We start from the raw sequence: 288,358 nt of genomic DNA, 5'->3' as shown, positions 1-288,358 counted from the left end.
AGTTCCAGAGGTAATTAAACACACAAACACCCCCCCCCCTGAGAAAATGGTTATTTCATTCAAGAAGGTAGAGTCACCAAATGTTTCAATAACAACTCAAGAAAGCTGGCATCCCAGAGCTTTGCTTTGGTGCTTATATAAAAATATATAAATGTTTTAGTTGATATTTCAGACTAACAGGTTGTGACCTAATTCTAATGGTTGTTCCATAGGCACATACAAGAAGCCATGACATTATGATAGATCAGGTCAAGTCTGCCACACAGATGTTTAAGAGCTGAGTTCCCAATGTCATACTCAAATATTAAAGCATCTTCTTAAAATGTCTTCCTCATAACATCTGACTAAAATAAGAGTGAAAAAGCATGTGTCCCCACACACTTAGAATATGTCTTGAATACTTATTTGAGGCTCAGCATCTGGTCATGACTTTGAGTTGGCCTTGATCTTTATTTAGCCACACTATATTCTGCAGGGTGCTTGGCCTTGATAGAGGACCATCCAAAGGTCACAGACTTGGCTGTTGGCAGTTGCCCTCTTTTTACCAGCCAAAATCTATTACTGTACAAATGGAAATCCCCAGCTTATGTGCACCTTAGTTTTGACAAATTTAATGAGGGCTCATTAAGGTTTATTTTTGAAGAAAAAAATGCAAAAGTTTGGAAATAATAAAACACCAGAAAATTTAAGCGATGATAGGATAAAAATATGAAATCATTTTTCAAACTGTTGGATTAGCACTGCAATATATGCCATTGTATGCGGGTGTACCGTAATTTTTTGTATGTGAACAAGTCTCCAAAAAACACTTGGGGAGTATTCAACTAATTTTTTCTCAGAGTAGACCCATTGAAATTAAGGTATTTAACGCCATCATTTTAAGTCATTTCAGTGGGTGTACTCTTGAGTAAAACTAAGCTGAATATTATCCTTGAAGCTTATTTTTAACTATAAAATTACGATTTAAAAAATGTGTGTTGGAAGCTGCTGTCATGACCCCATTTTTGGCAGCAGCTTGTATTCAGACCTAGATTAGGAGAGACCTGTGAGATCAGAAGTACCAGTGGTAAAGGCCATGGGACAGATAGCCACAGCCACAAGCCCCAACACTGGGCCTGAGCAACAGGTTCTCAGTCAATATACCCCCAAACAAGCATATCCAGAGACCACTACCCCTGTTGCTAAGGTCCACAAGGAACTAACCATCTCCCCATACTCCTCACTGCTGAATCACTAGTGCAGACAACAAACCAGAAGAGAACTAATGAAGAGGAGATAGAGTACTGTACTGGGCTCTAGACCAGGAGGCTAATACTTTTAAGATCATCACATTAGAGAAAAAGCCTGATTTAGACTCCAGAGTTTCATAGAACCATAGAATTTTAGCGTTGGAAGGGACCCTGAGGGTCATCTAGTCCAACCCCCTGCAATGCAGAAATCTCAGCTTGATCATACATGACAAATGACCATCAAAGTGACCATGACAAATGAAGTCCATCACTTCTCTCGGGAGCCTGTTCTGTTGTTGTATCAGTCTGTTGGAAAGTTCTTCCTGATATTTTTGTGGGCGAAAGCTTCATTGAAGCTCTACGAGGTTCTTGAGCTCTGACTAATACCACCAATTAGATTTCATTGCCATCAGGTGACTTGATGTGCCCCCTTTCAGGGCAGAATATCTACAGCATTTACTCTATTTGCTGAATTCATTTATTAAAGCATTCTTAATTGAGTAAAGGCATGTTCCTGATGAAATGGCAATGGATTTCTAAAAAAACAGTTGTTTACAAAATATTAGCTGGCATTCATCATCTAAGATCAAGCATTCCTCCTGGCTTACTCAGGTGGGAATGCCTCTTGGTGCAATACATGTGGGCATCATCTAAGAATATAACAGTCCCCAAATACCGACTCGTTTTCTTATGTCTATAACGTTGACCTTCCAGGGCACATGTCTGAGATCAGGAAGAGTGAAAGACAAGTCAAATGTAAAAGGTGAGAACTAAAAATAATGGAATTGCACAAGACAAACCATTAGCTCAACATAAACGGGATATATAAACAAAATCAGTAGTTCCATACTTTCTGCCTTCAGGTTCCTCTGGTGAGGAGCCCTTGCATTGCAGAGAATTCTGGGCACACATTCAGCTTGTGCAGGATACTGGCTGGGCATCTTGGAACAATATGCAGCAGCTGCACATTTCAGAAGGGCATAGTAGTGATGGGCAACCTGTTTTTCGGGGAAGCCTGTCTGCCATTTCAGGTCATTTCATTGAGGGAATCTGAGAAGGGGCCTTGCTTCAAAACAACTGACCCAAACCTTTGCTGGAGCAATAAACTCAAATATGTAAGAGTTGCTTAGATACGAAACATAAATACCATGTGATTCATGTTGTGACTAGGGAACGCAGAGAAATTGTCTCTGAATATGAAGCATAGGGGACAGATTAAATAAAAATTGGCAGGTATAATAAAACAATTGATCTTATGTAGGAAGTTTCAAGATGCCGTTTAACTTTCAATGGACGGGACTGGAAAGCAACATCCTTCTGGAAAAGAATCAGAGAATATGCAGAGTTTGCGGTTCTGCTTGGATATTAATCAGATTTCATTTTCTGGCTCCATATGTAAATGTATGACTACTTGAGAGGCAGGCAGCCAAAAAGATGTTGCTGCTTTTTTCACCTTACCAACCTCTGCGCATTTCACAAAGACTATTTCCCCCAATATAGCTATACCAATCAATTCATTTCTGAAGTTTGCAAAATGTCCAAAGATGTCACCTGCTTTTTAGCATTGTCTATAGCCAATACTGTCTGGATATCACCAGGCATAAATACTAAACGATATTAACATTTACCTTCACCAAGTTGTAGTGGTAGACAAATGTTTGGGTGGCAAAGAGATGTCCTTCTAAAGTAGATAAATTAAGCACATCTCTATGTATAAAGAACATGAGCCATTTCTGCCTCAGACAGGCACATTTGGCTATAAGAAAATAGTGATGACACTGCACAAAATGGAATCTCAGCCAACTGTGAAACCATGAAACACGGACCATATGCCTTAAGGGTACAACATATGGTTTGATGAAGAAAATGTTACACACTATAATTGGTATGATTTGTTCAGCTGTTCTCCAGCTATGTCAGTTGGGACAAGGAAATGCACTCAAAATTCTCCTCAGAATCGTCCTCTGTTAATCAGTGGCTATAAGAAAATACTGGAGTTTATAGACAAATGTTTGGGTGGCTGGCCAAAAAGATGTCAAAAGATATTTTTCTGTTCTTGTGGCTCCCTGTGAGCAGGACTATTTTTATAGCAATTTTTATTATTTATACAATTTCTTGCCTACCCTTCACTATAAGGTCCCAGGACAGGTTACAATATAATATAAAAATCAATAAAACAAGTAAAACTGTTCCAATCATAACAAAACAGTGTAGCGAGTAAAGTAAATAAGTAAAACAATTCTCACATGCCAGATCTAGTGAAGAGCATTTCAGGAGAATAATTTATTTTACTTTATTTATTCATGAAACGGGGTAGGATCTTGTGAAATACCAGGGACTGTTACAGCAAGAGACAAGTTGGATTGAGTTGTACCCTCTTGATTTCCTGAAGCAAGCCTGCTAAGGAAAGAATTAAAAAATTAACCTGGACATAGACAGGTGAGCAGTAGGTGACAGTGAAGGACATAGGGTGGCAGGGACAGAAATAAGGCTCCCTAGGAACAGAGAGATGGAGGAAATATGGTCCAAGATATTGTGAGGTGCTGCAAAGCCTGCTGGGAAAGAAAGCTGGATTTGTCATTATTTCAGCACCCACTAAACTACTGCTTTTCTTAGGCAATATTTCTATGTACATTCCCACCACTGGTGGACATCTCAGCACTTAACTGATATTGCTCAGTATTTAAAATTATATATATTATTTTTATTATTACTGAACCCATAATCTTTAACCAGTTAGCCCCCTGTAGTCTTAAAACACATCAACTTGTATAAAGAACTTCTCAAATATGTTCTCTTGGTGGCGGTGTTTCCCTCTCTTTGGTGCCCTGCTTATCTTGTGATGTGAAAGGAACTGCTTCAAGTTACAGCAAATGCACTCAAAAAGGATATATTCGGGTTGGGGTTCTCGTTTTGATACTAGAAAAAAGGGGAAGTCAAACGTCAGGATGGGTCTTTCATCAACAGCAAAAAAGAGTGCAGTATTCTTAGGCAATATGTTCCTTTGAAAATGTTGCAATTTTTGTATTGAAAATGGGGGAGAGCCATAGCTCACCGCAGAGAGCATGCTTTGCACATACGGGACCCAAGGTTCAGTTCGTGGCCTCTTCAGATAAGGCTGGGGAAAGCTCCTGCTGAATTAGATACAGTGATACCTCAGGTTAAGAACTTAATTCGTTCTGGAGGGCTGTTCTTAACCTGCAACTGTTCTTAACCTGAGGTACCACTTTAGCTAATGGGGCCTCCCGCTGCTGCTGCTGCCGCCGCCACACAATTTCTGTTGTCATCCTGAAGCATTTTGTCACCCCCCTCAGTGGTGACACCCAGGGCGGCCCACACCTGCCACACTCCCTTCCTCCGCCCCTGCACAGGGTCCAAAATATACACGATATTTGTCACGTTTTTGAAAGTGTGCTGAACTTGGGCATTGTGCTATCTGTCTCACTTGGGACCTCACACCAGTTTGTTTGTTTGTTTGTTTGTTTGTTTGTTTGTTTACTGAAAATTCCTCCCTCCTGGCCTCTGTTTGCGCCTGTGTTTACTGCAAACAGAAACTTGGGGGCAAAGCAGCACGAAAAGCTGTGAGGCCCCATGGCTGTTTCTTCTCCAAAAGCACCCAGGTTAATCATGCTTGTTTTAACATGCAATGTTATCCCCATGTCATTTGGGCCTCAGTGAACGCCACAGCAAGGTGTAGCGTCTCAATTCCTTCCAGCTATGCTGATTAAAAGTACAAGTATAGCTATTCAAAAACAATGGAGTCTCCTTAGTGCCCCCCACCCCGCACCTTTAAAGCATGGATTAAACCTTACATTAAATCTTTTGGACCCTTTTTGTAACTATTCTGTGTCTCCTGAGCATATGAAGTTGCCATCATTAGAGCAATGTTGTTTCCATTCTGAATATTCGTCCTGTTTTGTTTTCAGGGAGGTTCTCATTTGTTTGTGGGGAGGTCAGATGATGTTGCATCATGCAAGTGCTATTCCACATTCCCAAGTGTACTTCTCTGCAAAAAGTGTGATCTTTGGGGGAAGTGGGTTTGTTGCACAAGACTTCCAAGAGGTCAAAAGATGTGAACCAATCCTTCCGGATCAAATAAGGTGCAGTAATTAGAATGTCAGGCTAGAACTGAGATAACCTTATTTCAACTCAGACATGAATCTCTTTCTCTGCCCACTGTCCCCATGGCCCTTGGCTTTAAATAACTGCATTATAAGCATAAACAGAACATACACGTCTTTCCTTATTTCTGCGTTTAAATTCTAAGAAAAGCTCCGCATCTTGAATTTTTTGTGCCTACAGGCAATATGAGCTCTATCCTGTGACTAAAATATATATCTAGGGATGAGAATGTTGGATAGGGCTTGTCTTGTCAGCAGACACACCCAGTTCAAGATTAGTAAAGGATCGTAAGATATAAATCCACCAATCCATTTGTCTCATAATGTACCATAAGAAGGCAAGAAATAAGCTGTTAATATAGCCCCTCCCCCCATATTCCAGAGTAGTTGTTATGACTGAGAGCAGCATATTCTGAAGGCTGTGTCAAACTGTTAGCCTCTGCTCAAACTGTGTTCATGCCTTACAAGTGAATATTGAGGCTAGAGTTAAAATGTTAAACTCCAAAATGTGTACTTAATGCTCAACAAACCAGGTGCTGAATATCTTCAAAACAAAGATCCTGATTTTGACTTCATTATAATAGACTAGCCGTATAAGTAACTCCACCAGTGAACAATGCATTTTCATTTCTGCCGTTTTAGGAAAAAACATATTTGACTGTGTGAAGTAATTCCCCACGTTAGGATATACCATATTTTTTTGCTCTATAAGACTCAGGCTGCTCTATAAGAATGCAGGCTGCACAGCTATCACAGAAGCCAGAACAGCAAGAGGGATTGCTGCTTTCACTGTGCAGCGATCCCTCTTGCTGTTCTGGCTTCTGAGATTCAGAATTTTTTTCTTCTTGTTTTCCTCCTCCAAAAACTAGGTGTGTCTTGTGGTCTGGTGCGTCCTATGGAGTGAAAAATACAGTACTCTTTTCCATACATTATGTGCACACAGAACACGTGTGCTTTGAGAGTGGCACTGAATTTGCCTAAAGTCATTTCAAATGTCGAAATGAATGGGCATCAGTTGGCAACAGAACCTGCTGCCACAATGTCACCCTCCTGCCTCGGCACATTTGTTCTCAGTGCGCATAATGTATGAAAGGGGCTGGTGTTTTCCTCCATCTCCTTTGAACACTGTCATCCAAGTGTCAGAACATGTCAAAGTTTATTTTTATAGGCTGACTAATCGCCTCAGACACTGTTTCATCTTTGGTGAGGTCATACACTACCCGAACACTACTCGGGCTAAGGGACTGTAATGAGGTGAAAGTAGTGCAGTTAAAAAATAGAAGAGGACAGGTGTTTTATTAGGCAGAAGATTCTGGCCTTTATTTACATATGCAAGGCAATGAATACTTCAGGCTAAATAAATAAACGAATAAAATTACAAACTTGTCAAACTCCCAGTGTCAATAAGTTGTAACGTTTCTAATTCAGGAGATGATAATGTTGGAATGTGTGATGACTAAAACATGATACGTTGTATGTCATCCCTGGAGATGAGCTTACGTTTCATAATATGATCCATGATTGAAAGAATTTTGCTCTGGTACCAAACAGTTGATGACTAGAACACATTGGCAGGAAACAGTACATAGCACAACTGCCCCTGTTCCTAAAGGAAGAACAAGAGGGATTATCAGCATTCTGTCCTCTCCACAATACTGACAAGGTACCCAACTGTATAGCCTGTATGTTACAGCTTTTTAAAATCCTGATTTATTTCAGGATGGCACATATGATTAAGAACTGCAGGAACTGGAAAACGTTTCCAATGTCTTCTAATCCAAATGCTGGTTGGCAACACCCAGGGATAAACAGAGGGGCCTGTGGGGAGCTCAAGATCGATCCATAATACATTAAAGATCAAATGTGGAAGAGACCCCAGCTATAATGAAAATACACATTTCCGGAATACAGTGGTACCTCGGGTTAAGAACTTAATTCGTTCTGGAGGTCCGTTCTTAACCTTAAACTGTTCTTAACCTGAGGTACCACTTCAGCTAATGGGGCCTCCCGCTGCTGCCATGCCGCCAAACGATTTCTGTTCTCATCCTGAACCAAAGTTCCTAACTATTTCTGGGTTAGTGGGGTCTCGAACCTGAAGCGTCTGTAACCCAAGGTTGTTGTTGTTGTTGTTTAGTCGTTTAGTCGTGTCCGACTCTTCGTGACCCCATGGACCAGAGCACGCCAGGCACTCCTGTATTCCACTGCCTCCTGCAGTTTGGTCAGACTCATGTTTGTAGCTTCAAGAACACTGTCCAACCATCTCGTCCTCTGTCGTCCCCTTCTCCTTGTGCCCTCAATCTTTCCCAACATCAGGGTCTTTTCCAGGGAGTCTTCTCTTCTCATGAGGTGGCCAAAGTATTGGAGCCTCAGCTTCACAATCTGTCCTTCCAGTGAGCACTCAGAGCTGATTTCCTTAAGAATGGATAGGTTTGATCTTCTTGCAGTCCATGGGACTCTCAAGAGTCTCCTCCAGCACCATAATTCAAAGCATCAATTCTTCAGCAAGGTACCCAAGGTACCACAGTATTATAGACTGGTAAAAGAATTAGAATAGGGGTGAGGAAACTTTAGAGCCCTAAACAGTTTGGCCCAAGCTATTTATTGGACTGCCATCCTTCCTGCACTTTTAACGTCTGCTTCAGGGACTCTCCTACTGTGCCCACTTCACAGATTGGTCAGGTGAATGGTCAAAGGGCACAGGTCTTTCTGTATGGTGGCCCCATGGCTACAGAATTTCCTTCCATTGGACTTATATCAGGTTTCTAAGTTGCAGGCTTTTCAGAAGGCCCTGAATATATTTTTCTGATGGTCTTCCAGGCATGGTTTTAGTAGCTGGGTGATGGTCTGGTTGAATTAAAAGAATTATGTGGAGTGCTGTTGTAGAGGTCCAAAAACTGTATGCAATAGGGATGAACAGATTTGGCAGTTTTAGTTCTTTCCGTTTCTGTTTTTCCCATCTGAAATTCAGTTGTCCACATTTCTGCAGCCATTTGCTTTAAAAACAAAAACAAGTCCTCAGAGGAGAAAGTTTGGAACAGACCTCAGTGTGGTGCATCCTCATGCCCTGGATCAGTTTGAACAGTACATCGCAAAAAATGCAAGATGAATATGACATCAATATCTTACGTTTTTCACCCCTCCCCTATCCATAGCAACACCATTGATAACTTAGTCACTCTTCCCCAATGTTGACTGTCACCCATGTCATAAATACAACAGTATTTCCGGATGACTGTTCATTGTGTAAAGTCCTTGAACTTAGATTTAAATCTGTTTCAAGTCCTCTAGATATGTGTTGTCTCTGTGCCCAGGTGGGTGACTTGCCACCCTCAGCAGTTAATAATCTCTGAAAATAGATTAAAGTTGGCAGAGGATGGCGGACTAAAAGCTCTTAAGGTAGTCTTTGGGGATTTGTGAAAAACCATATTTAGTTACTTTAGCTATATAGTTACGAGATGTAAATATTACGAACATGGAACACAGTTGTATTTTATTTGTTTCCTCTGTTTACACAGCAGTGTTCTGCTAGACAAGTGCTTGAAAAATTGATAAATGCAGTGACACAGAAAAGCAATTTCTTGTATACATTTCTTCATGATGCTGATGTTTTGAAGTAGCTCTCTGAATACTTGGATTCATGGTGGGCTAGTAACTCAGCCCATTCTGGCTCAACCCATTCTCAGAAAAATCTTGCTGTTGACTTGTTGTGATCTCATATGCCAAAGTTCAAACTGAGATGGAAGGTCTATCTGTAACAAGTTCAGTTTACCATCCACCTTTATGCAACTGGCTGAGCAGTAATTTGGCATTTACTGCTAATTTCCTGGGAAAGGACTCCTTGAAAGAGGTTATGTGAAGTAGTGCTTACTATGTCTGTTCTGCTGGGCATAAAAAATTGCACAAGAGTACTCTGTTCTGAAGGATTAGCCTCCAAATGCCACTGTTAATGTGTCTTAATATAGGATTCTCACTTCTCAGTCTTTGGGGCAAAACATAAAGTAATTTAATAGCTCTTTGTGGCTGCAGTGCTGTACACGTTTACCTGGGGACACCTCGTTGCACATGTCTCTGAGTAGACATGTTTAGGATCGTGCTATAATTAACTGTACAAACAGAAGACGAGCAAAGTATATGTAGATGGATGTTGATGTATCTTTTTTTGAAGTGGGTGTGAGAGGAAATAAGATATCTTAAGACATCTATATATTGATGACTTTCATATGCATTATTATGAACCTTGCACATTCCATACTTTATCATGCATCAATGTATTTCTGAAAATAAATAATAATAATAATAGAAAGTAGCCAAGTACTGTTATGGCAATTGATATTATCACATGTAAACTGAACAGATATTTTCACCGTAAACTTTTGTACAGCCTGAAAATATTTGCTCAGCAGCCTTTGATACCTGGTGGTTGTTCCAAATGAGAGTTTGTGTCACCCTCTCTGTCACCTGGTAACAAGCAGCCTTGGGAAGCTGCAAGCCTGGCTGTTCCTTTGTGGAGGGGGGATGTTATTTTAAGATTCATAGTGTCTGTCTTATTGCCTACCTGATATTCCCTGCTTAACCTGTATATATCTAAGAAAAATATATTGCAAAACCTGTTCCGTTCCCTCACCCCAGTAACTGATATTGTAAGGCAGCTCAGAAATGCTCTACCACAGCAGTCAGAAAAAAAGCAGCACTTTACAGCTACTATTAATATGGGAGTTAAAAATATATATTTATACATATAAGCATGATTCCATAAATAACTTTCAAAAGGTAATGCAACGTAACTTCAGTATAACAATGATAGTAAAATAATTTAAATGTAAAATAATTTGATCCCAACCATTTTTTAAAAAATACATGATATACTACAGATAGAGTGTCAGGGCTGTAAATAAAGCATGTTATATAGACTGAGGAAGGATGTATACATATTGTCATTGGGGGGGAACGTTTGGTGAGACTGTGCAATTTACTAGCTATTAGCTTGCTTGTATTTTCAGCAGTTCTAGCTTTCACATAAAACATCAATTGTAAACTCTATGATTTATGAAAACATATTGCTTCCCTTCCGTTTTGGGCAGTGTAATTCCGGAATGGCTATAGACATGCCTTAAGAAAAATATTAATAGACCCTTAGTATACAGTGCATCTAAGAATAGCCCATTGTCTCTTCATAGCTGCAGGTCTATCATCTCATTTATTGGATGGTATCATTTTACTGAGCCCGGTCTAAGGCAGCAAACATCTAACCTAGTTGTTCGCTTTCATAGCAGCAGCAACAGCAGCGGGAGCTATCATCTGATAGTTCGCTTGCAGCCGGTTCAAGTTGGCAATGTCACCCAAGCTGATTTGAGACGCAGACATTTTTGCTGACTGGAGTCAGGCTATCTTTTCCAGTTTGCTGGAATAGACACAGACACTGATTGGGTCATGCTGAAAACATTCCAGTCCTATGAAGCAAGTCTGTTTGTATATTTTAGGTTTGGCAGGACTAATGAATTAAAAATCTTGGACTCTTGACAGTTCACCGCTTTAATAATGCCTCTGATGGAAGGATTTTTTGCCCCATGAAGCATGACAACACTGTAATCCTTCGTTGTTGGAAAGGAAGGGAAGGGAAGAAACGGTGAAATTGTGAAGGGAAACGGAAAAGGGTGGTCCTCAGGGACTGAAAAGCCTATGGGAAGTGCAGGTAGCAGCATGTTGCCCTGACAGCTGTTTCAACTTCTCAGACCTTGTCAGTTGCTGCTATGTAGCAGGTGCAGCCTTTTCTTCTATTGAATCTTTACTCCATAAAGGCAGCGACAAGCCAAGGCAGTGGCTGGCCCTGGATTATACAAGTGCAGACACTACTAAGTGAGGTAAGGCAACAGGTGTGAAAACTGAACTAACTGATTGAGTTGTAACCACACTTAACTTGAGTTCTGTTGCAGATTTTTTTTAAAAAAAATAAGTAAGGATCACTCAGTTTCACAGGCAATTGAACTGAAGAACTGTTTCCTTGGGATTTATTTTTTTTCAAATTGAAAGCTTTTAGGTTTCATCAGGAGAGAGGGAAAAGGGATATATTTGAGGCAATTCTTTTTAATTTAGCTCACTGATGCTGTTCACACAGAGAATGTTGTGAATGAACTTTCCGTCCTTTCTTTGCATAGATTCATTTTGTTTCATTCTCTGAGAGGAAGACCTTTTGGGATTCTTTCGTAAAGTACAGAGAAAACTATATGTATGTATTGTGTACAGGAAAAGTAGTTGCCTTTCTGAAAAGTGGAAAACCAAATGTTTTAAAAGAAACTTACATTACCAGGATAAGAGAATGGCTTTTTAAAACAAATGGCTTTGCTACAAAAACATTTTAGCTTTGTACTCAAAATCCTTGTGCTTTTTAACATATAAATTGTTTCATAGGTTGATCACTTTTTAACATGCCTTTCATGCATTGTTCCAAGCTCTCCAAAGGATGAACACAGGAGACTCGTGGAGGGAAAAGTGATGATGATGTTGGTTTTCCAAATATATAACCTTTCTTTCATTCATGCTTCCTGTCTGTTTTGTAGTAGGTTAGTTTGGCCATAATACTGTGAGCAATAAATTATAATTATGTATCTATACCATCTCAAATGCTTTTGTGATTGTAAAGAAGAGAAAATAAAGCAGTACTGTATTTAAACTCAATAAGAATATTTAATCATACATGTATAGATATGATTTTAAATAATTGATAGTAAGCTAAGTGATGCATCAATAATATTTATTATGCAGTTTTAATAGCCTAGTAGTTAAGCTAAAGAATATGGATCTAAGTTTGGTTTATTTGCATTGACTAAGGTATAACTTGAGTTCCCAAACCTTTATATGTAAGTCTAAAGATTTTGGCAAGCTCTCTTCAGAACTAACACTGTTACAACCTGTGTTTGTGTAGCTATTAGCGGATTTAGATATTGCTGTGATCATCTTACAGCATCTGAGAGATATGGGACATATCATAGAACTTCTCACAGCAAACATTGTTCAAAACAAACAATGTACTTACTGCTTGTGCTTTAGTAGACCAGGTACACTAACTATGGTAATTTAGGGTATTGCATTTTAATAGTCTAAATGGGTCACTTTGAGGTTGAACACAATTTGTTCAATGTGTTAGTCTTCCGGAGCCTGCAAATTGCATTAGTGTGTCATCCTGAAATGAATGACAACGCTCCTTGGCTTAAGCACATGTTTAAATGCTTTTCACAACTAGGATAGTGTTACAGTTGCTAGATAAATGCTGAAAGAACAAGGTACACTGGAAAATAGATGCGGGCTGGCCAAATTTATGCCTACTACCACAACATCCTATGCTGTTAGAGAATGGTGTTAAGGATGTTTTTTTTTGTGTGAACTAGTTCTTGCTATCAAAGATTTTTTTAAGTGCTTCAAAATATAAAATATAAAATACAATGGCATTTAATTTTTCCAGGTGAAATGTTAAAGGTGAATCTACCCAGTCTGCACTTTCAGAAACAATGTGTGAACCAAAATTTGGAGATTCTTCTCCGAATTTTGCAATGCAATTCTGCAGCTTGTGCACAAAAATGCATATATTAGGGTAAAGTAATGAAAAGAACATACAAAATTGCATTATATCAGGGAAAATTGTGTTGCAGAATTATGTGTATTAGTCGAAATTGTATAGAAAAATAGACTTTTTCATTTGGGTGTTTTGTCACAAATTGATAGGAAAATGTGGAGCTGAACTTAAGATTGGAAAAAAAAGAAACTAAAATTGACAGATTCACCCATCTCTACCAGTGATGTTTGAACAAACCAGTCCCCTGCTATTACATTAAAAGTATAGCATTAGAAGGAGGCAGAGCAATGAGTTGTTTTTTCCACCAGCTAAATGCCATAATAACTACAGGACAGGCCAATGGCGGAATATAAATGTACCTTGCTTACATTGCTGAGTATGTAATTTACAACTGACTCAGTAGATTTAATTCTTTGTTAGCCACTTAATATTATAGCAGCAGTGTAGTAGTTATAGATTTGTGGGGAAATCTGGTATCTGTATACAAATCGCAGGGTTTCTGAACAGATCACTCTCTGACCCAGTAGTCACATTTTCTGGAATGGTGCTCCAAATGGTGATAATCGGCTGCAGTGAGCAAGTAAGTGGCTGGCTTCAAACTTAGTAAACTTATTTTATCTTGGACTCATTTAATGTAGAATTAAAACAAGTTAGTTGCACTCATGAAATCTGTTAGGTTACAGACATATCTGTTTGTCTAAAAATTTACACTGTAAGCATCAGAACACCTGGTACTTTAGCTGGCTTTTTAGAGTTGGGGGGAGGATCTCTGAACTGTGGGCCACTCTTGGTCTCCTGGGGGGATATAAGTTAGCCTGTGAGGCCATCTTTCAGAAACCACATCCACCAGCTGGTGTCACTTGGGTTGGAAGGGCAGGGTAAATCCTGCATGCAGTAGGGAACAGGAGCACACAACTGAGCAGTGCTCAGTTTGGCAGGATTCCATACAGCCTCCTTCGATCAGGAAGGGGTTTGCATTAAAACCTCAGCTAAAACAAATGTGCCCCCCTCCCTTTGTTTAGCAGGAGTTTCTATTCAAACCTCTTCCTGATTCAGGAAGGATTGCATCACAGGCCCTGCTAAAATGGAGGTGGGAAACCTTAGTTTTAGCAGCACCTTGAAGCTGTCATCATGGTGTCATCAGGTGGTTGCTGTCCAATCTGGATAAGGATGTGGCCCATGGAGCTCGAAAGGTTCCCCTGCCATGTTTTAGAGGATGCAGGACAACTCATTTACAGTGGTGCTTCAGGTTACATACGCTTCAGGTTACAGTCTCCGTTAACCCAGAAATAGTGCTTTAGGTTAAGAACTTTGCTTCAGGATAAGAACAGAAATCGTGCTCTGGCGGCGCGGCAGCAGCCGGAGGCCCCATTAGCTAAAGTGGTGCTTCAGGTTAAAAACAGTTTCAGGTAAAGAACGGACCTCCGGAATGAATTAAGTACTTAACCAGAGGTATCACTTTATATTCGTCTAGATATACCAGTGATCTGACCTATTGCAAGATAGCATTGTATATTAATACTGCCAATTTGGTTTTTTGTTTTTTTTTAATACTGCCAATTTGTAAGCAAAACCCATTTGTAAAGCAATTGGCTGTTTTGTGCCAAATAATTGTTTCCCTGACTTTTTCACTGACATTTTGTTTAATGGGTGTTCTCCACTACCTTCGTTGATCAATCTTTGGTTGTTGGTGGTAGTGTTTTTAAAATGCCTTAAACTGCACAAAAACCTGTAGAAATATCTCAGATGATAATGCTTAGAAAGCACTGGCCACAGATCAATTATGCATTTCCACATACCTAAACCCATTTTGTAGACATATATAATTGCACTAAATCCTGCATTGTCCTAGGAAAAGCCAAGAATGGCAGCCAAATACAGTGAGTTTCTCTGAAAAATTGTCTTGGCTAGCAATTGTTCAATGGAAGACTTGGATTTGCCTGGAAATATATATGGTACCTGTGCTCTGCCTCTCTCTGCACATTGTGGACCTTATGTGTGAAAGAATCATGACAGGGAATTTACTTGCAGGTAATTATGCTTTGCAATATTCCTGAACGTGAGAGAGGATTACATCAGAGAAGTTATGAAGATATTTGAAGAACATTAAAGTCACATTGCATTGGCTTCTCAAGACCCATAAAATATGCAATATTTATATTTTGCAGCTGGAACACATAAGTAAACGCATAGGCTCAAGTGCCCACATGATCACCACCGCAAGGGTACCTGCTGATAAACCGATACGAATTGCCTTCAGTCTAAATGACTCCGCAGGTAAAATTCAAATTTATTAAAGGTTCTTTGTCCTGGTTGTCCATTATTGCCACAAATTGGCACTTCAGTGTCACAGTTTGATTTTTCTTTGGTGTTTGAAATGATTTGGTCTCCATATTATTATTATTATTATTATTATTATTATTATTATTATATACCGCCCTAAACCCGGAGGTCTCATACATCCATCAAGTTGATATAATCTCATTAGCAAACCTGTTTCGTTGAAATTGTTTATCAGGGCTCTTACTTGCAACAACAACAGAAAGACACAAGCCTAGCACAGCAGCAGACCGACATTACAGAATTCTAGGTGGATCTTTAGAAGGACAACAGAGAGAGAGAGAGAGTATGAAAAAAACGAGATTGGGTAAAAAAATACCTTCCTGACCAAATTGAGGGAAGCTCTCAGGAAACAGCTGGTCTGGATTGTATGTTCCCTCAGAAACAAAAGAAGTAAAAAGTTGGTTGACATTGTTCTTTATATTACTGCTGACTATTTGTTTAGTTTTGCAGCCTAAAGTGCAGGGTGGGGTGAGAGAGAGTTCTGCCATGTACGTGTTATACTCCCTCTGCATAATTTATGTGGAAAAGTTGTGTATGACTTAGTTTTCTGAAGGTTTTATAATAATTGCTGCATTAACTATTGGTGTCAAAGGTTGTTTTTTTTAATGACTAAGATTAATTTCAGGTCCTGAAAGGACTCCTGTACCTTTGAGTCCCTGTGAATGAAACTACAATTAATAATAATAATAAAAATAAAAATAATTTCTACCCCGCCCATCTGGTTGGGTTTCCCCAGCCACTCTGCGGATAAAACATCAAACGTTAAAAACTTCCCTAAACAGGACTGCCTTCAGGTGTCTTCTAAAAGTCAGATATGCCATTTGGTGTTTTGTTCTTAGTTGTAAAACGTTTGCTTTTTGTTTAGACTATAAGCTTCAAGGCTCCGTCGAGCGATCACCTCGGGCAGCAGATTCTACTGGGTGGGAAGCAGTGGGAAGGTGTTGGACAACAGAGCTGTGCATGCTGCTGACCTGTACAGCCCTTAACCCAGCCTTTGGGTGTTGTGCCATCACCAGTGTTGAAGCATGATTCAACTGCCTGCTGGCTCAGACCCCACCCCTGCTGGAGGGGTGGAGCGGTCACTTTTCCTTTGACTCAGGCAGCAAAATTTTATTGGGCCTGCTCTACTTGCAGGGGCGTTGAAAAGGTCAGATCAGGAAACAGGAATTTATGAGGAGGGAGAAGCAACTCGGTTAGAGAACAAGAATCTTTAAAACTTTTGTGAAGCAAAGATGCTGAGTGGAGGTGTTGGAATATATATATATGTGAGGCTGGCAAACAATGTTTAATGTTTTATCATTATTATATACTGTATTTTTCGCCCTATAGGACGCACTTTCCCCCCTCCAAAAATGAAGGGGAAATCTGGGTGCGTCCTATGGGGTGAATGCAGGCTTTTGCTGAAGCTTGGAGAGCGAGAGGGGTCGGTGCGCACCGACCCCTCTCGCTCTCCAGCCTTCAAGAAGACACCTGCAGCCTAGGCAGCCCTGTGGGAGGTCCCGCAGGGCTGTCTAGGCTGTGGATAGCAGCTTGCTTCCCGGAGCGTCGGGCGTCCTGAAAGCAGAGTGCCCGGCGCTTTGGGAACACATCCGCAGCCTAGGCAGCCCTGCGGGAGGTCCCGCAGGGATGTCTAGGCTGCGGATAGCAGCCTGCCACCCAGCGCGAGTAGCGCCCTGAAGCAGAGCGCCCCCCGCGCCGGGCAGACATCCGCAGCATGTTGGAGCCCTGCAGGAGTTCCCCGCAAGGCTCCCCACGCTGCAGATAGCAGCCTGCCACCCGGTGGGTGGGGTGCCCTGATGCAGAGCGCCCCTCGCGCCGGGCAGACATCGGCCAGCCCCACAAGCTCGGGGGACAGCAGGGAGGCGCAGCGCTGCCATCCCGCTGTTCCTCGACCTGGTTCGGTTTCCCCGACCTGCTTTTGGGGGGGAAATAAAGGGAAAAAATTTTTCCTTTATTTCCCCCCAAAAAAACTAGGTGCGTCCTATGGGACGGAGCGTCCTATGGGACGAAAAATACGGTATATGCTGGAAGCCGTCCAGAGTGGCTGGGGAACCCAGTCCGATGGCAGGGTACAACTATTATTATTATTATTATTATTATTATTATTATTATTATTAGAGGAGAGAGCCAGAAATCAAGAGAAGCTAGGATGGAGAGTGATGCAAAGGATCCACCGTGCAAGGACTAAGAAGCTGAGCTGAAAGTGAGGAGGCTGGGTGATGCACTGCAGTGGACTAGAATGAGCAGAAGAAATGGCTTTTTGGTCATTGGTAAAGCAGGGAAATAGGCTAAACAAGTTTAGGTGGCTCCCCCCCCCCAGTTGTTCTTATGGTTAACGGCTAAATCTGTTTTAAAATTTATTTTGCTCTACCCCAAACCATTATTACAACAACAGAGTTGACAACTTGACTAAACTCTACAGCAAAGGTGGGGACCAGTGGTGGTCCTGAGGTTGTTGAATTACACTTCTCATGTCCTTGACCATTGGCCATGCTGGCTGGGGCTGATGAGAGTTAGAACCCAACCAGTGGTTCCCCACCTCTGTAGACTATAGCTCATTGGTGATGGAGCACATCTTTGAATTCAGAAGGTACCAGGTTCGATTCCTGGCATCTTGAATGAAAGAAATATTGGGTGACAAGTAACGTGAAATACCTTGTGCTTAAGACCTGAGAGAACTGCAGTCAGAGTATGTAACTCTAGGCTACATCAGCCCGCTCAGACCACGAGATCAATCAGGAGAGCTTTGCTTGTAGTCCTGCCAGTGAGTATTGCTCTCGGTATTTGAATGGTGGGCAGGGCCTTCTCAGTAATTGCACCCTGATTTTGGAACTCTCTCCCTTTAGAGGCATGGATGGCACCATCATTGCTGACCCTCTGTCATCTAGTCAAGTCCTCTCTGTTCGCAGAGGCTTTTAGACGAGTTGTGTAGCTAAGGTTGCCATATTTCAAAAAGTGAAAATCTGGACGCAAAAGTTGTCAAAACAAAATTAAGGGGTTTTTTTTGCCAAGGTTGTTGAGCTGGGCACTGTTTCTGGACCGAATCCCAGCTACCCTTTTCTTCATTGTTTATACTGGTTGCTTTTATTTTAAAATGTATCTGGTTTTCATATTTCTTTTTATTGTTAAAAACCACTTTGAGACTTTGGATGAAAAGCGGTCTAAAAATCATATAAATAATTTAAATTTAAAGAACTGGGTAAAGTCTGACCTGTCCAATATAATGCAGCTTTCTATGATTAAAATGTTCTTCATAAATTGTATGGAATTGGATATATACCACTGATGGCGATCCCAGGTTCAATCCATGGCATTTCCAATTCATGTACAATTAAATTAAGGTAAAGGTAAAGCAGGGAGTGGGTGGTGCTATGGTCTAAACCACTGAGCCTCTTGGGCTTGCTGATCGGAAGGTCGACAGTTCGAATCCCCATGACTGAGTGAGCTTCCGTTGCTCTGTCGCAGCTCCTGCCAACCTAGCAGTTCGAAAGCACACCAGTGCAAGTAGATAAATAGGTACTGCTGCGGCAGGAAGGTAAATGGTGTTTCCTTCCACTCTGGTTTCCTTCACGTTGTCCTGTTGTGCCAGAAATTGTTAAGTCATGCTGGCCACATGACCCAGAAAGCTGTCTGTGAACAAACACTGGCTCCCATCGGCCTGAAGTGAGATGAGCGCCGCACCCCATAGTCGCCTTTGACTGGACTTAACTATCTAGAGGCCATTTACCTTTACCTTTTTTACCACTATTAAATTGTTTAAAATATTGTGTAAAGAAATACTCAAGTTAGAAATGAAAATAGTTGTATGGGCTTCTTGAGTTGCCAAAAGAAGTATCAGTATCCAGTATCCTTGTCAGAATGCTTTATAACTACCCATTTGTTCTACCAATGTGACTGGAGTCATGTGTTGCCTTTCCTTTTGGCCTTTCATTGTGATGCAACTTTCTTCTTTTAGAATATTTGGTTTGATTTTTTAAAAATGCACAAAGGGTTCTGTTGCGAAAAGTGAAACACTTGCAACTGACAATAAAGATGTTGCATAAAATTCAGAAAGTAACAGCCCTTATCATAAGCTTGCTTATTGAGGACTCCAGTGTTAATTATGAGAAGGTAATTAACATGCCCAATATTTAAATAGCCACCCTAGGGGAGACAGAAGGATTAGGACCACAGTGCACAACATGTAAGGGATTTAACCCTTTCTCCTCATTACGGTCCTGATGAAAATCCCATCAGCACCAATGAGTATTAGGGCTGGAGGAGATTTTGATTGGGACCATGAGATAACCTCCCCTCCATGTGATATTTAATTTTTTTAAACTGTCAATATTCATTGTTTAGGCACAAGTAGCATCACAACTAGTTGAGGCTTCTGAAAATAGACCTAACAGCTGTAGAGAAGTAGAGCAGACGTACTTTCATCTCTTTGGAATCAAACCTTTTCTTTGTGGGGGGAAATAGTTCCGGTTTGCAGCAAAAGCTACTTGTGGGTAGTGCTGATTGGCTATTGGTCATTACATCACAGGGAGCACTCCTCCCCAGCCCCTTGGGAATCCTCTGAGCAGCTTGTATGAAAAGAACTGTTTTGAAAATGTTTTCTTTAAAACAATTGTGCAAAGGATTAAAACACATATGTAGTACTTTAAAAAAAGCAAAGGAAGCTTGCACCTAGGGATGGATAAATTTGTAAATTCTGGATTCTCTCAGTTTCCCATTTTTCCAGTCTTGAGTCAGTTTCTCTGCAGTTCCGCATCAGCTTGTGATTTATTTATTTTTTAAAGTTCTCATGAAAATTCATCAACATTTTAGTGTGAATTTCTCCAGATATGCACATTTTTGCAAGCAAATTTGCCTAATGCCATGCATTTTTGAATGTTATTTTAACTAATATGACTAAGTGGCAACAAGGCTTAGACACCAGGTCCACTAAGCTGGGTAGACCTGGCCTCTGAAAAACAATATCAAATCTAATCCTTCAGTGCTTTCCAGTAGGAATCTACTGTTCATCAACAGGTAGACCTGGTGTCCAGATGACATCCTACAATCTATGGTGAAAGCTGTTAATTTTACCTCTCCAGCTATTAATTGCACTGGGTAGATTCACTATTGCCCAATTACAGCTACATTAAAATCCTGGATTTCTGAATTAACAATAATAATAATACCTTTAACATAGGAAAGATTATTTCCAGCCATACTTGCCTTTATTTCTTGAAAGAACTTAGGTGGCCAAAGAAACAATAGACGTATCACAGTGTGATATTAGTGAGCCATTTGATATCATATCACATAACATGCATATAAATAAGCCAGAGATATTTAGATTAAACCAGATGCAGGAAGAATAAAGCCTTGAGCCCACACCAAACCCACCAAAGCTTTCTCCTTAGCCCAAGCAGTCTTATGCTGCCTTGTGGCAACCAGCCAGGGATCTAGTCATTCCATTCTCATTCCAGGAGAAAAGGAGAATGTCACCACTACCCAGCTGTCCACTCTTGACATTCTGCTATAGTAATATTTGATGGTCCTTCCTCTTTTGTCCTCTGGTATGATCCCAGAATACAAACTACATGTTCTGACTATCTCAGTATGAACTGTATTGATGCTGCATTTTTAGCCCTCTGTCCCTATAAAATACATGCAAGTGGCAGTCAGGAAAAGATCAGGCCTCTGTTTGCATGTACAGTGGTACCTCGGGTTACATATGCTTCAGGTTACATGCGCTTCAGGTTACAGACTCCGCTAACCCAGAAATAGTGCTTCAGGTTAAGAACTTTGCTTCAGGATAAGAACAGAAATTGTGCTCCGGCGGCGCGGCAGCAGCAGGAGGCCCCATTAGCTAAAGTGATGCTTCAGGTTAAGAACAGTTTCAGGTTAAGAACGGACCTCTGGAACGAATTAAGTACTTAACCCGAGGTACCACTGTACTGTAAGAATAATAGAATCATATAATTGTATTATTGGAACGGACGGTCATCCATTCTTGAGCTGGGAAAATGCATAGAAGAACTTGACTTCAACAGGCAGCAGCACAAGCCATGTTCAAGCCCACTGAAGTAACAAGCTGAAGCAGAGAGTTGTGCTATGTGAAACCATAAAGTTCTGGAAGGTTTTATCTGCATACTGTTGACCATACATACATACATAATTTTATTTGAATGCCGCCTTTCCACAGTTCAAACCATGCTCAAGGTGGCTTACAACATAAAAAATACGTAACTACAACATAACAAAAGTCATAAACAATAAATAAACATTTAAAAATAGACAATTAAATCAAACAATTTTCACATAAATCACAACAAGATCTATAAAAAAGATACAAAAAACCAGCAGCAACAACCCTACCCCCCAAAAAAAACCCCCAAACACCCCAGCCCAAGACTATAGCTAGTGTTTATCTATTACCTTTATGGGTCTTGATTCCTTATTTTTAGGGGAAATGGATGCAGTCATTAGGCTTAGATTTAATGGAACCACCGTGTCAATTTTTTATTTTTTATTTAGATTACCTGTAAAACTGTGAGAAAGTACTAAGTTGAATTTCATGATTCCCTAAGACCAGTGGCATTTAGTGCTGTCATTCAATGGGCTGCTATCCAAGAAGGCAACCTCAGGCTTCTTCACAACTGTACGTTACATATTTGATGTGGTCAAATATGTGGTCATGTGATGGATGAAGCCCTAAAGGTGATTCCATGTACAGTAAAATCATTTGCAAAGAGCTGCAACCCTTCGCAGACCCCCCCCCCCCAAGGAAAGCATATCCGTTTTTTCCAAATTCTCTGTTTCTATTGTAGAGCCTATGCTCTGCAGGGGTTGGGAACTTTTTTCAAAAGAAGAACTGCATTCCCATCTGGGCAGTCTTCCCAAGGGCCACACGCCAGTGATGACCAAGGTCAGAGGCAAATGTCAAGTTTCACCTTGTACATCAGGTTGGTTTATGCCCACACCCACACACCCATCTCTATCATCCACCCATGCAACTAGAGTTCAAAGACACATTCCAGCCAGACAAAAACACTCAAGGGGGTTGTGAAGTAGGGCTGCTGAGAGCTATGGCCTGAGGAGAGTGGGTGTGACAGAGAGCTAGATAGAGGCGCCCAGGGGCCATATTTGGTATTCAGCCCCCCCTTCTTTAAGTAATTGACCATATATATGTTTGTATAGATGGGAAAGAAATATAAGCATGCACGTTTTTTCTATGCTTTACATCAGCTGATGATGTAGTCTGCCTCTTAATATTTGTTAAGATTTCAAAATAATAAATTAAATTTGTTTTCTTTTCAGATGATACACCTCCTGAGAATGCTTTTCCTTTGGCTTTTCCAGATTTAGAAAAGCAGCTCCAGGTGACTCTTTTATTTAATACAAAAATCCGTAGTGTGAACTATGATTATTTATAACTATAAAAAATGAACTTCTCCTGTTGTAGTGAGTGATTGTCAATGTATGTACTCAAACTATAAAAATGAAAGGCATGGAAATATAGGCTGTTAGACTTTTAAAATATGCCGTTGTGAGTTCCAAAACTTCCCTCTTCTCTTCACATAGAAAAAGACCACATGTTACGAACTCTCCAAAGCTCAGGTTCATGTGCTTTTCCATGGAGCATTTAGAAAAGTTGCACAGGCAGCAATATTCTTAAATTATACTATTGGTATAGGAACTTAAGAGATGCATGTTAGAGCCATGTTGAGCTTCTCTGGTAGACTGAGGTACAACAGTAGGCTTGATTACCTTTCACCCAAAGTGAGGAGAAGTGACCTAACCAAGCCTGGCAGGACAACTTACTCTGTGGTATTAACCCCTTCATGCATTAATTAGACTTAAGCATGTTGGTCACATGAGGCTGATTATCCCACATTTATAAAGTGAAATATCTCTTCCTGAGACAATGGGAGGCCTTCAGGTAGCAAAGAACAAAGAAATTTCATCCCACCTTGAGCAGTATTAGGAGGTGATTTAATTATGAAGCAACCTTTCCAGACACCTTAAAAGATACCTTTCATCCGACTCAAACTCTTTGTTTTCTTTCTCATTCCCCTCTGGATCTTTCTCCCAGCCGCTATATATCTCCATCTTTTCACCCCAAGAGACGGCAGATGGCAGCTGTAAAGTAGTTCTATGCTGAAATCTGTGCCCTGATTTCTACACACACACACACACACACACACACACACACACACACACACACCAGTGAAAGAGGCTTCCAGTGTTCTGCCTCACTATCAGGGCACTTGAGAATTTCTCTAGAATGTCTGTTAGCTTACCTTTTCATTGTGAGGGGGCCAAGGGTGCTGGGTGAGTTATTCTTTCCAGTAAATATTTCTCTAGTAATCTGCATTCTCCCAAGCTGCCTGCACTTCCTGATCTAAAATGGCACATGGGAGTAGGAAGGCTAGCTTTCCTGGAGCTTAAGTGAAGCACAGGCACCCAGGAAGTCTGCAAAATGCAGTCCTCTGATGAGATGATGTGCAGAATGAAAGAAAGGATACTTCACCCACCTCAGAAGTGAGGTGCTTCGCATCACCTATGAGAATTTCATTGAAATCAACTCTCCCATTTTATAATTTTTGGACACCGTTTCTTTTATCATTGACCGACAGAGAATAGTTTTAAAAACTCAGGAGAAATTCTTGGCTCCACACTAGTTTAAAGGTGAAAGGAGCAGAAGGCGAGGGACAGAATCTTTCACCCACCCAGAATGTCAGTCCAAGAAGGGTGAACTGCCTTTTTTATTTTTTAAAGAAAAAGTAGATGGAGCTGCAATTCAGCTCATGAATTCTACAGTGCAGTCCTATGCATATTTACACAGAAGAAAGTTCTGTTGCAGCTGTAGCTAAACAGTGTCTTTTATTCCTTCCACATTTCAGTACTGAATCCAACCCTTCTGCAGTAGGAGAAATGTTGCATAAAGTTAATAATGATGAGCAGGAAAAGGGAGAAGCCCTGAGGTCCGGAAAGGCAGGGGGTCTCCCTTTAGGAACTGAATCTGTGGTCCATTAGTTAATATTTATTGGGGGAAGTGAATGGCACTGTTACCAACACAGTGCCTGTGGTTATATCTGCAATGTATGCATGCTAATACCAGTCAGCTATGTATACGTATATTGTATGCTGCACTATGCAAGCAAGAATAAGATTTAACAGTTTTAAAATTATCCTTACCAGCCAGGTATAATCTTTTAAATTTGCAGAAGGCTTGGAGAGACAATAAAGTTTCCTGTCATCAACCTTTTTTATATTGTTGAACTAGGAGCAGCCTAATAAATTTACATAAAAAACATGTCCCAGTAAGGACAAGAACTTTGCTGAATATAGACGGCTTGAAGTACATGTTCAAGTGCGTCACTAGAATAAGAACACAGATCCAGACTGAGATCATGCATCTAGAAAAAGAAAGAATGCACTTTCCACATTTGGTTATTTGCAGCAAAGGATCTCTGCTCTTTTCTCTTTCCTTAAATAAAATCTAGACCAGAAGCTTTCTAGCAAACATTAGTTCAAAATGTGGAAATTCTGCTACCCCACCTCCCATCAGTTTGGTCCCACTTGCTCCCCTTAAAGCTGCCTGGTCAAAATGTTACAGTGACACTAGGCATTTTAACCAGCTGTCTGTAGACTTTGCAGCGTGATGTTCTCTTTGCTGGCTCCCTTGCCTTGCACCTTCTAGTGGGTACATGAATCCTTTGGTCCCTAGGCCCCTTTCACATAACATTTCCCCACCTCCCCATGGGTCATTTCGCATGTTACCAAGTTTCCCGCCCAATGTACACTTAAGCAGTCACTGCCTGTGTTATGTACTGAAGTTCTCACCTTGGGCCAGCAGGGGGATACTGTAGATAGTTATGCAAATGAAGGATCAAAAAGTGACGTTCAGTGATTGGATAGTTTTGTATGCAAATGAAGGATCGAAAAGTGACGTTCAGTGATTGGATAGTTTTAGAAAATGGCAACAGTTGCATTGTTCTGGAGCTCTATATAAGCAGGCTGACTGAGCTCCTCAGCCTAGTTCTGTTCTGGCATCTGAATAAAGAAGAGCTGTTTAAAGAATCGCTGTGTCGTCTGACATGTTCGCCCACAACTTAACAGCCTGTATGATAGCAAACATGTATTTGCCACAAGGAAACTTTGCATTTCTCAGTATTCACTTGAAATGCAGGGGCCATCACAGGTGTTCAAATATGATGTAAAAATCTTGAAATGCACATTTGTGAATGGAATAAATATACAAGAACGCATCTCTTTCAGATATGCATGCTTCTTCAGTCCACTTTATATATGACATTTAGAAATACAGGGGGAAAGGGTGTGTGTCAGGCTTCCTCAAACTCGGCCCTCCAGTCCCATGATCCTCCCTAAAAGTCCCATGATCCCTAGCTAGCAGGACCAGTGGTGAGGAATGATGGGAATTGTAGTCTCAAAACCTCTGGGGGGCCGAGGTTGAGGAAGCCTGATGTATGCCGTAAATGCAGAGCAAGTATTTGGTTCTGAATACATCAATCAGGCAAATGTGTATTCTTTCCTGTATTCCTCTTTCTTTGTTTTCTGTGCCATGGGATAGTTTTTCCTGCAAAGGAAAATAAAAAACAGCGACAGAGAAGGTTTTAGATAATTAATAGAAGTCTGATTTATAAGTGCTGGGAAACTCAGTTCTTACATGTCTATTCCAGTACAGCCTGTATAATCTAACAGTCATTTGCTGCCTTGTGATATTGTGAATGGTTCAATGCAAGTTCATATGTGTTTGGAAGTATTTAAGATTTTCTGAACATGGTTTTGACACAGATGAACCTGATCAAAACAGGACAGCTACATGCTTTCCACCTCACATTTAGATCTGACTATGGTAGGGGACAGACTAAATTGGACGGGCATCTCTAAAGATACAAGATGGAGGCCACTTGAGCTATTAAAATTTCAGTAAGCAATCCATGCAAGTGGCTGACTAAAAATGACATTGGTGGAATGAGAGGCATGGAAAGAAGGAAATGACAGATTTGTTAGACAGATGGGCTGCCTTTCTCTTTATAGGAGGCCAGGGTTGGATGGAGAAAGATACAGGCTGCCTAAATCCAGAATAAAAAGTTTTCTAGTTTTGGAAAGGGGATTTACTGAGAGGATAACAATAGAAACATTCATGAAAGCCTGAACATATTATAAGGCAAGTTGAGTACTGGGCACAAACCAGAAGTATGCATTTGGTTACTTTTTAAATAGCCAAGAAAACTATAGATGGCCATTAATCGAAACCATGCACTAATTAAGCATAACATCAAGCCTATGTTTATTTTCACTATCTTTGTTTCACATGAGAACCACTGTTATCACTTCCATTTGTTCTTTTCTCTTACCCCCAGATTTAGCTTTATATTTGGGGACACAGTCATTTCCCCCCCGCTCCCTCAGCCAAAGCACATTTAGCCTCCTAAGCCCTCACTGTAGAACTATAGTCTCACATTTTCAGAATCTCTGTTATGTTTATCCTGCCCTTTGTTGCTATTTTTTAAAACCTGCCCTTACCCTTTACAAATGTCCTGGTCTTTACAGATGTCTTGTTTCCTGTCCAAAAACTAAACAGTGGGTGCTTTTATGAGCATTTCAAATCTCAAACATCTTTCTCTTTGGTTTCCTGCATCCAACAAACTGTACTAGTGTTTCTTTTAGGCCCTTACCTAGTAATGGATCATTCTTTTGGAGGAGTGGGTCATGTTTGGAGAAAACCCAGGTGGTATTCAATTGAATTTTACTTCAGAGTAAATCTATTGAAATTAATGGACCTTACTTAATCATGTTCATTAACTTCACTAGGTCTACTCTGAGCAAAATTTAGTTCTGATCTGAAAGTCTCTGGTGTTTGCTGAACTAGACCATCCTTTGCCCATCTGATGCCCTCCAGCTGATTTTGATTGCAAGCTCCAATCCAACCTAGCTTGATCAGTCTGATGGGAGTTGTGATCCAAAGGGCACTAGGCTGGCGAAGGCTGAATGGGATTGTGGAATTCAAGCTCCACACAGGTGTTGGTAACAAAACTGGTTTCCTAATGGTGTTCTATGTAGGCACTTGGCAGTAATGGCCCTACCATTAAGCAGAGTGCAACTGCCTCCTCTGCTGGTCATTCCTGGCAGGTGGGGAGCAGTGGCAGCCTATGGTAGGACAGATCAGTGTGTCCCAGGTAATCTGCCCTGCATCCCTAAGCTAACCTGCTGCCCTCAGGTGTAGTGAAAGATGCTGTCGTGGCATCAGGGTTGAAGTAAGACAGAACTGCCACTCTCATCAGCTTCTATATTTTGCCTTGTGATGTGTCTGAATACCAGGTACTGGAAACCACAGGAGGAAGGAGTGTTCTTGTGCTTGGGTCCTACTTGTGGGCATCTGGTTGGCCCCTGTGAGAAAATAATGTTGGACTAGATGGGTCTTTGGCCTGATACAGCAGGCTCTTCTTACATTCTTAAGTTTTTATATCTTTCATGTGAGACAGCATAATGTTTTGGGCCAGCCCTTCAGGGTTCTTAGAGGACTCTTGCAGTAGAGCTACTGCTAGACCAATGGAAGGGGGTCAGGAATCTAGAAGCTGGGTTAATTTGTGGTGCCTAAATACAACCCACATTATTTACTCCATTGATGAGAGACATGCACCCTGAGCCTGTTCAGGGGCACTTTGATTTATTCCTACACCTTATGCTCTAGGTCAGGAGTTGCTTATATGGCACCTCTAGGTGCACATGCATTCACAAAAGCTTTCCTTAGTGTCCACAGGGGCCTCCTCTCGCCCCAGCTGAAATTAGACCTGAAAGAAGCATTTTATTGTAGCTAATATACTAGGTTGTGGTGTGCGCTTGGTTGGTGGGGGCATGGCACTTTCTCCAGTTTCCCCCAAAAGGTTGGCAACTGCTGTTCTAGGTTAATTCCAGATATTGAAAACAAATGTGGGGGCTGTGTACCCTGGTGAACAGGATACAGCCCCCACAAATTATGCCCCGTACCTTGGAAGATGTGGCCTCATTCCTAAGGATAGGAATTTTGACTTGCCATAGTTTCCCATTCTCATAGATAATATATACACAAATCCTAGAGTATCTCTGCTCATAACAATAGCCTTTCCCTAAATGTTTATGTGCTAAGAGCTTTTGTTGTGTCCCCTCATGCAGTCCCTATAAAAATTACTGAAGGAACAGTGACTGACTGCTTGATGTCCACTTTAACCTTTTGTATCTCCCATGGCTTTATGTGTAGCCAGTCTTTAGAAGGAAAATATTGGTGACAGAAAAGCACAGTGGTGAGAAGGTCAGGTTTGGAAGTAGGTAAAACCATGTTCAGATTGAAGGAGAGAAGATGTTTAAGATCTTACCGCACACACTGGACAAGGGGTATGGAAATAGCAATAATATTTACACTAAACTCAGAATTACAAGCAGGCATCTGCTTCTTTGTTGTAGCGTTATCACTTATTTAGGTGAAATCATTTGCCATTCTTCTTTAATGAACTCTTATTGAAGTGACATATTGAAGGTTAGCGAAAATACTATGCCATTTTAAAAGGCTGAATGCAAGTATGAATGTGCTGTGCCACTCCCAACAAAGTGACTCCAAGTATTTTTCGCCACAAATAGAGGAGCCTAAAAAGAGGGAGCAGGGTTAGAAATAGATTCTCTTTTAGATCAGAGGAATGCTGTGTGCTTCTCAACTGGGCAACAAACTGAGTCAAGATGAATGAAAAAAGTATTTTCTTTTTCTACTTAAGCAGCTTGTTGCTGTATAGTGAGAAGTTTACTTACCCTTTTCAAAGTGTGTTACACACAGCCCATGGTAACAGACAAATTGTGGCCACTGATTTTTGTCTGAATTAAGGTGCTGCTCATTCAAAGGCACAGAAAGATGTCTCCAGAATAACTACTGAATGATGATCTAGATCATATCAGAATACTTTTATTTATTAGACTTACAATGTCTCATGGAGTTCAGTGGGGGGTTACTCTCAGATAAGGGAGGATAGGGTTCCAGCCGTAGGCTGCAATTGTATGTATACTTGGGAATAAATCCCACTCTAGACAGTGGAACTTGCTGTAGGTCTAGCCATGTGCAGGACAATAACATATTATTGAAGGTCTTAACCTCCAAAAAGGATGATCTGAGGTACTTGTGGTCCTCCAGATTTAGTTGGGCTTCTAACTTCCATCAACCTCAACCAGCATGACCAATGGGAGTTGTAGTCCAACAGTACCTGAAGGCCACAGGTTTTCCCCTACCCCCCACCATATAAAAACTAAGATTAGTTTCAGGGGTATATAATCGCCTTTTTGTGATGGAAAGAACACAACACTGCAAACTCTTCCCTGCATCTTTACATTGCAGGAGAAGATCAGTAGTAGAATAAAAGCTCTCCTTTGGCCAGATTGTCCACCAATGCTGATCTTTAGGAACTGTTGCCAAACCCAGGGCAAGAAGCCTAGAATAAAATTTAAAATATTAACGGATGCAAAGGAAAGAGGCGGATTTGCCCTGCCAGACCTTAAACTTTACTATGAATCAGCAGCTTTTTGCTGGTTGAAAGAATGGCTACTTCTGGAAAACGCAGACATTTTGGATTTAGAAGGTTTTAATAATGTATTTGGATGGCATGCATATTTGTGGTATGATAAGGTCAAAGCACACAAAGCATTTAAAAACCATATTGTCAGGAAAGCATTGTTTAATGTTTGGATAAGATATAAGGACCTACTGGAAAATAAAACCCCAAGGTGGTTGTCACTGATGGAAGCGAAAGCTCAGAAAAAGCTCAATATGGAGGTCAAATGGCCGAAATATTGGGAAATTTTGGAACAAGATGGAGATAGACTGAAACTGCAGAGTTTTGAGAAATTAAAAAACAAAGTGTGAGACTGGCTTCATTATTATCAGATATTGGCTTCCAGGTGGAAAAATCAAAATTAGAAACAGAACTGTTAGAACCCAAAACTAAGATTTTGTCAAATATGTATAACTTGCTGTTGAAATGGAATACTCAGGATGAAACGGTGAAATCTGCTATGATTAAATGGGCACAAGATGTTGTACATAACATTATGATGGCTGACTGGGAACAGTTATGGACCACAGGTATGAGGTTTACGGCATGTAATGCCTTAAGAGAGAATATTATGAAAATGATATACAGGTGGTACATGACACCAGTCAAGCTTGCAAAAATCTATCACTTGCCCGACAATAAATGTTGGAAATGTAAGAAACTGAAGGTACATTTTTTCACCTTTGGTGGACGTGCCCAAGGATTAAGGCTTTCTGAGAGATGATATATAATGAAATGAAAAAGGTATTTAAATATACCTTCCTGAAGAAACCAGAGGCCTTTCTCCTGGGCATAGTCGGCCAATTGGTGTTAAAGAAGGATAGAACTTTCTTTATGTATGCTACAACAGCAGCAAGAATACTTATTGCAAAGTACTGGAAGACACAAGATTTACCCACCCTGGAAGAATGGCAGATGAAGGTGATGGACTATATGGAATTGGCGGAAATGACTGGCAGAATCCGAGACCAGGGAGAAGAGTCGGTGGAAGAAGATTGGAAAAAGTTTAAAGACTATTTACAGAAATATTGTAAAATTAATGAATGTTAGAACGATGTTGGATAGAAATTAAGTGGTTTTTAGCTGTAATTTTATAAGGGAATATGAAAAATGGATTACTAATAGGTAAAAATTTAATGTTACAATATTTTAAGATTAAAGACTAGGATAAATAAAGAGGGGAGGATTTGCTGAACTAACAAATTGAATTGGAATACAAAAAAGGGAGGCGTGAGGAGGTCCGGGAAACAAGCTAATGAAAAATAAGTAATGGAAAGATTGATTTTTTTAAAACTGTTTTTCATTTTGTGTTTTTCTTTTTTCTTTTATTTTGTAATATCTTAAAAATTTTAATAAGTATCTTATTAAAAAAAAGGAACTGTTGCCAAACCTACAAAGCCCCCCGCCCCCGCCCGCGGAATCACTGCAAAGTATTTTATAAATAAATCAATGAACCCTCCTTAGACAGTGTTGACATGCATAGGACATATTTAGGGGAGGAGGGGTGATGTCTCCTTAAGAGAAGAATGTGTGGAATTCCTGTCTGGAAATTTCCAGAAGATTAGCAGTAAGTATGCTACCTTCTAGCTTAACCCACTTCTTGTGGTCTGAATTTCAACGGGCAATAACTGAGAGACGTATGAAGTGAACTGAGGAGGTGGTGGGTGCATCACGTAGTTCATTTTCCATTGTGCCTCAGCCTACATTGATGCAGTGAAAATGAAAAATAATGGGAACATAAAAGCATACCTCATCAGAAGCTAGAGCAGGGGTAGGCAACCCAAGGCTCGTGGGCTGGGTGCGGCCCAATTGCCTTCTCAGGAATCAGCATGTTTTTACATGAGTAGAATGTGTCCTTTTATTTAAAATGCATCTCTGGGTTATTTGTGGGGCATAGGAATTCATTCATTTTCCCCCCAAAAAATATGGTCCGGCCCACCACATGGTCTGAGGGACAATGGACCGGCCCACAGCTGAAAAAGGTTGCTGACCCCTGAGCTAGAGGATGTGCTCCCTGAACCATGAATTGTGATACATAAACACACACACACACAATCTTTATTACGGTCCATAGACCAACAAAACATTACAAATCAATGATACATAAACAGTTCCTCAGCAGCTGTAGGTGTCTTGCTGTCCTCATAGGGACAGAGATTGGGTGGGGCAAGGCTGCAGCAAAATCAGGGCAGTTCTGGCAACCTGGAGAGCCCCTCCCAGCAACCCAGAACTTGCCTGACCTTACCTCAGCCACCATATTCACTCCTGTCCTGACAAGTTCTGTGCCACCAGGAGAACATCTCTTCTGCCCTCTTCCTGAGCCATCACTGGGGTTCTGTAGTATTGAAGAGCATGAATATTAAACTATTTGTTGCATCATTAGTTATGAGTGCCATGCCCAACCCAGGTGGTAGGAAGTTCTCATCTTTCCCACTCCCCATCCCAGTTATTGTTGCCTGGAGTACTACATCAGAATTTCAGTCTTTCCTCACTTGTCCATCATCTGCATCTGTTAGACTCAGTTGCCTTGACCCTGAGATGGTGTAATTGTGCATCTGTAATAGTGTTCTCAGGTAGTGTCTTGGGCAGAATCTTTTCCACACTGTTAAATCTAGCATTAAAAGTCTTCGTGGCCTTGCTCCATCCTATCTCTTTGCTTAATCTTTGTCTTCTTTTTTGGTATTCATATCTAGTAATCCAGCACTAGATCTGTACATCTCCTTATATCCTTGTCGTCTCCAACTTCTGCTCCCTAGTTTCCTTTCCTCTTAAATGAACCGGCTTCTTCTGCTCCTTAGACCTTTGAGTCTTCTCCCACAACTTTATGTGATTCCCACCTCTCTCAGCTTTTGTGAGATAGGCAACCTGGTGCCCTTCAAATGCTGCTGGATTCCAGCTCCTATGAGCACTAGCCAGAAGGCTCAGTGGTCAGGTTTGATAAAGTCTAACCATGTCTATTGCTGTGAATGTCATATATGACCCTGTGAAGGCTTTGAATTAGCGTCTTGTCCCTGCCCCCAGCTTGAAACCAAAACTTTCTGTATGTGTGACTCAGCTGTCTAATTTCTACATTTTGTTACCCGTACCCTTCTTATCCCTCTGTTTCTCCTTGTAAAAAAATTTAGACTGTAAGCTGCTTGGGTCCACAGCCTGTATTTGTGCATTATGTCACTCTATAAAAATACTTTGAACATAGTTACCACTGGAGAAACAGGTGTGGTTACTCTGTAGAATGAAAATGTAAATTGTGAATACCAGTTGCTGGAAGCCACAGGAAGGCAAGAGTGTTCTTGTGCTTGAATCCTGCTTGCTGGATTCCCACAGGCATCTGACTGGCCACTGTGAGAGCAGGATGCTGGACAAGATGGGTCACTGGCCTGATCCAACAGGCTCTTGCTATGGCCTTGTGGGAAATGCTTTACATTTGATATGATTAACAAAATGCAAGGCTGTACATGAATTGGATTGTGATGTTATCTGTGTTGTAAGTCATGGGCTATGTAAGGTCATAGCCAAACCACCAGGGCTCTAGTTGTGAGAGGTATTATCCCAGGTTTGGATTTTATATCTTTAGGAATAATTGGTCATTCTTACATTGCCTTCTGTGTTCCGTAATTTAGCTTATGTGACTTTGTTGCATTGTTTAATTAAATAATTATTATAAAGCCAAAGCGGTTATTCATAAATATGTATAACATGAATGTTCCATAGAATCAATTAGATCCTTAATGCCATTTGCCAATTAATACAGTACTACTATTCTTATAACAGATGCGGAGGGTGTCTTTTTTTTTAAGCTAATACTTTCATGACACAATGCTCCACTCATTATAAGAACACAAATGATTATATTAAAATAACATCTCAGTTTAAATTTCATTTCTGATTATTCATCTGAATGCTAAAGACCTTAAACTATTTCCCCCTTTATGTTTATTAAGCCTCTACCTCCTTGCCATGACTCAAAGGAATCTATGCAGGTGTTCAAACAGCACTGCCAAATAGCAGAAGAATACTATGAAGTCAAAAAGGAAATTGCACTGCTTGAAGAAAGAAAGTAAGTGTGTTTTTCCTTTTCTAAATAACTGTCGTATACTCAGAAAGGTAACATCTGCATGAAGAATTTCTGCGTTAATCAAAGAGACTAGTAAAAATTAAATGAGTGACATCTAACTAAGTTATGCTGAGAGTAAACTAGTTTATTTAAATGGGTCTTCCCTGAATATGACTAACACAGGATATCATTCGGGGGGGGGGCACAGAGAGAGAAATTTCTTGTGTTCCTCCCAAGTGTGTTATTTCTTTTTCTGCATTGTCTGTCTACATTGCAAGCTTAAAGGTTAAATTCACAGAGGCATCCATAGGCAAGAGAAAAGCAATCATAGATTCATGTCCTGTGACCTGGAGAGGTTGGGGGTGCGTATCATTCATGGAGTTTGTCCTTACCTGTTTTGAGTATGGAGTCTTGGCATGTCACCAATACCATCTGGTCAGAAGATTATTTGGATCTAAAAATTGCCATCTAACACATTGACTCTCAAGACAATGTAATGTTCTGTGGCTGGTTTTGGCCTATGTATCTGATGGCCTTGGGTATCAGGCTATCTTGTCATATCACTTCCCACTATGGTTCCCACTCTTCTTTTGATATTTTGTCTGAAATCTTGGAGAATTGTTGTCAATCTGCATAGACAATATTGAACTAGATGGGTCAATAGTTTGGCTCCATCTAATTCAGCTTCCTATGTTCCTATTTGGGAAGAGAAGATATGATTAATTGGAAAATCAAAACCAAAGGTTTGTCTAAACATTACCCATATACATGTATTCAGTTTATTCATGGAGGATTAAGCTTTCAATGTGAGTTATATAATATTTACATTTTAGATTTGACCACTTTTTAGGGTTCATATGTCACAGCCAGTGTTTTTCCTCTTCCTGTTTCTTATTCTGTAACTCACCCTGATACAGAAGTCTTCTGCTAGCTAAGAGTTCACAGAACAGCATTTTAATGTGTTTCCCTTCTTTTCATAGTTCTTAGGATCCAAGCCAAAGGGACTCAAAGGACATTTAAAAATCTCTCTCTTTTTCCAGAAGGGAGCTGATCTCTAGGCTAGATCAAGCTGAGAAAGAAAACATGGATGCTGCTCAGCTGACTAAGGAGTATGCAGACCTGACAGAAGAGAACCGGACACTGAAGCTGGCCCAGACGCAATGTGTCGAACAGCTGGAGAAGCTTAGAATACAGTATCAAAAGAGGCAAGGATCGTCATAACTTTGAATGAACCTGTCTGAGCCAAAAAAATCTGGGCTCCTGTTCTGTGCTAGGCAAGTGTTCCTTCCCCCTCCAAGGTTTCCTCTGATATTTTGGAACACTTCACTTGCAGAATATGCAAATGTCTAAAATGGATTTAATGCTTGCCAGCCACTAGCTTAATATGTATATTTTTATTTGTTATATAATAGATATTTTATTTCAAGGAACATAATTGAATGCTTATCTATCCCCATTCTATGTTCAAATGGATCAGTCTGAATATATTTCTTCCAATTTTAGGAAGATACAAGCACACTAGAAACTGATTTGAATAGTCTCTGTGTTGGAAAGTGGACCATACTAAGGCATATTAGTAGGAACACTGTTAAATATGGGGAACACGGGAGCACACGCCTGTTCTTTCATGAACCTAAACAGCTTATGGGAGAAAAACCTGTTCGTTTATCTGACAATATGTGCCAAAGGGCAATCATACACTGAATAACTTTTAAAAACTAGTAACCTAGCACCTCAATCACTTTCTTTAAATAACTATTGCTGTAATCCTATACAAAGTTACCTGGGACTAAGTCCTATTATGCTCATTGGGACTTTCTTCTGAGTAGACTTGCATAGGAACGCACTGCTAATTGGAAGCAGTGATTTGTACAACTTTGATGTGGCAAGGAAATGGAAAAGTGCACATTTCCTTGTACAGTACTGTACCAATCTTAACGTTCTCCTTGAAAGTGAGCCCCATTGATCTTAATCTTACCTTAATGAGCTTGTAGTCCTCCCAAGAGGAGGTCCTATAGATATTTCAGTGACAGGACTTGCTTCTCAATATAAGTGTGCTCAGAATCAGAATGTTTATGTAATCCAAATTAATAATAATAATTTTATTATTTATACCCTGCCCATCTGGCTGGGTTTCCCCAGCCACTCTGCGTGGCTTACAGCATATATAAAAACATAGTAAAACATCAAACATTAAAAACTTCCCAATTAGGGCTGCCTTCAGATGTCTTCTAAAAGTTGTGTGGTTCTTTATCTCCTTGACATCTGAAAGAAGGGCGTTCCCCAGGGAAATAATAACTTTTTCTCTGCATGACACCTTGGATTTGTCTATGTAGACTTTCCAGGTGTGGTTCCATGCAGTGAGCCAGCTGTTTGAATGTTGGTGCCATGCGCACATACAGATCAGCACAGGTCAGTTTTCACACACCATCTTCTTGGCTGCCTGCCAAGTCTGAGTCTGAGTGATAACAGTGTGAGAAACCAGTTTGGGTGACATTTCGAAGCTGATTTAGTGCATCGCAAAGTCTGACTAAGAACTGGGGCAGGAAGCCTTGTGGGAATCAGCCTATATTGCCAAATAGATACATCTTCAAGCCAAAGTACATGACTTCAGATGAGATCTGTGATTGGATGTCCTGACTTTCCTTCTCATTTTTTTCATCTTAAAAAGACTCCTACGCCTGCCCATCCCACCATTTCAATCAGGATCACGGTGCAGAGGGAGGCAAAAGCGTAACCAGATCTCAAGGGGCTCTTGAGAAAAGTACAATCTAAAATGTGTGTCTGTGTGTATGAGAGAGAGAGAGAAAGTGACTTTTGCATTGCCCTATGTAAATGACAGCCCTATGCATTGTCAGACAAAAATATTACTGAATTCCAGGCAATTCTGAGCATACTTTTAAATCAGATCCATTAATATTGGTGAACCTTAGTTCTAAGTATATGCGGTTAGGATCAGGATATTAAAATTATTTGTCATCTTTTTGGCATACAAGAAATAAAAAAGAACATGAAGATATTAGAGTGGTGAATGGTTAAGATTATATAGTTGTCAGTAGGAGCCCCAATCCAAAAAGCATCACTTGGAAGTAAGTTCAGTAATGGGATTTCCTTTTGGGTAATGTGTTTAGGTTTGTGGTGTAAAAGTAGTGTAGTATCCGTATCAATTTTCTAGGAGAAATAGCTAAGCATAAAAGATTAATATCAAGTATTTCCTTCCTCTATTGGTAACTCTGTTTTCATGAATCAGCTAAAAATTCTTTGTTATACTTCCATTTCTATTCATACAGTATTTTTTTCATTAAAATACAATTTTAAAAGTTACTTTGTTCCTGAATTTCCTTTCTCCTTTGTTCCTGAATTTCCTTTCTTCTGTTAGTAAGTCGTAGGTCTGACTGAGATGTGTGAATTGCTTATATATTATAAGGTTTTCCCTAAGTACAGTACCTTAAACTGGTAGCAATGGTTCTGGTTCATGTACATTCTACAATGGCTCCAACTCAACTACTGTAAAGTGCATTGTAAATTCTCATTAAATTAATGGTAGATTTGTGGTGACTTAAACCCTATTGATTTAAACTGGGTTTAAATGCATTTCACTTTACTTGGGTTAGGGTCTACTGTGTGACAAACTATATTTTCCCCCATCTTGGTGAAATTTGTGTGTGGAATTAGCATCCTACGAGTTACAAAGGTTTGTACCTCATTTAAAGAGTTTTACAGCTGGCCATTTTTTACTCTCCTCTTCATTTTCGGAACCTTTCCCCATTTCCTTCTTTTTAAAGTTCTTAATGTGTATCCTGGCATGGTGAATTCATTCATAAAATTTCTAAACCTAGCTATTTCATCATTCTAGAACACAGCTATTTCCACCCCTGTCTCAAGCCAACTTTAGGAAGGGTTTGATTGGCTACGCAGGTAAAATTTTACAATTTCAGAATTATTTAGAGAAAACAAAAATGAGGGAAAGGTTACAACATTTCAGGATTTTTAAGGCTGTCAATGGCTACTAGCCATGGTGGCTAGGTTCTACTTTCAGTATCAGAGATTATATGCCTCTGAATATTAGTTATCAGGCAACACGAGTGAGGAGAGTGGTGTTGTACTGTCCTTTTTGAAGGCTTCCTATAGGCATCTGCTTGGCTGCTGTGAGAATTCTGGACTAGATGGGCCTTTATCCCGCAGGGCTTAGTTGGTAAAATAAAAGCAAATGTGATGTCTATATTTAATATTATGGAATGGAAATATATGTTGGGCTGTAACTACATAAACAGTTTTCTATAGGTTGGTCATATTTTGGTTGCCTCTCAATATAGATCTCAATTACAGCACCTGTGCTACGTCATTCATCTGCACAAAGAATCAGAAGCTTCTGCAAATGCAACATATTGCCCTCTTCACTTCAGTGAAAACCACTTCTGTGTCGAAACAAAATAAAAAAATTCATTCCTGTAGCACCTTAGAGACCAACTAAGTTTGTTATTGGTATGAACTTTTGTGTGCATGCACACTTCTTCAGATACACGAAAGCTCATACCAATAACAAACTTAGTTGGCCTCTAAGGTGCTACTGGAAGGAATTTTTTTATTTTGTTTCGACTACGGCAGACCAACACGGCTACCTACCTGCAACATATCTGTGTGTTCATGTGAATGGGCATGCAGGTCTCTTGCCTCCATGGAAATGAATGAGACGCTCTCATCCCTTGCAAGATGTCAGATGTCACAACATCATGGATTATCTATGTAGGAATTCATAAACTACAAAATGTGTGTGTGTGTGTGTGTGTGTGTGTAAATAATATATTATATATATTTAAGATTGTGGAATAAAAAAGAAAATGTTTTCTCATATAGGAAAATAATGGTCACCCCGTCTGAAGAGCTGGCAATATGTTGTGGGGTAGGGGTTAAGCCTATGATTCAGTCAGTTTTTCATCTAAAATTGTCAAGCCTAGGAGGACAATGTGAATGTGGTTCCTAACTTACATCCAGAGCATTTGGTTGGCAACATAAGAATACATTTTTTAAAAATATGTTCTTCCACATGTAACAAATGTTCAATATGTTTTTCTTAAATATTCCAGGCAGAAAGGATATGAGTCATGCAATGTTGAAACTGCCAGATAAGAGAGTGACTGTAGCATTTTGCAAAGCTGGAATTGAAATAACAATATTTTGAGGTACTGACAACTTCTTGGGGAATTATCCTCTTTGAAAAGGTTATAAATATATACAAAAAAGCAGTTTGATGCTACAACAGTTCAAGTTGGGCAACCAGGGACAAAACAGGTAAACTGCAGACTCCACAAAATGGAGCCACCTCTAATCTCTCCAACATTTTGTTTGCATTCTGCTGCTTGTACAGGTACAGAATTTCCACAGTGGCTGCTTTAGGGGCTGGCTGTGTCAGGAATTCAGTCCATGTTCTATTCATTGTACATTTCTTAGAGAAGCTACACCAGAAAGAACTTTACTCTCTAGAAGTTCTGAGCTGAAGAAAAGGGCATAAAACCCCATTATATGGTTTGAGCTGGTTGGTGGACTCTTTTGCCACATTGTTGTCAAGAAGGATTCAACAAATTTGAGTTGTTGTAAAAGTTATTGCTTCTCAACCCCCCCCCCCCACAAAAAACCCCCAAGCAAATAAAACTGGAGAGATATTCTGGGAATAGCGTTTGGTCCTCAGTGTAAACATACGTCACAGTTCCCAGAAATAGTCACTTCTTCTTACACAATCACATGTGAGGGTGAAACTTAAACTGCTTTGGGAGCAATCCCGTGAAAGCTGAGTGTTTTTAATTCTCATTGATTTTAATGGAACTTGAAAATGTTTCATTTAACCTTTAGTAGATAGGTAGCCGTGTTGGTCTGCCATAGTCAAAATAAAAAATTCCTTCCAGTAGCACCTTAAAGACCAACTAAGTTAGTTCTTGGTATGAGCTTTCGTGTGCATGCACACTTCTTCAGATACACTGAAATAGAAGTTGCCAGATCCTTCTATATAGTGAGAAGGTGGGGAGGGGTGTTACTCAGAAGGATGGTGGGAATGGGAGATAGGCAGATAGCTGGGAGAGCCTGTTGACGACTCTTAACGACTGTAATAGGTCTTACAGGAAAAGGCAAGGGGTGGGAAGGTGAGAAATGGTATAGTTATGTATAGTGAGATAAGAATCCAATGTCTTTGTTAAGCCCAGGTCTTTTCATGGTTTTAAGTTTGGTAATGAGTTGTAATTCAGCAGCTTCTCTTTCCAGTCTATTTCTGAAATTCCTTTGTAGTAAAACAGCTACTTTGAGATCTTGTATAGAATGCCCTGGGAGATTGAAGTGTTCTCCTACTGGTTTCTCTGTTCTGTGATTCTTGATGTCAGATTTATGTCCGTTTATTCTTTGGCGTAAGGTTTGGCCTGTTTGTCCAATATAGAGAGCTGAAGGACACTGTTGGCATTTGATGGCATACACAATGTTAGACGATGAGCAATTAAATAGTCCCGAGATGGTATGTGTGATGTTGTTGGGGCCAGTAATGGTGTTGTCCGGGTGTATGTGGCAGCAAAGTTGGCATCTGGGTTTATTGCAGGCTCTGGTGCCAGTGTCTGTGTTAAGTCTGGTTGTAGTATTATTGTGGGTTAGGAGTTGTTTAAGATTGGGTGGCTGTCTGTAGGCAATGAAAGGTCTTCCTCCCAGAGCTTGAGAAAGAGAACTGTCATTGTCCAGGAGAGGTTGTAGATCTCTGATGATGCGTTGTACTGTTTTAACTTGGGAGCTGTATGTGATGACTAGAGGTGTTCTGTTATTTTCTTTTTTGGGTCTGTCTTGCAGCAAGTTCTCTCTGGGTATCAGTCTGGCTCTGTTGATCTGTTGTCTAACTTCATCTGCTGGGTATTTTAGTTCTGAGAAGGTTTGCTGTAGATCCCTTAGGTGAGAGTCTCTGTCTGTAGAATTGGAACAGATGCGGCTGTAACGTAGTGCCTGGCTATATACAATGGACTGTTTGGTATGTTTGGGATGGTAGCTAGAGGCATGTAGATATGTTTGTCGGTCAGTTGGTTTGCGGTATAAGGTGGTGTCTATGCGCCCATCCTGTATTTTTATAGTAGTGTCCAAAAAATGTATTTCTTGCATAGATTGATTCATTGTAAGGTTGATTGTGGGGTGAAAATCATTAAATTTCTGGTGAAAGGTGTCCAGGGTCTGTTGACCATGTGTCCAGATGATAAAAATATCATACATTGCGATACAATATCATACATAGCGATACATTGATGATATTTTTATCATCTGGACACATGGTCAACAGACCCTGGACACCTTTCACCAGAAATTTAATGATTTTCACCCCACAATCAACCTTACAATGAATCAATCTATGCAAGAAATACATTTTTTGGACACTACTATAAAAATACAGGATGGGCGCATAGACACCACCTTATACCGCAAACCAACTGACCGACAAACATATCTACATGCCTCTAGCTACCATCCCAAACATACCAAACAGTCCATTGTATATAGCCAGGCACTACGTTACAGCCGCATCTGTTCCAATTCTACAGACAGAGACTCTCACCTAAGGGATCTACAGCAAACCTTCTCAGAACTAAAATACCCAGCAGATGAAGTTAGACAACAGATCAACAGAGCCAGACTGATACCCAGAGAGAACTTGCTGCAAGACAGACCCAAAAAAGAAAATAACAGAACACCTCTAGTCATCACATACAGCTCCCAAGTTAAAACAGTACAACGCATCATCAGAGATCTACAACCTCTCCTGGACAATGACAGTTCTCTTTCTCAAGCTCTGGGAGGAAGACCTTTCATTGCCTACAGACAGCCACCCAATCTTAAACAACTCCTAACCCACAATAATACTACAACCAGACTTAACACAGACACTGGCACCAGAGCCTGCAATAAACCCAGATGCCAACTTTGCTGCCACATACACCCGGACAACACCATTACTGGCCCCAACAACATCACACATACCATCTCGGGACTATTTAATTGCTCATCGTCTAACATTGTGTATGCCATCAAATGCCAACAGTGTCCTTCAGCTCTCTATATTGGACAAACAGGCCAAACCTTACGCCAAAGAATAAACGGACATAAATCTGACATCAAGAATCACAGAACAGAGAAACCAGTAGGAGAACACTTCAATCTCCCAGGGCATTCTATACAAGATCTCAAAGTAGCTGTTTTACTACAAAGGAATTTCAGAAATAGACTGGAAAGAGAAGCTGCTGAATTACAACTCATTACCAAACTTAAAACCATGAAAAGACCTGGGCTTAACAAAGACATTGGATTCTTATCTCACTATACATAACTATACCATTTCTCACCTTCCCACCCCTTGCCTTTTCCTGTAAGACCTATTACAGTCGTTAAGAGTCGTCAACAGGCTCTCCCAGCTATCTGCCTATCTCCCATTCCCACCATCCTTCTGAGTAACACCCCTCCCCACCTTCTCACTATATAGAAGGATCTGGCAACTTCTATTTCAGTGTATCTGAAGAAGTGTGCATGCACACGAAAGCTCATACCAAGAACTAACTTAGTTGGTCTTTAAGGTGCTACTGGAAGGAATTTTTTATTTTCATTTAACCTTTATTATTAGTTGGACCTTTATTGTGTTTGTAGTTTACACACCACAGGGTTTTGTTAGATAAAGTTGCATTCTGCCTGAAGGTACAGGCTCACAGCTTAGGGATGCTCCTTAATTCATTTTTGCCAGTAGAGGTTCAAGATGCACATGGTGCCTTTTACTCAGGAAAAAATATACTACAGAAGGGAGTTTATGAATTGCTTTGTATCACTGAGGCACTGATCAAAACCAAGCTCTCTTGGGGTTGCGAAAGACTGCTCCTCAGTTGGAGCAGTGGTATTAAGAAACACATGGCTAGGAAAGATAAGCAGTTTTAAGTTGAGTAGCTTAAAAATACACTAGTTATGCAGTGAGCTCAGACCAACCATGAGATGTGCAGCTGAAAAAACAAAATGACTATTTTGGTTTGATGTTAAGCATTTGAAACTTTTTGTCTATTGATGCCCATTCCTATTTTAAGCGTTTCTATTATTTTAAGTTTAGCTCTTATTTAATATCATGGACACAAGGGGGATGTAAAACCTCAGCGCCTAGGACTTGCTGATCGCATGGTCGGCGGTTCGAATCCCCGCGGCGGGGTGCGCTCCCGTTGCTCGGTCCCAGCGCCTGCCAACCGAGCAGTTCGAAAGCACCCCCGGGTGCAAGTAGATAAATAGGGACCGCTTACTAGCGGGAAGGTAAACGGCGTTTCCATGTGCAGCTCTGGCTCGCCAGAGTAGCTTCGTCACGCTGGCCACGTGACCCGGAAGTGTCTGCCGGCAGCGCTGGCTCCCGGCCTATAGAGTGAGATGAGCGCCACAACCCCAGAGTCTGGCAAGACTGGCCCGTACGGGCAGGGGTACCTTTACCTTTTTAAAAGTCATAGAATGATAGTGAAATACAGCCACACCCTTTCTTGTATAAGAAGTTACCCTTCCCCAGTAAATACCACTTTTTCAAAGGCAAATGAAAAAGAAGGAATCATCACCACCATCTATAGAACAATACTAAATGCACTAAGACTTTGTTCTTGTTTGAGGTTTACTTGCAATGGCTTCCAACCTTCACTATTTAGCCCCCCCTTTTTTTTTGTATCAGCAAATGAGAATGCTATGGACTTATGCAGTCGATTTCTATGCATGCAAAGGAAGCTGAGGTAAAGGCAGTATCCAGGGTAAAATGCAGCAGCTCAAAAATTCCCCGAGGCAAAATATTATCATATTGCACCGCCGCTGAAAGAATTGCATTGGCTACCAATTAGGACCCAGCTAAGTTCAAGATGTTGGTACCAGTGTACAAAGCCCTATACACGTTGGCACTAGAATATCTAAAAATATTGTCTCATCCTCTACATGCCCAACTGTGTGCTGTGTTCTACAGTAAAGGGGATCTGTTCTGCATGTTGGATGAAGGAATTGAGGGGATGCTCATCAAATTTGCAGATGACACCAAACTATGAGGGGCAGCCAAGGATGCAGAAAACAGAACTGGGATTCAATATGACCATAACAAATTGGAGAACTGGGCCAAAACTAACAAAATTAATTTCAGTAGGGATAAATATAACGTTCTACACTTAGGCAGGAAGAACCAGCTGCATAAATATAGGATTGGGGACCTGGCTTTCCAGTAGTACATGTGAAAAGGATTTAGAGGTTTTAGTAGATCACAGGCTTAACATGACTCAACAGTGTGATGCAGCAGCAAAAAAAGCTAATCCAATGCAGACTTTGGTAATCTTTCATAACATGGCGCCCTGTGCAAGGCTAATATTTGGTACCCCCAGATAGATCTCTTCAATTATGAATCTTCTCAATTCTGTGCCCCCTCAGCTCAGCGCCCCATGCAGGGGAACCACCCACACTGCCCTAAATCCACCACTGTTTCTAGGTTGCATCAACAGAAGTATGGTGTCACGATCGTGGGAAATTATAGTCCCACTCTATTCTGCCTTAAGTACCACACCTTAAGTACTATGTCCAGTTCTTGGCACCACAATTTAAGAAGGATATTGACAAGCTGGAACATATGCAGAGGAGGGCAACCAAGATGATTAAGCATCTGGAAACCAGCTTTATGAGGAATGGTTGAAGGAGCTGGGTATGTTTAGCTTGGTAAAGAGGAGACTAAGAGCAAATATGACAGCCATTTTTAAATATCTAAAGGACTGTCACATGTATGATGAAGCAAGCTTGTTTCCTCCTCCAGGGGCTAGGACCAGAAGCAATAGATTCAAGTTACAATAAAGAAGATTCTGGCTAAATATCAGGAAGAACTTTCTGACTGTAAGAGCTGTTCAACAGTGGAACGGACTCCTTTGGGAGATGGTGGATTCTCCTTCCTTGGAGATTTTTAAGCAGAGGTTTTATGATATAGTTGAGATTCTGGCATCACAGGGGATTGGACTAGATGACTTTCAGGGTTACTTCCAACTCTACAGTTTTACAATTCTATGATTTCTTGACCAACTTACATAAATGACAAATATCAATTACTATCTGTTGAGACATCAAATCAGTGTCTGCCCTTAAATACACCACCATTGTGAAATCTGGCAGAGAGTAGTGGATTGTAAACTCTAGTGGATTGTAAAATTCTTCAAACCTAATCTCTCAAAAACAAAAAGTACCCAGAAAAACGTTGTCATGTCTCCAGTCAGCAGTTTCTTTTTTTGTGCTGCCTCATTTCCTTTACAGTTGAAATGAAGACAAATAAGCAGAACTATAGACATTTCTGAAAACTATGTTTAAATAGGTATTCATTTAATTCAGGGGTGGGGAATCTGTTTGGCTCCACAGGCCAGATCCTTAACATGTGGACCAAATCTGACAGGTGGGCAACGCTGTCCACCTGTCAGGCATCTTTTGGCTGACAGGGAGGAGGAATCATGCAAAAATAACAGAGCAAAACTGGGGACTTAAAAGGGAAGGTGGGGGACTTGCAAAAGCCTTTGTGAGCATCCACATACCTAATTATACACTTTGTTACAAATTATACATTTTGTATAAGTTCAGCACCAATACACCATATGCCAATCGGATAGCTCTGTTTCAGAGGGGATGCACTCAGCTGGTCACCCTCGAAAATTCATAGGTATAGTAGTCCACGCAGAAGCAACAGTGAGCTATGAAGCTTCCATAGAAATTGGACTTACCTTCCTTGGAGGTTTTTAACCAAAGGTTGGATGGCCATATGTCACGTATGACCTAGTGATTGCAGCATTGCAGGGGGCTGAACTAGATTGTCCTCAGGTTCCCTGCCAAATCTGCAATTCTTTGAATTTCTCAACACAGGGAAGAAGTCAGTCTTTATTCTTTATTAATTTATTATATGATCACAAAGCAGTTGTATATTTAAGATATGCCAGCTGAGGGGCTATAGGATATGGCAAATGCTATGCTGGTAGAATGCAAGACCTGCTACTCTGAGGTAAGGATGTTAGAGAATTCTGAAGACAACAGAAATGGGAGTGGATAATGCACCATATTGAATATTTGCACCATATTCAGAACAGAAATCAATGCAGTGAATGCAATTGGTATTTGCTCTTGTTGTTGCTTTCAGTATGCAAATGATACGTAATTTATTGCGTTACCTCTTCATTTGCATTCTGTTTACATTGAAATGTAGGGGGTAGAACAACATAATGGCAAGCATGTAATTAACTGCATGATTTACATAAGATACATATTTTCACCATAGCAGCCAGCAAGACAGTGGCTGGATCTAGACACATCAAGTAAGTGTTTCAGTTTAAAGTGTTGTAAATTTAAACGCGGGTGGTGCTGTGGTCTAAATCACAGAGCCTAGGGCTTGCTGATCAGAAGGTTGGCGGTTCGAATCCCTGCAACAGGGTGAGCTCCCGTTGCTCGGTCCCTGCTCCTGCCAACCTAGCAGTTCGAAAGCACATCAAAGTGCAAGTAGATAAATAGGTACCGCTCCGGCGGGAAGGTAAACGGCGTTTCCGTGCGCTGCTCTGGTTCGCCAGAAGCAGCTTAGTCATGCTGGCCACATGACCCGGAAGCTGTATGCCGGCTCCCTCGGCCAGTAAAGCGAGATGAGCGCCACAACCCCAGAGTTGTGCATGACTGGACCTTACGGTCAGGGGTCCCTTTACCTTTACTAAATTTAAACGAAGAAAATGGGTAGAGAAAACGGGACTCCACATCACCATCTGGTGGCACAATGTTATATCACATATACAACACATATAAATTGCTTTTTCTTTACCAGTCTAGCTGAGTCCATTGTTGTTTTTGACAGAAGGTGAATGGCAGTGAAATGGAAACAATGCTGCATATGACAGATACAGGGAGGAATGGAAAAACGATGCCTTCTTGAACACCTACTCCCATCACTGATATAATAGTGGAATATCTCAGATATGTGTAAATGGAAGGTGTTGGTGCCGCTGTTCTGCTGGGGAAGATATGCCAATGGAATGGCTGAAACAGATTTGAGTTGTGAGTAGGAAAGGGATGTTCACAGGGGAAGATCAGACTTAGGCCATAGCCTCTTCTCCTCTATGACCACGCTCCCTTGGATAGTGGAACTTCACACTCCAGGTCCACACCCAGTGCAATGAACTTCCCTCCCACTTACTTCACTGGTGGTGGTAGGCAAGGAGAGAAAAAAATTAACCACCATAATGGCAACGACTGCCATTATGTTGCCACTTTCAGACGACATCAAAGCACTGTTCCTATTCATGAGATGCTGGCTGCATTGAAGGGACTATGGTTTGAATTGTGCTTAGGGTCTGTTTGCATCCATTAGTTATTCTGCACAGGGCCTGCACATGTACTGCTTTCATGCATGTTGGCTCTCTTCATGCAATCAAGGTCCCTGCAAAACTCAGGATTTCAAACAATGTGGAGAACAACTATGCGTACTGTGCATGTGTAAACTCTGCACAAGATATGTGTGAAGTTTGGGGTGGAGCCTATTGCCCCAATTCCATGTGGCTTCAGACTTGTGGGAATAGAATGGAATCTAGCTTGGACAGATAGCAGTGCCCTCTTCCAATCTGTTTAGTTCAGCTCTCTGCTATTGTGGTGGTTTCAGTCATATTTTAATGCTGTAAAAAGGCAATATTCAACAGTATTCCCTCAGCTTGTAGCACCCTTCTACCTTCCCCTGTTCTGGCTTCCTGAACCCCCTGGTATTGCAATTTAGGAATAGTCTGGTTTGTCGGCAAACGTTTCAATAATATTAATAAAGTGTCCTCTATTGTTATGTTCTCAGGATGAAAATTATGAATTTCTAGAGTAAAGCGTAACAGCACAGTCATTGTGAAACTAACATTTTGTTTTTTGCAGCAATATCTTCCTTCTGAACCTTTAAGGTGAACCCATTTTGCTGTGTCATTCTAAAGAAGCAAGTCCTTACTCATGCTGTTTGTCTTACCAGTGTGAAACCACAAAGTATCATAATAACCCAAGTTAAAAGTGTAGCAAAAATGTGTTAATATGTTCTAATGTGGCTTAGAAAAAAATTACTCTTTGTCTCGTTCTCAACCTGTGTTTTAATGAATTCAGTAAGTGTGCAAGGCTTGACAGCGTTTCCTTCCACCTATCAAATTGGTGGTCCCAATAAGATAGTTGGCAAACTGACCCTGGGAGCAAACCTCAGAATTGCATGGAGTCACATGGGCACCTTAAACACTCAGATCACGTTCAAGGAATGTCCCTGTGCCCACCACAGGTGAATTTGGATCTTAGAAAATACAAAAGACGTTGCTTTCTTTTAATTAAGGTGGGGTCATGCGTACTGAATGGAAGCCATCATTGACAAGGCTGAATTCGAGGTGTTGCCTGGATTAAATGTGGCAATGGGTATGGAAGATTATTAGGCCTGCACATACATAACTCGTTGGTCATATGTTCATTACTGCAGGGGGATTCCCGTTCACATCAGCCGCTCTGGAGAAGAGGTCTGGCAAGAACCAGTGGGGCTTTCCTACTCGACTTGGGCTGCCTCTGATGTCTTACACTCATGCTGAGCTTTTTATTCAGAGTGAACTCAGAGTTCCAGTTAAACTGGCCTTCTTTTTAATTATTAATCTTTGGATAATAATTCCAGCATCTCCTCTGCTTAATGGGCAGGATTTTGTGGCACTGCAGCATGTGAGCTCCCTCCACTGGCAGTTTATTTTAAATTAAATATGGAATGTGGAGTTACTGCTTTTTCTTTCTTTGAAGAACCCGAGGTTCTTGCCATTGTATCCTCACAAAGTCCCTGTGAGGTACCCGTATTTTTCGCTCTATAACACGCACCCGACTATAACACGCACGTAGTTTTTAGAGGAGGAAAATCCGTAGGCATGCCACCCGTAGGCATTCCCTCCATAACACGCACAGACATTTCCCCTTACTTTTTAGGAGGAAAAAAGTGAGTGTTATGGTGCAAAAAATACGGTATATTAAACTGAAAGTGTGTGGTAAACTCTGAACCAGCAGCTGTTTTGTGTGTGAAATGTCTGGAATAGTACTAATTATAGTAGAATCAACAGTCACCATCATCAATGGACAAATACACAGTTGAATCATGATTATTATTTCTCCTAATTAGACTGATCATATTTGCTTTCCACCTAGTTTTATTACAGTGCATTTCTGCCATGCAGTATAAACTGAATAATTCACATAATATGAATTTGAAGGAAGACAGAAGAGATGGCTTGGACCTTGTTCTGTTTTAAGCTAAGTTTAATGAATGCAAGATCTTGAGAAGACCAGATGCAAGCAAGGGCGGGATGTTATGCCTGTAAAAATGGTGTAGAAGAGAGAGAATGTCAGTAGGTTCAGCTTTTATTATGTCTCCAACACTTTGACATACCGGTAATAAGCAACATTGAAAAAAAATACCTTTGCATCTGGCACCACTATTTTGGAACAAGTAACACAGCACTTCTTTGCTATGACATAAGTTTCTAATTGGAACACTGCAACATACGCAAAAAAGTGAAATAAAATAATTCCCTGTGAACTACGTTATAGGCAATGAACGATATGTGACCTGTACAGTAGCTATTTTTATTAGGTACAGATAAAGGTTATTTCTGTTGGTGTGGGCCAATCTAAACATGTATTTTATATTCTTTATCCTTTGGCCTTTACTTCAGTTGATCATAGTAACTGCCATCTAGCAAATGTTAGGCTCCTAATGAATTAGATTATTTGTAGAGTACATACTGATATATGTTCATATAAATAGCTATAAATTGCCACAGAAAAAGTAGCTGTTGCACAGCTCCTTCCTTCTCAAAGGCTTTGAAGGAAGCTGCCAGAAGAGGTCCATCAATCAATCCACTTCAAAACTATTAAGGAGAATATGCAAGATTTGCATAATTTGTCACACATTTCACTAATGAAATGACTGGATGGCATTGTTCTGTTGCTCTGTGGGAGAGCAAATAGCAGTATAATTAAAGTGTTTTCCTCTTCTTTTTATCATTATAACGTCTTACATTTGAAGACCAAAGGCAGAATAGAAAAATCTGGGTAAATCAGTAGCCTTCAATCATTCGGACCTGAACTTGAAGCAAAATATGCATCACTGACCCATTACTTATACTTATTATTTTATTGCATATTGCATAGTACTCTTGCACGCACAAAGACTGAGCTGCTGCAGCTACCCATCTACTGAGTAATTCAAAGTACTCTTGTCACCTTAACAATAATAGCTTTCCCCAAAGAATTATGGGAAACATAGTTTAAGGGTGCTGGGAACTGTAGGGCAGCAAATTGTTATCCGTTTACTTTAATACTGTATTTATTAGGTTCCAGGGACGGGGGAAGAATCATTCGCGGCATTTTTCCGCCTCGTGTGCCGAACTAACTCGACCAGCCTTGGGTACTACTATGGAAGGCAACATTTGCCGCTCCGCCTCAGGCGGCGAAACGCCTCGAGGCGACCCTTCTCCCCACACGAGCGCAGCAGAGAGGGACCGACTTCCGCTCCCTCGCATTCGGCGGCGCTGAGGGGGCCTCGCTCGGAACGTCAACGGACGCATTCACGGGAGGGAGCGCATGCGCAGCTGAGGGAGTAGGCGGGGACACCGAGGCGGGGCTGGGAGGAGGGAGCCGAGGGAGGAGGGCGAGCGTCAGCTGGCGCCAGCGCCCAATCGGCGAAGAGCTCGTGGAGGCGGCTGTGATGTTGTCACCTGACTGTGGTCGGGCAGCACAGCGCCTGGAGAAGCCGCGGCGGAGCTGGCCCCGAGGCAGGGGGTCGAAGTGGCTCAGGCTTGCTTGAGAGAGCTGCGGGTGAGTAAGATGGCCGGCGGCGCTGGGGCGGAGGTGGAGGGAGAAACCCTCGCGCGGGCGGAGCGGGGCTCGTGGGCGGCGCGGCGGGTTGCGGGGACAGCGCGGCAGGGAGGGCGAGAGCGCAGGCGCACAACTCGCGAGAGGCTCCCCAGAGTCTGCATGTTTTCCTCCGCGTCCGGGTGCGGGGGGGGGGGGAGCAGGGCGAGGACGAGGCTCGGCTGCCCTTTCGAGCCCAGGCTGAGAAGTGACTCGAGGGGCGGGTGGCGGAGTCGTGGAGGCGGCGGTGTCCGGGCCACAGGCATAGACGCGCCTTCGCCGGGCTCTGGGTGCCTCGCGGTGGCTCCGCCAGTGTCCGCCCCCCCCCGTACTCCGTGTAATCTCTTCGGGGCAGAGACCCATCCCTCCTGCTCCTTCGACCTTGTGATTATAGAGTCCGGTTGCCGGACCTGGGAGGAGGGGGGCAGTCCGTGTGCCTTTTCTCCTGTGAGCCGGACTGACAATAATACCCGCTGGCCACAGAGAGAGTCACAAGGAGCTGGGTTGGTTTGCTGTGGACGAACCATCGCAGGCTACTGCAGTCTAAAACTAAACACTCTGACTAAGAATAAGGTTCGTCTGGGCATAGTTGGACTTGGTTTTATGTCTTCCGTTTGAATAACGTCAGAATAACTCGCATTGCCTGGGCCTACGGAACGCAACCTTTTAAGCCTACCTGACAGCTTCGTTTGAACGCCTGCTTTCTCCTGCTACATTCCATCTCAAGACTTTGTGCCCGATGCACTCGCATGGCTTTCCTGCCAGCCACGCTTGGTTTACTATCAGACCTGAAATGCTTTGTCTGTGTTTTGTGGCATTGTGATTGGCCTAATAGCGATTTTAGAATTCTGTGGGTGGTGAACAGTAGTTTTAAAAGCCACAACTTTTAAAAAGTGCAAGCAGCAAACAAATAATTACAAATAGAAAATAAAAGCAACCCAAACCACTGGCAGCATTGAGTGAATGTGCTTAAAATGCAGCTTGAAAGATGCAACCCTTAACACACTTAAGGTATGTTCACTTTATCGCTTGCTCTGAATCCAGTGTGCAGTGTTCTCCCACTGCCAATTTTGGAAGCAGTATCTACATTGATCCATTATTTTCTTGAGAAACACTGCTGTTTTCCTGGTGAAAAACACTGATGAGTTTTTCTTCAAACCAGCTAAAATCCAACTGGGTTGGAATAGAATAATAGAATCAAAGAATTGGAGAGTTGGAAGGAATAAGTGGTAATACGAACATTTAAGACAACAATCACACATGCATGAAGAGTGCACATGTTTTTTGGGGGGTGGGTTGCAAGGGCATGGAAGCCAAAAAGGTCATGCATGCCATGTGAAGACATCCTTACCCCCTTTCTGTGGTGTGAGCACATGTGGCTAGAAACACAGCAGGGAGAAATTATTTCACTGTGTTTAAGCTGCTAATGTGAACATACCCTTAATGATAAATCATTGTAGAAACTGTGTCCAAGTAAACATGTACAGGATCAGCTGATCCCATATCTTCTGTGGACAGGATCATGAGGTTAGTTTGAAACATTGAGTGTTCCTCTTAGAGACGTTGATAAAATGTGATGTCAAGAAGTTGAGTTAGTACAGTGGTACATAACCGGTTATGTACTTAATTCGTTCCGGAGGTCCGTTCTTAACCTGAAACTGTTCTTAATCTGAAGCACCACTTTAGCTAATGGGGCCTCCTGCTGCCACGCTGCCGGAGCCCGATTTCTGTTCTTATCCTGAAGCAAAGTTCTTAACCTGAAGCACTATTTCTGGGTTAGCGGAGTCTGTAACCTGAAGCGTATGTAACCTGAGGTACCACTGTATTGTGAAGTGGAATGCTTCAAATTATAAAGAAAGTAGCCAGGCATGTCTACTTGTAATGGGGGAGAAACCCATTGGATTTAGCAGCTGCATCTGACAGGTGAATATAGTAGATTAAAAGGCCAGTACAGTACTTGAATGAGATCTTAATATGTCCCCTTGGTTGCACTTCGGCGAGGTCTGTTACAGATATATTACACCTGAATTAAACAAAAAGCTTAATTGTGTTTTCCAAAAGATCTCTAGGCTCATGAAAAACTGCCAAGGTAAGGTAAACAATAAGCTGTGCCTTCTTTCCTCCTCCTGTTGTCTTTATTTTTCTTGGCAGCATGGCATAAGTGTCTGCTGTACCACAATAGATAAACAAGCCCAACTACATTTCATATCATTCCTCCCTCCCCTCCCCCGTTTGAATTTGTGCCTCTGAATGCATGTTGGCTACGCTTGTTCTGTTACAAGATTTAGAAACAAATATAAAGTGTTCATTTTAAATCCCATAAAACAACAGAAAATATAACAGATAAGGAAATCTCTTTGAGGCCTGCCTAAACCTGTATTTAGTAAACTTTTGAAGGCAAAAATTAACTTGTTTTTGTTTATCACCTTCAGCTCCAAATTCTGCACAGAGTGGTCTTGGCTACTGTTTTATCATGGACAGATTGTTTTATTTCAATTTTCTAAAATGTATTTGTGATTTCATTATTATCATCTATCACTTTGAACTTCATGGAAAATTGTCCAATAATATAGTAAATGAACCAAGTAGTTTAAAGCCTAGATCTCCCAACTTGGCCCATATAAGGTATTTTCTTCCAATAAATAATAATGCTTAATCATAAACACCTGCATTGTAAGTCCATTGATTTCATTTGACCATAAGCATCTTGCCACCAATGAGACCTTTTTCATTCTGACAAGGGTTCCTGCCCTTCTGAAAACTCAATAAGGACAGAGGTTCTCCCTGATGTTACCCTATGTTTTGGAAGGACTCTGAAATCACTGAGATGTTGCTGAGATGTTGGAGCATCTCTGAGGCTTATCCAAACAGGGACAAACCTACTCCTTCTATCTTGGAGCTAGAAAGAGCTTGGGGACATAACTCCCACAGTCACACTTCAATCGGGAGGTGACTGGAGTACCTTTCAAGCTTAGTAGGAAATATATAAAATCCCATGCTTTCCATTTGGATGAAGGACAGAGTTGGAGGTGGATATAAATTTGTGTATCCTTGAATATGTGTGTGCTTAGTCTGCAATAGTGTACATTGTTGGAATAGGTTGACATGTGAATAAGCACCACTGAACATTATGGAGCTTACTTTTTGTTTAAAATATACTCAGGATTGGGCTATTAGGAGAGCAGTTCTCAAAGGATGAGTTGGGTTGTACTTGAGAGCGTGGAGCACCTGAAAGTGGAGAGTTCAAAGTTCCAGGTATGGATTGGATTCTGAAGTACTTGGAGCTTTCTTCCTCACCAGCCAATATCTGGTTGGGTTCTATGCACTCAGTAAAGGACTTCCACCAATCAGCATTAGATTTGTACAAGGAATGCACTTCCTACTCCATGATTCCAATTTGATTTGGGAAGGAAGAGCTGGTCTTTGGATTAAGCCAGATGGTCTATACTATTCCCCCCCCCCCAATTACAGTGTTGGTGTTGGACCAGTATAAGCAACTCTGCACAGTAATCTTCACGCATTCAATCAGATTGCAGTGTGGTGAGCACATGGGAAGTTCAGAAAGTCTAGAAAGACCTTGCAGCTCTAAGTTGTTCATGCTTACTCAAAAGCAAACTGAGTTGCTTCCTACTATTTTACAGTAGTCTATTGACTGATAACTCAAAAGTGTGATGAGGTTTAGGGATGATACAATTTGTGGTGACACAGAATTATCTGTAGACTACGTGTCAATGGCATACTGATTGTTTTTAAAGTTGACTTTAACTCTGTACAGTATAAGAGTATAATGTTTACAGTATAAGAGTATAATGTTTACAGTATAAGAGTATAATGTTTCAGTCGAAAGGAAGCACATTTGTAAATGAAGCCTAACACCTTCAAAACTAATATTTGGATACCCAGTCCTGGAATCTTACACATATTTTCTTGGAAATAATCCACATTGAGTTCAATAGTCCCTAATCACAAGTAAGTACAATGGTACCTCGGGTTACAGATGCTTCAGGTTATGCGATTTTGAGTTACGCACCGTGCCGAACCCGGAAGTACCGGAATGGGTTACGGCGCTCACGCGTGCAAAGTGCTAAATCACGCTTTGCGCATGTGCCGAAGCGTGACCTGTGCGTGCGCAGACGCGGCACTGCGGGTTGCGAACGTGCCTCCCGCACGGATCACATTCGCAACCCGAGGTTCCACTGTATGCATTGGATTTCAGTTTTAATGAATGGCAGATTTCTGTTGTTCATTTTAGTGTGGCAATACTAATTAGCTTCTTCTTAAACTTATTGGAAATAAATTCCTAAAACTGTCAAGTAATTTGTTTGGGACTGGGATACCAAGTTACAACCCTGTATTCAGGGGATGATCCTAATATTGGCCAGGCAGCAGTGGGGCTTAACGGAATAATAGACTATTGTTACATCTGCAGCCCCCCCTTTCACGTCATGGACCTCCACAGCTGTGGCGTCTCCTCACCAGTGGAGCCCTCCTGGGCAGAGGGGCACCTGTGCCTCATCTAGATCCTCCATCATGGTGCATCAGGGGTTTTGATTGCTCTGCCCAGTGGACACAAATTTATAGGATTGCAGCTGCAAGCTAAGCAGTTTCAAGCACCTTGAATTAAGAGGGGTTAGGATAAGGTTTCAAACACTTCAAATTAAGAGGTTTTCGGATAATACTAATTTGCATGCTAATTTGAAAAGCCCTGGAGTCATTTGTTGCAGTTAAGATTTGTAAGAACGGTCACATTTTCACTAATTACTATTAGAGCTGCTTTGCGTAAAAATACCTTTTCATTTTTTACATCCTGAATGAGGTTATATAGTAAGGCTTCAACTAAATATAAGTTGAACTCTCTAAAATCAGTTTATATGTGCACTCCCTCATATTGTATGAAGCTTTGACTTTAAAAAATTGTAACACAGAGCATGATTTCTACACCTATTATTGAAACAGACATTGAAAAGCTATGATGTTCTTCCCGGACCTAGTCCAACCATTTCCCCCAGTTTATATGCATTAATCATTTCAACATCCCAAAATCTAGAATATGTTTTTAATCATATAGTAGTTCTCCCCACCCCATAACAGTCGTTAAAATGCTTGCAATGGATTGCCATAATAACCAAATGCTTATAAATTGAGTAATAGGGGGGGAAATTCTGGTCACTTTAAAGTAAGGTTGCTCAAGTGAGGCAGTAACTTTTTCAGTAAAATGCTGTTTCATGCCATGTCAGCATAACATAATGAATCAGCAGCTCTTAACTATTGCAGGCACTCATTCAAAGCGTATCTCTTCCTCCATAAACGGGGAGGTGGTTGGGGTGGGGTTAGATAGCCAACTGTCATTTAATAGCTACTGCTACTTGTCTATGTAAATGTCCTAAATGGACAGCTTTTATCCCCCCATATTTTACACCAGTTTGGAAATGCGTTGTCAACAAAAGAAAATATTTTTAGGTTGGATTGTCAGATGCATCTATATTAAATCTGTACACTTTTCTTCTTTGAATACAGTATTATCCTGTTGCCTTTATTCTGTTAGTTAACATTGCAATAATCTTGTTTTATATTGGACAGCAATATTGCATGGTGGAAACCTTTGTGTTACAACTTAAGGCACTATTCTTCTCCCTAGACACTAATTAATGAAAGTTGTGCAGTGTCTTTGTGGGGGAAAACACCAATGTATAGTTAAATTAGATCTTACCCAGTTCTGAAATGGAAGTCTTTGCTTGAGTCAATGCAGATTTTCTGTTCAAGGCTTGGGCTCAGTATAGACCTGTGGTTTAGTGGTAGCTTGATTCTCAAAGTTACAACATTATAAACTAATTCTTTCCTTCTTCTGAAATGTAAATATTTTCCATACATCATGGTTGAATGCATGATATTGCAGTCCAAGATACTTTCCAAAAAATTAGGAAGACTTTTACTAATTTTATTTTAGTTTTAAAAAACTTTCCCCAAAGGTACAGGGAAGCAACAGCATATTTATAAAGGTTTAATTTTACAAAGTAACATGTCCATTTTTTTCACATTTATACTACCTTTCGATCCTAATTCAGTCCTAAGCACTACCTTGGGGATGTCTTACTAAGGAACTTTTCATAGTCTTCTGGTTTGTTTTACGTATGTTTACAATCTCCTGTGACTTAGAATAGAGCAGGCTCAAAACACAGATACAATGTAGCACACCTTATAATTTGGGTTTTTAGCAAAGGCAGTCATGAGATGTTTTCCGAACATGAATGTGGGCAATTGTGGGATATCCTGGCAACCAGAATATGCCTTTCTTAAGGGTAAACACTATTCCCCATGTCCTGCATGGAGGACTAGATTTGTATGTGTGTAGTATATGTGAAAGAACAGCAACGCTTCTGTTCTGGAACAGCATGCCCAGGGGCCATATTCATTGAAAGCACTCACTTGTGCTGGGTGGAAAACTAGAAGCTGTAATGATCTGCTCCCACTTTCTGAATTTGTGTACCCACTTAACTTTTATTGCCGATTCAGTGTCTCCTTGTGGCTCCTAAGATGTGTGACACAGTGGTACCTCGGGTTACATACGCTTCAGGTTACATACGCTTCAGGTTACATACGCTTGAGGTTACATACACTTCAGGTTACAGACTCTGCTAACCCAGAAATAGTGCTTCAGGTTAAGAACTTTGCTTCAGGATGAGAACAGAAATCATGCTCCGGCGGCGCGGCGGCAGCAGGAGGCCCCATTAGCTAAAGTGGTGCTTCAGGTTAAGAACAGTTTCAGGTTAAGAACGGACCTCCAGAATGAATTAAGTACTTAACCCAAGGTACCACTGTACCTTTTAATGTACCCTTTTCCTTGAAGTTTGGTGCATGTGTGACTACTAAAGATGTGGTGTTAGTTTTTTTAATTTGACATGTGGAATTTCATTAGGATATGAAGGCGGAAGTGTTCCCAAAGCTGACACTGACTGTTCTTCTAAGTCTGCAATGATCCCTCCAGCCACATTCTGTATCCTACACCATTTCTAATATTGGAGCCCATAAATTTAAAAGAGCATTCATTCTGTTTGCTTCCTCAACAGACCTGTTTGTTAAAGTTCAAGTTACATTTGTACAGACTCGCTCAGGCAATGCGGTTGCACAATTTACCCTGCTTAAGCAGAATGTATTTAGCTAGAGAGATACACAAGGAAGAAATGACTCAGCTTGACAAAAAATTCAGGTATGACTCCTTCAATGTGAAGTTCTGCCCCCACCCCTTATGCAGTCTTGTAAACTGAGCACATTTTGATGGAGACAGGTGATAAGAAATAGCTTGCTGTTTTTCATAATTAGGCTTAAAAGAGCTGATATTAATATTGCCATCCAATGGAGGGCAGCGGAGGGAATGGCTTGGCCTTACAGTGATTCAAGAGCTACGGTTGGTCAATCCATTTATTAGGTAGTTGGTAAACAGCTTGGATTTTACAAACTTTATCCAGTGTCCATAAACGGTAAGCCATCACAGATGCTAAGGCACTGGTGTACTATGCCGTTGAAAACCCAAGTCTGTCAAGAGATTAGCTGCTATATTTTGCACCAGATGAAGTTTATGAATCCTATGTAGAACATTTTACAGTAACATAGTCCTGCAGTTAGAAAGATATGCAGCTAGTTTACCAGGTTTTGAGTGAGTTTCAGCCATCTGTCTCCAGTTATCAGGCAGAGTTGGTGAAAGAATCTTCTGTCAAAAAAAACATGGGCTGAAAAGTGTTATGTTGTGATACTTTTTAAATTAACATTTTCATTAAACAGAAAATTGAAGGGAGCTAGTAATTAGAAGCATTTTTGCATTAAATTTATGCAGCTTCTGTTATATACCAAATGAAAGTTCTGCTTAGGGTGTGGGTAGATGAACTTTGATCTACATCTTCAGTGGTTTGAAACTTCCTTTTTTCAGTCTACGTAGCAAATTTCCTATGTACATTGTTAGCTTTGTACACAGTTACAACTACCTTAGATTGCTGTGGTTTTGTGTTTGGCTTTTATGTGTGTGGTGATTTAAAAAACCCAACAACACTCAACTTGATCTTAACATTTAAAATAAAACTACTACTACTACTACTACTACCATATATGTGTCAACTATTGGTCACAACAAAAATAAATAAAAGCACTGAAACAACAGAATAGAACAGATATACAGCATACATGTACTTGAATAGTGATACATCTTTGCCTCAGACCACAAATCAACACACTGGGTAATCTAAACTATCCTAACTTTTTAGAGGATGAAAATGATTGTAAGCAGGGAGCCAGGCAGGCCTCCTGGCAAAGACCTTTCAGTTGGATTTTAAAAATCGTAACAATATTTATTTACTGTTTTATCATATATCACACTCGTTTACAACAAAATGAAAATATAAAACCAAACAATAAAATCGTGAAAAGTGAATATAAATTCAAAACAAACTAAATTTATGCTTGTGGGAGGCAGTGGAAGACAGGAGTGCCTGGCGTGCTCTGGTTCATGGGGTCACGAAGAGTCGGACACGACTAAACGACAACAAATTTTATGTTGTTCACCTGATTAGATCACATATACAGGTTATAAAATGTATCTATTAAGAATTGACAGTTTTGTTTAGTGGTGACATATCTTCTGCAATGTTTTTTCTTGGTTTAGATTCCTTTAACTTTATGGTGTTTTGTATTATTGAGCATTCTGTAAAAAAACTTTTCCTTTATCTCAGGTGTGAAGAATAGAAGCATGTTCCCTCTGAGATCTTCATCCACAGACGTGATACAGAATGTCTTTAAGTGAAAGGAACAGTGTGGTTTTTGCATATGAATCTTCAGTACACAGTGCCAATGTTCTGCTTAGTCTTGACGAACAGAGAAAGCAAGACCTTTTTTGTGATGTTACCATCTTAGTGGAAGATCAGCGATTTCGGGCCCATCGCTCTGTGCTTGCAGCCTGCAGCAATTACTTCCGTTCAAGAATTGCGGGTCAGCTGGAACCTGATCTTATTATTTTACCTGAAGAGGTAAGTGCTGCTGCTGCTGCTAGCTAACTCACTTCCTATGTATGCTATTCTACCTACTCACATGTTAAAAATGTTGTTCCTGCTCAAGGTGGTGTAGATATTACAATTAGTGAAAGCATACAAGTGATGTTTAGAATTACTATGTCAAGCAGCCATAGAATGATTTTCTGGGAGGGCAGAAAACCTTCTGTATTAGTATTAATGATTTGACTTAGTAGCTGCCTATTACAGAAAGTCTCTTAAGCAACTTACAATAAGGTTAAACGCCAAAAAGCAATGACATGAAGAACATCATTATTATTGCAGTTAATTAATTAATTTTGTATACTGGCCTCCATCTGTACATCTCAGGGAGGTTCATATTGTAAAAATACAAGGTAAAAACACAAGATACACTATAAGGTACATTTCAGTAAAACAGTACACTAACTTGCAAGCAGACAGACTACTAACCAACATGTCACATTCTGTCAAATGCCTGGGAGAACAGATATGTTTTAATCTGGTGCTTGTTTATTATTCCAAGATTATAAAGTCTATGAATACTTTGTTCCCTGTATGAGATAAAATAGAGGATGATCCAATCTCCTGCCACATCTTTCCCTCACTAATTTCTTCCTCCACATGCAGAGAAGTTTGGAGGACTCAAAGAGCTTCATGCGCATATTTTCATGCTCACGATTATCCCCTTCAGTTTATATCAAGTGTAAATCTGCAGATCATTGCATCAGCCACTCCTTATTTCAGGGGTGTTTGTCAATAGTGTGAGAAAACAGATGTATCAGTTTCTTTTCCTACTAAAGATACAAATACAGGCTCACTCATGTTGAAAGGTTCTGAGTTTATAAGGAAGAGCTTAACAGAAACCTTCATGATTCCCAGACAACCATGTAAACAGTTCTCTAGAATAACCACAATTACATTAATTCTGAAACTGACAAAAAGAACTTCTCTTGCTATGCAGTCCTTCTACATGCACTTCCTCTATTTTCTTCCACTTGAATTTCCATTTCTGTAGCTCCTCAATGTAAATTTTTCTCTTTCTGTAAAAGGGGAAAAAAAGTATATAGAATTCCTACAACAAATGTAATAGATGGTAAGCCACCGTTTGCTTGTGTCTTGAACAGTCTTAAGTGTGTTGCATCCTGGTGTAGTGTCCTGTTCTACAGCTAATTTCTTTTTTGGAATACTCTAAGAACCTAAAAACTAATACAGTGGTACCTCTGGTTACAAACACTTCGGGTTACAGACTCCAGTAACCTGGAAGTAGTACCTCGGGTTAAGAACTTTGCCCCAGGATGAGAACAGAAATCATGCGGCAGCAACAGGAGGCCCCATTAGCTAAAGTGGTATCTCACGTTAAGAACGAGCCTTCAGAACTAATTAAGTTCGTAACCAGAGGTACCACTGTACGAGTTTTTGATTATATGTGTTCTTGTACAGCTTAGCCACTATTCTCTCCAAGAAGTATAATCCAGGCAAAGTAGTGGGTGTGCTTCAGTCAAGCCACCAGTGTCACAATGCTTGTGGTACCCTATAAATCATTGCTGTGGCATCTCCAACTCCTAGAAATTGTCTGTCCATGCTCTTCTGTAATAAAAACATCCTTCATACAGCAGAGATAGCTTAGTAATAGCACCAGGAGAAAACATCATAGGGATCAATATCTGTACTTTTACAAATCCATTATATTCCAAATGAATTTACTTTAAAATTTTAACAGAATGCATTGAATTAATTTAGGGCTTGGTCTAAAGGTACATATTGCTGAAGTGAAATCTACTTCAAGATCCATATCCTTTTTGCAGGAAAGATGTGTGAAACAAAAATAGATTATCCATCTGCTTTTCAACAATTATTATTAAATTTTGCATGTTTTAATATCAGTTTTGCATTTTGGTAGAACAATTCCAGGGTTTCCTTTCATGGAGGAAATATGATGTGTTGGCATTGACTCAAAAGTGGAATACACACACACACACACACACACACACCCCTCCATAGTCCCACTTTTGTTGCTCAGTTAGTTTCCAAAGAATGTGAGTACTAAATACCTACTCCTAACGGGCACTGAAACATAGTGGTACATGGCCATCACATACCTCCTCCATTCTTACCCCCTCAGATCTTAGAGCAGCAATGGCTGCATGTAGAATGAGTTCCTTATTTCAGCCCCTTTGAGCATGTTTCTTTCCTTTATACTGCAACTTTACCACCATGTTTGCATTCCACGTAATGCATTGATATTTTCACAAAACCCAATGAAACATCTGTGTAATATATGTGTGTTCCAGGTTACCAGTTTTGCATGCTTAGACTTCTAGTCTTCAGCTTCCAATCCTTCAACTATTTTCATTAGTCTGGTAACATCAATCTCTAGTACGTCTCCTCATTACTTCATTCTTCACTCTCTTCTTACCTGCTTTATTCTTTTCCTTTGCACGTGCATGCATATACTGCCTATGTGTTTGGCTGCAGTTACAAGATGCATTGCTCTTTCAGAAGCATTTTAGTATAACATTGCATAGGATAAGTTGGAATGCCCTATGTATAAAAATGGATTTTCAGGACAGATTGTGCCGAGGTGCTTTAAGAGTGAAAATACTTCTATAAAAAGCTGTAAAAAGTGAAAAATAAAATGCAATCTGATTACTATTCCTTTGTAGCCGCAAATAACTTTAGGTGTTGAGCCACCATGTAACAAATGTACCTATATAGAATTTATAGCAGTTCTACAAAGCGTTATTTGTAATAAAATTCTGTATAGTCAAAGTGTCCTGCCAAATATGCATTTGTTCTTTTATTGAAAGTTTTGATTGATTCTCTTCTTATATTTTCTAGTGTACATTGCAGCATTTGTTTGTCTAGCAATGAGACTGTTTGAGAGTAAGCAAGCCAAAAATAAGTCTGGTTATTTAGAAGCAGTTTTAATCATAACTTGTTAATGGTTCACATTGCTAAACAGGAAGGGTTAATTTTCATACAAGTGTCATTTTTGTCTTTTGCAGGTTAGAAATTTAACATGCATCTTTTTGCTCCTCTTCCCTGCAACAGGTAACACTAAATGGATTCGAACCTTTGCTTCAGTTTGCATACACTTCCAAACTTATTTTAGATAAAGACAATGTGGCTGAAGTCTGCAAGTGTGCAGAGTTTTTGGGAGTTCATGACATTGAGGAATCTTGCTTTCAGTTTCTTAAATTCAAATTCCTGGACCATAAATCCGGCCGGCGGGAATATCTCCCCCAAAAATGTTGTAAACAGCGCTGTCAGAAAGAGCTTCATAAAATAGATGCTGATGATGGGGCTCTAGAAATAGATGGTGTGGATGACATTTTACAAAATAAACGCATTCAAAATCCTCAGTTGAATGCCTGCAAAAATGAACAAAATTTGGAAATGTCTACTCTGCAAGATAATGCCAGTCAGACCTGTGAGTCTGTATCAGAAAGGGGTCATGTCTTTGGTTTAGAGTCCCTATATCCCAAATACAGGAAGTTCCAAAAAGCTTTAGGAAATGATAAAGTCGCTATTTCGGAGTCCAACTCCAGTATTAAAGAGATTGCATCCGTTCATCAGACTGAATCAAATACTACTGGTGCTATAAAGAAATCTCTTGACTGTGCAGCTGTGCAGCCAGTCGCAAAATGTGAAGATGCTCAGGTAGAGATGGAAGAAGATGGGAAAGAAGAGTTAATAAAAGAGACAACTCCTCTGTTCCAAAGTATTGAATGCTCTGTGGAGAAGATGGATTCTGCTTTTGCCCCCCACAGTTTTTCTGTTGCCACTCATGGACTTTATTCTGCCTCTTTCTTAAATGCATACGATCAATGTTGTAATTTGACTTTGAGTGGTATTCAGAGCAATACAGAGGTAGCCGAAAAAAATGGCATTGTTTCCGGAGCTGGAAGTTGCAAATCAGTGAATGAAAACGTTGAGGGCCCATCTTTGAAATCTCATTTGTGCGACAGAGAAAATGTGAACAGCAGTTCGCCTAGCAATCGCAGCAGTGTGGAGAGAGAGATAGCAGAACAGCTAGCAAAAGGATTTTGGAGTGATGTTTACAGCACAGATCCAGCGTGTCAAGTCAGCTTGTCTCCTGCATCATCGAAAGACTTTACAGAGCAGGTCTGTTCTGAAAAGAAAACTGAGTGCCCATGGTTAGGTATTAGGATCAGTGACAGTCCTGAGCATGGCCCTCAAAGAACTTTTACAACTTTGAGCTCCGTCACTTGCCCCTTCATCAGTAATCTTGGAACTGAAAACAGCACTGATAATAATAGTGGAGACTGTGTTCCAGAGCAGCAATCAGATCAGTGCCCTTACACCTGTGTGATAAACCTGGAAGAAGAATCCGAAACTGATACAGAAGGAGACAGTGAATCCTGTTCGGCCAGAGAACAGGAATGTGAGGTGAGAATGTACAAAGTATCCCCTTTTCTGTCTTAAAAGTTGCATTTTATAATTCAGAGAGCTCTTTCATTTTATTACTGGAAAGTTTAAAAGAAAGCTTAAGAGTTTCCTCCTCACTTTAAAACGAACAAAGCTTTTATATAATGACAGCTTTTGTTTGCAATAGTAAATGAATTTGTTTAGGAAGTAAATTCTGTTGAAATGGGTTGCGTAATTGTGCTCATTTTGCACTTGCAACATCTGCCTTAAGAAGTATATTAAGTTTTGAAAGATGAACTGGCTGTTGGGATTGAAGAAGCACTTGTATTTTTAGACTTAGTTTTCCACCATGCGTACCTGCAGCTAAAGGTACTTCCCCATAACCGGTTCCAAGATAATCACCAGAATGGAATTGTCACTGCCTAGGGCTTGCCGATCAGAAGGTTGGCAGTTTGAATTCCCACAACGGGGTGAGCTCCCGTTGCTCGGTCCCTGCTCCTGCCAACCTAGCAGTTCGAAAGCATGAAGTGTAAGTAGGTAAGGGAAGGTAAACGGCGTTTCTGTGTGCTGCTCTGGTTCACCAGAAGCGGCTTAGTCATGATGGCTACATGGTCCAGAAGCTGTACGCCGGCCCCCTCGGCCAGTAAAGTGAGATGAGCGCTGCAACCCCAGAGTCATCCACGACTGGACCTAATGGTCAGGGGTCCCTTTACCTTTAAGCACTGTAACACAGTACAATTGATACTGGATTCTGGTATGAAAATGTCAGTTTTGCATAATTTCTGTCCTCCACTGAAATATAATTGTTGAACAATTAGATATTTTATTGCAGCTAATGTAAATTTCTTTCCACAAGCCACACAAAATAGCATTTGTGATTGTGTTCCCAACCAGATTGCATGGTGGTCTCTCAAAAGACTCCCCTTTCAAAATTTGGGATCATGCACAGGCCACACTTACTCTGGATATAAATACAGGTCATTTTGTATTGTGCGGCAGCTGCCTTACTAACATCTGTCTACATAGGTAGATGTGTACCATTGAACTTTTTTGCTTCCGGGCTGCCCAGTACTCTTGCATGTGTACGCACACTTTCTCTAAAAGTGTCTAGGCACAGCTCCTCTTCTGCACAGGCATGCTCTTAATATAATGTGATCAATCTCTTATCATCACCCTCCCAACCACAGACTGGAACAACCTAGGTTCTACTTAGAACAGCATTGTGGTTCTCCCACATACTTGCTCTTAACTGATTATTGAATTTCCCTGTATTCAGTTTAGTGAACTGAACGGTGACAAGCAAACCACCCCTACAGCTTGCCCCACTGATTCCGGAGATTGGCTATACATTCTAATTGTTTACATATCATGCACAGTATGGCTTTCTAAAGTGGAGCTAGGTTTTGGCCACATCAATATTTTCGAGGTGTTTGGTCTTCATCTTTGAAGAACCCTGCTGCTCTTAAGTTCCTCTCATACTTAACATACCGTATTCAGAATGGCTAATATTCAGACCTGCTGAAAAGGTTTAAATTAACTTCATGTTTAAATGCTCATGTTGCTCACTTTTTGCTAAGGATTGCTACTTCAAATGCCAAACATTTATACAGAAATTCCTCATTATTGCAGATTTAGTTAGATAAAATACCATTCCTTTCCAGGTGCTGCTCTAAATATTAGCACTATAAGCATACAAAGTGGTTGTGTTTCTTTCTGAATGCGACTCTTAAGGTGATTAGATATATATTTTATCTTTTAAGCTATTAATGTACCAATCAATTAGAAAGCAAGTATTGAGATTGTTTTTGCTGTTTTTGGGCCTTGTAACCATTCACGTAAATGATTGCACTAGGACATGGGTCTCCACATTTTGAAACACAGTAGGGTGTGCAAGTTTCTAAAGCTATATTTACTTTCCAGGTAAAGCTGCCATTTAATCCACAGAAGATAATTTCTCTTTCTAGAAATGACTTTCAGTCATTTCTAAAAATGCACAAATTGACGCCAGAAGAGCTGGACTGTATCCATGATATTAGAAGGCGAAGTAAAAATAGAATTGCCGCACAGCGCTGTCGTAAGCGAAAGCTTGACTGCATACAGAACCTTGAGTGTGAAATAGAGAAACTGGTATGTGTGAAAAGCATTTTTAAACCTACATTTTCAAAAGAATCCTGGATCATTTTTGCCACACCAGTCGATTCCTTTCATCATGGTTGTAAGTTTTCAGAGATAGCTGTATTGTTGAGCAGCCTGAGATCTTTCTGACTCCCATTCTCTTTATACCCTCACCTGAACTGCAACTATAGCAAAGTGTCTGATGGGCAGTAAGTAGCTGGAGGGAGAAGCTGTGTACACGGAGGTGGCAGTGCAGAACTATGCATTCCAGAGATGAGCTGGCAACCTGCAAGGAGAAGCTGAGCACAAGAAGGCTGCTGCATTGACTCCCTTCTGTCAGGCTAGCCACCTAATTCATTTACAGCCAGAGCAGTAGCTGTACCACAGCCACCTTCACCATCTGTTTTTGCATTTTCATTGCTACACTTCTTTCTGCTAAGCAGTGCCAGGGAGCTGCTTTAATGGTGAACATAACGGTAGCAGTGTATGGAGGATTGTGTGTTTTCGCTCTTTATAGGCTCTGGAGCAGCCTTTCTCAACCTGTGGGTCCCCAGATGTTGAACTACAACTCCCATCACCCCAGCTAGCAAGGCCAGAGCTCAGGGATGATGGGAGTTGTAGTCCAACAACATCTGGGGACCTACAGGTTGAGAACCGCTGCTCTGGAGGTTGTGTTTCTTTTAGGGAGATTGAGGTCATGTTGCCTCACCAATAGCAACTGTATCAGTGATGGGGGAAATTCTGTGATGGTCAAAGTGTGTCTTTTAAAAGGGTTAGAAGGTCCCATCCTGTTGCCTCCCCAGTAAATTTGATGAGTCTTTTCTTACTTCTTGAAAAACTTTACATTTTTTCTGGTATCTCTACAGGGTATTGTAGGGGATAATAATAACCTTACTGGTGGCAAGTATCTTGATGGAGATGGAGATGGAGAGAATTTTGAAAAATGTCCTGAAAATCTCCTTAGTGCTGCTGTCTTTCTGTTTCTGAATGTGTGTTGGATCTGAGGTGTATATTTGACCCTGGTGTTGGTATGTGGTGTCATGCCTACAAAACAAATAGCTTTACAAGTCAGTGGTGATTCGTAACTCTGCCTAAAACAACAGTCCCCGAGTCATTTGTAGTAAAGATGCCATTTACTGTAGCAAGGGCTCTTTCATCCAGAGTACACACTTTATCAGAAACAAAAAGACACTTCTAATCCACACTGGCTAACTAGTGTTGCATTTCTTCCCATTTTTATTCATACATCTTAGAAGTGAAAATCATAACGACATGCTACCCTATTACTTTATAAATATCATTCACACAACGGCTAAGGAAGCTGGGCATGTTTAGCCTGGAGAAGAGGAGGTTAAGGGGTGATATGATAGCCATGTTCAAATATATAAAAGGATGTCACATAGAGGAGGGAGAAAGGTTGTTTTCTGCTGCTCCAGAGAAGCGGACATGGAGCAATGGATCCAAACTACAAGAAAGAAGATTCCACCTAAACATTAGGAAGAACTTCCTGACATTAAGAGCTGTTCGACAGTGGAATTTGCTGCCAAGGAGTGTGGTGGAGTCTCCTTCTTTGGAGGTCTTCAAGCAGAGGCTTGACAACCATATGTCAGGAGTGCTCTGATGGGTTTCCTGCTTGGCAGGGGGTTGGACTCGATGGCCCTTGTGGTCTCTTCCAACTCTATGATTCTATGATTCTAACTGATTGTTAGAACACAATTATGCTATTAAAGAGAGAAGCTGCTGGAAACATTAGTAGGTAATTGAGTACCCAAGTTTTGAAACTTGACTGTCGATTGACTATTTTTTACCCCTACTTCTTGTTGTGTATGCTTCTTCAGCCCTAAGTATATGTAGCTATCTGTGTAGAGCCTATTGCTATGGGAAATCTGGATTATTGCCACCCACCTAATAGCTCTGTGTTGGAGCATCATAAACATGGCTGCTAATAAAATGCCTAACATTTTGTTCCTTCTGGTACAAACACATTCACATAGGGCTGTAAGCTTGTAGACTATGTTATTGTAAGTCTTTAAAATAAAATGCAGTAGCTAGAATTAGATTTCCCTGCTCAGTTTACCTAGTTGTGTTTGTGAAGGTGTGCTTCCTCCAGTTGCTTATGTGAAGTGGTCCACAGATTATTTGGTCTGATACTCATCATGTCAGAAAATTCCATCATTTACATGAGTGAAGGAGCAAGAGTCTAGGAAACATTAAGAGACATGGGTATCTTCAGACAGAACAGCACTCTTCAGCATGCTGCATTTTGTCCAAGGAATACCAGTTATCTACACTGCTACCTTTAAATAGATTGAAAGTTCAGTGTATCACCCTTTCACAAATATAGCCAATTAGATTGCTGAATTAGACCACTTGAATTAAAGCTGCACATAAGTAACATTCTAGCTTTACTTTTGAGCTGTGATCATATTCCCACCTCCTTTGGAACCACATTGAACTCAGTACTTATATGTATGGGAGTAGCTATTAGTATTGTTTTAATACTGTTCGTGAACTTCTGTTACATTTCATTTTAATTTTTGCAAATGACTACACATCAAGCCATCTAGTGTCATCCATTATTGTTTTTTTCTAAACTAATCCACACACCTGGAAGTAAAATTTAACTTTGATTTAAAAAATAAAATAAAGCTGCACAGTGCATTTCAGAATAAAGCATACTGCATTTCAGAGCAAAGTACCAAACTTATAACTCTTTTGTTTTTCTGTAGCAAAATGAAAAAGAGAACTTGCTGAAGGAGAAAGATCAAATTTTGTCAACACTGGTTGAGACAAAGCAGAATCTGACAGGACTTTGCCAACAAGTATGCAAGGAAGCAGCACTGAGTCATGAGCAAATACAGATTCTTGCAAAATATTCTGCCTCTGATTGTCCACTTTCGTTTTTGGTCCCAGAGAAGGAACAACCAGCACCAGCTGATGTTATGTCTGCAACGCCATTGTGTGTAGAATTATCTGCAGGCCTTTCTGTTGCATCAACAAATGATTAGAGTTCCACTTACCAAATGTAAAAGGAGCATGTGATACAGATATGATCAAGCACAAAAAGTTGTCCAGTTCCTGTAATAATATCTGAGAAAACATTGTGTCCAAAGAGGTGTGCAGAACAGTATTGGTCTTGCCAGTTTTCATCAATGAATGATAAATGCACTACAGAAAAACCGTATTTTTGTCACACTCGTACTAACAGGGTTAAAAGATTGGTTGCTTAGGAGGAATAGTGTGCATCTGCTTATGCTTAACTATCCACCATTCTCTGTGAACCCTAAAAGTAATTATGGGCTTCTCTCTTCTGATATGTGAAGGAGCTGTTGTGCAATTTAGGCTGCCAGTGCCATATGAATCAAAATAGCTGGAACAATTTGCCTTCTTAAAAATTCCCTCAAGTATCCAGCCTAGATGTGTTTCAAATGAATAAATGCACCTGGTGACACATCTTTGGGAATAGTGGGTCATTTCATTAGAGGCTTTCCCCATTCTTGGCGTGTTGTTCTTTCATGTTCTCCAAGGGTGGCACCCAGTGCTGCGACAGTGGGGTTCTGTTGACATAGTGGGACTCTTGTTTCCTTTCCTCCCCCAAACACCCACCAAATCTGCTTGGGGGACCGGAGTGGACAGGAGAGGAAATTCCATTCTATCCCTTGGGCAAAAGTCCTTAGGCATTGTTGGATACTGCCCCCAGTACGTGAGGTTCTGCTTGACATAAAATTTGTGCTTCTTGCTTGAGATTTGATAAGTGGTTATAAGGAGAATTAAAATGATCAAGTATTCTAGAAGGATTTCAGCTTTTACTATTAATAGTGGGACCAGTTCGGATGTATTTAAAAACTATTCTCTTAAATGGATAGTTAATTTATATTCAGTTTTCATTGTCTTGTTCTTCACTTATAAAAATAGAATCACTTCGATTCTTCAATAGTTCTAACTATTAAAAATAAGCAAATAGAGAATTTTATAGTAGGCTTCTCTGCATTGTATTAATTACAGAAAATCCATATAAAATCTGTAATTGCTCTTAATAACAGAAGCTTTATCTACAGAACCTCAAATATTTTTGCTGGTTTACAAATGCAAAAGCCAATGGAATTCTTCATTTCCTACCTCAAAACAGGCATCTGTTTTTATACCTATGTTTGGAATATGATCATCTTTCTATAACTGCTTTGCAAGATTTTAGCATAGTAGACCTGCTATTTCTTAACATTCTAAGATATTGGTTAAGTTAGTGTTGACTTTAGCCTCTAGGAAAGTAAAATTGCATTTTATAAAATATAATGCGAACATACATGGGGAACATTTGGCCAAATACATAATCTGAACAGTACTTTTAATAACCAGCATGTATTACAAAAACTACACTACCTCACAGAATGATTTCAAGATCATTCAAAGCTGCAGTGGTATTCATAAATACTTGTCACGAATTAGCATTATGATTTACACAGCTTACAGACTTTTGACTTCATTGTGGAAGTTCCTCTCTAAGTTCATTTGTTTTCTTTTGTGTATGTTCAATTCCATTGTGATAATTTTAGGGAAGGATTCTAGCATTTTGGGTGTTGTGTGCATTTAATAAGGCACTTACTCTTGAAAAGTGCACATAACTTCTGTCCTAGGAGTCATATGCTTCAACTTCCTTCTTGATCCACCCTGTTCCTTTCTGACAAATCAGTTAGCAGTGCCAAATTTGTTTAGGCTTATAATGTAAAACTTATACTTTAAAGAAGTAGCTCTGTTTTGAAAGGATGTAATATTGACATAATTGCTTTTGAGATACAGCTAAGTGTCAATACTGTAAACTAAATTGTATCTGTAGGGAACTGGATTTTCTATGGGCTGGCTAGTGTTGAAGTTGACAGGGACAGTCTGGCTTAAGTCTCTGTCTTTCAAAAGCCAACTAACAAAGAGTCTGGAAGACTGGCTTATTGTCCAGTAAAGCAGTGCATCAGAGCCTGCACTGCATTCTTGCTGTTGGTTAATAAATTTACTGAGTGGTATTCAACTAGTTTTACTCTCTGTCAATTTTTTGAAATTAATGGAGCTAACATAGTCATGTTTGCTAATTTCTTTGGGTCTGTGTTAAGTAAAACTTAATTGAATACCACTCATGGTCTGTGAATTGAAGCTCCAGGTTCAGTTCACATTTTTATAGGAATTGTTAAATATGCTCAGTTTCTAATACCTAATTGAAAAAAGGAGGTGGTTTAATACCTAATCAGCTACCTCTAGGAAAGTTTGTACAGTGATGCCTCAGGTTGTGTGCAAACACTGAACGGCTAAAACATCAACTTGCAAATATTGGAATGAACTTCAATGGCAATTTTAATATACAAGACTCTCAGGTAAAATGTGTATTTTTTTTAGTTTCAGCCAAGAACATTCAGTTTTGAACTTGTAATATATTTGCATCAAGGCATGTCAAAAGTAGTTTAAAATATTTTGGGCAAATTGTTAGGTGTTCTAACAACAAAACAGCATCAAGATTGTAAAAAACGACTCTTCATTAATTACAATTGATTTTATATCTTTCATAGTTCAGTGTTTTCTAATGCAATAAAAACCACTACCCTTTCTAAGGAGGTCTTCATTTTTGTAAAATTTTGGCATTGTAGAATTGATGCATACTGATCGATTCATTTAGTACTACTAAAGCTGAACTCTGGAAATAACATTATTTATACAGTTTATATAATATATTAAAGCAGCAAATATTACTGAATTGGAATAAAACTCCTAAAAACTCACTTTCCTGAGTCTCATTCTTAACTTGGAGAAACAAACATAATTTGTTACTGTGGTTAAGCTTTGGGTCATAAAACTATCTGTTTCTTAGGAAGTTTCTGAAATCCTTGCTTATAAGGGCTTACTCATACAGTGATGTAGTTCAGACATAGAAAAAACATGGTTTCATGCCATGTGAATTAAGCCACCTTGTGTGGCTGTAAAGAGATTATAAGGTTTTGCTTCCACTTTTGAACAAAACACAGTTCCTTTTTATGTTCCTCTGCTTTGTTTAAACCAAGAATGTGGAGCTTCTTTCAGTCTCAGAGCTGCTTTTCCTCATGGGTAAATGGGCAATCTTCCAGGGGTGGGTATGTCCTGAATTTTTTTTTGAGGAAGGGGGTAAAATGTAAAGGGAGGTGGTTTGGTCAATTGTAAGGTGAAGGGAATTAGCAATGGGGTGACGGGTGACATGAGCAGGAGCACATCCCTGTGTTCTTATATTACAGTGGCACCTCTGGTTAAGAACTTAATTTGTTCTGGAGGTCCGTTCTTAATCTGAAACTGTTCTTAACCTGAGGTACCACTTTAGCTAATGGGGTCTCCTGCTGCTACACGATTTCTGTTCTCATCCTGAAGCAAAGTTCTTAATCCAAGGTACTATTTCTGGGCTAGCGGAGTCTGTAACCTGAAACGTCTGTAACCCGAGGTACCACTGTACTTTGTAATACAGGCAACTCCCAATTTACATGAGGGTTATGTTCTAAGGCACCACTCATTTAAGTGAAAACACATATATTTGAAACACCATTGAAAAAGCCTGCAAACATCCCATTCCGCTCCTGTACTGCCCCATTCTGCCCCTTTGTGTGATGTCACTTTCAGATTCAATGTGATGTGTGTATGTGCAGTTGTGCACATATAGAACGCTTGTAGATGAAGAGTTGCCTGTAGTTGCAAACTGGTTGAAAGGTGGGATATAAATTTGCCAAACTAAATCATGCCTGGGCACACCTGAAATCCATATGCTGATGTAATATGGTGCATGTAATTCAAACCTTACCCTTCCAAGTGTAGGGTGATTGTGTTTTAATTTATTTTGATTAGTCTCCACCTTTCACAGAACCATAGAGTTAGAAAGAACTTCGGAATTCATATAATCCAGTCCACAGCTCAGTGCACAATCTGCATTGCAGGATGCAATGACAGATGGTAATCTGGCCTCTTCTTAAATACCTGCAGCAAATGAGAGCCCATCAACTCCCCTCCATTACTGAATGGCTCTTAGCATTGGGAAACTTCTTATGTTCAGCTGCCATCTGTTAAACCATTGGTTCTAGATATGTCCTCTGGAGCAACAGAGAACAAGACTGCTCCATGTTTTGTGTGATAGCCCTTCAGATATTTGAAGACCACTATGAGGATTCCCTCCTCACTTTAATCTCTTCAAGCTAGTCAAGTTAGTTGGACATCTATAAAAGTTAGAAAGCAAAATGTGGAGGCAACATTCTAAGACTGACTCGGCAGATCCAGAACTACTGCTGTTGCTAAGCAAGCAGAGGGAAGGAATGTGAGGCATATCCTGCATCTTCCATAATAAAATGGTTTGCTTTCTCTCAACAGGTGCAGCTTGCAGGCAAAAGTACAAGTACAGGAACAAAGCAGATGATGCCTTGTGGCTTTAATAGCTGTGTGGGAGGCATAAATTAAATAGGGTAAGCCTATTCTAGTATGGAAATATCAATTATGAGAGAGGGTTCTGTTTTCCATTACTTGTACATTCTGCTGTACAGTGGTACCTCGGGTTAAGTACTTAATTCATTCCGGAGGTCCGTTCTTAACCTGAAACTGTTCTTAACCTGAAGCACCACTTTAGCTAATGGGGCCTCCCGCTGCCACCGCACCGCCGGAGCACGATTTCTGTTTTCATCCTGAAGCAAAGTTCTTAACCTGAAGCACTATTTCTGGGTTATCGGAGTCTGTAACCTGAAGCGTGTGTAACCTGAAGCATATGTAACCTGTGGTACCATTGTACATGTGTGTGGCCCCTGTTTTACCTTTAGACCCTATACTTCAACACAGCTTGTAATGTAGGGTTGCCATATTTCAAAAAGTAAAGACCAGGTAGTTTTGAGGAAACCACCAAAATTGTTAAGCGTCTTTTAGGAAAACCCAAAAGTTATTGAGTTGATGTCCCCCGGACATCAATTCCGCCTTTGAAATCCCGGTAATGTCAAGGGAAATTCGGATGTATGGCAGCCCTATTATAATGTTCTGAAATCTGATTTATTTATTTATCACCAAAGATAAGCTTTATAAGCTAAAAAAGTTCAGCTCTATGAACTTGAACTAGTTTGTAAGAGTATGAACATTAGCTTGAACTAGCTTCTTTTGGTACAGGGTTAACATGAGCTAGAGCTTGCTCCTTTTTAAAATGAATTTTCCAAGCATTGGTGAAGAGTTATTATACAATCTTACTTCCCATGAAGCTACCAGGAAGCAAGCTAAGAATTGTCATTCTGTGGTGACAATATAGACTTCATGCAGTCAGTATCAATTTGCTAAGATTTTACAGTGAAATGTCTCATATCACTCAATTTTCTTGCTTGACCTTGACGTCAGCAAGTCAGTTTCTTGATTTTATTGTTACTCTTTTGCCTCAAGTACAACATAGCATCTCTCTCTCTATCTATCTATCTATCTATCTATCTATCTATCTATCTATCATCTATCTATCTATCTTTCTCCCCAATTTGCAAGAAGGCAGAGTCAGTGCAAGAAGGAGAGCCACAAGGCATCTCCTTTTTCAAAACCTGGTAAATGCATTGATTAAAAACAAAACAAAAAAAACTTATTTGTGACCAAAGTTAAGAGTATCACGTTAGCTCAAACTCTACAAATTTGGGAAATTGAGTTATGGCTCAACAGACGTGTCCCCGATCTGTAACAATGTTGTGCAATGTCACAAATTGTGGTTGCTTACAACTTGCCCTCCATGCACCCACCCTTTTGCTTAGTCATTCAGGACCTAGAAACTGGTTCGGTAGCAGATGGGTTTTGTATGCAGTTTTGCATAACATTTGTTTATTATTTTCACTGGAAAACCGCATCACAAAATTTGGAGAAGTGCAAATACATAGCTGTATTTTGGTTCAAGAAGTTAATAAAGTAGGCCGATGTACAAAATGAATGGAATTAATTTCTCCCTCATACCTACCTCTAGGATAGCTGTGAGCAACCCCTGACCTTGCAGATGTTGCAAGACCCCAGCAGCTCACCTGTTATCAAGGGCCACTAGGATTGTAGTTGAGCAACATCTGGAAGGCTGTAGGTTCCCTCTGAACAGCTTGGGACCATCATGAGGACACCTCAAGGTTAGCTTTTACCCACATGAGCTTTTTTAAACATTAAGATATGTCTGCAGAAGCCCTTATTCTCAGTATATTTCAACAGTTCACTCATCGAGGGAAAATGAAGACTATTAAAAAAAAAAAGTTGCAGACCAGTTAAGGATATTTGTTTATTCAGTCACAACTATTTCAGACCCACCTTTCAGTATACAAGTCCAGGGTTGCTTACAAGTAACCTAAAATTTCCCATTGAAATATCCAGGCAGCTGCCATCTTTGTATTTCTACAGCTAATTTAACTCTCCTGATTTAACTCTCCACATTCCAAGCTGTTGGTGAGCCCAGTTGAAGGGGATTTTCCTCAGGTAGGTACAGCTGGGTCTGAAATCAATAACTTTTCAGCACCTGATTAAATCCTTTTTATTGCTGTTCTTAATCTGGTTTCATATTGAAATAGTGCTCTGTTGAATTTGAATAGTAGTAGTAGTAGAAGAAGAAGATTATGATGGTTGGCAGTTTCTGTGGAAGCTCTTGGCCTGAACTTGCTTAAACTAAATGAATTTTTCAAGGCAGCTTACAGAGGCACAATAAAACAAAGTACAAATTGGTAGTTTTAACAAATGTGAAAAGTGTTTAAAAGCATCAACAGTGACAATCTAACAGATGAGTAAGAAGCAGTAATCTGAAAAGCCTGGTGAAAGGAAAATGGTTCCTGCTTGTCTAAACAAAGGCAACTGTGCCTCTGTTTGAAGACTGTTCCGTATGTTGGCTGCCTCCACAACTAATTTGAGTAATGTTTATGGTTAATTTGATGGCTGAGGGACCCAGGCAAAGGCCTTGGGAGTAGAATAAAGTTTTTGCACAGGGCAGGGGTGATCCTTGAGATATTCTGACACTGGGCCATAACACCAACCTGAGCCCAGAAGTAGGCTGCTGTAGTGTAAGGCTTGATGGTTGTTCAGTGGGGTTTCCCTGTCTCCTCTCTTCTTCTGCAGCATTTTACCCCCACCCCCCAAGCTGCTCCTGAGGTGACGTCACATAACTCTGGAACTATGCTGGCTGGGGCTACAGCAGGGCAGAGCTTTGATTTAATGCCACATTTGTGTCTCCATGACTATGACAAGTTCCCTATAAAGATTGTCTAAATTTAGCTTTACTTCAAAAAAAGGGGGGGGGAAGGGTTTTGTAGTCAGCCGTTATTAGTGATAATAATTCGTGCACCAATGGAAGCGAAGGCACAGAAAAAACTCAATATGGAGGCCAAATGGCCGAAATACTGGGAAATTTTGGAGCAAGATGGAGACAGAATAAAATTGCAGAGCTTTGAAAAATTGAAAAACAAAGTGCAAGATTGGCTCCATTATTACCAAATAATGGAGGCTTACAATTTGGACAAAAAAGTTGGTTTCCAGGTGGAAAAATCAAAATTGGGAACAGAATTGTTGGATCCAAAAATTAAGAATTTGTCAAGAATGTATAACTTGCTGTTGAAATGGAATACTCAGGATGAAACGGTGAAATCAGCTATGATTAAATGGGCACAAGATGTTGGACATAACATAATGATGGCTGACTGGGAACAGTTATGGACCACAGGTATGAAATTCACGGCATGTAATGCCTTAAGAGAAAAATTAATGAAAATGATTTATAGGTGGTACATGACACCAGTCAAGCTTGCAAAAATTTACCATTTGCCTGACAATAAATGTTGGAAATGTAATGAGACTGAAGGTACATTTTTTCACCTTTGGTGGACATGCCCAAGGACTAAGACATTCTGGGAGATGATTTATAACGAAATGAAAAAGATATTTAAATATACTTTTCTGAAGAAACCAGAGGCCTTTCTCCTGGTCATGGTCGGCCAATTGGTGCCAAAGAAGGATAGAACTTTTTTTATGTATGCAACAACAGCAGCAAGAATACTCATCGCGAAGTATTGGAAGACACAAGATTTACCCACTCAGGAAGAATGGCAGATGAAGTTGATGGACTATATGGAACTGGCGGAAATGACTGGCAGAATCCGAGACCAGGGAGAAGAATTGGTGGAAGAAGACTGGAAAAAGTTTAAAGACTATTTACAGAAATACTGTAAAATTAATGAATGTTAGAACGATGTTGGATAGAAATTAAGTGGTTTTTAGCTGTAATTTTATAAGGGAATACATTAAGGGAATATGAAAAATGGATTACTAATAGGTAAAAATTTAATGTTACAATATTTTAAGATTAAAGACTAGGATAAATAAAGAGGGGAAGGATTTGCTGAACTAACAAATTGAATTGGAATACAAAAAAGGGAGGCGTGAGGAGGTCCGTGAAACAAGCTAATGACTTGGAATGAAGTTATATGGCTTTAGTAGAAATGTTATAAGGAATTAAGTATAGATAGATTAATAGAGTATTAAAGGGAAAAATAAGGTTAGAATGTGTTAAGATAATTATAGGATAGAAAACAGAGGAAGATGGAAAGGAATTGCTGAAACAATTAATAGAAGTGGAATACAAAAAGGGAGGTGTGAGGAGGTCGTGGAAATAAGTGAATGAAAGATAAGATATTGAAATTGGATTGTGTTTTAAATGGTTTTTGTTTTGTTTTGTTAGTTGTTTGTGTTAGTGTTTTGTAGTGTTTTTTGTATTGGTTTTTTTGGTTTTTTGTAGTGTTGTGTTTAAACTGTTGAAAAATTAATAAATATTATTTTTTTAAAAAACAAAAAAACACACAAAGCACTTCCTTTGTGCAACTAGTTTCCACTAATTCTCCCCGCAACATACACAGCCAGGCCCTGTGCCCCTGGGAAACTGCTGCTGAGGGCTGAGCTACCATCTGCCGCTGCCTGAGGGAGATGTAGCACAGATGGCTGAAGCTGGTGGAGAGGAATCAGTTATAACTGGATACCCTGCCTTGTATGAGCAGAAAGTGGTGGGGGTCTTTGGCCCTGCAGATGTTGTTGAACTTCAGATCCCGCTATCCCTGACCACCAGCCAAGCTTGCTGGGGCTGATGGGAGTTGTAGTTCAGCAACTCCTTTTAAATATAAGTCAGTAAGACCTACAAATCAAAGCAATTTTCAAAGGGCCAAAGGTTCCCCACACCTGCACTACTGCAAAGCCATCATGGTACACAACTGTTAGGTTCCAGGCCAAAGGTTGGTTCAGATGCGTGACTTTCTGCCATTTTCGTCTCATTCATGTTATGCTTAATCTGGGCAGTATAATGTGTGAGTAGGTGCTTAAGTTATTCAGCCCATTTTGGCATATATTTTCTCTATCAGCAAAGCCTAAAATGTTAGAGGGAAAGTCATTTTTACATAAACTTGTTGGGTGGGTGCGCATGCATGATGTGCATGCCTTGACTTGGTATAATTGAGGTTTATTCCAAGGGTGGTTGCTGTCACTTGCCAACTTTGAACAGAAGATGGCAGCAGTCTCTTGCACACTGCCTGCAGCACTAGCCCGGTGCTTAGTCCATGCTGTTAACTAAATCAAAAGGATAGAGGTACTGTATTAAATCACAAACAGAGAATTAATTCATGAACTTGGCAATTAAGCAGGCTTCATGTAGAAGCAAAGTCATAATCACATTTAATAATGCAGTATCCAAAATTAGAAGTCCCAGGTATGACTTTCTGAGCCTTCCGAATTAGATTTAATGACTTTTAAGCATAGCATGCTGCCTTTAGGAAAGCAGGACACAAAAACGGAGACAATCAGATGATGAACAATAGGGCTCTGTTTTAGTCTGCAGTATTTCTAAATGATTCAAAATGGCTTCACAGAATCGTAGTCCAACCCTCTGCAGTGCAGGAATCTTTTGCCCAACCCCATGACCAAGGGATTAAGAGTCTCATGCTCTTGGAAGATAGAGCAGTATGTGCCATGGAATCCGTCTTGTGCCACCTTACCTGCCCTGCCCTCAGGTGTTGGTGGTGGACATGGTCTCATTGCCAGTGCTGATAACAGTTGGCAGCCATGGACAGGGTGGGCAGCACTCTTCAACTCAGGCCCTGTCAGTAGACTCAGTACAGTAGATTCCTCGCCACAGGCATCCAATAGCTATCTTAGGTAATCATTTTATATGAATCGGGGAGTTACACATAAGTGCACTCTGAACACGATAGTCCTCAGTCCAACCACAGAATGTCCAGTCTATGAAAAAGAGTACCAGAGGGGAGATTATGCTCTCAAGTTTTTCTTCCCAATTAAGGAAGCATGACTGCTTAGTGGGGTAAAAAACAGTATCAGCTGACAGCAATCTCTTCCAGAAGAAAAATAAACCTTGCCCCATTGTTGCCTGCTTGCTAATGTTAGCTCATTAAATGTATCATTTCAAACCACCCATTTCATCTGCTGTTAAGGCAAGTTTAAGGATTTAAAAATGATATCAAAGAATGAAGTTCAAAGGAAAATCACAGTTGTGTGGTATTAAATCTCGCAGGGCATAATTCTATTATGAAACTGACTGGTTCCTTAACCCCGAAAAGGTTCCAACTGCATACCCCTTTATTAATCATAACCACTGTTAATGTATGTATAGCCTCGAATAGCTCTGCATGTGTGATTTGCTGAATGAAATGCCAAAATAAAGTGTCTGGAGACTGATTCATTCTTAAACTCTAGACTCAGAAAGGTGATGTACAAAAAATGAAAAATACTCAGAATTATAAACTCACTCCTTCTTTCACTAAATGCTTATCAATCGTTTTATTCCCTTTCTGCAAGAAATGTACCGCATTTACATCCCTCTCACACTATCTCTCACATACTTATACTCAATGTCAATAAAATCCATACTGTTCTGACAGTATGCTCTTACCAAACAGTGATATCTCTCCATCATAGTATATCTATTCATAGTATATCATCATGGTATATCTATATCTACATAGTATATCTATTTTTCATACATAGTCTATCTATTTTTCATACATTCCATCAACAGGAGCCATTTACTTATAAATTTTGTCTTCCATCCCACAATCGAAACAAAGCTCTGGGTTTCTCATTTCCACCACTTTCCAAATTTTAACTAGCCATTCTTTAATTGTCGGTTGTAGCTCTTCCATTTTTGGGATTCTAACAAATGGGCAGCAACATTTAACTATTAAGACTGCCTGGGTTTTTACACACTTCTTGACATAGAATCCCAAAGTGTCTACTCCACCTTTCTGTTACATTACATGGGTTATTTTCACATGCTGAAATTTATTTCTTCATGACATCCCCTTGTTTAGAATTTTGATAGCCCAACAGATGTAATGTGTGTGAGCTTTATTAATTTGAGAAAACAAAATTAAGCTTATACTCCTCCATCTGGCATTGAGCAAATAATTACTGTTCAATGTTAATCTGTGTTTTCTTTTGCAGATTTAGCGTGAGTGATGTTAATTTTGATTGCATTAGGAGTAAGCCAATAAAGGGGAGTGAGAAGCTTTGGAGTTCATTACAAAGGTTTCATTCATTTCAAATGCAACTCAAGGCAATATGTAAAGAATTCTTCTAGCGCAGCTCTTGTGTAGGTGTGTTGTCATAATATGGGGTACGGGTTCAAGGTTTGGAGATTACTATAGGCATATAGCAAGTACTTTTGGGAATCTTCCCATAGAGATTCTATTTGAGTAAAGACTTTGATCTTAGAAGAATTATATGAAAATCCTATACCACATTGTGCTACTTTAAATATTGAATTAAGGAGAAAGCTTCTTTCTTTCTTTCTTTCTTTCTTTCTTTCTTTCTTTCTTTCTTTCTTTCTTTCTTTCAGACCACCCTTTGGAGAACACATAAATATTTGCTCTTTGATATGACTTAATCTTTCTCTCAGTTAGATTTATTGGGAGTGTGTGATCCCACAGCTACAACTGCTTTAGCAACTGTGAGAGCACCCCCAGGGAAAATTGGAACTGCTGGTGATGAGCTTTAAAGTCCCAAATGGCTGGGGACCAGAATCACTTCCCACACTAGGAATTCCTTGGTGTTGCTCAGATATTACTGTTCTACTCTTGGCTGTAAATAGTTTTTAAAAATGGCTGTTCCACACTGTTTAGGGAAGTTTTAAATGTTTGATGTTTTATTGTATTTTTAATATTTTGTTGGAAGCTGCCCAGAGTGGCTGGGGTATAAATGAATTATTATTATTATTATTATTATTATTATTATTATTATTATTATTATTACTACTACTACTACTACTGCTGCTGCTGCACTTGATAATGTACAACATTTCTGTTAATAGCCAGGGTGGCCATTTAAACATCACCAAAAAGGAGACACAGCGGCATAAAACATAGATGTGATGATTTATATGTATGTATGTTTACTTTTTTCATAAAATTTATGCACTGCTTGATTGTAAGAAACCTCAAATTGGTTTACAAAAAGATAAAGCAAGAAAATCAAAAGTTAAAACACTAATACAGGTTAAAATTAGTATAGATACAGATTTTGAAATACAGTGGTACCGTGGTTTAAGAACAGCTTAGTTTATGAACAACTTGGATTAAGAACGCTGCAAATCCGCAAGTAGGCGTTTTTGTTTATGAACTTTGCCTTGGAATAAGAATGTGTTTCGCTTTCTGTTGAGTGTGTTTCATTTGTAAATTGAGTCCCCTGCTGCTTCGGGAAAGCATGCCTTGGTTTAAGAAAGCTTTGGTTTAAGAACGGACTTCTGGAAAGGATTAAGTTCGCAAACCAAGGTACCACTGTAAGTACTATAACTTAATAGAAATGCCATAGGGAGGAAGACTGTACCCAGGTGACTTGAGTACCTGCTCATTCTGTGGTTCAGGTGCTGTTGGTGAGCAACTATAAGACACCTCCTAGTTTTAATTATCTTTAAACCACCCCGGTTGCTTCATATAGAGGACTCCTTAAACAGAGGGCTCCCTTCTGTAAAGTAAGACACATGGCCACTGCATTAACATCTGACAAGGCCCATCCACACAGTGAAGTATGAGGAAGGCCATTTGATGAGACCCCTCTAAGATGGAGTGGGGGTGAGTGGGGGCAAGACAAACTTTCTTTTAGTGCTAGAACACAAGTACTGTCGTCCATCAGCACTTTTTACACATCTTAGTGCTCTGGGTTACAGAATGCACAGGGCTTCTTATTTCTGAACTCCAAAGCTTAGTGCAAGAGAAGGGGCTTTTCCCCTTCCACTCTCTTATGGAATAAAGCTTTGAAAGGCATAAAGCTTTGAAAGCAGCAAGGGTTTCATGCTTAGATCTGAGCAAAAATTGCCACTTAAAACTATACTGGGGTGCAACGTTGCTAAATTTTCTTTGGGTGGCAGAGAATTACTTCAACAAGTAGGTGGAGCTAAGTGTAAACATCAGTTGAGTTTTTTCTCAGCAGCAGCAGCAACAACAACAACTGTAATGTCAGCCTAGCAGATGTTTTGCATCTACCTCAAATGCCTCAAACCTGGCATTGTTCTGGAGTATTGTTATGGGTGTGTATGTGGAGAGGTGGGGTTATGGCCACCAGAAAAACAACAGGGATTCAGAGGTATACTGCTGTAGTACATAGCCATAAGGCTACTAGGTATTGATAGTCTTATACTCCATAAATTTATCCCTCACCCTTTTAAAGGCATCCAAGAGGCCATTGCTACAACTTGTAGGAATTACCGTATTTTTTGCACCATAACACTCACTTTTTTCCTCCTAGAAAGTAAGGGGAAATGTCTCTGCGTGTTATGGAGCGAATGCCTGCGGGTGGCGGGGGGGATCTGCTGCAGTCGTGAGCAGAGGATCCATGGTTCCCCTTCCTTCCCTCCTCCGTGGTTACAAAGCATGGATCCACATGGATCCTCAGGATTTTTGCATTGGGCTACTCCAAACTCACTGTCAGATCACATGTCTGTGGCCACAGCATGAACCACAAAAATCATATATCTACTATTTCGTTTAGAATATTTTTTTCTTGTTTTCCTCCTCTAAAAACTACGTGCGGGTTATGGTCTGGTGCGTGTTATAGAGTGAAAAATACGGTAATTCTGCATTTGCCTCTCTGCCCAACACCCACCTTTATTGGAAGATCTTGCTTTCTAATATTATGAGAAAGGAAGGGAAAACATTATTTTTTCACTTTCCCCATACTGTGCATAACTGTACACACTTCTGTCATGTTTTCCTCCTTACTAACCTTTCTTCAATATTAAAAATTCAACTTTGAGTCTTATAAATCAGCACAGCCTCTTGCTGCTTTCAAAACCTCACAATTCAACCATCAACATGACTAATAGAAGGGAGGGACACTCTCCCCACTTTCAGTGGGCCTGTGAAGGCTTTGCAGAGCTCTCTGACTCAACACAAGGCCCATGCATGCCCAGTCCCACCTTAGTTGAAACTAAGGAATGTAGCGAGAAAACAAAAAGCATTAAGTGTTCACAGTACTTGTGTTTCATCACAATAAGGAAGTCTGTGGAAGGGAGAGTCAGCAGTAAATAGAATCGCTGAGGTTGCAGTGTTTCAGGGTTTTCCCTCCAGTCCGAATGCATTAGATCTAAAAAGGAACAAAACAAAAGAACAATGGTTTGCTGACAACACCCTCTATATGATCAGGAGGGAGTGAGTGGACCAAAAAAAGCAATTGGCTACTATAAAAGTAGCTCAGGTTATCGGAACCATCTCCTGTATCAGGGATGGAGAACCTGTGGCCTTCCAAATGTTGTTGGATTCCCAACTCCCGACAGCTCCAGCCAGCATGACCAATGGTCCCTGCCCTATATGTGTTCCAGATCTTCAGAAGAGGGCCTTCTGTATTGCTCGCCACATCTGTAAACTTTCTTTTGGTGTCCCCCACCACCACCCTGTTGCCTCCTACGGACAAGAGGTAAACAATCCCCATAGTTCTCTTCTGTGCCTGGCTCAAACATTCCCATTCCCCTCTCCAAAGACCATCTGATTTACAAGAAATATATCATTTCCAATCTAAATGTTGGCTGCCTTTCAGCTGATAGCAAATGTTTATTACTAGGCATAAAACTCTGTAAATAGCCATTTATAACTGAAACACTGATGAAACTAAGCAATAAAACTAGACAGCACATCAATTCCAATGTAGTTGCCTGCTCCTTGTGCTGGACCAAACACACACACACACACCCCAATTTATAACACAGTCCTACATATGTCTGCTCAGAAGTAAGTGCCATTGAGTTCAGTGTACTTATTCTTAGGTAAGCATGGGATTGCATGCACTATTATGTTACTTATTTCCTCTATGCTGGATTATAAGAAACAGTTGTAAATTTCTCAGATGTTTATATGAAGAAGTGGTAATCCTCAAGGTCACCTAGTCTTCCCAAATAATCCCATTAACATAAATGGGAATAGAATTTGACAATTAACTCTTCTGCTCATTGTACTGATATGCACATATTTATTTGCTTTTTAAATGACAAGACTAGGAAATTGTTGCTTCCAAAGCAGGAGGGAAAGCACCCATCTGTGAGTCTTCTTTTCCTTTCAAGGATATTGACAATTTCCAGTGTAAATAAATAAGTTCTCTCTGACTAAACAAAACAGTAAGTACAAATGCATCTGCGAAAAATATACTTATTTCAGCATATGCTCCCTATTACCAATTATGTGAAATCATGCTTGTGAATTAAAGGCAGGAACTGAAACAGATGAGTAGTAAAACTCACACTGAGAGAGAGAGAAGTTCTCACAGTGTGATTTACAGAACAGGTTGTGGCTAGTATAGTGGACTCATAAAAACAAATATAATTCAGTTGGAATTTAATGAGACACTGTTTTGGCCAAGGACAATCCCTTTCTATCTGAAGCCTACCTTTTGTCTGACTCAAGGCTTTTTTCTTTCTGCCCAGAAAATGCCAAAAGAATCTTACTTTGTAATGCATGATGGAGATCCAATGAGCTGCCAGGGCCCCAGCAGAATTTTTCATATATATAATTTTGTCCTGGGTTCAAAAGGCTATCTTAGAATCTGTTTCAGTTGAACAACCTGCTTTCCAGCAGTTCACCTGGGCTGATCTGTGTCCATATGGATAGCTGTAGAAAGCAAGCAGTTCCCCAGATTCCATCCGCTCAATCCATCTGTTCTCTTTCTCTTATCCAAAGAGAGGCTCCAGAGCAGGGATCGGGAAACTTTTCTAGATGTCGCTCCCTGTCCCATCTGAGGGCCTTCTGGTGATCCCCTTACTGCGTGAAGTGAAACTACAAAAAAACAGACAGAAGGCATTATGGGTAGTTGCACCTGCCCTGTGGAGTACCCTCCCAATAGATGTCAAATAATTATACAACTATATAATTTTTCCTAGACATCTGGAAGCAGCCCTGTTTTGGGAAGCTTTTAATGCTTGATGTTGTTGTTTTTCCTGTATTTTTGTTGGGAGCCGCCCAGAGTGGTTGAGGCAACCCAATCAGATGTGTGTGCTAAACTGGGTAGGCTAGGAGGTGGAGTTGAGGAAGGGTGGGGCCCGGGAAGAACCCTGAGGACCAGAGAAAGAGATATCTGAAGGGCCACGCTGCACCCCTGGGTCTGAGATTTCCCCACTCTTACACTAAAGGTAAACAAGCTAAGTACTTAAAATTGTCATTCAGGGCACCTGTTTTGCTGAGTTTTCTCACAATATTGCCAGGCAGGCAGGACTTCCAGAAAATAAACTGACTTTTGCCACAAAAGGGGACCTCACACACCCAGGGGAACATATCACCTTCTTCTTCCCTCTGGGGAGCCAGAGCCTTAAGTATCTCAACAATATCTCTCTCATATATAAAATTGTAAAGATCTCGTCACACTGCACTTCACTTGGCCACAGAAAGGTGGCGGTAAAAACTACAGCATGGATATCCCAGGAGAGGAGGGATCTAGAGGATGGAAATGCAAGCCCAGGCAATGTGAGGAAGACAGAACTGGAGGAAGGAGATGTGGACTGTTGAGCATGGGGACAGCCTGGGCAAGATGTTGTCAAAATGGAAAATTCTCAGCCAAATCAAGCAACACTTTCCACTTCTCTTACTGAAGAATTACATGTATTTGATCAATTTTTCACATTTTGTAGTATATGCTTTTTCTGTTAGAATGAAGCAAAATTGCCAGATATATTGTTTCCCCTTGTAAAAGCTATTTAATGAGCTGAAAGCATGACAAACATTAAGTGGTAATCTTGCCCTGCCAAGTCTTGTGAATATAATTAATGCATGTGCAATAAGCCATGGGTTTATGTAAATAATGAATGTCCTTTGTTTTTAATGTGTTCTATTTTAAATAGCATTACATTAACATCACACTCAATTTTATCTATAAGCCTGGGAAGCAGAACAAATCAGGTAGGCTGGGTATTTGCTTACAATTATAGAATGAATTTTACTAAAGAGCAGGGTATAAATCCCTGTAAAAACAAACAAACAAAGTAAATAGGTTGTTCCTCACCCCATCTCCACAGTTCACCTGTTTCTACTTTGCTTTGATCCAACAAAAGGATAGATGAGCACAATCAGAAGTGAGTCAAGCAGCCACTTACTGTAGAAAATAAATACAATTACAAAAGTAGGTACAAGTGGCTCTAGAGACTAGCTTCCTGCAGGTGCCTTTAGAGTAGAGGTACTGCTATAGCAGGCCTACATAATTTACCTCACTGCAGCCCACAAGGTACACATTGTGGATTTCCAAGTTCTTGACAACACCATCCTCCATTTTAAAATTTCTGATGAAGATCAAGCATATCAAGTAAACTGCAGTACATGGCTGGGGACAACCTTTAGCTTGATGTTTGTTGTTGCCCAAGGTTGAATCATATGGTGATGAGGATGCCACGTAGAATGCCTAGTTTCCGAAATCTTTGGGAAGGTCCAAAGGCAAGGGAATGGTTCAGTATGTCCAAACGAAAGGAAAAGCCAAGCCTCAGGGCCTTTGTTTTCTCATATCATGACCCAGATCATCACAAGTGTTGTCCTACACATTCCACAAAATAGGCATCTCTTTCAAAGTGTCCCACATCACAGACTGTAATCCAGGGGTGTCAAACTCAAATTCATTGGGGGCCGCATCAGCAGTTTGGTCACCCTCAAAGGGCCGGTTGTATCTGTAGGACTATGTGTCCACTCTTTATTATCATAAATTATTGTCACTGCATTCAATTATTACTGTTTTTTGTAATAATGTAAGTAATAACTAGCTCTGAAAGCAGAAACATAGTCAGAATAATGGCAAGTAGATATTCAAATGTACAATTATTGTACAATTTATTGAAAAATGATTTTTGGTAACAGACAGTAATTTTTTTAAAAAAACATACAAATATTGCCAAACACTGTTTATTACACATATGGCTTGTCTCCATTAATCACAAACATGTATTCACTTTCCCATCTCTCCTGAAATTGCCTTCCCTCTGCATCAACTTTTCTTTTCTTGGACATTTTTGGGTTATTTGATTGTAGTTTATGGTCCCTATACCACTGTAAAGTAACACGGAAGTGGTCAGTATATCCAAAGTTTACCGCTCAGACTTTTAAGCAGAATAATAAGCAGGACCCCCCCTAATAAGCAGACCCCCTCCCCCCCACACATACATCATATGTACTTACAGTACAGGAGAGAAGGGTTCAGGCAGCCGTTGGATCTGTCACATCACAGGATGGCATGCGCTCAATATAAAAACAAGTGGAGGTTTCCTGTGTAGAACGGCCAGCACCGCTAGAGGGCAGACGTTCTCTGGCTTGTAGGCTGCCGTGCATGCGCTGAAGAGGCGGCTTTCTTGTGTAAAAAAAAAAAATTGAGAATAAAAGGTGAAGGCTGGCGGCCGGCAGCGGCGGCTACACGGGCCACATGACGAGGTCTGGCGGGCCGGATTCGGCCCGCGGGCCTTGTGTTTGACACCTGTGCTGTAATCCAAAACAGCTCCTCTGTCTTCCACCCACAGAGTAATGCCAACACTCCTCCAATGTGGAGCTCTCTGTTTTGCCTGCCAAAAAGAGAGGAGGTGGGATTCCCAGTTATGGTAGTCTATGGAAGGCCACAAAGCAGGGTGAGGAAGGACTGAAACAGGGACTGAAACAGCCCCAAATTCACCAGATCCCAAGCCAGCCCCACTGCCATCACTTGGCAGCCATAGCTAAGCACGAATGTGTGAGCATGCAGCTACTCGCAGTAGAAATAGTGGCTGCTTTGATTCTCCCCAAGCCATCCTGCTATGCTACCTGTAGCTAAAAGGTGGTCTGGCTTAGCCATCCATCTGAACCTGAACTTGTGGTTTATCTTGCTCCAGATAACGTATAGTCTAGTTTGGCTCTCATTAGGTCTTAATAAATTTACATCAGCATATGTGAATGTTAAGCAAATAAATTGTGGTTTAGAGCTAACAAACACAGAAGCCCAAATGTTCCTTTGGTGCAAAGATCCCAGCAATAATATGGCTTCAAAATCTACTTCTGTTTACATAAAATCTGCCCCATAATAACATGCGGAGACTACTTTTTTTAGGAAGATATATAGCAATCATGAACAGAAGGGATTAAGAAACATACTGTCATTTATTACAGCTACTGTATCCATTACTGCATGGAACATCAAGTAAGTATATTATAGGAATGCTTAATTATTCCAAACATGGATTTAGATGAAAGGAATCCATCAACATAACTTTTAAATAGCCATACCCATGTTTATAATTTCTGTTTGTTGCAGCCTTCCCTGAATTAATATTACCCATCTGATATTTTTAAAGGAATCTGATTTAATGGAATCTAGCAGCTGGCTACATTAAAAGTGTTACGTTTATATAGCTTTAAGGCAGTAGACTTTTTGTGCTTGACATAATAGAACATTGCCTTGTGGCTGTGAGTGTAACAGGCCCTTTTCAAAACTTAGCAGTTCTTCTGTATCACTCAGCTTGCTTGGTCATGAGTAGATTTTGCTAGTATTCCTGAAAGATATTTGTCGAGTGATGGGCTTCTCATTTCTGAGTTATCTCTCTCAAGTGAAGGAATACTGTCTGCTGAAAATCTATGGATTATGTGAATTACCTTGGGCAAATGCTTTGCAAAACGTTGTGACAGAATTCAGAAAACTATTTCATTCAGTTAATATTATTTTTTAAATCCCCCAAAATATATTTAGATTCTATTTATGGCAAGAAAAAGAAATTAATTATTCTGTTGTATATTGTAGCTTTTGATGAAAGTTGGCAAGAGATTAGTGCAGTCTCTGGAGATGGCTTATTATTTTCAATTATTTAAGAACACATAGGAAGACAGCCTTACAATCAAATATACTAGAAATAAATGTAAAGTTGGAGGGGTAGAAGACCCCCCAGTACAATCCTAATCAGTCTAGTCAGAAGTAAGCACTACTGAATTTAATGGAACTGGCTCTTTAAGGTAAGTGTGCAGAAGTACAGACTTAACTGGATGGGAAAAATAAATACAAATGTGTATGACTGACTACTCTGTATTGGATGATTCATAGATGAATAGTATACAGATTCCATAAATAGTGTCTCAGAAGGCTCTCCATGTATTAAAACCTCTGGAAAATCAGGACCCTATGAGATGCAGGGAGCTTCCACTTTCAGAGGAGGAAGTTCATCCTCCAATCCATGGAGACCGACATGGTTTCTCTCTCTCTCTCTCTCTCTCTCTCTCTCTCTCTCTCTCTCACATAATGACTGAAGAGAGCTAGAATGTCTGCCTGTCTTCACCCTAAGCCGAAGTTTAGAATGAGAGGCCCATATATTAATAAACTATTAGCGTTATTGGTCATACTGAGGCATCAGGCATAAGCCTGCATTTTATTAATGTTTGATCAGGACTTGTGTATTAAAGAGAGAGCTTAAAGATTTTCAAAAGTTTCATGCCAGGCAAGAAAACTAGCTGTTTAACACTGGCAATGTTTTCCTCCTAGACAAGGGGCCCCCTTGATTGATAGCAGAAAACAATTCTCAAAGTCGTAAAAGCTAGAATTACAGGCTAAGAACGAGGACACTGACCCTACATGTTACAGAAGATAAAAAAGGCAGAGATAAGCATAATTAGGAATGAGTAAATAGTAAAATAATGCCAATGTGCCTCCCAGTAAAATGAGCCAGATCTTCTTTCCAAGGTTAAAGGCCAAATGGAGAAGCATCTAGCTGGCAGAAATTTTGGGAAGTCTTTTAAAGCTGTTTCTTTCTTAAACTGAGAGAGTTTAAGGGCAATAAATGTTGGGAAGAGATAATGGGAAAAGCAGCTGGCTGAAGCAGCTGGCTGAAGGGGGGGATGTAAACTAAAGAGGTTTCTTCTGAAACTGTTTTAAACTGAGTTCCTTTTTTACAAAGGCCTTATTCCTTTTAAGAGGCTACTTGTGTTGTGTATTAAATATATTGGCTTAAATGTAATTATGCAAAGGATTTAACAAATGCTAGATTCTTATTTCATAAAGTTGTAAGAGTTGTATTTATCCTGAAATTTAAGTCAGCCACCAGCTTAGCCCTCCTGCCAGACAGGAAGACGCCATCCAAGCAGTCTTGATATATAGCTGTCAGACATTTGTTTAGAAACCTTCAAATGAAGGAGATCTTTCAATGTTGATGTGAAACTCAAGATCCTTGACATATGTTTAAGATAAAAATTTAAGATTAACCATTTGTTTTAGAAGGCAATAGGGCAAGGAGGGCAAGAGGTGAGCTGGTAATTAAGATTCCTTGTTGAGACACATGTAAGATATATTACTACTTTTTGTCATTTATAGATGTAACAATATATAGCTCTTTGTGTTCCATATAAGGACAGGAGGATATGGGTGTATCTTTTTGTGATTGGTTATAGCAATCAGCCAATAGGAAATTCAACCAGGCTGATTGGACAGAGGCAGCCACAGGAGGAGCAAAGGGGGCTGGATTAAGGGAATATAAGTGCTGGCCATAATGGCAGGAGGCAGGCCAGAGCTTGGTAACCATATACCACTGTGCCTCTCATTTATTTGTCTGACAAATAAATAATTATTTTAATTTCTCTATTGCTGCGTTGAATATTTCATTCCAGCTAAGTGTTAACCACAAGCAGGGTGCTACAATACCTTTTTCTTAAGACCATAACTTTTGTCTTGCATTTCAGCCTGGCTGAGAGGTAGACCAGAAGACGGGCACTGGAGATGGGGCACCATAAAGCCGTAGTCCACTAACCTTCAGTGGAAAGCATTATGTATTCAGCGTTTTTCCAAGCTCCAGGCTCTCATGCCACAGAAAGCCACTTTTCAGACTTGGTGGTTTGAGCATCTTATCTTCGATCCTGTGGGTTTGTGTACTGTATTGCTTTTTAGAGTTCAGCTGTACTAATAAAAACATATCCATACTCCAAAGGTACATTGTTTCTGTTGTCATGCCTTCTCTCCCAGAATCTTGAAAATTGCAGTTTTGTGAGGCGCTGAGAATGGGAAGTTGATAGTCCTCTCCTTAAAGAACCACAGTTCCTAGGGCTCCTTAAGGTAAGGAAATTCGTATTACTATTAGATCGTTTTAAGTCTAGGAGTGGGGAACTGTTGGCCCTCCAATTGTTGTTGGACTCCAACTTCCACTGGCCCCTGTCAGTATGACCAATGATCAAGGATGATGGGAATTGTAGTCCATCACCACCTGGAAGGCCACAGGTTCCACATCTGTAGTCTAGATGTGGTTTTGCCATCACTTGTTTCTGGTGGTGTTTTTGTTTTAACTGTTTTAAGTCGTCTGTGCTGTTTGCTTGATTTTGAGAGACACAAAGGAGTTTGAAATAAGACATATTCAAGAATTTGATACTGGTCTCGTTCTAAAAGTGGAATGGCTTTCTTTTAATATTATAAAAATACACATGAACTCTCTCTCACTCTTGTAGTGGATTTCATCCTTTGGGGTGACAGAGGGAGGGAAGGCACAGGAACATATATATTGGATGAAAGAGAATCTGACCATTTAACATACACGCTTTCCTATAATCCCTTCCTGCTCCGGTCATTTATATTTGCTCTTGCTGGAAAGGAAGAAAGGGGAGCAAAGCAGCTGTGTACTAGAGGCAGGTCATGGGTCTCTAATCTTCTATTTGCTACATATAAGATTAAAGATCTGCTTTGAGTTTTGATTAAGAATTCAAAGTTAAGAGATTAAATACCCGCAAGCCAAATTAAAGAGGTTTAAATCCAATCTCAGAATTCATCAACCTACCAAAATTTTAAGCTGTCATTACAACATAGGATTGTGCAAAGCTCTCCTGAATCTTGATTTGATGTCCTTTAGTCCTCGCTATTTCTTTCTCTTTACACTGTGAGAAAGCTATTGCTGTGCTTTAGAGTTCATTTCACCTAGAATCTACTAGTTAAATATCCACTGTGTCTTTTGTGATCCGCCACCTAAATAGCCACAACCACAGCATACCATTCTACATTGTGTCTTGTCCCTAACTATATTAGAATTTTGCTCTTTTAGGGAATAAGAGAAAGCCTTCCTAATAATTCACCTTGTTCTGCAATATGTCCCTTCTATATCCTCACTTGCCTTGATTATTGAAAAAGATATGTCGAGTTATAAGAAAAGGGGGAATGCAGTAAATAAAATGGCTGATTAATTTTGTGATTAAAGACTGTAACTAATGCACATTCCTGATGATAATCAGGAAATATTTCAGATAAACTTGACAAAGATAAATTATTTCTAAAATGGGTAAAGATTAATCTCTGAATCCTTCTACCCCAAATCTCCCCAAAGAAATTATGCAATGATCTATATTCAGGAACTTTCAGAATTCTATTTTTGGTTGGGTTTCAGTCACAAAGCAGCAAAATCAGGCTGTGCTATTAAAGTTGATTTGGAAGTCTTGCACAACATACCCACTTCCCCCGCAAATCAGACTTCTTGCCATAAGGAGAATGCAAACAAATCGGAAAGAATGCTCAATGGAGCCATCTAACTTTCCCACAAACTTTGTGCAAATAAATCAGGATTAATGCTCAATATCTAGGCTGTCTGTAAATTACCTAAATCAGGGCAACCCAACTTTTCATACCGAGTGCACCGGAAGAATATATTTTGACATGTTAGCGGCAGGCTGCACATTGCCTTGTTGCACGGGTGAGGGGAGGCGAGGCCAATATTTTATGCCCCGCCCCCTCCAGCCCTCTCGCTGCCTTCCCACAGCCAGATGAGCTGAGAGGCTCTGGCAGGGTCTTAGAGTTCCCTGATCTCCTTCCCAAAGCCCAGCAAAGCCCAGCGTCTCGTTTACCTGGCTTTGGAATGGCAACATGAGGGCTGGGGAGGGGATGTTAAATGTTGTCAAGGGCTGCCCCAAAAGCCCTTGAGGACCACGTGTTGGAGAGTCCTGACCTAAGCTACAGTGGTACCTTGGGTTAAGAACTTAATTCGTTCTGGAGGTCCATTCTTAACCTGAAACTGTTCTTAACCTGAGGTACCACTTTAGCTAATGGGGCCTCCTGCTGCCACTGCACCACAGCCATGCGATTTCTGTTCTCATCCTGAACCAAAGTTCTTCTTAACCCGAGGTACTATTTCTGGGTTAGTGGAGTCTGTAACCTGAAGCGTCTGTAACCCGAGGTACCATTGCTTGCATTTTTTCTTATTGTAATGTTTTGGGTCTTTTCCATTTGGGTACTGTTCTGTTTTTAAAGTAGATGTTAAGTTCTTGCAATTAAAATAAGAATATTTTACTGGCTATGACTGTAACCACTTGTATGTATTGCACTGGAGATTACCTCTACTCAAAATGATTCTCAGAATACTGTGTTGTGTGTGAAATGACCCATGGAGAAAAACTCCATATAAACCTGGGTTTGCAGGGAAATTAGTAGAATAAGAAGAATGCTACTTGGCTAATTTTCATAACACTGTATGAATGCACACAATAAAATGCAAATACTCTACTGTTTTGTTGAAAACATCAGATTAATATTAAGGATATGTCAGGTGAGCTCTAAAACAAGGCAATTAAGTTATTTGTCAGAGTTGCCCCCCAGTTAATTTACATAGTTAAATGCAACACTAGTCTTTATGGCACAATGTTTCTCTTTGTTTCATATTAGCATAAATAAAAGTGAATTATGTTATTTCCTTGTGAAGCTGTACTGTATAAACAGTAGTTTATATTGCATCCTGGATGGGAAAGCACTGTAAAAGCCTGACTAACCACACTTAGGCCTCAGTAACCCCTCTAATAGCAAAGTTAAATGCTAGCCTGTGGATATAAAGGGTGTCTTTCCAGGCAACCAAGAAAGAACAAAAGAAAGTCTCTGCGGATGGTAAAGTATCCTTGCAGAAAAATAGTGTGTGGGACTCAAAACAAGCTCCCTGACAAATCCCCCAAATGTTCCTTGGCCACAAGCTGTTCCTATGTGCATGCGTTAGCTGCGAGGGAATATCCCCAGTAGCTGAAGGCTGCATACATATGCTAGCCCTTGGCCTGAGAGGGTTGGGGAGACTGTCCATATGGCAGAAATGAGTGGAAAGCTTGCTTTCCTTCTTCGTCAACACAAAGAGCTGCCAGCTGACAGGACTCTGGGTCCTCCTGTCTGCCACTGTAAAATTATATGCTTCATGCTTGCCCCCCTTTGCTGCCAAAAGGATTGCAAGGAGAGCAGAAACAGGCAGGGCATATTTTTTTATAAGCATATAACATGTGAGGGAAATCCCATGCAGACCACATGAATTCCCCTCCTTGGTGCCCTTTTCATTCTTCCTGGCCCGGGTTTGCATTTGGGGAAAACACTGAACATGCTAGATGCTGTTTTGTGTTTTCCTCCAGACAATGTGATCTAGCACCTGACATCCTTCTTTTAAGCCTATGTAACCAACATGAGTTGTTTAGCTTATTTTGTAGTTGTTGATATGTTAACAGTGTTTTATAGATTGCAATTGTTTTGCTGATGATTTGTTAATTATTCTGTATGATTTATGCAGGGTTTGTGATGTCCTATCATGTTATTGTTATTTATTGTTTGTAAGTCACTTGGGGGTTCATTTGAAAGAAACGTGGCACTGAAACAGAAGAAATCAATCAAATAGTAAAGAAGTGGCTTAATTAGGCCTGTTACTTTAAGGAGCTCCAAGGCTTTTAAGAGCAGGTGTGTAAATTGGGGTGGGGAGAGAGAGAAAGCAACCAAAGGCTTTGGAAGCCATTTTGATTAAGAGCTGCTGAAGAGCTGAAGAAGTGGATTTCAGGGCAGGCCTGGCCTACCTTGTTTTAAAGGGTGAGCCCTATTTGCCTAGTTATTATCTTGGGGGGGGGGGTCTTTCAAATCCACATGGCGGGAACAGCAAAATAGATTTGTGACTGTTTTCAAATTTATTCTAGAATATGCTAGAACCCTGAGTCAGGAACTCCCATTTCCCACCAGGGCAGCTCTTTCCCCAGCAATCCTGCTTTTTTGGGTTAGGAAGGTTGGGGAAGCAAAAGGATATTCAAAGTCCTGAGTTGGAAGAAGACTTTGGCTTGGGAAAGTCTGCTGCTATTTGTTAGAGCTTTATCTAGTTAAGAGCTGAAACTGAAGGAAGTTTGAGCCATTCATCCCAGGAAGACTTACTACTTTTTGTATAATCCAAGTGTAGGTGATAGGAGGCTGTGGGGTTTTTTTGTGGTGTGTGTGTGTTGGTGTGTGTGTGAAATATAGGACAGTACTTGCTTATTATCCTGGACTAAACAACAACAACAAATTTCTTATACCCTGCCCATCTGACCAGCCACTGTGGGTAAGCATGGCTTCCCTGTTGGCAAGTAGTGCCTTATGTTTTAGTATCTGTCTCATGGTTTGTGTCTGATCAGGGGACTCTCCTGCAGATGGATCTGAGGGAAAGTTTTTTGGGGTTTTGTTTTTTTTAATCCATTCAAACTCCAGTTCCCCAACCACGACTGACTGGTAGGGGAAGTTCATTTCAGGGTCCTGGTGGAACCTAGTGCAAGGCAATGTCTGCTGTCTGAGATCTTCTATCTGCACAGTCACAGAATTTATGAAGGCAGGATCGATGCTGTGTGCCCGGGTCTTTAAAGAGAAAGGTGGCATATTTGCAGATGAACCAGACAAACTGTGGCAAGAAATTTCTGAAGTGCTGCTTCACTTTGGAGTGATGTAGGACGTTCAGTGTTTGTGTCTTTGCCTGCTGTTGCCCATAACTTTTGGCATGGGGCAAAATCTTCTGGCAGCAACTCTCTCAGCACACTCGCAAACGGAAATAATTGCATGACCGTGCGTCATATTATGCTGGATGACACATGAACAAGTATGACAACACAGATAGTTAATACGTGGTGAAACATACCTCGGAATGAGAATGGTGCAGTGTGTTATGGGTTGTGGGTTATTGGGTTGCTCTTGTTCTTGTGTTTATTATGAATTTTGTGTTTTTATATTGTCATTTTATATTGTATACTGTCCTGAAACCTGTGGGTATAGGGCGGTATACAAATTTAATAAATAATAATAATAATTCTTGGCCTGCTGTTGTCCAGAGACAGGAGACAATACCAGCCTGTTCCAGAGATTTATGCTGAGCAGGATTTTGTTAAAACAGCAGCAACACCAAAGTAACTTTCTGAGTTGTGTACATTGTTAGCTAATTCTTAAATACAGTGGTACCTCAGGTTACATACGCTTCAGGTTACAGACTCCGCTAACCCAGAAATATTACCTCAGGTTAAGAACTTTGCTTCAGGATGAGAACAGAAATCGTGCAGTGGAGGCGGCGCGGAAGCAGCAGGAGGCCCCATTAGCTAAAGAGGTGCTTCAGGTTAAGAACAGTTTCAGGTTAAGAACAGACCTCCAGAACGAATTAAGTTCTTAACTCAAGGTACCACTGTACCAAGTTTCTTTAGATTACTATTAAAATAAATGTGCATAATTAAGCTTTTAATGAAACATCTACTTATTTAAAATGTAGCTTTAAATGTCCTTCTGCATGATTTTAAAGTGTACTTTTGAGTTCATGCACCCCCTCCCTCCATGAAAATTCATTTTTAAAAATTATGGGTCCAATACTACATGTACTGGGATGCCAAAACCTTCCAATTAATTTTGGTGTCAAAGTGAGTGATCTTCTTTCATCACTGAATAGATTGTAAGGGAAAGAAGAACTGGAATGGTGGTAGTGGGAAGAAAATGGACAAAAAAAAGTGTGCCCTTTTCCATTCCCCTCAGCAATTTACTCTTCCTTTTCCTGCAATTATTTGCATGACCTTCCTTCTTAATAATGTGGATGACAATGCAGCTTGAATATAGGAAGGAAATGCTTACCATTTAAATACTCTCACTCTCTCAAAGCTGAATTTCTTGTAAAAATCATTGCATCAATAACTTGGTTCATCATTTTGGAAATAGTATCATCAGTGCACTTATCACTTAAGGCATAAGTGTTGAAGCAATTGCTTCAATCAATGCCAATCACCGTGTCTTTGTTCGGCTGATGGAGCTAGTATTACGCTTCATGTACATATTTCATTACGCTGTGTCTCATTGACCACCTACTGAGAATGCTAGACATTTCCCTTTGGGATTTCATGTTTCTATCCTTAGAAAAGCAGAGTGTTCCAGTAAAAGCTGAGATGCAGACTAGATGAGATATGTCTGAGAGTTTATTCTATTCTATTTTCTGTTTTACATAACTGTGCAGGCAGGAAATGGTGCATGTAGTCAGGTTTGGGGTTGTTTTTTTTAAAGCAAAATTCTTTTAAGCAATGTTCCAATCATTGCCCTGTCACCACTTCTATGCATATTCAGGCATGGGTATGTTATTCTGGGTTATCTGTACTCAAATTCAATAAGATAGCAAAGCATCCCTGAATGTTCTTTGTTACTAGAATAGTGATGAACCACCCTAGGTATGGGGATTATTATTGCTACATGTTGCTGTTACCATATAAGTGTTCACACCCAGAAGAGTTTGACTTATTATCTCGTGTGGGGGGCCTCTGTGGCTAAGATAAACTCCACTTGAGGAATGATGAAGTAGTTGCCTTCTACATAAGACCTACTTACTATGACTTTATATGATCAGGTATTGCCTCAGCCTCTTTTCTCCCCCACACCTAACTCCCCACAGCACCAAAAAAGGGCAATCCCCAGTGTAGTCCACACTGATGGTTTGGTTACTCTACTGATGGTATATTTTTCCTTTATTGATTTGGTATATATTTTATGTGTAAGATCATGACAACTTTAGAATAGCCTAGATGTTTTATGATCATGCCTTTTAAAGGCTCTCCCCCATGTTTTATGTTGGTACTTGAATGTAATATGCTTCTTTGACTCACATTTTTTCATAGGTTTCTTGCTTTTCCTTTGTATGAGAGTCATTATTGACATTTATTGCCATTTGTTTATGGAGCATTCTGTTATAAACAAATTTTTCAGGATACCACTGCTCTGTAACAATTAGTACTTTCTGGTCCGAAAAAAAAAAGCTGCCACAATATCCTCTAGGAGGCATCCCAAAGAATGTAGCATTCGGGCTCTTCAAGGAGAGTTGTACTGTATAGTCAAAGATATATAAACAATGCCGTGTGTGAATGGTATTTGGAGAAAGATGTCCAAAGTAAAGCACACTGTTGCAGAAGAACACTGAGAGAAAAATAGTTACCGTATTTTTCTGCGTATAAGACTAGTTTTTTTTTTACTAAAAATATATGTTAAAAAGGGGGGGGGTAGTCTTATACACGGGGGCAATCTTCCCCCCATTTTCTAATTCTGAGCCTCCAAAATAGGAGGGCATGTTATACACGGAAAAATACAGTATATTATAAAGACCTCTGGGGAGTCATTCTGCTACCGGCAGTTAAGTAAATCATCTTTTTCTTTTTGAAGCTTTATTATCTGTGGCTTCATTTATTTATGGCTAAGTTGCACAAAGAAAAGGGATCAGATTGAGCAAGCTGGATCCCAGTGATACTTCTTTTTCTTATGTAAATTAAATGGTTTTAAATCGAAAATTAATGAACAAAAGCATTCTTAGAAATTTCTAGTTAACTTGTTGAACAAATGTATGATGATAAGTGTGAGAACTAGCTATAATTTGTTTTAGTTCCAATGGATTTCTGGCATCCAACAATAAAGGTGAATTGGGCCTATTGAGGTATTTTGTACAATTATGTCTCGCAGAATTCATGCTTGATTTGTCTTAGTCAGTTGTGATTATGAACATTTTATTTTATACTTGACTAATTCAGAAAACCAGTTGTCCTTAAACTTAGCTAAGGTCTAGACAGTGCCACCAGCATTTATTTATGAGCCCTCAAATACTAAAGTGATCAATACTATAGAAATGCCTTTATTTAGGTGGCTAATTCCCAGAGTATAGAGTTACATACTGGCTGCTGCATATTCATCCCAGAATGACTTGATTTTGTCTAATAGAAATATGATCTGAAGAGAAACCAGAGTTTTCTTTTTCTTTTGCCAGATTGCATCCATGCCTGTTTTTGTTTTGTTTTTTACTAGGCTAGCATAATTATCAGTAAAGTCTCTTAACGGGGAACAATTCACTTGCTTTGTTAAGAATAGCATCAAATTTATATTTCTGGTTTTGTAAGACATATTAGGTTCGATAGAGGCTTGCGTCTAATGCTGGAGGAAAGGGTGGGAGTAATGCAATTTTTGCATATTTCTTTTACTATTTCCTTCCAAAAAAACCTGCTCCAGTGGACTGGGGGGCTCTCCACAACTGCATGAGGTGATGCTCTGGATTACAGGGTAAAAGCAGAAAGAGTGAAAAATGGCTTCCTCTATCAGAGGCCCCCCCCCCATTGAATTTTGCTTTCCTCTGCGAAGGGAAAGAGCCCTTCCATTACAAGTGTAAATTCAACCTTTTTATTTTAAAAAAAATGTTCTTTGTGTGAAACAAGTACCAGTCCTTCCTCTGGACACAGAACATTAATCCCAAACTGAAACTGTATGTAACAGGAAAAAAGGATTATGGATATATCTTCTGGTACTTTACTAAGAGCTTCATTTTCCTGGAAATCTAGACCACATCAGTATTTTGTCATCTTACCCCACCCACCACCTTGCATTTTAGCCAACTCAAGCAACATGTAATAGTAAATCATAGCAGTCTAGTGTGTTCCCATGTTTTACTCTTGTGTTTTACTCTTGTGTCTCCAAGCTGTTTGTGGCAATTCTGGACTATCCTGGTTTATGCTCTTCTCACATTTTCCCCAAAGTAGTAAAGAACTGAGAGAATGAATGCAATTCTGAAACTGCAGTACTGTATCTGTATCTGTAGTTTACACAGATACATTTACTTCAGTTTGGAACTAAACTTTATCTGCTGAGTGATATATTTTCTCTGGGCTCAAATGATGATGATGATGACCTAAAATATCTGTTGCTCAGTTTTTCAGTTGTGAGTTAAATTAGCACAGCCAACCATTAGGAAGTAAAGATACACAGCATCTTCTTTGGTTAATTGGGAAGGTTTGAAGAAAAACACACACTAATGTGCCAATTATGAGATTCTGCAGTGCTAAGTCCCGGTTGCAGAAACTCTTTCCAGAATAAAACCACCACACATTAGAACAGGATTTATATGTTGTGAGCTAACTTGGCAGGACCTTAAATAAAAGCAACAACAGCTAAGGAGCACACATACTAAAAATCTAACCTGCATTTCCCCTTCACTGTGTACCTTAGTGATTTACAGAAACTTAAGTGTTTTGTATTGTTTTTGCCTATAGGTCCCAGGAGTGGAGTACTGTACTTACTCAGGCTTTTGTGCCCAGATAGATTCTGCTAATAGACCAGCACTCGGCGGAAACAGGTAGGTTCATAATCCGCTTTCTTTTTATTAGGAACGACATATAGAAACATAAGAATCTTGCCGCTAGACAGAGCATTACATACATCAGGGATGGAGAATTCTTTTCAGCCAAAGGAATACATTCCTTTCTGAGCAGCCAAGGGAGGGAGGGCACATACCAGTGTGGGAAGGGTAAGAGGGAAAGCTAGCTGGAGAAATGAATATAAATGTTACTTCTGTATGTAGGCTGCTTTCCACCGAAAATCACACACCCCTTTCTATTCTCCATCCTGTCAAGCAAGAGGAACTATCATAGTTCAAGAACACATTCCAGCCAGACGGTAACGTGCAAGGAGGGTATGAAGCAAGGCAGGTTAGGGGATTGTCTTTTTGGCAGAGGGCCTCTGGACGGAGGAGTTAGTGTTGCCTGAGGAGAGTCCCAAGGGTCAGGCAGAGAGGCCTGGAGAGCCACATTTAGTCCCTCAACCTGAGCTTCCCCACCCCTCTCATACAGTCTTACCACTCATTCAGGTACTTCTTTCTCACATACAGTGGTACCCCGCAAGACGAACGCCTCGCGAGACGAAAAACTCGCAAAACGAAAGGTTTTTTCGTTTTCGAGTTGCCTCGCAAGACGAATTTCCCTATGGGCTTGCTTCGCAAAACGAAGCTTGCCCCGGGGACAGCGGATCTTCTCTTTGAAGCAAGGGGCCGCGGGGAGATAGCGATCTCCCTGCAGCCCCTTGCTGCAAAAGACCGGGGGAAGCGGGGAAGCGAAGCGCTTCGCTTCCCGCTTCCCCCGCACCTCTTCTAAAGCAAGGGGCTGGGGGGAGATAGCGATCTCCCCGCAGCCCCTTGCAGCAAAAGATGTCGGGGGAAGCGGGAAGCGAAGCGCTTCGCTTCCCGCTTCCCCCGCACCTCTTCTAAAGCAAGGGGCTGGGGGGAGATAGCGATCTCCCCCCAGCCCCTTGCAGCGAAAGATGTCGGGGGAAGCGGGAAGCGAAGCGCTTCGCTTCCCGCTTCCCCCGCACCTCTTCTAAAGCAAGGGGCTGGGGGGAGATAGCGATCTCCCCCCAGCCCCTTGCAGCGAAAGATGTCGGGGGAAGCGGGAAGCGAAGCGCTTCGCTTCCCGCTTCCCCCGCACCTCTTCTAAAGCAAGGGGCTGGGGGGAGATAGCGATCTCCCCCCAGCCCCTTGCAGCGAAAGATGTCGGGGGAAGCGGGAAGCGAAGCGCTTCGCTTCCCGCTTCCCCCGACATCTTTTGCTGCAAGCGGCTGAAGGGAGATCGCTTCTCCCGGTGCTCCGAAGCCGGGCGGGGGGCATGGGACACCTCCCGCCGCAGCGGGGACACCTTTTGAAGGCAGGCGGGGGGGGGCAAAGACTTTGGCCCCCCGCCCGCCTTCAGAAGAGGTCCAGGACCTCTTCTGAAGGCTGGCGGGGGGCAAAAGTCTTTGTCCCCCCTGCCTGCCTTCCCAGGGGCTTTTAAATCGCCCCGGACAGCGGAGAAGTCCTCCGCTGTCCGGGGCGATTTTAAAATGCCGCCCGCCAGCATTTTAAGATCGCCCCGCACAGCGGAGAAGTCCTCCGCTGTTCCGGGGTTTTTTAAAATGCTGGGGGTGGGAAGAAAAGCCCTTGTCCCCCCCCCCCCAGCCTTCAGACGAGGTCCGGGGACAGACTGTCCCCGGACCTGGTCTGAAGTCGGTTTCCCTAGGAACGCATTAATTGATTTTCAATGCATTCCTATGGGAAACCGTGCATCGCAAGACGAAAAAACCGCAAGACGAAGAGAATTGCGGAACGAATTAATTTCGTCTTGCGAGGCACCACTGTACATGTGTTCCTTTAAACCACACCAGACAAGTATCAGAGAAGAAAGTAAGCTTTTACATAAAATGGATAAGATGCATGAAGCAACAATTCCCTGTTTATCATTTTTTTAACTTCGCCTTTGTCAAATTTCAGAGGCTCTCTAAGTTTATTTTATGGATTTATAAAGATCTGCTTTATCTGTGCCATGAAATATTGATAGGGCAAGATAGCTTTGCAATACCATTGTAGTTCATTCTGGGAAAGTCAGAACCTCAGCCAGCTGGACATATTTATGTTCTGTGGGAGCCTCTGTACACAAAATTGGAGAGTTGGTGAAATACATCAAAGTGAGCCAAGCAGCTTTTGTCTTCTCCCCTGGTAACTGGCTAGCAAGCAGGAAGCAGAGGCAAAGAATATATGGATAGTTTTCACAGTGGAAAGAAGTAATCAACAGGGCCCCTTAAGGATCAATATCCCGCAAGGATCTGTACTGGGAAAAGTCCTATGTAATTTATTCATGAATAATCTCAAGTCAGGAGTGAGGCAACCATATATTCAAGTGTTAGCAAATTATTCAGGAAGGTGAAAATTGATGCAGATGCTGACTGCTCAGTTGGTTAGAGCATGGTGCTGACAACACTAAGGTTACAGGTTCATTCCCCATAGGGGATAGCTGCATATTCCTGCATTGCAGGCGGTTGGAATAGATAATAATTTATTTATACCCCGCCCATCTGGCTGAGTTTCCCCAGCTACTCTGGGTGGCTCCCAATCGAGTGTTAAAAACAATACAGCATTAAATATTAAAAACTTCCCTAAGCAGGGCTGTCTTCAGATGTCTTTTAAAAATAGGATAGCTGCTTATTTCCTTGACATCTGATGGGAGGGCGTTCCACAGGGCGGGCGCCACTACCGAGAAGGCCCTCTGCCTGGTTCCCTGTAACCTCACTTCTCGCCATGAGGGAATCGACAGAAGGCCCTTGGTGCTGAATCTCAGTGTCCAGGCTGAACGATGGGGGTGGAGATGCTCCTTCAGGTATACAGGACCAAGGATGATCCTTGGGATTGCTTCCAGCTTGATGTTTTATGTTCTAATTTGTTGGAAGCTGGCCAGAGTGGCTGGGGCAATGCAGCCAGATGGGCAGCATATAAATAATAAATTCTTTGATTCTAAGATCTCTTCAGACTGGGTGCGTGAGAAACAGCATGACATTCAGTGTAGGTAAATGCAAAGTTTGAGACAATAAAGTCCAATTTTTGTATATGTACTGTTAGGATGTATGCTGGCTGTGACTATGCAGCAGACCTTGGGGTCATAATGAAATGTTCTATGGAAATGCCAGCTTTTGTGTTTATTCATTGCTATGGATTATTAGGAAAGGATCTGAAAATAAAACAGCTAGTATCATAATATAGTCTTTATAAAATATATATTTTGCAGCCGCATTTGGAATACTGCTCACAGTTCAATTACTCCATCTCAGAAAAGGATACTGAAGGTCTAGAAAAGGTTCAGAAAGGGTAATGAAAATGACAAGAGGTTGGAGCATCTTTTCTACAAGGAAAACCTCTAGCATTAGAGGCTTTAAAAAACAACATGCTCATAGTTTAAAAAAAGTTATGGCGCAGATGAAATCAATATAATGGAGATATTTCCTCCACCCTTTCTTAATAGCACTTGTGGTTGATAGTAGATTCAAGATAGACCAAGAAAGTACTGTTTGACACAACATTTACATAGAACTTGCAGAATTCACTTTCACAAGATGTGGTGGAAGCCACTAGTTAAGGTAAATATCTGAATGGTAGTCCCTGGTGGAGAAACAATAGGGCAGGCACGTCCAAAGCCCGTTTTGGGGGCCCACCGGTCAGCTTAATCTGGCCCCCGTGGCAAAATCCTAAAAAAACCTCAACAACTTCAATCCTAAAAAAAGCACAACCACTTTGGGGTAAAATCCTAAAAAAGCTCAACTTCAATCCTTCACTTCATCAAATCTGGCCCACCTTTGAAAAAAGTTTGGACACCGCTGCCATAGGGAGAGGCCTGCTGCCTTTGGCCCATGCTTGTGGGCTTCCTAGAAGTATCTGGCTTGTCTCTGTTAGAAGCAGGATGGATGTTGAACCAGCTGGACTATTTGTCTTACTTAGAAGATCTAGCTGCTAATTCTCCACCAAAAGGGCCAAAAGTGCATGGCACTATTACCTAATCAGACAGTCATGTATCCATGTGCCTGAGCCTCGTACTACATGGTTGACTCACCGAGAGTAATCAACAAGTAGATCTCCAGATGACAAGTATCTTGGGTAATAAGATTTGACGAGGATGTTGAGGTGAAGTGAATGTTTGCATAGCTTGCAGCAGTGCTTCCTGTTTAAATACAATACAGAATTCTGTGAACAGGCTCAACTAACCCTCTGTCATTTGTAGTGCATAATGTGCTAATATGGGGAGTGTTGATACAGTTTTCTTTAAGAGAAATATATGAAAATGGACTAGTGTCATGAATTAAAAATTTCTCCCACAATCAGATTCAGGAGGTTGCAAAACATTTCCTAATGAACAATTCACTTGTGCATTTATTCCTTCCTGCCCCCTCTGTTATCACCTTCACCCCGGGGTAGTTTATGTGATTTGTTACTTTTAGTTCTGAGCTGGAACCTGGAGAGCTAAAGAATATGAGAGTGTTGTTTTGAATAAAAGTATTGTTACGTCTGAACATTAAATAATTGTGACACCCAGGAATCCTCAGGAGGGAAAATGAATTTTCAGGAGGGTGGAATCCTGCTTTAAGCAGGAGGGAGCACAGTTTTCTTGCCTTTATTTCTTTGTATTTAGTCAGATTGCCCACATGACTGTGACTTTTCAAGATGTGAAAATCATTTGTTCCTTGATGTGCACATTGTTCCATGCAATACACAAGCAGGGGGTGGATGCTAAAAATAAAAATCCAATTCCTCTGTCCAGAACACTTACATTCTGTCATATAAATAACACACACACATTATTCAGATGGGCATGATTTTGCTGAAATCAGTTGCACAATTGAGTACTTATAAACTTCAGTTCCGCTCATGGCTACCCAGTAGTGGTGGCAGTATGACACTTCTACTAAAAATGAGGATTGAGGAACATGCATGGTTTATAAACTTACTCTCTATTGCCCATGTACACAATGCTACTTCACAATAATGGTTTTGTGTGTGCCCAGTGCCTGAAGCAGAATTGTGTCTATCACAGTGGCACTGAGAAAAGAAAATCTCTTTTGTCGTCTGCTGCAGAACTCAATAGATCTGCCCTAGAAAGCTTTCTGAGATCATCTGAGAGCTAAAGCTGAAGCCTAGAGATGGGCAGAGCTCTCTGATAAATTTTGCTAGTCTTACTGTTTCGTATGTTTTGCCAGAGCAGAAAGGTTCAAATTTGCCTGGCAATGTACCTTTAGAGGTGCAGAGTTCCCCTATGTTCATCAGATTTTTTATTTTCATCACTTGAAATTCTTCTGATTTCACCTGAGCAGCAACCGTGCAACCCTTGTTTTGGATGAAATTCAGGGGAAACTTGAGAGATTGTATGGATGTATGTATTTGATTTTTTTCATGTAAGCTGTTTGGACATCAGCATAACCCTTTCCCATCATGGAAGTGCAGAACTTCCTGTCAGCATTTGGTCCTATTAACATATTGGCTAAACTCACTCATTTATCATACAGAGATCTGGTAACCTCTAGGCTAGATTACTATAGTCTATTATATATAGGGCTGTTTCCGAAGACGTTTCGGAAACGTCAGCTGGTGCAGAATTGGGCAGCTGGGCTGCTCACTGGGGCAAGACAGTTTGAGCATATTACACCGATTCTGACCTAACTTGCAATGTCTGCCAATTAGTATCTGGGCCCAATTAAAAGTGCGGGTGTTGACTTATCAAGACTTAAACGGCTCAGGACTGCAATACCTCAAGGACCGCCTCTCTCCATCATCACCTGAGGCCCTTATTTGTGTTCCTCATCCATGAGAATGGGCCTTTTCTGCGGTGACTCCCCATTTGTGGAATGCTCTCAGAGAAGCTCGCCTGGCGCCTTTATTACATATCTTTAGGCACCAGGTGAAAATGTTTCTCTATAACCAGGCCTTTGGCTGAATAATGTTCTATATATAATAATTTTAGGAGAAACAAGATATAAATCAGCATGTTGCATTATTAAGTGATTATGTATTATTATGTATTATTATTTATTTAATTTCTATACTGCCCTATACCTGAAGGTTTCAGGGCGGTTTGACCTTCATTGTATGGCAGCTACCTGAGTTCAATGTAATCATGCTGAAGAAGAAAATGTCAGGTGACTTCTGATGAGGAAGTGAAAGAATAATTCAATACTGAAAAATCCCTGTTTTTATTCATTTAGAAAGCACATACAGCAATGAATGGGGAAGTAGTAGAGAGAGATGCAAAATAGGTGATCGTACAAATCATTTCAAAAGTAAAAGCGAGACGTTTCCTGGGTGATTTGTAGTACATCAGTCTTATGTGAGTTCTGAATCTGCTGTACCGCCTCGAGATTAAAAAAGGGGAAATCACACTGAATTTCTGAGATGTAAGCTGTCTCTTTTTAAAAATCCCTCCATACAATTGTCTGGTAGGCATAAAAAGTTTTTTGTTTTGCCTTTTACTCAAGATCTCTTCCATGGGGAAAGTTGAACTCATTCAAGCCATGGTTTCTTTTCTCAGTGTCCGCCTCTGATGACAAGTAAGGATACTTGTGAATGACGACCGCCCTTTAGTTCTTGTCCTTTTCTTTAATTTCTTCTGGTGTTTGAGTGAAATTCCAAGTTCCTCCATTATGGCATTGAAAGAAAGACACTAGTAGAAGGTAGGAGATAAAAAAATAATTAATTACATTTAGCACAGATTGTCACCCTATTTTGCACAATTAATTTTCAACTAGATTCTGAACATACTAACTGGGAAGTTTGAATATCTCAGTTCATTGAGTTAGATTTCTTCCACTATTACTGTGAATTTGCAGAATTGAATTAGGGGTGTGATGTGTAAAGGATTCTTTATGACCCCAGAAATTGTAAATATTGGTTGTTTCTTTATTGAAATGTGTATGTCCCAATGCTGGGAATCTGGCTAATTGGCATTACACAGAAATAAGGGTTGCAAAAGAATAGAATCACATATTTAATAATATCCAGCCTCAGATGGAATTCATGTTGCCCCTTAAAAATCTAAATGAGGATAACCAAGATTTGTTGATTTAGCAGACTTATAACTTGCATCCTACTGCAAAGCCTTACCAGTTGAAAAAAATAAACTATTAATTAGCATACATTTTTATCTAAATAGCACTGAGCCAAAATATTACAAAATCAGTACTTTGGAGCAAAATGGTGCTTGTGCTGTGGTGGGTTTCTGAAAACCCTGAACCATGCGTTTAATTTGTTATTCTGCAGCTGTTTGCAAACTTTGACCCCCACAAGAGAAGTGAGCCCCATCAAAGGACTGGAAGAAAGGGAAGCATCCCCACATTGATTAGGCAACCAGATGAATTTTGCTACTTTCCTTTGCTGTGCTGCAGTGACTCACCATGTTCAGTTGAGTGCAAGAAGAGAGGGAAGCAACCCAACATTGCCTAGGCAATGCAAGGAAATACCTGTCTCACTCTTGCCACCAGCACAATGAGTGAACTCTCCCACCCTTGAAGTCTCCTCTGAATAACTGACAAAGGGAGGCAGCAGTGAAGCTAGGATTGGTACCTCAGCTAAGTACAATTTTGGGGACTAAACTTGCACATCCTGATCAAAATCCAAGTTTTGGGATTTTAGCTAGTTCATTACCATGGACTTCAACAGAACAAAATCAGCTTACACCCAAGTACTTAGTCTTATTTTGGTTGCTCATTAGACTGCCCACCACTTGCTCTACCTCATTGTCATTTTGCCCCTTACTGATTTTGTACCAGAAAATGTAGCCAAAATTCTGTCTATTGTGTTGAACTTTTTCATGCTTTTTTCAGCATGTCCAAAATGCAATATCAAAAGGCTTTTCCAAAGCTTTATTCTCCTGTTTCAGTTTGTAGGAAGCAAGACCAATGCTTGTTTTCTTTTTTTCAAAGAGTGACTAGAACTTCTTAGATAAGTTTCATGCGTGAACAGTTTAAACAGGAACATTTTAAGCAGCAACATATCACTGTAGTGGTGAGAAGTAACAAAGAAATAGGTTAACAGTAATAAACATTTGTGGGCACCCAGATTATATAGCCAAGTGCCAATACCAGAAGTTGAGTTCTCAAACCCATGTACAATTTTTTTGTTTTTCGTCTCAAGAATTGCAATCAATTGTTCTTTTGTAACAAAGAGACTAAATTGCAAGAAAGAAACTGGAAAGGACTCGAGCTATAATTTACTGAGCCTGTTGAGGTATGTAGGAAGACTTGTAGGCAGCCAACAGGGATTTCATTCTTTCCCTTCCCATATACTACACTGAAATGGGAGTTTGTAGCTCCTTTGTTTAAAAACAAAGAAGATGATTGTGAAGATTGCTATGGTGGAAGTGGTGTTTTTCTTTTAATTCTAGTCTATGTTATGCATGGACAGACGGACAACAGAAATTATTGCTTGTGGTGAAAAACCACAGCTCATTGAAACTTATCTGAAATCCTCAAAAGCTGCTGCTAGCCAGTGTAAGGTATCTCAAAATGTTTAATTAGTGTTTGCTATTCAGGAAAGGAAGGATTTAAAAATAAATCCAAAAGCTTAGAGCAGGAGTGGCCACTCTTAGGGCCTGCTGATGTTGCTAGACTACAACTCCCATAATCTTTGACACTTGGACATGCTGACTGGGCCAACTGAAGAGCCACAAAATATCCATTGTAGAAATTATTCTGGTCATGTGGGAACGGGGGGGGGGGGGGAATGGAGTACATCTGAAATGCTCTATGCCAGAATTGTAAGGAAAATGGAGAAGGAAAGGTAGCAAGAGTTTCAGTAATATGCTCAAATAATTTAAAATTTATCTTAATTGGATAAATCAGAGTTTCTGTTTTGTTTTAAAAGCAGCCAATGAGCAGTGTCCGTGTCTATAAATAGTAAAAAAGACACATCTGCTATAATCTAGAGATCATGAGTTGTATGTGGGAAAAGGCTGTTGTGCATGTGTCAGCAAATGGCTGTGTGGCTCTGGTACCATTTATATTGAAAATCCATGTAGTATATAGAAATGTGCAAGGGCAAAGTCAGGCTAATGGGCTGCCTGGTCTGGTGCCAGATTGATTACACGGGAGCTGGATGCAAACCCCATGTGCAAGTTGCATGCCTGTCAGAAATACATCCAACATGTCCATTGACTTGTTTTCTTTCCTTTGCCAAGATTCCTTTTTATAACATGGAATTTATAAACAAGATACAAAGGTAAAGTGAATACAAGAGAAAACAGTGAGTCATTGATACGCAGCTTGTAGCCACGGTTTAGTTAGCTTACAGAACATGGAAGTCAAGGGGAGTATAGAAATATAGAAATGTTGATCAATTGGCGATGGCATAAATTGGAAGCAGAATTCATAAAAGTATTGCATTAAATTAAATTAAATATTACTCTGCTGCCTTGGGCCAAACTGAAGGTTACATAAGAGGAGAAAAGTGCAATGTTGTGTAAATGAAGGGGGCGAGCATTTAGGACCATAATTTGAAGTAGACAACTGATGACACTGTGTTGTTCCTAGAATCTTATTTTAAACTAAAAGTTTTGTTGATGTCTAAGGTTACAATTTTGATCACAATAACTGTCCACTCAAATCAATTTAGCTCTGAAGTAGAAGCAATGATAACTGGGGTGTAAGTGTGTGAGCAGTTTTGAAGTTGAACAAGTTGCCTTTAGTGGGTTGTGAAATCTTTGTCCTTAGTGGGTTCCCGATAAGTCCTGGACCTACTGCAAACATTGTCAACTGTGAAAAGTGAAGAATTTTAAGGGGGTGGAGAGAGACAAATTAATGAGTGATATTTACTCGAGTAGATGCATTGAAAGGAGTGGCTCAAACACAATCATGTCAATTCATTTCAGTGGGTCTACTCTGAGTAAAACTTTGTTGACTACAACTCTACAATATTTACACTGGCCATAGTACAGATGATAGATGAGATTTCAGTTTTAAAAAATGGGCTCTGTAAACACAGTTCCAGATGCTGGATCAGGGAAGGGAAACAGCTGGTGCCAGCAGTTTCCCATTCTAAATGCATGGAAGCATGCTTTCACACATGTAATGGCCCCAACTGGATTGAGTGTATTTATGAGTTTGAAAGAGCATTGCATTTTGCCCAAAACATTCTCATAATTGTATTTGGAAAATACAACACGCTGAAGCACAAGTAAGGCTAACTAATTGAAGTGATATGAAAATGGACAGTGTTATCAGATTATGGTGCTATACTAGAGTAATTTGGAAATCGGATTCATTACTGGCTTGTGAAGTCTAGATATTTTATGACATATAAATACCGCAATTTATTTGGTAAGTTCTATCAATTGGATTTTTTTGGGACGTGGGTTAAACCACAGAGCCGAGGACTTGCCGGTCAGAAGGTTGGCGGTTCGAATCCCCGCGACGGGGTGAGCTCCCGTTGCTCGGTCCCTGCTCCTGCCAACCTAGCAGTTCGAAAGCACGTCAAAGTGCAGGTAGGTAAATAGGTACCGCTCCAGCGGGAAGGTAAACGGCGTTTCTGTGCGCTGCTCTGGTTCACCAGAAGCGGCTTAGTCATGCTGGCCACATGACCTGGAAGCTGTCTGTGGACAAACGCCGGCTCCCTCGGCCAATAAAGCGACCCCAGAGTCGGTCACGACTGGACCTAATGGTCAGGGGTCCCTTTACCTTTACCTTTTATCAATTGGATTTTAGTTAGAAATATAAGATTTTTTCAAAATCTTGACTTCACAGACACAAAGCTGTCAGCAAAGAATGGAACTGTCTGTATCCGTGCGGTAGTTCTCAGAAGTCAACAGGCACCTGAAAGCTTATGATTGGATAAGAAAGAACAGCACTGGCTTTTAGTGCAGGGTAAAACTCACTATCTAAAACCCTTGGTTTCAGGTGCTGGTACTCTAATTAGTTCTGCCAGGATAGAATGCAAACAAATTTGTCTTACCTGAAAATGCTGAATCATGCAAAAATGGTAAAAATTTATTGACCCCAATCCAAAAACAGATGTAAGCAGCAAGGCACATTGCTGGTGGAGTGATCCAAGACAACAGACCTTGCAATGTAAATAGGAATTAGCATCCTCATAAAAGAGAATGGATAGGGATGTATGTTTTCTTATACATTGTTAGTCAAATGAGAATGTGGGCCTGCTCCAAACCATGCATTGTTGATAGGGATTACATCTGATGTGTAGGAGCCTTTTCCAATGTATCTTGTACAGTGGTGCCTCAAGTTACAAACACCTCAGGTTACAAACACTTTGGGTTACAGACTCCGCTAACCCGGGTTAAGAACTTTACCTCAGGATGAGAACAGAAATTGTGTGGTGTGGCGGCAGCGGGAGGCTCCATTAGATAAAGTGGTACCTCAGGTTAAGAATGGTTTCGGGCTAAGAACGGACCTCCGGAACGAATTAAGTTTGTAACCAGAGGTACCACTGTATTTTACCAAACAACAGTTATTAATTATAACATTCTGTTACACTGTGATGTGGCATTTAGAATGCATTTTTAACTATACCAATTCTCAGGATGACTGAAGAATCATCCAACAGTTTGAACATAAAGCCTTGGTAGAAAAAGCTTAAAAGTATTTTAGACACTCAAGTGGTAGGTAGGATTTTTTTTAATCTTTGAACAGCAGCTCCTGATAACATACCACAACCTGCTTTTGAAAGTCCTCTCACTTTCAAAAGCCATTTGCTATTTGACACGTGGGGCTACTATAAGAAACTCTAGCCCAGAACTGACTTTAACACAGTGGGTAGTATTCAACTGAATAGTTATGCTGGCAGAAGGATTAGCAAGAGTCAAGGGGGTTCCCCCCCTTCCCTACATTCTGCCCTCAAATCTGCTTCAGAGGTTTTTTGGGGAAACCCAGAAGAGATTTAGAGGTTGGCTGTGGGGAGGAGAGGGAGAGAAAGTTCTATTGTGGAAGAAGAAATCCTTGTGCTGACTTAGCTTAGTGCTGTGTTGAATACAACCCACCATGTTCTTCTTTGGATTCCAGCCAAAATATGGTTTCCTGCTAATGTACATTGTTGAAGAGGTATGCCTTAGGTGCACACACCTTTGCTTTACTGTAACTATACAGTATGAATTGAGGGTTGTGTTCGAATCCCTCGTTCCTCCCGAATTAATTTGCCACAGTCTAACTCCGTAGATAAGGTCGTCCCAGAAGTGGAGTTGGATGGATGCGTTTGCTTGCACTGCAGTCCATAAAAGAAACAAAAGGCCTTTTCGCATGCAGAAAGGAAAAGATGGAAAAAAGAAAAATAAAGATAATAATGGTTAAGCAAACCAACAAGAAAGTTTAAAATAAGAATGATACCAAAACTATAGGAAATGGGAAATGAAAACTGTCAAAAAGACGAAAAATTAATGGCCCCTCCAGACAACCTGTTTATTGAGCATTCATCAAGATTTTCTTGCACAAAGCTTATGTGGAGGATTGATTATATATTGTCTTTACTGAGCATTTATCCTGATTTGCTTGTAGGGTGTTTGTATGTCTTCCTGTTTGTTCCTTCCATACTTTTCACTGTATTTCCCTATATCTTTCCAAACAGCAAAAAGTCATTTAAAAATGGATTTGTTGTGCTAGGGTGAAAGAGCCCTTTAATCCACGCTTCATTAAACAAACCTAAACTTCCAGTGTGTGCTTGAATTCCTGCCGCAAAATAGTGGCAGTCTGGAGGTGCCATAAGTTAACCTTTGAAGATCATGTATATTTGTACTTTACATTATTAAATGTTCATATTTTCAAGAACCAAGCAATCTGTATGAATGGTTTATCCTTCACAGTTCTCTTAATTCTTTCACTGACTAATGATAGAAGAGCAGAATAATACCCATATTACCATTCACCAGGGATGCATATGAGATTTCTTCTGAGATTTGGGGTTTCTGAGTTACCTGAACTTTTTAAAAGAGCGGCAGTGATGTGTTACCGATCCACCCTTTTTCTGGGTTTGATTCTCTGACTTCTCAAACTTCTGCATATGCAGAGAGTTTGTTGCCGTATCCAGCTTGTACTTCCACCCCCCAAAATTTCTGCTGACACCATGCAAAAAGGAATCTTGATAAGATTAACCCTGTGTACATTGATTAAATCAGAGCGCAAAAAGGAATCCTGATGACCATTAACATTTGCACATAATCTCATAATGAAAACAAAGAAGAAAGTTATGCTAACATTAATTTTCTTAATTTTTCAAGGTAAATTTTAAGGCAGACATTACAGTAGACAGGGCAGAACCTACCAACCTGCATAACGGTAATGATAAACAAAATAGGGGCAACTGCTCATCCACCCCTGCTCTTTACAAGTTTCTGCCGTACAGTGAGATGATTTTACATAAATATGATATGTATTATGTCAGAATTCTCCTCTTGTGATGCACAGAATGCTGATCTGTACATAGTAGGAATTTATCAGTTTCACTGAAATGAATGCGTTGTTTCTTACTGGCTTCAAGACTGTAGAAAACATATGCCACCCAGCAAACACTGCTCTTGTGCAGTCCCCAGTCATTTTAACAGGATTTGCATAGAAGCAACTGACCTTTACTGTATTATATAGTTGCTCTAATAACAAAGCAACCATCTATCAGGCAACTCGCCATGCATTATTTGCTAATTTTAAGGTAAAAATGTTCCAAAGCTAGGATTATAAATAGAGATTTCAAAATAGCAGGCTGATCCTATCCTTAGTGGTTCAGACACGCAGAGCCTCAAGCCACAGTGGCTGCAGCAGCCTCCTGCATTATTCGAGCAGAGCTGGAAAGCTCTCTGTTGCTGCATAGCAAAGGAAACACCCATGCTATAATCTCAGGATCGGCCACGGCTTTTCCAGAAGTAATGAATTGAAGCCACTCTGTCAGCTTTTATGATGGGCATGTCAGCAACACCTCTGAACCTCATAGAGACGTTGTAACCTCTCTGTTTCAGTAGCAGGTGCCAAGGCACTGTTCTCTTGTACTGGTGTTGGGAATTTAGCTCTCGATCATCTGCTTTGGTGTCATTATAGGATGTCCCAAATCAACTGGTACATAGCTGGAAATACAGCAAGGCTACATCCAGAGCTAGATATTTCTGCCTTATTTCCTTCCAAGCCAGCCTATGCTTGATTTCCTACAATAAAACAACAACTGTGCGCAATATTAACTGTGCCAAAAAGTTCTGCACAGTTTTGCCAAGTATCAAAAATTGGATGGAGCCCTTGGTACTTCCCTCTCCTCATTAACAAATGTACACAAGGCAGTGCCAGAAAGTCTGGCAGACTGTTAGTGGAGGAGTCTGACTCACAGAGCCTATTCTAAAGCTGAGATTCCCATGGGAGCTCTTGCACTGAAATGCCAAAGCCTGCAAAAACCTAACCTGGGTCTTGACCTGCTTCTTAGGTAGGTAGCTTAAGCACTGCATTCTACCTTGTAACGAAGCAGTTATGCAGAAAGAGGCCGAGATAGACTCTCGGCAAGTACTGTATTGCCAGGTCACAACATAACCTTGACAGCTGCTGCTGGCAAATGACCCTGTATACAAAGATAGACTTTTGGAATCTATGGAGAGGGAGCAGTTTTGGGGTTCAGTCTCCCAATCTCAAACCACACACGAACACATTTTTGTACCACACAGACCCACTCAAACTCGACCTACCTGTTCGATGTCACTGTTTTTCCTCGATTTGTAAATAAATTCTCCAATAGCTACAAACACAGAAAGAACAAGTCCTGCTGCAAGCACTATGAAGATGCCCCCAATGTTCTCCACACCAAGGGCACTGGCTTCTTTGCTGTCCTCCTCAGGGCAACCATTGCCTCGCCACCACTTCTCCTTCATCATGTGCAGCTTTCCTTCCTCTTGTAGCTGGAGAATGGCAATAGTGATTTTGTCTCTGTAAGGAGAGCCTGGGCCAGGGTGGGAGGGAAGCAAAACAAGAAGGTTTGAATATGACATTCAGGCAAGAGCACGGGCAAAAGTAGAGTTACCAGTCTGATCCAGCTCTTTGTATAGCAGTAGTAGCAGTACTAAGTTGACATGATCAAGAGCACTAAAATATACAATGTGTATTCAAGGCATCCAGAACTGGACTTTGTAACAATGTTACTTATGCTGGTTATTCATATTGCTTGTTATACCACACGGAATGGGCAATAGTTCTTTTTAGTCTTTTTGAATCTTGGTGATTTCTTTGTTCAGCCATTGATCCCATGGCTTAGTAGGACTTTGACCTGAGATCCAATTTTCTGTTCTTTGGATAACACTGCTCTTTATCCAAACGGAAAGTAATATTACAGCCAGACACCTGAACCTTTAATTTATCCAGCACTGATCACGCCTCAATCACAGATAAAGTTCTCAGTGTTAAGAGTTCAATCCTGAAACATGTATATTAGTAATTTAGAAAGTACCTTGGAGTTTTGGTTTTCTAACCGTTCCATCTATGTAAAAGAATATTTTCCTAATATTTGGACAAAATAAACTTTTCTATCCCTTCCTATAACCAACACCACCTGTTAGTGGCAAGGCTGACAAAGTTGTCAGATGTCTGTAAATCCTGGAGAAACTTGACTTTCCCATCAGTCATCTTGTGCATTTGTTTTTTGTTGTTGGCAGTTCAACAACACCGCAGAGCAATAATGCAAGAAAACATTTGAGTTTGTTGACTTTGCGAGCATTGTAGCTTGTGAAATATTTTAACTTTTTTGTTTGTTTCAATTGTGTGGATGGCATTGAGATTATTGATTTCACCATAAACACATACATATCTTCCCAAATCTTTCTTTAAATTCATATTAATCATATAAGAAACCTCTTATAACTACATCCCCCAGCTGTATTTCTGATGCATACGTTCTCCCTAAGGAGCTACCATCTGTTCTAATTTATTCCTTCATTGTTTTGGGCTTGAAGCATAGAATCTTTATCACTGCCCTGAAATCTTTACAGTGCATCAATCATTATCTTGGAACCTTTGCATTTTCTCCTGGGGACAGTGGTTGACGACTGCTGTCATGAAAGAAATTAAAATACAGTCTGAAACATTAGTCAAAATGCAACAATACTTTACAAATTAAGAGAACTTGGATAAACCTAGTCCTAAAGGCTAATCTAGAATCCTAATATTAAAAATCAGCAGCATTAAACTGGAATGATGAACTGACACAATTGTTCAAATTTACTGAAATTATTGAAAGTATTTATTAGTCATATTAAGGTTGTAGCTCTACATGTGTGGAGAACATTGCCCAGGGGGCTCCCCTAGACATCCAGTATAATTACTCCCTTTCATGCGAAACATGCCATTGTTGTGCTAGGTGTGGTCCAATGTACCCAGATGACTGGGGCCTTGCTGGGCTTTCCCTAAGTGGCCTTGTGCCTGGCTTTACTCTTGCTTTTTCTGAGAGCAGCCTGCATATTGTGAATCTGGAGAAGAATAAGCTGCTAGATGTTGCAAGGAGAGGCCTGCACTTGACATGAAATCTACTTTTTCCTCTTTAGGACCAAGGAAACTGAGGAACAATTATCTGGCGAGTGCCAGGCATGTTTTCAAAGTACAGAAGGGGAAAGGAAAGGGCAACTGTCCCCCTCAAAGTACCCACCTCCATCTTTAACTTCTTCCGATGAAAAAGGCCCCAGCCTGGCTGCCCTAGTAGCTCACCTTGGTGCCTTAAAGAAGGCAAGCACAACCGAGGAAGCAAAAATAGCTGGTAGGGAAATAGGGCAGGAAATGCTGGAAACTACCAGGTCAGTGCAATTGATCTTGCTGCTGTTGACGCCTGGGGTTTAGGTGAACCTCTACAGGAGGAAAGTTCCAGCAATTTAGAGTGCCTCTTTGTTTTTTCTCATTATTAAAATGAGAAGAGGATATAAAAGAATATAAAATAATAGCTTGTGGGGCTTATTTGGATATATTTGTGAAAAACATTGGAACTCTTTCGACCTACCAGAGCTCTTGCAAAGCAGTGAATCTGTCAGATAAAAAGGATTTTAATTTACCTATCTCAGTCTAGCAATCACCACTGATATTCATACACTTCTTACCAATGGGAGTTCCTACACCATAACCTTTGGAATCAATGAGCCCTCCAATCTGGGTGAGATTACAGTTCCTCTGAGTGACGTATTCTATGCTGGTTGATTCCATCAGCAGAGCGTAGTCGGTGGTGAGCACACGCTGGATTCCCTCGTCATTGTTCTTTACCAGCGCTGTCTGCTGCCTGCTGCTCATGAATGCCCACATTTTCTCATAAGTTGATATTTTGGATTTCTAAGAATAGAAGTCACAAGCGTCAGAAATAGGTCCTATTCACACACTATTTTTTAAAAAACCCCTCACATTGCTGGTTGGCATCAGCTCTAGTTGTTGAGTGTAGGAGAATCCTTTGAGAATTGGGAATCTTTTCCATTCAGATATATTCTGCTGAATGTAGTCTTATGGGTCAGCACTTTTACAAATTTCCAACAGCTAATATAATGAGCACATGGCTTCTTTTAACACCATTTGTCACAAAATACCATAGAGGCCTGTGGTCTGTTTGTGACCCAGTGAGACCTACAATGGAAAACTGATGGACAGTACAGAACAATTACTGCCAGGTGTTCTATAGGAAAAGAGCTGTGCTCTTGCTCAGCTGTGATAGAATGTACTGTATTGTTCTTAAAAATAGTCCAGTCTGATAAAGAAAGACAGTTTGTTAGCTTCAAACAAAAATATAAAGGCAAACTAATAAAAAAGAATACAGGAACTTAAATGAGTGCTCAGGATAACCAAGGCCCCTGGTCTCCATTATAAAATTGCAGGTGAACTGTTTAATTACTGAATATTCAAAATACAGGTTCAATTTTTAAATTTATAGAGCCCAAAACACAACTGTGTTTTCTTTTATCCATAAAGAACATTATAGTCCCAGCCTTGTTCTTCCATCACTGACTGGGATATGTTCTTTTGCTAGTGATATCTGCTATTCAAATCATCTCTGTTTGCTGGAAAACACCTGAGGTTTTTTTAAAAAAATACTTAAGAAGTTGAGATTTGCATACAGAATATGAATATCACTTTGGATGGTACCAGGATCTTACATGGTGATGCTTATATTTCTAGTCTTGCATAGAAACCAGTACATTTCCATCATGTTAAAAGGATCCTCTCCCATAAATCTTTAAGGAAACAGCTTGTGAATAAAGTCCCTATTGCCTTCACCAAACAAGAGTTGAATCCCATTACAGAGTCTTTATATTCATGGATGGGTGTAGCCAATACTTTGCGAGACAGGATGTCTCTGTAAATATAATCTTCTGGGATGGCCCCAAGGCAGTGAGATGTTACCTTATCTTTAAGCAGAAACTTAACCTTAGACTTTTCAGTATTTGAACTTTTACTATGTCTCTTCTAGTATGCTATTTTAAACAAAACATTGTTTTTGACTTAAATGTCAAGGTTATTTTGTACGCATTGAATACCATCGCAAACACTTGTATAACCCATATTTTACTGTAGGGCAACATAAATTTCCACATAACTGTAATCTGGAAAGACACACACATTCTGGCAACGCAAATCTGTAATTAATTAGCAACACTGGTTTCAGTGTGCCAGATTACAGTATTTATCCTTACAGCAGTATTGTGAAATAAGTAATTTATTAATTAATTCAATTGATTAATCACCTAATTAAAATATTTCTCTAGGTGACATATAAAATAATATACAAAATTAAGACAGTGCTACAGTTCAGTAAAACCAATAAAATCTACCTCACAACAATTCGGTAACAAAAAGGAATTATGATTCTGTGTTTAGAAGCAAACAAGGGCAGAGAGAGAGAGAGAGAGAATGACTTAAAGCATCACTAGCACTGAAGCACAACTTAGAAGTGATTCATGTGGCCATCAGGCATATGGCAATTTCTGGAAATTAACTTTAAATCAATTGCATGTTTTGTTATGACCAGTGGTTTTTAGCAAATAAATTTGACTGACTGACATTGCAAGTGTTTGCCTTTCTCCCTTAGTGGCCTGGTTGTTTGTGTTGGCATTTCGCTGCCACACAAATGTACAGGCTTTTTGCATGCATCACAGTCCACATTGTATCTGGCTGGGTGAATCTGTTCTCACCTGTGAGACATGACCAGGTCTTAAGTGACAAGGCTGCACTCTTCCGACTCCTGTTCATCTACTCCTAGCATCTGTTGGGTGTCCTCTGCAGCTTCCATGAGGCTCTCCTCTCCTGAGCATAGGAGAGCTGGGATTCCTGCCTCTCCATCCAGACGTGTTGGATCTGAGGAAGGGTGAGGATTTCTTTCCTACAGCCTTGGCTCCAGCACTTCAGCCTCCCCCTCTTCCTCCCTCTCCTCATTGCCTGCCAGCCCAAGCCTGACACCATCTCAGGGCACTTCCAATATTTGTCATGCCCTGAAAGCTTTGCTACAACTCTTTCCTGGTATGGGCTTCTGAGGGGCAATGCCCTTCTTGTATAGTGGCATTTCAGCTTCTCTGTGTTGCATGATTTATAAGTGTGCACAGTATTAAAAAAAAAATTCGGCTGTAGCTTCCAGAGCCATCTTAGCAAAAACATGTTTATAAATGATATAGGAGAAATGTACATATTTCTCATAAGGAAAAAAATGGGGAAATGGTTTAAAAATACAGCTATTCTTTAATTCTATTTATTTTGACGCTTTTATGGAGAACACCAACAGAATAACAATAGAAAGTACTAAATACTAATGCAGTTAGTTTATTAATCTCATTTCCAAGCAGCAAGGAAGGCTTTATTTATGAATAAGGGTATCAAGGAAGTTTGACATTAACTGTACTTTTGCAGCTGTGTTAGTACACTTAGATATTGCTAGTTTTTAGAAGAGTCAAGAATATAAAGGTTGTGAACCCCAACCCCACAGTTTCACCATGAACTTGTAAATGTGTGGTCAGTAACTGAAAGCAGCCATTTATAAAGTCATGATGGCAACCATAGAAATCTGTTCGCAGAAAACAGCAGAGATAGCAGGAGCACATTCCTTTCCAAATTCCCATAGCTTTGTCAATCTGTCACAGCGTCTTTACAGTGATAGCTTCTTAAAGGTTAGCTTTGACTCTGTGCACCATGCTTAGATCCCACAGTGGGGATGTGGATAACTATAATTACCTGCATCTGCTCAGGTGTTTCCTCCCTGAGATTACCAACTGCTGTTTATAAAGCTCTGCCATATTCATAGCTTGTTGGCATAATCAGGCTCAGAGTATGAAACTAATAAACTGAGAGCTGCCCCTGTGAACTAAATTAAATTTAATGTGATTATTCCAGAATAAAATGTGTTAGAATTGAAGACGTGATTTATTTTATGAGTTAAAGGTGCAAACCAATGGTCCCTGGGCATGTGTCCCAGGTACCATAAAATTCTGGCAGATCTCCTCTTGGAAGCCCCCTCCCAAGAAATGTGGGAAGGGCTGCTACTATTACCTCATTACCATTGATACTCCAGGTGTAAAATATATTTGGTTTATATCTATATAACATAGTTTTGAAATTATATAATTATGTAATTTTGTTTATATTTCCTTAGCTGTGGTACATCTTTCCAACTATTTCAGATAGATAACTGCCAGAGTTGGTCCAAATTATCCCAACATAAGTGCCAATATGATATTGTGTGTAATTCTGCCAATAACACAAAGTAAAGGCAACTGGTGATATATCACTTGGGATTCTGTAGACTGACTGGCCACATTTCCCCCAATTTGTCTTTTACTGCTGTAAGTTTTGGCTGTTTCCCAAATGCTGAGCTGGAGTTCTGAAGGGCTTACTGGTGGCTCCAATCTATTTTGGGCTGCTTGTGCCATGGAGGGTTCCTTTGCAGACTGAGCAGTATGGCTTTGAGCAAAGATCTTTGAGTTCGGCAATGGAACAGTGCAGGTCACACACAGTTTCCCGCAGCTATTCCGACCTGAATATCTCAGGTTCATTTGATTTCTCCATTCACATTTACCATCTAGTTCAAGAAAAATTGTCACCTGATAATGCAAACACCACCTTACCTTAAAGAAGGTCATAGTTGAGCCATCTCTAACAGCTCCGTATTCTATCTTAGTTTGCTTTGCCAGATCATCTGCAGAATCAATGGGGGATTCCATTCTCTCAACAGTCAAGAAGGCGGCCAAATTAGCAGTGTAGGATGAGATTATGATCAAGGTGAAAAACCACCATATTCCTCCAACTATTCTGGTGGAAAGAGCTTTTGGCATGAGCTCAGATCCTATATAACACCATCAAAACATTTGTATTACAATAGGGTGAAATAAATGTCAAACTAGTTCTACGGACTTACGTTTAGGAACATGCTAAAAGTATGAACAACAGACTACAATGATTTGATGTAATAATCGCAGACATACAGAGTTAACACTAAACAAGGAAACATACTTTGAAAAAGAAGTATGAATGCTAAATGATAAACACATGGATGTCCTTGGGTCTGAATTCCAAATTCAACCCCCAAAATTCTTTGTCATTAATAATATATCTAAATTGCTGTTCCCAGTAACATAATTGGGCTGTGATGCTGAACACACTTACTCAGATGTAAGTTTCATTGACCTTACTGTAATAAATGTGGTTAGGAACAGGGAACTTATATTAATGTGAATTGTTTTCCTTCCACCTCAGTAATGGCTTGGTACCACGAAATCACATGGAGGAATAGGTTTACTTTAGTAACAGCTACAGAGCTTTAATGGGTAAGAGGAAAAAGGGGGGAAACACATAAATTGTCTTTTAAATATACAGTTAGGGACAGTTAAAAGTGAGAACCCTAAGCCATAATGGACAACTGCGATGAAGCAACACAAGATGCAGCAAGCTTAGGACAGTAAATGGATAATTTTCATGTTATTTCATTGTTGAAAGTAAAATTCTTTCCCCACATTAAAGATTTAGTTCTATCTATATGTTTATTGCATTAATTTGAACCCATTTTACCATCCCTGCCCCAGTAAAAATGGTTCCAACTTAATATTTGGTGCTCATTGGATGACTTTATGAAGTGATCCTATTAAATATATATAACCATTTTTAGAGAGCCTGCTGACATCTAGACCCTTCAGAATTAACAAATTCTCACAGGACCACTTCAACATCACTGCCAGGTAAACTGTTATGTCAGAATCAGCCCTATTTGCCCTGCATAGCCTTTCAATGCATGGAAGACAGAAATATTATTAAAAATTTTCCTCAAGCACCATGAAGTCAGTCTATTCTTCATGGCTGAGCTGACAGACAAGCATATTAGCAAATCAAATACTGATTCAAGATGTTTGCATGGCCCTCTCCTGCACATTCCCTTTCCCTTTCGCGTACTTGCTTGCTTCCCCTTCCTATTCCTGCTTTATCCAGGGAAAATTAACAAAGTGCCCTTCAGCCTCTGGGCAAAACGTAGACATGAAGTTAATTACCTTTCAAGAAAAGCTCACACTCGCACACATTGCTAAACTTTCCCACCTCATGGGTGCAAGGTGGGCTCAGGCTTCCTTGTAGCAGCTATTATACAGGGCTGGAACAAGGGATTGTGCCACCTGAAGCAGGCAGAAATATTGCTGCCACGCCACCTCTTCTCACCCTCCCATCCTCCTCTTTGCAGCAGCAGCAATGGTGCTCTTCTTCCTGCGCTTTACATGTCTTCTTCCCCCTGTGTTCTTCTCCGAAAAATGCATTAGCAGCATTATCACTAGAGGGAGGTTTATCTGCCTCCCTCTTTCCTCCTGCCCCCTGGCTCAGTGCCTCACTATGTGGGAGGGTCAAAAGTGGCTGTTTAAACTTAGAAACTTTTCAAAAGATGCTTTTAAGTTACTTAATGTTTTTCCAATGCTTTTCCCCACTGTGGAGTGGTTGGCTGAGACCCTTATCTTGTTAGGGGGCAGACAGGCATCTAGCGGTGTTGGCAGCAGCGGCAGCAGGACCACTGGCCAATAATGAGATGAGTTGGGGGCACTTGGGATTGGGACAGTTCACTGCTTCCCTATGACCGCAGCCCAAAACAGTTGTCTCATTTCTCCTCATGTTTGGGTTGACCCTGTATTTGCATAATAGAAACTGAGCACACCAAGTTCATCAACACAGTTAACATCGCATCTAGTGTGGCTCCCCATTTTGGGAACCAGCCAGTAGAGAGCTTTGCTAATTTTCACCAGGTATAGGAGGGGGATGTAGCAACAAGGGAGAGAACAAGGAACCGGGCAGGGTCTGTATGCTCATCTGTTTAGTTTCAGCTGGGAAATCACATTTGTGTATCTTCTCTTCAACTGCAAGTCTCTGCTCCTACTGAATTTACAGTTGAGTCAAAGTACATGCTTAAATGCTTATTGGACTAAAGCATACATCAGCATGTGGTCAAATTTTGAGCTGGATACTAAACACTTGATACAATTTGTTCAGCAAACATTTTTTGGCACTGAAGTGCTGTGCCTTCTAAGACCATTATGTGAGATGAATACAAAAGATCGATGGCCTTGGCAAATTTATTAGTTTATAAACTGTATGGCTGAAAAAGGACCATCATTTTCCAAATGATAGCTGAAAAATAAAAATTCTCTTTATATCAATATGTCTGTGCTAAGAATGAGTCAAGGCTCCAAGCATGTTGATGTAGGCATTTTGAGCGTAATTGATGGGAATTTGCTCCAGTTACTTAGAGTTAAGTGGGTGCCTCTGATTCTATTCTTTCATTTTGTGTTGTATTCTATGTACATACATGGAACGATAACTTCCATTTTATGGGGAATACTTGCCAAACACACGTTTCTTTGTAAATGAGATTGGTAATCTGACATATTGCTTGGGTTTTGGATTGGGACATCCAGAGCTGGCACATGCAGAGCTGCTTAAAAATTAACAGCCTGATCCAGCAAAGATCTGCACATAGAGGCCATCTTCCATGTGTGCACCCAGTGCAGATATGCAACTAAAGTGCAATACTCAACCCAGTACCACTGAACTAAATGGATTTGTTTGTTTTGTTTTGGATATGAATGATCATCTCAGCCCAGGGTCACTAGTTGTCTACAGTAAGAGCTGGATAGTGTCTGTTTAATGGGACTGTACTCCTCGTTACTCAGAAGCAAGTCCTTCCTGAATTTAACATGACTTACCTTCCAGTGAGTAGATGTAGGATTGCAGCCAAAGCTTCCTATTAATCTCAGAAATGCTATTTTTAAAACCAGTATCTTTATCTCCACTATAATTCTTTTCCTGGCACTCCAACAATACAATTTATTTTTACACACACCAACTCTTCCAGGGGTGATGCCCTTAGATTTGATCTGCAGCTGATCTAAACCAGCGCAAGAGGCAGCTGCAAAGAGTGCTGATTCAGTTCTTCATGAAAACATTATTTACTAAAAGCTCAGCAAAGGAATATAAATTATGTAGACACTGATGTAATGCCACATTTTAATGAATATAGATGGTAATAATGGCTACCTACATTTCAGAAACCATTGCAACTTGGAAGAATAATCTAGAAAATTGGCTTCCTAGATAGGTGTTCCACAATAAAACACTGGGAAGTTTTGAAAGGTTTCAACCTCTAGCTAATTCTAATGTCTCTTTCTCTCCTCTGATTTGCTATCATAAGGAAACTCAGTTGCTTGAGTGAAAACAGAAAGTCTGCATTTTATCTCTTTTAGATTTGGTTAGGTTGAAAATTGCTGAGCTTGTAAAGTGTCAGTGGACACCATCAGCAACTGCCTTAAGCAAGTAAGAAGCTGAAGGCAAGCAGTTGGCTCACAGGACCATGATGACTTATAAATTTTGATTGCTGATTCAGCACAGCTAAAGAATGAACACCTTTAGACCTACTTGGGTAGCATACCGATCTTTTTACAAGATATTCAAGAGAAATCATTGCTGTCTTTTGCCTCAGTCCAGATCCTCATGCAAGCTCTGATGCACACATGTAGCTCTTCTATGTGCAATTTCCCCTAGTAATCTTTTTGAGGGGAGCAGACCTGTAAGTGTAGAGCTTTATTGTTGCCCCATTCATCCCAGTGAAGTGCATGAGCTAAAACACCTGTGAATTAGGAGTTCTATATGTGCATCAGAGTTGTGGCACATACAGAAAATTGCTGGATCAGAAGGTTTTCTTCAGGGGACCTAAGATTCAGAATATGCTTAACAACCTGATCACATTCATGGGTTGGTTTTTTTCTTGCGTAAGCCCTATGGAGTTCTTTTTTTATTCTTTTATTATTATTGCTATTGCTATTATTATTGCAATTTTGTTACCAAGCACAGGCTTGTGTTATGACACTAAAATACTATATGTGTCTAAAAGAAGAGTGTCATTGAGTTTAGGGAGATAAATGGACATGGGACTGCAGCCTTAGCCTTATTTCATTCATAAGATATTGCTCTTCAAAGCAGCACGATGTACTCATTTCAGAGGATTTTCACTGTCATTAAATAGGCTAGTAAGGTGGGAGCCATGACCTGTGCAGCTTTCTATACATCATCAATTAATTTGTCAAGTATTTTGATAACCTTTCAAAGAAAATATGCTGTATTTGTATAGAGAACTTAAATAAGAGGTGTGAGAAAATAATGCTATTATTAAGAACCAGAGTCAGACAATACTTGCTGAAGACTCTCTAGTGCCTTTTTATGGCAGACATGACAGCCAATCCTGATCCAGACTTTGCTCACGCTCTGTAGAAAAGAGAAAGTCTGATCATCACATTTTAAAATGTAATAAACCAGTGGCTTCCAATCAAGCACAACAAGCAGCTTCTGTTAACAAGAAAGAGCATAACAATAGATGCAGAGGTTAGCAACCATTCATCTCTTGTTCAGACTCTACATGTTAATGATGGTGCACTTACAGTCCACACGTACCACAAGTTTGTACATGGAAACATTTGCTTCAACTTACAATTTTGGTTTTTTGCTTTTAAAGCTTCTTCAAAGACAAGCAGAGTCTGGTTGGGGCTGACTGTCATGTACCCAAGGTAGTGGTAACTAGTAGGCACGGCATCCCACAGTTTGCTGTGGATGATGGTAAACTCCAAAAATGGAAGGCCATTCAGAACACAACGTATTTGGGCACTTGCACACACAAAGCATTCACAACTATAGACCTGTCCAATACTGTAAAACCTTAGTCTGTGTTTTACTGACAAACTGGGACAAGAAGCTGATTTTGCAATTCATCTTGGATAGAATCCATTCTATTCTGTGCTTGACATCTGTCCACCTTCCCACTTAGCCCAATAAATGCCTAATATACTACAGGGAACAAAATCAATGGCCAAATTCCCACTGGTGTTAGAAAATCAGGCTTATGAAATTGTGATGTTTGATTTCTACTCAACCCCAATTTGTTATTCCTCACATTAATTGTTCTTTGAGTGGGTCTAGGGGTGTTTTCACTTGCATGCCTTTATTAAAATATTTCACTATTCTCATGATTTTCTCAGTGTCTGGTTTTTTGAGGGGGTTCACAATGATTAAACATATATTCTGAACACGCACCTCACATAGAGGCAAAAGCTTATTAATGGGAGCCTCAGAATGAACACATCATATACACACATGGTTAGTATATGCACCGCTGATTCTTCACGTCTATAGCACCTCATTTCCTTTCATTGTAAAATGAGCATCTCTGTGCAGTTTCCAGAATCAACAGCTGTTAGGACGTTGTGGGTGTCAAAGGCTGGATGCATTTACAAGAGGCAAAACCATAAAGACCTGCAGAAAAGTGATTAATTAAGTTTGGGGATTTTTAAGCAATAGAAGTTTGACAAATGCTCATGAAATAATGATTCCCACAAAATGTATTGTGGCCCTTAAAAAAATCAAACCACCTTGCCTTATCAGTGTTTTATAATGGCATGAAGTCTAATTGAAAATTATTTTCTTCTGTAGTTTGATTCATATAGATTACTACTTTCAGTGAAAACAACACCAAAGCCATCTTGCTCCTTAGATTTTGCCTATCAAAGTACAACCGTGTGATATAAAAAACAAACTTTGCATTTTATTGCATGCTTTCCTTCAGTAGATTTACTTTGGATTTTAAAAGTTTTAATTTCTTCCCCGGACCCCCTTTTTAATTGTTAATATATACAATGTTGTGGCATGTCTCTTGTCTAGATCAGGTTTTACAGTATATGCTAGAGCTACAAATGGTGGAGTTTACCAGCACAGAAGCTCTTGAGCAGACTGTGGGATGTGTGCAGTAATGAGGTGTAACCGGTGTACCTTGCTGCATGAGAGCTCCAACTCCAAACCAGAAACTATTAAGTAAAGTAAAATTGTTTTCCACCACATCTGAGTCAGGGTTGCACGGGTGGGGGTTATACCACTCATAGGGTGTAAACCTGTGGTAGTTAACAGAAACAGTTTGTAAACATCAGATTAAAAAAAAAATACAGACAGCACCAGCAAACCTGCTGAACAATGCACAAAATGCAAAGATTAATGAGGAAAACAAAAGAGAAGGAAATTAAGGCCATATTCATAAATGTACAGCCACAGCATAGAAGTTCGAAGGCAGCTTGGCAATGCAGCAGGCAGGTTTCAGAGCACCAGAGTCAGTCACATGCCTTAACTATAATTGTACTTTGATTCTAATAAGCCCAGCACACTCTGCAAAGAGAAGGGAAACTGCTTCCAAATACTTGCTTTCCAGGTGACCCTTGAACTATAGTTTTGAAGACTCTTTGTGATGCAGAGAAGACTGTTGCTTCAGGTGTGTTCTTGCCAAATGCACTCCAGTTTGCTCTCAGCTTTCTCCAGGCAGGCAGTGCAACCGCATGCATGCCTACCCAGAAGTAAGCCTCAAGTTCAGTGGGACTTGATCCCAAGTAAGTGTTACAGGACTTCAGCCTGAACAGCTTGATTTCTGGAAAAGGAATTGATCCACATAAATGTTCGGATCATTTCCATCCAGTTCACTATTCAGATGTGTATATTTGTGGCACCACAAATTAGGGTCAATTCACGCTTCATACTGCAGTTGTGAATACCAGGATTCTGCTGACCACATGCATACATTGTGAAAGGGGTGAAATATTTCCGTACATTTGAGTACATGGCGTGGATTCATAGTTGGACATGGCCTACTACACACACCCCTTTCGTGTTTACAGGTACTCTTCTCATCTTCTCATTATGCAGGAGCTTCACACATATATCCCAGTGGTGCCAGATGCAAGGCTCTCCCTAACTCTTGTACAGTGGTACCTCTGGTTACGTACTTAATTCGTTCCGGAGGGCCGTTTTTAACCTGAAACTGTTCTTAACCTGAAGCACCACTTTAGCTAATGGGGCCTCCTGCTGCTGCTGCGCCACTGCTGCGCGATTTCTGTTCTCATCCTGAAGCAAAGTTCTTAACCCGAGGTATTATTTCTGGGTTAGCGGAGTCTGTAACCTGAAGCGTATGTAACCCGAGGTACCACTGTATCTATGTTTTGCATTCCTACGCAAAAAATATATATATAAGAAATCTGTTTCTACTTGCTGATCTATGACATGTGTTTCTAGAAATGAAATGGCTAATAATAAAAATGGTTGATATTGTGAAGGAGTTCTTGTGCTCAAGTATTATATGGGTCAATGGAAGAAATTATAAATTACCCTTTTGCAAACGGATACCCTCAGTTCCTGCAGAAAATGGACACTATTCTTTTGTGATCTATACTTCACAAAATTATTTTAAGACTGTCCTAGCCACAGAATCCTGCCTGTTGCTGATTATCACAGCTGTAGGGCATATTTTTATTGTGATGTTTATGAATATGGCTTTAATTGACAATGTCATGCCAGTACATTTTAATTGCTGTTTTAACAATATAATTAAGCTTTGAATTTATGCACTCTTGCAACTAGAGTGCTGTGCTAGGCTTGAAGCAATGAACACTGATAATAATGAAGGCACTAATTGAAACAGTTTTTAGTTTAGGATGCTGTTAGTTAAATAACATCATCATTATTGGTACAATAGATAATTGAAAAAAACTGTAACACAAGATGCAGAATATAGCTTCAAGAAAAAAAATACATGCATTATATAAAGTCCCATTAAAAAACCCAAGTTCTCATATTTAAAGCACAAGAATAGCAGCATTGAGTCTAATTGAGCATCAGAGCTCTATCTGCCCTCAAGGCAGGAGTTACACCTGCTCATATGACAGTTTTAAATGAGCTGACCTACCTGCTGTCCCTTGCTATCCATTGCCTACTTATTGTTGGCTCCCCCACTGCATGCTTATTATACTCAAAATGACAGCAATGGACAATACTAGCACAGTATGGAGGTCTCTCGAGAGCAAACGATTATGGCAGACAACATGCACTGGGGGAAGGAGCTGGGGAAATAGTTAAGTCCAACTGAATTTGAAAACCCGGTCTAAATTGGTCTATAATCTGTGTCACCTCCTGCCCACACTATTGCTTAACCCTCTAGATAACCTTAGTATGATTTGCTCCCTTGTAGAAAAGCAGTTTATGTGCTCCATCTGGAATCTATGGAACAAAATATGGATGGATGGACGGACCTAAAACTTGTCCGTCAAATAGAAGTAAATCTGTATGCTGAATTACAGCCGTGAAGGACTTCCACTGAGTACAGGAAGCTGGTTTCTTTTTTAAAAATTCTTTTTTTAAAAAAACTGCAGGGTTGTATTCAACTAACTCCTACTCAAAGCAGATCCATTGAAATTGATGAACTTAAGTTAGTTATGTCAATTAACTTCTGTGGGTCTTCTCTGAGTAGGACTATCATGAAATATAACCCATAATGCTGAGTAGGAGCAACTTCCTTCAGACCTTGAAGATAAAGATGCACTCCAATTATTATTAATATTATTATTATTCTGTCTTTCTTCCAAGTTGGGATTCAAGGCAAATTATGTTATGTGGCATACTCTATTGCATTTCCTGTCAACTGCAGGGCTGTCCTACAGGAAGCAGAAGGCAGACCTACTGACATTGGGTAAACCTCATTGGCTTGGTTGCAGGTCAAGTTCACTTCAATTAGGAACTGACATTGATTCAGTTAGATTTACTGAATGCATGTTCCATCAACCATAGGAAAACATTCAACAAAATTGTTTCAGACTGATATATCCAGCAAAAAGTACAGTATATTTTTTTGCGTCCTCGGTCACTATCACTGCTTCTAGCTTTTATTTCCTTTTAAAAAGTCATCAATCTGAGGTAGTATTAGCTGTTTTTAAGATGTGAGGAAATCACTGTTATATAGTTATGATAAATGTAAAAATAAATAAAAGACATAAATGCCCTTTAAATATTGAGAGCAACTGGCATTTGAAACCTAATCCAATTCACCTTCCTCTGTTCACCTCAGTGCAAGCCTGAGGCTCTTAACATATTGTGCAGGAGGCTGCTGTGAAAGAAATACATCAAATTGGATTAAATTCTAATTTGGCGGAAGTCAGTGGCTGCGGCTAGGCATAATAGTATGCATACATAACATCCTTTAGCAGCATTAACAATATGTTAAACCACCCACAAGGCTGCAGGACATCACATAACCTCCCCTGCTTTCTTTAGACTTCAGGACCCTCTTGCAGAATCAAATCTACCACTAGATGCCCCATTCTATAAATAGTGCAGGCATGATGTCTAAAATTTTCCAATTCTGGCACAACCAATAGGCTCCCTAGGAAGAGAACCAATTATCACTCCACATATGTGCATTTATGTCCTATTAATACTGCATTCAGTATTAAAAAGCAAAGCATTTGTGCTAGGGTTGCATAAGCAATATAGCGATGTTTGCAGAAATGCAAGTAAAGTGTGACTGTGTTGCTCAGATACTGGCTTCTTAAAATGGACAGCAAGTTAGAATTACTGAACTACACTCCAAATATATTATGTTAAAATGATTTCTTTAACATAATGAAAACTTCAAGAAATACAGTCACCCAAAGTGGCACATTTCTTGGACTGAGAAAGGCCCACAGAAAAATCCCAATATAATTTGCTTCTAAAAGCTTTGTATTATTAGAAACAAATGACTTTTCCATTTATATTACACTGCTGTAATAGCTTAGGCATTTCATGTGGAAAGTAGTTCACATCTGGAACACAAAAGATGAAGAAAATCTATGACAACGGATATCACCAATGAATGGCAAAAAGAATCATAGCTTTGGAAGATAAAAAACAATTTGGAAGTATAAGTAGAATGTTCTAGCATTTTTTTAAAAAAATGTAATTTGAGTTCTGTTATCTTAGCTCCTTAGCCATCTTTTCTCCCAAAGTGAGCATGTGCTGATAATCATAGTATAATATATCCCCAAGTTATTTTTGTCAAAAATCATAGCTCACAGTTCTGAAAACACTTCTATGGATTCCATTTCTCTATACAGGGCAGCAGCAGAGAACATAGTGGGGCTGTGCTGCTCATTTTACCTCCTTCCAACTGAGTTGCTGCTGCATACTGACCCAAAGAGGTGGAGGCAGCAGTAAGGTTGGCCTAGAGACAGGCCAGAGCACTGGATTGGCACCGCTGGTGTGTTTGCACCATGCTGACCTCGCCTGCCTGCCTCCCTTCTCTTCCTCTCCCCCTGGTGTTCTGCAGCGACTCAGCCAGAGAGAGTTCAGGTGAGTGGTTCAACCCCACTGCCCATTGTTCACTACTGGAGAGGTTGGTGAGGCCATACGCAAAGGGGTAATTGAGATGTTTTTCAAAAAGCAGTTCGTATATGAGTATAGCTAGCTACGTATTTGAAAGACAGCCTTCCATACAGACCCTCTTGGGTGTTAAGATCAGTGATGAGAGATCTGTTGGAAGCTCCATCACCCTTAGAAGGTCAGGGTGATGGCAGTCTGCAAAAGGGAAAACTCTGTGCAGCCCCTAATGTTTGGAATTACCTCCCCATCAAGCTGCTCTGGCACTTTCATCATATAGCTTTAGTTATTTGCTGAATACATATCTCGTAACCCTAGCCTTTGACACCTGAAAAAGATGTTTTTAGGTTCTTTTGATTGTAAATTGTTTTAGCTGATTGTAATATTGTGTTTTGGCATTGCTGTAACCCACCTGGAGATCTTGTGGTGATGCACTGAGAAGAAATCTAATAATAGCAAGTACAACTTCTCAAGGGTGTCTTTGTGCATGTGTGCATGTCTGTGAGCATGTTATAAAAATGAGGTATATTGAAAATAGAAGAAAATATAATTTTAAATGAAGAAAATTAATTATTCTCAGAAATAAGTTTGCAGAAGGCTTCCGGTCCCACCTGCCTTAATGGAGGCAGCCCCAATGACAGCGGGGGATCATCAACGAGTGAAAAAGATGGCAGAGGGTAAATCATCCTTGCAAATTCCCCGCAGGGACGGGGGAGGGGGGGAATGGGCTTCACTTGCAATTCGTTTTGGTACCTGGCTTTGGGTCTGGCATGGAATGTGGGAGGTAGAGAGGCGCTGAGTGCAAAAGCACTTTGCCTGGCAAAACCCCTCGTATGCCACCATTAAGGGCAGAATAAAGATAATAGTTTGAGTTCCTCACTTGAAGCTTTATAAATTTATATATTATAAAATCCTGAATGGAAATCATTAATTATAGCTGTTGTCTTAGGGAATTAATTGTTATTGTTATAATTTGGCTATTATTGGGGGTATATTGGAAAACTGATTTTAAAAATTACAAAAAAAGAAATAAGCTTGCAGAGATCCCTGTGTGGGGTTTTTTGATTCTAGTTAGCAATTCATAGCCCCCTGACCTGTTGTCTGGACACTTCGCTTGTCCGTTGAAAATTCTAAAATGTTAAAAGCATTTAACATTTATCTTTAAAGCTTCTCCAAATAACTGGAGAAGCATCTAAACATTTTGTCCTGATATGAAAGGGAAGGAAGCACTAGAGATTCCACCTTTCTTTTCTGTTAGAACTTCTGCGTCCTAAAGAGCTCATGCCTGGCAGAAGCTTTTCTTATCATTTCATCTCCATGCTAGGAAAATACTGCTAAGTATCTGCTTCTCAGATAACTGTTGAGGAACCAAACACTTTGCTAGAAGAGAAAGCTGGTAATAATAACAAAAAATGCTCATATCTAGCTATTACAACTAAGTGGATATGTCAACGTTTGGAGATTGGCATACATTCAGAGCATCTTGTGTTGACATTGCTGAATCAAGCCCAAGAGAGAGGAAGTTGCAGGTTACTTATTTTCACCCATCTTTTTCTTAGAGACTAGAGCTAGTTTCAGTCTTGGCTCATTACACAGAAGACAAAAGAAATCTGTCAACGATGGTCAGATTGTTATTAGTCATGTATGAGCTCATGGTCCATGCAGAGTCAAATCTATTATTCATGGTACAGTGAGCAGAGTTTGCCAGAGTTTATGACTGTAAACAGTGGCTGCACTTGCAACAGCCTTGTTTAGGATTTGCATGGAAAACCAGACCATTAATTTCACACTCTGCCACACGTACAACTAAGTTGAATATGGTTCTTGGATATTTTGCTCTAACTGTTCATTTTAAAGTATGAAACAACCCTAAAAAGTACAGTTTGATAGCATATCTACTTTGAAAATCACTTTGGTTGAACCAAATTGATTTATTCACAGTACTATGATGTAACCTAGGAGTTTCCAAACTTTTTACTTTGTAAAGAACTTCTCTGCATCAGTATGCCAGCTACAGAATCCCCACATACTGTGGAAGAGTCTGGGAAATGTTCTAGAGATCACAAACAGTTCAGGTGGCACCTGAAATTGCTGCAAATGTATTGCAAGTGGTCTTCGAAGCAAACCAACACTCTGCTTGTGACAGTGTGCCTCAGCAAGACAATGTTTAGTTATGTGCAGGCTCATGGAGGGGGAGCGGGCAGCAGCCAGGTACACTTGCCCTGGGCCTTGGAGGACTAAGCTAGTCAGGGAGTCCTGTTTGGTCTGCTGAAGTTACGCTGTCATGCCAAGAACATACTGGGCCTCATACAAACTCTGCATGGACCCGATGATGTCCATTCATTATTGATCTTGGGCTGTGCTCTCTCTTCTGGTGGTCAGGGGACACCCCCTCCCAAGAAAGGCCTGGGATGTGTGTGGGGGGAGAGAAGGGAATTGTTCAAAATCAGGGGAGGTAGATTGTACAAGCTTCATCACATTATCCAGGCCGAAGATGCCTTGACCTTCAGTAAAGGCTTTGTAGAAGACACAGAGGGTTGAATCAGGAAGTGGGAGGGAAGACCACTGAAAATATCTAATAAAAAATCCAAAGCATCTCATGTTTCCCTCAGTTATAGTTTGGAAAGCGCTGGTTAAATGCCTTGCCAAGAGAGACTATAGTACAAAGTAACTCCAGCTGTATATCTAGTTGCCAGTCCCTCCCCAAGTGCATGTGACATGTTGCGTATCCTGGCCATAGTCGAGTCAAGAGACAGTGTGAAGCCCTTCTATTCTCAACTGCACCATCATAAGTAACCTCATGCATAGTGCTGACATCCGTGAGACCGAGATGGGGGTCTTGTTGTCTGGGTAGCCCACCACCTCCATACACACTGCGTAGAGGGATGCCAACAAGTGCTAATATAGTAGTGTGTTGACAACGTTACCACATTGCAGAAATATTTGCACCAAAGGGAAATTTTGCAGTTTAGTATGGAGTAGAAAGGTACATCCCCCTGTTGTCGTCCCCATCCCGTTTCCCACATATTCTTGTTTTGTTCTTGTTAACTCTGGCTTTTAGCCAGTGATGCCATGTAAAGGAGCTTTAAGTGTTCATTTAAAAACATAGTATTGTTTTTTTCTTAATATGGTAATAGTAACCCTTAGGTTACAGGGTGGCGCTGTGGGTTAAACCACAGAGCCTAGGGCTTGCTGATCAGAAGGCCAGCGGTTTGAATCCCTGTGACGGGGTGAACTCCTGTTGCTCGGTCCCTGCTCCTGCCAACCTAGCAGTTTGAAAGCATGCAGTGCTAATAGATAAATAGGTATCACTCCGGCGGGAAGGTAAATCGCATTTCCATGCGCTGCTCTGGTTTTCCAGAAACGGCTTAGTCATGCTGGCCACATGACCCGGAAGCTGTATGCCGGCTCCCTCGGCCAGTAAAGGGAGATGAGCGCTGCATCCCCAGAGTCGTCCGCAACTAGACCTAACAGTCAGGGGTCCCTTTACCTTTAACCCTTTCTTAATATGCCAATTGACTGTGGAAACCCCATCTGCTCTACAATTTTTTCTGTTTCCTGTTTCTACAATAATAAAGCACTGGAGTTCACAATATTATGTATAGAATAGTGCACAGAATATCATGTGATTATTATTTTGGAGACAAGAATAATGTATGTGGTCAGTGTACAATGTATAGAAAAAGAGTTATTAATGTGGCTTAGTGTTAGACATGACCTTTCAACTTACCTTGCAATGACAAAGAGCACACAACTGACTCCAAGGCAAGCTAGGAGGACATACATCCAAATATCAGGAGAAAGAGGGTTTAGAAAGGAGAAAACACCAGGGTTTGTGCCATTGGGCTTCCGATACAAAATACTGATTCCCAGCGTCATGAAGGGCTTGGAAAAGTCAATGACTTTCTCTCTTACGTAGGTAATGGTGAGAGGAGCAACTGCCAGGTCAGCTTTCTGAGGACAAAAATTGGAAAATAATATTGTCATTTAAAAAATAATAATGTACCCACATTTTTTATTTCTCCACTTTCCTCAAGCGTGCTGACACAAATAAGATTCATTTGCTCATAACTGTAAGCACTGATAAAATTTAAATGAAAAATAACTTTCTCATTGAAGCTCAATGGGGAGGAAATATAGCATCATTCAAACTATGTTAATTTCATAGTAATAATTCAGAGTGTGTGGTGCAGTGGTGCCTTGAAGAAGCATTAAAGCAGTTACAGCCTTTTTCCATTGGACTTCCAGACTGACACTTTCACAGCAAAGCTTTCATGTGGGAAATACAAATGTACCACTGCAGATAATCTTGGCATCATGTGGTTGTGGCTACAATAGGCCCACCCATGCTTCCAAGAGAAATGATGCACATATTAGACGTCTCCATGTCTATATCATAATAACTAGACTATGCATTGTGCTCACCACATGAGAAATGGGCTGACTCTGCTTGTTAAGAACTCTGAAGACTCCCTGCTGCTAAAGAAAGCTGCTGGGGATTATACCCCAAAGTGGCAAGATAAACAGATACAGTGGACCAATCTGTGTATGGAGAAAAATTAGTCATAAGTTTCCACTTCCTTATGATCTATCCAGCTTTCTTTGGCTGTTGACACGAAGCCTTCAAAGTTCTTATAAGATGCAGCTAAACTGCTTACCACATGGGGAAGAAAATTTGGCTCTTGTAGGAAAAAAATGTTTTTATGCAGAAACTGATAACCATACTCTTTCCTGAGTATATGTATATACAGTATACACTTTCCCATTCTAATTCTTCTTGCATCTCAAATGGTTATTCTGTCTATTATTATTATTTTTAAAAAGGCTGAGTGTCCTGCTAGTTTAAATATATGTATCCAGCTATTGCTGGTTGACAAGCATGAAGAAGGTGATTCCATCTTACGTGATCAATGAGTTCTTTGACCATCCCATTCCATTCTCCTTTGTCATTCTGGGCTCCATATTTCCCATCAGACACTAGTTTCACTTCATAGATGAAGCCTAAAATATTTGATAACTCCTTCAACAAATCCAAGCAGTACCCTTCAAATCTGTCGTTACCATAAAGGGGTTTGTCAGATTTCTTGTACATGACATACGGATCTTCCTGCATGAAAAGACACAAGGCATGTCTCAGAAATTATTCTTCTTAAGTACATCTGTGATTGATAAAATACAGGAAATGTTTAATTACTTGATAAAATTGTACATGGGCTACTTAAGAATAATAAATACTATATAAAGCAGTGTTTCCCAAACGTTTTTGGGCAACGGCACACCTGCTTACCGGAAAAAAATCTCGCGGCACACCACCATTAAAGCCCCGCCCCGTGACGTCAGCGCGCAGCGTCACGCGGGGGGGGGGGGACGCACAAAAGTGAACGTTTTTTCCCTTCCCCTTGCCGGGGTGGGAGGAGGCAGCAGAGCGAGGGCAGCTGAGGCGGCGGCGGCGATAGCGGGCGGAGGAGGAGCCGTCGCCGGGAGTTGCTGCTGCTGCTGTTGCTGCTGCTGCCCGGACATGCCGGCCTCCTCCTCCTCCGCTGTCTCGCGCTCCTCCCTTTTGCGCGAGCTGCCCCGCCGCTCGGCACCACCACCGCGGAGCCGCCCCCGGCTCGATGCGGATCCTCGCCGCCGCCGCCGCCGCCGCCTCTCGCCGCCCGACTCGCCCGCCTCCCTACCACGGCACACCAGCCGGTGTCTCATGGCACAGTAGTGTGCCGCGGCACACCGGTTGGGAAACACTGATATAAAGAATAGCACAGTAGCATAAAACTATGGCAGAGCCAAAAGTCTGGTATAAATTTTTAGTGAAGAAACTGACATGCTTCCCAAAGATCCCTGGTTTGTTTGTTTGTTTGTTAATAGCATTTATTAGCTGCTCCTCACCTTCTGTAGCAGATTTATGGGGTGTGCAGGGAGAGGGTAGGATGGGAAAGTTCCCCTGCTAAAGCTTCTTGAGGCTGAAAACACCCATCCCTTTCATGAATGAACACAAATGTGTAGTGATTAAGTAAGTGGTTAGTAAGGCAACGTGAATTAACCAAAGATAATACACAAAGTGTAGCAACAATGCATGCAAAAACTTACCAAAATAGTGGTGACTATGAGCGTTCGGTTCGCCAGCGAATCAGTGATATTGGTAGATCTGTCTTTATTGCTGTCAGTCATATTAAGGCCACTGTTTGAGTTCCAAAGCCCAATCTACATAGAACAAATTACATAAATGGCTGCCAACCTTCATTAATTGTGTTAAGGAAAGGATAATTCATATAAAAAAATGCAGTTGACAGTTCTGCCCAGGAATATTATTTTTTTTAGGCAATACTGTACTTTACAGCAATTGAGCAACAAACAAGTTATATAGGATATTAAAGGAGCAGACCAGCTGCATTTTAAAGTAACGGATCTATAATAAATGATGGATTGTGAGTACTGTTAGTCGAGGGAAACACATTGCTCATTAAAAAGCATGCTGAGATGGCCTAGTCACAAGACTGTTACATTAGTTATGTATAAAAATATTAAAAATATTAAAAATATATAGTTTTGTTTAAGCAAACCAGCCTGCATTGTGGAACACCTAGATTTCTCTTCTAAATGTCTAGTTCATGGTGGTTGTTTTTGTAAAGGTGAAGTGGAAACGTAAGAAAACCTTTCCTTTCTAATCCATCAGTTTATAGAATATGCTGAAATAGGCTGCTATATTCACTGGCCCTTCTCTTCTGTTGAAACCTGCTGAAGGTACAGATTTATTTTAGTTACTTTGTGACTATTGTATATGACAGAACCAATAAAATGACCCACTGATCAGTGATAGCTCAGAAAATTAAAACAAAAGAGGTAGGGAAATCTGGCCTTGGCCTTTTTTCCAAACCCAAGAGCATTTTGTAACAAGACGACTTTTAGGTGCTTTAGGCCTAGGTATTCAGGAGGCAGATTTCTTATTTCAGTGGAATTTGAAATCCCATCTAGTGGCATGCATGTAAACTGCAAAGCAAACAATAACATACTTGTAAAATCAACTGTGCATGAATTCAATTTTTCAGCCCCTTAGGCTTTAATGGAATTGCAGGGGAAGAAAAATAGCTATCAATGACCAGTGTGAAACAACCAAGAATAGGGCCAAAGCAGATGTGTTGATTGCACAAATCCACATGTTTGTGGATTTGTGGGGGGGGGGGGGAATGGGACTGCAGGACAGAGAGAATAAGTTTAATCCTTCACCACCACTATCTGCATCATTGGTGCTAAGACTTCCCTGTCAATGCAAATAGCTCACATAGTCTCAAAGGTGCTTTGATCCCCTGTACCTGTCATCTGCATTACAAAAAATGGGCATATTAATTGTATTCCTGCAACTGGCATTTACTTGAATGGAGAGGGTGTTTCTGGGTGTGAAGCACCCTTGTTATTTTTGCTAATAGATGCTGCATGTTTTTAAAGTAATCTTGTTATACTGTACGTATAATATTGACATGTGGTTTTGTTACTATTTTTGTTTTGCTGTGTTTTTGTGGAATTGATTTTGTAGAGTTCGTTTGAAATGCATCCCTATTTCTTTATTGTAAGCCGCTTTGAGCATGAGATGTGTGGAAAAGCGGCATACAAATAAAATAAATGAAAGAATAAATGAATGAAAGAAAGAAAGTGAAATACACCAGCTAGGTAGCATTTATATTAGTACATAGTTAATACATATCTGGATTTCTTGATGCTTCATCCAGTGAAAATTGGACAGATTGCTTTCTAAGACCACTTGATAATTGTATACCAAGACTGCCAGATAAGATGCTGTCTGTCTGAATCTGTGTCTTGCTGATCTTATATATACCATTGGTCACCATTAGAACTTCTACAATGACCATTATTTTAGTGGTGTCACCAGTAAAACCACATTTGGGGCACCTGTGACTTGTATCAGGGTCTAAAAGTTTAGATCTTCAGATCCAGCCCAATGAATGATTCACACCCACACAACTCAAATAGCAGCAGAAACACACAAGCTCTACTAGTGATCTATCAGATTCTGTCAATTTCCTGCCAGATTTCAGTCCTGATCCATCAGATCTGTTCCATTTTGCCAATGATCTGTCAGTGTTCTATTATGCTTTTCTCATGACCCAGTAGATTTAATTCAGCCTGGATGGGCACTATTTTTGAAATCAGAAATTGGCAAGACGCCATTATCTGTCAGTTGTCAATATTGACTTTGGCAAGATAATTTTAAATTAGGGGCTCTCTGAATTTAAGATCCATCAGCATCTTTGGGTTGATTCTTCAGTGATATTTAGTGGAATGTGTGAACTGCCTCTCTGAAAAGTATTGTACTTGAGGCAATAAGTACAATACTTATTTATTATTTGAACTGTTATAGATATTTCAGGTATGCAAGGCATTATAGGAAAGTGCTGTACTATAGATGAAATAATAAAAAAATCAGGTCTTCAGTAGGTGAAAACCTGCAGGCTATCCTTAGCTTGCTTAGGAAATTACTTTGTTTTTACTGCCTCATTCCTGCTTTAATTTTCATGATTAAAGCTATATTCTTTGAAGTATTGTGCTCAAAAATAATGGCCATTTTTGGGTTGTTTGTTTGTTTCAGTATTCTGGGGCTGATTGTCAGGATCAACATGAAACAAACTATCTAATCCTGTTCTTTGCTTCTGTTTGTTTGGAATAGCATTGCTATATTTTTATTTTCTCACTATAAGCTTTCTTTCTTTCACTTTCAGAGGGAATCAATTCAGTGGTATTGATTCTAAAATAAATGAAATACTTGTATAATAATGTAGGTTTGCCAGGAGTGAGGGGAAGATACACTATTCATAGAATCAGATTTTTTTCTTTGCAGTCTTTGCAATAAAGTCATAACTGTAAGGAACTACTGTGTATTAAGTCAGACCAATGAGCCATGTTGTCCGATGCTGTCTATCACTCTTCAGCAATTCTCAAATCTGCAGCAATTCTCAAATCTCAGTCAAAGCTTTTTCCCAGCCCTACAACCTGATAGGTTGTGGCTGAAGATAGCAGAGGTTGAACTACAGGTTATACATGTAAAATGCGTGTGCTACCACAAACCAATGTCCTGTAGCTTTCCTGCTGTACTTACACTGAGTGTGGAATTGTTGACAATGGGAAATTGTAACACATTCATACCAAAAAATAATTAAAAATGGAACAATACAGTCACAAAACTTACAGAATACAATATATACACTGTACATTAGCATCAAAGGAATGAGAGTGTAGGCCAACCTTACAGTTATGGGAAAGGTCAGGAGAGCATTGAAGGAACGAGACCAAAGTACCACAGCACTAGGGTGAATTCAGGAGATTTATTGCAGTTTAGTGACAAGTTCAAAGCATAAAATATGGCAAATAGTGTCCAGTGCATTTTTTTAATTCATTAGAATTTGGATTAAATTAATTCAGCATAATTTGAACTACCAACAATGAAAAGAGGGGGTGAAAGCCCACCTAGATTTGTTACAATATGTCAGATCATGACACATTAGTTGATGAGAAAAATTGGTTTTTAAAAAATCTTTGACTAGTTTACTGCTTATTAAAATATGTTTAATAATTAGGCATTTTATTAGGTTATAATGAGATTGATGAAAAGCTGTAACTAATAATACTGTGCCTGGAGTTTAGATAGATAGATAGATAGATAGATAGATAGATAGATAGACAGATAGATAGATAGATAGATATTATTGTTGCAAGATATATAACCATTATCCTAGGTTTAAACAAGTGGGCTGCAATGAGAGCTTCCTGCTTTGTGATAGGAAAATACTTAGGTTGTTCTCATGCATACACTATTTCTCTTTTAATTGGAGAAGCTTCTTAAAGGGCAAGGCTAAGTGCATGCAAACAGTGCCGCTTAATTGTGGCATTTACATGGAAGTAAGCTTTCTCAAAATAAATGGAAAGTACTTCTATATCTTATGTTTTGGACTAGGGCGTAACATCTAGATAGTGTTTAAATCTTGGTCCTAGTTTTGTACACTTTGCCATCAGATACAATGGAAAGGTAATCAGCATTTCAGACTCCCATAATCTGATCTCACTATTCAGTAGAAAAAGACTATATTATTATAAAGGAATTCTTAAAACAGGCTTCCTCAACCTCGACCCTCCAGGTGTTTTATTTTTCCAGTATCACTGCAAAATATTAAGGTTGCAATCCAGCTGCCTTGTTCCTCGTGTATAAATCCCATAAGGTCTTGAAATGAGCATTGCTAATAGCAGGATTGCACCCTAAAGTGAAAGCTGTTACATATAATACTGACTCCTCAGTGGATTGTGGCCAAAACTCACTGTGACTTCAGCACTCTACAACTGGATAGATAAAACGTAGTGGTTAATAAAAAATCTATACTACATAGCATAGTTTATTTTAGACCGACTTTTATTGTCTCTAAACTGCAATTGGAGACCATTTGTCAAAACCCTAAGGAAGAGTTTTTTTCAGACTCAACCTGTAGGTTTCTTACATCATCTGTCTATATACAAACCTTCTTCCATACTTTATATAAATTATTAGTAGCTTCACCAGCAGCCTTAATTTAGAAAAGAACAGAAAGGGACACAAAACAGTTCTTCAGTCAAAATAAAAAGCAAATCTGTATGTTTTACATAGTCTTAGCATTTTCATTTCAGTCTTATCATAGCATGTACAGAACCACTTACTGTAGGATTGAGACATTACAGTATTGTGCTTAGTAATTAGTAGTACTGACCTTTCATTTAACTAAATTAGAAAATTTACTCATGTTAGAATGAATTCAGTGCCTCATCTCCTCTCTCTACAGCCCCCCTGATTAAATAAATAAACAAATCTAATGCATATTTTGCTTGTGGATAACAGTGTGGATTTCCCACACTGAGTCCCAGCATCTCCCCCCGCCCCGTCCAAAAACAGACCAGTTCCATATTATATAAAGAGGCTTGTTAATCCATAATTTAGTCAGTAGCAGATCAATTTGAATGGGGGTCACACAACACATAGATTTAATAGCTTTGCAGCTGCTTTTGTAAAGCGGAATCAAGTTTTCTGGATTGGAGTAGTTTTACGTTGCTCTTCTAGTGAAAAAAACCCAGCGGCTTCTCAAGGCATGTTATTAAGAAAGGCAGGCTATTTATGTTTCATCTTGTGTAACAAATAGAGGGTTTAGATAGCTCTATTGTTTTTAGGCTTCTCAAGGCTGTCTTGATAAAATATGACTGTGCCTGACCTTTTCGCTTGGGTGTGATGTCTAAATCAAAAGCTGACTGAAAGCAGTATGAACAGAATATATATGACATGATCTTTGCTTATGTAGATATAGCCCCTGCAGGTGAAAGAATCCCCATAGGGCTTAACAGAGCCCTGTTTTCCCTCCCCTCAATGCGGGCAGAAAGGCATGCCAACATGTCAGGGCGCTCTGGGAAATGGGATTTTTGTGTGTTCTCGCCTATCACCATTGCAGCTGTTTTTTTCTGTTCAATTATTAAAACACCAGAGATAACATGCTTGTGTGTACCTCTGTGCACATACTGGAGTGGGGGGCAGGACTCTGTAAAGCTCTTCATGCAGGTAATTGAGCCCCCAAGGTGAAATATCATATCCATAGTTCTCAAAGAATGCAGTGTTCGCAAGGCAGGTGGACAGACATGGGCAATTAAGAATGGGGTAGAAAATGTTAACAAGTGCTACTCTGTTAATAAACATGAAGTGGTTTTGCTGCGGCAATGCCTTTGGCCAACATACACTTGTCTGTGAGTAATTCCCTCTGTGTAAGAAAGGCACATGTGTACAGCTGTTTGTGGCTATGGTGAGAAAAGGACAGTCATCTGACTGTAGCTGTTATCAGACGTAAGTTGCTTGCATCAGATGCTGTCTTCCGCATGCAGAGGAAAAGAGCTCTTCCTACTCTCAGTAGAGCATGAGACTCTTAATATGGTTTAGCTGATATTCCTGCATTGCAGGTGGTTGGACTAGATGACCCTTGGGGCCCCTTCCAACTTTCCAGTTCTGTGATTCTGTACTCAGAGGTCCATACATTTTCTCTGGCCTTGACAGGTGCGGTCTTGCCTCTCATCTTGTACAGCACCTCCGGAACTCAGCACAAGGCCAAGGACAATTCCCTGCTCCCATCCCCAGCTCTGAGCATTGTGGATCCTTGCCCTATCTTCACAAGATTTCCCCACATTGTGGAATCCCACAGCTGCCTTTGCATACAGAAAGTGTATCAATAGAAGTGTCAACTGTGCAGCAGGACACTTGTGCATGTGGATCTGCAGTGTGTGGAGGAGATGACTAGGTTGGGGCAATAATCATTGCTTCACTTAAACTGAAAAAGACAAAACATAGCTAAAACAGGGCAGAGGGTTACTTTAAAAAGAAGTACTACCATTCTTTATCCAATATGTATACTATAATGCTCGATCCATTTATTTTCGAGAAATTGCATTAGAACAGTAGGACTGGTAAGGAGTAAACTATATATAAGCTGGTTTTCAGCATCTGTGAATGTATGAAGATACAAGAGTGTGTGTATATTTTCCCAAAGTGTACCATCCAATTCACTTATTTCAGTAGGAATACGAATCAGTTTTTTCTTTGTTAAGATTAGAGTTTAGGGTTGGTGCTATGAATGTTACTTTGTATAGCTGAAAAAATATTTTGGATATAAAATGATGACATTAGACATAATTCAAAGACGATCAGATGTGGAGAGTAGAAACAGGGACCCTTATCTATCAGTGTGCATGTGCATTAGTGGAAGTAGAATTCATACAGCCCTGTAAAATAAGTTGCTATGTTGCCAATCAGCTGTTTGGTAGGGAGAATAGAACGGGGGATAAACTGTTTATCACCACGTTTACAGCATACTCTATAGGGCTTTATGTACTGCACTCTACTACTAAATTGGGTTGGAGAACTGCCTGTGCAACACACAGTTCCTTGTGCTAATTGCACAGGTAGGTGGCTTCTAATTAGGTTAGAGTATTATATCTAGGTTGCTACTTGGAAATTATTACGAGCTACAAGAGGTAAATAAAAATTGAACTACCAGCATTTGAACTACCCACTTTTATTTGCTTCTATTAAGTGTGTATGCTTCAGGATAATGCTGTCAATTGGCACACCACAAGGATGTCTGGTTGAACAAACTTCATCGAAATGATTGAGAAATGCATACAAGAAGAAAAATGCTCATACTTTATATTAATTTCAGTGAGATTTGTACAGCAAGGTGCCCAATATTTATTGTTCCTTCTGCCTTTGAATATATAAAAATCTTGCTGTCTGCACCGTCTGGCTCACAGCATGCACACAGTGGTACCAAACTGGTTACCTTTTCTGTTCCTTCCTCCTTGAGGCTAATAATATCCAAATCAAAATCCTTTCTTAAGCCATCTGTTTTGTTGAAAGTAATTCGCCCTGTCAAACCATCCCAACGAGCCTAGAGAAAGAAAGGGAGAGAGATAATGTGTAGCCTCAACTTTTCAAGCCCATCAAAAATAATTGTGCATAATCTCTCTTTCTTAGTAGAATTTCTTTCAAAAACACTCCAAACAAAACAATCTTCTTTTATTGATTTTCTGATTTTATTCAACTCAATGCATTATCAATAGTTATATAATAAGGACAGAAAACATGTGCATGGAACTTGGGGAACATCTCCAAGGTACATTATCCATCAACAACATTCAAACCAAAAATAATTCATGGGGTTGCAAAGAGTTTTGAGCTGTCATATGTCCTAGTCTCAGGCCAATCTTTGCACTGTTGGAATTACAAAAATTAACAGAGATGCCATTCTGATAGACATTAACCCAATTTATTACACAAAGAAGCCCTATCAGGCAGCAAGAAATCCATAAGGGCATATACAAACCACTTTTCTGCTTTCAGGGAATAAGCAAGAATGACTGTAAATTTAGTGGAAACACTGTGCTAAAGAATCTGTTTTTCACCGCGACCCCTGGCTCTATTCCAGAGGACACACTGTATGTCTTATAGAGCTGGCCCAGATCCAACACATTTTAACCAAAATACAACGGAGTCAAGTGTGAGCAACTGGGGTAGTTTACTGAAAACAGCAGTGTGTCCATGTAAGGAACTAACGAGAGCAAGGAAATGAGATCAGAACTTTTGCAAAAAAGTTTTGTTGAGGATTGAATGGTTAACTAATGGAGGCGGATACCTGGGCTGTGTTCTGGCATTAATATAGCCCTTGATGGGAGCACATAATGGAGAATTTGCCTATGAAGGGGCGGACAGAGGGAAGAGAATTGTGAAAATCAAATGCATTGTTGTGAGAAGTTGTAGAAAGGTGGAGGAGGGAAAGACAGGAATGGAGTTTTGTGGGTGATTTACTTTGTCTATTTAAAAAAAATCTGCCTCAACTTTCCACCTAAATTTGCTTTTAAGGTGGCTTACAAAGTCCAGAAGAAAACCATGCACACACACAAAACAATTACAAAATCAATTGACAAATTAGGTAGCACTTAAAGCAATTAAAACAATCCAATACTGATTAACCAAAAGAGTCAAAGAAAGAGAAACATTAAGACCTAAGATATAAACCAGCCAAACTAACAGAAACAAAAAGAGCAGTAAAAATCACTTTTAACTGTCAAACCTCAGGTAAACAAGATGGATTTCTCCTAGTGCCTGAAAGAAGATGCTAGGTGAATATAACTCAGGAGAGAGTTCTATTATATGGTGCAACCACAAAAAACATGGTTGTGTGTTCTCTTGTTACATAGTACACTGACAAATGTGGTAGCATGAAACATACTTAACAGTTTCTTTCTTTTACTGGGAGTAATGAAATGATTAATTTGGTAGTTGGGCATAAAGGCTACAACCAACATTTTTGGTTCTTGTTGTTCCCACACAAACATATACCTCTTTTAGCCTCATCTGCTATGAATAACTGCATCACTGTTGAGAGTTAAATAATATATGTGACAGCCTGAGTCAAAGGTAAGCCTTAAGATGCTGTTAAGAAAAAGCTGGCAGAGGTGGACTTGTATGCAGGCTCCAGACCTACCACTGGGCAGACTAAGGAGACTGCTTCAGGCACCTGATTTGGGACTTTATAAAAGGACAAGAAATGGCTAGCTACTTACATTATTATAGTTGTATTTTTATTGCCAAGAAGGGGGAAGAAAGGTGTTTGTGAAGTTTCTGCCTCAATGTCAAAATAAATTAATTGACCAGGCACTCGCTATAGCCAGGTGTCTCTCTCTCTCTCTCTCTCTCTCTCTCTCTCTCTCTCTCTCTCTCTCTGTGTGTGTGTGTGTGTGTGAGAGAGAGAGAGAGAGAGAGAGCGCTTTGCTGTTCCATCTGAGGCAACAAACTGCTGCAGTTTCTTTCATACAGTTTTCTTTTAAAAAACTCTGAAAGGTTTCTAATTCAAGAAATATTTTATACATGATTTAATTATTTATTTGATTTCTTGCCCACCCTTTACCATAAAGTCCCAGGGTGGGTTGCAGCAATAAAATATGCAATTATATAACCATTACAACCACAAAACCACAAAAGTGTAAAAACAATTTGAAACAGTTCAATATATTAAATAAATAAGCAACAACACTTCCATGTTTAAAAACAATGTAAGCATTTTAAAACAATTCCATATTTAAAAACAGTTCTAGTACAGGTGCAGTCTTCTCTTCCAACATTTCCTGTGTATACAAACTGGCCTTTGGCTAGTTCCTAGTGACTTCCATTGTAAGACTAGAAGAAAATAGATTTTCAAGTGTAGACGATCTTTATTATCCTCATTTAGCTTGCTCCTTCATGAAATAGCTTTAAAATGCCAGGAAGTCTCACAATATATTATAATAGAGCAAACTCATCAGTGTCTGCTTTACAATTCTAATTACAGGTTCTCTCGGCTATATATTTATTCCTATTCTGCATTAAACACATTGTAGATAGCTATCTACTATGAACCCGGATGGTGTACACAAAACTTACAGAAGTATGATTAAGTTTCCATCTTTTTTTATCTGCAGAACTGAATCTACTGAAATGAATATTATCATGTGCACAGCAATATCATAATCACATGGTACCTAAATCTTTTACGTAGCATTTGCAGGGGTTTTTTTTTAGTGTTACAGATAGTAGGGTGGGATCTTTAAGAGGTCTGTGGTGATTTAAGGTTCACAGAATAGGCTCTTCAAGAGTGTAAATGGTAGTTATCGTAGGATCTCTCACTGAAAAGTCATTCTCCTGATGGTTCTGCCAGAGAATTATCAATTTTCAGTTGACAGGCCCTTTGTCACCTCTGTTTCAGAAAATATTCTCACATTTCCTATTGACTTGCTGGTGGGCCTACCCTTCTCATTAACTGACACCCTCCATAAGCAATAAGTTGTCCACTTTTGTAGTTACAGATGCTGTAATCCAATGTATAAAATTGCTCAAAAGTAATTGGGTTAAGCATTAGATCCCAACTTATTTGACCAGAAGTCCCAGCAACATCTTACTTTGAACTAATTTCAAAGTGTGAATGTGTCATCAATGAACATTTGATGGCCAGTGTTTAACTGCCTTTAGAGTAAAAGCTAGATTAGGAAAAATCCCCTAACAGGGCTCCTTCGCAGGGCTTTTTCTCCAGAAAAAGGTTGGGGCGGGCAAGCAGCTTCCTTTTCCTAGGAGAAATCACTGACTCCCCTTCTCCTGCTGCATACCGTACTTGTTGGTGTCCTGCCATTCACTAGAGCAGTGTTTCCCAACCTTTTTTGGGCAAAGGCACACTTGTTTCATGAAAAAAATCTCAAGGCACACCACCATTAGAAAATGTTTAAAAAATTAACTCTGTGCCTATATTGACTACCCTATTTTTCGCCCTATAGGACGCACCGGCCCATAGGACGTACCTAGATTTTGGGGGGGAAATAAAGGGAAAAAAATTATTCCCCCCCCCCAGACGCGGGGCTGGGGCGGGAGAAGCCTGAGCTTCCCCCGACCCCAGCCCCCAGAATGGAAGCCAGAGTGGCTCCCGGAGCTTGCGGGACTGGGGGTGGGGGAAGCCCGAGCTTCCCCCGCCCCCAGCCCCCAGAAAGGGTCCGAGAGCGATGGCAAAGGTGAGCGCACCTTCGCCATCACTCCCAGAGCTTGCGGGGCTGGAGGTGGGGGAAGCCAGAGCTTCCCCCACCCCCAGCCCCCAGAAAGGGTCCGAGAGCGATGGCGAAGGTGAGCGCACCTTTGCCATTGCTCCCGGAGCTTGCAGGAGCTGGGGGCGGGGGAAGCCGGAGCTTCCCCCGCCCCCAGCCCCCAGAAAGGGTCCGAGAGCGATGGCGAAGGTGAGCGCACCTTTGCCATTGCTCCCGGAGCTTGCAGGAGCTGGGGTGGTGGAAGCCAGAGCTTCCCCAGCCCCCAGAAAGGGTCCGAGAGCGATGGCGAAGGTGAGCGCACCTTTGCCATTGCTCCCGGAGCTTGCAGGAGCTGGGGGCGGGGGAAGCCGGAGCTTCCCCCGCCCCCAGCCCCCAGAAAGGGTCCGAGAGCGATGGCGAAGGTGAGCGCACCTTTGCCATTGCTCCCGGAGCTTGCAGGAGCTGGGGGCGGGGGAAGCCGGAGCTTCCCCCGCCCCCAGCCGCCAGAGCAGGTCAGAGAGCGATGGCGAAGGTGTGCGCACCTTCGCCATCGCTCTGGGACCTTGCGCGGGCTGGGGGCGGGGGAAGCCGGAGCTTCTCCCGTCCCCAGCCCGCAGAGCAGGTCGGAGAGCGATGGCGAAGGTGTGCGCACCTTTGCCATCGCTCTGGGGCCTTGCGCGGGCTGGGGGCGGGGGAAGCCGGAGCTTCTCCCGTCCCCAGCCCGCAGAGCAGGTCGGAGAGCGATGGCGAAGGTGTGCGCACCTTCGCCATCGCTCTGGGACCTTGCGCGGGCTGGGGGCGGGGGAAGCCGGAGCTTCTCCCGTCCCCAGCCCGCAGAGCAGGTCGGAGAGCGATGGCGAAGGTGTGCGCACCTTCGCCATCGCTCTGGGACCTTGCGCGGGCTGGGGGCGGGGGAAGCCGGAGCTTCCCCCCTCCCCAGCCCCCCGAACAGGTCAGAGAGCGATGGCGATGGTGTGCGCACGTTCGCCATCGCTCTCGGGGCTTGGGAGGCTGCGGGCGGGGGAAGCTGGAGCTTCCCCCGACCCCAGCCCCCCGAATGGGTTGGAGAGCGATGGCAAAGGTGCGCGCAGCTTTGGCATCGCTCTGGGAGCTTGCACGGCTGGGGGGATAGCTTCCTTAAGCCTGGAGAGCAAGAGGGGTCGGTGCGCACCGACCCCTCTCGCTCTCCAGGCTTCAGCGAAAGCCTGCATTCGCGGCGATGGGATGTGGGAGGGAGCTCGCTCGCCGCCCCGCGTGTGCTCGCCGCCGGCGCCCCGCCTCTCGCCGCCCGACTCGCCCGCCTCCCTCCCACGGCACACTAGGCAACGTCTCACGGCACACTAGTGTGCCACGGAACACCGGTTGGGAAACACTGTTCTAACCTAGAGCAGTGTTTCCCGACCTTTTTTGGGCAAAGGCACACTTGTTTGATGAAAAAAATCTCGAGGCACACCACCATTACAGCCCCGTGACGTCAGCGCGCAGCGTCACGCCGGGAGGGACGCACGAAAGTGTAAGTTTCAATTTTTTCCCTCCCCCTTGCCGGGGAACCTCCAAGCTTTGGGGGTGGGGGGGGAGGAGGCAGCAAAGCGAGGCAGGAAGAAGAGCGCGGCTTGGCTGAGTGAGCTTTGGCAGGGGCAGGGAATGAGAGCCGCGAGGCGGGCGCTGCGGACGGAGGCGCTGCCCGCCGAGCTCGCAGGCAGCCAGGCAGGCAGACAGCGAGAGCCCCACGCTGGGCGGCCTCTCCTTGCCGCCGCCGCCCCGCCTCTCGCCGCCCAACTCGCCCGCCTCCCTCCAGGCAACATCTCGCGGCACACCAGGCAACATCTCGCGGCACACTAGTGTGCCGCGGAACAGTGGTTGGGAAACACTGCACTAGAGTATGTGACTCGTTCAGTTAGTGATGGTGCTTGGAGAGACATCCTTGATATCTATCCAAGAATACTGGAACTTCCACTTGTTCCTGACACTTTCTTCAGGGAACATTTCCTATATTCCTATTTTAACCAAATTTTAAGACCAGTTGGCAGAGTTCTGGGGATTTAACATCTGTTGTCTTTGCAGTTTAATTTGATTTTAGCTGATTGATTTGTTATTACTAATCCTGAATGTTCTATATAGAGCAACATACGCATTCCAATGAAATAAAAGGAGCTCAAAATAAAAACACATATTGAATTTTATTTTCAAAATACTTTAAAATAGCATGAGCAGCATGCTGCCTTCAGATATCCTCCTTGATGTTAACCAAGGCCCCTTGCCCCTCCCATTTTTTAAAAAAGAAAAACTGAATATTTTTGGAGAGTTGGTTGATTGGTTGGGGCTGTTTTGTGGAAAAGATGCCTTCTTTTCTATGTGTTTTGGGCTTGGGGAAGAGGTGCAGACATTTTTCCTGTTGTTGTTTATTTCAAGTGGGAGGTTCTAAGTTCCACCACTTTTTCTATTTTGTGGTTTCCGTGACAGCTTCTTAGATTTCCAGATGTGCCCCTAGGCTCCAAAAGTTTAGGGACCTCTGCTTTAATTAATAATCCTAGCTGCTGTTGCAGAATAAGTTCCACATCCTGAACTAAATGACCTTGGGTCTAGTAATTATGTAACTGTACTAGACCAACTGTGGCCCTTCTGTTCAAAAAAAGCAGCCTGTGAGTTTTCAAGTAGTTCTTGGTTAAGTGAAAGTTTTGACAATCTGTGGTAAAATATGTAAGGCACTTAGCAACTGAGAAGATGCCAGCAACGAATCTAGACAAGACTGAAGCACTTGCAAAGTATTGTAAAGTTCTTAGGTACTAGTTACCTTCCCCAGGGTTCTCTAATTATTATAGAACGGGTTGTGAAAATATGTTTCTCAATGGTGTAACTTCTTAGTTAGTTGTTGACCAGCAATCCAGTGAGACTGCCTGGCCCAGAATATTAATATTGTGCCAGAGAGCTGGGATGCGTGTTATGCTTGCCATGGTGATGTAACCGAAATGGCAACTTCATGATGATTTCCCCTTCTTCATGCCATGTACAAGCACTTACCATATGATTTGGCTCCATCATATGGGGAGCATCCCTTCCATGGTCTATTTCAATAGGGACAGATAGATGGTGTAGGACAGGCACTTCCAACTCCCAAGAGACTGATCTACTCCCAGTATAAAAAAAACTGGCAGTGATCTACCCATTGTCATTGCTGAGAGTTGTCAAGTCTTTTGGGGGGAGGATAGCTTGTAGATTGCGATCAACTGCTTGAACATGCCTGGTTTAGGACAATAGCTGCCGCTTGTCAGAAACAGGCATTATTTAATAGCTGCCAATGACAGTTGCATCAGCAGAAGGCAGTCACTGTAGAACAGTGAATTTTTAGTCCCTGGAAAAGCGTGATTTAATCCACCTTCAGACCCTGTGCGTGGAAAATGTTGCTGAGATGATTGTCAACATGCTTGGTAGTTGTTTGGAAAAGGCACCATAAACTTGGATTTAGCTCTTTTCATTATTGCCACCCTAGTTGATAAGCTAGCTATCACAGATTATTGAACCAAGGTTATGCATGCACGAAGTGGCACCGCATATGCATGCAAGTGAAGCATTAATTTATAATATAACTAACAAATTGTGCAGGAGATGCTAACTTTCAGTGGTCAAAATTGTCTCAATAAGCATAATTCATCTATAGGTGCAGTATTTGAAAGATAAATTGTCACTGCAATAATATCTGAAATCTATATTTTTAAATGAGGTTATTAACCTTAATAAAAACAGATTGAATATGAATGTGTATCGATCTTAAATTCAAGCAAATGCAATTTTCCCTGAAAAACTCTATCATTGTACCATTGATTGAGATCATTGTTTCACTTTCTCTAAATTTATTAGTCATGCATCATTGAGAATCAATATTACACCATGGTTTCTAGCCAACAGTAGCCATCAGATCAGTCAGAAGTTTTTAGCTGTGACTGTACCCAATTAGAGTAGTTGGCCATTCTAGGGAAACTTTCCCACACTGAGCTACTCTAGATGAAGCTCAGTCTGACCCAAAAGTCTTTTACAGTTGGTGTGAAGCAGACATTTCTTTGTGTTATACTAGCTGAAAAGAATAAACAAGCTTGAAAGTACTACAAAGCGCACACCATCTCTGGGCCATTACAAACTACCCAATGTGAGCTCTCTCTGTGTTTTGTGTATATGCTTAGCTCAAAGCATTAAGATATTGATCTTATTTTCTGTGTAATTTATAGAATGGGGTTAAGGTGACTAATTACACTTTCTTCTGCCCTTACTGCAAGGAGCTTGGTGTGGTATACAAGATCTCACACATTTCATCATTGCAACAACCAACAGTTAGAGTTAGACTGAGTGAGGGACAGGTCCAAGGCCAGCCACTAAGCTGCATGTGGAAATTTTGAACTGGAGCTCTCTAATCTTAATCCAGTACTGTAACCACTTTACCAGAACTACGGTGTATATACACCTCTTTGCTCTTTGCATTTAGTTTTATGTCCTTTAAACCCTAAGCTCATCCTATATGCTAGAATGTGAGGCTGGCTTCTAAGGCAAACCACACTTACCCATATCATACTTAACTGGTTTGAATTAAATTTTAAACATTACTTTTTAAGATTATTTTTTTTAAAAGTGATATGTTAAAGAGCCTTTCAATTTTTTTCTTTATTCAAAATAATAAGTTCCAAACCAGTACGAAATATAAATAGGTATCTATGTTTCCAAACACTCTCTGGCTTCCTGGTTCCAGTTCTTTCTACTTCTCCCTCCTCCATTGCTTTTTTTCTTCCACTTGCCTTTTGTTTTATCCTACCTCTATACCTTCTTTCACCTCCACTATCAATAGTATATGTCTCCTGAAGGATTTCCAGTTTATGCCCTGTAGAATCCATCTCTTAATGGAACTACCCTTTCATTTTCCATTTCTATTAGTTAAACTTATTATTATCAGGTATTAGTCAATGAGCTGTAATTGGGGAGGAAGTGAGAGATGAATACCTCTGAAAAGCTACGCATTGAACCACCCCAATGCAATCTTTGCCAGATGGGCTGGGTCGCATATTGGTGAAAAGCAGTTGGAAAACAGCTATACATTTATCTGAAGAGAACATAAAGACTATGCGTGAGCAAACAACAGGATGATCTAGTGTTAAGGTGGGGGCGGGGAGTTCATTCAATTGAATTCATAGGAGTCATGGAAAATCTGGACAGATTTAATTGACATTTCCCCACCTCTTCATATTTTGATTTTTTATTATACTGTTGCAGTTACAATATCAGCTATTACTACAAAAACAAACTTATATCCAGCGTTTATCCATAGTTACTTTTCCAGTAAACAATAATAAATAAAGCAATACAAATAATAAGATCTTCTATGAATACCTTCCATCAACTTATCCATTTCACTTAGTTCCAGACATTTTTAACAGCCATTCCTGGACAGATGGCAGCTGAGAGTTTTTCCACTATATAATCCCTACTGTGTTAGCAGCAGTCAATAAATTTGGCATGTGAAGCTCAATTAAAGTCTGAATTTAAGAATGTTTAGTGTGTAGAGTATAAAATGTCTTCATTCCCCAATCTCTCAACATTCCTCAAGGACTGCAATTCTGTGAACCACTGATCTGATCTGTGAGCCACAAAGTCACCTTTCTTCCTTGGAAGTATGACCCTGGAAAGTTATCTACGGTAATTCCCTGAGCCAGATGCATAGCCCAATTCACAACTCATGTGTATGTGTAGTTGTATTTAAGATTTTTAAGTCTCAATGGATATGTATAGTGCAACTAATAGTCATTTCATTTCCTCAAGACATTCTGGAAACTGAAGTTCTGCGTGTGCTTCTTGAGAAATCTCAGCGCTATAATCAAACTTCAGTTCCCAGGATTCTTTTGGGAAGGCACAACAATTAAGCCAGTATAAAAATTATAGGTGTGGATGTGCCTTTCAGGCCTTGACTGTAGTTTCTTTTCCAATATGCAGTTTCCTTTTTTCATTTAGTTTAGCACACTGCACAATAATAAACAGCTAGCTTTGGATTTCTCCCTTCTTTGGCTTTCTATTATTCTTCGTCTGCTTACTGTATAATTACTATAATGACTGCATAAGTCATTGCACATTTTACCAACTAGAATATGCACTTTAAGGCATAATTTAACATATTTTTCATGCTAATATTTCTTATCAAATTATAAAGCTCTCATAGGTTTATTGAGTTCTACTAACAATCCTCATGCAAACCTGCCTGTTATTTTTCTGTAATCACCATGCTGTGAAAATTGTTCAATCATCAAATGTTAACTTTAACAAATTAAGTTTTTATCTTGAGTTAAATCCATATCTATTGTACTGTATAATTGCAATGTTAAAGCCATATTTATTGCACGTCATAATTGTAGGGTTTTTGGAGTTAGAGAAATGCAAAAATGTCATATATATTGGGGGAAAGTAACAAATATATTCAGAGAAAGCTCAAGGGGACTGTGGAGCCTCTGGCTCCTTTTGTTCATCTACTGTTTATTTATGATTATTTCTCCTTTAGCTAGTTTTCACAAAGGGTTTATGGTTGGACAAATAGCTACAGTCTATGTTTGCTGCTAATGGGAATCTTTAGTATATCCTCAATACTTTACTTATGAGGGGCGTGTATATTTTGCATTTATCTCATTTCCTTGCTCATGGAGCCTGGTGGTGGTGCTCTTCTGCTTTGGGTTTTTTAAATAGCTTTTCTCCCTATAAATCAGGCCTGGTTAACCTTTGGTCCTTCAGGTGTAGCTGGAATACAACTCCCATAATCTATAACTATTGGTCATGCTGGCTGGGGCTCATAGGTTATCTTCATTAAAAGAATCACAGGTTAGCCATCCCTGGAGACAGAGAGTTAAATAGCAAAGCAGCTGTCTGAGGAATTAAATTTAATTCCTCCGAACTGATTTTAGTTGTCCTGAAGAAAAAGATAAATTTTATTTTGCAAGAAAATGATCTGTTTCCCTCTTTGTCTGGCAGGGAATATAGATTTGTTTGCAAACTGTTTCATGAGGGGGCGAAGGATTAGAGTATCATTTAGATATCAAATGACATTAGGTCACAGGAACAGGAACTTCTGGAAAGGATTTAGTCTCCCCGTCTGATTGTAACTGAATGCTGATCCTAGGCAATGTACTGTATATAATATCCACCCACACAAAACCTGGCTTGTGAACTCTAGTTAGGTTACCTTAAACCAGCAGGAATATCCAAAGGGTTCCAGCAAGCTTCTATTTCTCCAACAAAAGCTTAATGTTCCCCACACTCATACATAATATCCAGGGTTTGTGTAAAGTAATATTAATGGTATTTCTGTTACAATATTAACCATTTTGTACATTCTTGGATATTACAGGACATTTGTTGTTTAAAGTGCATGGTAAGATGTTGCATCTAAAGCACAGCCATTTTTCAAAATCAAGGGACAGGCAGACAATTCAATAAAGTCTACTTTAAAATGTCTAGTACTGCAGGGCTATAAGCTCTAGGTATGACTGGTGCTGCCTCAATTGTTACTCCCTGTCCCATACCTCTTACTTAGCAAAAGCAAGGAGGAAAAAAGTAAACCAGCAATCTACTTTTCTAATATATATAAATTAGTTGCTAAATGGCAAATATAGTGATTCTAGATTCCTTGGCGGCAATTATTTTATTTTTTATTTTGTGGTTATTGCAGAGATCCTTCCTTTTGTGAAACTCAGCAGTCAGATAAAACTAAAACTCCTTTGATAGGAGAATTTCAAAGGAGGGGATCTAATACTGTTTGTGGGCACACAGCTCCTACTGATATAGCTGTCTAATTAAGCCTGAACAGAAAAGCTTGGGGTTGGGGCAATTTAAAAGTTTCTTCAGAGTAGCGGATGCTGTGATTTCCTGATCAAAATTTCTCCTCCCAAATACTGATTGCTGCGCAAGGAGCAGCTAAGTATGTTTGCAGGTCTGACAGGGAAAGAGGCACAGAGGAAAAGGACTTAACACCTCTTTTCTATTAGTAAAGGTAAAGGGACCCCTGGCCATTAGGTCCAGTCGTGGCCGACTGGGGTTGCGGCGCTCATCTCGCTTTATTGGCCGAGGGAGCCGACGTACAGCTTCCAGGTCATGTGGCCAGCATGACTGAGCCGCTTCTGGCGAATGAGAGCAGCGCACAGAAACGCCGTTTACCTTCCCGCCGGAGCGGTACCTATTTATCTACTTGCACTTTGACGTGATTTCAAACTGCTAGGTTGGCAGGAGCAGGGACCGAGCAACGGGAGCTCACCCTGTCGTGGGGATTCAAACCGCCGACCTTCTGATCGGCAAGCCCTAGGCCCTGTAGTTTAACCTACAGTGCACCCGGTCCCCTTCTTTTCTATTAGCTCTTAAGAAATTCTCAGTCCCCTACAAATGTATTCCTGTTTTGTCTTTTAAGAAATGCCTTGAAATTGAATCACAGATCTCTCACATAATGTGTAGCTGCCCCTTATGCTACCTTTCCAAAGGTTTCAGAATAGCTCAGTGTTCACACATATGCACTATGCAGTATAATTTTATTCTTCTTACTTTTAGATATTTGGACTTTATGTCTAATTTTCTCAGATTGCAAGTTTCCCTACTGATCTAGTTGCTCTTTAAAGGGATTTGTTGCTTGGATTGTTATTGTTTTAAGAACTTCATTAGTTGCTCTGAGAGGCGGTTGCCAGAAGTAGTGAGACATAAATCCTCTTAATAAATAAATACATATGTACACACTGCAGCAAAAATAGGAAGGCATAGATAAGCTCTGGCATTATCTATTACACCCTACAGTTTGAAAGCAATTACTGCTGTGGAAATAGCGCAGCATAGTGGTGTGCTGCAGTTTTCAATCCATCATGGTGATTGTCATTTTTCTCTTTTGCTAAGTACAAAAAAAGCACACTTCAAAAGATAAGAAGCTTGAGCCTTTTGAGTTAATGTTTTATAGACCATAAAATAAATTATCTGTGAAACTACCAGTAATTAGGTCAGATCTCATGTGCCATGCAGAATCAAGCTGTACACAATAAATGTGAATTGTACAATAAAGTCACATATCAGACCATGAACTACATTTACTTGGAAGCTGTGTTGCTTTGGGGCATAACATAATTAAGGCATTCTATGAAAACTGCTTAAGCAATGACACAGTCTGGTTGGAAATGTTTCACAAATGTTTTGATAAACTTTCCCACAACCTCATTATTATTGATATGCTAGATACTGTGGGAAATTAATGTGGAAGACTAGTGAGGAATTGGGTTTGGAGTGTAAATCTGGGTTAAGATGATTGAATAGATGTTGTGAAACATATACCGTATTTGTATATGGAGTAGGATTAGCTGAGTTTCTAAAAACAGAAAAATGTGTAGAAATTCAGGCATTAGCTCTGTTTGGACATCACAATCAGCTAATGTTTCTTGTGACAACAACAAGCATAAGAGAGATTCGACTCATACAAGAGAACAGGAGAATGAAAGCTTTCACTTGGAATTACAGTTAACCATAATTTAGTGTTGTGAGCACATGCTAACATGAAATTACTCTGAAGCTTCATAAGCCATTGTTTGAAGTTGGCTTGTTTCAACAAAGCACAGTACTCATCAGATCTGAATATACAGTTGTGTAAGTCTATTATTGTATAGAAATTGTATGCTTGAAATAATCAAAATATCACACAAATTAACTTCTAGGAATTGATGTTTAAAAAGAGACAAATTTGATACTCGCATTTCAATATTTATGTTCTTTGGTGCTAGCATCAAACATTTTAACTGAAAATGATTACGGTATATTTTGGTTTCCCCAAGCTCTGTGTGCTGATACAGGCTTACAAAAATGAAAATCACCCCCGAACTCCCAGTGGAAAGTTCACTAGAAACCTCAAATGCAGAGGGCAGGGGTGATCTTTGCTTTTAATGGCCCTTCAAAAGTTACGTCAGGTTTGCTTTGTACCAAATTGTAGGCTGAAGTTTTAAATACTGTACCAGGAATTTCCTTCAGTAAAGAGGATATGTGAATATTCTGTTGTTAGCTAAGCACTAGAAATGACACCAAGCATTGTGTAGTAGAGAGAGACACCAAGCATTGTGTGGTAGAGAGAGTTTCTAGTGTATTAAACAGCAATAGAGAAAAAGGCTATTCTGAATTCCAGCAAATGGTCCATGCTTACCTCTTTTATCAGGTTCATAAATCTGGGTCCAAAACGCCACGGCTTATGTCTGTGACACTGCAGGGAGCTGACAGTCATTTGGGAGGCACGCTGGGAAGCCACTGCAACCATGTAAACAGCATCATACACCAGAGCTGCTTCTGTCTGTATGTGGGAAAATAGAAAACACTTTTAAGACAACATGTTTCCCCTTCATTCATCCAAAATATGAGCCCTATGTCTAAGGCTTGTAGTACTCTCATCAATTATCTGTGATTATGTAAGAGTAATGTCTAATTTTAGACATTAGTTTTCGGAACCAGCAAAACTTCTTTGGATCAGGCCCTTAGTGAGCAATTACACATTTAAACGACAGAGGTTTGTTGAGTCTATAAGACCAATGGATAGAGTTAAAGACTCATCTGTTTAATGAGACATATTATTATTTATTATAAAACTTCACACACTGCAAATCTTTTGGGAAATTAATAGATTAATTCTATGCTTCATTGACCTACTTACACTACTTATAAATACTAGATAGTTTAGCAATCAAATGTGATCTGAATTTACTAACAGTTCTTAATATAGTACAGATCTGTGATCATTGTTGGTGTACAAATTAGGATTGGCATAAAATCAATAGCTTTGTTTGAGAATAAATTTAAAGTCTTAACTTGTTGTGAGCAGTGCTTCCCATATAATCTTTCAGATCTAGGACCTGGCTTTAACCACAAACTACAAATGGGAGCCAGTTTTAAATTGTTTACCTATAATAACCACCATAAAAACTTAAGATGACCCCTCCTGGATCAGACCGAAGGCTCATCTACTCCTGTTCTCATAGTAGCCAACCATATGTTTTTGGGAAGCTTGCAAGCCAGACCTGAGTACAACAGCACTCTCCCCACTTTCGGCTCCTAGAAACAGTTATTCAGAGGCACACTGCCTCTGCAAGTGAATGTAAAACCTAAGTTGTTATGGCTTTATCCTCCATGAATTGGTTCAATCCTCTTTTAAAGCCATCCAGGTTGGTGGTCATCACTACATCCAGTGGGAGCGAATACAATACAGGTGACTAGCAACTTACACACATTTAACGTGTGCACATTTAGCTGCACACGCCTGACAATTTAAAAAATGAAAAATAAAGTTGGGCAGTCATCTGGGGAAAAAATACTTTAGCAATCCCACCTGCCATTAAACCCTATGTGTTTTAAACTATATACGATTTTGGCTTTACATGGAATCCCTGAAACATAATCCCAGTGTAAGTTGAGAGTTGCCTGTATGTTAACTATGCACTCTTTGTGGAAATACTTCATTTTGCCTGTTTGAGTATTCTAGTATTGTACTTCACTGGACAACAATGGGCTCTAATATTATAAGAGAGGATTTACTTTCTTCACTTTATAATATTATACACTTCTGTCATGCGCCTTCTTACTCACTTCCCCCCTAAAGTAAGAAACCCCAAATGTTGTGTAACCTTTCCTCATAGTGGAGCTGCTCCATCTCCTTGATCATTTTGATTGCCCTTTTCTGAACCTTTTCCAGCTCTAGAATATCCTTTCGGAAGTGAAGCAACCAGAACTGTACACAGCATTCCGACTGTGCTTGTGCAATGCATTTGTGTAACAGCTTTATGATATTGGCAGTTTTATTTTCATTCCCTTTCCTAATGATTGCTAGCATTGAATTTGCCTTTTTCACAGCTGTTGCACGCTGAGCTGACATGCGAGCAGAGTCATCCTGCACAGAAGATGTAGCTTGTCACTGTACATTAGGAAAAGAGCTACACCTGCTGAAATTTCCAACAGCCAAAGGCACAAACGTATTATTTATTGGGTTGGATGATCTTCAGGGTCCCTTCCAACTCTACATTTCTATGATTTATTAACAATCCTTATTTTGCTACTCAGTAACAATTCTCTAGGTGGCATAGAATGCTAGATTTGCTAAGGCTCCAGTTCTATACACACACGTGCCTTTGAGTAAGCCTCATTGTATTTAGTGGGGCTTATTCTGAGTAGACTTGCATAGGATTGTACTGTAAAAGACAACTATAAACCTGAAATAAATCACCACCACCACCACAGCATAAAACCTCCAGCAGAAGAGATGAAAAGCAGTATAGCAAATCTTTTAAGCAACACCAGGTTTTTAACAGGTTTTCAACAGACATTAAAATAAAAAAATAGTCTTCATCAAGCAGCTGAAAGACCACAGAGCAGACCCCATTTTCTGCCAACATTGTGGACAGAAAATGGACCTTGTGGATATAGTAGACAGTGTTCTTTCACTTACAGTCATCATGCCATCTAGGAGACCCGTCTCTGGCTTGGGTGGTGCCTGTAGTCGTTCCATTGACCACTTCTCAATAACTGATGACACTTGTGGATTGTCAATGTTGAGTAAGCGAAATCCAGTCATATTGACTCCACTGTATCTGTAGGGTTCCAGGTCTAGTGCAAACAAATCCTAAATCATCAAGGTTTCATTTTGGGGGAAAATAAAGGAATAGATTGTATTAATGATAAAAGGAACCATCCTATATATTGAGTCAAGCCAGTAGCCTAGTAGTGCCAACCTAGAGTAGCAATGGGTTTCAAAGCCATGGCTCTTGAACCAAGGAATTGTTTTTTTCCTAGCCTTGTACTGTTTTTCCTTGATCCCAAGCTCACCAAAAATGGCATTCATTATAAAATCTGAATAGCTTTGATCTGAGTAGGATTTATTTTCCCCACCTTGACTTTAAGCTCACCAGACTCCAAGCTCACCAGAAATGACATTCATTATAAAATCTGAATAACTTTGAGCACAGTAGGATTTATAACATATCTCATGTTTGATTTGTTGGAACATAAAACATTAGATGCTCACAACATTATTTTATAAGCAAGTTTCAGTGCAGTACCTGGTATTGATTTATATTATCCCAGTAATAATGTTACAGCTATTACAAATGAAAAGAAAAGAAAGAAAAGCTTGAAAAATTGGCTGGTCAATGTTAAGAAAACTTTCCAGCCCTGAGAATGAAAAAAGCTTACAGCAGTGTGATGGACAACACAGTTTTAGTACTTATGAGCACCATATTTCTGCTGCCTTGCCAGCTTTCGTAACATGCAGTCACTGTGTCTGATACTGTATATGTTTCAAGCTGGTGAAGAAGTAGTTCTGTGTGCATTAGAAGTTTGCAAAGCAGGGATATAATGGAGGCCTTAAGTGATATTATTTTTGTGACACATTTCATAAGCAATGTCATGGACCCCCCCAAAAGTGTGAGGATTTGTTTCAAGGAAAAGTATTGTTGATGCCGATATCAACAGTCTTGCGAAGAAACATTGTCAATCTCTGGCAGGATTTCAGTCCCACTATTAAAACTTCACAATGTTTACAATACCGCAATTGCTTCTTTAAATTATAGGATACAAAGCAAAAGCTTGATAGTCTTTCCTATGGAAGGAAAGATTCCATGAGCTAAAACGTGTTTAATTGGCTTTAAGCAGCAACAAAGTGTCTCACAAGGGATCACAAATTAGTTTCCTTTCTATATACCTCCTATGTCTTGTAGAACACAGCTAGAAATGTGTCACCTTAAGTATTTTTTATTTAGGAATATTTTTGCCTAGCCTTCATCACATAGCAGTACTAGGATGGGGTAGCATGACTCTAGCACATTAACATTTCCACTAACATAGAGAAGCACTGTAATGAGTTAAATAAGATGCCCTAATTTTGAATAGTCCAGATTTGGTTCTCTCCATTCCCCCTCCCCCCCCCCCCATTTCCTTAGATATGGTTTTGAAGTATGGATTCACAGGCATACAATTCTATTTTCCACTATGCAGCACAGAGAAATGAGACTGGGGTGGAAATAGGTTTGGTGAGTGTGACAGATATACTAGGCCACCTCTATTGCAAGATGGCTTTGCTATCAACAGTAATACAGTTAAGAAGCACTTTTCATCTATAATGGTTGACACACAGATCATAGGGGATGAAGGTCTTTAGCTACTACTGCTGTAATGGATACAAATTTATCAAAATGTCTTACCAGGGTTGTAAAAAAGTAGTGATAGTATTCAGTCATCATTCCCATGGAGAGGATCTGTTGAGAAAGCAGATTGGGAAGGAGATAAGCCAGAGAGAGAAGCACAACACAAATAATAAGCAATCTACACGAGAAATTATGAGCATATTTGTATGGCAGGTGACTGCAGGGCTTATATTGCTTTTGCAGATCTACAGAATAGCACGGTGCTGTATGTGGTGCTGAGGGATAATAGCCTCATATCTAGATTGCGCCTTATCTTACTTTCCTTACCTGTATGCTAGTTTAAAAAATGGAAATGGGAAAGTGAGGTTTCATTTTTCAGGGAATGGGTTTGGGACAAGATTTCAAACTCTGGAGTGGAGAATTGTCAGATAAAACATATTTGATACATTTGTGCGGGTACGTTTTTGGTTTGTACATAATCAGCAGCATAGAAATCAGCACTAGTGAATGAAGGAATAGTGGTATGCTTTGTTTTTAACACATGTTGCTGCTTTCCCACTGTAAGGTTGTACTCCCTGTCCATAGCCCCCAATTCTCCTTCTGGGGGGAGAGCTATGGGGAAAGCAGACACACATACTCTGGAACACTGGATGAACCAGTACCTCCCCCCCCTTCAACAACAGCAAAACACTTTCATGTATTGTCATTTTTATTGAGCATATTTATTCAATCATGGAACTCAAGGCAGCATGCACGGGGCTTCCCAAAGGGCCCTCCCTATAGACCAGGCTTCCTTGACCTCAGATCTCCAGATGTTTTTGGCCTACATCTCCCATGATCCCTAGCTAGCAGGACCAGTGGTCAGGGATGATGGGAATTGCAGCCTCAAAACAGCTGGAGGGCCGAGGTTGAGCCTGCTCTAGACACTGATCAGCCCCAGGCCCCCAGGCATGCTTAGCTATAAGATGGAGGCGTCATATGCCTTCAGACCATGCACTAGCCAGTCAAAGTCTTACCAAATTGTGATTATGAATATCATAATATTCTGATTTAGAATGAGAATATCAACAACAACAAACAACAACAACAACAACACAATGGTAACTGCTCCATTACACCTGAGGAATCCAAGACTTGGAAGCAGCTTATAATGTCCTTGTCTCTACTTGGGGAGTAGGAAGGGTATGGTAGAAACAAGCTTCATCAAGGTGATAATGCTTGATTTGTGAAACAGAGTCAGTTCCAAGCTACAGAGTAGCAGATAACAGCTGCTGTTGTATTCAAGTGCTCCCCGTATAGTATGAACTCATATTGCTATCCTGGGGTGGCCTCCTTCTGCGCACAAGCTTTTAGTGTAAATGTACAGCAATAAATTTGACAGAGTAGCCAAAGAAATTGTTCTTTAAATGGTGAATGCCTATGGAGAATTGATTGCTCGAAGGAGCCACAAAAAAAGCTAAAAGAATGATTAGGCATAGCTTTCAAGGCTTAATATGTTTCAGATCTATGTAACTTAAAGGAAACTCTCTGTGGGAGGTACAACTTTCCCTGAGAATGAAAATAACACCTTTAGCTGTCACACACTCACAGCCACATCCTGACTCAACAACACAGCTAGCAAGCTAGAACCTCAAGAAAGTGGTTGGTTTTGCTGTACACACCGCCACCTCTTCTCTCAGGTCAAAGATGATTATTAACCTCTGCATCCTTCCATTCTCTCTGGCAGGCTTCCTTCAACCCCCCCTTTTTATGCCTTTCCTCCAAATCCAGAAAAGTTGTCAGCAGAATACAGAATAAAAGTCTTGAGGCTGATAAATTAACTGGAAAATGCAGGTGTCTGACTCCCACTAACTTTGAAACTCAGATCAAAAGACACAAGCTTAGCATGCTTAGATGGTTCAGTTTTCATCACTAGTAAATTCTTTCCGTAGAATTTTTTGGTTCAAAGAATTTAAGAATATCACAGACTGAGCAGAGTTATAAGATCTGTTGACTGAACAGCTTGGTGATATCTGTTGGTATAGATACCACCAGCCAATTTTCTCCAGATCATAGAGGTTACAAACTCCATCAAAGAAGTATTAGATATGAATTCAATGTTGTCCGGGGCTTTACTTAATAACATGAAATCATATCTCCATTACAGATAGGATTCAAGCAAAATATCATCTCTCCCTCAGCTAAACACACACACACACACCCAAAACGACCATCCATAATATTCTGCTGTATGACGTATAAAGCTTCAGATTTCCAGGCTATAATCATACTGAAAATGGAATTTTCTCTCTGCAGTTTACCCTTGGGGGAAATTCAAGCAGCTATACTTATAATTACTTACTGCTTTTCGAATATGACAAGGGTAGTTATTCTTTGGTCACAATATGTCACATCAGACAGAAGTGGCCATATTAGCCCTTGACTAGAAAAACTGAATAGAAAATTAAACTTTCTCAGGTGAAGAAAGAAATAATATCCCGAGGAGAGAAAGCAGTGGTGGGAGGAGGTGGTTTGAGATTTTGCTTTTGTTGTGCACTTACCATGAAGGAAAATTTAAACTGGCTTGTATATGCAATAAAATCAATCAATCAATCAATCAATCAATCTGACAACATGTTGTGTTTCCATAATACTAGAGGAGGTAGGAATACTGTTATTAACCTTTTTAATCTTCCACCTCTGGGCAACCCAGCTACCCTCCAGACTTCTCATTGCCTCACTGGGACATCAGCTTCTTACCTAATCACCTATGATCAAAAAGCTTCTCGGGTTTCCCCCAGCTCTGACAGCTTCCCAGAAAGATACAGCAGTGGTATCCCTCATGAACACTAAACCCTAAACAAAGAATAAACTCCATAGAGTTGATTCCCCAGATAAGCACAGGTTCTAATCTTCACTTGATTCATCTAATCCCACTCTGCTTTGTTGATTGCATGATCTTCATCACCCAAAAACGCCTCCAGTACTCTCTATCCTGGGAGAAACTGCCTGATACTGGGAAGCAGAGGTGGTGGTGGTGGGGGTTAAGGTGGAAATGGGATTTGCTGAGCTCAGGTGATGCTAAACAGGGATCAGCAAACTTTTTCAGCTGTGGGCCGGTCCACCGTCCCTCAGACCATGCGGTGGGCCGGACTATATTTTGAAGAAAAAATAATGAACGAATTCCTATGCCCCACAAATAACACAGAGATGCATTTTAAATAAAAGGACACATTCTACTCGTGTAAAAACACGCTGATTCCTGGACCGTCCGCAGGCTGGATTAAGAAGGCGATTGGGCCTTATCCGGCCCTCGGGCCTTAGGTTGCCTACCCCTGTGCTAATAGTTCTCGTGACTCTACCCTTTATGAAGGCTATGCCAAACATGAGATCCCCCTCAACTTTTGAGGCAGAAGAAAGGTGGTCTCAAAGATACATCAGATGTCTCACTGTGAATTGATGAAAGGAAGATATTACCTCTGTGGGCCTTCTCAGTAGTGGCGCCAACCCTGTGGAACACCCTCAGATGTCAAGGAAATAAACAACTATCTGACTTTTAGAAGACATCTGAAGGCAGCCCTGCTTAGGGAAGTTTTTAATGTTTGAAGTTTTATTCTGTTTTTAATGTTCTTTTGAAAGCCGCCCAGAGTGGCTGGGGTAGAAATAATAAATTATTATAAATTATTATATGTGACAGGGAGAAGAATTTTCATGTCGTGATAAAAAGACATCCTTGAAGAAAGAATAGTGGACCAGGGTTTGTTGAAAGAATATACTTATGTGAAACTGGAATGCTGCAATCCTACACAAATTTCATAGAGGTAAGCCCTGTTGAGCACAGTGGGAATAATTTCTTAGAATTTTTTTTACAGTTTTTATGTACAAGAAACATCTAATTATCTGCATTCCACAATTGTGTAAAACTCCAATATTCGGATGTCTATCCAGATATGGGGTTTCTATCTCAATTTTTTTTGCAAAAGTCTGCCTCTGATATACCCCAGCTCTTTAAAGAGCTCATAACTGTGTATACAGCCTATGCATGAACAAGTGGTGTGCATGCACACAGGCAGCAGACAAAGAGATGTGTTTGGGCATGAAATGCCAATCCAAGGCCTCACACGTATGTGTTGTTTAGTTGTGTCTGACTCTTTGTGACCCCAAGGACCAGAGAACACCAGGCACTCCTGTCTTCTACTGCCTCCCGCAGTTTAGTCAAGCTCATGTTAATAGCTTCGAGAACACTATCCAACCATCTCGTCCTCTGTCGTCCCCTTCTCCTTGTGCCCTCCATCTTTCCCAACATCAGGGTCTTTTCCAGTGAGTCTTCTCTTCTCATGAGGCGGTTTATTGGAGCCTCAGCTTTAGGATCTGTTGTTCCAGTGAGCACTCAGGGCTGATTTCCTTAAGAATGGATAGGTTTGATCTTCTTGCAGTCCATGGGACTCTCAAGAGTCTCCTTCAGCACCATAATTCAAAAGCATCAATCCACACATATGTAGGCTTTGCTAATCTTAATTTGAGCAGGAATTGTGCGCATTCTACTCATAGAAGGCCCAATCATTCATTCTTCCTCGAATAATCACATTATCACAGGATCCTGGTGGGCAGGGGTGCCAACTTGAATAAAATATTGGGGGGGGGGGTGATTGGCAATGCCCATGAACAGTGCACCAACAAGTGCACTGTGCTGGGCTTATAAATTTTAGGAGGGAAGTTCCTGCTCCTAACCTCTGGTGGCTGCAACATAATTACATTCACATACACATAGTCAGGTATACACATTTGCACTTCAGCCTACCATGCATGCTATTCTTGCAGGATGTATCTCAGCACAATAGCAGATCAGGCGCTAAAGAGCTTTACAGCCTGATTTTCTTGGTTGGGATCCTAACCCAGAACTACTATATGGGAGAGCTAAGGAAACTCTCAGTTTAGAGAGCTTACCCTCAGCTGCTGGTTCTGACTTCTACACACGTACAGGACATCATTAAAAGCTGCAAGAGCCTCTCCAGGCACAGGGTAGGTAACCTTTGAAATCTTCCACATGTTCATAGCCTTTAAATCGGCTTTTGAGAGATGTTCACACAGGTTTTGCTTGTCCAAAAGGGGCTCAAAGAGAATCCCACTGTTGAAAAATAGCTGCTCAACACAGTGATAATGAGTCAAAATCTAATCCACCTGAATGCGGTTTTATTGCTTCCCAGAAGCTGAAAAGCAGATGGCATGATAACTTTGATAGAAACAAATGGGCATTTTCTCCCTTCTTACCTGTTTAAGGATTTCTGCTGCTGTTTCATGTGAGCAATCAAATATCACATAGAACTCTTTGCCCTTCTTCATCTCCTTGAGTAAAGGCCGGGCATCTTTATTCCCAGAGGGCAACTGCCGGATTTTGATTTTAATGTTGTATCTAGAAGGGGCTTTGATGAGTTCTTGCAGGCGAATTAGACCTGGAAAATGACACCCAATCATTCAAATAGCTGCTCTGTGCAATGAATCTTCACTGTCATTTAGACTCAACATTTAATTTCACCATTCCGCAATATATTTCAAATTTACTCCATATAAAAGCTTAATGTGTTAGCATATCATTTATCAGATCTTTCACTGGTGAAGCTTAAGGAGTTTCTTGTTGCTTTATGGGCACCTTCACCCAGGAAAAAAGCACACCCTGAAAATCTATTTAGAAACTTATTGGCACATAATTGTTTACTTATTAAAATTATACCACACCCTCCTCCCAAAAGAGCACAGGGCCTCTTTCTCTGAGCCTCAGATCACAATATCCTTTAATATTAATCAAGTCACACTCTGAAAACCTAGCATTTAATTTACATTAAAGATCAGTAAGCAATGAAATAATAAAGAAAGTGCAATGAAAGGCCTGCCCTTCTGTTTTGTGGATCACATGTTTAGTGAAAGTGGATTGCTGTGACTCTTGGCACTATGCAAACATTTTGTGGTCAACCTCTATGTGGTTAGAGAACCAGCCAGGAATCCAAAGACAGGTCCAGTTTAGCAAGGTGTTGAGATGAATGCTGGTCTGATATTTCAGCCAACATTTAATTTGCACCCTCTCATCAATGGTCAAATGGAAACTGGGGAGGGTTGTGTTCTCTGTCTGTTTTCTGTTTCCTTGAGTCAGCATTGTGAAATGGTGGAGTGGAATATCTGTTTGATTTTAACTTCTTGTCTTTCCCAGCTTTAAACTTCTCTGTCACATTGTTGGAGGGCTATAAAATGATTCTCTTTGCTCCATGTAGTTTATCAGCCCAGCTGTGTTTGCTGGAGTTACTGGACACTCCAGAGAAGGCTGACAAACTTCAAAAAGCCATTTCAAGCATTGTTCAGATGGGAGACATGTGACCATGGTGGCCAACTTCAAGACTCAGACAAAAATGGAACCAGGAGGAGTTGGGGAGAGGCAATCCCCCCCCCCAAAGTTAGCCATGTGCCCAAAACTAGAGTAGCTGGTGTAGGAATGCAGTGGCTGTTGCTAGCTGGGCCTAAGGGAGAAACAAGAGGGCATAGAAACAGAAGTGGTTGCAAAAATATCCATTCTAGAAAACCCATTGAAACGAATGGATACTCAGTAGTGTGGAATAATCAGTCATATATAACCAACATGCTCTAATTAATGCATGAAGGGGTTAAGACCATAGAGTAAGCTGTCCTGCCAGGCTTAGTTAGGTCACTCTTCTCAGCTTGGGAATAAGGGTTATCTAGCCTTTGCCCTTCCCATTCCACCATGTGACCCTTACCAGTAAGGCGTTCTAAGATGGTTGATCCAGCTTAGCTGTGTGGCTTAAGCAAGTCTCCTTTATGTTTCTATACAAATAATTTAGAAACAGCCACCTTTTATAACCTACTTTTTATTGCTTGTGTTTTCTAACTGCTTTATGGGAAATCACATGAATATGACCTTTGAAGAGTTTGTAAATAAACCTTTTTCTAATTTAGCAAATGTGTTGTCTCTTTCTATGCTAAGGGAAGAGGGTAATTTAGGAAGCAACTTAGAAGAGGATATTTTAAAGGTCTAACAACGTACACTTTACTTTGCTGCATATCTTGTGATTTTAAATCTCTGTTGGGGTTCTCTCACTAAGAGTACTTGCCCCAAACCTGGAAATTCTCCCTTTATTTGCATATCTTTATCTTTAACCAAATCAACAAGTAGCAATGTGTAGAACTGAATAGCAAAGGGATGCCTAGAGTATCACTATCCAGAGCCCTGAAGGTCAGCAGACAGAACACACCTGCCAGTTTCCTAAGCCTTCATCTCTCTTGAAAATAGAGCTATCTTTCAACCTGTCCTGAGTTGAATAATTTGGCCATGGTTGACAAAAACAATCACTGTCCTGTAATGCAGAAATCAGCGGGGTGGGGGTGCAGGATGCTGGATTCCATTGATTTGAGTCAAGTGTATTGCACAATCCTATAATTATTCAAAAGTAAGCCCAACTTGATTCAGACATACTTCCTAGAAAGGGTGCTTACAAATATATTCCAAATCTGTTTATAGCCAAATATGGGTGGAGGATCAGGCTGCAAATATTTAAAATACACTAGGTTGCTGTCTGTTGAGGTCGATAGGTAAATCCTCTGCTTAAAAAAAAGACATTCAAGAGTTTCTTTAGTATATTGCAGCCTCTGTCCAGTTATGTACAAAAATTGTTTACTCATTCATACACATAAACACACCCTTATGATGTTCTCCAATGAAGCCAAAGGATAATGGGGCTGTTTAGAAAAAGATATTGAATTAAAGCAGGAATCGCCTAAAAGCCCTTTTGACAAATGGTAATTTTGAAAATGAATCATCAGCCTGCCAGCACATTTGATTTACTTCCTGTGCAAACCTACTTAGCATCTCTGGCATTAGAAGTGCACTAATAGAATGCAAGCTGAAGTATAAAGCAGCATAAAGTATCACCCTATTTCCTCTGATGTGAAGTGGTGATTGCTATGCTGCGAGCTATTGGCTTTAGCTCAAGGCCTCGCATTGCATGAGGAAAATTGACTTTTTTCCTTGGTAGACTGATTCTCTCCTTTCAGTTTTTAAGCATCCACAAACCAATACAGAATATGAACCATTATGATTATTCAAGTGGAAATTGTAGTAGCACGATACAAAGCATAGTTTGGCTGCTAAAAGGGAGGCCTCAAACTGCAACATTCAGATTCACAGGCTTCCTGAAAGGACTTTTTATACAGTTGATGAGCTAGCAGAGGGAAGCTGGCTGTAAATCCACAGCTCAGCAGTATTAAGCAGCAAAGAACCCGGTTCAGCCACTGTGACACAAGTTACATTAACAGAGAAAAATGGGGCTTCAGGCACAATAATTTCAGGTGTAATTTCCGTTTACTGATAAGAACTCTTTGGCTCAAAATGATCCCTTTGTCATATACTGTCCTGTGGCAGCAAAAGTCCGCATAATAGCTACCGGTGAGTTTTAAGGAAATGGAATTGATTAAGGAAAATGTCTGATCCACAATTGATGTTCAGAAAACACGTGGCCATCTATATATATACTTGCACTCGTGTGCAGTGGCAAGAAAATATTCCACAAAGGAAAAGTAGAGAAAATCGAGAAAATATATACATTTGGTCTCTTTTTTGATATAAAGTTGATAAATAATAATAAACAACAGTGTGTTTTAAAAAGTGTTGTGATGCCTACCTGTACTGTCTTCGTATACTACAGTTATTATCTTCCAATTGTAATATAGCACCAAATCCAATACTGCTCTGCTGATGGCTGCATAGTCTGGGTAGAGGTTGATGTAAAAGGAATCTTTGTTATCCACCGTAGGATGTTTCCATCGGGTCTGTATATGTGGAACTTCAAGCGCATTGCAGATAGATTGTACTGCACTGACTGATGAGCTGTGAGATGGTCCAAAGAGGGCAGCTACCCCAAGAGCAAGCTGATCACATGCTGTATGAGAGAGGGATAATGAAAAGCCCAGTTATGCTGTAGGACCATTTTACGCTTTTGCTCCTTTGTCTAACTGAATAGGTGGAATTGCTGAATTTGGGGGGAAATGAGTTCAAAATTGAGGGGAGGGAGCAAGGGCCAGCTCATTAAAACTTTATACCATCATTGTTTTCAACTACAGAGATGGGATACAGCCTATTACAAAACCCCAAGAAATTCAAATAAAAATAATGCAAGGGTTTCACTTCATTACTTTTAAACAGGGCTGACTTCAAATCCCTCAGTCACGATTGTGAGACATTCAGGAGCCCTGAGCTGTTCTAGTAATGTATTCACCCAATGAAAGTCTTATGAATTATGATGCATGGCACAGTGACCATAGATACATTTCATTGCAATAGGCACAACAAGGATTTCCAAGCTACCTGACAAATTGCTATCCAAGGGTGTTATAGTTTGTTAATTTCAAGGCAAACACTCATAGAGGATAAAGGGTACTATTATTCATGGTGACACTTTATGTTGTGAGATGTACTCATTTTATGTGGACCTTCGAGGAAAGCAAAGATGGAACTAGAGATTTGCACATTACACTAATATTTGTCATGCATTGAATCATTTTTTTAAAGCCAACATTCTGTTGGTTTGCAAGCCCCCTCCATAGAGGCTGCCCCTCTCACTGTCCTCGGAGCTTGCTTACCGGTAACCTCCTCTGGCTGACATCCAGACAGACCAGGGAGATTTTGATAGGTGACATTTTCCCAAGCGTGGGTAAAATGCACAACCCCTCTCTCCTGCTTCCGCAGGGGAAAGAAAATAAGTCAGAAATCTATTTACATGATGTTTATTTCTGACATTACAGCACTAGAGAAAAACACGTCCTTTCAGTTCAGTTCTTCTAGCAAGTCTGACAAACTTCCTGAACATGCGCAAATGGAAGGTTTCAGATTACACTCTTCACAGAGACTTATCCAGCCTGTGAACGTCCTGGGAAATTCTTCTTTCCCACAGACAGGCGCATCATTTGATGTCAACAATCTGTGTGTCTGCAGCGGTGATGTTTCCATATACTGACACATTCTAGTAAAGTGAAATCAAAATAACATTTTACATGTTGATCTCGTCCGAGTCCCTGATAAAATGCAAATTATTTTATACGAAAGACTGGAGTCATTTTAATATCCTTGAAACAGCATGTATGATTCATGCTTAAATTTGCTGCTTTCATGATAAATTATAATTTATTGAGGAACAAATCAGAGAAATTCCTTACTGATATTTAAAATTCCTTTAAATATCTATATGCTGATTTCAACAACTTCAATCCTTAAAAAAGTCACAACTTTGGTTGGCCCTTTGGTTGGCCCTCACGGCCTTTCACTTCATCAGATCTGACCCTCTTTGTAAAAAGTTTGGACACCACTGGATTGCATTAAGACACTTAAAGGTATTGCTGATGAATACCACTGAGCATCTAAGGAAGCGGTATGCAGAGTCAGAGCCAAAGTGGACCCATCACCCCTTTTCTCTCAAATCCTCTATTCCTCTGCTTCTGCTGCTGCAGAAGGGACAGACCATTCTTTCAAGAGGCCTGAATGGATCACTTACAAATTGCTTTTGAAATTAGGCTGAGAGCCACATGAAATTAGACTGAGGGCTACATGTGGGTGGAAAGGTGCAGTTTGCCCACTGTTTTATTTTAAAGGTAGTCAGAAGAAGCACTTAAGAGCCATCTGACCAATGAAAATGAAAGCATCCCAAAAGTGTCCTTTTCTGAAAGCTATGAGCCTGTTCTGGCTTTGAAACTGGGACCAAAGCAGATGTTCTGAACGGTTCTACAGTCAAACACTGAAGAACTTTGCACGGCCAACCTTGCCATTAGAAATTGGAAGAGGCAGTTGGGATGTCATGCTTTATTGTTGTATGCTTAGCCAAAGGAGAGGTACTTTGGGGGTTTTCTTCATCAGGTACCAAAATAACTTGGTCAGCCTTCGGGACTACACATCTTGACTCTGCCTGGGGTAGCTCCATTTGCGGTTTTGTCTGAGACAGAAAAATGTCCTATGTAGCATCTAGTAAAAGACTGTGTGCATGTGTGTGTCACCATGCACTCAACTGCAACTCTAATCACAACTATCACATCTGTATAAAGCTACCTGAAGTGACTTGAATGGCAGCAAATGATGACTGCATTTCAACCTGGATACGTCCTTCATCTACTTGCATCAAGTCAACCCATATTCTCAGCTTGCCGTTGTAGTAATATGGATTTTATCACCTCAGACAACTGGTCAACAATGAGAATCTAACTAAGAGGTGAAAGCAAACAGGGTTGATTATCATCTACTATGGAGAAGTTGTCAGAGAAATTGATGGTATGACCTTAGTCCCATTATGTTATGTTTTAAATTTTTAATATAGTTGTTGTTATTATTTGTTTAGTGGCCTCAGTTTACATATGCTACTTTCCACAATATAATTTGCAAAAGTGAGGTCCCCACAAGAAGAGTACATTAAATTTAGAGAAGGTAAAGGCAGGTGGAAGAGGAGAGAGAAGGTAACAAGGGATGTGGGATACGACTGTCTGATCATGAAGTATTCATACTTTATTCCACAGGGATTAGAATTTTTTAAGCAATTTATTAAATTGTTCCTCAGGATGCCAGACAAGCAAGCATTTAATCCATTTATCTTTCTCTAAAGAAACAAGGCATGTCTGACACCATCTAATCTACATGCAGACCAGAAGTCTTGCCTCATCAAAAAGCCCACTTGGGACTGTTGATTTTTCTTAGGCACAACTAGTCATTCACCTCTTAGAGGCCTTCTTGACATATATCATATAAATGGTAATTTATCTCATGGTCCTTTGAAATAAAGACCTGTACATTTTCTGATGGAACCACATGTGGCATCAGAGTCATGAATTACTAAGAAAGGATTCAGAATGCGCTCTGCAAATGTATTCACTACATAACGGACTTCAGTTTCTGAGAATCAAATAGGTTTACTAGCAAATAAGTTTATGAAATCGTCTACCATGCTGCTGCTACTCACATAAACTTATTACAACCTTGAAATCCAACAGTGATTTCCGGCAATATGTTCATAAACCTGATTAAGGTAGCTTTTAGGCAGGAAATTTTATTCAGCTAAGGGATCTTTTACTTCTATTTTCTTTAACCATGTTTTAAATAACTTTTTATTTTAATTGTTCCTTAGAAGTTTCAGTGGGGCAGACAACTATTTATTCTGTTACAATTGATGTATTGCTTTTTTACCATGCATGTTACCTTGGAAGAATTTTTATTCAGAAGAGTAGGATAAGTTTTCAATAAATAAATAAATGCTCAAAAATGCAGATACAAATGTTCCATTTTAACATTCTGTGGGGCTTTCCTCTATCAATTTTTAATTTAAAAGGTTATTGTTTAGAAAAGCTTTCTGCTTTCAAGGTTATACCATTACAGGCTGACTTGATTGAAGTAGACTTTTGTGATTCAAGTAGACTGTGGTCTAGGGGCATTTTGTCAATACTCCTATATGGTCAGGGCTTAATTAAAAATATTTTACAAAAATTCACACTCAGAGACACAGGCAAAACAAATGCAAGGATAGTAACAAGTCTGCTCTCTCAAAATATTGATAGTATGTCTGTGGTGCACATCAATACACACAACCCTTTACAAATGCTTGAAGATTAAATACTGAAATACTACATGTCCCATACTGTAGAAAGGCTGCTCATTTATAAGCAGGGAAGAGAGAAAATGTTTGATTTTCTGTCGCATACTATTACTATCACAGAGCTAAATATTAGAAAGAAGATCAGCTCAGCATGGCTCTCTAGATATTTCAATATCGCAAGCAATTACAGCCATTTCAAATCTTATACAAAACAAAGAATTGGATTGTTTCAGATAATTATGAAGTAAAGGCCTAGATTGTGGTTGAAGAAATATGCTGGCCTGGGTGTGTTGTCACAGATTATACTGAAAAAAACCCAACCCATTTGACATTTATTAGCTAAATTTAGCTGCAATAAACTGACTACAAGGAAAGACAGAAATTTTTAGAGGCAATGTGGGCACAACATTTGAGAGTCACTTAGAAAGTTACCTCGTCTTGAAGCTTCAAAACTATCAAAAAGGTTAATTCTCTGGATGTCATAGGTTAATGTGGTATTAGGCATCAGTGTTCTGTTTCTGTTAATGTTGGTGACTGCAAATTTGAAAGCTAACTCTTCCACGTTGACAGGTTCATTTTCCACAGTTTCAAATATCCCGCCTGTGAAAATAAAGAGACAAAAAAAATAAGCTTTAGTCATGTTTTAGCTTGTCTTAGCATGTCATTACATACAACACCAATCTAAATGAAAATAAGGAATGTCCATTTCAGAACAAGGAATAGAGAAAAAAAATCGGTGGAGAGAGCAATTTTATTTCTTGTAGCACCTTGGTATATTGGTATTCAGCTGATGGCTTGACCATCAGTTGGTCAACACAAGAGGATAATGAGAAGGTAAACCGGTTTGAGGTATTTAAAAAAACCAATCAAATGGTATATAAATTGTTTGAAATAAATGAAGAAGTAAATTTTGATTTCAATCAACCACAGGGTAGTTATGGTTTGTTGAAATAAGCCAACTTCATAAACCATGGTTGGAACAACAAACCAGAGTTTAGATGAACCAGTTTTTCAGGTTCAGATTACATGTGTCCAGAGAAGGGCAACAAAGATAGTGAGTGGCCTTCCGCCTATGGTAAGTGTGATGTCTGAACCAGGCCTCTATCTTTCAGCCTTTATTGAGATAACAGCATGACGGAGTAAATCACAACATAAATATTGTAAGTGTATAGTATACAATAACATAACACATATTTTTAAAATTTGAGGTCCAGTTTAAGTGGCACCTGCATTTCTTCAATAAATATCTCTCATGCCCCAGCTGTATGTGAACATGTACTGTAGATAATGCCCCTAAGATTATATCAATCTCATGGCCAAATTCTGTGGAAATGTAGGGCTTGAGAAATGCATAATAAACAGCATATTTTGAAGCAAGTTCTTTAAGCAGCCACATCTAACTGCAGCTCTTGATTTGCATGTATAATTTACTCATTTACTGCTATCCACTAGAGAATACTTTGAATTTTACAGTCACTTATTTCCCCATGTGAAATTCACAATTCACATATTGCTTAATATTTCCCAGTCAACAAAATATAATCTGCTAATGTGCTGCAAGGGCTCTTTTCCTTTTTATATGTCGCCGGTATAGAGTAGCATAGTCATTATCTGACAATCAGGAAATGGAAATACACAGTAGAATTACAACCTGCTTTACATTTTAACTCAGCAGTACCAATGTTAATAGTTCTTAGAAGAAAATAAGATTGAAATGTCATACACTTTTTAAGCAAGTAACATTAGGTTTACCATTTAAATAACATGTAATTTTATAGATGATCACATCTTAAACAATTTTATTATGTATCCCTTTATATTACAGCTGCCTCACAATTCTTTATCCCATAATTCTTTTAGATAATGAATAATGGCATTACCAACCAGTCTACTGGTCCCTTGGTTCACTCTACTTAGCATTCCCCAATAGTACTTCGTTTGGATTATAGTACCAACTACTGAGCTACATGCTGAAATTAATGTCAGTCAGCTCTGTCCGTCATATTTTTCTCTTATCAGGACTCCTGTAATCTCTGGAAGATTTATATCTATAAGTTCCCTCCAGCCATCAAGAAACATCTGACAGTTCCTTTGTCAGTTTGAACATGAACCAAATAACTTTCATTGCTACTATTTGTCACCGTCCCCTCACTCACTGAGTTGGCATCCACCTTTTGGGGTTGCAGAATCCTGCTTTTCCTATAAATGCAAACTTATTGCAGTTCAGCCAGTTATTTTCCTGCACAAGCTTGATAATAAAGAATGGTGTTACAAAAAGGGTCACCGCCTTGCTTGTGATATAGGACTGCCTAAGAGACAATCCATGTAATTTATGAACAAGACAGTAGATATCCTCTTAAATACCCTGGACACACAGAAAGGAAAGAGCCAGGCCTGCATCTTTTCCTTTCTAGTAATCAGTTAGCCTTGAGACACAGCAGCCTAGCATGGTTGAGATTGCAATCAAATAAGGCTCCTTAATCAACTCCAGGTTTCTAATTCAGTATAGTTTATTAGTCCTGCAATCCTAAATTCTTTAGGAGGGCGCACCAACAGTCAAAGGGTGCATTGGATCTCCCAATGGTCAGGGAGAGAGAGCTCCAACTTTGGAAAGGGAGATCAAGTGTCATTTTCCCTCCCATCTCTGACTTGTACAACTACCTCTGTGGCTGTTACCCTACTAGTATTGAACTCGGACGTGGTAGGACCAAAAGGGGGGTGTGCTGGGAAAAGATATGAAGACCCGGTGACTTTCCAATCATCTGATACTCCTCCAAACCCAGAAACTTGAAGATCGCCTCTCTCCATATGAATCTACCCAAATCCTGCAATCATCATGCAGACCCTTCTTCGTGTGTCTCCTCCACAAAAGGTCTGGAGGGTGGCTACATGAGAACGGGTCTAAAAAACACATCCACATGACGCCCTTCAGTAGTTCCACAGGTGGGTAACATGGGGTGTACATTGTATCCCCCTCCCCATTACCACATTATCCATGGATCAACATTGTCTGGACACAAAAAGAACGTGTACATACAGGGTACATCAGATCCACTTTAATTTGCTGGATGTACACAGCCTCGTTATTCAGTGAAACTAAAGGAAGCCTCCAGACTAACGATTGGAAAGTTCCTCAGCTGTAAGATCAGTCATTACTAACGCTTAGCTTGTGCCATCTTTGTTCATGCCAATATTTAGTCCCTTTAACACCATAAAGTTAAATCACTTCCCTGATTCTGCTGCTTTTGCTTTGGCATTGATTTTCCACCCACCCCCCACCGCATGATCTAAATGTGCAAACTATTTATTAGATTATTAGTTCTCCAGTGGTTCGTCTTTGAAAATAAAACACTGAATACACTTTATGAGCTTTCCTGTAGAAGGAATCATGACATATATGCAAGTAACAAATTATTCATCTGTTTCAATATTTACTCAATGCCTCACAAGCTTGTGAATCATAATCTCTAGACTGACGGTGAAATGGAAGATTAAAGTGGCAGCCTTGATGGAGAACCCATAAAATGTCAGATGCTGTATATAGGTAAACATAATTAGTGTATCTTAGAAATTAACTGCCTGGAAAGAGCTACAAGGAAGAAACTCAATATAAAAAAGATAATGAAACAAATCATTAAAAATGCTAGGAAAGTCTGCGCATGGAAGTCAGTGTTGATCTTTGGACAAATGTGCAGTTTATAGTAAGTATACATATGAAGATCTGAGTGGAAGGTCTTTAAAGGTAAAGCCTATAATTTCCCAGTTCATTTGTTTGATGTAAAATTACAGGTCCATTCTATTACAGGCTTTGCAGCCTAATAAAGGCCTGGAACATTCAGATTAACAGCCACATCCTACGTATGTTTACTTAAGAGTCTCATTGAACTGAATGATGCATACTTTGTTGTAAACGTGCCAAGAACTCCGTCCTGAAGCAATCAAATGATTATTTCAAAATGGATTGGCTAGAGCATTCCTGTGGGATTAAAGACACTAGCATATCCTTTACTCTTCCCAAAACTCTCATAAATTCATGGGAAGAATGTGATATTTAATCCTTTAAGCTGGGAAAGGGAACCTTTACATGCTGCTGGACTAAAAGTACCATCAACCAATGGCCACGATGGCTGGTATTGATGGAGTCCAACAACATCTGAAGGGCCACAGATTCCTTGCCTCTGTTTTAAATGGCACAATAGAAGTGTAGAAAGCTGCTTCATATCAGTGCAGACTAGTTGTCCATCTTGCGCAGGGTGTCAGGCCAAGAAACATTTGCATAACTGTTACCTGATCTTTTTACCTGGAGATGCCAAGGGTTGACTCTGGGATCTTCTGCATGCAAAGAATGCATTCTAATACTGAGTTAAACTCATTCCCACACATACTATGGCAAATGAGCACTTTGGATTGACGTGTGCTATGGATATATTCCCAAATCTTCCTCTAATTCTGCCCTGATTCTACATGGGCATGATTATGAATCCATTTTGAATGCTGTATGCTGTATGCAGTTCTGGTTACCCAGCTCAAAAAGGATAGTGTAGAACTCAAAAGTACAGAAAAGAGCAGCCAGAATGATGAAGGTTTGGGGGCATTTTCCCTTACAAGGAAGGCTCAAATGGTTGAGACATTTAGTTTAGAGGGAAGTATGACAAGAGGGCTAATCTACACTTCCATTTGTCCCATGATTTCTTCCGTTTGTCCCATGATTTCTAGGCATGGGTCCAAAACATTTTTCTTTAGTCCCACCATTTTCTCTGACAAAACTTGCTGTTTATTGCTGAATCAGAACAAATGTCAATCTGCCGAAAACCCAGTTGACATTTGCTTTGTTTCAGCAATAAACAGCAGGTTTTCTCGGAGAAAGAGGCAAGATAAAAGACAAACCTCTTGGAGCCATGCCTAGGATTCATGGGACAAATGGGAGGATGAATGAGCATATATACAGAATAAGGAATAATAATACATTTGAATTTTTGGCATAAGATAAGCTCCATTGTCCTCTTTCTCTGAATCCTTCCTTACTACTGTTGACATCTGATTGCACATGTATAAAAGTATTAAAGAATGAACTAACATCTGATGGTTGTTTCAGGTGACTGGACTAAGATGTAGTTACTAAAATCATTATTTCAAAATGTAGTCATGTCATACATCTTGTGTATGCTCTGCTCTGACCTTGATCTGTCTACAGTAAGTGTCTAGTAAATAAGTCACACTAGAGAACATAAATGCATATACCAAGTGGCAACAGTTTTTGAGACAAAGACAATAACTGATCTGATATTTTACCAAATGTGTTATACTTTGCATGTAAGTATTCTCAGTTCTATACCTAACATAAAAGTTAGCAAGGCTGCAAAAAACTTTTGCCTGGTACTTTTGAAGGCTGTTGCAAGTCAGTGTAGACAATAGTGGGCTGTATTAGAGGTGGGTAATGTGCGACCCTTTAGTTATTGCTAGACTGCCATCTTCACCATTCCTGACCATTGTACAAGCTAGCTGGGGCTGATGGTTTAAAGCAGGGACTGGGAACCTATGGCTTTCTGGGTGTTGCTAGACTACAGCTCCCATCATTCCTGACCATTGGTTATGCTGGCTGGGGCTGATGGGACTTGTAGTCCAGGAAAATCTGGAGGCACACAGATTTCCCACCCCAGGTTTAATGGCATCTTTTTGCTTCCATTGGAAACTATGTACCACACCACTGTTTTCATTTCAACATAGATTCAAACCAGGACAAGAGTTATTTCATTATTTTCATAAATAACTAAAGAATAATTGTGAAATATCCCTTATTTAACAGTGTATCTTTAAATACAGTGCACTTTTAGAAACAAGAAATAAGTATGAACAAAAAGTAGCTATAAACAAAGTAAATAAAATGCAGTGGCTAGAATGAAGACCAGGAGGGAATTCACTTTTAAATGCCTTATGGGACAAAGCATGGGTAGACTCTTCTCTGAGCTAATATTACTGACTTTTTCTCTGGAATTATTATACAATTATGTATAGTAAAGTTCTGTTTGTGCAGTTATGAATTAAGGACATGTAAAGAACTCACACATAGATATTAAAATCACCATATTCTCACACTCTTAGATGAGAATGAGGCTGGAAGGTTATTAGATATTTCCGGCAACCATTTGCACTTCAGTCAGATTAATTGCATAGGTACAGAAATACCTTTGGACATTACAGCCGGAGACATTGTCACAGCATATTAACATTAACCCCATGATCAAATTAATATTTCAACCTTATGTGTTCCTGCCGTAACTCCTGGGGAAGCAGAATCACAGAGCTGAGAAAGTCTTGAAGGTGAGCTAAGACAGGATGTTCTAGATGCAAACCTTTCTAACAAATTAGGCTACATCAATTAAAAATATGGATTTGGGTGTTCAAATCAGTGGCAGTAGAGAAGGCATCAAGGAATCATGCTGTCAGAGCTGCTTGAAGATCCTAGCTCACAGAGGATCACGCTAGCCAGCGATCATTAAGTAAAAGTCTTTATTGAATTACAGTTTCCATTCTCATGCTGCTGCGCGCAACTCTACGTCTAGTAGCTAGATCGGCGAAGCTCCGTCTGAGTCTCCGCCCCGTGTGCACCAACTTAATATCCTAGCCTTGCTCCACCTTTTCCGCCTGACTGTCCTCCTCTGGGTCCCTCTACCCCCCGGGGCTTCTTCCTTCCGGGATTCTTCTGACGCTGACCCGGACCCTCCTGCCTCCTTGCGCCGGGCTTTAGGACCTGGTTCCCTTTCGGGGCTGCTTACTGCGCCGCCTTCCTCTGCATTTGAACTTGGCGCGCGCGCCCAACCTTCCACTTTCCTCTTAACCGTTTCTTCGCTCCCCGATGGAGGTGTGGCCACTCCTGACTCATGCCCTCCCTCCTGTGGTGAGCTGCCAGCGCTTCCCCCCTGGCTCCCTTCCTCTTCCCTGCTTCCTGGCGGTGACGCTGGTCCCGATTTCCAGCTGCTCCCCCCTGAGTCCCCTCTGGCTCTATCTTCCTGGGGTGCCCCCCTAGACTCCCCCCTTGCCCTGGCCACTGGTGCTCCTTTCTGTGAATCCTCTGATTCACTGGAAAGACTAGGAGATCTCGGGTCGTCGTCATCACTCATCTTTTCTTCTGCCTCCTCCCCTTCGCTCTCTGTTTCCTCCCTTGCCCGTGCCTCTGCTCCTAAACCCCTGACACATGCTTCCTATATCACAGATGTAACTTCCTGTTCCCTCCCCACTCCCACTCCCTCTCTCTCTTCCTTTGACCAGCATTGGATGCAGACATGCCTTCACTTGCTCCAGTTTTAGGCACAATATTATGCCTACATACAGTGGTACCTCGGGTTACATACGCTTCAGGTTACAGACTCCGCTAACCCAGAAATAGTACCTCGGGTTAAGAACTTTGCTTCAGGATGAGAACAGAAATTGCGCGGCAGCGGCACAGCAGCAGCAGCAGCAGCAGCGGGAAGCCCCATTAGCTAAAGTAGTGCTTCAGGTTAAGAACAGTTTCAGATTAAGAACAGACCTCCAGAATGAATTAAGTTCTTAACCCAAGGTACCACTGTAGTTTTTACTGCTGCCACTGCTGTGAACCAAGACGTAAATCTTACTTCTAAACTTACTTTACAAATTTTTGTCCGATTCTTTTTTAAGCAGGGTAAGAAGGGGGCAGCCAGTTTACTTCATAGTTGAGATTGCTCAAAACAAGTTTTTACAGCCTAATTCCTATGCTTTTGATGTTGTTTCAAACTGTTCAACCCACATATGTGGGTGCCTGGAGGGATAAACTGCAATTAATATATCCTCTCCTACCCAATGAATATATCCCCTCCTACCCATTAAAACTCATCTCACACTTTTAGTGTGGATACCCACGTTGCTACCTCATATGGAGATGCTCTGGGTGGATGACTGTATTCCTGGAGGGATGCTTCACAGGCTAGCTAACTATACGGTTGTCTGTGGGGAGGAGGGCAGTCATCCTGTGTCCCTTGACAACAACTGAGGGGGTTTATATGGTTAGTCAATCAATTAGTCCTTCTGATTTGCCATAAATATAAAGTTATCTTTTGTGAGCTGCTCTGAGTGCAACTTTCTTAATAACAAATATGAAATAATATGCATAAATATGCATGTAGATAGACAGGATAGATAAAACAATTTTTGTGTTTATTATATGGAGGTTCCTGGTTCCCAACAGAGTCTTTTTCAATTAGGCGTTCAAGCCTGAAAGGATTTCCCTATGGCTCTATTGACATAATTCACGCTCCCGAGTTTCTCAGTAATGAATCCCTTTTTAAAAGAACAACTGACCTGATTTACTTAGTTTTGGACAGTGGGCACGTGTCTGTAACATGTTAAAAGATTGCCTGGGAAGCAAAAACATTTTTGTGTGCCTATGAACACCAGTTATGTGCTGGCGAAGTATCAGAATAACTAGTGAAGCAGGGATATGAAATTTAGTGGTTAACTGACATGCATTTATTCATTGTACTGTCTGACCAGCATCTAGTGATGAGGCAGGAGCTAAGCAAGAGAACATTGAAGGAAGCTGAGCCAAGAAGCGCAGTAGAATCAGTTATCCCAGCAAGAGTCCAAGAGCAACTGAGAGTCTTATATTCTCTTGCCAGCCTCTCCTTTTCCTCTGACTTCTCCCTCCTGGCAAAAAAAGCCTCTCCTATGACAACCCTGAGTTTGTCACCACTGCTGCCTTGAAGTCCAGGAGGCAAATGGGGAAAATTATACACATACAGACACAACCTGAGGAAGGAAGCTTTGAAATGATGGAACTGTTACCTTTTCTGGACAAAATAAATCCTCTGTGGAGCCCTTTTCTGGGCTTCCTTCAGAAAACAAAATATATTTTTTTGACCATCCTTATCAGAGGAATTATGTGAGTGAGAAACAGAGGAGCAAGAGAAGAAGGGACTGTTTTGACACTTAAGGGCACCCAAAGCCTAGTAATGTGTGAAATTCCCTTCACAACTATGTCACATCAAAATTTTGATTTCCCGCAATACCCTCATCAAGGATCCTACAAATTTGTTTTGACATTATAAACATGCCCATATCATGCCTCAGATGATTAGACACTGAATCCAAATAGAGCAACCTTGACAGTAACTTCCTTCAATAGTGTTGGTCTATCTGCCAGAAAGCGGCTTGGTCATGCTGGCCACATGACCCGGAAGCTGTACGCCGGTTCCCTCGGCCAATAAAGCGAGATGAACACCGCAACCCCAGAGTCGTCCGCAACTGGACCTAACGGTCAGGGGTCCCTTCACCTTTACCTTTATGTTTTTGATAATTATCCACAGTCAAGAGAAGGAGCACACAGATGGATGCAAACCCTGAGCAGTGTGAAATAACAAAAATGTTATTTTTAATCAAATGAAATTATAGACATCAATATGTCAGATTATCACTTTTGCCTCACATCTTTGTTAAGCACATGTAGCAAGCTATAATGCAGAAAGTGTTCCACAAAATAATAAATAAAATATACTGGTAATCATAATAATATAGCTCACCACCTTGGGATGGGAAGTAAAGAGATTCTTAAGAAAAAAAATCTTTACCTTTCATGCATTCAGTTCATAGTTTTCAACTAAGACATGTAATGGTTTGATCTTGCCCCCCCCCACCCAGTCCTCTTTCTTGTTATATGGGCTATGTGTACAAAGAATAAACATTATGTCTTCCTCATCAAAAGTTACACTGCTCGAGTGCCCATTAGTTATCTATAAGGCGCTTACAAGCATAAGGTTTTTACTGTAGCTGCAGAAATCTGGGCTTATCCTGGAAAAGCATGGATTAGCTGAGATCACAGCCTTTTCATATAGCACAGCTTTAAAAGAACAATTTGATTTTTGGAATAAAAATAAAAGAGAAAGAAAGAGAAATAAGAATACAGTGTCTTTTGAGTTATATCTGATTTGTTCCCTTCCTGCTACCTTTTTCTTCTGAACTAATTCTGTTAACTGCAATGGCATTTCATTGATCAATGAAATAATAAGCTTCCTTTCTTCTCAACTCCAGGGAGTGATCTACCTAGATCTTTGGAACAGCTTTGAGATTAGGAGGGAAATATGTGTGCTCTTTTCTACTTCATGCAGGGGGGAGAGGGAGAAAAAAATGCAATACAGTTGGATCTAGGATTGAACATTAAGAACCATGATGACTGCATTGCTTAATATCTTCCAATTAATATACACATTCATTTGTTTAAATGTAATATTTTTCTACCCTGACTTTCATGACATACTTTCACAAGGTGGCTTACAATGAAAACTTTTACATATTTAATATTTTTATTGTATTGAACAAACGTAATAAAAGCAACATCAGATTAAAAACATTACATGCCACATCAATCTCCACAGCAGTGCAAGATTCCAGGCACCTACCCAAGGTTAATGTTTCCTTTGGAAACAATATATAGGATGGTGGCAATAAGAGCATTCAAAAGACTTAGCATAATAAAAGTATTTAGAGAAAGACCACAAGAGAGGAGCCCAGACAGTGCTCCTTTGAAGAGGGCAGGATTCCAAAAGTGTGCGAATACCACTGAAAATGTACACACCACCTTCTAGATACCCCCCTTCCTCTCTCTCTCTCTCTCTCTCTCTCTCTCTCTCTCTGTGTGTGTGTGTGTGAGAGAGAGAGAGAGAGAGAGAGAGAGAGAGAGAGCGCTATGAAAGTGGGAATACCACTAACTGAGAAGATTAGTTTATTCTGAGATCTAATGAAATGTTATCACATCAGATAAATAACCTATTTACTAACTGGTCATCCATAATGTATATCAGGCAACAAGAGAGGAGGTTGGGAGAGGTAGGTATTAGTTATTTGCTTCTTCAGCACAGCCATCTAGTAGCACATCATTATTTAGCACCAATACAAAATGAGTACATGTTTTCCTTCTCCCCTGACGATAGTTAAGAGGCATCTAATTGCTAAGTGGATGAGATATGCAGAGCCATTCCAGTGAGGGCCTGGGGAGCAGGGGGCAGCAGATTATCTGTTCTATCCAAAGCTTTTCCCCTTACAGTATTTGCACCATGCCAGGTCCAAACTCGTAGCTGAGGGGCCAGAGGATTGGTCTCCTTGGAAGATACACTGAGTTTTATATCAAAAGTTGCCAGCATCCTTTCTCCTGGCTTGTTGACAGGAGGATCATCAGCAGTAGCTTATTGCCCACTTACCAGTGGCATGATCATAGACTTGTAGAGTTGGAAGGGAATCCCAAAGTCATCTAGGAGGCTAGAAGTGAGGCAGTGCTGCCCCACCCACCACTAGGGGTTGGGATTGTAAAGCATTCCTACCTAATTTTTTATGGTAAATGCCATAGCTGCAGGAAGCAGTTTGAAAATGTTTCAAACATAACCTTTTGTTCTGTCTATGGAAAGCAAATATGCTCATTTCATGAACAAATCAGGTATCTTTGACCATGATCAGTTGGTACACAATTACCATGGTTGTCATTGTAAGATGTAAGGCATAGATTAAATATCGCTTGGTTAGGACCAAGCAAAGATTAAAAGCTATAAAGAGCATTGAGAGCATCTGATAAAAGGACACTATGGTGAATTGTGTTGGAATATGTTCAGGCGGTTGTTGCCATCCAAGCAGAACTGTTCTCTGATGCTTTTGCATAAGGGACCATTTACACTTGACCGAGTCTGTCGCTATGTGACAAGCAAACACAGCCATTCATGGGAAGACGAAGAAGAAATGACAGTATGTGTGATGCTGCTATAGACAAAAATATTTCCATACTGAGCTTTTAAGCTGAAACAGTTTCTTGTGATTTTCAGGCCAGCAACAAGGTCAGGTTGCAGATAATGTTAGCACCAAACACTTTCCATTTTTGTATAACAAAACTTCAGCATTTGACAGAGGGAAGCAGCTACCTTTGCCTGACGTTGTGCGATGTTCTCTTGGCTAGGATCCAAAGACCTCTTAAGGCTCTCCTGAGGCTTTTGGCTTAAATCAGTAGACCCTTCCTGCCAGATCAGTGCTTTTACAACTCTCTTCAGTCTTCTGTCATGTGGCTGTTCAAGTCTAAATCACTAATGGCTGCATGAAACAAGAACTATCTAAGCATTTTACACTGAAGAGGCTTGTTCTACACTTTATCACTCTCTTTGGGAAAAACTGCAGTTGTATGGGTGGTAGTAGCATTCCTTCTATTTTTACCCATGATGCACTCCGATAGGAAACTTTCCATCAGCACATACATGTGGAACTGCACTCATTTTTAATTTCTTTACAAGACTGTGTTCTAAATGATGTCTCTTGGCTGCCGTATAGACATTAAAAGTAAGGGGTCTGGGTTTTGAAACTTTCTTGGCAATTATCAATCTGGAACATTACTGCTTCTCAGTCCACCAAGGGCTGTTTGAATTGAGAAATGCTCTATTCATGCTATCATTAGTGAATACTAAAATTCCAAGATACTGCATTGTCTGCACCCACTCCTAACTCCAGAGAGCAAGCTTTGCTAGTTAAAATGGCAGCATTGCTTCATGGCAGTTGTTTTTTAATCTTTTTTATGGGGGAAATGTTTTTTCCAAAAGCCTACACTTCCTTGCCAGCTACTGAAAAATACTTCCTGTGTGAAATAAGATAGGTATTATTATTTTAAATAAGACCATAGCCCTATTCAGGCATTTCAATTACTTCCTGAATGATCTAATGCAGTTCTCTGCTTTTTAAAAATATATATAACAAAGTCTTATTTGTTTTATGTGCATTTTAATAGAACGCCAGAAGTCGTGCCTTTTACCAGTTCGGGCTTCAATCTTCCCATGTCTACTCAGAACATACATTCAACAGGGTTTATTCTGAAGCTAAGTGGGGGTAGGGGTTTGCAGCCTTAGATTGGTACACCAGCTGGTATACCCTAACTAAAGTGTTACACTTGTTGCTAGTGGATTTCCAGACTCATTTTAAATGCTGGTTTAGACCTTTAAAGCCCTAAATGGTTTGCAGCCAGGTCACTTGCCTGTCCATGTTTTAAGACTGGCCCACTTTTAAGATCAGTTAAACTAGTAGATACTAAGGACAGGGTCTTCTCAGCAGCAATCCCTAACCTTTAAGATGTGCAGATATAAAAAACCCCACCTGTTTCTCTCACCTCGTGCAAGAGGTGGCTGGGTTGGATATGCTGTTTTGTTATTTTATTGATGCGACTTTGGGAATGGTTTTATCTTGGTTGAATTATATTTACTATATGCAATGTTATACTATCGGACTGTATTTTTATGATCATATTGCTTTTCACCATCACGTGTTCTGGGAAAAGAAGTATTTAAATATTTAAAACTAACTAACTAACAAACAAATGGAAATGTCTTTTTAATTACAATTTTTCATGCAGATTTTTTTTTAATAAATAAAAAAAGATTAATGTGGAAATGGGATGGAACAGACTTCCGAGTGAACACACATGAAAGTGACGTGAACCAGAAACGGACTGATTAGCCCATCTGTACTTCTAAGAGCTGTGCAGCTGATGAGAACAGAGAACCCCCACAAGAAAGTGGCATTTTAAAGTGGCTGCAATGTATTTCATTCTTCTCTTTGCTCCCCACCATCTGCATTTTACTTTTACTTTATATTTTGTCAGAACTTTAAATAGCCTTCGGTGGACAACTCGTGTTGTTGTATGTTAGATTAAATATCTTTTAATGGTCAAGATGTAGAGCTAATGGTCAGCAAATCTGGGGAAAGAAAGAAGGTTGCAATTAAAATAATCAGGAAATGAAAATAATGTGAATGCCACCAGAAGCATGAGTGTTAGGACCCAGTGACTACTGTGAGATATTTTAGTGTGATAGAGAAACAAATTGATTCATTTGCGAAATTTATGCTAAACCTCCTTTCTCGGCTATTACTTTGTTAAATCCTGCTTCCAACTGGATAGCATATTTTACAGGTAACTTAACTTAATGGTTGTTGTTTTTTAAAGTCAAATCCTCTTTGTAACCTTCATTTCTTCCTAAAGATAAATAAGCAAAACTTACTCTAAGCTAATAACTACCATTAAGCCCAAAGAAGTACAGGGAAGGAGGAACCTGCACTTCCCAGAAACTAATTAACAAGTTAAGTCAAGCAAGCAAGCCATAACGTTAGCTTCACTTAGTGTTATGCATTTTCATAAAGGACATGACCCCTGCTGGGATCTACTCACCCCAGCTGGTAGGGAAATTGATTTTTTCCTCCTTTATGCTAATTAACAGCAAGACTGGAGATGAGCGGTTGCCCCATCCAAGATTTTAGCAAGAGAAATCTGGATGACTCAAGCAGTTTGATATGCTGTAGCTACAGGGGAAGATAATCAAACTTCCAAACCACCAGCCATTCTGGCATGTGTGAAAAATTTCTTTCTCACCTGGCCCATTTTAAGGAATGTGCTGCTATTGTCGCCCTAATCTCCAAATGTAATGCAGTGGGAATGGCTGTACTGCCAGAGAAAGGGATGGTGGGAAGCCATTTTGATCTCTTAAAATGCTATATAAATGGGTATATAGACTGAAATTGCAGAATAGTGCTATGGGGAAGAAGTACCTAGGCACCTTTTAATTTATTTTAAAGGACTACTGACCACTTGGGTATGATTAAAGTAGAGAAGCACTCAGTTTTAAAAGAACTGTGAACAACCACACTGTTATTTCACAGACATGAAGACGGGTGAACTGCGTCAGTCCTCATCAGTGATATAAGAGGCAATATTCAACAGGTGACTTGTCATTCCAAGTTGGAGAACAAATAACATTTTAGCAACAAAGACTCTACCGGGGGGTATGATTCCTTCCCCACCCCAGTTTTTATGTGCATGTTCAAGAAGGAAAAATGAAAACACAACTTGGAGGAAAGACATTCATAACCCACATGACACCAAAGAACTGCAAGTGTCAGGTCATTGCTCCAAAAAGAAACCATCTATGCAGTCTTTGCTAAACCTACTGAAAATATTAAAGCCGTTATGGCAAAGGTATAATTTGCTAGAGTCTTCTTGTGCCTTTCAACCATCCCAGCACAGGGACCATCTCTGCCCTATCTTTAATTAGGTATATAAACCAATGTACCTGTTAAAAGCAAAGCCCTGTTGTTTCAGCTGGTAGACTTCTAATTGGTCCCCAATAGTATTAAACTGAATTACATCTAAACCCTGTATAGCTGGTTTGTGGACTAAGCAGTGTGCAACCTAATGAACCTAGATTCAGCATGTGCATGCCTTACTTTCCATCAAATGTGTAATATCTGCGCCAGAAATCTGTATTAATAGAAAAAAGAATATGAACTTTACAACCAGAAACTATTGTCTGTAGCTATGTAGATGCAATGCACTAGTAGAAGCTTAATTTAAATATAAAACTACTCACTCTACCTCAAGGAAATAAATGTAGTAGCTTATGAAGATTATAAGGCATCAAGTATGGTTCACAAGCCATTCTAGGGCTATGATTTCACTCCATCCACAAGCTCTTAACAACTTGAGCAACTTCAATGAAAACTTTTATGATAGTCCTATGGAGCACACATGTTTTGCAATGAGTGGCTTCTGCCTTTGGCTTGCTAAGTCACTGTGAATTTGTATGCTCTGTATTTTATTGGGCAGCTGTCAAACATATTCAAGAAGTACTGTTTATATAGGAGTCACTTGTGCAATTTGAGACACATGGAATGCAAGTCTATGCATGTTTGCTCATCACTTTGTTCAGTGGGGCTTATGCTGTAGTAGGACTGCAGTCTTAGAGCCCCATTACACCTTCAAATTGCATTTATTGGATTCGTTGATGTGGGGGGGGGTCAGGATTGTGCCTGTTCAGTAGAGATGTAAATGGAAGTGTATACATGCATGGTAGGACCTGTACAAATGATCATGGACCATCTTGTGCAGGGTCCCAATCAAGTGAAAGAACCTACTTATGTACAGTTGTACATGTGAAGACTGCAATTTGCAATTACTGCTTAGCATAATGAAAATCTAGGGTGTGAAGCTAGCTGATTCGCATACCCCATTAGTGAATGTAGTTTGAAGATATGGCTAGGGCTAAGGAATGGGTAGCCAATGTGGTGCCCTCCAGATTTTGTGGGAATACATCTCCCATCATCTGGTGCTGGTGAGAGTCTAACAACATCTGGAGGACACCATATTGGCTACCCCTGAGCTAATTAAATTAATTTATGTTATAGTTGACAGAACTGAATAGCTCAGAGTGGTCTTGTAGTAGCATTGTCATGAAATCCAAACTTAGGTTCCGTATGCAGTACACTTCTTTCTGGCAGCATTAAGAACCAAACCCTGCCCCTGTTATGTGGTATGGAATAACACTTGCCCACAGCTCCTCCATGAAGCTTACACCAACTATTGTACCTTCCAACAAGCATAAAGGCTTAGGAGAAGCATCTGGTATACAGCACCTATGGTCTTCTCCACAACTTCCAAAGTTGATGGGAAACTTGGATGCTCTCTATGTACTACTTTCTCCTACTTTCTACTGCATGCCTTTCCTTAAAGGTAAAAGGTAAAGGTACCCCTGCCCGTACGGGCCAGTCTTGCCTGACTCTAGGGTTGTGCGCTCATCTCACTCTAGAGGCCGGGAGCCAGCGCTGTCCGCAGACACTTCCGGGTCACGTGGCCAGCATGACAAGCTGCATCTGGCGAGCCAGCGCAGCACACAGAACGCCGTTTACCTTTCCGCTGGTAAGCGGTCCCTATTTATCTACTTGCACCCGGAGGTGCTTTCGAACTGCTAGGTTGGCAGGCGCTGACACCAAACGATGGGAGCGCACCCCGCTGCAGGGATTCGAACCGCCGACCATGCGATCGGCAAGTCCTAGGCGCTGAGGTTTTACCCACAGCGCCACCCGCGTCCCATATGCCTTTCCTTACAGTACCCTTGAAAACAATTTGCATCATGTATTACCAGCTCCTACTGGCTTCCCCCATCCCCCATTAATATGGTGCAGGATCCCCTAACTACTGAGGTTGACACAATCCCCAACCTTTCATGAAACTACCGAAGTCACTATTTTCACCTTGTTGGTTTCCTAAAGCCAACCACAGCTCTTGTAACATGACAAAAAAATTGAGACCCGAACCTAAGCAAGAATCCAAGAAAAGGAAGTTCTCTTGCTGTGGGACACCAAGTACTTCACCATGTACCTTTACTGTCTGAGCGTGGATGGAATCATCAAATAAGTATGTAGACAAGATAAACTGTAGGGTACATAGAGCACAGAGCACCTGTAGCCCAAAGCCACCAGCTTTAATTGTGAGTGGCATGGAACAGGAATCCATCCCATGCAGACCCTGCAGCACTGATGTCTTCTGCTCTCTTCTGGAACAGATAATAAGCTTAACAGCTGTTCTGACAGTAGTGGTTTGCATTTCTGACGAGCCTGTCAAATTTGAAAAACCCCAGTGAGCTCAAAAGACAAAGTACAGACTCCTGCCCAAAAAGAATAATGCAAAAACAAATACTAGCTACCTTGCCAGAAACAGTTGGGCTAAAGAAAAGTTGCACTAGTCCTGTTGGGATGGATCCCTCAAGATGGAAAATGAGGGGTATTAGTAATGTTATTAATACGGAGCATTCTGCGTGATTCTGAACATAGAGACTTGGGCAATTAGAAGCTATGATTTACTGTACTTTTCGTTCATAAATCAAGCACACATAGAAGATGATTATAGTGCTCTACGTGACATGCCTTTAATGATTTAGATTGGATCCTGCTGAGAAGGATTTAATTTAAGGCACTTGTAGCCCTGGGATCAAATTATTTGTAACAGTTGATTGAAGCTTATGCTTCCCCCTACAGCTTAACATTTAGCCAGAGATTATCCTTGTAGTAGATTCCATTTGACTCATGCAGAGCTTCAGCCATTATTTTCTCAAATAGTTCAATCTCAAGCGGTATTATCTATCTCTTATCAGCATTATTGTAAGGTACCTATTACTTTTAAATCACCTGTCAGAGTAAATAAAACTTAATGGATAATACAGTACACTTATTGTCCCTTTCCCAATCATTTAGCATAAGATTTCCAAGTTTTAGAAAATCACTTTCTTTGATAAAAAGAATGGAAAATGAATGCTACACATTTCTTTGGAAGTGCACTTCAACTAAACTAAGTGGGACTTCTGAGTAAACATGCATAGGATTGCACTTTTAGCTCTTAAGAGCTTGTTAGGAAATGCTGAAGCAACTGAAACGGTTTTTCAAACATTTCAAAGATAGTTCAAAAATCATGATGACAATCCATATTTTTGGATAGATACAAGAGCGGATGCCATACCTTAGAATCAATCCGTATCATGACACCAACTGTACCATGCCTTCCTCTTCTGCACACGTTGAACAAAAAAACACACCTAAGAGATGTGGCTTGATTTTTGCTTCCACACTCTTGTTGTGCAAGGAAAACAGCAGCTTGACACATCAAATAAGAAGTTTTCTTATGCTGAATCAGACCATTTAAGCTACACTCACAGTGGCTAGCTAGGGTTTCAGACAGGGGTATTCCCAGCTTTACCTGGAGATCCCAGGGATTGAACCTGTAACATTCTGCATGCAAAGCAGGTGCTCTGCAACTGAGGGAAAGCCTCTTTGTAGATAAAGCTGGCTCATTCATTCAAACAAACCAGGCAATTGTCTAGAAAGGTGTCTGTCAATTAGGTCAGAAGCTTTAGTTTGCCTCTGAATACCACTTATTGAGAACCACACGTCCAGGTATCTGCTTGGCCCCTGTGAGAACAGGATACTGGACTAAATGGTCCTTTGGCCTGATCCAGCAGGCCTCTTCTAATGTTCAATTGCACTGCTTCTTATTTGGCTGTCACCACATGCAAACTGAGGTGATTCTTCCAGGAATTCTCTATGACATTATAGAGATTTTAGTCAGCTCATGTGGAGATAGCCTCTCCCACTAGACTTAGATTTCAGTACCCCTGAGCTAGCCTTCTGTACAAAAGGCTGGAAACAATATGATGAATATTGGGTTGGATCCAGACTACATTAGTTGAACTTGTGTCCCACTGAAATTGAACAGGATGAGTTGATCAAAATTTGACTTCAATAGGAAAAAGTTCAAGAACAAGTTGTCTGGATTCCATTGAATGCATAGCCTTCTACTATTTACCCATAGCACCAGGGGACCAATTGCTGAAATACAAAAGCAGCTACCCGAGGAAACCCGGCAGCGCAATGAGGGGAAGAGCTGCCACGGCCGCATTTGAGCAGCTAAACCCCGCCCCGAGCTTCCCACCGATTGGAAGACTGACCGGGGAGCATGGCACATCAGCAGTGACGTTGAGCAGGGGCCGGAACGCCCCCTGTAACGTTCCAATCCCAATTCCTCCCCTCCGGGAGGAGGAGAGGCTCTGTAGAAAATAATGATCCAATCTCCATTATATTCACATACATCGTACTTTGAAAAATGAAAATCAGATTAAACATTAGTGCTTTTGCTTCATGTATGAATTCAGCAGAGTGGCACTCCTAATTACATATAACATTTAAACAAAGTTAATAGCTTTCTCTTTTGCTGAAAATTGGGGGGGGGGGTTACACCACAATGGATTGTGCAAAATCTGTATAGAAACAAATCTGCTTAATTAAGAGCTTTCTGGTATGCTGCCTGTCAAGGAAACTAACATTTTGCATAGCAACTTGGAGTCATGTGCTACAACCCACAGATTATGTTTTTCTCAACACTGATGGACATGACGCAGCAGCCCTATGGCTGAGCTCATAGCAATAGGAAGTCCTTAACATGGAACAGATTATTATAGATTACCGCAGCTGGCTGCTGTAATTTATAACCGTATCCAAAATAGGCAGCGGCAAAGTACAATGTTCTCCTAAAAAACGTTAAAATAGTTCAAAAAGCTGGTGGAAAAACCCATCACAGAATGCTACTAAAAGGTGGGGAAAGGACTGCATGCGAAATCTGAGCATAGGAGTCCCCAGGAAGGCGTGAGAAGGAACTGATCACTGAGGACATGGTAGAGCCCACATCCCCCCTTCCTCTTCTCTAGCTGGCCTTCTGTACACACACACACACAAACACACACACACTTTTCTGCTGGATCAGTCCAGAGTCTTTGGTCTGATCCAACAAAGCTCTTCATACTGATACCTTCCATATACTCAGTTTCACTAACCTTGGGATGGATCATGTTCCTAATTATACAAAGCCAGAATTTCCCATATCTTGGCACTTTTGCTCAAAGCTGTGATCTACAAGCCACTTATTGTGGAATAGTCCCATAGCAACGGAGGTGCTCCATAAAAGGAGTATTTCAAATGCAGCTTCCCTTTACAAAACAAGACAACTAGCTACTTCAGATACTTCAGTACAAAGCTTTCACACATGTATATAACACAACTCATAGTCATGTTCATAAACCTTAGCATTTTAAATATTTTTCAAATCACTAGGCCATATTTAATTGGAGTCCTGATTACTCCTGAAGAATCCTGATCATATTACCAGCTGGTTAGCATGTTGGTATAAGTAGCCCATATAAGCAATTTCAACAGTTGTGAATATAGAACTCGGAAATGGTACTTATTCCAGACGAGTTAACATCAAGTACGTGGGGAACATCTTGTCTGTGTAGCATAAATTCCAGGGATGACAGTGACTAAACACCATGTGAAAAGTTACAGATATCGTCTTCTCTCCCCTCTGCAGAAACCTGTTTGCTTGAATGGGAAGATTCTTTACAACTGCTCCTTTCCACTTATTGCTGCCAGTACTCAGAGTAGTAGTGCTGACTGCAGTGTCAACCCAAGCAGTTGCTTATAGCAGCAATGATTTTATAGATGCCTATGAAGAAGTGTGTGGTCTGCGAGATGTGCCTTAAAGTCCTATGTGAAAATAGAGAGCACACCTCTCATATAGTGGCTGAGTTAATATGCATCAGGAACCTGTTTCATGTACGAGATTCCACCGGTCTTTGGTTTATTCACAGCTCTTTCATGTGCCAGAGCACATGAAACCACCGTTCCCTGTGATGCTGAACTATCGGAGCCATGGCATGTTTATATTATGATTTGTGAATACAAGCCAGGATCAAACCATGGTTTCTGATCCTGGCTTGCTTTGAAACCACAGTTTAATACACTGCAGTTCTAAGTTTGTAGGCAAACGGAATTGTATTTAAAAGAAAGAAAGCAAAATAAGCAAACCCTTCCATGAAAGGAAAGGAAAGGAAAGGAAAGGAAAGGAAAGGAAAGGAAAGGAAAGGAAAGGAAAGGAAAGGAAAGGAAAGGAAAAGGGTGTGTCCCATCCCAAGGGCCAAGCAGGCTCTTTCACATTTTCCTATTATTTCTTTACTGGACCCATGTACAGTGATACCTCGGGTTACATACGCTTCAGGTTACATACGCTTCAGGTTACACACTCTGCTAACCCAGAAATAGTGCTTCAGGTTAAGAACTTTGCTACAGGATGAGAACAGAAATCGTGCGGCAGCAGCAGGAGGCCCCATTAGCTAAAGTGGTGCTTCAGGTTAAGAACAGTTTCAGGTTAAGTACGGACCTCCGGAACTAATTAAGTACTTAACCCGAGGTACCACTGTATTGCAGATGCTGGAGATGGCAACATGTCTCAGACCAGTCCTGCACAGTGCTTGGTGAACTTGCATGCAGTTATAACTATTTTATTCACATTTGTATCATAATGTTTGCCATGGCACCCTGGAGATGTTTTCATAACTCAAACCTTAATTATACAGATTTCTTTTTTAAAAAATTAAACATCTGAAAATAACTCTCTCAGATGCACACAAATGAAATCCAAGTTCTTTTGCAGCATCTATGGTTCACTGCAGATTCTTCTATATACATTAAAACCTTTGCCAATATCCTTTCTTGCACTCAAGGGACTGCAGTTGCACTTACATAACTTCATAATTAAACTGTTTACTTAAAATGGGTTGGAAAGTAGTTTGCCTTTCATTGTACCTGCTGAACTTGCTTGCCTTTGGAAAACTACCCAATCACTTATTTTAAATGGCTGCCAGAATTAAGTTTAGCTTCCAGCCTCCAATTTTGTGCTCTCAGATAATCCAGGATGCAATTTATGAGAAAAGAATTCAAGCATATTTTATACTACATATGCATTCACTATCTAATTACACGTCATAAGGAATGCTACCTGCTCTAAAATACACCAGGAGCAAATTAGGCCCAAAATGTGCCTGCAGAAATCTGCAGAAGGATTAAATGCTCTCTCAAGAACTGAAAGCTCAAAAGCGCAGTGGCAATTATAAGATTATTCTACAGACCAGGAAACTGGCACTCTTGCAAGAAAATGCTTTAAATCGCATTTTAAAGGGGTTTCTGGGTCTTTATTAGAACCTGCTCTATAGACTCTAACTGCTTAATCCTATGTCAAGAAAGCTTGAGCTAAACTGCAAACAAAGAAACGGTAGAAGCATTTTCCTCACACATGTCAGCACTAGAGCAACACAAGCATCCCCTTCTTAGCCACAGGGCCACCTGCCACCAACTGGCTTATGGGAAGGATTCCATGAAAAAGCTCCAGCTCCGGCTGCTGTAGGATTGTCTCCTCAGCACAGGATTTTCTACCACCAACTGACATGTGGGAAGGAACTGGAGGGAAAAGCAAGCAGATAAAGTAGTGTTCCTGCTCAAGCTGATCTTGTTTGGTGTTGTTTATTCTTGTTTGGTGTTGTTTATTCATTGTATTCATTGCATTTTATTAATATTGTGAGTGACTTTGAAGACTTCAGTCAAAAAGTGACATACAAATATAATAAGATTTGTTGTTTTTGCTATTATGTATTTCATGTTTTTATTTCATAAACCACCTGTAATCTTCAAAAGAGGACAAGATATAAATTTAATAAAAGAAAGAAAGAACTGGGTACAGTGGTGCCCCGCAAGACGAATGCCTCGCAAGACGAAAATCTCGCTAGATGAAAGGGTTTTTCGGTTTTGCGTTGCTTCGCTAGACAAATTTCCCTATGGGCTTGCTTCGCAAGACGAAAACGTCTTGCGCTTTAAAAAAAAAAGCCGCTTGAAGAGGCGCAGTTGCGGCGGACCGTGCTCCGCAAGACAAAAAACATCGCAAGACGAAAAGACTCACGGAACAAATTCTTTTCGTCTTGCGAGGCACCACTGTAGCTCAGTTGGTGAGAGTGCGGTGCTGATAAGGCCAAGGTTGCAGGTGAAATCCGTGTGGGAGAGCTGCATATTCCTGCATCGCAGGGGGTTTGACGAGAGGATACTCCGGGTCCCTTCCAACTCTACAATTCTATTATTCCATAAAACATAGAATCTTGGTTCCCCTGCCAACTCATCCCTTTCCCCTTGTGTGTCATATCACTTAGATTCTAAATCCCATGGCAGGGATTATCTTAATACAGATCTTACAATCCATTCTGGGAGCCTTTAAAACTTAAAAATATGGGTAAAAATGCTTTAAATAAAAACAAATTAATTATTATTAAACATTTCCTAAGTATGTCATATCGCAGAGTACTGTACCTGCAGTCATTGAATTCATCCGGTAAGCGCTAATATTTTATTTTAATATCTAGCATGCCTTGACCCAAAGTCTTAAACTGTATAGCAAGATATAAAATGCAATCAGATTGTAACAGCTGAAAAACAAAGCTGTGGTGTGGATGGGAGGGTGCTGGCCACGCTGTTGCTGTGGCCTGCTGTTTCCTTCTGCTTTTCCAGTCCTTTTCACCTCTGAGTAACTTCTATAAATATAGGCTGTATCTGTCCGTTAGTTAATTAAATAAGTAGTCCTCGGAAAAATGCTTCACTTTGCACGAACAGGTATTTCTGAGAATGATAAGCCACAGTAGGAGTGGGGAAGGGGGGAAAACATCAAAGAGATTTATGCATAAAAAAGGTATAAACAGCCTGTCAAAGAGAAGCCTAGCAGATGCTTAGTGTGCACTTAACCAGGTGGTTGAATTGTAACTCTGGTTTTCTATAATTGAAGCTGTTGGGTTCTTATTTGAAGTCCAGTAGTTTTGTGATTGCTTTCTTTTTTTAAGTGAAGGCATTCTTTTGGGTGTTATTTTTCATAGTTGAGTTTAATGGGACTTATTGGCTCAGAAGCAAGCTGAGGAGGAGGGATATCAGAGAAGATGCTTCCATACTAAACCCTAAAGGCAACTGCGTTGTCTGAAAACTCCATTGCACTTCAGAGTCTATATGATCTGAAAGTGTTAATTAGAACATGAGAGAACCAGCGGGTTCATTTTCACTGCAATTTGGGGTAGGGGTCATTTGTTTAATTCTTCAAAAACACCAACTAATTTTAGTGAGTGAGACACACAAACCTTTTGCAGCAAAAAATATGCATAAAGTATTATATTAGACCCAGATCTGCAGACATCATCCCTTAAAAGTCACTGGGACATCTCCAAAAACAAGAGGTTTCGGCAAAACGAGAGGCTTGAGAATTTCATTTTAACTGCTTTTGAGATCTCAGTTCTAATCAGTGAGACGGTTTTGAATAATGCTCTATTTGTTACTAAAATGAAATCATTCTGAAAACAGTGGCCAAATACAGTGCTAGAATTAGACTGGTTTTGTAACTGCTACAAAAAAATGAAACAACAACAACCACAAAAATCAAACAATGTTTTCTTCCTCTACTTAGAAGCTCATTCTTTTAAATGACACAGAGAGATAAGATGTCTGAAAGTGCAGATATGTCACACTATGGATCTTTATTCCCAACACAATTCTAAATTAAAACTCTGTTTCAAGTGCATTTTTAACAATTGTTTGTGTTGAAATGAAGTTGCCATTGATGATCTGCACAAAATGCACAAATAAACTGGAGAACTGTCACTTGTAGCCTATATAACAAAATTGTGGAAGGGTTACACATAAAATGACCTGTTACTGAAATGCTACCATGCCCCATATAGTAATTATGGCTAAATCTTATATTGGAGGTGCAGCCATGGTACAACAGCAGCCTGCCAGAGTCAATAACTCTTCAAAAAATCAATTACATTTTTATAAGCTAGATTTTTGAATACCCTTCATTTTTAAAAGGTCTGACAGTTTATGTGACTCCAGTTGAGGTAAGCATTTTCAAAGTATAGCCTAGATAGATTTTTACAAGATGACTAACGCTTGATTATTTAGATATCACTCAGAGTCTTCAAAATCCTCTTCTTGAATGTTTTTAAAGACTGGATGATATCCAAATTATCAAACATAAGTCATACTCAGAGCAGACCCACTGAAAATCAATGGAATTAAGTAACTTAAGACAATTGATTTCAATGGATCTACTCTGAGTATGACTTAATTGGATATTATGCGGTATCTGTGTCACTATTAAAATATTAATGCAAGGAAATAGCATATTCAATTTAAAAAACCCAAAGCAAAATAGCAGCTATTTTCTCATCTATTTTGGCACCAAATTTGTAGAATGCCTTATACAAAAATTATAGGCAGTTACTGTATATCGGTTCATTAGTGGGGCAGGGGGGAGTACAAATGCCACAGTAGTATATCCAGATATCACAGCTGGAAGGAACTCAGTCATGACAGGAAACACCAGAAAAACCAATACTTTACTACCATGATGTCATGAGAGAGAAATCTGAACATGGAAACAGGTTTCCTCACACAGATTGCCTTCAGGGTTTGATCTTGTGGCTAGTCTGGAAAAAGCTTAATAAAAAGCCCAGGTTTGAACAAGACACCAAACCAAAGGCACACCGAGGCTTTTCTTTACATTCATTTCCACTGTTTATCAGTTGTGTGCTCTGTATCCACCTGTGTACAAATATATTAAAAAGGGCTGGGGGTGTGTGAGCAAGACCAGTTGCTTTTCTCTTTCAAGGATTCCTTGGATATCTGTATTTCTATCTAAGGACTAAATACTGGCCACGGCCATCATGGTGCTCCCCTTCTTCAGTCTGTTCAATAACTTACTTTGACGAAATACGCCACATGTTTTGGTACATTTGTGTGTCCCACATGGTCATACTACGTCACATTTTCTTTGTAGCTTTAAGACTGTATATACACGGTTCTATCTAACTGAATCAGGACTAGGGAACCTTTTGATATTTTGTCGCATTATTATTATTATTATTATTATTATTATTATTATTATTATTCTGTTGGGAGCTGCCCAGAGTGGCTGGGGAAACCCAGCCAGAGGGGTGTAAATAATACGTAAATTGTTGTTGTTGTTGTTGTTGTTGTTGTTGTTGTTGTTCAAACCAGGGGCAACATTCACTTCTTCCAGTGGCCAGTGCAGAGCAATGAATGTGAAGTTTACCTTTATGCAGAAGGATGGCTTCTACACATTTGCACACCCCTCTCTAATCTCCATCCAGGGAAGCAAGAAGTATTATAAGAAATCAAGGACACACACCAAAACACTCAAGGAGGGGGTGAAGCGGGCCCAGTAGGTAGAATCTCAAGGACCATATAGAAGAGGTTGGGGAACTACATTTGATCCTAGGTCTGAAGTTTCCCACCCCTGCACTAAGACGTACAGTAGACACACTGAAAACAGTGGGCTTCAGATAATCAAGTCCATTGGTTTGAATGTGCTTACATTGCATAGTACTTGCCGTAGCTGGAGCCAATCCACAGAACCTAAGAAGAGCTTGCTGGATCAGGCCACTGGCCCATCTAGTCCACATTGGTCACCCAGATGCCTGTGGGTAACCCTCAAGCACTGGAGCCCTCTCCCCTCCTGTGGTTTCCAGCAACTGATATTCAGAAGCTTTGCTGCCTCAGACTGTGGAGGCAGAGCTTAGCCATCATGGCTAGTCGTTTTTGTTGTTCTCATGCTAGCATGTTTTGCTCACAAGAATAAAGACGACTTAGGTTTCAAAAGGTTAAACTATAGCAAGGATACATAATATCTGCTGCAAAAAAAGGTTACAATATCACTCAAATATTCAGGTGAAAAATGGTTGAGAATACGTGCATTAAAAGAATATGCCATAACTCTTCATGCAAGCATGGCTTGCAGGTGCACGGAAGATTGCAGAAGAGGATTCAAAAGTGGAAACAGGATTTTAAAAGTCCATATGCAATTTTTGTTTTAACTGTTATCAACATTCCATCGGATAAATGATAGGGTGTGAGGCTGGAATTATTTTTCTCATCTGTAGCCTTTATTCCGACCCTGACAGCTGCAATCTTCTCATCCTGCAATGGAGGAAGAAGGGGCCCACACCCACAACCTTGCCACCGGAGATTATTTAAAGCTCCCGGCTGTTAAAGTGAAACAAAAGATAACAGCTCGAGTGACAGCATTCATTCTTATCCCAGACCTGTGTGCAGACACATGAAAAGAAGCTTGCACGCAGAATACTACTTGCATTTAGAATATCATGCCCAGAGAAATCCAATAGCGGGTTTTAAAAGAAAAGTTAAGTTACTCCACTGCCAACACTTGGCTTAAACACCACTTTTTCCAAAAAGGCACATACTGAGAAGGTCAAGGACACTGTGACTGCAGCTCCTGGGAGAGTGGCCTCTTATAGGCCAGCTCAGGGGTGGGAAACACTAGGGATGGGCAAATCTGACAATTTCAGCTTCTCTCAGTTTCCTCCTAATATATACATCTTTGCAAAGAAATCTTCATTGCATTTTGCTTGGACATTTTATCCAAATACGTGCGTTCTTGAAACGTTACTTGGCTGGAGAACTGCACTGCAAATTTGGAGGTGAGTAAATAGTCAAAGGATGGCTGCAGTTCAGTTTGTATATTGTTTCAGAAAACATGAATCAGGTAGGTTCACCTTTAAATGCAAACTGCAATGGATACCTCTCTCATTCGTACCTCAGGCCCAAGTATGGCTGGAATGTGTTTTGGCCTCTCATAATGCCTATATGGGCATGTGTGTAGAAATTAGCCTGCTGTGCAAAGACAAACTTTTTCTATTTATTGCTCAGCCCATTTTTGCCTCTGGCATGTGGCCTCAGGAAGGTTGCCCAGAAGGCAATGTGGCCCTCAGGCTAAAAAGGTTCCCCACTCCTGGGTTAGCCAACCTCACAGGTTTATGAAGCTAAAACACAGCACCTTGGGCGCAACCACATGAGTATCTCTCCTGCTCTATGAGCTATTCTGGGCACTTGCTGCCATTTCTCCCTCCTTCCCTATGCACTCACCTACACCAGGCCATCTTGTAAATGGGATATTGTGCAGAAGCAGGTAACACTCTCATAAATTACAATGGACTTCTCATAAACAACCAGCCATATTTTTCCTAAGCGGTTGAGTTGCAGCTAGGAGCCCTCTTGTGCACACCAATGAGAATGTTCACATTATGCATGCAGACAAATCAGAGGCCCTTTGAAAATGTCATGTTTTCAATAAATCGCTCCTGCTTCTGGCAGATTGTTCCCTGAGCACTGAGTCACTTCTCAGCCTCTCCTTCAAAAAGTTAGTCATCCATCAAATAATTAATCATGTGCCCCAATCTGAGAAATAAGGGGAATCAAAGTACAAGCTGCTAGGAATTAAAACCTTACCAGAGGTGACGTCTCTCCGGCTTATGCACCTGTGTGCAAGCTTTCTGCATGCTTCCCTTACTGAACCCACCATTCTTGAGATGGAGAATAAAAGGCCTCAATAAATGACTTCCCTCATTATGAAATGTCTTTGGCTCCATTTCAACATTTTAGTGCTCGCAAAAGCTGCTTGTTGCCTGATACACGCCTCCATTCCTTAATTATGAATGAACTGCCAGATCTTGTTTTGTTTTTAAAATTAAATCTTCTTTAATGCCTGGAAGCTAAAGATGGATGAAATGCTTGCAATGTAAGTAGCCTCTAACCCAAATTTCTTTTTTATTTGGTTTTGATAGGGCCAATTATCTTCCTATTATGCAGAAATCAGTAACGCAGTTCTCAGCATTATTATTTGGTCCACTTGCTCTAGAAAGTTTCTTAAACGGGTTTTTTGAAATTTATTGGCACACTACGCTGCTTTTTTCTCCAAGGAAACCAGGGGCAGTGGAGGCCTCAAAAAAAATGATGATCCTAACAAGTCCCACCCACCCTGTCAAGCCATTCTCGCTACATTTTTCTTTGGCTTCACCCAGCCAAGATTCTCCTATTTGGTCTGCTCCAGTTCTGTCTGTGAAAACCCATCAGATCAGTCCTCACTCAGTCGAACCTGCATATTCTACTTGTGAATATCTGGCTCTAGGCAGATGCTGTTACCTTCATGACAACTGTGGGAAACAGATTGTGGGATAAAGGTAAGTATCTTTTTGTGTGAATCCATTGGCAGAACCCCATATTTCCCATGCCCTGTTGTTACTTCATGTTACTAAGCTTCTGAAATAACTACATACAGTACTTCTTTCTGAATCAAACCTGCCTCCACTCTCCCAACTACCTCTGTTGTAAACTGTTGGGGGCAAGAACTCTCCTTTGTGAAGTGACATTCACATAGATGACAGACAGACAATCAATCAATCAATCAATCAATCAGAGGGTGGTCTGAGCATCAAATACTAAGACACTTCAAACCTCCATCCTGTTTCACTGCTACACACTCTCCACTTAAAAGAGAGGAAATTGCTGAGGCTGAGAGAGAGAAGTGATTTGCTCAAGACCAAAAAATGTGGATTGCATACACAACATACATTTAAAGCAAAATGATTTCCTAAAGAATCTTGGGAACTGTAGTTCTTTAAAGATGCTGAGAATTGTAAGTTCTGTGACGGCTAAACTGCAGTCCCCGGGGTAAGTAATAATGTATGGCATGTACACAGCTTTAGTCTTGCTCAAGTACAAGACAAAACTGGAATCTGAGGTGCGGACACCAACAATAATGACTGCTTCTGACTCTCTCGTGGAGACGAAAGGAGTTCCAGCTTAATCTCTCAAAGTAATGCAACAAACATTACTTTTTCCACACAATTTGTAATTAATTATGCCATTGTGGTTAATATGTCCCCAACACTTAAGGTCTCCAACTTCATGGAGAGTAAATCTGTCAATGGATATTAGCTCCATGGCAGGGGAAATTTGAATCTGGCATAGGATTTAACCTTTCCCTTGTCTACTGTGCCAGAGTTAAAATAAAAAAATCCCCCTTCCATGCTGCTTCTAACACATTAGAAATGCAAGTTCACATCTCTGACACTACATCTAGTTTGGCCCGCACTCATACCAGAAGCAGTTGCTGTGGAGAGCATTTCCCCTCACTTTTCTTCAACACAGACACCTTATGTTTTCACAGCTCTGCATCCAGTGGGAAAATGAAGTGGTAGGAAGTTCAAATGGGCAGCTGTTTCCCAGTCAGCAGCCACCCAGCAGCACCTCAGTAGCAACCCTGTATCTACCATTTATGCACAAACACACACTGTGGAGTTGCCCACGCAGCACTCAACACTTGTATGAAAGGACAAGCAGAAAATAAAGCCAGCGAACAGCTGGGGACCAGCTTACTTGAAGGATCACCTTGCCCCATATGTGGCTACTCAAGGGCTTTCATCTGTGGAACATTCCCCTTTACAAGTGCCTTTTAATGTTCGTTCCATATCTGCTAGGAGCCAGTGTTTTAGCACTGCCTATTAACATTAAGCACCCAACCTTGCTGTTTTAGACCTGCTAAAAACATTTCCCCCCCAGCAAGCCTACTCAGGAAATAATTTAGCTATGTATACTTGCCTTCAACACACAATGGTTTCTTTATTGTTTCATGCACACCACTTAGGGGTTTGTTTGTTTGTTCTGTTAAGGAATTTATGTTTTTCATAATTAATTAATTAACTGATTGATTAGAACTATTTCTGACTTCCTCAGTTGGCTCACGGCTGCTGAATTTTAGTTCAGACCTTCAACCAAATCTTATTTAAGAATACATACTGGCCAGGTTTATATGCATTGATCTTCAATGATATTATTATTATTATTATTATTATTATTATTATTATTATTATTGCTTTTCCGAAACAGCAGGAGCAAGCATGTTGTGTGCACTGAATGAGAAGTCAAAACTGTGGAAAACAAAATGATTTCTTCTCAAATGAGCTTTGTGGATTATCAGACCAGAAATGACATTACTTTTGGGGGGATTTGGGGTTTAGTAAAAATGATGAAATGGGGGCGGGGTTATAGGTAAATCCCACCAATTCTGACTTGGCTGTGTTGGCTGAGGCTGATAGGAGTCAAATCCTGCTCTGTCTTCAATAGACAATAAAGTATGGAAAATGAGTATAAGCTCCTGGTCAATTTCTGGACCCAGTTTCAAGTGCTGATCTTAATCTTTATAGTCTTTCACTGCTTGGGGGCAGCAAACCTGAAGGACTGCTTATATCCACATTTAATTGGCCATACGTACAGATGTCCATACTTGAAGATTCCCACAGAGTCCCTTCTCCAGCCCAACACCAACAGCTGAGGTATGGTAAGCTGGGAGCTACCAGAGAGAGGGCCTTTTTAGTGATGGCTCCCCAGCATCTTCTGAGAGCCCATTCTGGTGTCTTTCTAGTGCCAGATTTTATCATTTCCATTTTATTTCCTTTCCTTTCTCTATTTTATTTGGGTGCTACTCTTAAAGTGTTTCTGTTTTTGGCTTATTTTAATGGCTCAATTATATTTTGAAGCTTTTTGTTTCTTTAAAGCCACACATGCTCTTCACAGAGCTGCCAAGAGATGAGGGACAGGCACTTGCCACATATTCAGAATCATATCTGCTTCAAATTAAGCAAAGACAAGTTCTGGGCTCAACTTTTGTTCTAATAAAACCTTCGCCACCCCTGGGCAGCTTTGGTTCTCCTAAATCACAGTCTTCAAAACCTCACTTTCGACCAAGTGCCAACAATAATTTCAAGTCACTATGCATAAGCCAGAGGGCATGTATGAAAGTCCTGCTTATCTTCCTTCTCACAGTCTACAATGCTAAATAACAAGAATAAGACATCTTATGTATTATCATCAGATTGGGTGGGCAAATCAGAGGGTTTTGTTGGTGCTTCCTAAAGCAGAGAGGGAGAAAGGGCTAGGACTGGCCTAAGACATTCTGCAAGTCACAGTGCATAATACCCAAGTTCAGCCAAGTTATTTTGGTACCTGAAGCAGAACCCCCCCCCCCAACAAACCTCTGTGATCATCCCACAAGCCATAAAAACAGCACCGTCATCAATAAATAATCAATTAGTCAAATCACAATCTGCTACCCTTTCATTATATCCAAAATCAGCTGCCTGAAGCAGCCACTGCACTCTGCCCAATGGTTGGGCCGGCCTGGTGCTATCTTTTTACTATAAAAAGTAGAACACTTCATCCCTGTTTCAGATGTGAAGAAGAAATGTAGCTGTGCCCATCATCACACAGACAGCTGCCAATGAAGGGAAGAAGGGGGATTCTGACTTCATTCATGCACATTCACTCTCTATTTAAGGAAGGCATGCTAAGACATATGTGCGCAATTTCACTGTTTCAAATTAATACTGCCAAGATCTTACTCATTAATTCCCTGCCACACTGCAGGTGCAATCCTCAAGACGCAGAGTGTCACATTGCAATCCTGTGATTCTTTCTGACATATTAAGTCATTTTTAATTTGGCCTCATCTTCTTGAACCTCTTGAGATGATGTGGAGTAATTCGGGGTTTCTAAACAACCTAGGATGATTTAGGTGGGAAACAAGGAAGTTATAACTCTCATACAAATGCCTATTTAATTGCCGGAGTGCTTTTATTATCATTTCGAGCATGAAAAGCTGCTCCCTCTAGACAAGGGACGAGATGATTTCCTGGTGGTTTAAATGAGCCTCTCCAACTTTTTTCCTCTTGGCAGATAAGGCTAGGAAATGTTCATGTTAAAAATCATCACAACATGTGTCAGTATCACATTTGATTAAGGCAGTCTATTTAGACTTTGTAATGATAACCACCACAACAAAAACAAAGCATCCAAAGTTTTCTAAATGCTATACAAATATTGAAAAACACAGTTCCTTAGGAATGTAGATGGGGAACATCGGAAGCTGCCTTGTACTTGAGTCAGTCTGTCGTAAGTCACTTTGAGTTGCCTTTGGCAAGAGGAAGCAACCAATAAATTTAATAAATAATAAATAATTCCTCCATCTAGCTCAATAGTGCCAACACTGACAGGCAGCACCACCACCAGGCTTTTCAGGCAGGAATCTCTCCCAGCCCTGCCTGGAGATGCCAAAGCTTGAACCTGGGACTTTCTACATGCAAAACAGATGCCCTGCCACTCAGCTAGGGCCCTTTCCCTTCTCACAAGCTTACAATGGAGACAATATAAAAGGGGGGGGGAGGACTGGGAAAGAATTGGAAAGCAAGCAAACCCAGTACTAATTCTCCATAAAGTAACACAATACTGTTATTTTTGCAATGACACAGGGATGATGATGTAACATGTCCTCTCCCTGGTTGTTAAATGTTACTGCTAACCACTGCTTCAGCTGCTGCTTCTGGAAAGCTCCTTGGGGAAAATAGTTTACTTCTCTCTCTCTCTCTCTCTCTCTCTCTCTCTCCCTCCCCCCCCCCCGTGTCCTCAGATGACCAACATCAGGTCTCCTCAGATGATTTGGTACCAGAGGGGCAAGGCATTACCTCACAGAGGAACGGAAGTTTGCAACTCCTGGCATTAGCGGCAAGGGTGATGGATGACAGAGGTGACAGAGATGGACAATATCCGCCCCCCAGAGTTACATTTTGCTCCGGCTGTGACTATTCAAAAATAGAACCTGGTTTATGTTCTTTCTGCTATAGGTGGAGAAAGGAGAATAAAATTTGGGAGACCTATGTCTGTGCACGCACAAGAACCCAGTGGAGTAGAAGCAGGCCCCAGGCCCCACTATGAGTCCCTATGTCAGGGAAGGGAAGGATTGTAATAGCTAAATATGAACGGGAAAAAGCCTGATAGCTGATACCAAGCATGTGGAGTTCCACAGAAATTAGAGAGACTGGCACAAATTGTGCTGCACAATAAGCTGGCTTTGCACAGCAGGAGTGGATTGCACAGCACAGATTTCTGGATCCCTGGACAAGGGAAATCATCCTAACTTCATCTCAACATATTCTCAAGCGCAGTTTCAAATCTTTTGAATAGCAGCCCTCATGTTATAACACTAAGAATCTCATTGCCCAATTTTAGTGTGATTCAGGGCACGAACCCTCTGATCCATAGGCAGATACTTTCCCGTTGCTGCCAAAGTTCCTGCCCTTACTACAAAATAAACAACTATACGCTTTTGTTGCAATTCAGCTAATGGCAAGTGCACTTTAAGTAATATGTCTTTGAGATAGTGGATCTTTGCTTCTCAGCCAAACTGTCAAAGCTGACCCAGTCTCCTGCTAGTTGGCTTTTAATCTAATGGGACAAGATGCAGCTTTGAACCTGTAGAATGAATGGCAGAGCTTTGAAAATGTGCCCTTTGTCAAAGTCTACTTGCTACAAATGGTGATAAAAGCTTATATGAGTCTTCCATCAGGAGTTGATGGAGCCACATGCAGAGGAGAAACTGTACCTAATGTAGAGAGAGAAGAGAGAATTACTCTTGGTCGACAGCCCACTTTCAGGCCTTCCAAATATGAGAAAGTAAACTTACAGAAGGGAATATTGACTATGAGTGCACTAGTTCTGTCTCTTTTATTTCCATTTTTATCACCTTCTAGCACAATCCAAACTCAAGATCCACAGGGATGAGAGTGACATTGGAATAGGGGCCTCTTGGGTTGCCTTGGCGAACCCGAGGCTGTGCCAGAACAACACCCTCATCCCAGCTGAACCAGGGATACACTGGCATAAGCCCCTTAACCTGCCTAAGATGGAGCTATGCTGAATCAGCCAGAGCTCAGCTGGAAGAACTTATGCCAGTGTAAGTCCCTCAAAGGGGGCAGGAGGAGGCTCGGAGAGACACCTATCCCAAACCTATTTTAAGCTCAGTCATATTACCTGGCAACCCATCTGAACTTGCACAGACAAAAAGGGTGTTGTAAGTCAAACTATTTAAAAGGTCCATTCAGCAGGCAATAGACCTGATCCTGACTGGAGTTGGGGATATGGGTAATTTAGGCCATCTTAATTTAATTAATTTAATTTAATTTGACATAAATTCCTCTGGCTTACTTTTCTTAGGGTTGCTCTGTTACTCCTAGAACGTAGCTGACTGAATTGGGGACTCAAGAGCCTTTTGTGTCTGTGGAGGCTCCCCATGTATTTTGGAGCCTGGATTTTCCAGGATTCTAAAACACGCCAGAAGCCTCCATGAAAATTGGAAGGCAACAGGCAGAATGACAGAGAGGGAGCAGAATCGCCATGCTCAACCCCACTGCCTTCCTCTCATGTGATTTACTCCCCCCTATTTGAAATGCCTGAAGAGGACATACAATTAATAAATAGTACAATCTTTGCTAACTTTTTCAAGAATCTAACGTTGTTGCCAGTCTTTGGAATTTTGATTCTATTCTGCAATATATATATGCACTGGAAAGCCATAAACAGTCATGAAGAGAAAGTAAAGTGTATGTATCTGCTACCAATATTATGCATTTGTTAATTGGAAATGTTGCCTTGAGACTGGGAGTTGCCGGTGTTGAAAATAGGTGGGTTGTTTAGTTTAGTTTTTTACAAATCTGGTAGCACAACAAGTGAATTACTTATAAAAAGAAAGAAAGAAAGAAACTGGTGGCTGTTTTCAGCCACTACTGTTCTTGCAGAACACTTTTCTTTAGGAAAATTCCTCTAAAGCAGAATAGAACTCAAGAAGCCCTATTTTTGACACAACACATACTGGATCTTCACCACATTATACATTTTGTGAAGTTGAACAAGGGATACATCCTTTTGCACTGCTTGCCTTTGCTCTGTTATTCTCATTACATGCTATTCTGATGTTAATTTCCCTCCCTGCATTATTCAAAAGCGGAATTATCCTTCCCTATCAATGATGCTCCTTATAAGAAAGAATCTCTCATTGCTGCAACATGCCTGATTGCTCATTAAAGCTAAGCTGAACACTGGATGAATCCAATGCAGATACACAGTCAAATCCTCTTCCATCTCTCAAAATGCACCCAGGACAGCAAAAGCAATTTAAAACTCAAAGCATGCGCCTTTAAAGAATTTATTTTTCCTGTTTGGAAGTACTGCCTAATTATTGCGATTCGTCAAATGTATCTTTACCGTTATAAGAATGTTTCTGTTCATGCATTTGTTGACAAAAAGATAATTGCAAATGGAATGGACAAAAATGACAAGAACTTTAATTACATACAATAAGACAAACATCTCCCAGGCCAGGTAGGTTTGTGCAAGGACAAAGTCTGCTTGTACAACAGAACTTTCCTCCCTTTCCTCCCACCCAACCCCAAATATGCACTGGGGGTTCCCCCCTGTGACAAAGGGGAGAAAGGAGAGTTTCTCACACCCTCTTCCTTGCCCAACTGCTGCCAGCTGGATCTTACTCTCCAGTAGTTGCTGCCACCATCACCCTTTTCAAATTATCCACACAGCCCCTAAGGCAGGCATGGCCAAACTTGGCCCTCCAGATGTTTTGGGACTACAATTCCCATCATCCCTGACCACTGGTCCTGTTAGCTAGGGATGATGGGAGTTGTAGTCCCAAAACATCTGGAGGGCCAAGTTTGGCCATGCTTGCTCTAAGGGGTGAGACCTGGGGTGAATCAAAGCAATTAATTTGAAAAGGCTCTGAGCTGGCACACCCTGCACTTCTTGGTTCAACCTACATACAGATTGCTGGCTTATTCTACCCCAAGACCAGGCTTCCTCAACCTCGGCCCTCCAGATGTTTTTGGCCTACAACTCCCAAGATCCCTAGCTAGCAGGACCAATGGTCAGGGATGATGGGAATTGTACTCTCAAAACATCTGGGGGGCCGAGGTTGAGGAAGCCTGCCCAATACCAAAGCAGCTTGCTCATTTCCCTGACAGACCCCACTAAACTTCCCAAAACCCAGGAACTCACACCCTGTGTTTCCCAGACAGTTCCCTTAGAAATTACTCAGAGTGTAAAGGCAGCCCATACTGTGGAATAGAGATACAGTGGACACTCGGGTTGCGAACGTGATCCGTGCAGGAGGCACGTTCGAAACCCGCAGCATTCACAATCCACAGCGCCACGTCTGCGCACTCACAGGTCGCGATTTGGTGCCTCTGTGCATGCGCGAGCACCAAAACCCGGAAGTAACCTGTTTCGGTACTTCCGGGTTTGGCGCGGTGCACAACCCGAAAACACACAACTTGAAGCATCTTGAAGCAACTTGAAGCATCTGTAACCCAAGGTATGACTGTAAAAGGTAAGGGGAAAGCAATCAGAAAGTCAAGAGAGTACAAAATAAACCAGAGCAATGTAGCTCTACAACGGGACTAATCCTAGCCTATTTACTATACTGCTATATAATTGTTATGGTCCACTTACAAGTAGGCAGTGAAGATAAAGAATTTCTTCAGTTGTATGCAAGACCCAGCCAGGACCCTGATAGCAGAAAGATGTAGCTGCAAGGCAGCTCAGCTTTTGAAAGGATGTCTCTATAGTGACCTCTAACTCTTTCTGACCAATGGGGAACCAGCATCAACTGGTTATGGGTCACATCTCGCAGGTACCCTCTTGCATTTGAACAGGACTGGTGGAATATATATGGCAGAAAAGCTGCCATCCGTTATATGCATGCGTGCTTCTGTTCCCTCATGATTCAGCCATGGAAGAACTGTATGCCAGAATACCACCCAAGATTTCATCATGTGAGTGGCAGTGGTATGATCCATGAAAACCACAGGGAAATTACAGTGCACAGCTCCTGCAACTTTCCGGGTTAATAGGGTTGCAAATGGATTTTTTTCTGAAAGCAATTCACACTGAATAGAGCAGTAAACTTCTGTGAGATTTCCAGAAGTGGCTTTTACATCATGGGAAAGATCACATGAAACGTGAAATTATGCGGTGAGGAAACATCAGGAAAATAATGTGCTGTCTGAAGTGCAGCCTTGCTCAAACATTCCAGCTTATCTTAAGTGCTGGGTCATGGTGACCACGACCATCTATTGTCAAACTTTGTCTCAAAGAACAAACATAAGCGAAGTGCTTTTAATTGGGTCCTTGCACACTGAAAAATGACATTGGCTTGGTTCCTACACTTCTTCCTATCCCTATCCCTTCCTCCCCACTGCATCATTCTTGCCCCATCTCACATTGTTCCCCCCAAATCTCCTGGGAAGGCTTTTCAGGGTGCACAGAAGTCTGAAGGAGGGGCAAAGAGGTAGGAAACGTTCCTTTTATGGACTTCATCTATCTTATATTAGGATCCAAGCCTATAAATCTATAAATTACCCTCATTAAAAAAGAAATGGCTTCCATGTTGTTATGAGTTAGTGGGGCAACCAGGATCCCCCAGATCCCTGGGTTGCAGATTTTTCCCTCTGGTTTCTTGGGTGCTGGGGTTTAATCAGAACTGACAGGCTGAGCTTGTTTTTCTGCCAGAGAGAGGGGCAGAGGGAGATGATGAATAACTGACAGCTTTCTTAGGATTCTTCTTCCTGTTGGTGGGCCACAACAGATTTTGACCCCATCTACAAGGCAAAGACACTGCTGTTGGGAAAGATGGAGGGCACAAGGAGAAGGGGACGACAGAGGACGAGATGGTTGGACAGTGTTCTCGAAGCTACCAGCATGAGTTTGACCAAACTGCGGGGGGCAGTGGAAGTCAGGAATGCCTGGTGTGCTCTGGTCCATGGGTTCATGAAGAGTCGGACACAACTAAACAACAACAACAACAAGGCAAAGGACCTACAGATAATGTGGGGGGGGGGTTGCCGGGACAATGTGGGTGTGATACAACACGGGGGAAAACCTGTCCTTTTGCACGGAGGTGGTATTTTGTTTTTTTGGTAAGGCGTTCTGAGAACAAGAATGAGGAAATGAGGAGAAAGGAATATCTTAATCCACTTTTCCTACCGTGTACAATTGTCTACACCCATACCATTAGGTAAAGGGACCCCTGACCATTAGGTCCAGTCGTGGCCCACTCTGGGGTTGCGGCGCTCATCTCTATTGGCCGAGGGAGCTGGCGTACAGCTGGTCACGTGGCCAGCATGATTAAGCAGCTTCTGGCGAACCAGAGCAACGCACGGAAACGCTGTTTACCTTCCCGCTGGAGCGGTACCTATTTATCTACTTGCACTTTGACGTGCTTTCGAACTGCTAGGTTGGCAGGAGCAGGGACCGAGCAACGGGAGCTCACCCCGTCGCGGGGATTCGAACCACCGACCTTCTGATCAGCAAGTCCTAGGCTCTGTGGTTTAACCCACAGTGCTACCCGCGTCCCCACCCATACCATTAGTTAGCCACAAACACTGTATCCTTTCCTTATAGGGCACTTGCTCCAGCCCCTTGGATCATTTTAGTTGCCCTTTTATGAACCTTCCCCTAAATAATATTTATTTTCAAGTAAACAAATACAAATTCAGTTATATTCAAAATTCTCATTGGTTCAGTTTCACCTCTTATTCACCATAACAGTCATGAAGATCCCTTAGAAAAACCCTTGCTTTCTATTCTCATATTTAGAGAGATGTGCTAGAAATGTAGAGGTGACCCAGGTTCCAGTCCCCACTCAGCTGTGAAACTTTCTGGGTGACCATAGGCCAGTCTCAGGGTTGTTATGAGAATAAAATATGGGAGAGCTATGTATGCTGCCTTATAAATGTAATTAAAAAATAGCTGTCATATACATCTGATTACAAGACAACATATTTTGGAGGCAAAACATAATGGCAATAATAATTACAGCATGACATGACTGTCTGAGATTAGAGGGGTCAGAAATTCTCACACTTTTCTACTGATTGCCTGGTCACAACTATGCTTACTAAGAGGAAGATATGAAAAAGTTAACTTGTGTAGATTTTCTGGAGATCAATCTCATGGGCTTTTTCAAACAATAATATAATTTCCCCTCATAATTGGAAAAGAATTCATTTTACAAAAAGCAGCATGAAGAATAGTGACTAATATCTTCGGACTTGTAGGATTTAGATTAAAGTTGAGGATTTAAAATAGATTAAAGTGCAGCCATCCTTGATGAGCACATTTTTCTCACATTTGTTCTAGAATTAATTTGGGGTGGGAGAACCTAAGTAGAAAATTAGGATGCAGGTTAACTGTGAGAAATCGGAACTGCTCAACACCTACAGTACTTTGCCTCTGTGGTCACCCAAGAGGAAAGCAGTGGCCAACCTGGTGATAACAAAATAAACAATGCAAGGAGGCAGCTGCAACCCAAGATAGAAAAAGAGATGGTAAGGGAATTCTGCTCTACTTTAAATGAATTCAGACCTTATAAGCTGCACCAAAGGATCCTAAAAGAGCTTAGAGATGTAATCTCAGAGTCTCTGTCTATAATCTTGAGAATTCCTGAAGAACAGGTGAGATCCTTGTATACTGAAGGTGGGAAAATGCTGTCCCCATCTTCAAAAAGGGGTGACTGGGAAGAAGACCCTTCCAGTTGTTCGACATGTAGGCTTTCTACTCAGCAGGGAGATTCCACAGTGGTTATTGCAGTCCTGGCAGTCACCTTTGTTCTTGTAGATCAGGCATGGTCAAACTTGGCCCTCCAGCTGTTTTGGGACTACAGTTCCCATCATCCCTGATGATGGATGCCAACAGGAATGTAGGCTTTGTAGCACCTTTATCACCAGAGTAAATAAAGATCACTAAATTCTAAACAATAAATGCTGAGGTTTTATTCTGGCTCCTTTAAATGTTCTCTCTCTCTCTCTCTCTCTCTCTCTCTCTCTCTCACACACACACACACACACACACACACGTGTATAAAAACATGAAACATCTATAGTGTGGGGTTTTTAAAAAAATTGTTGCCAGACCTGTGTGAGGCATAGTAGCACCCTTTAAGGGCATTAATACTGTCAAATTTCAGAAGGATAAGTGCAGGTTCGTATTCCCCTTAAGTCACAAAACTACTCTACCCATCTCTCCCCCAATTACCCACCCTGGTCGTTTCCTTACATGGAAGGTTTGGAAAGAAATGTCTGACTCTCCCTTTGCTTCTGTATCTCTGAATCACTCACAAGACTTTGGGAGGACCCAGATTTGGCCTAGACCTAGAGTAATTCAGAGCCCAATTCAGCTCTGCCAGATCCCTTCAAATCAGCCTCATTTGCCTCAAGATGTGGAATTTATCCAAATCTGATGCACAACCATACTAATTACCATTATTTGCATAGCAAAATATAGTATGTATAGAAATTATGCATGAAATAAAATAGCAGATGTCAAGGGTTTGGGGAATCTATATTTTGTTTATGCCCTACAACATGTTTCAGAGCCATGGAAAGAAACCATACATAATTCTTCACTTCCCCTCCCTACTCCAAGTTTTCTGATTCTGACATTTATGTTCTGCATTTGCTGAAGTTAAATGCAAATGAGTATATCAAATCCTGTTTTTCTCAGTGACCAAAAAGGCTGTTCTAAAAGCTATGTTCTTCAAGCTGCCACTTGAGCCATGCCAGACTTGCTTCCTCCCTCATCCCAGATCATATTTTAAGAACATGGATATGCTCTCATGAATCATACCTGCATCTAGTAATACTTTCTAATCAATGGATCAGAAGAGTGATACGGATAAGCACTTTCATGACTCATAAGTGCTATAATTCACCTTCTTTATTTCACATTTGCATATCTCTTCAGATATGAGTGTGGACCATGAAAATTGAACACAGGGAGCTGCCTTTTATCAGATGACTATTTACCCATCTAGCCTAGCATTGGCCAAGGTCTCAGGCAGAACTTTTTCCTATTGCCTACCATCTGATCCTTTTAACTTGAGATGCCAGTGGGTTTGAACCCAGCACCTTCTACATGCAGAGCAGTAAGGAGACTTAAAAATTTTACATGAATTGTCTAGGTGTAACAGATTTGACTATTATTTTCGTAGAAAGGGGTGGGATAAAACCAGAGCTTCATTAATTCACTTCTGCTTACCTAGGCTATAGCTTGGCTCCAGATCCAAACTCCTGTGAACATGCATAAAGGCAATAACTACATTTACAACATTACACGCACGTAACTTGGTAGCAAGCTCCACTGAATGCATAAGGAAATATGCATAGGGTCCGGCTGGGGCTGACCTTCAATAAACTTCCATCGTAAACCAGTTGTTGGATTTCTAATTAAGGGGTATCTGAGGCTAGAAAAGACTCAAGTTTAACAACTTGAAAAAATACAATGTGAGGGTCGCAGGCTTTCTCCCTCTGAAACTTTGGCACATAACGACTGCAAGCATTTTCTCTTGACTTGCTGTTTTTGTCCATAAATTGCATCCTCCACAAGCTCAAACTTTGTCAGAGAAAAAACAGTGTGCGGTTCCTCCCCCCCCCCCAATAGAAAAGGATTGTATTTTGTCAACAGTAAAAAAATAAGTGTTATGCTTTTCGGGCAGGATAATAACAGAATAGTGGTATAACCTTTTACTGTATGATAGCTTGAAAAGGAACTGTTAACTGACAATGCCATCGGAGGGTTTAATGCAGCTAATGGCAAGCATATGGTGTTTATATACTTTGCTGGAAGAGTGGCAGGGGCAACGTAGTCAGATGGGCAGCATATAAATAATAAAATTATTATTATTAAATTACTGATGGCCATATCCCAGTAGGAAAAGTTACACCAGCTGAGGGTACGAAACATAAAACTGACTACCAACGCAGGGTATTTTCTGGAATTTATTTTTACTCATATTTATGTAAAGGTGCATGAATCATTTGCCACAAAATGCCACAGTTGGCAATAGAAATCCTAATCCAAAGCCAGTTTAGTGCTGACTTTTTACTTGCTATTTCTAGGATAACTGCAAGAATTTGGCACTATAGCTAAATATTAAAGTATAAGGCAAGACATTCAAAAGGAAGACAAATGGAATGAAAATGACAAAATTAGTTTTCATCTTTTAAAAAATATATTCTATATTTGATACTGGGATGGTCTTTTATTGGTGCACTTGAGAAACGCCATCCAAGATTTGCTTGGCTAGAGGCGTCTTGGCCAGAATGGGAGACCTGGACCTTTCTCACATCTGCTTTAGAATGGCACTTTGCTCATTTCAATGATCGATTCTGCCACCCAAGCAGAAACACAATGAGCTGATGCTGGATGAATTTTAGATGCTTTTGAGGACCTCTCTTCTACGCTATGAAGTGCTGCCTGATAGAACTCTGTCAGATATGAATTATGTATTGACATTTCACTCCCCCATCATTATACCTTTCATTCTGCTGGGTCTGCACAGATAAGATTGATTCACACACATCATACATTGTAACATTTATTATGAAGCAAAGCTAGAAATACTGCCCTTTTTTGTTCTCTGAAAGCAGAAAAGAAAAAGAGCTGTGCACAAATATACATTTGGTATAATCACATTTATGGTCAGCGCTATGGATTCTTGAGTGCATGACATATCAAAAACCTTCTTTGCTTTTGTCAAAACATCAGAGACCTAATGTTCAACACCCACTTACATATGGTCTTATAAGTGAAAGAGTTCTCACATTTTGAATGTGCTCCTTTCTTGAAGAACACTTCAGAGGAGGCGTATCAAACGCTCAAAAGCATCACATTAGCCAGCGCACAAAAGTGGATCACTTCAACCGTGCAGCGGATTAATCGGAACAGAAATGTTGCAGATAGGAATGCCATTAAGTGCCAGTAATATGGTACTTATTTTTCAGAGAGGAACATGTGCTTTATAATAATGTGCCTATTTTCTGCCTGAAGAGAACCTACTTGTTTTGCTTTTGATTGTGCGCATCTTCTCACTGCCTCATTTCGTTTCTTTCCCCTTTCCAAGCTTATTAATGGATTCTGTGTAAATACCTGCTAGCTGGAACCCCTGCTCTCATTTTTATGCTTACAAGCCACATTTGGCATATCCATCTTCAAAGAGACTGATTGCATCCAAACAGGTGCAGTTTTACAGAAATGGAACTGCAGGACAGAACAGGAATGCATACCCAATTGTTTACAATGCTAATCAAAAGGATAAAACATCCATCAGGGTAAAAATTACAAATCCTACAACTCCCAAGGGCAATAGTTTTACCATTAAAAAGTCCTACTGACACCCTAGAATCTAGCAGCTTCTATATTGTTTTAGCTTGTAAGGGAACAATTTAGAAATAGTTTAGACAGGAGGATTTGAAAAGTTAGCATTCTCTTAGATCACTATACTGAATGGCATGGTTGTGGTCCTATAGAATGAGGGGCATTGGCGAGAAATGTATCTTCATGAATGTGCGATGTTTAGATTTGTCATAGCTATTTCTATGTTCTAGTCTAGTTTACTGTTTTTAAAGGCCTAGGTTTTGTTTTGTGTTTCACTTCCTTCCAGCTTGTTGGTTTTGTGTGTTTTGGTATGTCTTGGCCCAGCCTGCTTCCCTTCCTTTCGAAATCCATCCGTCTCCATATGCTACATTTGAAGGCAGAAGTATTGCCACTTCCCCTTCTGCTTTACCTGCTTCTGATCTACAGTCAACTTGGCATCTAGATTCTGATTGACAAACACGCTTGCATAGATACCGTTTGCAATGAATTTGAATAAAACTCTTCCTGTGGAACGCATACACTGTACTAAGACTGCAACTATACTGGTCATTCATGTGCAAACCCTACAAACATTTCTAATGTTAAAATAAGTGTCAAATATATTTTTAGAAGTCTGTTCCTTTTTCTTTTCTTTAAAAAAAATATGAATATTTACTGGGAGCTAAAATTCAATTACAATTTGCCAGCATCTGTCAACAAGGATTTGCATATATCTTGGCAAGTGTCACATATTTCTCCTTACATCTGAGCGTTTCTGTGTTTCTGAAAGTGTATCAGTGATTAACATCTTCACACAAAGAGTCAATAAAATGTGGACCACTATCAGCTTCCTGCATGGTTTTTTGATGGTGGGAAAGAGCAGTGTAATTCTGATCCAACACATGATGTGCAGAGCAGCTGTGGCTCTGTATGTGGAGCACACTCTAAAAACCCAGATGCCACTGAGTGCCGCCTTCTCTCACACACCTAGTAGGTGGGATTTTAACTTCTAAATAGGGACTCTGGATAGCTCAGTCAGTAGAAGCTGAGTATTAATATAAGGGTCGTAGGTTCAAGACCCACGTTGGGTGAAAGATTCCTCCATTGCAGAGGGTTCGACTAGATGACCCACATGGTCCCTTCCAGCGCTACAATTCTATGATTTTATGACTTTGTACATAAAACCATAGTGGTTGTTTTTAGGAGGGACAATTGCCTTCACAGGATCTGTTTGTGCATGCTTCATCCTGCTAGGAATGCATGCACATAATCATAATCTGTGTATATATACCTTTAGATGGATTGGGACAGCTGTGACTATTCAGCTACCAGTCCAACATTGTTATAAGATAAAATAGGAAGAGCTAAGGTGCAATCCTCTAAATCTATATAAATCAATAGGGCAGTTGCCACTGACTTCTCCAAACCACAACATAGATCGAGCCCAGCAAGCATGAAATGCTTGTTGCTGATTGCAACACAAAAGCATAGCTATTTCTCTAGGGACCTGAGAGTTCTGCACCACAAAATGCCAGGTCCTTCCATAAACAAGCACACACTGTTGTCAGCAAGTGATTCAAATTATCGAATCAGGACATAATACCCCACTTAAGGGAATTCTAGTATGGTACACAGTGTAGATCAGACTTCCCAAACTGGTGCCCACCAGATGTTTCAGGCTACAACTCTCATCAACTCAAGAGATGAAGGTCATTTAGGGATGATGGGAACTGTAGCCCAAAACATATGGAGTGCATCAAGTTGGCACTGTCCCCCAGTGTGGGCTGCAGATATCAACAGCCTGACCCACGCCTATGTTTATATGCCTTGAGAGAAATCATATGGAGTGAGAAATAGCTGTTGAATTAGAATGGATAACGAGACATGGCACAACTCCAAAATCCAGCTGTGAGTGGAACCCTACAATGTCACCAGCTGAAGATGTGGAGCAGGCTTTGAGCCTGATGCTGGTGAACTGAACATAAGACTGGTAGGCAGGAGCTCACTGAACCAGATCCCAGGGTACCAGGACACATAGAACCAGAGCTAGGACCCTCAAGGATGACTTTCCCTGGACTTGAGGAACCAAGTACCTCCCACATTATCTCTCTGGTTCAATGGCATGAGGAATGTTCCATGTGGGAGAGCCTAGAATGCAGAAGTGCCCATATTTAGGCCAGAGGCCTGATCCTTTTGGATATATTAGTTCCCCGAAAGGGGGCATTGGAGAAATGGACTGGAGGCAGAGGCTCAAAAGGCCTCAGTTCACCTCTAACTCTCATTGAAGAAAGCTACTCAATGCGTCGCAGAAACAAAACAGGAGAGCACATTTACTTGGTGTTAAATTAAAAAACAACAACATTTTACCTAGAATATTTGTAGTGAATGTGAGTGCGTGGCCAATGTTGATAAATTCACAGGAATTGCTATTCCAATGAGTTACTCCAGTCCCTTAATTTGGGGGCAATGTATATCAAAGTGTCTCTTCCAGCAACTGTCCACTGGTTGCTGATAGTACAGTCTCACATCTCAATTGCCTGAGTGAACCCGCTATCAAATAATGTCCAGGGTCTTTCCAAAATATCCCAAACACGTACACTTCAGGAGGAATGTCAACTGAAATCAATAGATTGCTGAGCAGAATTGTCAATGTTTGTCTAGACTAACTGATGCATTGTGCAGTTGTTGTGGCCTTCAAATTGTATTACATATAACAGACTGAGTCTTTAAATTTATTTAAAGGAATTTTTTAAAAAATATGCATGCCATAACTTTACAATTTCAACACATTCTACTCCCACCTTATTAAATGGAGTGGTGGTGTCACACAATAAGAAAAAGCCTGCCCTTGAATAATTAAAATGATTGGGTACTTTTTATTATTTCTTGCAAGAGCAGGGACAAATTAATGACTAAAAATCCCCACTGAGGGGATCTTCTAAGAGGGTAACTACTTTTTTTTATAAAGGTTCCACTCCATTGATCATGATAAATGAGCATTTCCAAATTAGGTTCCCCATAGACCTTTTTTCCCCCAATCAGTGCAACTCCTAAAGTTAATTCAGACTCTATTTTTAAAAACCCTGGTAAAATCTGGACCCTTTTTTTCTCCCCTACAAATAATGAATGGATAAAGAACACCCCCCCTCCGAGGTAATGAAAACCAATGTAAGGTGAGTTGCCCTGCTTTGTAGAAATAGGAGGCAAAAACTATAATGTATAATGTTTGAGAATATCATGGGATTTCTGCTCTACTCAACAGGCAAAAAAAAGAAAACTATATTCATACAGCAGATGCATTTTTATAAAATCACAGAAGCTGTCTTTTGCTGACAAATCACTTTAGGGATAAGGCTGACAGCTTGCTTTAAATTAATAACAGAAGCAAGAGACAATCTCCAGATCCGTAATCTAAAACAGCATCTATCAGGTGCTGAAGAGGAAGGAAGGCCGTTCCCAAAAGATGTATTGGCCAGTTAGCAGCAGTGCAGACTTATCATGCAATCCCAAGAATTGTTCTATTAAGTTTAGTGGGACTTATTCCTAGGTTAGTGTATATGCAGTTAGCATGAGAATCCCAGTCCATTTCTGCACCAGGACAGCAGCCCCACAACACAACTGTGTTGGTATTGAGGCCAGTTTTTATGCAGCACCAAAGTACTAGTGAATAGGTTTCTTCTTGAGGCTATAGTAAGCAGAGTGGCACTCCCTGCAATGTACACTCAAGCCGATCAGAGCATATTTATCCCCATAGCACTGATGCACTGCAGTATTGCACCACCGCAAATCTCTAGCTCGAGGTTTAAATGAACTGAGATTGGTGTGCTTGCTGCTGCTTCTCTTGTTTATGCAACTTCAGCTGTTGCATCTGCTTTTTGTGCAGCAGCAAAGCCTGATTCCACCAACATTTAAAGGTAAAGGGATCCCTAACAGTTAAATCCAGTCACGAACGACTCTGGGGTTGCGGTGCTCATCTCGCTTTACAGGCTGAGGGAGCTGGCGTTTGTCTGCTTCTGCAGTCAGTTTTTCTTGGTCGTGTGGCCAGCATGTGCCAGAGCAGTGCACGGAAACGCTATTTACCTTCCCGCTAGAGTGGTACCTATTTATCTACTTGCACTGTACTTTCAAACTGCTAGGTTGGCAGGAGCTGGAACCAAACAACAGGAGCTCACCCTGTCGCGGGGCCTCGAACCGCGAACCTTCCGATCAGCAAGTCCAAGCAGTCCAGTGGTTTAAACCACAGCGCCACCTGCATACCCATCAACATTTAGGGTTTCTACAATTCCATATCTTGATTTCTCAAACGCCAACTCAGACATTTCACATTGCATGAACTAATTTGTGAACATGGCATGGTACACCTGCACCAGAACAACCATGCCCCAGCTGCAACAAAACATGTCTCTCCCGTATCAGTCTCAACAGCCACAGCAGGTGCTTGTAACCCTCCAACCGTTTGAGTTCACCTCCAAAGGTGCACTCTTCCATTGTTTTCTGTGACAGACAAATGGATCAATGTCCTGACTCCATATGCTCCAGTGCTTTTCAACCCATGTCATATTGCATTTCTTCAGTGCTGCTGACCGTTGTTCATCTGTGTTCTAAGTGATGTTACAGCATAAGAGCATGCCTTGTAAAACATGACCTCCAAGAGGTCAGTCTTGAGCAACGGAACTTCAAAGATAGCCATCAGCTTGAAACCACTAAACTGCAACTTATCACATAGTTCATCAACTGCTACCTTAATAGAGAGAACTGGTTTTATGCCACTAAAGGTGTTAGGTAATTTACCAATGCCAGAATGTTTGTGTTATCACCAACACTACTTTGTGAACAGTTGATATAATTGTTTTACAAACACTTAAGATTTTGTGATGTTTGCATTTCGTTTCTGTCTGATGACCTCACTATTTATTTTTCCTTCTCTCTTCTGCAATAATCAATTTGTTAGTATTTAAGGCCCCACAAGACTGTTGCTTTTCCATACTTAGCTTGATTAGGATTGTATCCTTAGTCTCTAAGTGTACTAAAGAATTCAGCTTTACTGTAAATATTGGATGCATTTCATTTATACATTGATCCTACACACATTTACTTATAAGTGAAGTCTCATGGAATTCGTTTCAGTGGGACTTACTTCCATGCAATTCTGCCTAGATTTGCTCAGCATGGGGTAAAAAGGTAAATGACCCCTGGACGGTTAAGTCCAGACAAAGGCGACTATGGGGTGTGGTGCTTATCTCACTTCAGGCTGAGGGAGCCGGCGTTTGTCCACAGACAGCTTTCTGGGTCATGTGGCCAGCATGAGTAAAGTACTTCTGGTGCAACGGGACACCGTGATGAGTGCCAGAGCGCATGAAAACATCATTTACCTTCCCACTGCAAAGGTACCTGTTTACTTGGATTAGTATGCATTAGAACTGCTAGGTTTGCAGAAGCTGGGACAGACCAATGGGTGCTCACCCTGTTGCATGGATTCGAACCGCTGACCTTCCAATTGACAAGAGGCTCAATGCTTTAGACCACAGCACCACCCACTCAGCATGAATGCCAAAGTGTCATTCATATTCTACTTTCTAGTATTTTAATTGACAACTGCTTTCCCTTCTTTGCTTGACTTCTGCTTTTCCTGAGACAAAAAAGCTCTGATAAATTGTGGCCTTTTGTTATCAGTTTCTTTTATAACAAGCAAAGCTGAACAAAGTATAAATCTTATCTACTAAATTAGTCGTGGGTCCCCTGAGAATCCTCTTCTTGGGTCTTAAGCTCGTGTGTGTTGTGCACTTTGTCTTCATGTTGCTTTGTTATTCTTCCTTGCCTTGACCTACCACCTGCTTCCCCTCCCCATCCCATTTGCCCTTATCTGACATTATCACTGGCAGTATGCAATTGTTCAGATTTCTTTCCACTGCTTTCCCTTTCTCTGCTTTCATTTCTGCATCGTGCATCCACGCAACAGCCTCGGTGGGAGCAAATATTGTACTGATACTTCCAGCATTGCTGATGCTTTATCGTTCTAGTTCCCCCTTCCAGTCACAATTATTTGTTAGAAGGTTGCTAAAATCTTTCAATAATATCTCTGCACCACTGAATTTCCTGTCCTAAATAGTATTAATGCACCTTCACATTCTAAATGTGAATTTGTGGCTAACATAAACAAGATTATTTGAACGCTCCACTAGATAATTTAATGCACATTTGAATTCTAAATTTATGATATATTCTTGGCTGGGGGCGGGGGGGGGGGAAGGATAGATGCCATTTTCAGATTTCAAAGCCACAAAAGAGAAGGCCTTTAGAGATAGAAAAATATAGCTTGCCCTTTCACCACTGGAATCAGAAACAAGATTTCTGTGGGTGGTCTTCACATTTTTGTGCCTTAAGAAACTGGAAGGGTGGTAGGTGGGGTGGGTTTTTATTTCATTAGTTAGCTGGCAGGCTGTGGACATCCTATCTTTTCCAGGTCTTTGGCCTAGTATTTCTGAAGCTTCACTGCATTCACAGCTGAGTACTCTTCCTCCAGGGGCATCTCTATCTATCCCAAGGAAACGAATTTCAGATGAAGATATAAGATAAGCAACAAATGTGTGTGTGCACACAATTAAAAACATTTATCAATCACTTGTTTGAAGTGTTGGCCTTCAGGGAATAGTGATGGATGAATAATTCAGCCATTTTCATACTTGTGTCAGTGAATCATGTTACAGAAGAAGAGAAGAAGAGTTTGGATTTGATATCCCGCTTTATCACTACCCGAAGGAGTCTCAAAGCGGCTAACAGTCTCCTTTCCCTTCCTCCCCCACAACAAACACTCTGTGAGGTGAGTGGGGCTGAGAGACTTCAGAGAAGTGTGACTGGTCACCCAGCAGCTGCATGTGGAGGAGCAGAGACGCGAACCCGGTTCACCAGATTACGAGACTACTGCTCTTAACCACTACACCACCTGGTGCTCCCAAGCCAAAAGTCCAGGGTCTCAGTTGGCCCAATGCAGACTTCTACAAGAGGGTCTAGTGCTACTGCATCACCACAGTGTTCTTGGGGCTGGGAAACACACACCAAAGTGAGGCAGCAGAGCACTGGGCTCTCTCAGAGAAAGAGAATAACTACTATGAGTCGTACCTGGCCCTCTAGCTTGGGGGCACAGGGACCGTAGGACCCAACGTAGGCAGGTAGAAATGACTGAATCACCAGAGAGCAACTTGCAAAAGGAGCAGAAAGCCGGGTAGTTTAAAGTTTAAAAGGTACTTCAGGGAACATGATAGGGGTCCTCCCCTTTTAAGGCTTAGGATATAAGTAAGTCCTCCCCCAAACAATGACAGGATTGGTGGCTGCATTGGGATTGTTGGGAGCAGGAAACTAGTCTCGTTTTCTGAGGCCAACCACATAGCTCTGATGATTAGGGCTCAGGAAATGGTGGTACATCTCTTACGTATACAGACATCATTGATACACATCGTGGCATATGCATAATTGACCCAAGCCAGGAAAGAAGTATAAAGCTTCAGCACTCAAGTATCCTTCATGGATTGAGAGACCTCTGCACACAGAGCTGTTGTGCATGCACATCAACAGAGCAAGATATCTGGATGCAAGACACATGAGCCCTTTTGGGGGGTTAGGATAAGGACATGCATTACTACACATATTGCAATTCAGATGCAAATACACACCCCCAGCCACTGTACCATCCACATGGTTGTGCATGCCTGCACATGAGTGGGGACCGTAGTGTACATTTGGATATGTACGAAACATACATTATGCCTTCTTAAATGCTGCTATCTCTTTCTTTACTACATGAGGCACATTTGTTTTATGAAGTAAGTTATACAATGGCAGGAAAGTCACTGCACACTGTTAAAATTCATGCATTATATCTCTCTATCATCTATCTATCTATCATCTATCTATCTATCTATCATTCATGCACATGCGCGCGCGCACACACACACACACACACACACTTACTTTAAGGTTTTAACACACCGGGGATTTGTTGGTCTTTCTCAGCAGAATAAATGCCAACAGCAAACATTTGGCATGGAGACCAGAAAGGGGGTCACAAATCTAGTGTCAGAAACATTCAGACCCAAATGATGAAGCCTGCTATCCTGTGGCATGCCCTTTAGACTTCCATCGGGATCTGGAGAAGTGCAAGCTATTTGACAATAAGGGCACAGCAGCATCTGGGGCTCATGAGCCGAAAGCCTGTCAGAGTCATCCCAGGCAAAGCCTGATAATGAATTCCTGCAGAATGGCCAGCTAGCTGGAGGTGCCAAGAATCACCTGTGACTTCCTTTGCTATTGGAGTGTAAAATCATAGCCAGAGCAGGACGAAGCACTTGCAGCCACTTCAAAGCATATACTACTGGATGCAAGGACTGAAGCTCAAATTATTGTTTGATGCAGAGTTTGTTATTGCTATGTGTTGCTACTTTCTAAGTTGATTGATGAATTAAACATCATTATTAATTTGGAACTTCAGGTTGATGGCACAGAAAAGTCTGGCAACTAATGTTCAGCAAGGAGACTATGAAGAATGGAAGCTCTCACTTCATTCCAGATGGATGGAGAGGCTGCCCTATGAAGAAAGGCTCCAGTAAGAGGGGACATGATAAGTTTATAAAATTATGTGTGACATGCAGTGCTTTTTTCTGGGGGGGAACGCAGGGGTACGCACACCCCTAGACATTTTGTGAATCTAGGTTTGGCCTCATTGAGGGGCAGTATTTCAATATGAGTAGGAAAATGAGAGTACCCCTAAACATTTTTTTAGAAGCAGAAAAAAGCAGTACTGGTGGCATGTAGAAAGTGGACAGACAAATGGTTTTTCTCCCTCTCTCGTAACACTAGAACTCATGGGCATCCAATGAAGCTGATTGTTAGAAGATTCAAGCTAGATAAAAGAAAATTCACGCAGAGCATAGTTAAACTATGGAACTCACTCCCATAGGAAGCAGTGATGGTCACCAACCTGGATGGCTTTAAAAGAGGATTAGACAAATGAAGAGCCAGTGTGGTGTAGTGGTTAAGAGCGGTGGACTCGTAATCTGGTGAACTGGGTTCGCTTCCCTGCTCCTCCATATGCAGCTGCTGGGTCACCTTGGGCTAGTCACACTTGTCTGAAGTCTCTCAGCCCCACTCACCTCACAGAGTGTTTGTTGTGGGGGAGGAAGGGACAGGAGAATGTTAGCTGCTTTTGAGACTCCTTCGGGTAGTGATAAAGCGGGATATCAAATCCAAACTCCTCTTCTTATGAGGTAGAGCACCGTCAGTGGCTAATAGCCATGATGTCCACAGTTGGAGGCAGTACTGATTCTAAATACCCTTTACTAGGGTGGGGAGGGGAGAGTTCCTATGCTTGAATCCTGCTTGCCAGTTTCCCACAGGCATCTGGCTAGCCACTGTGAGAACAGGATGCTGGACAAGATGGGCCAATGGCTGGATCCAGCTAGCACACATCATACATACAGGCAGGCACACACACAGCCACGCCTTCCTTCTCAGGAAGGAGGCAATTTGAATCTATTGTGGGGGCTTTGGTTCCACATACCCCAGCACTGCGTGTACTTTAATATTTTGGTTTGGGTTGTGTGTGTTTTTTTACTTGCTGCTGCTTCCACCAAAATCAGTGGCTTTGAGGGGGAGGCAGATCAAGTCCTCAGACTGGAGGTTAACCATGCCTATAGGTACATTCTGTCTTAATACTTCAAAGAAAAGTGCAGGTGGCAGAACTTATCCCCACATTGGGACGGCACACTTTCCCCCCCCCCATAGGAAGATGTAAACTTTCCCCCTTTGCAGAATACTTGGAAGCACCGTGACAGAGTTTGTTAGTAGCTTGGCAATCCTTTTGCTGCTGCTTCTGGGTAACATACAAGGTAACTTTCAGAGCAGGTCCAGTTCCAGCTCCGGAACCGTTTATTTTACTAAGTGGATTAGAGTTCATGTCACGATAGATATTTCCCCTTTTGCAAGAGGCTGTATTTTCTCCAGCTGAAGTAGGAAGAAGACAAATGGTTACAGCTTATCTAAGAGTAATGGGGCTTGCAACGTCCCCCATATTGATGCTTTTTTTCCAATTGCTGCCAGCTGTGCTGAAACAATTCCCGGTCATGCTTGGAATGCAGACATGGGGGGGGGGGGCCTCTGCCTGAGCACTGCTGAAGTTTGCCTAGAGATTTTCTATGCTACAGCACTAATCCACATATCGAGGCCCCTTCCATATATTATAGCCGCCGTGCGGTGCTCCCACTGCCAATGGCCACCACAAAACTTCCTTTGCTAGTGATTGGAATGTCTCCACCACGCAGTTTGGAAAACCCACATGGCAGATAACTTCACAGCACGAGCTCTTTCAACTGACCTCTATGTAACTGGTGCGTAATGAGCAGACTTGGCCCTCATATTGAGAAGCATTTGGGAGCACAGATCCTTCATGTATATGCATAATTGCTTTAAATTACCCTTGGAATAGGGCAAAATCTCAAAATAAATGAACACATGCTTGATAGATTTATCTCTACAATGTTAAACAAACTAACAACAACAACAACAACAACAACAACAACAACAACAACAACAACAACAGGTTCAGACATCGCACCAAGAGAAACCTCTTGACTTTCCCATGCAATAACTGAGGGAACATTTTCATGACAAGAGATAGTTATATGATATGATCTCAAAACAACTGGCGGCATGGGGAGCAGTATCAGGATGCGGGCGCTGCAAAACCATTATTCCTAGTCGTATACATTTCATAGTAAAATATAAGCTGACCTTTACAGTAGCTTGCAAGGCAATTTTAGATTGAAACAAACACCGGGCTGATTTACCAGCCACTTACATGGGTGCAATTAATTTGGAGAAAAGTACTCTAGTGTAAGTGCTTAGTGTATTAGGTCCTCAACGTCAGCATTAGACTATCCTAACAGATCACTTTATTATTCCTTTTAAAGGAATAATAATTTCAAGTCCTTCATTTTACCCTTGGTTACTCTTAAATCTCCTTTGATAATCTTCTCGTGTCATTAATCAAGCTTCAGTTTAAACTGTTAAACATCTTTCTGTGGATTAGGACTTTTAGTTGATTGCCATAAAGCTAGCTGCCTACTGGACTAAATAAGGGACACCAAAAGGACTCGGAACAACAAGAGTTTGCATTGAAGAGTAAAGATCTTAGTGCCCCATTGAGGAAACTACCCAGGTTGAAAGTGGCTGAATTTAAGGTAGAATCTGCTGTATATTGACATCTTCGGGAAAGGAAAATATACTCCATGGTGTGCACTGCATACTTTTGCTCCAGCACAAGTGGATTTCTGAAGAGGAATTGCTAGGAACGTTTCCAAAACCCTGCTGGTTTGAAGTTGCTCAAAGCTACGGACCAAAAAATAAGGAAGCTCTTCAGAATGGTATGAGGAAAAGCTCTATGCCACGCACAGCAGTTTCTCAACTGACAGTTGTGGCGGGGGGCAAAGACTCTGCTTTTGTCACGTTGAAGCAGAGAAATAAAGTCTTAGGCAGAAACCCTGATCGATAATGGGTTGTTGGTTTTCTGCTTTCCATTTAACTGCAATCTGTTTTGTTAGGTTCTTAGGACTTTGTCCTCCAGCTGCTCTGGCTGAGATGGGGAAAACATGAAATGTGATCTTGCCTTTTGGTGGCTCTCTGTTCTAGTCAGAAAAAAAATAACGAGGGTCCAACCATATGTAATAGTACTGAGTGCAGGATAATCCCAGCAGGAACAAGCTCTCCCTCTCAGCAAAAGAGTGGGGGGAGGAATGCTTTTAAGACAAATTCACTTCCTGAGAAGAAAGTTACAAGCGACAAAAGAGGCACCACAGAGGAAAAGGGGTTGCTTTCTTACATTTGTTCATAATATTTTGAACTGGATAATATTCTGTCATTTTGAGAGTAACTTTTATTTTAAAAGCCAGAGATCTTTAAAATAAGGTAATTCATCACAGCCACAGGCATATATGGCATAGAACAGTTTCTATATGGCATAGAAACACATTTTCTCCACAGAGGGTCAAATTCCCTTAGGGGGTTACTTTTCAGGGACCCCATGGCAGCTGAGAGTGGTGCCAAACCCAGCAGTGGACAGAATCAGAGTCAGAAGAGTGACATTCCGTTCACTCTTTCCTTCCCTCCCTGACCAGTGGGCTGACACAGGGAGACAGGGTATTTTTGTCCAGGTTTGAACTTGCAGAGGGCTTTTGTAATTAGGGTAAGCTTTATGCAGCCTTAGGGCTGCAGGTTGCTCACACCTGATAGGAAGTCATAGCTGAACTGCTGTCTGCTCCCCAGCTTAGCGGGGAACTTTTTTTGGCCACATTCCTATCTGTCCCCATCCCCACAGGCCAACTCTGATAAGTGGGTAGGACAACCATCTGCCAATCACTTGGCATCATTTTGACATCAATGACAATGACAGTAACTCTGTAAATTAACACTTCAATGGGGTAGGAAACCATCAGCCTGGTTTGCACATCATACTATGCCAGACTATGACTCATTTTACAGCATCACAGCAAAAGCAAGACTGAGGAGCAATCAGCAATTTCAATCTCCTCTCCAGGAACCCTCAACCCTTGCATGCTCACACTAAGCCATCATTTGGCTGGGCATTATGTGTGAACCAGCCCATTGTCTTTGTCCTTGCCAAGATTAATTCAAACTACTACATCAGTTCCGATTCTGCTATTTAGCATTTGCAGGGAGCCTAACTTAGAAATTCCTCTGCTGGAGAATATCCGACACTGTGAGACATGCAATAGCTCCTTTGTCTTCCCTTGGTGATGCTAAGGAGAGAGTCAGCAGACAGTTCCCTGGACTAAGCATAAACCACGGCTGACACATTGATGATTTGGTGGATAAACATTTGCTTCTGGGAAGGAATAAAACAACAGATCCCAACTCCAAGGGAAAGCCCATTTGCTGTGATTTATACTCGCACTGCAGTGGATAAACACTAATGCCATCATGATTGCCTGTTATAAAGATCCTGTCATCTGCACTAACAACCTGGTGTTTCCCCTGCCTGCTGAGGTCCTCTGTGCCATCTATTGCTGAAGAATAAAACTCTAGAAGGGCCTGTAAAAGTAAGAAAGACTTATCAGCTGCAGTTTTATTATTTTCATTTTACATGAATAAGCTGGAAGATCCAGTGCTTTTTCTGCTCCTTAACCAGGAAGAAGCTGTTGGCCATGCAGACACCAGTGAAGGGTCAATGAATCAATGCACCATTGCCAGGAGAGAGTTCTGCACTCTGATGAAATGCAACCACTGAAGATGTCTAAAATGTTCAAGTCTTGACCTAGAACATGCCAGAGTTCACAGCAGAGCTCTCCCTGAAGCTTTATACATCTCCGGGCACTTTGCTGTATGCCTTGGATTTGTGAGGAGTGCATTTGTGTTTCACAGCATAGATGCTCTAAAGTCCTTGCAGTTCTGTTTCTAATTGTGTGCCACGCAGGCTGAAAAATATGGCAGGCAGAGGTGTGGGGAAGCAAGAGCAAAATACAGTCCTGTCCTGTTTGTGTAAGATTAATGCCAACCTTCCATTGTTGTCTTGAGAGCACTGAGGGGAGGAATTATGAGCTGGAGTTTTAGCCTTTTATCCAATTTCTCTCTTTATCCTCTTTATGTGCCTGTGCTTTGGGACAAAACACCAGGGACACCAAGGCTGAACTTATCTAGCAAAACCCCCCAGCCATTACATCATCTCACAAAAGATTAGTTTTTACCGTGCATGACCGTTGGCTCCAGGGAGTTTATCCAACCAATGAAGCAAAATCCACTGTGACATGGTGGGCTGCAAGTGTGGGAGAAAAGCAAGCAAAATGAAAATGGACATAAAGGGTCGTCATGAGGAGAACTTCTCCAGAAAACATATTTAAAATGATCCATTGGTCATATATCACTAAAGAGAGTGGTGAGGAGAGATCAGGGAGAGCTAAATTTAACACACTGAGTGTGTTGACATTGAATTCAGTTAGACGAGGACTGCAATAAGAATGCCATACAGAACTTTGGACTTGCTTCCAAGCAAATGTCCAGGTAGGATTGGGCTTAAATTTTTGGTATACCAAACTGTGTCCCCTATATTGCCCTGTGTCTAGAAACAAACAAAAGACCCTCAGTAACAAAAGCGTGGCTGCTAACATTTTAACTTTGGTTGTCGCTCCATTACAGATTTGAACCTCATAGTCTTGTTGCGGCCGTGTTAGCTGAATACCAAGCATCAGGAGGGTTAAGAGGGACTGAGAACAAAATTAAACTGATAGGAATCTCACTGGACTCCCTGTACTGCTTATTGGGAAATCCTGTATTTGAGATAATTAAACGCAGATTGTTAGACAAGGAATTTCAAGAACCTAGTAGCCAAATCAGGAATAGTCTCTGTGCAAGTTTGGGGATGGTGCGATGTGGACAGCCAATGACGACTTATCTCTACCATCTAACCAGCCTGAATCAGCATCAGGGAGTACCTGCTAGCTAGTGAGACTGAATGTGCTACCTTCGGCAATACTGCAAGGGAGATTTCCCAAATTCAATCTATGTTCATTAATCAGTTGGTTGTTAGAAGGGAGTGGCAGTCAGATAAATGTAAGGTAGCCTTCCTAAGGCTGGAGATAAGATGGAGATAGTAGCCAGGCTTCTGCAACAGGCAATCAGGATTCATTAACAGTATTTTAATGGCTAGATGCAGATTTTGCTGAGTGATTTTATTGTACTGAACCTTTCAGAATCTTGTATACATGCCAAAAAAGGATTGAGATTGAAATTGAGTTATTTGATCAGACTACTGGCTGGAATAGTGCCCCTTAGGAAACGGTTCATTTAAAGAGCTAATAAAAAAACAGTGGGGAGCATGAAGAGAATTCCCTCTGTCTAACCACTAATGTGATATAGCTGCCCTGATCCAGCATTGGTAGCTGCATAACTGTGCAAATGTAATGGTTGGTAGCCTGTTGTTGGGGAAATGCTTGTTCCTTCCCACGGTCTCAGATAGACCAGTGTTCCCAAACTGGTCTGTTGACCACCAGTAGTTCACAGATTTCATTCAGATGGTCTGATGTGTCTGTGAATTAGTGGTTGAAGATGGGAGAAGACACATCCATTACATTGAACAGCTGTGCTGGTTTTTCCAGTATAGACAAATACATAGCTTAGCAGGTCTTGAGTAAATCCAGCAGAGTTTAAATAGATAGAGTATTTCATAGATAACAAATTGGATGATTAAAAAGATGTGGGATACAAGTAGTAGAAAAGCAAAGGAACCAAGAAAAGTGAGGAAGGGAAGTCATATGGTGTATGTATACATGCTGTATTTGGTACGAAGTTGCAAGTTGGATGGCTGAAGGGAGGGGTTAAATATGCTCTGTTCCTGTTTTTGAAAATGCAAATAAAAGTTGAAAAAGAACAGCTGTCCTGGTTTTTAAAATTATGTGTACTGCTTCTTTTCTTTCTTTCTTTCTTTCTTTGGTATTTGATCGTATTAACATTTGAATTGCTACATCAGGCAGAAAAATAATTAAGTGGTCTATCAAGATTCTCAGCAGTTTTCAAGTGGTCCACGGGTGGGGGGTGGGGAGTTTGGGGTCCACTGGTATAGACTGTACAACAATGCCATACACCTTCTCCAATACAGATGTTGCTGCTGTGCCTGCCTCTTCAAGCCCCTCCTGGTCCATGGAGACTGTGGGGAAGAGGGTGGGGAAAATTCTCCCAAGCTACTCCTCTCAGGAACAGTCCTTTCCTCTGCTTCTGACCTGTCTTGCACATCCTTCCCCATCTGTAATTGTTCAGACTCTTCCCCTTCCTCCAGCCTTGGGCTCCTGCTTCGCAGGTGGCACAAAAGCCCATAAATAACTGACTCCTTCTTCTGGATCAGCCTTGGGGGAACCCTGCCTCCACTGCACACTCCTCACAGCCCTGACAATCCCTGACAATCACCAGTTGGGGATGGGGCATAGATGGAGGCAGGGCTTTGTCCTTTAGTTCTTCAAAGCTTTTCAAGTTGAGAATCTTAATGAGCTTTAATTATATGGATGAATAACAACAAATTAGCTGGTGCTGCCTTCAGTCGGAATAATATATTTTTGTCAAAATATAAATCAACCAAGCAGCAATTAATGGCGCTTTTGCTGTTTCTACAGAGATCATTTCAAGATCTCTCTACAGACTCCGTCTCTTTACATGAAGCCCTGTGAATTTGGAAGTCGCAGACATTTTGGACATTCTTATAAAATTTGGAAACTGCTGCCAAACTGAAACTTCACAGAATATTTGGAAAAGCTGGTTGGTGATCGACAGAATATTCGGCAGCACGATGCGATATGAAACACTAGATGTGTACGTATGTACATATTCAGAAAAATGCACACCACAGCCCTTTAACCTACATAGCATGAAAACTGATCACAAATCAATGGCCATGCAAGAATAAACTGAAGATGATGAGACTCGACTTCAAAAGTACAGTAACTGAGCAGGTTACTGCTATGTTGCCTCTTCTTCTTTTTGTGCGCCATTGTTGCAATACTCAGCATGTGTGTTTGTTGAATTCAAGACAGAGGTATCTCTCAGTGATAAGCATTTGGTTTAAAGAACTCGGCGCACTGGACTTAGGCTGAATCTACATATATAGGAAAAAACGCTGTGAAAATGCTTTTTAAAAAAAGTTTTAAAATATACCGTATATTGAATTTACCATTAGCTCACCATCGCCATCTAGTGTCACTTTTGTATAACGCACTTAAAACGTTATATTTGCAGCTGTATAGCCAAGTCCTTAGTTCAAGACAATGAGTATTACTATGGATGCAACGCTGAATCACTGGAAAGGGGCCTGCATCTTACTCATATGCTGGCTCCTGTATTTTGCCTATATTTCCCCAAAGCCTATGAAATTTCACTTTCTAAAACACTGATAAATTGTCAGTAAGAAAGTGAATTCAGTTTTACAAAAATACCTTAATGTGCAGAAAGTATTTGGCCTCCAGGTTCCCAAATTCTGGCTTTACTGTAAAACATGGTACCGCTTAATGGAGAACTTTCAATCTTATGTACCGTAAGTAGTGAACAAGTCCCATAAAACACAGTGGGGCTTCATTTGAGAAAACATAAACCAGGCTGCAATTTATACAACATCCCTTGAGCAAAAACTATGTGCCTTACTTTTCTGTGTATAAGATGCCCCCTATTTTTGGGACTCAAATTTAAGAACATGGGGGGAGATGGCACAGAGTTGTTGAGCTTTTTTAAGGGGAGGATTGCCAAAAATTGCTCACCCCCACGCATCGCAAAATCCACCTCTCGTCTGGCACCTCGACAGCAGAAGCTGCCAATCGCCCGCCCAATTGCTGCAGCGTCAGCCAATCAACACCACCCACTGACACAGCAACTAATAGCATGCACAATAGCTGTTAACAGCCGCGGCAGCAACCAATCAAACAGCCACCCTATGCACTACCCGTGTATAAGACGACCCCCATTTTTTGCATGATTTTAAAAGAAATAAACCTAGTCTTATACATGGAATAGCACGGTAACTTCCTAGACTGGAAGAAATATGTCTCCATGTACAATTTTAAGAGGGCCCCGCTTTATCAGATTGTACTTATCCCCATTGTGGACATTTGTCAGTCACTCAAAGGCATGTACAGTGGTGCCTCGCAAGACAAAATTAATCTGTTCTGCGAGTCTCTTCGTCTTGCGGTTTTTTCGTCTTGCGAAGCACGGCTATTAGCGGCTTAGCGGCTATTAGCGGCTTAGCGGCTTTAAGAAAAAGGAAACAAACTTGCAAGAACTCGCAAGATGTTTCGTCTTGCAAAGCAAGCCCATAGGGAAATTCGTCTTGCGGAATGACTCAAAAAACGGAAAACTATTTCGTCTTGCGCGTTTTTCGTCTTGCGAGGTACCACTGTAAATCACTTTCCAGCAGTATTTTTGGGCTCACGCAAAATGCACATTGTGTATTTTCTATTGGCTTCCTTTCCAAATTTTAGTGAGCGAAACTGTTTATTCCTTATGAGTACACACTGATGGAGGGCCTTCAGACTTTTCTTTGAGACTACTCTGTTTCAGTTCCTATGCAAATTTCATCTTAGGAGGTTCAATAGTTGTATCCTTTCCCCAAAGAGCCCCAGAACAGTGCAATAAAACAATGGCACAATCTGCTCTGATTATCTTGATAATCCTGTCATAAAGTTATCAGCAATGGAGATCCACGAAAAGTCGCTACACAGTTATGGGTTTCTTCTTGGAGGAAAGATGCCTTGTGAATACCTCCAGAGAAGTCGCCCCAATAAGTTCTAAACAACTCTAGGATCTCCAAAATAGCAATGAAATTTCAATCAGGTTATATGGGAATGCATTTGCCAAAAAGCTTCATCACTGTGTAATGTAAAGGTAAAGGTAAAGAGTCCCTGTGGTGATATCCCCACCCCATCATAAATGATCACAGTCGCCATCACCTGTGGGAAAACTCAAATTTGAGAACCGCAGATCCATGTTGACATTTTCATATTTTTATACCAAAAAAAAAAAAAAACCCTTAAAGGGGAAAGAACAAAACAGAAATCACTTTACATGTGGAGGAACAAGATCTGGCAGAAAACTCCTATCTGTTTTACTGCCAGGCCCTACAAAGAATTATAATCATGTTAAACCAAATGTCAAAGCAATGAGAATGCCAAAAAAGCTCTAACGATGGATTTTTCCAGTTACTCTCAGAAACTCCCGAGTAAATCAGAGACAGGGAAAGTCCCATGACACTTGTCTGTTAACTTTTACTGTTAAATGAGGCATATCAAAGAGATGGCTGTCATCTTCAATATTTTAAATCATAATTTCTTTTTCGCCACGTGCTTTCCTTTGAAAAGAGTTATCAGTAAAATTACGGCCACTTGCTTAAAGTTCTGCTTCAATGGAAACAGAACCTGTGAATGATCACCTTGCCCAAGCACTGAAATGCAGGTGCTCAGCAAGAAACAAATTCCTTATTTGCCTGTTTTAACATTACTTAATGTACATATGATTAGAGTCCCTTTTCTCAAGTCGATGAGGCAAAAACCACATTAGTTCAGGACAACCGAGTGTGTAAATAAGTCTGTTGAAGATGACTTTTATCCTTATGCTCTCTACTTACTTCAGTTGAATAATTTATCACCGGCCTGAGTAAAATGAGATTTCTGACCTCTAGGGAGATGGGATGCATGAAAGGAAAAGAGATAAAACATTTCACTACAAACTGAGGGGAATGTCCTGATCGTGAGGCTAGGGGACACATTTGTGGAACATTTGCCCATCGTTGACATTTTTAAAAGACCTGAATGGTTTGCATGGATGCGAGTACACTCTGAAATTGTATGGGAGGGGGAAGAGAGTATATAGCAACACTCACATATTTTTTGTAAAATAATGCCGAAGAACTTTATCTTATTTTTAAAGCTGCTTCACAGAATTAGTGCATAGACAAGAGACCTAAGGGTGGTATCCAACTCAGCATTACTCATAGGGGACTCACTGAAATCAATGACTAAGTTAAGTCTGTTAAGCTCAACACGTCTGCTCTAAGTAAAATTTGGGACTCAGCTGGATTGGTAAAGAAAAAGTGTTTTACAGTGGTACCTCGGGTTACAGATGTTTCGGGTTATAGATGCTTCAAGTTACAGACTCCGCTAACCCAGAAATAGTACCTCAGGTTAAGAACTTCAGGATGAGAACAGAAATCGCATGGTGGCGGCGCAGTGGCCATGGGAGACCCCATAAGCTAAAGTGGTACCTCAAGTTAAGAACAGTTTCAGGTTAAGAACAGACCTCCAGAAGAAATTAAATTCTTAACCCGAGGTACCACTATATATGCATTATATGTGATATACAACAGTGACACCAGATGGCGTTGTGGAATCCCATGTTTCCCAACCAGATTTCCCTGTATGAGTTTAACTGAAATGCTTCTTTGATGTGTCTAGTTCCAGTCTTAGTTGAATACTACTCTAAGGGCCCAACTACATGTGACATTTACCACGTAGTTTGCCATTTAATTCAAGCTTCTTCTTTCATAACTGATCTGAAACAGGGCCCTCGCATGGAGGAGGGCTTTAATTCTTTGTCCCCTGCTCTACTCCCTTCTAAATTGGGCCCCTCATACCTGCAATATGCATTAGCGGAGGAAAGCTCCCATTAGACCAATGAGGGAGTTAATTCCCAATTGCCACCAGGGCACACATAATCTCTTATTAGAACCACAACAAGGAGGCAAAGGGTTACAAATAAAGGTCTATATATCATCTCACACATATAACTTCTTCCAATGACATAATTGCCTGGATCTATTAAAGCACACTGCCTAATGCGAGTACCGTATTTTTCTGTGTATAAGACACCCTCATGTATAAGATGACCCCTATTTTTTGAGCCCCAAATTAAGAAATAAATAATTGCAACATTCCGTGTATAAGACGACCCCCAATTTTAAACTTTAAATTAAATTGGGGGGAAATACAGTCTTATACACAGAAAAATACAGTATTTTGACGCCTCTACCTTGCATGACAAACTTTGGGTGTGGGAAGGAGGTAATCAACTACTGATGTGTAAGACAGGCTCTTTGTTCCAAAGTGAAAAACCTACATCCTTTAATAAGCATGGTTCAGAAATCTTTATTTTGCTCAGTGAAGGAAGTATACAACTTAGAGTGGCGGATAAGGCTGGAAGAGGTGGGGTATTTGTAGCAGTTTTTTTGCCTATATTAAAATGCATCTTGGGCAAAGTACCCTGAACTTTTTCTTCTATGTTTCCAGCTGATAAGTAAACAATTTAGATGGAAAATGAAATTTCTGAACATAGCCGTTATTGGAAACAAATCAATTTTTATTCATCTTTGGCTACACCACTGCTGAGTTCTGGATGGTTTGGTACAAAGAAAATCAAGTGGCTATGGATGGGTGAAAAACCTTCTGTGCCCAAATTGATAGTTCAGAGAAAGAAAGAAAGAAAGAAAGAAAGAAAGAAAGAAAGAAAGAAAGAAAGAAAGAAAGCTTCTAATGAGGTTTCAGGGGAATGAGTCGGTGTTGAGCTGAGGCCGAAGAACTCTACAGTCGAGTAGATAGGAGATGCAAAAAGGAAAAAATACAAGGAGGAACATTCTAATTAGCAAGAACCAGGAGAAAAGGTACACCATGAATTTCAATAGGGTACAGGTTATTATTTATTTTCCACCAAATAGCCCCATCATCTTTGATTTTTTTCTTGTAGCACAACCACAGCCAATTTGTGTTCCTGGGGGGGGGGGGGTCCTGTCTCTTTTTCCAGACAATGGTCTAAATGCTGGAAATTCATTTTGCTTCACACAACAAAGTTCTCCCTTCAGGTGAGGTCAGATTCTAAAATACAATGAGCTCACCTAAGGACTTCACATACAGACAGGCACATATATATATATAAAATTCATATTAAATATTAAGGTGAAGAAGCTTTCTCCCACATAGGGTTATTCATGAGGGGGAAAGCTATCGTCAACATATCTTACTGACCTTAATTAAAAAGCCTATTTATATATTCTATTATTGTTCTACTTTTCAGCCATTGGTCTCCAAACTAGATGCCAGGTGACCAGCCTGGGCCAACCACCATCTTAGAGGGAAAGGAACACATTCTCTTGACTGTGAGTAGTAAGCAGAAATAGAGGTGATGTTTTCTTCTAACATTCATTTCCTACTGGTGGGCATAGACATTTCTGCATTTTTCTTGATTTTGTTTATAATAGGAACAACATTAGGCCACTCTAATATACCTTCTCTATTCTTTCTTGTAGTTTTGGTTGCTTTCACCACAGTCGAACTCTATGCTGAATGGTCTTTCAAGTAAAGAAAGAGGGTGTCTAGGCATCCTTCTTCCGACAAATTCTAGGAGCTCCAAATTGGGTCTCCTACTTGGCTATGTGTGCAGAGTTATGCCAGCATCTCCTAGAATCTAGGGGCTGGATGATGACTTTCAAATACGGGTTAAATGTTCATTTTAATACAGACCCAGAAAGTTTACTGATTTCTTCTTTATTGAGAGATACACATAATTTTACGTGGTTTTCTGATATTACCCTCAAACCCAGGCATATAGGGATTGCAATAGAATCCCTTCTTCTATCGGATGAGTCACAAATCTTCTCTCTCATCAAGCAGAGACCACTAGACCATGAAATCCAAAAACTCCCAGCCTTTTGTATGTTCATCTGCTTACTTAGGATTGAAGCCCCACCATGGAGTAATGCCTAATTACTTTTATAATTTAGATACTCCATTGCGTCACAGAGCTTTTATGCTAGCTCATCTAAATACATTTCCTTCCTCTGTTTTGTCTGGAAGGTGTTTTTTAAAAACAAACAAACAACAAAACACTTCCAGAAAAGATTCTGCTCCTATAATAAGGACACACCACATACAATATATCACATAAATTTGGATTGCCCTCTTCTCAACAACCTTTTCAGAGATCTCCTCCCTTACATCTTAAAATACTGATTTACAAAGAGTTTGTAATCCAATATTTGTTGAGGGATGATACTCCCAAAACTACCAAGATTGTTTTGGTATATTTAGCCAAGATTTTTAAAGCTAAATCTAAAGTTGCCTGATTTACTCAAGGGTGGCTGTCTAGTCTTTTATATATTGTATGTGTTTGGATTATTGTATTTGGATGACTTTGTATGATTTTATTGTTTAAACTTATGTCAATAAAGGCCAATAATAACAAGTAAAGAAGAATTAGTAAAGAAGATGGCCAATTGTTTTTTCTAACTCAGCAAGTTTTGTGACTTAACATATAAAGCAGACAAATTAAGTCATAGCATAATTCTGTCTAACTTGTACTGCTGACTCTAGCAATAGTTCTTCTAGATCTACCACTTACTATCCTTTTTCAATAAGACAAAAAGGATTCCATTCATTGAACCTAGAAATCTTGGCATGTGCTCTGTCACTCAGCTATGCCCACAACTGCATAGCTTCCTTCATCCTCTGAGTAAATGTTAAAGAAAGATTCTGAAATCAGCTGGTGAGCCATTTTGCCCTTTGATTTTCCCTCACTCTAGTCACTTCACTAGCTCTGCAGCTATAACTGCTCAACTTGAAGTGTGTGTGTGTGTGTGTGTGTGTGTGTGTGTGTGTGTGTTCCTGCATGCAGGAATCTTTTGCCCAACGTGGGGCTTGAACCCACAACCCTGAGATTAGGCGTCTCATGCTCTTCCAAATGAGCTATCCAGGAGCACTCTGAGTTTTCTTTTCTTATTCATTCCCTTTCATTTTCTTACTCGTTCCCTTTCTTTTTCTATGCTGATTCTTCAAATATTGGAAAGAACTCCCCAGTAGAATTACATTGCTTGTTCTGGTAAAATATTTATTTTTGAAAGGCAGCTAGCTTACTTTGCATCAAAGGGTGCCAAATAATTCCTCATTAGGCCCAAATAATTCCTTATAGGCCCACTTCAGCTGCAATATGAATAAAATTGGGAAGCTCCGTTTTATCAGTTTTAATTGGAGTTGACCCAGACCCCAGATGTATCTTAAATAACTAAATTATCGCTAAAGTTCTGTTTGAAGGCTAATGTACCCATAGGAATGGATCAGTCCATCTGTAGAAGCCTATTATCTACACAGATTACCACAATCAAACAAGCTCTCCTCCAGCGCTACCATTAAGCATTAAGAAATCACAGGGTCAGGCAACAGAGAACAATGTGCTGGATCTGCAATCCTTTGTTGCTGTTTCCATCACTCTCCTACTAGTGAAAGACAACTGCCTGAAATGTATTTGCTGAGGTCCTCCATAAGTTTAGAACCCTGGAATGAATAGTGGTGACCTCTCACACGTTTCCTTAACACTTAATGGTAACACGTGGAGAGCACTACAGAGGTATACAGATGTGATACAGTTGCTACAGCAACTTAATTCCATTGGCAATATGTTTTACTCTTCAGATCAAGATTCCATGGAACTAGCATCACAAAATAACTAGTGTTTTCATAGCAGAATCAAAGCATCATATACTGTTTACAGTAATTTTGAGGTCTTAATGTTTCAGTGAATGGAGTATACAAACATTAGGCCATTTTATGCATTGCCCCAAAACAAGTAAGTTTGCCACAAAGTGCACATGTTTTCAAAGGCAAGTTTACCATATTCATACTTCACACTTTTAGGCACACATCTAAAAGATGTAAAGTGGGAAGTTGTTCTTGAGTCCCTTCCACCACAGTCACCCTTCTGTAAAAGAACAAACTACACTGATCGACCTCTAAAGGCCATTGTCAGAACATACAAGATAGGGATAGTATGATACTTGAAGCTCAAGCCCATTAAAAGCCTGTTGTCTTCAGTGGGAGTGAGACGACTGCATGCTTAACCCTTCCTTTTAAATTCTGGATAGACTGTGTCAGAAACAAGAGTAAAAACAGGAAAAGGTTCTTACACCCTCCATAATTTTCTGGCTGCAAATACAAGTAGTTGGGTTTTTCCTTTAGTATTCATACTCATACACACACAATTTAAAAAGAAAAAGAAAAAAGAAATACTAGCTACAGTGAATGCAGTCCACTGGGAACTGTTCCATGTGAAATGAACAAGAGTCACAAAGGAGCAGTGCAGCAACTATTCGCTGCATTGCTCACCTGACTGTTTTTGCACAATTCCCATTCACTTCAGTGGCAAATTGATACAATCACTTATGAATTATAGAGGCAGCTGGTCATTATTTTTATAAGCCCATTGTTTAAAACATTTGTTTTTAAACAACTCTATTACTGTAAAGTTTTATTTGCATCAGCAGAGAAAGCAAGGTAACGGGAACATTCCCTTTCCTAAATCATAAAGTCTCCATAAACTAGGACAAACTGGGCTTCGAGGTCACAGATCCAAAGCTATGCAGTAAAACTAATCAGTTCTTTGGACAGGATTTTTTATTTTTTTTTAAACTGCTGAACAATCTCTAGACCAGTCAGTCAAATCAAGCCTTTCTGAGAAAAGAAGATTAAAGGGAGTTGCTTAAAATACTTGGAGGGGAGGAAAGATTTAAGCTTTATTACTGAACAGTATGTACAAAATAGTCCATAATGAAGAGGGGAGGGAAAACACCGAAGAGGTCGTTCTCCACCAGTATAAACAGAATGTACTTAGTTTTATAGCAGGCATGGGAGATGAAAACAATTGCCCTTTGAGTAGGGAAAATTAGGAGAAGTGTTTTCAGTATTGATTGTCTGTGAAATTATTTGCAGAAGTGGGACACTAAGCATGATATGGAAAACCTGGGAGCGAGGGAGGGAGGGGGAGAGAGGGAGAAAGAAAGAGAGAGAGAGAGAGAGAGAGAGAGAGAGAGAGAGAGAGAGAGAGAGAGATCACACATATATTGATATATTGCATGCATGTATAGGTATATGAACCCAGGGTACGCTCTGAAGGCTCAAGCTGGTGACTGCAAGGAAACCACAGGCACATTGCTTTAGGTTAACACACATATATATTTGTACGCATGTGTGTGTGTGCGTGCACATATATACACACACATGCATACCTACTCTGGGCAACATACAAAAAATGATAAAAACATTTAAAAATCCACATCAAGAACCTCCTATACACAGCAGCAATTATAAAAATGGTAATTTAATATCAGAGAGGGAAGCCAAAGATCATAAGCAGCAGCAACAAATAAATAAAAGGCCTAACCATTTCCATGGAGTTGAGCTGATGCATGAGCATACCACACGATGCTGGAAATTAAAAGCATGGCGGTTAAAAAGGTGTGTGAAATGCCTGGCGCTAAAAGGACTTTATAGTACAGTGTGTGCCTGACCCAGCTCTCTGAGGAGGGCATTCCATAACCCAAAGGCCATTGCTAAGAAACCCCTTTCTCTTGTGGCAAGGGCACTTGGAGAAGGGTCTCCATTGATGACCTTGGGACTTGGATAGTTACATATCGAAAGAAGCAACACATCAGCCACTGTAGTCATAAGCCACAAACAACTTTGGCCCTATCTACACTATGTATTTCCATATCGCTTTAAATAGTCATAGCTCCCCCAAAGGATCCTGGGACCTGAAGTATGTTTAGGGTGCTGAGAGTTGTTAGGTAAAGGGCGAGGAATTTAGTTGTGCATTAATTAATGGCTTATGGAGTTTGCAGGACAAACTTTTGTGGCTTCATGTTGCAGCAAAGGCATTGCCTATAGCGTGAGCCACTGAGGACAAGAAATGTTCAGTTCTGTATGCCATTTAGTCTTCAGATTATCTTTTATAAATATAAATGCACATTGCAAACAATTATATATTTTGTTCCTATCCATATATTTTCCAGTTATTGAAATAGTTTCTATCTTTCAGGAAGAACTCAAGTTTTAATGCAATTTAAAGGAATTTAAGCATAATCTAGCATCATTCCCTAATTGCTGCTCCTTCTGAAGATTGTTTCTTTTAGAATTCCCGAGAGGCTTTAAAACAAGAGCTAATTACTGACCATTTGGATTTAATTGGAATCTAAGTGGTTGCCTTTTGCATAAATCTGAAATTCACCCAGGTTTCAATACCACAGCAGAGCAAGGCACAAACCTCCAAGGAATAACATCTTGCCAATTCTTTGATTCATTCATTTTTATGCTGAAATAAAATTACAAGCTCAAGTAAGCAAATTACCTGAAGAAAGACCTCTCTCACATCAGAATTTCCTAAAGCACCAAGTCTTCTGATTGACTGCTATGAAACTACAGCAAAGCATGGAATCTGTCAGAGCCAGAAATTGCTGGGTGCTGTTTACATGTTGGCGCAAAGTGAAGAGAAAAGCAGAGGCCTGATTTCTCACCCAACATTTCCAGTGTATCTTATTATTGCAATACATCTTCATGGCCAGTTCTGAATATACCTGGGCAGGAGGACACATATTCAAGTGGCCAAACACAACTGTTAGACAAAATAGTGTGCAGCAATTCCTCTGATCAGCCCTGGGACCTGGCTCAAGACATTATTTAAGTAGTACTGATGGGTGAGCCTACACCAAATCATGGAACTAGTTGGGAGAGCCAGCCCACTGATGAGACAGGGTGAAGCATCCGCCTCAGGTGGTAGAAGCACAAAAGGTGGCGCCCTGCCTTCCCCACTGCTTCCATCTTCTGGAGTGCCCCAGCTCTCGCTGAGTTTGATGAGAGGGGCTGTTCCTGGGCACAACATTGCTGCTCATCTTCCCTGCCCTGGGGAAGAGAAGATGAGTGACAACACCTTCCGAACTGCCCTGGCTCTCACCAAGACTGGCAAAAGGGGTGGCATTCCAGTGGAAGTGGGGGAACTGTGGATGGAATAGATGATCATGGAGCTTTGTGCATTCCCATTTCACCTCAGGTGGCAAAACACGATGGGCCTCGGCTGCCGGTTGGTATGCTTGCTCAGTTAAGCCAGCCATCCTTGTGTTGGCTAAGAGGCTAATGCCATGATCATGGGAGCTGCTGTGATTGCCCAGTATTACAGAATTTGCTGGGGGGAAAGAGCAGATTCATGAGGGAACTGGAACTAATGTACATGATAATGAGTGACCTTTCTTGGCTCAGGACATGGGACTCTGGTGAAAGAAGAGTCTCTGTTTTTGGAAGGTAGGCTATCTGAAATTCCTTGTGGTGGTTCTGCTTTCTCTTTGAAGCTAGGGCTGATATTTCCAGTGAGCTGAGGGCTGGGGTGACTATAAGAGTCTTGGACAAAAGAGAGGGCTTTTACCTGGATGTTTTGGCCATGTTTGTCACTATTACATAGTGGTTATATCATTTCTTTTATTATGTATTGTGGTTATTGTGGTAAAAAAAAAATCATTTGCAGACAATAAGAATACAGTACAAAAAAGGAAAAGAACAAAGCAACAACAAACCCCACCATCAAATCAATTGTCTCCTTTGTCTTTTCAGGTACTCAGACTAGCAGAGGAAGGGAGGAAAGAAAGAAAGAGCATGTCAGATAAACTAGGAGGAATGGAGGTTTTGCAGAAAGACTCCTATTGAGCAGGGGCATAATGGGTACATCTCTTTTTAGTCACATAAGTGACAATGTCCCACCAAACTTCCAGAATGGACTCTGATTCTGCCTTTCCTCCACAAAGCTTCAGCCGCTGTGCTAATTTTTCTGACAATGCAATTAAAAAAAGCTTTTATATCAAGAGTCAGTACTTAGTAAACATTAAGCCTTCCATCCATCATTGTGCTATTGCTATATTTATTTTCTTTTTTACATTAACCGCTTTGATACCAACTTTTTAAAAAGTTATATAAATAAGTGGAAGGTGACTAAATATTATGTGAACTGATCTAAAGTGCAGGTAATGAAAGAATATCAGGCACCATATTCAAATTATAAGAAACAGGAACAGTTGCAAATGAAGACCTTTCCAGTTTTGCCGGCTTCCGGATAGTTGCATAGAAAATATCAGAAAATATTATTCTTATCCCCTGAAGTGACTAGTAGCCACAGTAAGAATCAGAAAAGCATACCAAAATTGAAAAATAACTAGACAAGCTAACTATTAATGTAGCAGTTATCCCCTCTGGAAAATACAAACATATTTGATATAGTGCGGCTTTTAACGTCTAATCCTATGCACACTGGCAGCAGAGCACACAATTTCACTGCAAGCTTTCAATGGTAGCATATGGAAGTCGCCTCTTCACCATTATGCTGAAACTGTAGTGTCCATTGGCACTCAGCTTTAGCCGGTATGTAATTCACATCAGTGTTATGTAAGGTAGCAGCATGTGGGAAAGAGCAACAGAGGGAGCCAGTGTCCCAACCAACTTTTTGCAGCCCATCATAGAATTTCACATAGCCCTCAGCTGCTAGAACCAAAGCTCTGGAATAGCTAAGACAAATGTACAGTATTCTATAAAGCAGGAGCGGAGTGTAGCTCCCTCCCAGTTCCAATCATCCCCAGTCAGCATAGCCAGTGGTCCAGGGTGTTAGGAGTTGTATCCATCCATTCTCCCTTCCATCCATCCACCCAGTCATCCAGAGGTCTCCATCCCTGCTAAAGGCTCACCTGGTTTCATACAATGGGAGCTTTTCTACGCCAGGCTAAAACATTTTTGTTTATCCAAGCATATTGCTAGCACATGCTTCAAAGTAGGAGGGCTCTTCACCTGCACCCCTCACTTTCCTATTATGTTTAACCCAACTTTGGTGGTAGGTATGGCCCAGAGAGCAACAACCCACAAAAGGCAGCATCCTAATTATGAAATTCCCTCCCTACTGAAGTGATGCTGTCTCCCATACTGCCATCATTTACATGTTGCCTGAAAGGATTTCTCTGCATCCAGGCAATTGGTATGCTCAACAACTATGTATATGTAATGAAAATATGTTTTTAGTGTTTAATTCCATTTTTAAAAATATTTCTTTATTTATGATGTTGCACAACTGCCTCCTTTGGAAGGACAGGATTAAAAACTGAGGTTAATACTACTACTACTAAATAGATGAGACCGTGCCCTGAAATTCTGAATAGAATGAAGGGCTTATTACATACATTTTAAATAAAAATGTTGTTTCTATTTATATTCAGGGTGATCAGGGTGATCCATAACAACAGTTACAGGAGTCTCTAGGGCTAGAGACTTGAACCTCTGGTTCTATGTTCCCTTGTCCTAGTGCCAAGCCACTCAGAGCTGCCGATGAAAAGGTTCCCAGCATTTATTAAGTTGTCTCAGGCTCCATATTAAGTCTTCGAACCAAAGGAGTTTTTCCCTGACCTGAAAGGGTGATAAAATTTTCCATGTCAAACTTGGGTTTGCCAGGGCAACAATTTGTTTGCATCTTGCATGCCCAGCAGATACCCTCTGCTCTCTGCATAGTAGATTCCCCTAAGGAACCAGACCTGGAGACTAGTGCATTTCTTGCACCTTACGCTGCTGGTTTTCTAGCCTACCTACCGTTGGGCATCACAACAGCTGGTGATCTGTTTCTAAAACACTAACATTTGGGGTTTCCCTCTTAAATGCATTGCCCAGCTGTATATTATGGACTCTAAAATAGAACACATGTGAACAACATATTTCAGGGGAGTTGGGTTCAATTTCTGACTGCTGGAATTCCACTTGAGGTAACCTAATCTACACAGGAGAAAGATATATTGTCGTACCCAAACAAAGGTGAAGGCAAGATTCCAAACTGAGTCCTTCAGATGGGCTTCCCTGCCTGGGCGTGGTACAAATAGCCATCTCCAGGCTCTCTCCCAGTGCTGGGCAAACAGGAGAACTTCCTCCTGCAAGAACTGCAGCAGCTTCTGAAACTGTGGAGTGCAAGTGCGCTTACCAGTAAGGGGACTGGAATTGTGCAGTCATACTTGTCCCATAGAGGATACCACTTTGTCTGCTGGTCTGGAGTATATGTGATTGATAACAAAATGTATTTCTTTTACAGTGGTTACACAGAATCTCAATGGAAGCTGTTGGTCACATGACTATTCACCTTCCAACTGTAATAGTCAATCAATGGGCTTTTGTAACAGGTTTGTAATTTAAGTGAAGATGTTGTAAATTAAACACATTACAACACAATCAACCTGCAGGTGATGGACTTTGGAATATAAAACTCAGATTGCCACTTTTTGTCTGAAAATGAAAAACATAGCTCTTTGATTGCATATGGATTTCAAAAGAATGTGGCATTTTTCTTCCTGCTCATTCAAAAGCAGATATTCTAGAATAATCAAATGTGATGCAGCAGGCGTTTTCTAATCCCTGCATCATCATATCCTCATTTGGCTAAACGGATGTCTGCATTTTGGTACAAGCAAAGCTATCAATCAGTGTCAATTCACATAACTGATAAATATATGTGTTTACTATATTTTCAGGACATTTGCCTTTTATTTATCTGGTGTAAATATATTTTTGTAACCATGGGTTTTAAGACGGTAATGATAAAGGCACTAATTCTCACACACATATATAAAACCGTAATAAGATGCCTCTTGCAAGATTGATTAACATGTTGGCATTAATCAGTGAAAAAGCACAAGAGTGAACGTCGTTGTAGTCAAGTTGGGGCTGCAAAAAATGTTATACGGCAGAGTGGAGTGTTCCTGTTCAGGGTGCCAGCCAGCCCCTTTCAAGGATGCTCTGTTCACCTAGTTCTCAAACATGCCTTGAAAATTGCTGAGCATCTTGGTGGACCACTTAATGGTTTTTCTCCCTGCTCTAGCAATTGTAATATGTTGTGCTAGATGCTGCATGGTTTTTAATTGTATTTTCTTGCTTATTTTATTTTTGATGTATTGTACAATATCCTTCCTATCACTACTGATTCATCTGGCCCTTCTAAACAAGTGAGAAGCGAACAGAGGAGGAATTGCTTCCACCCACCTTGTCCTCTGCTTTTGGACAGCTCTACAGATGGAGGCCAATGGAGAGGGCAAGTTGATGAACAGTGATGACAGAGAGATGAAAGAGTGGCCCCACTCATACAAGGGGACTACGGTGGACAACTTCTTATCCAAAGACCGCAACAGCTGGAGCTCTGTGACATGAACTCTGCATGTACATTTCCACTTTGAGGGGTCAGGTTGTATCATCCACTAGTTAATCTCATCAAAGCCTCATGAACTGTTTGATAAAGTCTTGTTGTTCTTCTCACTACAGAAAATGAAAATTCTTGAATATCAAATCAAATGTATTGGGTTCATGAACTTGGTCTCTTTTTTTGGTAATACACATGACTGTGTATGCATATAAAGATAACATTTCTGCTATTACTGTGGAGTGCATTGCGAGCACATACATGAAAGGAAAGGCTTTTGTAACATGTTCTTGGAAATCATAAAGTCAGTAACCCACTGAAATCAAAATGTTATATTGTCAAAAAGCCAGTTCATTCTTTATGTATAGATGAAGTAAGTCTCTGATCCTCTATTCCAGTGCAATTTTCTTCCATTTCAGTAAGGTTTTCAGAAGAAGCTGCCTGCATCAGTCATCTTTGAAATGAATGGGAGTTTTACAAATTCACTTCAATGGGGCTTGTACAGGACAACTTCCCAGTAAATTGGGGGCATAGTACTTTGATACTGCATCACACAATTGAACCTTTCATTTCCGTGAAGTTTTTATTCAGTGTATACTGCACTGACTTAGTGCTTGGAAAAATGGGTATGAAATTTCCCAAAAATTAAACCAAGGATAAGAACAATAATTGACACTACCTTAAGAACTTTGCATGATCTCACCACCTCCTATGAAAATATTCATATTAAGTTACCCTCTTTCTCAAGTTAGTCATCCTTAATAATTGCACTTCAGTAGGGTTTTTTTATATAAGTACAATTCAGCCGAAGTCAATAGTAGTTTCCACACTGATGGAGACAGTCTTGTTGGATAAGAGAAAACTGGACATTAAGAGATTTGAGTAGAAATCATTGCATAGCTGTGGGCTCAGTTGCTGATGTTGACAAATCACCCATCTCTCAGGCTCCTCGGGGAAACAGAAGCAACCATTTGCTGAGTCTTTGTTACGTATAGCTAGCTCTACATACATCCAGGGCCCTTTGCAGACATTCAAATGAACATGGTTAGATTGTGGACGGAGTTTGCCAACTCCAGTCTATGAGGTCTGATATTGAATGCCTAGAGAGGATATAGTATGCGGAGGGGATGTTATTAGTGCTCTCTATGATGTCATAAGCACCTGCCAATAGGTATTTGTGAAATTATTGTTATTTTTATTGTTTATACCCCGTCCATCTGGCTGGGTTTCCCCAGCCACTCTGGGCAGCTTCCAGCAATATAGAAAAAAGAATAAAATGTCAGACATTAAAAACTTCCCTGAACACAGCTCCCTTCAGATGTTTTCTAAAAGTTGTTTAATTCCCTGATATCTGGTGGGAGGGCGTTCCACAGGAAAGGTGCCACTGCCAAGAAGGCCCTCTGCCTGGTTGGTACAATGGCGAGTCATCAAAGCACTCACAGGTATAACAGAAGTTCTAGTGGTAGAATAAGGCATGTAGACATTATGCAAATGTATGTGGCATAGAAATGAGCTGTTTTGGAGGCTGCTTATTCCTCACTTTAACCCTGAACACCCAGGTGTCATTGGTAACTTGAACACTGATCCCAGTTTTAACTCCAATACTAAACTCATCATGGAAGACAGAAGTGCCTGGCGTGCTCTGGTTCATGGGGTAACAAAGAGTCAGACACGACTAAACCACTAAACAACAACAACAAACTCATCATACAGACACTTTGAATAATGTCAGTATCCTCAGAGGTTATTTATTTCACACCAACATGGCCCTGATGTCACCAACTGGTAGTAATTAATTCCGATTGCAGATCTTTGCCTTATTGCTGAGTGTTATCCCTGTCACTCTGTAAATCTCAATGAACCTAGGATTGAACCTATGAACACATAGGGACTTACTTTAGATTAAACATGCACAGCATTGTGCTGCATGCCTTTCAATTCCTTTCCACACCACATTCCCAAATGAACACTTTCCCAGGAGCTTAACCAAGCAATAGACATAATTGCAATCTTTAGCAAATCCTGCTAAGTGGATTCTGGCAGAAAACAGACTCACTTAAATAAGAAGAGATTTATTAATCAATATAGACAGGAGAACATATATTTTCAGTGTAATAAGAAAATAAAGATAAAAAGAAAATATTTTTTTCTAGGACAGAATCAAAGCATGCAGCTGTATCTTTTCATGGGTGCAAATAATTCAAAACTAGCTCCTGAAGTTAAAAGCCAAGACCAGTTTCTAATAAGTAATAATGACATGGCAACTGCAGCATGGTCAAAATTGCAACATTGGAAGTGCAGCTAATACACCTTCCACCGAACTGAAACCCAGTTGCAGCAATGCTTGCTCTACCTTTGTTTGTTTGCAGTTTTTAAAAACTTACAGTATTTGGGAATAAGTACTTTGGTTCAAGATGATGCAGATAAATGGAACAACAATCAATTGTTAAGTGTATGAACAGTTTCTGCACTGGAGGCTGCTCTGCCATGTGTCAAAGAACAGGAAGAGATATCCCTTCTTAAGAAATACAATAGGACAGACTCACAAGAATTCATCATATGAGGGGAAATGGAAGCTATGAAGCTCACTCTTTGATATTCCCCTTGTCAGTTTGAGGAAGAAGATGTTCCCATCTGTTAATGCCATCAGTTTTCATACCTGACAGAGCTTAACAGCAAAGTACTCTTATAGTAGACTAATTCCTGCTAAGTTACTAACCATATGATGTCATGCTGTGGTGTACAGTCTTAAGAAATCCGGCACAATATACCTTTTAGTGAGGTACACAAGTATATTCCCTACCCCAAACCCCCACTCAACACTCTTCATCTGATCTGGCCAAGAAGAGATTATAAGCATCTGCTTCTGTTTTCAACCAACTGCTGATTATCATTTTATTTTAACTGGGAATTTAGTTAGTTTTCACTATGGCTCATCCTTGCAGATGCTGCTGTACAACAAATCATCATCATTGACTATTGGACATGCTGGCTGGGGCTGATGGGAGTTAGTGTGCAACAACATCTGGCGGGCTATAGGTTTCCCATCCCTTGTTTATCTGAAGCCAGGATCGGAAACTATTGTTTGCTCTCAGTTTGCTTGGAGAAATCATGCTTTAAATTATGTATAGTTGTAAATGGAAGTGGACGTTTCCCATCATCTTCTCACAGCCACACTGAAGAGGGAGAAGGAATGGGGGAGCAAGCTTGTGATGCAACACTAGACTATGGTTATTATGTCCGTGCTTCTTTCTAGGTTCTGGAGTGCAGAGATTCAAGCTATCATCTTGATAGCTCCTTACTTGAATGCTACATCAGAAGAGTTAACGCAGCCCTGGGACCCTAACTTAAGTTGCTACAAGGGTTCATGTTCCCGTGTTTCTCCCATAATCTCTGTGTAGCACAGATGAGCCATAGCAGGGTCTTTGTATCATTCTTGAGTGGATAGAAGAAGAACAGGAAGAACACAGAGCCCCTTTCTGCCTTCTTGCACAATATAGCCCTATAGAAACCATAACGGTCAGTGTTAATTGTGCATTACTACACGAAAAAAAGGACAGATTTTCCAGCTAGCAAGCTAAGAATGCTCCTTAAGAATGAAATCAGGCTTCAGATGCAGCACAGCAACTTAAGCTGAATTAGGGCTGCTGGTCTGCCATTTTCATCTTCCATAATCTGATATAGTTTCCACAACAATTTCAGTGCAATAATTAAGTGTAACTAGTTCCGAGATTGCATCCTAAGCCCCTCTTGATGTGCATTCTCTAAAGCAGCTCACACACTGTTGAACATATTCCCATTACGCATCAAGCTTCCATTTAATCACAAAGGGGAGCTCATTGACTTTACAAGGATTATTCATGTAGGTAGAGTGCATATGAGTTCTCAGGATCAAGGTTAGATAGGATGCAAGTGAAGGCCTTTCAGGAACAACACCCAAGATAACCCTTTGGCATATTATGGGGCTCTTTCCATTATTTATATTTGCATGTCTAGCGTGGACAGTTTCCCATGGCTGATCTCAGAAACATTATTCTTATTTATTTAATTTATATACCGCCCTATACCCAGAGGTCTCAGAGGTTCACAGAAGCACGGCTGCATGAGGATTATTGCTGGTTTTAATTTTTAATGCATATGTCCCTGCAGCATTTTCCCCCTTTATTATATTGCTACTGCACTGTGCTCTCATGTTATAAAGCACTATTCGGACTGGATGAGATATAGGCATCGTCAAGTCCCACTTGACTTGCAAGGAACATCTTGCCTGTTTTGTAGGAGAGAGATCCTATCAGCATGAGAACAATTTTTCCTGGAGCTTAATTCAAATTATACAGCCATATGCCTATGGATATAACTGAATTCCTTTCCATTTAATAGGCCTTTCTTCACAGTTACAAAGCATTAAATCTCTGAGATAGTCTCAAAGTTTCCTGGTTAAAGGACAAACTTAACATGCATCTGTTAGCCACTTCGCTAGGCAAGTTCAGTCAGCAAAAAGAAACATGTTTGGGAATCCTGCTTGAGTCATGTATTCTTCTTGTTGCTTTTCCCCAGTGTCTGCTTCCGTTTCTTTTGATACTTGGTATTCACTGTCTCACTTGACTGACACAAGAAGCCCACTGTGGGAAGAAACACTTCCTCTGAACTTTGCCTGGTTTCCATGGAGCAAAGTTTTCCCTTTAATTCTCTCTCCAGTAAACTGCACACATGTGCAGCCTTTGTGGTGTATTTCTGCCAAGTAATCAGTATCAGTGTGGGGAAAAGAACTGTGACACACCATCACGCCAATGGATCAACAATACTGTACAATTTTTAGCTCCAACTCTTCGTTCAGATTCAAAGAAACACTTTCTGGCTTGCTCCTTGAAGTCATCAAGTCACACTGTTTCTTGGGTGCCATTATTTTTTTACAAAGAATAACCACACTAGCTTCAAATGCCCTGTCAGCAAGTGTTTAAAATGCCGTATCTTTTATTCAAGGTTGTGCTTTGTTAAATAGGGAGAAGCCGCCAACATTTCCCTAGTTTGACACCCAAAAGAACTTGATGTGAAGTATGAGCACTTCAACACCATCGGTTTCAAGCGAGTTAGACTGAATGGAACCACCAGAACATAGTTGACTCAGAATTAATGTAAACTAACATCCTCTAACCTACTTGCTCTCATACACATAAACACACTTCCACACAAACACTTGGAATTCAATGGGTGAGGGGGGCAGGGAAATTAACCCTTTATTGCTCCATTCTTGCAAATGCAAGGGGTGGGGGTAGAAATCCATACAGAGTGGTTTCCAAACCAAAGATAACCTGAAAAGGGAACCCTAAAGGGGAAGAAAAGCGTTCCTTTTTCAGGGCTGAGTGCTGAAGAGTGCAACTCACCTTAAGAAACCCCACACATGCGCACACAACGAACCAAACTTCTTTTGCTCGTTCTGTCTATTTCTCAGACCTTCTGAGTAGCTGCATTTGGAAAGTGGGGGAGAGTGCTACTGATCCAAGAAACACGAGGAAAGAGAAAGAGAAAGCCAGGAGGCAATCCACAGACGACACAAACACCTCCCAAGAAACAGGGACCGACCAGAGTTGGGGGGGGGGAGGCAAGAGGTCAGTTGCGTGCACTGCAGCCAGCCAGCCAGCCAGCCAGCCAGCCAGCCTCTCAGCAGCCCGGGGCTACGAGTGTGCCCAGTCACCACCGCACACTGCGGACCTGGGCAAGCGCTTTAGCAGGTAACAAGTCAAGCTTTCCAAGTCATGTGAAGGATATATATACACACACACATATATAGATACACACAGAGAGAAATACATGCATAGAAGAATTACTGCCGGCTGATTTTTCTCACAGCGTGGTTATGGGGCGGGGATGCCTTACCCCATTTTCATCCCTGTGCGTGCGATTTGTAATTTAAAAAAAAGGGGGGGGGTTCGTGCCTAAAAGCCAGCAAGGCAGATTTCCCCTATGTAAAACAAATGCACACCCAATCCCCGCCGTTCCGGGCCCCCGCCCCCCTCTCGCCCGGCACTCACCGATCCGGAGCACTTGCTGGGAAGTCTGGGGGACGCCTAGGCAAAGGTAGAGCAGGAGGAAGAAGAGTCCTGCGCCGGCCTCCATCGCGGAGTGCCTCGGCTCGCCGCAAAGGGGTCTCTCCATCTTCTTCACTCCTCGCCGGGATTCATGCTTCAGCCTCTCGGCCCCGCTTCTGCTCGCCCCTCATGCAGAAGCTGCTGCTCCCACTCGGGCAGGAGCGCGATCCCTCATTCTTGCTCGGGGTTTTGTTTCATCCTGGTAAGGAGCGGCGTGGTGGATGCTTGCGGGGTGCAGGGGGTCGGATCGCGACGTGTGTGGGGGGGTTATATTTACACCATGAAAATCTGTCGATCTTGCTGCTGGAGGGGATCCACTACGATCCCTCCCGTCGTCTCCCACCCCCCACGTTCTCCCCCTTTTAGTCCATCACGCTGCCCCTCTGCATCCAACAGCCGTCGGGGGTGCTAAGTGTGTGTGGGGTGGGGAAGGAAGATTTCCTCCCAGAGATCAGCGAAGCGGTTCGTGAGGTTGGAAAGTTGCCGCTCGAAATGGCCGGCGACGCGGCTCCCTCATGAGACCTGCCAAAGTGTCCCTCGGGAGAAAAGGCGCGCGAGCGGGGGAAAGATCCGGGCTGGAGCGGGAAGAGAAGCTGGAAGGTCCCCTGGCCGAGGCGGATCTCCAGCAGATGGGAGCGGGGACCGAGGAGCAGCTTCTCCGTGCGCGCCTGCCTCTCTCCCTCCGTCTCTCTCGCTCTCTCTCTTTCCCCGCACAAACTAAACTACTTTGGGCGCCTTCGCTCCAGCATTGATTGAGTCTCTGCTCGCCGCCTGATGATCCCGGCCAAGCTCCTCTCCGCATTGGCCGGCGCCGCTCTCGGGGCTCATTAAGGGGACACTGTCAACTCCAAGCCGATCAATTGGACGGAAAGTGAACGAAAATCCTTTGGTGACGTCAGACGGCGCAGCTCTCCTCTCCGGCCCGCCCGCTTGGCAGGTCTCTCCTGCCCCTTCGTCGCCTTCTTCTACCGAATTAAATACTGAACGTCTATACGGAGCCGGGGTCCCTCGGGGGCCGCTGCTAAGACTCAGCTCGGGGCATGCGGAGATAGGAGGAGACAGCGCTGCTGAGCATACACAGAGTGCCTTTCGCTCGCCGCTGATGGCAGGCTCAACCCGATTCGGAAACGCAGCTTCGAGGTTGCGGGGCTAAGCAGCGAGACTAAAAACTCTCCCTCCCCGAGGGTTACTTACTTTACTCCGCCCAGCAAGCTTCCCGGGGTGTAAATGGCGCGTGTGGAGGGCTCAGAGCCTGCAGCCACGCCCTCAATAAAACTGCAGGGGCTGCGTGGATACATTTATATAGGGATCAGCTGCGAGTCATGATTGGGAGGGGGAGCCAGGTGCTTGAAAAGTATGGCCTGAACCCAGCTATAGAACTGTGACGGGCTTCACTTTATTGCTTCCCTTATGCTGGTATGCCGCGATCACAATGAAAACCTGAAAGGCACATTCACTTGCCAGAGTAAGGCCAGTCCATCAGTTGTCCAGGTGCACCTGCAGATGACCTCATCGCTCCTGCTGGGGGGGGGGGAGTCTAGAGACGACTTTCCCGCGATTCACTTCAGCCACCAAACCTCATATCCAGCATGCAACCTTTTTTAAAAAAGCCCATGGGATTCTGTTGCTTGCCAGGAACCACAAGTGGCCATGCTAGACGATTGGCCAACGGGAGGTTGAGCGAGAGTCAATGACAGGCAGAGCCACCTCCTTCCTACAAGTAGCAACGGGGAGACCAAGGTAGCTAGCAGGCAGGGGTACCAACTTAAATAAAATATGGGGGCACAGGTAAGCCCCACCCACAAGCAACCAACCACAAGATGTGGTGTGCACCTTTTGAATGGGAATGCCCATCACCTTTGGGGAGGTGCAGCCTCCACAAATATTTTATTGGGGGGGCAGGGCGAAAGAACTTTAGTCCCTGGGAGTTGGCTCCTATGCTCCCTAGACTGCATGTAAGAAAGATGACAGGCAGGTGAGGAACTGGGTGAGGTGGTTGGGACACTGCCCCTGGACGGACGGTTTTGTTGTTTAGTCATGTCCGACTCTTTGTGACCCCATGGACCAGAGCACGTCAGGCACTCCTGTCTTCCACTGCCTCCCACAGCTTGGTCAAACTCATGCTGGTAGCTTCGAGAACACTCTCCAACCATCTCGTCCTCTGTCATTCCTTTCTCCTTGTGCCCTTCTCCTTGTGCCCTCCATCTTTCCCAATATCAGGGTCTTTTCCAGGGAGTCTTCTCTTCTCATGAGGTGGCCAAACTACTGGAGCCTCAGCTTCAGGATCTGTCCTTCCAGTGAGCACTCAGGGCTGGTTTCCTTAAGAATGGATAGGTTTGAAGTCAAAGGCCAGTATGGGGTGCGGTGCTCATCTCCAGCCTCCACTGCATTTTGCCTGCTGCTGCTTGGCATTCCCACACAGGCCAAACCATGGCTTGGGCTTACCCTTTTTCACTGAGTCCACTAGTAATCTTCTGGAGTGCACCTGTTTTCAGCTTGTGGCAAGGTATGGTCTGGATTGCATCTCAGAGGCCAGATTTATTCTAGTTGCAGTGAGTCCCTATATGTTCTCCATGGGGCTGACATGGAGCAATCCTCATGCAACCATAGATTTCCTAATGAGCAGGGTTTATTCAGAATTGGCTTACTGGAGACTGAAAATATAAGATACAAATCGGGCTCCAATACGTGGGGAGTTCTGGCCTGCCACGATCAGTTCCCTGCAACGCAGTATTTAAAAACATAATTTACAAGCACTTCGGAAGGAATTTACCTGTGAATTCCATGAAAATATGAATCAAAGGCAGCAGCATTCATGTGGGGCCTGCCAATATCTTGTCGTCTCCACTGACAGAATATGACTGAATGATGATTAACAAGTTTTATTTCCACTGCTCTCCTGACTTGATTCATAATAGGGATGCATGAACAAGTATCAATTTAAAAGTCAGTCACCATACTATCCACTTCATTGACATAAGGCAATGTTTCTCAAGCAGAAAATTACAAAATTGAAATGGAAAATGCACCGGCTGTACTAGTAACTTATTTTACTCCTAAAAAATCATGTAAATGCTTTTTCACACAGGAAGCAAAGTACAAGAAAATGAACAAGTATAACAAAACATAGGAGATTTGTTACTGCCAGCTACTGAATTCATGTATGATATAAATTTTCAAAAGTAAACTAGAGACTATTCAAATGCTACAAAAAGGCTTTGATAGGGTTTAAACTGCATTACCATGCTAGGCTGTACCAATTAAGGATGATGTGATGATTTAAAATTTTACCGACAGTAACCTTAGGCATAAGTCTTGTTTAACTTTTAAGTACTGGCTTTGTTATGGCAGGGGGTAGAAAACACACTGTAAATCAAAATAGACTGTGTGTGAAAGGTACAGGCAATATTTGCAAATTTGTTTTAAAAGAGAATGTCACCCGTTCTTATCATTATGGCTCTCCTGGAGATTTTTAGCCTCTGGACCTCTTGAGTCAACAGTTCAGAATTCACATCAGTTCTTGAATTAGTATTCAGTGGCAACACTATATTTCAGTGCACTTGGAGGACTGTATTGTCTGAAGTACCAGCCTAGGTTTCAGTTCACATCCAAATCATGTTCCCTGTTGCCTTTCTCTGGCCAGCATCCTGACGTACCCTCAAATGAAACAAACAAGAGTCAAGAGGAAATCCCAGCTCTTTTCTGGCCAGTGCTCCCTTTCTGTGTCAAGCAGATTTCGGTGCCCAGAGCCTTTTGCATGTGAGATGTTGTTCAGAGCAGGCTGGCTGCCACATTTGCTTACTCATTCATTGCACTGCCAATATTTAATTCTGTGCATTAGTAAAATGCATTGGAATACCTTGAGAATGTTCTAAGCTCCAAAGGCACTCCATGGCAAAACCACAATGCTTGCAAGCTGCTTACAATGTGGAACTGGCCAACTGCATGCAGAGCCTTCACAGTAGTGGTTGCCAGGCATGCGTAGCACTGGCAGGGAGACTCTCTGTGTGATCAGTCCAGACAAATCTATGTCTCGACTGATGCTTGCAAACATGGCTCCCCTGCGAGCAGCACCAAACAAAAGCCCTTTTTCCCAGGGCTGCAGCTTAATCAACTAAATTGATCAGTTAATTGCTGGGGGATAGTTTTAATTGGTGGGGACAGGTTGTAATCAATTGGGTTGTGAGTTAAGGGTACATTTGCTTTAGCTACTTTGGTTCTGGTGTGCTATCATAATAGCAAATTATTAGGAATAATTAAGGGGAATTAAGACAGTGTCTCCTTCTAACAATGCATAGCCATCTTGTTTGTTAACCTGGAAGTTATTTAGGATCATAGGGAGCTGCCTTATGCCAAGTCAGACACTGGTCCACTTTGCTCAGTATTGTCTTCAATGACTGGCAGTGGCTCACCAGGTTTTTAGACAGGGATCTCCTTCAGTCATACCTGGAGATGCTCAGAACAGAACCTGGGACCTTCAGCATGCAGTGCAGATGGTCTATCACTGAGCTGCAGCCCTCTCCTTATACTTCCTTTTATACCTCAATAAAGGCACTTGTATTGCCAACCGTCCAAATAATTGCACCATTATTTCCACATCTCCAAAGGTGCTTTGGGTTTTGGTTTTTTAACAGCAGCCCCCATGTTGCATGGCTCATCATAATTTTTGGAACTGCAGAGGCTTTCATAAGTAGCTAGTGAAACAACATGGGGATCTTCTGCCTAAAGGAAAACATAAAAAAAAATCTCACTGGACATGTCAGCTCATGGGCATACATAGTGCAAGCCTCTGAATTCGGCCACTGAAGTTTTGGTAATCTGCAAATAAAATATGCAAACATATTTGAATGGAATGCATTGATTAATTAGCAGCACAATCCTGCACAGGTCTACTCAGAAGTCCTACTGAGCTCTGAGGTTACTGTGCATTGGTTTGCAGCCGAAAAATATTTAATCAGTTTGAACTGGACCCAAATGTACACACATAAATGTTATGCCTATTAGTAATGTCCCTTTATTTTAGAAATGGGAGCTTACTTGCAACAACACAACCAACTATTTTAGGTTGCTTAAAATGTGTTTCTATTGTTGTTTTAAGTCATGCCAAAATTGCTACTGCAACTTGGCCTATTATGGGAGTAAATTTGACTTTTACTGCAAGAATCCAGCTTAGGGTAGTCAAATGAAGGCTATTTATATGTCCTACATTATAAACTTTATCCCTGTAGCTTTGATGTAGGACTGCTACTGGAGCGATCCTGCATGCATCTGTTCAGGCTAATGAGACAGACATTCACAGCTGAAGAATTCATGTCAGGCATTCCTCAGGCTACAATACCTACTCAACAAAAGTGAAAGAGAAGATCAACAGGGCCAGACTGATATTCAGGAACCATCATCTACATGACAGAGCTAGAAGAGAAAATTGCAGGACACTACTTGTCACTTACAATTCCCCACTGAAAACTCTCAAACTTCTCAGTGACCTGCAGCCTATTGTGAACAACGACATGCTTATTAATACAAAAATATCACATTTCAATATCTGTTGGGGGGGTGTATTATTTCTAAGAAAGAAAAGAAAACAAACAGCCCAAAATAAAGTGTGCTGAACCAGCTTCTAAATGCTTAGAATATAGCTCACCAAAGCAAAAGCCACATCACTGCAACATTACTGGACACAATGTTTAACTGAACTATGGGTATGTTGAAACGATACAACAAGCAAATCAATTAAAAATATTTATGATGGGAAGTGTAACATTTACTTTAAACTGATCTAGAGTATCTCTGTTGTGGGCATTACAGGTTTGGCTCACAATGTCCTAAAACACTGAACTTTTAGCAACCTTCCTTGTTGAACTTATCTTTCAGCAAAAAAAAAAAAAAAAAACCTTCCAGTAGCACCTTAGAGACCAACTAAGTTTATTATTGGTATGAGCTTTTGTGTGCATGAAGTGTCATACCAATAACAAACTTAGTTGGTCTCTAAGGTGCTACTGGAAGGAATTTTTTTATTTTGTTTCAACTACAGCAGACCAATACGGCTACCTACCTGTAACTTATCTTTCAGCATTCACTTATTATCTTTATATATTCACTTATTATTGATTTCTCTTTATACTTCTTCTCTCCTCACCTCAAGAATAATTTAGCATCTTGTATACACATCCACTCTGTCCTTTGTACCTCGTTTAGAATCAATATATGATTCTAAACAGTTTCCCCTCAGATTCCAATGCTCTCCAGACTTTTTAAAATCCACCCCACTTCTTAGAAACATACACAATCTTCTGGCCCCAACCAAGAAATTCTAATTTATTGCCAATGCATACTGAGTTTCAAAAAAAATAGAATTATTACTGGCCACAAATGTTATTACATTAACAGTGTTTGGGAGCCAACCCACTAGTCTCTCCCCACCCCTCAGTGCTGAAAGAAAGAAAGAAAGAAAGAAAGAAAGAAAGAAAGAAAGAAAGAAATCTGTTTTCCTATAGAATTACTTCTCAGCTATGTCTGAATTAGATATGTATGGAATAATATATGGTTATTTTCCCCCCTTCAAAACCCAAAGCTTCATAAATTACATTTTGTCATGACTAATGAGTCAACATTATTGGCAGTTCTGTGTTCTTGCAGTTATACGAAGTTGTACAATCTAAGCCAAGATCTGGGAGTGGGAGCAAGACAAAGTCTGAGACTGCTAGTGGCAAGCAGCTGAGAAACCCATCCTAGAGGCAAGAAGCAAAGCCAAAAACCCTCACCAGCAACTGTGGAATCCTTTCAAGATCACAAGAGTGGGAGTGTAGTCAGGGCAGACCAAAGCCAGCAGCCAAACAATCATCTGGTTCAAAGGGGAAGGAATGACTATGGTGCAGTGCAGCCAGAGAAGAGAGACACTCAAGTCAGTGGGTGCAAGCAGTCAGAGTAGCAAAAATGTGATGAAGGGCAGGATGGAGCAATGTGTAAAAACCAGCAGTGTAGGAGGCATATCTAGGCAGCAGGGGCACAGTTATGCAAAGGATGCTGTCAGTGCCACTCCCTTCCCCAACTCCACTATCTCAAACCTGCAACTCGAATTGAGAGATAGAACTTGTATCAATCTGCTAACTAGTTCAAGAGCTTCTATGCTTGTTGGGTTTGTGATTCCTGATGAGCCAACATTATAAAATGGTTAGAGTGTTAAACTAGGTGCAGGGAGGGCTGGGCACCAAATCCTCAAGCAACCATAACGTTGCCCATTGCTATCTTTCAGCCTAACTGACTTCACAGGATTGTGGTTTTAAAAAATGGGGAAGTAGAGACACCTGTTCACACACTGGTTGGAACTTCTTGGAAGAACAATGAGATAAATTTGAAATAAATAAATAAATCCCAATGAAACAATTCTTTAAAGCAAGCAGCTTCCCTTAACCCCGTCTCACAATCATAGCTGTCAACTTTCCCCCTTTCTTACGAGGAATCCTATTCAGAATAAGGGAACTTCCCTTTAAAAAAGGGAACCGTTAACAACTATGCTCACAATACCTAGTTCTTTCATTCTTCAGTTGATTCCCCCCCCCAATAAAAACAGATAAAATTAGTAGTATATGGATTGATAATGGGCCGCACAGACTTCAGCTCTGTTGTTTGTTTTGTTTTATCCTTGACTTTGGATTAATTCACATTCTGTCCACTCTGTTGTGTTGCTGCATGAATGCATTCATTGCAGCTAGCTGATGACAATCTTGTTATTTGATCCTACAGAAACACTTCATTGTGTTTTCTGCACAAAATGAGACAGGATAATATATCTCAGTCAGGATAGCTTGTTTTTGCTGTATTGTGAATACGTCTGGAAGTTAGTTGCCAGCATTGCCATCAACTGAAAATGGATGCTTTAGAATACTGTGTGATAGCTGGGATAGAGAAAAATTTGAGCCATTTTCTGCCCTCGTGCTTATTGTTAGGTACATGGATCAAACTTGAGGTCAGGGAAGGTCGACCGTATCTCTAGTAATGTTGTCAAGTGCACTGCCAGCCTTCCCCATAGATCACTTTGGACTTCTTGTGATTCTTAATTATCTTGAAGTGCAGATAATTGAAACAATCCATTTGATATAGGTCAAGTTCCTCCACTGTGACTATGATACATAATGCAGTGTTTTTAGCAATAAAAAATGCCTTTGCAAAAGTGAGAAATCAATCAACACGGTTATTTTTAATCCTTGGACTGCTACAGACTTTCTCTGTAATGTTGAATAGCACCAATTCCTGATCTTCCCATGTTGAGGTTCAGGTGGTGTTTTTCTCACCTTAGGTAACATAAGCTCCACACCTGGTTCTGAATTTGACATTTTGGCGTGAGGTGAAAAAGTACTAATAATTGAGTGTTTCAAATAATAGCAAGGGGAAATGGTGGCATCTTTATTCCCCTCAGCTGGAAAACTGATATCTGAAATAGTATTTCCCTGTGAAAGGGACAGGGAACCTGTGAATCCTGCAGGTGTTTTTAGACTTCCAACGCCCCTCAGCTCCAACCAGTATATGGGCAAAGATGATGGGATTTGTAGTCCAGTGTTGTCTGGAGGGACACAGCTCCCCCAGGCCTGCTGTGCTGTATAAGGTAAGTGTAGTGGTGGGAATGGGGTGGTGTCTAAATTGTATTCCCAAAGCAGTGTATGGATTAGACACCTGGAGCTTCCTTGACTGAAATTACCTGGACTGTTATCCCAGACACTGTTCTTCCAGCCTAGTTCTAAGAAAAGAAGCAGAAGTTTAAGAGTAAAGGGAAGAAAGAAGAAGAGTTTGGATTTGATATCCTGCTTTATCACTACTTTAAGGAGTCTCAAAGCGGCTAACAATCTCCTTTTCCCTTCCTCCCCCACAACAAACACTCTGTGATGTGAGTGAGGCTGAGAGACTTCCGAGAGCCCAAGGTCACCCAGCAGCTGCATGTGGAGGAGCGGGGAAGCGAACCCGGTTCACCAGATTACGAGTCCACCGCTCTTAACCACTACACCACACTGCAGGAAAGCAGGAAGGAAGGAGGGTTCAGCATCCCTTATGTAATAAGCTTGATACTCAGTCCAAAGCTATGCCATGTTTTAAAATGAAATTGTGGGTGTTTGCAGCATCGGTAATATTGGAAAGGAAGAAATATTTTAAAACATCTTATCAGGTTAAACTGTGTTATGAGTTTGGAGTGTTAAGCTTTATGTCAGACCCCTCTGATCTCTGGATTCAGCAAATGTTAAAATCTAACCAAGCCTTCTTATTCCTGGAAATAGCAAAGCTATTTCTCAGTTAGAAAACACAACAACGCATGTGTTTATACGTCTTGCTCTGTTTTCGGTGCCTTCTTTTGCTTTCAGCTGCTGTCATTCTTATTTTTATCATGGCTAGGAGCCTCAAGAGCTGGAAGTGGGCCAGAACACTTTGGACTTCCGATAGTGCTGGTCCCACCCCCTCGGTCATTTTGGGCACCTGCTTCTGAATCTTTTCTAGTTCTACAATAACATTTTCGAGGTGAGAAGACCAGAACGCTACATGGTATTCCAAGTACGGTTGCACCATATATCTGTTTAGCATCTTAGAGACTATAGATTTACACATCATTGATTTGAAGGAGAAAAATGTTACAGCATAATTATTTGTATCCTGTAGGTATTACATTCATTTTTCTTCACCACTATATTATGGTATTTCTGTTCTTTGGCAGGGTGCCAGGCCTTTGGACCGGAATGCTAAAGGAAGATCAAAACCACCCACCCATAAACACAGGTTAATAGATCACAGTGGTAGATATAGAGATAAGATATGTGACCTAGGGAACATATAGGAAGAGATTGACAGATTTTTTTTCTTAAAAAAAATATTGTCAGCATACAAAATGTTTTACAATCTTGGTTCCCCTTCACTACAACCCTTGGTTAGGTTGGTAGATAATGGTTTGCTCATGAGCTTTAAGGTAAAATGATTATTGTAACCGGGTTGCATCTAAGAAGATGACCTCTGACTAATTTGTACCAACCTTCCTCTCTATTCAGCCCACTTGGAACAGACCTTGGATATGACCTACCACGACAGTTTGTTGACAAGGGCATATTAGGAGGCTGTGTGCCCCAAATGCATATTTGCTTCTCATGATTTGTTCAGACTTTACTCACACAAGGTTTTCTTATTTTATCCTTACAGCCGATATTATTCTTGACATGGTCTTCTGCATAGTCAGACCTTGTTTGCAGCCTGCCTTTGCAGCACAAGGAAGCTGAAAGTATGCCCTGAGTTTTAATATTTATGTCAAGTTCATTATATTCAGAAAGCAGTTTTAGAGAATTTGTTGTATTGGCACTGCGGTTTGGGGCTTTACCTTGGATTGCAGATATCCTTTTCATTCCAGGCAGGAATGCTCCTCCAGGAAGGATTGTGGCTTATTTTATGAGGTTATACATATGCATGCTTGGGTGGATTTCTTTAACTGTTCTATAAGTGTATTGTGCTAATATGAAGACTGTATTTCTGCTCTTGGTTATGAGTCACTTCAGGTACATCTGTGTAGAAAAGTGGTGTACAAATTAAAAGTATTACTACTACACATCATCATTCCTATTCCTTTTTGCATTTAGAAAAGGATTAATTCTGAATAAGCAAGCTTAGGGTTGCAGTGGTGCAACTCTGCTTACTCAGGAGCACATTGCTGCATGTAAAACATTTTATTGCTGAATAAAGATCAATAGAATTGCACTGCCTATCTTCCAGCTGGAATTGATTTTAAACAGCCATTGGATATTCACCGTTTATCTGTTTAAAAATTATTTAAAAGGAAGCATTAACTTATATGTAAAATAAGCAGCATGATTTCACAATTCCATCTCCCCACCCCATCAAGTGCATACTTTTATTCTACAGTAAAACCGTGTTCATGGTAAGAGAGGAATTTGATGCAAGAAGTCCCTTGAACCAACTGCCTGCAGTTCTTATGCTGCAGCACTCTGCAGTGTGGAAAGCCCTAAGACGCTTCCCTTCGAATCTCTGTGTTATTGCAATAAAGCAGCTGTCTTTTCATGGCTACAGAGGCACTCTTACATTACGTGAAGAACTTGTAAAGCAACCCAGAACTCATTACTTTCTGCTATAGTATGAAAGGGAATACGGGCAAAACATTTTCTCCCTTAGAAAAGGTCACGAACTACATGCTGTATTAGCACCGGAGATGAGAGATGGCTTTACTCTGTCAGCTAAAATAAATTCCTCCTGCAAAGGAAAAGGTTCTAAATGTTTTTATGGTTTTAAACAAGTATTTGTGATTACCTAAGGGACAGTGCAAAATATTTATCATTTACTAGTTAGGCACACTGAAGTTTAATTCCCCAAGTTTATTTTCCTTGAATTCATTCCTTGCTTGAGGAAACTGTTCTGCTCCCAGATCATGTATTCAGTGCTCTTGGAGAACACTGCCAGAAGGGGAAAGAATGCAGAGCAGCAGGGCTGGGAGTCTGTGGCTCTCCATGCGAAGTTGGCCTCCAAATCCCAACGGCCCCAAACACCATGGCCCGATGGGCAGGCATGAAAGGAGTCCAGAAACACCTGGAGGGTCACAGGTTCTTCATCCTCTGCAATACAGTCTTTTTCATTCCAAATGAGAAATGAGAAACAGGGCCATTACAGGCACCATCTAAGACAGGAATGCTTGGTATTATAGACAAGTGAAAAGCCACAATAATTCACAATCAGTTGACCGGATGCTATACTGAAAGGAAGAGTATTCTCTAGACCTTTCTTTGCTCCGTCCCTGGTCAGCCCAACTGATCTGTCAGGGCTAAGTTTAGTCTTGTCATAAAACACACACACACCAAGCCACACTTGAGGCCATCTCAGTGGAATTACCTAATTTGTAGAGAGACCTAGTTCTGGTTCTTATGAAAACCAATGGGGTGGTAAACCTATAGCAATTCAGATTGCAGGAGGGATTCACATGACTGAAAGCTTCTCTGTAGTTAGTGGATGTTTTGCATGCATGGAGTTCAAGATTCAATCCCAGGTGTTCCCAGTGAAAAGCAGGGCTTTTTTTCAGCTGAAACTGATGTTTGCACTGAAATTGTAAGCCCAGCTGAAGCAATAGTCTCTTGGTGTCCTTAGACATTAGCAGCACACTTTGCCTAGGGATGACACTAGCAGAGTGCTGATTGTCTACTTAGTGGCTGTGGTCAGCTGTTCTGAGCGCAGCTGATTCCAGAACACCAGCAGAGCATGACAGCTTCATTTAAATTAGGTACAACTGTAGACAAAGCTACAAATGGGATACTGGCTTAGAGTCTTTTTTTAGAGACATGGTGGAATTGGTTGCTTACTTCCCAATGTCCATAGGCTGTTGTGCATTAGTGGAGAAGCTAGGTTTCCCAGGCTGTTTCCCACAAACAATATGCATTGATTGATTGATTGATTGATTGATTGATTGATTGATTGATTGACTGTGTTTATATCCCACATTTTTATCCAAGGAGCTGAAGGTGGCATGCATGAATCTTTCCCTCCTCATTTAACTGTGAGGTATGTTAGACTGAGAAGCAGTGACTAGCCCAATGTTACCCAGTGGCCAAATGGGGATTTGAACCCTGATCTCCCCAGTCCTAGACCACCACTCTAACCAGTAGAAAACACTGGATCTCAAAATAAAAATAAAAATACAACAATGTTTTCTTTACACCAATGCTGCTCTAAAATGATTTTGTAATTACATTTATGTAAAAGCTATATGGGGGATGCAGAGTAAATCTGAATCATTATATGTTTTGAGAAGTCAATCTTCAGAAGGTTTATTCAGTAGACATGCCAAGGATTACACTGTGTGAGCCTCCTACCATTCTCCTCTGGGTTAATCTCATGTTCTCAATTCCCTACTGGAAGGAGTAGAATAACCACAAATCAATTCATCCAATGCATAACCCAGAAAGTAGAGAAAGATACTATGGTAAGTGATGCTGAAGGCCACTGAGAAATCAAGGGAAATCAACAGGGTCACATAACCCTTTTGTCTCTGCCAATGCAGTGGTAGCTCTGGTTACGAACTTAATTGATTCCAGAGGTCTGTTCTTAACCTGAAACCATTCTTAATCTGAGGTACCACTTTAGCCAATGGGGCCTCCCGCTGCCGCCACGAGATTTCTGTTCTCATCCTGAGGTAAAGTTCTTAACCGAAGGTACTACTTCCAGGTTAGCGGAGTCTGTAACCCGAAGTGTTTGTAACCAGAGGTACCACTGCATAGATAATACATCAGAGCGACCCAAACAGTTTCTATTTCAAAATTAGATCAGAAACTAGACTGAGATGGATCTAGATGATCAGTTGCATCCAGGAGAACACTGCACTGCCCAGTCACCACCCACATGAGACGAGTGATCCTCCAAGATCTGCCAAGCCTGATGACAGGTATCTGCCAAGCCTGTACTTCTTATAATCTGCAAAATCCAACAATGGCTCATAGAACAGTTTTTGTTCTACTTGTTAAGTTGCTTCCCACCCCCTTTTGTTTATTGAAGGGTTTGGGGTGACCAGGTTTTAGAAAGATCCTGCCTTTTGGATCTTGTTTTGTGATGCCTTTTATTTTTATTTCTACACCCAGGGATTTACAACCATGGTTCTTTTCAAAGAAAATGTAAAGCAAGTTTAAGCTGTAACAAGTATATTGAGCAGGATATATTAGCTACAGTAAGAGCAATGCATCTTTATTAGGCTGCTGCCACGAACTCAGATATTGTTACTGAAGGAAATGAATGCAAAAGGCAACTTCTGAATTGTCTGGAAATGTAACTGTTGCAGATGAAAATGCTAACAAAACAGAAAGGATCAAGAGAAATAGTTTCATTTCATTAGACAGACATGGATGCAAAGAATCACTTGGATGTTTGCAACATTCATGTTGTACTATATTCAGATCGTGCTTCTCTGACTTCTTGAAAGCTGCGATGCTTACAACACAGGCAGGAAAAAAAATGTATGAGATGTCTGATTACTACTGAACCATATCATAGGAATATTTTGGTGTGCTTGGCTCATTACAACTCCATTAATTTCAAATCAGGATGAGATGTGTAGTCCAATAATTGGTTTAACTCAGTAACGTATTAGGGGGAAAACTCTAGAGAGTCTCACAGCTATGAAAGCTTCCACGCCTCTGCAAGTCAGCATTATGTAGGATGCTCTTCTTTGCACACTTACCTGGAAATAACCCTCGCCGAGCTAAATGGGACTAACCTCTGAGTAGACATGTATAAGATTTCCCTTCAAACGTCATTTGCACAGCAGCCTTGAGTACTGAGTGGTAAACCTGTGGCCCTCTGGATCAGGGGATGGCCAGTGTAGAGGCCCCAAATTCTGAGAAAGTATCATGAGTGCCAGTCACAAAATGGATGTGTGCGGCACAATTCAAAATGGCTGCCACGTCTAAAAGAGCAAAGAGAGAGGTCTACAAAAATGGTGTGAGAATGCCCCCGCTCAGCGGAAGAAATGGTGTTTACATCAGCCACCACCCAACCCGACCTTAGAGAGAAGCTGTGTGCACCTCTCATCTATTCAGAATGGAAGGGAGGCTGGGTGTTCAAGCTGGCATGCAACAAAACACGGACACATTTAAGGGAAGTGTGTGTATTTTCAGTGTACAAGAGGCCAAACAGAAATTGAGGGAAAATAGCCAAGAATCTCACATATGCTATGGACTTTTGAGGGGATATTTGCTGAGAATTCTCACAGGTGCTACGGGAGGTACTGGTGGGCACCCTTGAACCCATGGCCCTGATGTTGGCAACCTTTGCTCTAGATGTTTTCAGACTCCGATTCTCAGCAGCCCCAGCCTGTATGACCAATAGGCAGGCATGATGAGAGTGCCAATTTGAATAAAATATTGGGGGGGGGCTGTTAAGCCCTGCCCCACATAATCGATCACATGATGCACACCATTTGAATGGCAATGCTCATTAACTTAGGGATTGGGGCCTCTAATATTTTATGGAGGGGCAAAAACCCCTTGGCTCCTTGGTGGTATATAGATTCAATAAATCATAATCCTGGGAGTCACAGTCTAACAACATCTAGGTGACAAATTTTATAACAAATAAGCAAATAATAAATAAAGCAGGTTCCCTATCATTATTGTGCCTTTGATTGTGTGTCTTGGAAATGGCAATACCTCCCATATAACGGAATACAGTCTCTGTAGGAAGGACAGGGCAGAGTGGCAGGGCGCTACTGCTTTCCTATCCTACAGGCATCTTGCTGGCCACTGTGGGAACATGATGCTGAGCAAGATAGGCCTTTGGCCTGATCCACCAAGGCTCAACTTAATGTTCTTCATGTTTGGGGATCCACTAATTATGGGAATGCATGCAATGGGGCTGTATATAACAACATATCATAACACATCAACCATGAGACTGAACTGCCTTTATCACTGGAATGAGGAATCTGTGGCCATCCAGATGTTGTCAAATGGCAATTTCTATCATCACTGAGTGATGGCTGGCTGTAGAGGCAGTTCAACAACATCTGGAGAGAGACAGGTTCCCATCCCATATATATATATATATATATATATATATATATATATGTTTTCGTAGATTTTCACGGGTACAGGAATGCAGGTTTTGGTGTCCTCGGGTGTCTTCCCGTGTAAAAGTTGGGGTGTCTAGGCGACGTTTCGACGAGGTCTCACTCGTCATCTTCAGGCTGGTGCTTTCGGCTTCTTGTTACTGGAACAGAGCGGGATCTCAGTGTTTGAGTTCCTATAAATACTGTAGAGGGGTGTGGTGTATTGCCTCAAAAGTTCTGGGCAGAGGGGAAGTTCCCAGGCTAGTGTTCTTTTCTTCTTTTGTTCCTTAATTACTTGAGGGATATCTTGAGTGATTTCTTGAGTGATATTCTGAGTACCACTTAGGTGGGTCATTAGGTGTGGATTAGTTGCTAAAGCCTTCGTGTCTTGACCTCTTGAATTTGTGAAGAGTTTTTCTGGGAAGATGGCTGTACTGCACTTAGTTGTGCTTTGGCTTGGCTTCGTGTATAGGGGCGAGCTGTGGTTTTGTGCCCTGTGCCAGCCAGATCTGTGTAGGGATTGCAGGGGGGTGCAGCATCCGGAGTTGCCACTATGGTTTGGTTACTGGATGGTGTCTGTAATTTATCTGTGGAGAGGGTCTGGGTTTGGGTCTGGTGTGGTTGATTGGTGGTGGCGTTCTGTGTGCCTCTGGATCTGGTGTCGGTTTTTGTGGGGAGGGCTAATTTCCAGATGTCTGGCAGGCGGGACGTGTCGTCACGCTTGTTCATGTTGTGAGGGTGTTTCTCTATCTCGATGGCTTCCATGATTATTCTCTTGTGGTGATGTTCCATGTTAAAGAGCAATTTGGAATCTGCAAAATTAATTTCGTGTCCTGTTTCTTTCATGTGTTGGAAAAGAGAGGAAGATTTTTCTTCTTTTTTGACGGCATTCTTGTGTTCTGCGATACGTGCATTTATTCGTCTGTTTGTTTGTCCAATGTACGTGGCTGGGCAGACTTTGCAGGGTATTTCATAGACCCCTTGGTTTTCCAACTGGATTTTATCTTTGGGGTTTCTGAGGATATTGGCTATTTTTTGGTTGGTGCAAAAGGCTGTTTTGATATTGTGTTTATGGAGGATTTTGCTAATTTTATCTGTAGTGCCCTTGATATAAGGAAGGAGGGCCATGCCATTGTTTTCTTCCGTGTCTTGGTTTTTGGGGGGTGTTTCTTTTTGGATTAGCTTCTTAACCCTGTTTTGCTGGTATCCATTGGCGATTAACACGTTTTTTGTAGATTAGGACGTCAAGGAAGGGAAGCTGGTTGTTGGCTTCTATTTCCATAGTGAATTGTATTTTGGGGTGTAGGCTGTTGAGATGTGTGAGGAAGCTTCCCTTCCTTGACGTCCTAATCTACAAAAAACCTGATGGCTCCCTAGGACACACTATCTACCGGAAAAAAACACACACCAACCGCTACTTACATGCTCAATCACACCACCACCCTGCACAAATAAACTCCGTAGCCAAGACCCTCATCTCCAGAACCAAACGCCTGGCTGACAAAGACCACTTGACAACTGAGTTACAGAATCTCTCAAATGTGTTAATCGCCAATGGATACCAGCAAAACAGGGTTAAGAAGCTAATCCAAAAAGAAACACCCCCCAAAAACCAAGACACGGAAGAAAACAATGGCATGGCCCTCCTTCCTTATATCAAGGGCACTACAGATAAAATTAGCAAAATCCTCCATAAACACAATATCAAAACAGCCTTTTGCACCAACCAAAAAATAGCCAATATCCTCAGAAACCCCAAAGATAAAATCCAGTTGGAAAACCAAGGGGTCTATGAAATACCCTGCAAAGTCTGCCCAGCCACGTACATTGGACAAACAAACAGACGAATAAATGCACGTATCGCAGAACACAAGAATGCCGTCAAAAAAGAAGAAAAATCTTCCTCTCTTTTCCAACACATGAAAGAAACAGGACACGAAATTAATTTTGCAGATTCCAAATTGCTCTTTAACATGGAACATCACCACAAGAGAATAATCATGGAAGCCATCGAGATAGAGAAACACCCTCACAACATGAACAAGCGTGACGACACGTCCCGCCTGCCAGACATCTGGAAATTAGCCCTCCCCACAAAAACCGACACCAGATCCAGAGGCACACAGAACGCCACCACCAATCAACCACACCAGACCCAAACCCAGACCCTCTCCACAGATAAATTACAGACACCATCCAGTAACCAAACCATAGTGGCAACTCCGGATGCTGCACCCCCCTGCAATCCCTACACAGATCTGGCTGGCACAGGGCACAAAACCACAGCTCGCCCCTATACACGAAGCCAAGCCAAAGCACAACTAAGTGCAGTACAGCCATCTTCCCAGAAAAACTCTTCACAAATTCAAGAGGTCAAGACACGAAGGCTTTAGCAACTAATCCACACCTAATGACCCACCTAAGTGGTACTCAGAATATCACTCAAGAAATCACTCAAGATATCCCTCAAGTAATTAAGGAACAAAAGAAGAAAAGAACACTAGCCTGGGAACTTCCCCTCTGCCCAGAACTTTTGAGGCAATACACCACACCCCTCTACAGTATTTATAGGAACTCAAACACTGAGATCCCGCTCTGTTCCAGTAACAAGAAGCCGAAAGCACCAGCCTGAAGATGACGAGTGAGACCTCGTCGAAACGTCGCCTAGACACCCCAACTTTTACACGGGAAGACACCCGAGGACACCAAAACCTGCATATATATATATATATATACACACACACTAGTTAATTCCAGCTATTATTTCTGCTTTCAAGGAATGAGGGAACGGAAAAAAACAGTTACTCCCCTTTCTAGCTTTGTTCCTTGTTTTTAATGCTTGTGGGGCAGAGTACACTGTCCAGTCATTGTGTGTTCAGATCAATGCATCTCTTGCGCCGTATAAATATAACTACTGTAGTTATTTTAAAGGCTGAAAATTCACAGAGCACTTGTGATGAGGCAGAATTTCTTTTTGCTGCTGCCCATGAGCAAAGCCACTAAGAACCCCAAGTGCGAACAGTATATCTGCTCTTTCCAGAGCAATTTGCAAACAGTAAGTTATTAACCCAAACAGTTTGGGGGATAGGTTTACTATTATTACTAATGGAAACCATTACACACTAGAGGGAAATAATAGAGTTAATATTCCTATTCAGACAAAGTCTTATATCAAATGGGCATATAGCTGCAATGAGAATTTAAGTTTTATCTTTTCTTTGTGTTCTAGTAATATTTTTATCCCACAAAAGGAATAAATGGTTTAAAGCCTGAATCTCAGTGAGGCGAGCGTATGGGTCTGCATAATCAGTCAACAAATACATTTACATCCTAGCTGTGTATACTAGACTTTTAACCCTGATAATATACAGTGAGATATTCACAGCTTCTGTTTCAAATTGAACAAAAGGGAGTGGTCTGTGCAATTTCACCTTTTTCACCTTTCTGTGCACCACCATGACCTAGAAGTCAGTTTGTTTTCTTTAGTCCCCTCTTCTTCAGGATATTATTATTATTAATTATAATAAATACAGTGGTACCTTGGTTTAAGAACAGCTTAGTTTATGAACAACTTGGATTAAGAATGCTGCAAACCCGGAAGTAGCTGTTTTGGTTTGTGAACTTTGCCTTGGAAGCAGAACATGCTTCGCTTCCTGTTGAGCGTGTTCCATTTTGAGTCCCCTGCTGCTATGGGAAAGCACGTCTTGGTTTAAGAACGCTTTGGTTTAAGAATGGACTTCCGGAATGGATTAAATTCGTAAACCAAAGTACCACTGTACTGTGTATGAGGTTATTGTTTTTGTTTGCTACATGAGTCTGATCAAGCTGCAGGAGGCAGTGGAAGACAGGGCGTGCTCTGGTCCATGGGGTCACGAAGAGTCGGAAACGACTAAACAACAACAACAACAACATGTTATGTATTTTTGCGTTTTTATATTGTAAACTGCCCTGTGATCCTCAGCTGAAGGGCAGTATAGAATTTTAATGGTTATTTAAATATGACTTATATAGAATCATTTATGATGCGTATAATGTACAGTACAAAAGGACAGATTTGTGCCCAGACAAGCTAACAATATGAAATGTAATGCAGGGGAGACAAAACAAAGTAGGGATAGGGTTGGAGATAGGGAAAAACAGAGAAAGACTGTGTATTTGTTTTGAGCAGCAAACTTTAAACAATTAATTGGTTAAATTAATTGATTAAAAATATTTCCTTGATGGCTAAAAATGCATCTTTGATTAAACAGGCAAAATATTTCTTTTGAAAAGTAATGTTTTAGTATATGAATGTATAAAATAGGGAAATGCAAATGATTGGGTGAATCACAAATCCTGAGCCAAAGGCTGGAGTTTTGAAGATTCTGAACTTGTCAGAGGCAAAATGGGATCTTTGTAAGCTATCCTGAGTCAAAGCTCCCCCTCAATTGTCTCATGCTGTCTGGGACACAATCCCTATACCTCCCTGCTACAGACAAGCGTTTGCTAAAAGTGAAAATAATGTCTCTACCATATAAGGAGAATATGGTCATCCTTGGATGCCAAGGAAACAAATAACCTTGGTCTCACATGCTTCTTCCCCTTGCTCTTAAAAGAATTCTCTGGGATGTAGCCAGGGCTTTTTTCTTCAGCCAGAGCTCACAGGAACTCTGTTCCAGCCCCTCTCAAGTGGGCACCATTGCCATTCTAAGAAAACGAGGGTGAGTTCATGGTGAGTTCCAGCACCTCTTTTTCTAGAAAAACAGCACTGGACACAGCTGTTGGAGTGAAGCTTTTTCTGCTGAAATTCATCCCAGCTCCTCAACCCATCCTGTCTTTTCTAATTCTATTTTTTCCCATTTATTATTTTTGATTTAATCAAACAATTTGCATTTGGGTCTATAGTTCTAGGCTATCATTCCACACAGTGAAACATCATGCAGAATAAATTTATCACCTTCGTCACCATTGCACAGTCACACCTTATGGTTAGCAACCCTGTATGATCATGATACATGTACGTGATGCTGGCACCAAACTACATGGTGCCTCTAGAGACTGGGGATGGAGACAATGGGTGCCTGAGTTCTTCCTCCTTCAAGCTCAGATGTGCCTTTACTGTTGCAGGGCAGAAGTGTGGATGATACATAGCTTCTGCATGGCTGGCATCACTTGTAGAGGGAGCAAGCAGCACAGCAGAGTCTCTGGGATCACTTGGAGCTGCCACAGTGGAGCCAAGCTGTGCCATCAGCCTGCATTGCAGGAAGTAGCTGCAATGGGGAAGATACCAGGGCAATACACCAGCAGCAGCCTTACAATGTGCCTGCAGTGTGAACCCCATCAGAGAAGCTTGGCAGAGTGAGATAGAGTACAGAATTGAGGTGAGGGAAGTATTGGGCCACAAGATGGAAGTTTCTAGCACCCACACAGTTGTACTCTTCAATAATAATAATAATAATAATAATAATAATAATAATAATAATAATAATAAAACTTAACTTGATGCTCTGTGTGCAAAGACCATACAGAACAATTGAGGAAATACTTTTAAAAGCCAGGTTGGAGGAAGGGAGCAAGAAATGAACAGGAAAGAAGGGAGTATGATATGAATGGAATACTGGGTGACTTCAATAGGTGCTGAAGACCATGTAAAGTGAGGCCAGGGGAAATTTGTGCAGGTTTATTTGACTGACCAAGCTGTCAGTTGCCCCCCTCTCTATGTTTGGGCTCTGAGCAGCATTGCTTTAAAAAACAAAAAGCCAGTAAGAGAAAGAACAGTCCTAAATAGCAACTTGTTGTTTGAATTGACAATATGCCTATGCTTTGGGAAAATATATGCTAGTGCCACATTAGTTAATGCCTATAATGAATAGATTTAGAAAGATAATTCACGGTACGTTCACAATGGTAATTAAACTTTAAATTTTCATGAAGTGCATCCCTCTTCCTCCCTTATACAGATTCTCTTCAATGGGTTGGAGTTAATAGAAAATGAGTCTGGGGATTGAATATTTCTGGAATGAAACATTTTGCTGACACTGGATAAGCAAAAGACAATGCAAAAGGCAAAGATCTGTTACTGGTGGCAGAGATGCTGTGAGCAGGGTGAGTCTCTGCAAAATTAATTTCCTCTACAATCATTTGCTAGAGCTGGAAAAGAAAAGATCAGCCTTATGAAGGATTTAGAGACTCTAACTGCCTAACTTTTCTAAAATGTGTCCTTCTTTCCTTAAATTAACAACCAAAAGATAACTGCAGGAGTCTCCAGTTGCATGTGAAATACTGATGCGCTTTTAAAAAAAGCAACTATCAATATCAAACATCATCTTTCTTTCTTTCTTTCTTTCTTTCTTTCTTTCTTTCTTTCTTTCTACAAAAATGGGAGATTTCATTTTGCATTTCTTTACAAACTTCTAATGCAGAGAAAACTTCCCTAGGTTAACAGCTTGTTATGCTTAAGAAGCAAAAAGCACCGGAAATTATTGCAGCCCATATGTTACTAAAAGGGCTTTTGCTGTGGATTAGTGTCTTACGTAATGAGGGGGCCCAATCCACTTTGGGATTAATTTAGCTTCTCTCCACCCTTCTTAAAATGTTTGCTTCCTAATGATAAACCTGGTATTAGTTTAATTTACAATTTGTTGTTTGCTTGCGGGCATAATCACCATACACTGCAATAAGCTCTTTCAAAGCTGGTAGGGATAAGGTTATTGTATTTTCTGTTTGATTTCATATATATTATTGGTTGTTTATGGAATTACCAATCCCACTGTTATTAAACTGGGTGTGGAGGGGGAATAAAGCAAGTCCACCAATTTGAATTAGCTTCTGGTTTCATCAGACCACCAGCATGTAGAAAAGTCGCCAGCATGTAGAAAAGTCAGCACCATATTTGATACTGATGATGATTTTTTTTAAAAAAAACCCCTGCTAAAAAGATGTATCAGTAAGTAATATGCAACTATATAATGTTTAATCATAACAGTCACCCCAAATGACAGCACACTATATATCGTTCCCTCTAACAGCAAACTCAGCTGGTGAGTGCCGACAGGAAAACAGTCAAAACTGAGACACGAGGAGGTAACAGCTAAACTGTGCCAGGGATGCTACTCTGCTCACCGTAACCCCATTTGCAGACCATGAAAAATGGGGCAGCATTTTTAGCAATGTTATCAGGAACAGGGAACAAGATAAACATTTTTCAAAATTTCAAGCCTGGGAGGGGGCTGGCTTGAGGAGTGTGTGTTCTTTTTCTTCTTCAACTGTTCATGTATCTTTTACAGGTTGGAGAGGAAATAGAAACGTAATAAGGGGCAGGGAGCAAATTTCAATTTGACCACCCTTCCCCAAGAGTGTGTGTTCTTTTAAAAACTAATTACACTGGAACACTGAAGTTGCTGTGATCTTACTTGCCTCCACCCCCCTTGCAGGTTGCAGGGGAGTTCTGTATGCACGCATCTAGGCTGTCTTCCTGCACAGCAAAAGTGCTTGTGAATGTACAGCTAGCAATAGCAATGGCCAGAATGCGGAGCCTGGCCTTTGCCAACAGAAGCCTGACCTGCATGTAGAGCTGAGTGCTTCCTCTCCCCTTCCTTTCTTCTGCATCTGGAGTCCCAAAGAGAGATTTCTGTCAAGGGTCTAGGCAGGGAAGTGTTAATATGCTCCCCTACCCCTGCGTGTTGTTGAGACACATTTTGTGCAAAGTGTTCTTTCAGCTCAGTTGCCTTTTCTCTTCAGGTGGGTGCAATGTGAGCTGAGAGAGAGAGAAAAAAATCCCCATATTGAATGTCTATTGCAGGAGTAATGGTCTTCCTGTGTGGGATTTATATATTGGCAGTATATAAGCTGATTGGGTGCTGGCTTGCACCATAACCTATGGTCTGGCATGGTGACATAGGTGGGGTGGACACTGGCTATGGCTAAATGTTATCCTCACTGAGTACAGGGCTGATGTAAAGTTGCAAAGTTGATGCAGTTGTGGTTTGAAGTGACACTGGCAAATATAATAGGTCAACCTACTTGTCAATCAAGCAAAGTGTGATTTCCTCTAACTGCAAGCTTCTCTCCAGCAGAAGCCTTTCATACCACCTGTAATCTGGCCCATATTGATGAGAGTCCTGCCACTCCAGCAGTGGCTTTCATTCAGGTTTCAGCTCTATGGGTCCCTTATGATCAGGTCATCCGTTTGCAAAACTGCATTTGCAGTGCAGCTGCCAACATAATTTCTTGCTTGTCAATAAAGCAGTTAAACCCCTGGGGCTCTGTATCACTTAGTGGTAATACATCTTAAAAATAATTACGTCTTTAACTCTCAATTTAACTGGAAGAAAGGAGGCAAGAAATACCCAGCATGGCTGATTTAAAATGTAAGCAGACAAGTGTTTGTTATTGCTGACAGTGCCCATTAATTGAAGGATGCATTAGCAGGAGTGCCTAATGCTTCCATCTGCATGATCTTGCCTTTGAAATAAAGATGTGAAAGTCCTAATCAATTCAGTAATTGAGAAATCCTTTGGCAATCTTGTGTGAGCGTGTACTTTGTAGTTTTCCATGCCAGTAGCACACTGGAAAATTCAGTGCTCGGTTGAGCATAATGTCCACAGTCTAATAAATACCTGAGCATGCTTGAGCCCATTGCCCATACTTGAACTTAAGAGTTTTTAATTCTGCAATAAAGTGGCCTATAAATATAGCTCTTTGGGACAAACAAGTATTCAGGTAAAGTTCTTGAATCCACAGCCTTTGAACTTTAAAAAGCTTGCTGTAAGAGTTGCTCTTTTTTGGAGTCCCCTCCATCCCAGATTTTATAAAAGTTTGAAAAAAGATATACAAAAGTTAATATCAAATACCCATTTTTTGTAAGTATATTATATTTTATATTTTATAAGTATGTTATAAATATAAAGTATTTTATAAGTATATTATAAATATAAGTAAAAACACAATTCAAAAAGAGAAAAAGAAAGAAAAAGTGGGAAAGAGAGGGGGGATGGCGGCTAACAGATTGAGGTTGAATCCTGACAAGACAGAAGTACTGTTTTTGGGGGACAGGAGGCAGGCAGGTGTGGAGGATTCCCTGGTCCTGAATGGGGTAACTGTGCCCCTGAAGGACCAGGTGCGCAGCCTGGGAGTCATTTTGGACTCACAGCTGTCCATGGAGGCACAGGTCAAATCTGTATCCAGGGCAGCTGTTTACCAGCTCCATCTGGTACGTAGGCTGAGACCCTATCTGCCTGCGGACTGTCTCGCCAGAGTGGTGCATGCTCTGGTTATCTCCTGCTTGGACTATTGCAATGCGCTCTACGTGGGGCTACCTTTGAAGGTGACCCGGAAACTACAACTAATCCAGAATGCGGCAGCTAGACTGGTGACTGGGAGCGGCCGCCGAGACCATATAACACCGGTCTTGAAAGACCTACATTGGCTCCCAGTATGTTTCCGAGCACAATTCAAAGTGTTGGTGCTGACCTTTAAAGCCCTAAACGGCCTCGGTCCAGTATATCTGAAGGAGCGTCTCCACCCCCATCGTTCTGCCCGGACACTGAGGTCCAGCTCCGAGGGCCTTCTGGCGGTTCCCTCACTGCGAGAGGCCAAGTTACAGGGAACCAGGCAGAGGGCCTTCTCGGTAGTGGTGCCCGCCCTGTGGAACGCCCTCCCATCAGATCTCAAAGCGATAAGCAACTACCTGACATTCAGAAGGCATCTGAAGGCAGCCCTGTTCAGGGAAGTTTTTAATATGTGACATTTTAGTGTATTTTTCATCTTTGTTGGAAGCCGCCCAGAGTGGCTGGGGAAACCCAGCCAGATGGGCGGGGTACAAATAATAAATTATTATTATTATTATTATTATTATTATTATTATTCGTCTGTCAGCTATATAGGTAACATCCAGCTATTCCACTTTCTAAAAACCAATATTTCTTCAATCCTCAAACCCAGATATCACAAGTTTTCACTTTTTCTTTCACAATTTGGCCATTTTGGTCTCCATGATCTCATGCGATTTTACTCCAAGATCTCTGTCTGGGGGAAAACACCACTTTTTCAGGGCTGCAATCTTGCAGAGTGTCCCAAAACACAGCCCCCCTCCAAACACGTCTTTGGGGCTCCATGATCTCATGCGGGTCATGTGACTCATGTTGGAGCATGGATGGGAAGACGTGTGTCCTGGTTTGGGGATTCCACATGTTGGAGGGGTTGTTATACCACAGATCCCACTTTAGGAATTAAATCAAAACAAGTAAAAATTCCTACAATCACCATAAAACTGCACAATTAGAAAAGAGCAAGAAGGTGCAGACAATTAAAAAGACATTTATAGAATCATAATGGAACAGAAGCAGTTTGCTGGCTAAATGCCTGAAGGACTGGTCGCTGGCAGGTTTGACTGTATGAGCACTATGCTTAAATACCTGGATATGAGTGACTCAGAGGAAGACTACTTTCCACTTATCATGTTACTCAAGCATCTTCTTCGATGCAGCAATAGAACCCCCTTTGTGCCACTCAGCTACCCAAGTTAGATGTTCCTTTCAAATGAGAGGCCTTTGATGTTTGCTTTTGAACACTATTATGCACCTGGCTCCACAACAGGGTGTAAACAGTCAACAAGAGACCAAAACTGTGTAGGAAGGAAGGTACAGAACTGAACATTTAAATAAAGTGTGGGTTGTGTTTCATCTTTGTAGGGGGGGAAATATTCTGGTTTCGAAATTTTCTCTGTTCCAAGAAAAATGCACAAAGCATACAAAATAATCCCATAAATTATAACCAGGCAGATAAGAAATTTAAGGAAATCTCATGTATCAACCTACAACAACACTGCCAAATTAAACATCTTGCACACAATTTACCATCACAAAATGCACTAGACCTATCTCACACCAAAACTTTCTATCCTTCAAGTACCATTTTATTTCAAGTATGTTTATCCTGCTATCCAGATCACTAAAACAAAATAGCCCCTGCCCTCACACTTGCTATCTAAAAAAGACATAACACAAAATGAAAGTGGATTGCAAGGAAGGAAATTTGTACTCTGGTCCAAATTATTGTTGTTGTTTAGTTGTTTAGTCGTGTCCGACTCTTCGTGATCTCATGGACCAGAGCATGCCAGGCACTCCTGTCTTCCACTGCCTCCCGCACTTTGGTCAAACTCATGCTGGTAGCTTCTTTGTCCATAGAGCTTTCTTGGCAGGGGTACTGGAGTGGCTTGCTGGTTCCTGCTCCAGGTGGATCACATTTGGTCAAAACTCTCCACTATGACCTTTCCATCTTGGGTGGCCCTGCACGGCATAGCTCTTAGCTTCTCTGAGTTATTCAAGCCCCTTCGCCACGGCAAGGCAGTGATCCATGAAGGGGTCCAAATTATTAGTTACAATTAATTACAGTTAACAGCTAATTGTAAGGGAGCATACTCCAGTGGGTTCCGAGCCATCTGTCCATACAAATATTTCAGTGGCCTGTGGTCTTAAGCATACTTAAAGTACTGTATATTTTGAAATTAAGGGCCATCATTTCCAGCTAATTGCATTTAATAGGGTATAGCTGTAATGAATGATGTTCTGCAGTATTCAATGAAGGCAGATGACTAATGTGGAAAAAATAAATATGATCAGACATACAGATCACAGCAATGCAGTGCACAAATCCTCACTTCAAGAATCACCTTAGGTCCTGCTTCTGGAATGACTCTCCAGAGCTTTGATTAATATATACAAGAAAACAACAAAGAGCAAAAAGCAAAATGAGATCAAAAGGACAGAGATGATAGAGGGGAGAAGAAATTGCTCAAAGCACCAGTAACCTGTGCTGCAGGGGTATACGGTATGCCAGATAAATTTATATTCAAATATATCTTATTGGCACGACATGCAGTACAAATGCTGCCCAGGAAAGAGAGACAGACTCCTGAAGTATCTATCAGGGCTCTAAAGTCCTTGGAGGAACACAGAAGTGGCTTAAGACGAAGCAAGGTTAGGATGATGGGTGATGTTTGAAATCAGTGTGAATAAAACATCTACAACAGCTTTTCTGGCTGGCGGGGTCGACCTGGACTGCTGACAGTGAACATTGAGCCCTTCAAAGGGTTTTACTTCCGGGTCAGAGGTTCGAATCAAGAATTATTTGTAAGCTGCTGCAGTAAAAAGAGTAGATGTGTCTCAGTTCTGGCTGACATATTAATAGAGCTGCAAAATAAAGATTAACATTTGCAACCACTGAGACGTAAGGAAAATGTCAACTCTAACTCATTGGGTCAAAGCATCCTCCTCTGGTAAACTTGTACTCATTTTTTGAATACTATTGAAGCAAGAAACACTTAACCCCTGTAGCAGGTTCAACAGTTTCATTTAAAGTTATAATGGGGTTTCCTCTATTTAGGGACTGAAAAGGTTCTGAAAGAAACAAGCAGAAGCAGAGAGATAAGTTGACCGGAAAAAGCCTCCTGAAAAACTTATGTGTTGGCAAAGATCCCATGAAGGGTCTTGTGGGCCTATTTAAAAAGTGAATTCTATACTGAGAAGCAACTCAACATGGGGAAAAAACAGCATTCCTGAATAGTCATAAAGCATTCAGGGCATGTACAGAAGAAGGTTCTCTTTAAGGTACCCTTTGTCCCAGCCATGTAGTGTTTAAAGGTAAATGACTAGCATTTTGTTCCATACGGGCTCCCTGCTATTTTTTTAGGCCCAAGTCAATTTAGTTATTTGTGAAGTATTTATATACCACTGTGTCATAAAAATATATCACAGCAGTTTACAACAGTATAAAAATATAAAAGCAAAGAATACAATTGTAACAAGTGAAAAACAAAAAGAAATTAAAAACAAACATGATAGACCATTGTAGGGGATGTACTCTTAATTGCCTGCATAGGTCTGGCAGAATTGGTTTTTTTCCCCCAGCAGGCATTTAAAAGTTGGTACAGAAGGCGCCCAATGTTGCTGTCAAAGTGGCTGGTATGAATGGAGTGAAATTCAAATCTCACATAAATGCAGCTTAGACGCAAATTTTTAAAAAAAGGGGGAGAGAAGTAATTTTCTACACCTTTTCAAAGAAAACTTGTTGTCAAAGCTAAATAATTTCTTCCTACCACAAATTATTAAAGACACGATTCACCTAACAAACCCCATCAGCAAAAACGCTGCACAAAGGCATCCATTTGTGCAATGGGACATTCATCTCAACCCACCCTGGAATTCGTTTGGGGGATTCAGAAGAACCCCCAAAACGGTGTACGGGGGAGGAGGGAATAATTCCTTCTATCAAGCTGATACGCTCACCCAGACAGAATGTTTGTAATAGCATGATGCTGAATTTTACCCTAAATTACTATTTTTCTGTTCCTCATTTACAGGGGGAGGGAAAGGCATGATGTTATCTCCAAAGATGCCTTTGTATTTTTTGGGCATTCTTTATGAAACTGTCCTCTTAACCTCATCTTTTTATTTCCTTCTCCCTTTGTTCATCCTTCTTCTCTCTGATGTTCAAACATAATTTATCTAGCTGTTTTTCTGAATGAAGCTGCCTTTCCCACTCCTGCTGTTCCTACTCTTTCCTCTCCTACATCCACCAGAAATAGTCAAGTTCTTTGTTGACTTAGGGCTCATCCATATTTACTTTGGCTATGCATTTCTAGGCACAGGTTTATGCTTTCCAGAACAGCTTATTTTATTTTTTATCCCAGCACTTTCCCCAGGGAAACCCACTCTTTACCACTGAATCAGAGTAAATGGAAATCTGCAGAAAACCTGAATTGCTGTTTGCTCCAATACAGCACAAAATACCAGCTTTTCCTGGGGAAAGTGGCAGAGTGGGAAAAGTCACTTGGACACATACAGGGAAAGCATGGATATGTGCCTGGAAAATGTGGGGCAAAAGGTAAATGTGGATGAACCCTTAGTCACAGAATTTGGAAGGGGCAAAAATGTACAAAAAAATTGCAACCTTGTACAAAAATATAATTCAGCTTTAATCTTACAAGACGTATGTACGTACATAAAACGTATGAATGAACTTTCTAAGATACTATGGCACAATACCAAATGAAGCCTTATCATCAAACAAATGTGGCAAACGATGATAAAATTAATGCTAAGGACCAAATGCTTCTCAACCCCCATGTGGTCTTCCTCATATTCATAGGACTACTTTGCACATATGGTAAATCTGGATTGATACAAAATGTTGGGCTTTTCTCCAGGTTTATCATCTGTGCACAGTAATCCTATGGATATGACTGGTCAGCTCACTTTATCTATCTAGATCACCCAAACAACAAAATTCTGGTGACAACATTGTGTGTTACACATTCATTGACAACTGAGGAAGACACCTTGGGAGTAGGAACCAATTCACACAATGGCTTATTGTGACCACACAACCACTTTGCTCCTCCCTAAGTTATCTGTGTTAGGGCC

General features: G+C 40.8%; 3 protein-coding genes and 2 long non-coding RNA genes across 13 annotated transcripts; 3 read left to right on the top strand and 2 right to left on the bottom strand.

Moving 5' to 3' along the window:
- Nucleotides 1-10,615: 10,615 nt before the first annotated feature.
- Nucleotides 10,616-37,214, top strand: MAP3K7CL (MAP3K7 C-terminal like). 4 transcript variants are annotated; one of them, XM_083500397.1, is made up of 6 exons: nt 11,311-14,160; nt 14,252-14,951; nt 15,089-15,197; nt 22,554-22,615; nt 33,778-33,893; nt 34,931-37,214. In XM_083500397.1, exons 3-6 carry the CDS (start codon nt 15,128-15,130, stop codon nt 35,109-35,111), a joined length of 429 nt encoding a protein of 142 aa, XP_083356523.1. In that variant the 5' UTR covers nt 11,311-14,160; nt 14,252-14,951; nt 15,089-15,127; the 3' UTR covers nt 35,112-37,214. The 4 variants fall into 4 exon arrangements, with proteins under 4 accessions (XP_083356522.1, XP_083356524.1, XP_083356523.1 ...); XM_083500396.1 differs by lacking the exons at nt 11,311-14,160; nt 14,252-14,951 and adding an exon at nt 10,616-11,211; XM_083500395.1 differs by lacking the exon at nt 14,252-14,951 and having other exon boundaries at nt 11,311-13,500.
- Nucleotides 37,215-37,244: 30 nt separating this feature from the next.
- On the top strand, nt 37,245-39,505 carry LOC310705649. Its single transcript, XR_014525425.1, has 2 exons — nt 37,245-37,808; nt 38,978-39,505. It is a non-coding gene; the product is annotated as an uncharacterized lncRNA (long non-coding RNA).
- An 11,029-nt stretch (nt 39,506-50,534) lies between these two features.
- BACH1 (BTB domain and CNC homolog 1) lies at nt 50,535-72,075 on the top strand. Its single transcript, XM_083500350.1, is given in 8 exon segments — nt 50,535-50,756; nt 59,513-59,806; nt 62,861-64,219; nt 66,119-66,325; nt 69,043-69,316; nt 69,319-69,357; nt 69,360-69,377; nt 69,380-72,075. Coding segments are annotated over 7 exon segments (2,298 nt in total). The 5' UTR covers nt 50,535-50,756; nt 59,513-59,569; the 3' UTR covers nt 69,544-72,075.
- Nucleotides 72,076-87,452: 15,377 nt separating this feature from the next.
- On the bottom strand, nt 87,453-88,233 carry LOC310705642. The gene is made up of 2 exons (XR_014525416.1): nt 87,964-88,233; nt 87,453-87,834 (listed from the first exon to the last, which is right to left on the bottom strand). It is a non-coding gene; the product is annotated as an uncharacterized lncRNA (long non-coding RNA).
- A 19,062-nt stretch (nt 88,234-107,295) lies between these two features.
- GRIK1 (glutamate ionotropic receptor kainate type subunit 1) lies at nt 107,296-259,669 on the bottom strand. 6 transcript variants are annotated; one of them, XM_083500337.1, is made up of 18 exons: nt 258,335-259,669; nt 177,078-177,245; nt 172,701-172,958; nt 169,288-169,469; nt 164,095-164,148; nt 162,345-162,518; nt 160,059-160,202; nt 146,113-146,220; nt 143,287-143,331; nt 138,854-138,967; nt 137,670-137,873; nt 136,497-136,720; nt 128,369-128,487; nt 122,155-122,372; nt 118,162-118,387; nt 115,774-116,024; nt 113,186-113,351; nt 107,296-107,781 (listed from the first exon to the last, which is right to left on the bottom strand). In XM_083500337.1, exons 1-17 carry the CDS (start codon nt 258,456-258,458, stop codon nt 113,202-113,204), a joined length of 2,763 nt encoding a protein of 920 aa, XP_083356463.1. In that variant the 5' UTR covers nt 258,459-259,669; the 3' UTR covers nt 107,296-107,781; nt 113,186-113,201. The 6 variants fall into 6 exon arrangements, with proteins under 6 accessions (XP_083356463.1, XP_083356466.1, XP_083356462.1 ...); XM_083500340.1 differs by lacking the exon at nt 143,287-143,331 and having other exon boundaries at nt 258,335-259,667; XM_083500336.1 differs by lacking the exon at nt 113,186-113,351 and having other exon boundaries at nt 258,335-259,666.
- Nucleotides 259,670-288,358: the final 28,689 nt, after the last annotated feature.

The sequence above is a fragment of the Podarcis liolepis genome (assembly GCF_965112155.1).
Source record: "Podarcis liolepis genome assembly, chromosome: 4".
NCBI classification, from domain to species: domain Eukaryota; kingdom Metazoa; phylum Chordata; class Lepidosauria; order Squamata; family Lacertidae; genus Podarcis; species Podarcis liolepis.
Note: the sequence above shows the minus strand (reverse complement) of the source record. Positions and strands in the feature narration are given on the sequence as shown.

Bases quoted from the DNA above. Each gene is read 5' to 3' on its own strand.
- GRIK1 (XM_083500336.1), bottom strand. From the start codon at position 258,458: ATGGAGAGACCCCTTTGCGGCGAGCCGAGGCACTCCGCGATGGAGGCC. The intron at 146,221-160,058 runs GTAAGCATGGAC...TTCTTTCTCTAG, and splicing joins TTATGAACCTGATAAAAGAG to GCTCGTTGGGATGGTTTGAC. The intron at 138,968-143,286 runs GTTTGTATATAG...TGTTCTATGTAG, and splicing joins TATATAAAGTATGGAAGAAG to ATTGGGCTTTGGAACTCAAA.
- MAP3K7CL (XM_083500395.1), top strand. From the start codon at position 13,462: ATGGTGCTCCAAATGGTGATAATCGGCTGCAGTGAGCAA. The intron at 13,501-15,088 runs GTAAGTGGCTGG...TATATTTTGCAG, and splicing joins TAATCGGCTGCAGTGAGCAA to CTGGAACACATAAGTAAACG. The intron at 33,894-34,930 runs GTAAGTGTGTTT...CTCTTTTTCCAG, and splicing joins GCACTGCTTGAAGAAAGAAA to AAGGGAGCTGATCTCTAGGC.